The sequence below is a fragment of the Carcharodon carcharias genome, chromosome 4, assembly GCF_017639515.1.
Source record: "Carcharodon carcharias isolate sCarCar2 chromosome 4, sCarCar2.pri, whole genome shotgun sequence".
Taxonomy (NCBI): Eukaryota; Metazoa; Chordata; class Chondrichthyes; order Lamniformes; family Lamnidae; genus Carcharodon; species Carcharodon carcharias.
In genome coordinates, this window is record NC_054470.1 from 96904769 (window position 1) to 97193126 (window position 288358).

General features: G+C 42.6%; 1 protein-coding gene across 3 annotated transcripts; it reads right to left on the minus strand.

The window, feature by feature from the left end:
* Nucleotides 1-455: 455 nt before the first annotated feature.
* On the minus strand, nt 456-158649 carry LOC121277035 (E3 ubiquitin-protein ligase UHRF1-like). Of its 3 annotated transcripts, none has more exons than XM_041185948.1 (16): nt 158286-158646; nt 134756-135010; nt 89995-90281; nt 72364-72582; nt 36774-36883; nt 36471-36657; nt 33873-33996; nt 33649-33756; nt 20586-20690; nt 18771-18877; nt 9785-9947; nt 3556-3693; nt 3342-3459; nt 2590-2762; nt 2401-2499; nt 456-649 (listed from the first exon to the last, which is right to left on the minus strand). In XM_041185948.1, exons 1-16 carry the CDS (start codon nt 158436-158438, stop codon nt 503-505), a joined length of 2493 nt encoding a protein of 830 aa, XP_041041882.1. In that variant the 5' UTR covers nt 158439-158646; the 3' UTR covers nt 456-502. The 3 variants fall into 3 exon arrangements, with proteins under 3 accessions (XP_041041882.1, XP_041041883.1, XP_041041881.1); XM_041185947.1 differs by lacking the exon at nt 456-649 and adding an exon at nt 699-2263 and having other exon boundaries at nt 158286-158648; XM_041185949.1 differs by lacking the exons at nt 456-649; nt 134756-135010 and adding an exon at nt 695-2263 and having other exon boundaries at nt 158286-158649.
* Nucleotides 158650-288358: the final 129709 nt, after the last annotated feature.

A 288358-nucleotide genomic window follows, 5' to 3' on the forward strand; every position in this document is an offset into this window, starting at 1 on the left:
TTACATTTCAAACCCAAGCATTATGGACCAGGCACAGACAATATTGATTTGAAGAGGCAGTGTGTAGCTGGACTTCTTTTAGACTCAAAACTCCCCATGAATTCCTTTCTACTGTCTTGAGGTAGTTTAAAAAAAATTAAGTCTAGCATCAGACCATTTACATTTTGAGGCTGAGCTCCTTTTACTCTACGCGTTGGCAAAAAAAAACTACCTTAGATGTTACCAGACAGTCAATGGGAAAGAACAGTATACTGCATTATGCACTGTGTAATGAAGTGTTAAAGATGGTCCAGTGGGGAGAAACATTAGCTATTCCAGAATGATGATCTCAAGTTGTTTACCTTCAGGCCTATTGGTCCATTATTGACATTTTTTTTTAAAACATCCCCCCTCACCCCCCTCCCTCCCTCCCCCCCCCCCCCCCCCCCCCCCCGCCCCCCCCACCCCCCCAACCCCCCCCTAAAAATGTGTGCAGATGGGAGACAGATTACACAATCAAGTGTCATCGTCCTTTGCTATATCCTGGAAAGAACTGGTCCAGAATAGACTGAAGAATCTTGTTGGGAACCATGTTGTAATCCTTTCCAAGTTCATGGCGGCACGCAGGACAAGTGTATACTTGGGCCCGGAATGATCGCTGCAGGCAGCTCTGATAGAGAAAGAAGAAATCTATAAATACACCATGCAAAACTTCAATTTGTCCGGAACAGAATAATTACTTCAGATCAGCAGTTCTCATCCTGTCCAGGTCCCCAAAAAGTCCTCATAGTCTCTAGTCCCCATCTATTTAAGGATACTGGCATTGGTAAGCATTGGAAAAGCTGGGGGGGTTGTGGGGTGGGGAAAGAGAGGCAGATTTGGTTGACATGTTCCTCCTTTCCCTGTTAATTCCTCCCCACTGGCTTTCCTGCCCCTCAATATTTAAGTCTGTTCCTATTACCTTTCTCCTTGCCTGCAGCAACTTCTCCCACATCGTCCAAGTGTCTACTAGGTTAGCCTGTGCGCCTGGGTATGGAGCAGATCTAGGCCACTGTGTAAGTGGAGCACAATGAGTAATAAATGGTTGAGGGGGTGCATAATGGGAATTTCAGAAGGGGAGAAATTGGAGGTGAAGCTGACAGAAGGAACTTGGTGTGACTCAACTGGTTTACAACCAATTGGCAGGAACCATTGCAATACTACAGTATGAGCCTCACTCAAGTTAACCTTATTTTTAAGGACATTAGTTTGGTTGCCCCCCGCCGCCCCAGCCGGATGTGGTGTCAGTTGAGAACCACTGATTTGTATTGTTGCTTGCGGCATACATCTACATGAACTCACTGCAGCCTAAGGAGGAACCTGAGGAATAACACTGGCCTACAAGATGACAGTATAAAATGCTCAGGCGCTGATGAAAAAAATAAATATGCACTTTATACTGTATTGTACTGTTCGAGTATCTTGTTGCTCCCACAAGAATGACATTATGTAAGAATGTCCTCTCTTGTTGAGAATATGTACCATAGCAACCCAAAAAATAATTAAATTTCCACAGGACTGATTTTTTTTTAAAAGATAGCAGTTCCTTAAGTTGGTGACATTTTAAAATGCAGCTCTGCTTAACCGTGTACATTCTTATAATCACACAAAATAGACTTGAGGCAGTACATTTTTATTAAAATAGGACCTCCCTTTGTTTCCTGAAACTCCAATTTATCAAACCAGGACTCATCCAAGTAGCCATTAACAATATGTGAGCCCTTACAGTGAATATTAGCAAACTAATCGATGACAATGGGTATCATCGCTGAGGCCTATCTTAACTACATGAGAAATTTACTTTTGATAGGGGATCAGGATCAGGAATCTGACCTAATTCTACCACCATTCCTCAAGGGGTTCTGAATTGTAGTATCTTGCTGCAGCCTGGCTGAGGTCACCTAACTCTACATAGTTCATCAACTGAACTTGGGGCATTCTTGCTATTGCTCAGCTATTCACTGAATAAACACACCGAGGCATCAGGTGTTTTAAGAATCTGACAAGGCAATAAAACACTCAGTCACAAAATCAGAATGTATTTGTGATGTAATTCCTCTCGAATATTCTCAAAGATTGCTGGCTTTCTCCTCTTCAATCCATGCTTGCTTCCTCTCAGCCCACTGACACCATACACACTCCTAGTTGAAGATGACATGGTCTGGATACACTTTTTCATTTTTAACAGAAGAAATCGATTACTTCGGAGCAGTTTTGGGGAAACACGTCTTAAATTCCCTTCAAGCTAAAGACAATAGAAAAGATGGCAAATCTTCCATTTAAAAATAATCTTTTTTGCACATTGAAGGTTACAGCTCTTCAATAATCTATACAGCAAACAATGACAAAGTGAAGCATTGTGACGGTTAATTAAATACTCACCTTGCAGACATTGTGCTGGCATTCTGTTGTGATTGGCTGGAAAACCAACTCCTGGCAGCAAATGCACATAAAGATCTGCTCTGTTTTCCTTAAGAATTTCTGCGCATACAAAAAACAGAAATTGTGGGTTGACAGCAAAATATTCAGGACAGACATGATAATTTGGGCAAAACCTGTCTGGAAACATACCGGGCCTTCCATAAGAGAGGCAAGTGCCTCATCCCAGAGTTTCTTATTTAAGCAGTCCTCTCTGATCAACCACTGCTGCTGTGGTGTAAGTTGGTACGTTTCCCCCTCAGCATCATCCTGAGCAAGCTTCACAGTCTTCGGTGCTGGTGGTGCAGTCACAGTGGCAGTGCTAGCTGTACCAGAGAAGGAAAAGTAACAATCAGCAAAACCTTCTCAAAAAACAATGGGCTAAGTCAGCACCAAACGGTCTTCCTCCTTCCCCCCCCAGCTATACAGTTGAACAGGTGACCCCCAGGTTCATCATTGCATTTCATAACTTGCCAGTAACAATATATTCAGAAACTGTCCTTTAAATTTAAAAGGGGGGGAAAAATTCATTCTCATAAAGGGGCACTAGGCAAAGTTACATCAATTCCCTAAGGCAGACAATGTGGCGGGTCGCTACCTGCATTCTTCAATGCTATCAATGAAGAGGCCCGCAAGGACCACACAGGTAGTGATTCCAGCACTGTTTATGCTCGGGGGAATCAACGGACTGTATGTAATGCCATGAGTGAACTTTCCCCTTGGCATCTCTGCTGAGTGATGGACTAATTTCAAAAGAGGGACACAATGCCCTGGTTACTGTTTCATTGCACAAATTTTAACAAATAAAACCCATTTCATATGAGCATCATAGTCAATCCCACAGGATACACATGGAATTCATGGCTTGCTCAATGATCATTAACCTCAATTATTGCAGAACGTACCATTTTCCTGCCGCCTCTTTTGAGCTGCTCTGCCACAATTGTTCACGACTGAGTTTGGTTCCTGTTTCTTGCCCTTTTTCTCCTTATTTGCCATGGCTTCCAGGTATCCTTCAGGATACTGTCATGGAACATTACACAGAATTAAAATAGTGCTTGTATCTTTTTATTAGTTGTGGATTACTGCAATTAAAACAAAACAACATGAAGTTCTGACCTGCATTTTCAGCCCCAGTTTCTTTGTCCTATCCTTCCCTTCTGGGGTCCAAGGAGCGGGTTCTACGTCATCACGTCGCAACAGATAGCGCCACACCAGGAAACCCGATTTCCCAATTTCAGGCCAGTATTTTACCACCTAGGTTAGTACAACAGTTCAGATTAATATACTGCATTTTGAAATGTAATTCCTGTATTTCCTTGTGTCAAACTTTTCAACAAGGCGCAAAAATGTGTCCAGTTCTGGCTGGGCCATGTATAGACTGTCCGTGGACATGATAAGAAGAAGCAATTCCCCACCATACTCTTTGGCCAAAGCATTAAAAGAAAAATAGTGCTGAGTAACCCAAATACCTGCCTCCAAAGCTACCAGTCTTCCAACCTGATAGGCTACAATCTGGCTAGTTAATACAATTACACATTTTTAGAAAGGTACCAGTGAAACTTGGAACCTAGGTCTTAGAGCTGTCTATGATTACTTCAAAGGCATGTTGAATATTTAAATGATATATGCTGAACACAAACATTGTTGTTTAGGATAGGGTAGTGCTGCATCAGTATGCTACTCCACAGAGTGGTAGGGCTTGTGTGTCCATAATTGTATAAATTAAGAAAAATTTACAACACAGAAGGCCATTCGGCCCAGTGTATCCATGCTGGTTTATGAACAGCCACCCAGCCTAATCCCATGTTTCCGCACTATGTCCATAGCCCTGCAGGTCACAGGTCTTCAAGCATCATCCAAGTATTGTTTAAATGTGGTGAGAATTTCTGCTCTACCACCCTGTCAGGCAGTGAGTTCCAGGTCTCTACCAACCTCTGGGTGAAAAAATGTTTCTTCATCTCCTCTCTAATCTTCTACCAATTCCTTTAAAACTATGCCACTTGGTTTTTGACTCCTCTATTAAGGTAAATAGTTCATCTCTATTTAATCTGTCTAGGCTCTTAACAATTTTATACACCTTAATTAAGTCACTCCTGGGCCTCCTCTGTTCCAAGTTAAACAACCCCAGCCTCTCCAACCTTTCCTTTTAGCTCAAATTTTCTAATCCATGCAACATCATTGTAAATCTCCTCTGCACTCTCTCCAGCGTGATCACATCTTTCCTGTGATGTAATGACCAGAGCTGCACGCAGTACTCAAGCTGTGGTCTAACTGGTGTTGTATACAGTTTTAACATAACCTTCCTGCCATATTCTCTGTCTCAGCTAATAAGGGGAAATATGCCATATGCCTTTTTAATCACCTTACCGACCTATCCTGCTACCTTTAAAGATCTGTGGGCATACACCCAAGTTCCCTCTGTTCCTCCACATACTCATTATCCTCCCATTTATTGTGTATTCCCTTGTCTTGTTGAACCTCCCAAAATACTTACCTCATTTTTCTGGACTGAATTCCATTTCCCACTTTACTGCCAAATTGACCAGGTCACCTATATCTTCCTGCAGTCCAAAGCTTTCCTCCTCACCGTCAACCACACGGCCAATTTTTATTTCATCTGCAAACTTCTTTTTCCTATAATTGAGTCTCAATGTTCAATATATTTAAACTACAAAAAGCAAGGGATCGAGTATTGAGTGCCACAGAACTCCACTGGTAACAGCCTTCCAGTCACAAAAACACCTGTCTACCATTACCCTTTTTTCCAGACAATGAGCCAATTTTGGATCCAATTTGTCACTCTCCCCTGGATCCCATAGGATTTTACTTTTTTGATCAGCCTACCATGTGGGACCCCATCAAAAGCCTTGCTAAAATCCATGTAGACCATTTCCACTGCTCTGCCCTCATCATCTCTACTGTCACCTCCTCAAAAAATTCAATTCAATCAAGTTAATCAGACATGACCTTCCCTTGGCAAATCCATGTTGACTTTCCTTGATTAATCTATGTATTCCTATATGAATGTTTATACTGTCCCTCCGAATTGATTCCAGTGATTTGCCCACATCCTAATTTAAGATAACTGATCTTTTATTTAGATTATCCCTCCCCCACCTTTTAAATCAATGGTACAAGATTGGCAGTCCTCCAATCCTCTGGCATCACTCCTGGAATATCGAAATATGATAGTCAGAGCTTTCATAATTTCCTCCCAATAGTTGGAATGAGTGAATTCCCTATTCTAATACGTAACTGGTAGAGATGACAAGTAGGGGCCAGATAAAGAAGACAAAGTCAGGGAGTGAGCCACACCCATCCAGTTTCACATTGGCAGCTTTCTGCAGGCAGGTCAAATACTTGCTCTTACAGCAGGAGAGGTTTATATGTCTTGGAGAGAGTGAAAGAGAACAGAAAGAGAAGAAGGAAAAGGGGAGAAGGGAGGAGAGAAATAGCTAACTGCACTGGGTCCAGCACACACTTAAACAAATTAATTACTTTTGTTGGTGAATATCAGCATTGAGATTTCGCTTAACATTCAATAAAAGTATTGTTTTTTTTTAACATCTCTGTACCATAATTAAAGGGATAAAATTTCATTCAAACAAGCGAGAGAAGAAATTTCCAAAGCAAAGTACAAGCTCTATACTGTTGTATACAGCTGGGTTAATTCTAACTATTTAATATGCTAATCAAATACTGTTTACATCATCACAGGAAATTATGCAACATCATGAGTTGCTCTCTCTTGTGCAGCCTCATGGAAGATGTTTTACATACCTCTGCAGACCCATTATATATTCTGTATTAGTCGAATGTTAAAGGCCCTGCATAGCATCAAGAATTTACATTTCTTTAATGTCGTAAAATGTCCCAAGGCACTTCACAGGAACATTACCAGACAAAGCTCATCACCCAGCCACATAAGGAGATGTTGGGGTAGACGACCAAAAGCTCAGCAAAAGGAATAGGTTTTAAGGCGCATCCGAAAGGAGGAAAGTGAGGAAATGAGGTGCAAAGGCTTAGGGAGGGAATTTCACAGCATGGCAGTCGAAGGCACGGCAGCCAATGCAGAGTGATTAAAATCAGGTATGGTGTAGTCTATAGACCGCCCAACTGGTGAGAAGGACGTAGAAGAACAAATCTGCAGGATAAGTAGAGAAAGATACAAGCATTATAGAGTAATTATAATGGGTGACTTCAGTTACCCGAATGTAGACTGGGACAATGGTAGTGTAAAGGGCAAACAAATCCAGAGCTCCCTGGATGAAAAATGAGATAGAAATTAAGATAAAAAAGAAAAAGTGTGCTTATGACAGGTGTCAGGTAGAAAATACAATTGAGAACCAAGAGGGATTATGAGAAAAGACTGGTAGCCAACACAAAGGGGAATCCCAAAGTCCTCTATAGACATATAAATAGTAAAAGGGTGGTAAGAGGAGGAGTAGGGCCGATTGGGGATTTAAAAGGGAATTTACACATGGACTAAGAGGCCATAGCCGAGGCATTAAATGAATATTTTGCATCCAACTTTAGCAAGGAGGCAGATGCTACCCAGAAAATGGTGAGTCAGCAGAAGGCTTCAAAATTGATAAGGAGGAAGTGTTGAATAGCCTGTTGGTACTTAAAGGTGACAAGGCACCAGGACCACATGAGATGCATCCAAGGATACTGAAGGAAGTGAGAGTAGAAATTGCAGGGGCACTAACCATCGTTTTTCAGTCTTCCCTAGACTCAGGGGAGGTGCCAGAGGACTGGAGAATTGCAAACATTACACCCTTGTTCAAAAAAGGTTGTAAGGATAAGCCCAGCAATTACAGACCAGCCAGTTTAACTTCAGTGGTGGGCAGGATTCTAGAAACAATTATTCGGGATAGAATTAGTAGTCACATGGAAAAGTATGGGTTGATAAGGAAGAACCAGCATGGGTTTCTAAAAGGGAAATCATGTTTAACTAACTTTATGGAGCTTTTTTTGAAGAGGTAATAGAAAAGGTCGATGAGGGTAACGTTGTTGATGTGGTGTGCATGGGCTTTCAAAAGGCATTTGATACAGTGCCATACAACAGGCCTGTGAGAGAAGTTATTGCTCATGGAATAAAAGGGACAGTAGCAACATGGATACAAAATTGGCTGAAAAATAGCAAGCAGAGATTAATGAGCAATGGATATTTTTCAGGCTGGAGGAAGGTTTTTAGTGGAGTTTCCCAGGGATTGGTATTTGGACCCTTGCTTTTTGTGATGTATACTAATGATCTAGATCTTGGTGTGCAGAGGACAATTTCAAAGTTTGTGAATGATACGACGCTTGGGAGTGTTGTAAACTGTGAGGAGGACAGTGTAGAACTTCAAAAAGACATAGACATGTTGGTGGAGTGTGCAGATAGGAGGAAGGTGAAGTTCAATGTGGAGAAGTGTGAGGTGATGCATTTTGGTAGGAAGAACATGGACAGACAATATAAAACAAGGGATGAAATTTTGAAGGGGGTGCAGGAGTAGAAAGACCTGGGTGCATATGTGCACAGATCATTAAGGTTGGACAGAACAGGTGGAGAGAGCAATTAATGAAGCATATAGTATCCTGGGCTTTATTAATAGGGGCACAGGGTACAAGAGCAGGGAGGTTATGCTGAATTTATATAATATGCTCGTTATACCTCAGCTGGAGTATTATGTAAAGTTCTGAGAGCTACATTATAGGAAGGATGTGAACACATTGGAGCGATTGCAGAAGAGGTTTACAAGAATGGTTCCAGGGATGAGAAACTTCAGTTACGAAGATAGATTGGAGAGGTTGAGGCTGTTCTCCTTGGAGAGGAGAAGACTGAGAAGAGGTTTGATAGAGATGTTCAAAATCATGAGGAGGCTGGATGGTGTAGATAGGGAGAAGCTATTCCCACTCATAAAAGGGTCAAGAATGAGAGGGCACAGGTTTAAAGTGATTTGCAAAAGAAGCAAATGTGACGTGAGAAAAAACTTTTTCACACAATGAGTGGTTCGGGTTTGGAATGCACTGCCTGGAAGTGTGGTGGAGGCAAGTTCAACTGAGGCATTCAAGAGGGCACTAGATGATTATTTGAATAGAAACAATGTGTAGGGGTATGGGGAAAAGGCAGGGCAATGGCACTAGGTCATAATACTCATTTGGAGAACCGGTGCAGACACGATGGACCGAATGGCCTCCTTCAGTGCTGCTAAAATTCCGTGATTCTGTAAGAGGCCTGAATTGGAGGAGTGCAGAGATCTGAGAACTATAGAGTGGGAGGAGATTACAGAGATAGGGAAGGGCAAGGCCCCTCATGGAATAATTTAAAAATAAGGTTGAGAATTTTAAAATTGAGGCATTGCTTAGCAGGGAGCCAATGTAGGCTAGCGAGCACGGGGGTTACGGGCGAATGGGACTTTGTGCAAGTAAGGACATGGGCAGCAGAGTCTTGGATGCGTCTATGATGGTAGAATGCGGGAGGACAACCAGGAATACAGTGGAATAGTCAAGTCTAGATATAATAAGGACATGGATGAGCTGAGGCAGTGGTGGTGTCCGGCAATGTTATGTAGGTGGAAATAGGCAGTCTTAATAATGTTGCGCATGTGTGGTCGGAAGCTTATCTCAGGGCCAAATATATGACACCAAGTTTGGAAATAGTCTGGCTGTCAGGGACAGGAATGGAGTTAGTGGTTAGAGAATGGAGTTTGTGGCAGGGACTTAATCCAATAACTTTGGTCATCCAATAATTTATTTGGGGGAAAACTTGTGCTGGGAGTCTGACAAGACATAACGGAAGAATCAAGAGAGGCAGTGATGAGGTACAGCCGGATTTAACCAGTGTAAACATGGAAACTGATGCTATTTTTAACATGTTGCCAATGGGCAGCATGCAGATGAGAAATGGGAGTGGGCCCAAGGATAGATGCTTGGGCAACATCACAGGCAATGGTATAAGAGCAGGAAGAGAAGTCATTGTAGATAATTCGCTGGCTAGGGTTAAGAATGGAACCAACTGGATGACAACGGAGAAGTGTTGGAGAATGATGTGGTTAACTGTGTCAAAGGTGCAGACACAAGTTGAGGAGAGATAGTTTATCATCATCACTGGCACGTAGGGTGTAATTTGTGATTTTAATAAGAACTATTTTGGGGCTGTGGCAGGGGCAGGGGCAGAAACCTAATTGAAGGGATTTAAACATGGAGAGGAAAGGGATTGGAGATGGAGCAGTAGTTTGCAAGGGCAGGGGCTCAAACGGTTGCTGCTTTAACTGATCATCTAGCAATAAAATGCAATCACAGCAATGTCTGACATGGATCCTGGGTTACTGGGAAGGTTTGACCTCCAATGAACGAGAACCTTGTAAATTCCATCGTATCTGTTGCCTTCCTCAGGTGCATATTTGCTGACTTTCCGTCCTTTTGAACTTCTGACAACCCGGACTGATTTCCCAGCCTTCCAATCTTTGGCTTCCGCTCCAACCTCATCATTCAGCACGGCGTCACAATTAAGAGCCAATGCCCTGAAATGAAGCACAGAAAACTGCTGCTTGAAACAAAAAAAAACTACTCAGCAGTCAAGCTGGGGATATAATAACAGAAATAAAATTTCACTATGGCCATCTGCAAGCTATAATTAAGATCCCAAAAAGTTACAGTCTTATCACTATGCTGTTGGGCCTGCTGAGTTTTTTCAGCATTTCCTGTTTTTGTTTCAGATTTCCAGCATCTGCAGTATTTTGCTTTTAGTCTTATCACTACGCTTGAAGTCAGCTGTACCAGTATGAGATTTTATTTACAACCCTTCAACGAATTTTGATGATATATAACAGATGGCATTAATCAGTAGTTCTTGATCTGTCGCCACACCTAACAGTTCATTTTTCAGTGCACTGAAGTCTAATTTTCACAGCACCAGCAATTATGTGATTGAGAAACACTCAAAAAGAAATTGCAGGTTTTAAAAAAAAGTTTATATGCACTACCCCTGAGGGTTGTAAACATTCCAGAAGAGCTTGCCACTGAAAGAGGCAGTAATCCATATGTTCCAACTTGCAAAATGACCTGTAAGAGGCAAACAAATCTATGAATGCATGAAGCGGTAGCAGTCTTACAACAGACTGAAGAATACTGGTTCATTTTAACAGCACTGCAGCAGCTGTTACGTCTTTTAGAAGAAAATCATCACCACTCACATTTAGTATTCTCTCACCCAATCCCATACAGACTGTCCACAATCTCAACATAAAAGCTATAAGGGTACAATAGCCTATGATTATGCTACTGGGCTATCAGTCCAGAGGTAGAGTTCAAATCTAAGAGTGGCAAGTTGTGAAAATGAATTCAATAAACCTCGTATGCCCCAGGAAAATTACTATGGAACCTCTGAATTTTTGCAAAAACCCAAATATCCTAGAGGGAAGGAAATGCGTCACTATTGTAGGAGTTTAGTTTACATGTGATGCCAGGTTCTCAGTAACCACTGAAGCCAATCAATTGTAGAAAAGTGCTACTGACAACTAGATTGATTTTTGGGGTGCAGGGGTTGTCTTATGAGGAGAGTTTAAGTAGAATGGGCCAATGTTCTCTGCATTCTATAAATTCTTAAGAGGCCTTGACTGGCTGGATTTTGAGAGGTTGTTTCCCCTGGCTGGAGGGCCTAGGATGAAGGATCACAGCCAGGGGATAAGGGGTCAGCTATTTTGAATGGAGATGAACAGAAATTTCCTTATGAAGAGGCGTTGTGAATTTTTGGAGTCGTCTTCCTCAGAGGGATGTGGACACTCAGTCATTGAGTATATTTAAGAATGAGGTCTTTGGATACTAAGGACATCAAGGAATGTATGGGGATAGAGCGAAAAAGTGAAATCAAGAGAGATACCAAAATGTTATTGCACAACGGAGCAGACTTGAGGGGCCAAATTCCTCCTATTTTTTTTCATAATGTTCCTAATTAGGGATTAACAACAAATACGGCCCTGCTAGGCTCACCCACACCCTAAGAACAAATTGAAAACCAAACAAACTTCAATTCAAAAGCTTTATTTTGATGTCTCACTTATTAAACAGAAAGGTGTATAAAAATAAGGGACAACAACAACCTAAAGGAATTCCAATTCAATTCCACCTGCTCGGTTTCTTCGGGCAGAATTTTCCGTTCTGGAGACTAAGTGCGTTGGAGGGTGGGTTTTGTAGCGCCTTCCCGCTGGGCGGCGGGTGGAAGATCATGCTCAAATGCATATTAATTATACATCAGCGAGTAGCTCTCCGAATCATGTGGTGGGGCGGGCACTGATTCATCCGCTCTACCATAACCTAATGGGGGTGAAGGCCCGAGCACTATTTTAAATGCCACCCAAACACACACATTACGCTCAGCAGGTCAGCTGTGCGCAGGAAACTTCTTGATATGACTCCATGGAAGAAAAAAGCTGCTCCCAGATTCAGCAATGGCTCCCTTCAGGCTCTCATCCATGGAGCCCACCAGCCCTGGGATGTCCTCTACCCGAAGGATGGCTTGAGGAGGCCCACCAGCCTGGGAGGCGGCTGTAAAGGAGGTCACCCATCCAGTGCAGGAAGAGGATGAATGATCTCATCTGCTCCGCCAGGGGAAGTCAACCTTCAGCTCACTCTAAACTCTCTCATAATGGCATCATGCAATCAAAGGGTTACATTGCTCAGGGATCTCACTTGGTATTAGTGGGGGAGACATCAGCCCTGATTGTCTCATGGGCACTTTAACATCACCAGCATCTCATCCATCAAACCCCATCCTCAGCCCTTACTGGGGAGAGCTCAGCACACACAGCAGGCATGCATGCTTCCCAACCTCTCCTCACCACATTCAAATCCATTTATCTTCATGCAGGCCAAGCTCACACACAACCAGAGGGTGATATCCCAGGCTGGAGGAGGGATGGTAGACATCCAGTAGCTGCCCCAAATTAAGGAGGATGCCACCGAGCTGGCAGGTGAAGACGAAGATCTCTCCTGTGGAGAAGACGATATCGGTCTTGCCCAGCAAGCCAATATGGCTGAACCCTCCTTGAGTTGATCACATCCTGATTATCACAGTGAGCAACATGCAATGTTGTATTCTACCAGCTTATGAACTAAATCAATCTTCTCTCTTTTACATGCATCAGTAGGCCCTGACAGAGCTCCAGTCCAACCACAAGCTCCAGGCCACCTCAGAGGAGAATGCAGAGGATGCATCAGATGAAGAGCTGTCACTGCATTCACCTACACTCTCAGTTGTGCAGACACACACACCCTGGTGGGTCATAGATCTAGATTAGACTCTGGGTCAATTCGGGGGAACACCTCACTGACATCTCCGCAGCAGTCGGAGGCCATGACAGCCCAGGTCTCTGGCACTTGGAGTACTGCTGGAAAACAGGCAGCCACTGAGTCAGAGTCATGTGAAGAGCCTCTGCAACGTCTCCAACATGCTGAAGATGCAATGACAGGTGGTGGAAAATCAGGTAGAGGTGCAAGAGGCAGTCAACAGGCTAGAGCAAAGGATGGAAGAGTCCACCTGCATTCTGTCTGATATTGTGGCTCTGACATGTAAGCGTCTCAAGGTCTCCATGGGAAGGTTGGCATCCACCTTGGGAGACCTTAGTCCAGCAGATCCTGCCAGATTTGCGCTTGGATCTGCACTCCGTTTCTCTGGGTATTGGTGTGATCCATCCGTGGCAAAGGGTGGGGTGGGTGGATGGGTGGAAGAGGCAGGGCACCTTGACCTCCTCCAGTGGCTCCTTCTCCACAAGGAATCAGGCAGGGGACTTGGGCGGAGGGTCAACAGCTGGAGACCCTGGGGTCATCCACCAAGGTGACTCAGTGTCCAGCCAATCCCAATCCTCTCTGCCTGTGACCCCATCACCTCCAGCTGTACCAGCCAAGGGGGGTGCACCTGTCGCACAACAGGAGACCCAAAGCAGGTCGGGGCCCTCTAGGTCTTGGCCTTCTAGAGGACACCCGTCAAAGTCATCACAGACATCAGGGTGTAACAGTCAGCAGGCTGCTTCCACCTCTGCTGCAGATGTCAGTATGCACCTAGACGTAGCGGTAGAGTTAGAAAAATTAAGAAGCTTTGACATCACTTCTGGGTCATGGCTGTTCAATCACTATATATCTATCATGCACCTTTGTAAACACATTTGCGGTTCACGAGAGTGGTCTCGTCATTTGAAAGCGTCGTGCATATGCATTTATGTGCCCTCTTATTGTGAGAGTAAACCGTGCTCCCACTCAGTGATCATCTCCCTTTGTGAGCCTCAAATTCATGCAATGCATAGCTGAGTCATGGTAGTTACTCGACCCTCGAGTTACGTCAGGGAGATGTGTCAAACTCTTTACTGGAAGTGTTTACAAAATGTGTTAGTAACCTCTACTCTTTACAAGACCAGATGGAGTTAGGCGTGCTCAACAGCCTTGGAAGATTAGCTATAATTGTTTCTCAAAATGAGATGGCTGTCTTCATTGGTAGCGCCAAAGCACAAGACCTGCAGGCATGATGGTGACGACTGCATCAAGTCCTCTGATGCAGCGTTTGTGCTGTTGTGCTGACTTTCGCTTCCCAGAACGCACAGATACAAGGTTCACCACTGACCTTTCCAAAGATTACAGCCTGGTGAATCATGAGGGTTGAAGGTGCACGTCCAAACGCTGAACTTGCTCTTGCTGCTACTGGTTGTAAAGGCCTTTCAGTGCATTGGCATGGCAGTAAGGGACAGAAGGAATGTGGCCAAGTCTTGCTGCCTGCACATTACTCCTCCTGGAATCATGTGGCTATCGGTGTGGCACAGGCACCTCTTCCACGTCGTGCATCTTCACATGGGAGCGGACCCTCATCTCCTTCTTCAGGTTCCTGCTCTTCCGAGGAGCTCTCAGCCTCCTCCATGTCTCCCTCTGGCAAGGAATCTCCCCCTTTGAAGCACCAGGTTGTGAAGGGCACATCAGACCACACTTACGTGGGATACCCTCTGTGGAGTGTACTCCACCTGAGCGCTCCAAACATCAGAAACACATCTTCAGGATGCCAATGGTCTGCAGGATGATGGATTGTGTTGACCTACGAGCCACATTGTTTCTCTCCTCCGAGGCACTCGGATGATGACGCACTGGTGTCATAAGCCACCGTTTAAGTGGGCACCCCTTATCCCCAAGCAGCTATCCCTGTATTCGCTGAGGCCCTTCGAATGTGTGAGGCATCTGGGAGTGACTCGGTGTATGCATCATGGGAACTCCCAGGGTGCCTAATACAAATGTGCATGATGTGCTTCTGATGATCGCACACCAGTTGAACGTTCAGGGAGCGGAACCCTTTCCTGTTGATGAACATCAGGGGCTGATGCCATGGAGCTCCCAAAGCCATATTGTGCAATCGATTGCAGCCTGTACACTAGGGAAATCTGAGATAATTGCAAACCTCAGAAATCTAGCAGCTTAGCTAGCTTCATCGAGCGTGAACTTCACATAATGAGGAGCCGTACTGTAGAGGGCATCTGTCACCTCCTTGATACATTTGTGTGTTGAGGACTGAAAGCTGGATAGGTCCCCTGTAGATCTCTGGAACGATCTGCAGGCAAAAAAATTGAGGGTGGCAGTGACCTTCAGGGGCACCGGCAGGGGATGCCCCCAACCACCCCTGGTCCAAGGGGCATTAGATCCTCCCGCAAAATGTGGCAGATATGATCCACCACATTTCTTGACAAGCGCAGACATGTGCGGCACTGTCTTTCGCTCATCTCCAGGTAAAGTCTTCTTCGTTATAATCTTGGTCGTGCGAGTCGCCTCTGTGGGATAGGTCTAACCTCCTCATCCTCTGGGCCTTGCTGGGGCTCCCATAGACCGTGGACCTCAGGCCAGGCCTCCTCTCGAAGCTGGGCTAGGCAGCACACAGGCACCTCTTCTCCCCCCCAATCTGATCACTGCCAACAAGGCGGCAGCATTGAGCACAGGCTCCCTTATTCAATCCTCCACCCTGTGAACTGATAGATGCAACAGATTAATAAATACTGGGCGAGTATGGTAGATCTCCCACTCACAAACAGAAAGCCACTGTCATTCCCAACAACTGTGTTTGCACTACTAGCTTTTCGCTGATACAGCCTTATAGCTGAGGTGCAAACTCACAGGTCTAGGTGACCATGATAGCAACCCTGATACTTGACATCTCAATCCCATAGAGATTGGAAGATGTTTGGACCTAGGTTCATAATATATGCTGCCTTATCAAAGGCACTCCTGCAATCTCGCATACTGATTAAGCTCAACTTGCACTTCAGCAATGACTGGATGCCCTTTGGCCCGTGATCCATGCCAACTGGAAAAAGCACATTACAGGCTTTCATTGATGACCTGGCATATATGCAGCAGTTGTGCTTCCTTCATGGTTGCCTTCAATTTCCATTCTCATATACCTCTCTGTTAAAGCTCAAATGGAGAGGCTGTATTGTGAAACCAATGGCTCCTGCAGTCTCTCCTTGAAGTGCAACAAAAGGCAATGGCTCCAGTTGCTCCTGGGTCAAGGAAGTCTTCCTCTTTTCTCTGGCTTTTATTTCAATGTTTTGACTCCACGCAGTTTGATGCTGCCCCTGAATGGGCCCCCGAGTTCAGCCCTGGGCTCCTCCCACACTGACTCAGACCCCTCCCCATGCAGATTTGTTTCCAAACTGCACGATAATTTTGGGCTTTCAAGATGGTGGTGCTGCATTTCTACTTCGAGTCCAGCTTTGACCCTTCCCCTGTCAGTACTCAGGTCCCTCCAATATTCCTGGAAACTCATGGAGGTAGACCTCCCTCTGGTTATTCTCCAGCCTCCCAAATAACCCTGGATCCCATTGTCATTGTGATGGACATTCCAGCCCTCCCCCCTGAACCCATCACTGTTGATGCATCCATACCCCATGTGGACCTCAACCGTCCCCACCTCGAGGCTGTGTGCACGATGACATACAGAGAAGAACCCACCCACCCTTCCAAGGAGGGCTTCGAGTAACCCCCTATTTTATTACATTTTCCCCATTTGCAGGCTGCAGTTGCCCCCCCCCAACCATGACCATCCCATCTGCAGCCCAGTAGTGAGCCAGATAAGCCCATCGCCACCGACTGTAGGACAATGAACACACTCTGCACACCCAGCTGTGCCTTATCCTAATTGAGCACACAGGACTTGGACCTCCATGGAACTGGACTACAACATGCGAGCCATACATAGCTCTCTGTGGCATGGCCCCCAAAACCCCAGGACTGCATTTTAATCTCTCACTCCAAGCTCTTGGCCCCAGACTGGGGACTATCACTGTCTTTCAATGATCTTTCCTGTTCCCTCATAACTGATCACAACACAGTATCCCTTTCCCCTGCTACCCCATGAGTCTCTGTGCAACCCATCCCTCTTGTACCACACTAACACAAGCCCCCCTCCTAGTGCGGAGCCTGCGTGCGTCCCCTCCCATTCATACAATTTGATTCCCATCCACCTCCTTGCGTCTCTGCATTCTAGCCTTCCAAGTCAAGCTCCAGCTTCCCCACATTCGGTCGCCCCTCTGCCTGCCATCACTCCCCACACTTCGACCCCACAATTCATTGTCTCTCATGTCTTTATCATACTTCCTCACCCCACTCTTTAACCCCTCCACACCCCATTGACTCCACATGCTTCTGAACCTTCCCTACCACCCCACAAACCTCAGTCACAATGTTGGTCTCTGTTTCAGAGTTCAGCCAAGCCCGAGACCTGCAGCACACAGAATGCTGTCCTGCTGGGGTAAGGATGCACTCATCATGAGCAGACCAACCCTATACCCCATCAGTGTGGTGTAACACTGGCATCACTGAGAAACCATAGCTGCGCTGTTGCAGGTAGGCTTTGAATGTTGCACTCCCCTCAAATTCCTGAGCGTAGGGCACACCACTTATATCCGATCGTAATTTACACTGGTCTAACTTCTCACTGACATAGCATGTTAATTGGGAAAAGGAAGGTGATTCAGGCAAGAGCGTTTTTAATAAGTATACATGACATGGTAATGCATGAAAATGGCATTCGAGGTATGGATCAGCAAGAAATCCAAGCTGCCATCAGCCCACCATGAAAGTGGTGAGGGGATAATTCCAAATAGATTTCCTGCTAGTGGGATTCCAACTTTTGACCTCTCTCTGAATTTGCTGCTCCCAGCTGCTATGACACGCCGCTGGCAGGACCAGAAAATTTCACCCGTTTCTGTACCTCTCTTTGCATATTATCCTTTTCTTCATAACAGCCTTTTTCCTCCATACAATTTCTTATCCGCAAACATATACTTTTTATAACAACTCCTTCTCCTCCAGCCTACAAGCCTTTGTGATTTCTTTGCTCCTCCAATTCTAAACATTCCTGATTTTAATCACTTTACCACAGGCGGCCTTGCTGTCAATTGCCTAGGCCTTAATTCCCTCTCCTGCCCTCTGCCTGTCACGCTTCTGTTAAGATGCTACCCAAAATCCATCTCTTTAACCAAGCTTTTGGTCACCTCCCTACGTGGCTTGGTGTCAAATTTTGTTTGATGACATTTGCGAAGCGCCATTTTGCTACATTAAAGGTCCTGTTATAAATGCAAGCTATCACTGCATACTCCTTTATAATACAGAATATTACCACGAGAGGAACAGAGAGCCAGGCATGAGGTGATGCTTGGCTGAAACACGAAAGGGGAAGAGTGCCAGTATTATTATATGTGTAAATATCTGCAGATACTGCCACGTTTTTAACTGGCATGAAGTGACATGGAATTCTGACAAACGTTTTGCACAAACCTTACCAACCAGCAGGGAACATCCAGTAGCCAGAATTGAAAAGCACAATATCAACTCTAAAGTAACTTAAATGCTCAGTTTTATTTATTTGCCCGTGAATGTGAATTACGTTGACTCAACAGAAACAGTTGCTCCAGCAGATAAAAGATCCCATGGCATACTGGAAGAAAAGCACAGGGGAGTTCTCCCAGCATCCTGGACAACATTTATCCCTCAATTGACTACAGTAACAGATTAATTGGATATATAGCTGTCTGTGAAACATTGCTAACTACATATTGAAGCTGTGGTCATCTATATAACAACAGTGACGAAACTTCAAAAGTCATTAGTTGGTTGTAAAACTATTTGGGATATGATAAGTTTGTTAGTTCTTTGAAATTCCTCTCCTCAGAAATGTAAGCATTGGCTACTTTGCAGTCTTCTGGCAGGACGCCTGTTAATTATATGCACGGTAATATATTCTATAGTAGCTCTGAAACACAAATCCTTAAATGGGAGAGATAAATGCCAGAAATCTCTAAAGCATACACCAGGCTTACCTATTCATGTTGGTGAGAGTTTGATCGTATGACTGCTCTCCAATTCGCTTGTTTCCAGAAAGATCTCTACCACCACTTCCAGTGTACGTGAATTCATTACCTCTGTCCTAATAGTGAGAGAGAGGGAGAAAACTCTTACTCACCTGCTCAGATAATGCTGTGCATCAGAGTCTCCTGGATTCTTTTTAACAAAAGCTAAATGGTTTATTAAAGTATAAAGTAAACCCGCTAGCTACAAGAGCTTTACTCAGCATTATTTTAGGTCAACATGATTATGGAATTGCTGCTTATCTAGCAATTATTGTATCGCATTGCAGATAGGATGGGGCTGTGGTTGATGACGGTATGAGCTGATATTAATTCATTTCAACAACACTGTCAGGATCTGAGACCTTTCCAAGCTTGTACCCGACTCTCAAATGATATCAGAAGTATTCAACAATAAATATTTGGGTTTGGCTTGTGGGGGGGTGGGGGGAGATGGGGACAGAACAAAAAGAATCTCAGGAATAGTGCTTTGATGGCTTTTTTTTTAAAAAAAGGGCCCTAATATGCCAAGCCATTCCAAACTGAAATGTACATACTGTAGTCGTAACTCTTTTCTTGACCATCATTCTTGTGGTATAGAAGCATCAATTGCATAAGAGTCATTTTTTATCACAAACTGTTATGCAATACCTTTTTAAGAAATGATGCATGTTATGTTTTTAGTGAAAACACAATGGAATTGTTACAATGACTAATTATGACTTTGAGCGCTAGAATTTCCAAACAATTTTCTTATTAGTGCAGTCATGGATGATGCATAATTAATGTCCCTGTTGTATAATGTAAAAATGCAACAATTTCCCATTTTTGCCAAAACCTTACCATAAAGTAATAATGCACTGGCTCAAAGAGTGTGCAGTGTAGGTTCAGAAAGGTAGTACATCAGTACTCCAATAAAGTACATTTTTTATTTTTGTTGTTTGGAAAAGCAGAGTCTTGCATTAGTGTACTAACAAGCTGCATTACAAAATAATGGCAGGAAATAATTTTCCCTTTAAGGATTATTCCAATTGAATAATTATTTTGGTATAATAGCTTCACGCAGCTCCTCCAATGATTCAGTTTGCAAAACCATGACATTGTGGATAAGCCACAATGGCCAGGAATGTTCTAGGTTCAACCTTCAGCCTATGTGATCTTAGCCAAAAGAAGGAGCATGATCATTTTCTCAGCATTCCTAGGCTAAGGAGGGGAGGAGAATAAAGTCTTTGCTGAAAAAAGGAGTTTTGGTCAAGGTATTGCCCTGAGGAATGACCCAGCAAATGGCTGTCACTTATTTTGTTTAGTTGAAACAGGCAAAAGAATAAAGTCAGCTAGGGGTCACTGGTGTTCACTATCCAACAACTTGTACTAGAAAGTGAGTGTATTAGTCAGAAAAGATGGAATCGTGCTCACGTGTGAATGACCTCTTAGTTGAATAGGTCTTCAAATTAAGCATGGCTACTGGGCAAGATACTGGAGGATGGCTGGTGCATTTTCAGAATTGCAAGTGGGGGAAAGATAAGATGATAAGGGAAAAAGCGTAATCTGGGCCAGGGGATGAAAGAACATTTGTGTATCTGGGTATTACTGTGCAATGCGATCATATTGAGATGAAGCTTGTGGGATGCGTGTGAGCGCGTGTGTGAGAGGGGGCGGGCGTGAAAGCAAGAGAGGTCTCTCGTATTTGTCTGCTCAGTTAATGCTGTGCATCAGTGTCCCTTGGATTCTTTTTAACAAAAGCTAAGTGGTTAATTTTGTCTCGAGTTTGTTGTTTTTGCTACTTACCACTTCATCTTCAAAGCCGCCAGCTAGTACCAGGGAGTAGGCTCCATCATTACTTCGTCCATGAATCCCTCCAACATGTGGCCTGTGAACACCTGCTTCACTCACCTTGCAGCAATAAAGCATTCAGATTTAAAACAGTTAAGAAAGGTGATAATCGAGTTATCCATAGATAGATGATCAGTAATTATCTTGAATTAGCCGTTTCTCATTAACAGAACTAAAAACAGAAACAAAGTCAGTGATATAATCTTAAAAACAGGTCTCAGTTTGAGTGACTTACAACCCAAAAACAGATCAGTACATAAGTTAGCTCCGTGTTCTGAAAATTCTTGAATCATACAAAATTATACTCACATATACACAAATCCTGAACAGATTATAGGGAAAATTAAGTTTTGTTGTTGGTTAGGTAACGTACAACACAAAAATAGGAATAAACATTTGTGTCCAGAAACAGCTGTGGAATACCCAGGATGATCCACAACCTCCCATGTAACACCCACAATCTCCCATTTAACAAAATGCCAGAAGTGGCAGGTGCAAATATCTCTTGGTCAAATGAATACATTTGAAATACAATTTCCGCATAATTTAAGGTAATTCAGAAGAAAAAGTACGCAATTGAGTTCCCTTCTCTCTAAAACAATCCAGGAGTGTAGATTTGCTTGCCAAGATTTTGGGGGGGGCAAACCAAATTATCAGCACACGTGAAAGACTCGATGCTGCAGATAAGTGGTGACAATCTGATTTCTTACGTAATGCTGTTCTGCCACAAAGGCCCGGAACATGTGGCATTGGATTCTTTGAAAAGTCAGAGAGAGAGAGTAGACAGGGGCAATGCAGTAATTATAATTGATCCAGATTCCCAAAAGGACCTTCGATAAGGTACCATGTAATAGTCAAATGAATAAGGTTAGAGAATGCAGAGTCAGGGAACATGCAGTAGAATGGATAGCCAGCTGGGAAACAGAAGACAGAAAGCAGGCATAAAGTGCAGCTATTAATAGTGGCAAAAGGTGAAAAGTGGGGTCCCACAGGATCTGTGCTGGGACCACTGTAATTCACAATTTATATTAACAATTTAGACTTTTGAATCCAAAACATAATTTCTCAGTGCAGCAAGGGGGTGGGGAGTTTGGGGGTGGATAATCAATACTAAGGAGGACTGTAACAAATTACAAAAAGATATTAATAAACTTATAGAATGGGTATATAATTGGTAAATTAACATGGGGTAATACATTTTGATAAGAAAAATAAGGACACATATTTACTTGTAAAATAAGAATCTAAATGGGACAGAGGAACAAAAGGAACCTCAGGGTACAAATACAGAAACCATTGAAAAGTAGTGATGCAGGCCTGTAAGGCCATAATAAAAAGGCAAACCAAGCACCAGAGTTTATTTCTAGAGGGATGGTTAGTAGAGAGGTTATGCTAAACTTGTACCGAGCCTCAGTAGACCAAATCTGGGAATACTGTGTGTAGGTAACATGTGCAATTCCAGTTGCCATATTATTATTTGACATGAGTCTGTACCACCTTTACAAAAAAAAAAGTTATTAGTCCCACTCCTCCACCCTTTCCCCACAATCCTACATTTTCTACTTCAAATATTTATCCAATTCCCTTTCGTAGATCATACTTTAATCTGTATCCACATTATATCAGGCAGTGCATTGCAAATCCTAACCACTCATGATGTAAAATTGGTTTCTCTCATGTTGTCTCTGGTTCTTTGTCAATCACCTCAAATCTGTGCCATCTGGTTATTGACACTTCAATCACTAAAAACTATTTCTCTTTATTTCTTTTATTTAAAACCTTAATGATTTTAAGCACCGCTATCAAATCGCCTCTCAGCCCTTTCCACTCTAAGGGGAACAATCCCAGTTCTCCAGTCAGTCCATGTAATTGTACTCTCTGATCCCTGGAACCATTTTAGTAAATTTCCTCTGTACCCTCTCAAAAGCCTTCAAGTCCTTTTTAAAAAGTGGCCCCCAAAAAATCAGCAATGCCATAGCTGGGGCTGGACTAGTGTTTTATGTAGGTTTGGTATAATTTCCTGTCTTCTGTATTCTATGCTTCTATTTATAAAGACCAGGATCCTATATTCATTAACTCCTCTGTTAACCTGTTCTGCCATCTCCTCTCTTCTTGCAACTCCTTTAACATTGTGTCATTCAGCACATTTTATCGCTCCTTATTCTTCCTATCACAGCAAGAGGGTAAAAAAAATTACAAGAATTATATAAAGAGAATGAGACTATTCCTATCAGGAAAGGATGAACAGGCTGGGTCTCTTTTCTCTTGAAAAAGAAAAGGTTGAGGAGTGACCTAATAAAGGTCTTGAAAATTATGAAAAGTTTTGACAAAGTACATACAGAGAGAATGTTTCCATTTGTGGGGGAAGAGCAAAGCTGGGGGCCAAAGCAAGATAGTCAGAGAAAAATCAAATGGGGAATTCAGAAATAATTTCTTTACCCACAGACTAGTGAGAATGTGGAACTCACTACCACATTTGTGGCTAATAGTGTCGATAATACTATTACAAGGTAAGATGAGGGAGAAGGGAATACAAGGTTATATTGCCAGTTAGATGCGGGTAGATAGGAGATGGCTTGAGTGGAGCATTGATAGCAGAGTGGGCTGCATTTGTGCTGCATATTCTATATAATTCTGCCTGTTTATTACGATTAAAAGCTAAACTGAAACTATCTTAAACTAACCACTTCTGAACTATGAACCTGGAAGGATCTAATTTAAGAATGAGTATCCTACCAGGCAAGTAATCAAACTCTCTGCTTCATTCCACATCTTCCACACACTACAGAAGCTATTAAAGCAAGGCAGGTGGAGATAGGGAAAGGAGGAGTGAATGACTCAGAGTAAAGAGTTATTTTATCAGCTGTCAAGAGTTGAGCTGCAAATAATAGTGCTCTTGTGTTGCAGGTATATCTAAACAGGAATAATGTAGTAACTATGTGCCAAATGTGGCACTCTTACATTATGTTACCACTGGAACCTGATTAAGCATTGGGTAGAACAAGCCTTAACTTGTTCCCTATATTTCTTCCAAGACTTTAGCAATACAGAATACACTTAATCAGTCATTGGCTATCTGCCAATTAGTTACCAGTTTGCCTCAGGTCTTCACACATAAAAAAAAATGTAACAATTGAAAATGCCTAAATTGGTCTGGGAGAAAGATGTAATGACTTGAGGTAATGCTAACATCTATAGAGTGGAAATGACATTCCAGTTCTAATTTTGTGGCAATGGAGAAAACAATCAGACAATGTTCTGACCCAACTGAAACTGAGAAGTGATCCTAGTTCACAGAATCATTATGGTGCAGGAGGAGGCCATTCGGCCTATCATGTCTGCACCAGCTCTCTGAGCATTTTAATTTAGTACCAATCTCCTGCCTTTTCCCCGTAACCCTGCACATTGTTTCTATTTAAATAATCATTCAATACCCTCTTGAATGCCTCCACCACACTTCCAGGCAGTGCATTCCAAACCCTAACCACTCGTTGTGTGAACAAGTTTCTTCTCACCTCACATTTGCTTCTTTTGCAAAACACTTTAAAACTTTGCAATCCGTTTGAGCAGGAACGGTTTCTTCCTATCTACTCTGTCCAGCCCCTCATTATTTTGAAAAACTCCTATCAAGTCTCCTCTTAGCCTTCTCCTCTAAGGAAAACAGTCCCAACTTCTCCAATCTTTCCTCATAACTGAAGTGTCTCATCCCTGGAACCATTTTCATAAACCTCTTTTGCATTCTCTCCAATGTGTTCACATTCTTCCTATTGTGTGACGCACAGGAACTGTACACAATACTCCATTGAACTTCATCTGCCACCTATCTGCCCACTCCACCAATGTGTCAATGTCCTTCTGAAGTTCTACACTGTCCTCCTCACATTTTACAGTTCTCCCAAGTTTGTGTCCTCCACAAACTTTGAAATTTCCCCCTGCACATGAAGATTTAGATCATTTATATGTATCAGGAAAAGCAAGGGTGCCAATACTGACCCTGGGGAACACCACTACGAACCTTCTTCCAGCCTGAAACATACACATTAACCATTACCCTGCTTCCTATCCCTCAGCCAATTTTGCATCCACACTGCTACTGCCCCTTTTATTCCATAACCTATAACTTTCCTCACAAGCCTTTTGTGTAGTATTCGAATGCCTTTTGGAAGTCCATATACACATCAACTGCCTTACCCTCATCAACCACCTCTGTTACTTCTTCAATAAACTCCAGCAAGTTAGTTTCCTTTAAAAAATCCATGCTGACTCTTCCGAATCAATTCAAATTTTTCCATGTGACTATTAATTCTATCCCAAATAATTGTTTTTAGAAGTTTTCCCACCACCGAAGTTAAACTGAATGGTGGCAATTTGCAGGGCAGATCTTTACAACCTCTTTTGAACAAGGTTGTAATGTTTGGAATTTTCCAGTACTCCAGCACCTCCCCCGAATCCAGGGAACATTGAAAGATTGCTGCCAATGGCTCTGCAATTTCCACTCTCACTTCATTCAATATTCCGGTGCCTTATCAACTTTAAATACTGACAGCTTATCCAATACCTCCTCCTTATCAATTTTAAACCCTTCTAGTGACTGAGTTTCCTCCTCTGTCACCATGTCCTCGTAGGTAAAGACAGATGTAAAATGTTCATTTAACACCTCGGTCATGCCTCTTGTCTCTCTGTGTAAATCCCCTTTTTGGTACTAATCAACCCTAATCCTCCTTTTACAACCCTTTTACTATTGATGTGCTTATAGAATACTTTAGGATTTCCTTTTATGTTAACTGCCAGTCTTTTTTCCAATCCCTCTTTGCTTCCCATATTTGCTTTTTCACATCCTTTCTGAACCTTCTGTATTCAGCTTGGGTCTTAATTGTATTTGCTACAATTCTCATACAATTAAAATTCTAGGTGTGCCCGAAGAAACCTTTTGCCAGAATACCAATTTAAATACAGCAGATCTACAACAAGAACTTGCAGCTTTCCATAAACAAATACTAACACTTACATTAGTGCAGTACATGAGAAAAAAACACATTTGAAGAGATTTGAATGACACTTAGTAAGGGTCAAAAATAAAGCTGTCAACTGGAAATCCTGTGGGCTTAGTTGGGCACAATTTCCAAACATCTTGCTTTAAACTGGACATCAACGGGCAGTCCCTAAATCCAAATGCAAAAGGCTGAATAAAGATTGTAAACGCTGCAACATGCACTGGATAGAACTATATTTTAAACTAAGGTGAAGCATACATTAGGGGTACCCCAGTACAAGTAGAATGTGTGTGACTGGTCTAACTAACTTGCAATTAAACAAATGTTTTTAATTCAATCTTATAAACTTCTATTAATGGATTTCTTGTAAGGAAATCAAGAAGGTATCAATTATTGGGAAAAGCTGATCTAATAGCCACTCTATCAACAACTGACCCATCAATCAAAATGTCCTCCATTTTTAGATGCAATATTTGGCCTTCCCAATACAGACAGGGAGTCATCTTGTATCACAGTGGTATTCTCACGTCTGCCTAATTCCTGCGAGCCATGTTCTGCAGACCCAATAAAGGTGTACCAGCATAATTTTTGTCTTCTCTGCTTGTATCTTTGTAACTGGGGTTAAAGAGAATGGGGCTGGGGTGGAGAGATGCTTGATATTATCGTGGCCCAGGAAAAAGACTGCCTGTGCCTCAGCTTGACAGTCTCTGACCTTGAGCAGAAACCTCGGAGCTGATGGTTTGCCAAGGAGCCAAACACGCCCAATTCCTCAACACATTTTGCAGTTCAAGTATAGGGTATCCTAGACTTGCTTAATAAAGGCATAGAGTACATGAGCAAGGAGGTAATGTTGAACTTGTAAAGGACACTAGATTACCTTCAGCTGGAGTACTGTGTACAGTTCTGGGCGCCACACTTTAGGAAGGATGTGAACACATTGGAAAGATTGCAGAAGAGGTTTACAAAAATAGTTCCAGGGATGAAAAACTTCAGTTATGAAGATAGATTGGAGAAGTTGGGACTGTTCAACCTTGGAGAGGAGAAGGCTCAGAGGAGATTTGATAGAGCTGTTCAAAATCATGAAGCTGCTGGATAGAGTAGATAACAGAGAAACTGTTCCCACTCATAAAAAGATTGAGAACAATAGGGCACAGATTTAAAGTGATTTGTGAAAGAAGCAAATGTGATGGGAAAAAAAACTTTTTCACACAGTGAGTGATTCAGGTCTAGAATGCACTGCCTGAAAGTGTGGTGGAGGCAGGTTCAATCGAGGCATTCAAGAGAGTATTAGATGATTATTTAAATAGCAACAATGTGCAAGGTTACGGGGAAAAGGCAGGAGAATGGCATAATGCTCAGAGGGCCAGTGCAGACACAATGGGCTGAATGGCCTCCTGCACTGTAACAATTCTGTGATCCAATATATCCTGCTAAATGCTGAGTCAAGAGAGCAATTTCATAACCCAGATTCTAGCATACTAACAGGTAATGAGGAAGAGTTTCAATTGAGCATCTTGCGTGGATAACTTTGCCCCTTGAAATTAAGCCCAAGATTCAGGATGCATTCCTATATGGGAATATGAATGTATAGAACCCTTTTATGGCTCTGTGGAACTGCAGCCATCTTGAGAAGTCAGCCAACAACAGCAACAACTTATACTTATATAGTGCCTTTAACGTAATAAAATGTCCCAAGATACTTCACGGGCATTATAAAACAAAGCACGACACCAAGCCACATAAGGAGATATTAGGCGAAATGACAAAAACTTGGTCAAAGAGTTAGGTTTTAAGACGTTTATTAAAGGATGAAAGTGAGATAGAGAAGTGTAGAGGCATGGGGAGGGAATTTCAGAGCTTGGGGCCAATGCAACTGACAGCGCAGCAACCAATGGTGCTGCAATTATGATTGGGAATGAATAAGAGGCCAGAAATAGAGGAGCACAGATGTCTCAGAGGGGTGGAGGAGATTACAGAGATAGGGAGAGGTGAGGCCACAGGGGCAGTTGAAGGATGAGAATTTTAAAATCAAGATGCTTAAGGATCAAAATCAACTCCAATTGGGAAATGTATAGAACATACTTTCAAACTCATGGACATGTTTTGGCCTCATGATTGGAACTGTAAATTTCAAAAAGATAAGCTGTAGTCAGCAGTGCAAGGCTGGGCAGCAAGGGGTTAATTCGGACATTTAGTGAAAACACGGTGACTCATCGAAAGGGGTTGGACATTGACTAACGCGATCAAGAAGTCTGATTACCCAATACAATGGCACAAAGGACATATCATCAATACATTACACTCAAGGAATTATTCAACTACCACAGACAATAGTAATGGAAGAATAGGGTCATTCAAACCATCATTAACTTTGGAGCCACGTGCTGTTACTGTGCCACCTCAAACAGCAAGAGAGAATTACTCACGCAATCAGAACTGATAATATTCATCTGGATACATCTTCCATGGAAAACCCTGTATTGTTTCAACCAGCAGGAGCTGATGACATTTGTCTGGACTTTGCGTGGAATCAACTAAATGGACATTGGAACAACAGGAAATATACTTTGACATGTTTGAGTTAAATTATTATAAGAGCAGAGCAGATCTGTGCATCTGGGCTGCAGTTGGAAGAAGGGTCAAGTTTGGTCACCTTGACTCAGGTCTACAGAGAACACTGGACAGATCAGCCATATTGGGGATTGTAAGTTTCAGCCAAATCATAGTGATACTGGTCTAAGGGTTTTGTGGCGGTGTGGGGTGAAAAGTCTAGTGTTTTTTTTGCCAGTGCCTTGTAACTTGTTTCAGCCATATCTTGATGATATTGGTCTGGGGTTGTGTGTTAATTAAGATTTCAAGACAGGATGTGGTGTATTGCCTGTGTTTTTGTAAGTTTTATCCGAGTCGTGGTGACTTTGTGCCAGATACTGGGAATAGGTTGTTTTAAATTTTGGATTTTGTCACTGTGGGGTTGTGGGTGATTCAATAAAGCAATTGTGAATTATCAGAAGAAACTTGTTTCGCTGGTCATTCTGTTCAAGTCTTACACTTGTAAATCATGTCACGAACATGAGTGTGGGGAGGGTCCCTGAGAGAAAAGGGGAACCCCTACAATGATGCTCGAATGGGAGCCAATGTAGGTCAGCGAGCACAGGGGTGATAAGGGAACGGGACTTGTTGCCATTTAAGACATGGGTAACAGTGTTTTGAATGACCTCAAGTTTACAGAAGGTAGAACATGGGAGATCAGCCAATAGTGTTGGGAATAGTCGAGTCGAGAAATAAGAAGGGCATAGATGAGGGTTTCAGCAGCAGATGAGCTGGGGCAGGAGTGAAGTCAAGGGATGTTACAGGCATGGAAATAAGAGGTTAAGATGCTACGGTTTAAAACAACTTTCTATGGTGTTAAATACATTTAAGAGTACTTTAGAAGGTGGTGCATGGACACTGAGCAGGGTGGCATGAGGAAAGAGGGTGAAGGAGGAAATAAAGCGCTGCTGAAAAGGAAGGTCCTAACAAGATTTTTGATACCAGAGCGGCAAGTGGAGTTGCTGAGAAAAGGAAGTTGAAAGGACAAGACAGGATGGTTCAAAAAGGTAATGGTGAAGCAGGGAACAAGCAGCAAGCCAGTGTTGGAGGGTCAGAGAATGTGTGAAAGGGGCATAAGCCAGAACACATGACAGAACGATGATGAGATGAGGCTTTTCAGGAATTTGTAAGCAAGGATAGAAACCTTCAAGTCAATTTTTTGGGATGTGAAAGCATGGGGGAGGACACAAGCCACGGTATACTGAGTTGACTTCTAGTTTCTGCATGGCATTTGGGAAGTTCAACCACCTGATGATTACAAATGTAGCACAAAAGCAAAATACTGCAGAGCTGGAAATCTGAAATAAAAACAAAAATGCTGGACAAACTCAGCATGTCAGGGAGCAACTGTGGAGAGAAAAAAAAACGTGGCTTCCGATTTCAGGGCCGGAACGTTGTGGGTGTAGGTAAGGGATGCTGTAATGTGTAAGAAAACAATCTTGGTGACAGATTCAACATGAGGGAGAATGTTGAGCTCAGAATCAGCTATCATGCATCCCTGTCTAAGCCCGAGATTGCAGCTAGCAAAGGGGAAATAAGGGCAGAGGCTTGCAGGCGTTTGTGTGAACCAAAGATTTGAAATTGTCCATATTAATGTGGAGATAGCTCTGATTTATGAATCTTAATATCAAGTAGGCAGTTATAGGTGATAGCAAAATGCATTCCCCATGTCTCTAATCTCCTGCAGCCCGACAACCCTCCCAAATATCTACACGCCTCAAATTCTGGCCTTGTGGACATCCATGATTTTCAACTGCTCCATTATTGGTGGTTGCCAAGGTCCTAAATTCTGGAATTCACTCTAAAAACCTTATCACCTCTCCATGTCTCTTTCTTCCTTTAAGCTGTTAAAGCAAGGTTCACTGCCCTAATATCTCCTCACATGGCTCAGTGTCAAGTTTTGTTTGATAATCCTCCTGTGAAAAGACTGATTACGTTTCACTTAAATAAAAGTTGTTGCGTAGGTGGAAGAGGTGACGAGTTAGAATTTGATATATTCAGTATTTAAAAGCTGCCATATAATATCGGCAAGGTGTAGCATGGAATGACAAAGAGGAAGGGCCTGATGGGCACCAAAGGCAAATGTGTAACATGGGAGAAGAAATCATTCGAGGCAAAGTGTGTCTATCCTGAAATAGACAAAGAAGGAACCAAGAGAGAAGAACTGCCCTGGAGGTGGAATACTGTGGATAAGCATTTGGGGTACAATCATGAATCACTGTTGATGCCACATCTGATGGCATTGCTGACTTTGATTAGTATAATTGCAGGTTGCGACAGGACAGGAAGAGTGCTTTTAGCATTTCAGGATTTCAGCCTACTGCAGTACAGCATACCAGTGTCTCCTGGAGAATCAAAATACCAGGAGAGGTAAAAAAAAGTGTTCATTCCAAATGATAGTGAACTCTTCTGGCACTCTTGATGTTTGCAGGCTGCCTAAATCATTCAGCAACACTTCTGTAATAACAGGATGCTGCAGCTGGTTCAATCTGATTCCCTTCTGCTTCGCTTGTGCCAGAATCACAGACTAATATCCATATTCTGCCCCCATTTATACAGGTAGTGCTAGCTAAACCAGGCTTGACTTGCAGAGATGGTAGGCCTGATAATGAAAATTTTTAAATCAAAATAATCTTGAAGATTTCCAGTGATGGGGCTGTGACCATCTCCTTTGGCAGCTTGTTCCACTGTGGGATTGTCCATACACTACCAGGATGTGACACTAGTGTATTTCCCATACTGATTTGTGCAGAATTGTCTTTGGATCGCTTCAATCTTACTTATATCTTTCGCGTTATAAGGATCCCAACATAACCTGCAAACTCCAGGGCTGGGTGAACACATGTTTGGTAGCTATAACTCTGATATTTTTGGTGCAATATCGAAGATTCCACCTCAGAAATCTAAGAACCCTGTTTGCCTTAGATTTCTGACTGTGGAATCCCTATTGTACATTGTTTTTAAGATGATCCCCCCGGTATGATTGTGTAGATGAACCCCCAGGTATGGTTGCATATCTACCTGTTGGAGAATTTGATTACAGAGCTTAAAACTTGATTACAGAGCTTAAAACTGTCTGTCGGTGGGTCCTTTCTGTTGATAATGCACATGACATTGCATTCCCTGTGGAATTCTTAAGTGTTTTGTGTGAAGTAATGAGTAACCTCATTTCAAGTTCTGTCGAAGGGTCATGAGGACTCGAAACGTCAACTCTTTTCTTCTCCGCCGATGCTGCCAGACCTGCTGAGTTTTTCCAGGTAATTCTGTTTTTGTTTTGGATTTCCAGCATCCGCAGTTTTTTTGTTTTTATATAATGAGTAACCTTCTCTGATAACACCTAGGACATGCATCCATTGTGAAATCTTTCCTCACACCCACAGCACCATACCAGCTAACGAGGGGAATTATTTAAAAATTCATCAATGGTGTGAAAGGAGATCAGTCGTTGATTAAACTTCCTGCCCAATTTTCTTTTCCATTGAGCTACTCTACAGTAAACTAGATTCAACAGCTATTTCCAGACTGCTGGATGGTGAAAATTTTCCTGGTTTCAGTGGTCTAAATGTTGGATTAAATAATGCACTGGCTTCTTTTGGCTGTTCAGCATAATTCAGACTAAACTAGCTTAGCTTGCAATCTACCATTTGCAGAAGAACTACCTCTTCCAGCAGAGTGGCTTCACCAGAAATCAGGCCTTATTCAATTCCACATGACCAGTGTAAGAAAAGTTTCCAGAAATAGGACAAGAGGATGCGGGCAACTTTGTTGGGATCAGTCATCAAATCTGATCTGCAGAGGAGGTTTTCAGGTCAGGTTTTTGTGAAGAATTTTGATTGGCTAGACCTGATGTAAGGCAGCTGGAAGGTTTGCAGTCCACATTAGATTTAAATACTCCAAATCACCTGATAACACGACCTACATTTAACCCATTTGTTATGAACAGGTATCACAAGTGAAGAACATCCAAATCAAAATGTTTTCAACTTTTCCTCACAGGTAGAATCCAGCCATATCATACTTTGGATTCCTTGAATTACATAATATAGCATATCCAGAATGAAGGGCAGAGCTGGCTATAATATTTTACCCTGGATAATGGAAAACTATCCATTCCAAGTAAACATTGTGACAAGTGCTTTACCAAACATTACACATGTAATGTTTCAGTGCTGAGATATTGCTCAGATCCCACCCAACAATCCTAGTCGCAGCACAAGATCTCAGATTTCTGTTACTGCCTCAAAATGACCTCAAAGCTGGAAAGCAATGCCTCCAGATATTTGGTTATCAGAAGAACACTACTGCAAATTGAAGTAGAAAACAGACATTTAACTCACGTGGAGCGCTCCATGTATTTTAATTATGGCAAATTCACACACAGCAGCACAAGACAGAATGAATATCTCATGAACGCAGATGGTGAAGAACCTCAGTTATGATTGTGTTCCCCACAACCCATTTGAGCACGGACCCTTCCTTTAGGATCTTGAGTATAATTTTGCCCTTCCGGTTATTAGGAAATCACCATCTTTCTGGTTTAACATAAGATTTTCTAATAGGATCTGGAAATTTTGCATTTTAACAATCACTGATAAGGAAATGTTGCTTTAAAATTCTCCAGAAACAGAACGTATTGGCATATCTGACGAGAGAACCTCTATTAAAACCAGCTTTTGGGAAAGGAAATGAGAGCATGACTTCCTGGAAACTACAATTTCCAGGGTATCACTGTTGGATAAATGTTCCATTATAATGTTACCTAGCAAGAACAATGCATCACAGCATTTGTGTCAAAGATCACCCTCAGTTGCTGCCTGTTTGATGATCCACACAGTTAACACCAAATGCACAGAAACAAGCAGCTGTGATTATTGGGGTGAGAGGGTGAAGAGGAGGAAAAACAGTGCAGGAAATTTTCCTAAATATCTAAATGAAATGTAATTGTGGAAAAATCATTTTGACAAGTGTCTGGGGTTAGCTCTATCAAATTGTAGTCTCCAAGAAGTCATGCTCTTATTTTCTTCTCCAAAAGTCGATCTTTATGGAGACTCTCTTTCTCAGATGTGCCAATACGTTTTGTTTCTAGCAGCGAGAAGAGAATTTTAAAGCAACATTTCCTTATTTGTGATTGTTAAAATGAGGAAGTTCCAGATCATGTCAGACAATCCTACATTAAAGCAGAAAGATGGTGATTTCCTAATAACCATAGGGGCAGAGTTATACTGAAGGTCCTAAACTCATACATATTGCAACTTAATATATTCACCACCTAATATAACTCAAAGCCAATCCCTGTGTATTACTGTCTCCTAAAATACTCAAGTTATGTTTTCCTATGTACGTCTTTACTGATTCATGAATCTCATGGCTAAATTAAAATCACAAACACATCTTATGCTGAGAACTGAAGCAAATAAAAGAATGCTACTACATACCTGAACTCTGAACTTCCACATTGTGCCAACGGGAGTGCCAGGTATGGGACCATAATGGTTAGAAGGAACTATTGTGCATTCCTTTGTGCGACCAACACAGGCCATACCCTGTGTACACAAGGTAGATATATGAAAGGTACATCAATAATCCAATTGATATTTTCAAACAGCGCTCTAATGAATGTACATGCACACAATTGAAACAGACAAAAGGCAGCACTCACCTTGCCCCAGTCTCTCTGACTTGCAGTGCTGGCAGATGGCATCTTGGCCTTCTTCTTACTTTCTTTCAGCTTTTCCCCTGCTCGCACAACTTCACTTGTATCATTTTTACAGGAGGGGCAATACCTGCAAATATGCAATTTTTAAATACAGAATTATGACCTACACAGGATTTATTGAAATGACCCAAGTTCACAAATCCAAATTTCAACATCGTGTGTTAATCGTTTCTCAATATGTATATATGCAGCATCTGGCAGTAAAGCATTTCAAAAAAAGGAAAGGGGGGTGGGGTGTAAGAATTCACTGTTTCTTTTTTTAACCTGGGCTCTTCTTGTGAAATTGCAAGCGGCTGCAATTACTCTCAGAAGCTGTGCCTATTTAGATCACATTCCCACATGGCCTTAGCACGATAGACCCAGCATAAACACTGCTCCATCCCAACTCCAGGCTAATATCCCAAATCACTTGCTGCTTCCTAATAGGCTTGTTAGGTGGTAGGTTCTTAGGTCTGTTTCCAAAAGTTAATCATGAACCTATGATTGAAAATCAACTATGAAATATGACACAAAATAGCAACAGTGCAACTAAATAAATAGAAAGACAGCACTAATTGCCATGAATAACTCAACAGTGCACAATGCATGACCAGCATCTAAAGTCAGACACAATGGCGTTATATATGCACAAAATATCTCCACAAATAATTCACAGGGCATAGTGCTTTTAAGTTCAATCATAGATTTCAATCATTTTAAACTTACTTCTCTCAACTGCTTTAGTTTTCTTAAGGCCACATATAGCTCAATAACCAAGGGGACACACTTGTGGGTGAGCCATTCTTGGAACTGGCTGCTAGTTGATACGTTAAGGGTGGGGGAGATTGACTTTTCCTAAGAATTTTCTTAACCAGCTAGCTTGGAGGGGCTAGCTCAGATTGGGACTTCAACACAAGTAACAAGCACATGTGGTTAGCTTTCCATAGTGCAACAGATGACTGCCCTGGATCACAGGGTTTCCATTACAATAAACTCTGCTGTACTCTGGATAAGCTCAGACTCGAGCAATTTCATGATTAACTTTTGGAAGCAGACCCAAGAATCCACTAGCAACCCTATTAAGGAGCAACTGAAGGCTGCCCATCATCTTTCCTTTAAGAGGTTAGATAAAACAGGCATTTCTCTTTGTACATACAGCCTAAGGATTACCGTTCAAAACTAACTGTTTTCTCATGTCAATGCTCACAAGTGATTTGGGATATTTGTCTGGAGTTGGGATGGAGAAGTGTTTATGCTGGGTCTGTCCTGCTAAGGCCATTTGGGGACGGGGCCTAAATAGGAACAGCTTCTGAGAGTAAGTGCAGCCACTTGCAATTACACAAGAACAGTCCAGGTTAGAAAAAGCAACAGTGAATTCATTTTATTTCCCCCTTTCCTTTCTTTTGAAGTGCTTTACTACCAAATGCTGCAGATATACATATCGAAAAACAATTAACAGAAGACGCTGGAAATACACAACAAGATAGTCAGTGTCAGAGCAACGACAGGTTAATGTTACAGGCATAATGTTTTGTCAGACTGAAAACAAAGATAAACAAACATTTTAGAAGAGTCAGGACGGAGAACAACAGATTCATAGAGGAATGCTAGCTGAGGCAAAGGAAAAGCCTCAACAGAACTAAAGAATTCATAAATAGCTCTGGGTAATAAAAAAAATATTCAAGGGTGGGGGGGGGGGTGGGTCACACACAAGGACAAGGGCAAGAAAATGGAGATTAGAAAAATTAAAAAATCCTGCAATTACAGGAGGTTGGAAATGAAAAAACAGGAAAGCCTGTAAAAACAAGGGCAAGAATAAGTTCAGCCAGGAGGAGCTGGTTGGTGGAAGTTGGGGAGTAGCTGAGTGCCAGAAATCACCTTGGCAAGAGGAGCTGTACATTCATGGTTAACAGAAGAGGATTGGGGGCTCAGAAATTTGTAATTGTTCAATTGGCAGGTGGCATCACAAGAATCACAGATGTAGATAAAGAAGCAGGAGGTGAGGTAAATAATATACAAGTTCACTGGCTCTCCATCCTCCTCCAATGCAATAATTTTAAAATCCTTGTTCATTAATTTATGCATAGCCCTACCTTTGTGAAGTCCTCTGGTTCCACATGGAAGTTCCTGCACTATCCTCTTCCAACATTAATTTAGTGTACCTCCCTCTTTCGACTCCATCAGTGGTTCAGCTTTCAGTCTTTATCTCCCTGCATTCTAGAACTCTTTTTAAAAAACTCTATCTCTACATTCCTGTATCTCACTCCACCTTGTAAGTCACTTTAAAATCTCTCGAGGCATATCCAATTAGAGTTCACAGGCATTAAAGTTATAGTTGTAACAATAATTCACTTGCAGTTCTTTCATTAAAAAAAAAGCCGGAAAGCTGTTCTTGTTGAGACCCCTATATCTTATGAGTGGCTGAAACAACTTTTACAAATCAGTATATAGTGGTTTCAGTTAAATCCAGAGTAAGGCTGAATTGTTACCACTGATAATAAGTCATTAAGATTCTCCTGTTCCACCCCCTTATCACTCCCAAATATATCAAAATAAATTTACCAGTCCTCATCATCTGGTATCTTGCTGAGGGGTGGGTTCAAGCAGTATATGTGATATGCCATATTACACTCATCACACAACAGCTGCATATCTGGATCCTGCTTCCCACCACATAATCGACAGGCGCAAAATCTGCATTCTTTCTCGGGATCTGCCTTGCAGTATTTACATTCAGGGCCACTCTTCCCTGGAGAGGGGGAGGGGAAGAGAGGAAATGGGAACAAAGCAATTTCTTGTATCAAGCACAGTCCACAGGGTAACTGAACAGTTTGTATAATTCCCTGCATATGAATAGCCTCATACTTTTAAACTGTCCATCAGCTAGTGTTATTGGATCAGCTCCAGGTCCTTCAATCTTGTAGATTTCATCCAAAAATGGCACCTTGCAGTCACCTATCATATCTAGTGGGCCACTGTAAAAGAAAAAAAGCCATAAGTTTACTTATGCAGTACTGTGCCATTAGACAGACATTCAAAATTCACACAGGGCTTCTAAAGAAACCCTTTGACATCACCTAAAATGGAACATATTTCAAACACACACACAATGAATCTCTTTTGCAATTTTCTCTGTTGCAACCATTCCGTCACAGTCTGATGATAAAGCTAAAGATGGAAGTTAAAAAATGTTAATTTGCAAAACTATTTGTAAATAAAATTCACCACGCACACACACACTGTTTGCATATAAACATTTGAATGTGAAATTCAGCGATTTTAGAATGGCTGCCTCCCTGACACTGCAATTAATGACATTGCACCAATGCAAACAGCGTTCAAGCAGAAAGAATAAACTCATACTGCCAAGGAAAGGTGGCCCTTAATGAAAGTTGCTCTTTATAGATGTACACAATGTAACCCAGAGGCCAGAGAAATTCTGAATTTACCAGAGTGCAATCCTACAGGATATATTGCAAGTATACAGCTGTATAAATTCTGTAAATCCCTCAAACCAGATTCTGGTTAAATCTTGGATTTAAAAAAAATAGTTGAATTAGGGTTTATCCAGCTGACTAGATTCAAAATGCTGTCCAATGAGTAATAATTAACAATACAAATTTTCATTGCAGATTAAATGTAGTGTTTCTGTGCAGCTCCACTGTTGATAACCGTTTAAGATCACAATGAAAGCGCATCTTTCAAAACTCATTACTGCCTCTACTTGACAGTGTGCGCCTTTCCCCTTCTTGCTTCGTTGCAGCTCCCTTTCTTCCTGCTCTCAGAGGTGCTCCCCTCTCAGCTCCTGTACTGTCAAAGGCCTCAAAGCCAATCAAATACACAAATCCCTCCTAATTATAATCCTTAAGGTTCACCATTAATTACAATACAAATAAAATATTTCACAGTTTAAATTTTTATATCATTTATTTGCATTAAAATTCACAATTGGATTTTTAATCCTGATCAATATCTTTAAAATGACAATTCTAGCGCAATTTCAATGATCTTTTTACAAGTTGGGATCATGCTGATGTTAAGTTTCCACATACTCGCGGTAAATATACTAGTGACTGGCAATTGGTGCAGCTTTCACAAAGTTGGAGATCAACCATCAGTGGATAGTATTTACTATAATGGAACAGTGAAAACACTCACTCTATATGCTTGGATGCATCAATACATTATATGGCAATGACAAATAGCTATCATTATATGGAGTTCAGGCCTACATTGACAACGGAAACATCTGGAAGCTAATTCCAAGCAAGTTATACTGTTATAAACATCAAGTAACCCAGGATCATTGGCTTCTCCACTCTGTCAATAGTTCAGCTCTTGATACAACCCTGCTCACTAAAAAATCTCCTGATACTTGATCAGATGTTTTGATTAATCTTACATTAAAATTATATTTGTGGAAAGGTTTCAGAATGAGTCTCTGAAGGATAGCACTATTCTCCAGAGCAATCACTATAACATTATGTTAATCTTTTCTGCTAGGTTACAAAACATTCTGAGGTGGATGTAGTCCATGCAACAGGATCACAAATATTAATAATGGTGACTGATACAGATCAGACAGTGAGTGGCCATTAACTGAAAAGTACAAAAACAAAACATTTACCTTTATCAACATAGTACTCTTATTTTTCTGGGAAAATATGGGAAATGGTAGTGTGCTCTTAATTGAAAATCACAGTCATGCAGCACTGCTCCAAATGTAATAATATGCAGATTAGTATGCTTTCCCAGTAACTGGTTGCAGGTTAACATGCCAGTAATTTTATGATTAAATTAAAGATATTACTTATCAACTGAATGCAACTTGCTGACTGACAGCTGCCACTTTATGAGCTCTAAAACCTCACCAAACTATTTCTTGGCGTTATGCATCCATACCCAAAGCCATTTTTGTGTCCTCTCTCTCTCCAGCTCTCACCATCAAAAATGATTTAAAAATATATATATTTTATGGGATGCACATGTCACTGACAAGGCCAGCATGTGTTGCCCATCCCTAATTGTCTGTGAGAAGGGCATGATTCAAACTTATGAACAGGGAAAAATTGTGGACTGTGTTACTTAGCAAGTGTTTTAAATGCAAGCTTAGTCTTGGTGATAAACAGGCTCCACCCCCAACCACCCACTCTCATTTAAACCAAGGCATCATTTAACAAGAATGCATAGGTCACAAAGAAAACAGCACAGGCTTTTACTACAATGTCTGAAACAACCTTGGATATGAAAGGCTGGAGCGTTGCCAATGTAACCCCCTCTTTCTAAAAGGAGAATAAAGGATAATCCAAGGAACTGCAGACCAGTCAACTTAATATTAGTGATGGACAAGCTCCTACAGGGCATAAGCAGGATGAAATTATTGGCCAGATAAAAAGGCATGGTTTTGGTAGAGTTTTTTTTCATTCAATCACGGGATGTGGGCTTCGCTGGCTGGGCCAGCATTTATTGCCTATCCTGAGTTGACCTTGGGAAGGTGGTGAGCTGCCTTCTTGAACTGCTGCAGTCCATGTGGTATAGGTACACCCACAGTACTGTTAGGAAAGGAGATCCAGGATTTTGACCCAGCGACAGTGAAGGAACAGTGATCAATTTCCAAGTCAGGATGGTGAGTGACTTGGAGCGGAACTTCCAGGTGGTGAAGTTCCCATCTATCTGCTGCCCTTGTCCTTCTAGATGATAGTGGTCATGGGTTTGGAAGGTGCTGTCGAAGGAGCCTTGGTGAATTCCTGCAGTGCATCTTGTAGATGGTACACACTGCTGCTACTGTGCGTCGGTGGTGAAGGGAATGATTGTTTGTGGTGCCAATCAAGTGGTCTGCTTTGTCCTGGACGGTGTCAAATTTCGAGTGTTGTGGGAGCTGCACTCATCCAGTCACACTCCTGACTTGTGCCTTGTAGATGGTGGACAGGTTTTGGGGAGTTAGGAGGTGAGTTACTCGTCGCACGATTCCTAGCCTCTGGCCTGCTCTTGTAGCCACAGTACTTATATGGCTAGTCCAGTTCAGTTTCTGGTCAATGGTAAACCCCAGGATGGTTGATAGTGGGGGATTCAGTGATGGTGATGGCATTGAACATCAAGGGGCGATGATTGAATTCTCTCTTGTTGGAGATGGTCATTGCCTGACACTTGTTACTTGCCACTTGTCAGCCCAAGCCTGGATATTGTCCAGGTCTTGCTGCATTTGGACACAGATTGTTTCAGTATCTGAGGAGTCGCAAATGGTGCTGAACATTGTGCAATCATCAGCGAACATCCCCATTTCTGATCTTATGATGGAAGTTAGATTATTGATGAAGCAGCTGAAGACACTACCCTGAGGAACTCCTGCAGTGATGTCCTGCAGCTGAGATGACTGACCTCCAACAACCACAACCATCTTCCTTTGTGCTAGGTACGACTCCAACCAGCAGAGAGTTTTCCCCCTGATTCCCACTGACTCCAGTTTTGCTAGGGCTCCTTAATGCCATACTCGGTCAAATGCAGCCTTGATGTTAAGGGCAGTCACTCTCACCTCACCTCGGGAGTTCAGCTCTTTTATCCATGTTTGAACTAAGGCTGTAATGAGGTCAGGAGTTGACTGGCCCTGGCAGAACCCAAACTGGGCATCAGTGAGCAGGTTATTGCTAAGCAAGTGCCACTTTAATGATGATCGAGAGTAGACTGATGCGGCGGTAATTGGCTGGGTTGAATTTGTCCTGCTTTGTGTGTTCGGGACATACCTGGGCAATTTTCCACGTGGCTGGGTAGATGTCTGCGTTCTAGCTGTACTGGAACAGCTTGGCTAGGGGTGAGTTCTGGTGCACAAGTACTATTGCCAGAATATTGTCAGGGCCCATAGCATTTGTTTGCGACATAGGAGGCTTATTGATAGACTCATGGCAAATGGTACAGGAGGAGCTCGGTTGCCTGTAATTTCCTACCAAAAAATAGTGTTGGGAACAGAATCTATAATGATTAGTTTTAAAAGGTTAAATATTTGAAAAGAAAAATTAAAACAGTATGGGAAATGAGACTGTTCTTTAAGCTTGTCAGCACGGGCACAATGGGTTAAATGGCAATCTTCTGTGTTGCAAATTGTATGAAATTTGTAAGAAATCCTAATTATAGGCTTTATTTCTCACAATATCTATTGCAACTTTCAATATTTAATTTACTGTGGATTATTCTTTATGTAGTCCCGATTGATTTCAGTCCTGCAATACTTGGTGTCTGGGTTATGACATACTGTAGATCAAGCTTGAAGAACTGTAACAAATATCCTGTGGCTTGCTTGTCACCAACACAAGTTATTCGTAATGTACTTCATGTTTTCTCTTTTTTCTGCAACTTCCTTCTCCCCAACTTTCACACCCTTTCCCTCTCCTCAGCTAAAGACGCATATTTGTATTTTGTTAACACTTGCATGGATGCTCAAAGTTCTTCAAAACTTCATCTAAACCAACAAATCACTCTTCGCACCGATACCTGGGCAGCTGCTATTTGGCAGATACCACTACTAAATCAAGTTTTGCCCAGACATATGCCAAGTCACTGGATGGTATTCAGCTGATCACCTTGCTGATTTTTTTCTCTCTATAGTCCAAGTCATGGCTAAAACTCAGCTAACGTATTCAGGGCCATGGATGTAGATTGGAAGCCTTACAAATCAGGGTGTGCACTAAAGCCATATAGAAAGCTCCACTGCTTTTCATTTGATAATTCCATTCAAACAGACAGGGTACAATCATTAATAAAAACAGAAAATGCTGGAACAATTCAGCAGATCTGGCAGCATACGTGGAGAGAGAAACACAGTTGATGTTTCAACTCTGCACGACTCTTCAGAGCTAAAGTGAAGTAGAAATGTGATGGATGCAATAATTACTTGGAAGCAAGCTGGTCTATGGCACCACAATCTTTGATGGATTGTTCTCAACAAAAAGTACTAGGAGAGTGCCAGCACCCAACATAGAACCATGGAAAAGTTACAGTGCAGAAAGAGGCCAGTCAGCCCATCGTGTCTGCACCAGCCAAAAAGAGAAAAAAGAAACTCACCACTCATTTTAATCCCACTTTCCAGCTCCTGGTCCATAGCCTTGCAGGTTACAGCACTGCAGATGCAGATCCAGGCACCTTTTAAATGAGTTGAGCATTTCAGCCTCAGCCACCAACTTAAGGAGTGAATTCCAGATGCCCACCACCCTCTGGGTGAAAACACTTCTCATGTCCCCTCTAATCCTTTTACCAATCACTTTAAATCTATGCCCCCTGATAACTGACCCCTCAGCTAAGGGAAACAAGTCGTTCCTGTCTATCCCATCTACACTCCTGATAATTTTGTACACCTCAATCAGGTCACCCCTTAGCCTTCTCTGTTCTAAGGAAAACAACCCAATCTCTCCTCATAGCTGCAATGTTCAAGCCCTGCCAACATTCTTGTAAATCTCCTCTGCACTCTCTCCAGAGCAATTAAGTCCTTCCTGTAATGTGGTGACCAAAGCTGTACACAAAATTCTAGCTGTGGCCTAACCAGTGTTTTATACACTTCCATCATTACATCCCTGCCTTCGTATTCAATACCTCACCCAATAAAAGGAGAGCATTCCATATGCTCTCTTTACCACCTTATTCACCTGTCCTCCCACTTTCAAGGACCTGTGGACATGTACTCCAAGGTCTCTCAGTTCCTCAACCCCTCTCAATTACTTCTTGCTTATTGAGTATTCCCTTGCTTTGTTTGTCCTCCCGAAATGCATTACCTCACACTTTTCCAGACTGAATTCTATTTGTCATTTCTCTACCCACTCAACCAGACCATTGAAATCATTCTGGAGTTGACAGCTATCCTTTTCATTATCAACTACACAGCTAATTTTTGTGATATCTGCAAATTTCCCAATCATACCTCCCACATTTAAGTCCAAATCATCAAGACGTACAACAACAGCAAGGGCCCTAACACTGCACCCTGTGGAACACCACTGGAAACCATCTTCCATTCACTAAAACATCCATCGACCATTACCCTTTGTTTCCTGTCACTGAGCCAATTTTGGATCTAACCCGCCATCTTCCCTGTATCTCACTTTCTTGGTCAGTCTGCCATGTAGGACCTTGTCAAATGCCTTACTGAAATCCATGTAGACAACGTCCACTGCACTATCCTCATCAACCCTCCTTGATACCTCCTCATAAAATTCTATTGTTAGTAAGACTGATTTTCCCCTAACAAAGCCATGTTGACCATCCCTGATCAATCCTTGCCTAAGTGACAGTTTATCCTGTCTCAGAATTGTTTCCAAAAATTTGCCTGGCATCAAAGTCAGACTGACCAGCCTATAATTATTTGGCCTATCCCTCGCACCCTTTTTAAATAATGGTACAACGTTCGCAGACCTCCAATCCTCCAGTACCTTGCCTGTATCTAGTGAGGATTGGAAAATGATCCTCAGAGAATCTGCTATTTCCTCCCTGGCTTCCTTCAACAGCCTGGGATGCAATCCTTCTGGCCCTGGTGATTTATCCACCTTCAAGGATGCCAGTTTCTCCAGTACTTCCTCTCTCACAATGCTTATGTATCTAATATTTCATGCTCCTCCTCTTTGACTATAATGTCTGCATCATCCCTCTCCTGAGTGAAGACAGAGACAAAATACTCATTGAGAATCCTGCCCACATCTTCCGCATCAACCCACATGTTACCATGTACATCTCTGACCTACCTTTTCCTTAGTTATTCTCTTGCTCTTAATGTACTGGGAAAACATCTTAGGATTTTCTTTGCTTTTACTTGCCAATATTTTTTCGTATCCTCTCTTTGCTTTCCTGATTTTCTATTTTTACTTCACCCTTGTACTTTGTATACTTCTCTTAGGCTTTCTACAGTATTGAGTCTTTTGTGACTGTCACGAGCTTTCTTTTTCTGCTTTACCTTGGCCTGTATGCTTCTGGGTAACCAGGGGCCCCTGTATTTGGCAGTACCACACTTTTTCTTTGCGGGGACATGCCAACACTGTGCCCGTAGAATCTCACCTTTGAATGCCGCCCACTGATTTGACACAGCTTTTCCTTCTAATAGCTGTATCCAGCACACTCTCGCCAGCTCACCTCTCAGCTTCGTAAAATTTGTCTTCCCCCTATTTAGAACTTGTACTCCTGTTCTATCTTTGTCTTTTTCCATAATGATGCTAAATCTAACTATATTATGGTCACTATCTCCAAAGTGGTCCCCGACTGCTACTTCATCCACTTGCCCAGCTTCATTTCCTATGACCTAATCTAGAATTGCACATCACTTGTTGGGTTTGTTACATGCTGGCTAAAAAAGTTCTCTTGAACGCAGTTCAAGAATTTTGCATTCTCTGCACCCTTCACACTGTTCATATCCCAATTGATATTAGCGTAGTTGAAGTCCCCAACAATTACTGCCCTATTGTTTTTTGCATTCTGAAATCTGTCTACATATTTGCTCTTCTAACTCCCTTCCATTATTTGAAGGTCTTCAAAACCCAGAGTTAAAGCTTCTGCAGATGGAGGCACTTCCTGCACATATGGTTGTCTAGGAGACTGGTAGTAGCCACAACTTCCCACATATTACAAGACACGCATTCCACATGACCGAGCTGTCCTGCCATGGCTTCAATTTACTTCCCTTGCATTAACTTTATTTTAATTTGGTTCCCTTATGCAACTTTATTTTACCTGGCTTTGACTTAACATTATTTCCCTATTGCTTGTGTTTCTTACTTAAATGTAAGTAGTCCCCTTCTTTTAAACAGAAGGCGTTTTTTGAATTCTCAGCTACTTGACGATACTCCCTAACAGCAGTTTCTCACCAACCAATAAGCTTATGTTTCTCCTGTGATGTTAGGTGCCAGGTGCTGTTGACTGCCTGTTCCAGGGTCCTCCTCTCGCTCTCTCCTTTTTGAGCTGACTGCCTGTCCCAGGATTCTCCTTTCACACTCTCCTCTAGCTCCAACACACTTAACTACATGGATTTCCCACTTGTAACCCCATAAATAATACGAACAAGGAGGAATAGGCCACTTGGCCCTTCAAGTCTGCTCTGACATTCAACAAGATCATGGCTGATCTGACTGCACCCTCAACTCCATATTCTTATCTATCCCTTTTAACCTTTCACCCCTTTGATTATCAAGGATCCTACCTTTGCCTTAAAAATATTCAAAGATTCTGCCTCCATTGCCTTTTGAGGAAGAGTTCTAAAGACACTCAACCCTCAGAGAAAGAATTTCTTCCCATCTGTCTTAAATGGGTGACACCTTATTTTTAAAACAGTGACCCCTAGTTCTAAATTTTCCCACAAGAGATAACAAACCCTCCACATCCGTCATGCCAAGACCCCTCAGGATCTTGTATGTTACAGTCAAATCACCTCTTACTCTTCTAACCCCAACAGATGCAAGCCTAGCCTGTCCAACCTTCCCTCATACAACCCTCCCATTCCAAGTATTAATCTAGTAAACCTCTGAACATCCAACACACTTGCATCCTTTCTTAAAAAAAGGAGGCCAATACTGCACATGGTACTCCAGATGTGGTCTCACCAATACCTGTATAACTGAAGCACAACATCCCTACTTTCGTATTCAATTCCCCTCCCAATCAATGATTGTATTCTATTAGCTTTCAGAAGTACTTGCTGTACCTGCAAGATAGTCTTTTGTGATTCATGCACTAGAACACTTAGATCCCCTTGCATCTCAGAGCTCTGCGATCTCTCACCATTTACATAATATGCTTCTTTTTTATTCTTCCTGCCAAAATAGACAAGTTCACATTTTCCTACATTATACTCCATTTGCCAGATCTTTGTCCACTCACTTAACCTATGTCGCTTTATAGCCTCCTTACGTCCTCTTCACAACTTATTTTCCTAGCTATCTTTGTGTCATCAGCAAATTTCGTAACCATTCCTTTGGTCTCTTCATCAAAGTCATTTATATAAATTGTAAAAAGTTGAGGCCCCAGCACTGATCCCTGTGGCACACCACCCTTTACATCCTGCCAACCAGAAAAAGACCCATTTATGCCTAACCTCTGTTTCCTGTTAGCCAGCCAATTTTCTATCCATGCCAAAATGCTACCACCGCACCATAAACTTTTATTTTTCGCAATAACCTTTGATGTGGCACCTTATCAAATGCCTTCTGGAAGTCTAAGTAAAGTACTTTCACCGGTTCCCCTTTATCCACAGCTACTCCTTCAAAGAACTCCAATAAATTGGTTAACCATGATTTCCCTTTCACAAAATCATTTCGACTCTGCCTGATTACCATGAACTTTTCCAAGTGCCCTACTATAATGTCTTTAATAATGGCTTCTAATATTTTTCGCTATGACAGATGTTAAGCTATCTGGCCTAAAGCTTCCTGCTTACTGTCTCCCTTTGTGAATAAATGAGTTATTTTCTAACTATTTCCCAATCTAATGGAATCTTCCCCGAATCTAGCGAATTCTGGAAAATTAAAATCAATGTGTCAACTATCTCACTAGGCACTTCTTTTAAAATCCTAAAATGAAATCCATCTTGGGGACTGAGCAAATTGTTGGAACTGCGGGTTAACAAGTACCACTTCCCTGGTGATTGTCATTTTCTTGAGTTCCTCCCTCCCTTCCAATTCCTGACTTAGTCATTTCTGGGATGTTACTTGTATCCTCTATAGTGAAGGCTGATACAAAATGCCTATTCAATTCATCTGCCATCTCATTAGTTTCCATTATTAACTCCCCAGACTCACTTCCAATAGGACCAAAGCTCACCTCGTTAACTTTTTTCTTTTTAAAATACCTATACAAACTCCTATCTTTCTTTATATTTCTAGCTAGCTTTCTCTCATACTCTAATTTTTCTCTCTATTAATCATTTAGTCGTTCTTTGCTATTTTTTATATTCTGCCCAATCTTCTGGCCTGCCACCTAGAATCAATGCTAAGCACGCACCAAACTTGACACAAATTGGTCATCTCGGTGAAACAGCCAATGAAGATAGTTGATAAGAGAAACGGAAGACTTTACACCAGTGCCATGGAACTCATTAAAGGTTACAGTCGGTCTGTTTAAATAGCAGTGCTAAAGCAGAAGTATCATCGTGCACACAATCATGATATTGATGTCTTGGAGTATTTGTTGCCAACTTTTTTTTGTGTCTAAATTTTTTTTAAATGTTGCACATCCCAGGACTGGAATCCTTTATGGTAAAGCACAGAAACAAATTAAAAACAAAAAAGGCAACAGAGTGTTTCCTAACTATCAACCCTTTAACAGGTTCTTGGATTGCACTTCAGATAATACTCTATAATTTAGACCCTAGAAAAGATCAAGCATTTGAAAGTTGAAGGACATGTTGAAGGTACGGTGGGCTCAAGTGAACTCAAATCAGATCCAGATACAACTGTGATGTGGGTATAGAAGGTCAGTGCGCTCCATTATTTACCACTGTGTAGAACTTCTCCTGTATGCATGGCACTGGAATACCAAATGTTGATTCAAAGCATAGAAGGGACCCTAATTTTAAATGCTCATAGTTAGATTTAGCAATTAGCAGACTTCAATGTTTCAACTAAAAACATCAGTACACATCCAAAGAATACGCACTTATGTATAAAAAAAACTTAAAAAATTGAAATACAGGCTAAATAATTCTGAAGATGCTAGTTATTAAACATGAATGTCTGAACACATTGAGTATTAGAATGGAACATGGGGCAATGATTTATAAATTGAATAGTAAGGAAGTAATTGAACCATCAGAAGCAGCAACAGTAAAGAAATTGTACTCTAAGGCTTTGAGGAAATGAAGTAAATGCTTAATTTTTCATTATTTCAATCCAAAGATTTTCCGTAAAGACACCTGTGTGGCCCAAGTTTCAAAACTCTTGATACTTCATATCATTTTAAAAACTGATGATTTGAACTAACTTCTGGTACACTTTATGCTTCATAGTAATGCTCTCAATTGCTGACTGCAATCTAAAAGCTGGTTCCATCAGTGTTCACATGAACTGGGTTTCCAAAGATCATCCAGAACAAAAATACTTTCATTGATTTTACTTGTTCTCCACAATTGAGCTTTCAGTCTTCAGAAGTATGCTCTTCTCTAATTAATTTTCCTTTCCAAATAGAATACAAATCAGGTTCCAATAATTGAAAAAGAAAGGAAAGAAGGAGGAAATGAACAAAGGGATAAGCAGAGGCAGTGGCGACATGACAATGTAATCCAGAAGCCTAGGCTAATACCATGGGGACATAAGTTCAAATCCCACCATGGAATTTAAATTTAATTCATTTAATTAATTAAAATTTAGAAAGCTAGTCTTAGTAAGGGTACCATGAAATTCAGTCCCAGGGCATGGCTACAATAGTTTTTCAAAGTAGTGTCCTAGGCCCAACCATCTTCAGCTGCTCCATTAATGGCCTTCCCTCCATCATAATGTCAGAAGCGGGGATGTATGCTGCTAATTGCACAATGTTTAGCAGCTCGGATACTGAAGCAGTCCATGGTTATATATACCAAGACCTGAACAACATTCAGGTTTGGGCTGATGTGTGGCATGAATGTTACTTGCCAGTTAAGTGTCAGGCAATGACCACCTCCAACAAGAAAGAATCTAAACAGTCCCCTTTGACATTCAATGACATTTCATCACTGAATCTCCCACTATCAACACCCTGGGGGTTATAAGTGACCAGAAACTGAACTTGGCTAGCCCTATAAATACTCTAACTACAAGAGCTAGTCTGGGGCTGGGAATTTTGAGTCGAGTAACTCACTTCCCAACTCCCCAAAGCCTCTCCGCCATCTGCAAGGCACAAGTCTGGAGTGTGATGGAATAGTCTCCACTTGCTGGATGAACTCTTGATCTTGGGGTTACAAACCCAGTACCATAACCACTTGGCTATTTAGGCCAAGCGTCAAACACGTTTCCATCTGTTCCTATTCAGATGAAATTACATTGTTTCATAGTTTGCCATTGTGAGATTTGAACTCTTGATCTTGGGGTTACAAACCCAGTAACTCTTTCGAGTACAAACCCGTTCCCATCTGTTTCAGATGAAGTTACATTGTTTCATAGTTTGCCATTGTGAGATTTGAACTCTTGATACTCTTTTGAGTAAACCTGTTTCCATCTGTTTCAGATGAAGTTACATTGTTTCATAGTTTGCCATTGTGAGATTTGAACTCTTGATACTCTTTTTTTGAGTAAACCTGTTTCCATCTGTTTCAGATGAAGTTACATTGTTTCATAGTTTGCCATTGTGAGATTTGAACTCTTGATCTTGGGGTTACAAACCCAGTGCCATAACCACTTGGCTATTTAAGCCAAGCAAAAATCCACTTCCATCTGTTTCAGATGAAGTTACATTGTTTCATAGTTTTGCCATTGTGAGATTTGAACTCTTGATCTTAAGGTTACAAACCCAGTACCATAACCACTTGGCTATTTAGGCCTAAGAGTACATTGTTTCATAATTTGCCATGGTGAGATTTGAACTTTTGATCTTGGGGTTACAAACCCAGTACCATAACCACTTGGCTATTTAGGCCAAGTGTCACTTGCTGGATGAATGCAGCTCCAACAACACTCAATCTTGATTAGATCCAGGACAAAGCAATCATCTGATTGGCACCCCATGCACCAACATAATCATTTATTCTGCCAACACTGACACACAGTGGCAGCAGTGTATACTAAATAGGAGATGCACTGCAGCAATTCACCAATAATCCTTCAATAGCACTTTCCACAGTAACCTCTATCACTCAGAAGGACAAGGGCAGCAGTTGCATGGGAACACTACCACTTGCAAGTTCCCCTCCAAGTGACACATCATCCTGGCTTGGAAGTATATCGCTTGTCCCTTCACTGTTGCTGGATAAATTCCTGGAACTCCCTTCCTAACAGCTCTGTGGAAATGAATCGACAATATGCACAGTTACTCTCTGGGAGCTAGGAGATCATTTTGCTGGCACTTATCTAGGACATCATAATTCCACAGCCAAGCTGAATCTGCCAGCTGAACTCCAAGTCAAATATTAAGCCCTTGCACACTAATGTTTAAAACAGCACAGTTGTACCTGTGTCAATGCTACCCAAACTTGGGGCACACATCTATTTCTTCAAAGAATAGGAGTTGCTATTTAGAAGCATTTAACTAAGGTGCATACCTCAGTTTACTTTTCCAGCAAAACCACATTTTTAAAAAATCTCAGAATCTAACAGCTAAGAGCTTAACTCCCTGTTTGATAAATTACAATCTAATAAAATTAAGAATTTAAATGTTCCATTGTCTGATTGATAACAATGACTGTGCCTATTTGTAATGTTAGCCAGTTTTGTGATGATTGCAGACTAAAAACCCCAAAGTGAGTTCATTTCAAGTATATCAGGTCCAATATGCTATAGATGTCCGACCACAGATATAACTAAATGAGATCTCATGCTGTACACTAATTCTTACTGTATGTACAGTTAACTTCTACATACATGTAGCCCAACATGATGTGTCCTAGGATAAGGTGGCAAGATCCAAACTGCTCTGAATATACACATTAAGCTGACCAGTTGGATTGAGGTGGTCAAGTTTTCTGTGCAACTATATCCTAGATCTGTACTTCTGGATAAATAAGATAGTTTTAGGGTGGAATTTAGGGCTGAATTAATGATGCAGGAGTCTATGATATTCTACAAGATCTGATTCAGAGACTTCAAATCCCATGTCCATGAAGTTGCAGCAGTATTTTAACCCTGGAGAAAAGTTAGAGCTTTTGCAGCTCCGTTATGTTAACGCTGAAAAGCTGGACAACTCAGATAAACATTATTTTCATAACCACTGTTCGTACAACTGATGCCAGCGCTGATGGATATCCTGTTAGAACATTTGACATCTTGACCTGGAAGCGTGCGAACATGTGAAATAGGAGAAGTAGGCCTTTCGGCCCCTCAAGCCTGCTCTGCCATTCAATAAGATCATGGCTGATCTGCTTGTGTTTTGAATTCCATATTCTCATCAATGCAGTTGAATCTCGGCACAGAATCCTTCTACTGACAAAAGCATTCCCACTTATAAAACACGTGACATCCAAAGTTCAGGCATCAGCACAGACCAATGCCTGTGTGTCATGATCGACCATCAAATTAGCAACTCCTGTTCTATCCTGCAAAACATGCAGTATTGGATCCATGCCTCTGCAGTCTTGCATCACAAGTAAAATAGTATCAAGCCCCATATCCTGTGATCTCAATCTTCTGATTATTTCTAAATCATTTAAAATGCAACTTCAGAGACGCTGTGATCCCATGTGCTACCGGGAGGGCTTTTGTATTTTCAAGTAATTGATAAAGTGAAAGCCAATCCAAGTGTGTGCTTGCACAAAAGAATGGAACATCATCTGATGAGTGTATGGTTGAATAACATAGACCAAGCAAGTTTGCAAGTAGCCAGCAGGCTCAGTCCTCCACATCCTGAGCTTTCAAATTCAACAAGAAAAAGTGCAGACATGCAATTGTAATAGTATCTTTCAGGACCTCAAGATGTTTCAAAGCATTTTGCAGCCACTTTGCAGGGAAACACAGCTACCAATGTGCAAAACCAACAGCAATGAAATAAATTAGCAGATATTCTGTTGGGGGTTGTTGCATGAGGAATAAAAGTTTTCTAGGACACCAAAAAAAAGTTAGTGCCATCAAACTTTTATGTTCATCGTTTGGGGGGGGGGGGGGGGGGGGGGGGGGGGGGGTGTGTGTGTGTGTGTGTGTGTGTGTGTGTGGTGTGCATGCGTGTGCACACAGACATGGTTTAAACTTGTTCTAACATCTCATCAAAAAGTGAAAATACTCAAATATCAGAAGACCAAAATGCTGCAGATGCCGGAAATCTGAAATAAAAAAAGCCAAGTGCAGGAAATGCTCAGCATGTCTGGCAGCATCAATGGAAGAGAGTAATTGAGTTAATGTTAAGAGTCCAGTATGACTTCTTCAGAACTGAAATATCAGCCTAAATTATGTGCTCGAGTGTTCGGAGAAGGATTCGAACCCATAACCTTCTTAATCTGATGCAAGAGTGCTATCTCTGAGCCAAGGCTGACAAGTTATTGGATATTCAGATGCTCTGATGAAACATGTAGCTTAATGTAGGATGGAATGAGTACTTTAGCATGCAGCAGGAATCAACTGGTCTGGCGATGTGAGTTTCTTGTGAATGACAAAATAATCCATTTTACACCCATTGTTACTTCAAAAGTAATTTATCTGATGCACTGACCTGTGCTTAACGTTTCAAACCTGGCTACTGGCATCCTGTGCAGGTAGTGCTGGCTAGTAAATTACATTGGAGTCTTGGTTCCAAGTTGATGAGTTTTAGAATTCATGTAATGATGGAGTATAAAACAGAAACTAACTAACAAACAATCTAGGGCCTTTAATTCCGATTTCTAAAATCCCAAATTGTCTGATGACCAAGGCAATTTTGACCAGAAATTAGACTGAAACCTAAAATTCTACTGATAAAATTGCATAATAAAATTTATTGTACAAAGCATTACAAGTATTTTACAACACAGAAACAGGCCATTCAGCCCAACAGGTCTATATGGGTGTTTATGTTCCATCTGAGCCTCCTTCCACCCACGCCTTCATCAATCTCTGTCATGTATTTATCCACCTTCTCCTGAATGCCTCCAAGCCATTTGCCTCTACCAATCGTTGTGGTAGCAAGTTCCACATTTTAACCACTCTCAGGGTAAAGAGGTTTCTTCTGAATTCCCTATTATAGCCTCTAGTTTTGGTTTCACCCACAAACGGAAACATCTCTACATCTACCCTATGAAACCTTTCCATAACCTTAAAGACCTCTAACAGGTCACCCCACAGTCTTTGCTTTTCCAGTGAAAAGAACTGCAGGTTGATCTTGTATAAGAGGATGATCGCTCAGTTCAGGCATCAGTCGAGTTAATCTATTTTTCACCTTTTGTGGTGCTTCTATATCTTTTTATAGAATCCAGATCTGTTCACAGGACTAAGTTTAGGTCTAAGTAAGGTTCTATAAAAGTTTTACGTAATCTCTGCTTTTCAATGCTATCCCTCTAGAGGTGAACCTCAGTGTTTTGTTTAGTTTTTTATGGTTTTATTAACAGGCATCACTACTTTTAGTAATGAATCTGTACCTCTAGATCTTTATCTTCCTCTTTACCACTTAAAGACACTTATTTTCCAAGGAGTATGTAGCCTCCTTATTCTTCTACCAAAATGTTTGCCTCACACTTAGGTCCATTCTGCAAGTTAGAACCATAGAAAAATTATGGCACAGAAAGAGGCCATTCATGTCTGTGCCTTCCAAAAAAGAAAAAAAAAAATCAAATAACTAGCCACCCATTCTTAAGTTCATTAATACCTTCCTGTATTTTCTCACAGTCCTCCTCTGTGTTAACTACACTCTCCAATTTGATGTTATTTGCAAATACTTAAATTGTATTTCCAATTCCAGAGCTCAAATCGCCTATGTAAATATGAACAACAGCACCAAACTTCTAGGTCACTGCTTCCTTCCATTTGTGAATTTGAGTAACTACCATTAACCCATGCTTTGAGTTTTGGTTTGTAGCTATCTTGATATCTATTCTGTTACTTTGTCCTCTGACTCCACATATTCTGACTTCAGTCATGAGGCTATTATGCAGGACCTTATCAAAGGCTTTTTGTTAAATCCAAATATATTACATCCACTGCATTACCCTTATTTACCTTTTGTATTAGTTCTTTGAAAGATTCAATAGGATGGACAAACATGACCTCTTTTGGAATCTGTGGAGACTACTTTTTTTTTTATATTTCCAGTTTCTAGATGGTTTTCCAACATGCCTTCGGGTAAGGATTCCATTCTCTTTCCTAATACCAACATCAAGCTAACTGATCTACAGTTCTCAGGACTTGTTTCACCTCATCTCCCCTTTTAAAATGTAGGAATCAAATTAGCTGTCCGCCAGTTTTCTGACACTATGCCCTTTTTTAATGATATGAATATATATTATGTATATATATTGTACAGGGATGCAATCTATCCGGACCAGAGGGTTATAACTCCAAGATTGATTAGTTTATCAATGATCTTACCCACCCTACCCACAACTTCTATCTTAAATAGCTTTATAATCTCTGTGATCCTTTTATCGCCGTCATGATAAAGGCAGCTCCAAAAGAACTCCTCTCTTGAGGGCCTGGATTGTGGGAAGTAGTTCTGAACTGTAATTATTTGTTTAAAAAAAAGAGATTACACACCTTGTGAGGTAGACCACAAGAGAGATTTAATAAAAGAGTAAAACAACAACTGGTGGGATCCAGAAGATTACTTTATATACAGCAAGATTGGGGTGGGGTGGGAGTGAGGGGAGGAGTTCTTCATATATCAGACTAAAATTTCTTAAATGGACAGTGTCCTTGAGTACTTTCCTCTCTCACAGTCTTGTATGTGGAGGTTGCAATTAAGGTTTTTTTTAAACAGTCTGCTGTAATAATTGTTGCTCGTAGTAACTCTTTGGAGTACAAACACGTTTCCATCTGTTCCTATTCAGATGAAGTTACATTGTTTCATAGTTTTGCCATTGTGAGATTTGAACTCTTGATCTTGGGGTTACAAACCCAGTACCATAACCACTTGGCTATTTAGGCCAAGCTTTTGTTGCTCGTAGTACTGGAACATGGAAGCTCATGCAGATAATAGGGCACTTTAACACATTGATTACAGCTATGCTCCTTGCTATAATTAGCATCCTGACACCTATTTCAACACAAAACACACAAATATTAATTTTAACCACATGTTGAGCTGCTACAAAGTGGAATGGCAAATCCAAGATTATCTTGTCACTCGTACTTTTAATTGATCTCTTCACTTTTACAAGCATTAAAACATGACAGAACTGTTGAATTGTATAATTAATTTTAATGGTGAGACATGTGTTCATACTGGTGCAGCCCTGCATTCAGCAGAATTGTTAAACAGAAGCAAAATACTTACTTAGGAGGTACAAATTTGTTTACTTGCAGTATTATTTTTGTCATATATTTGGTCACTTTTGAATATTTATGTTCATGGGATGAAGGGTATCAGAATTAGGGAGGGGTAGCTCAGCAAATATAGAATACACCACCGCCCCAGCCCCCCTCTTTCCTAATAATGGGAAAAGATTGATCCTGTATACAATTTTTAACAAAATCAATGTGCCCTTCATATAGTGTTAATAATTTAATTGCATATAGTGAACAGTGAATGTTTTTCCCAACGCGTCTCAACTACAACCTCAGAAGAGCACGTCTATCCAACCAAGGTAAATAGTTTCTACTTCCCACTAGTCATATTTACAGTTAAGTACCAGATGTGCGTGGATTTGTGCATACCTTTGTGCTCCTTACACCTTCTCTATTTCATGTTAAGTCCCTTACTAGCTTTCACTCCATCAGTCAAACCCAAGACTCAGACACAAAAGAACAATGTGCCAACAAACTGTACTACTCTGTTCACTTGCCATCTGTTTATAACCTATTCAACTAGCTCAGAAGTATCAAAATTCACTGGTCAGGCCTGATTAGTCCCTGAACTGCACTTGCCAAAGGCTGGAGGAGGAGCAAGAAAAGACATGCACAAATTTTTACATAGACAATAATCCAGTGTTTAGAGAAACCTATGTGGAACGAATAACTTTGATAAGCAGAATGGTCAGCCTCTGACAATTTCTCTTTCATTAGAACTGCCAACTGATTTTTCAGTCATGATCTAATAGAATGATGGAACTAGCTCAAGGGGCTGAAAGGCCTACTCCTGTTCTTAATTTAGCTTTATGCATCGTGAAGAATGTATTTAACATTTATTTGAAGTATTATACATGTTTCAAAAGTTATTTTGCAGGATTTAATCAATTTTTTTCAGATTACACGCATCTTTTTTCAACTTGAAAAGACTCATTTATTGCTCATATCTTATTTCATTCAGTAACTTGAACCAGAATTATTTAAATAAAACCAAGGAGGTCAGAAGCCTTTGTTTACACATTTGTATGCCATATTTAGAATCTATACTATTATTAGAATGGAAATAGACTTGCAGATGCATATAAAGATATAACAAAAAAAAACCCAATGTAAAATCAGTTATTCAAAAAAAAGGTTAACTGAACTATTGCTTTTGAGATCAACAGCAGAAAATCAGGAGATAATTAAGCCATGGTTGGCAAGTCTGCAATTTAAATACATTTTGGCTATGTCAAAGCAAATCGAAGGGCAACGGATAGTAACATGGTCAAGTAGAAATATCAGGAGAAATGTTCCGGACAAGGAGAACGTTTTCATAAGAATCTGGTAATTATGCCAGTTCTCTTATCCTCAAGGCAAATGAGCAGTTGTAAAACTTAAGAAATCAAGGGAAACACTGCCAAAATATTTTAAGTAACAAATGGAGCTTCTGAAATCAAGGTATGTTCAGCAAATGAAAGGGCAATAGAAAATAGCGACCATTCATGAAATTGTCTCAGAAGAACTGACAAGGGCCAGGATTTTCCGGTCCCACCAGCAACGGCCATCTTACAAATTTTCCCACCCTGCTCGCACCCAAAGTGAATTAATAGCTATTTTACTGAGGAAAAGAAACAACATTTTCCAAATCAGATATCAAAATTGCAGGAGTGGCAGGAGATAAACTTGACAACATGTAAATGATAGCCTATATTTTGTTGTTTAAAATTGTATCCTACTTTCTTTTTAAGTTCAACGTTTGAACAACCTTTGTGCTAGCAGCTTGAAAGGCAGAACTTACTGGAAAGCTGGCAAAGGCTCAGGAGAAAGAAGGTGCATTAAATTAAGCCATTCATGTTTAAGATACATTACCAATAAGATGGACAAGTCAGTAGTTAAGTAATGTATGGCTCAGGGAAGGATTTGAAAACTTGAAAAGCACCTATCCTAATTGTGGATTCATGCAGGTATCTGGGTTCCGGTGGATGGCGGAGTTTACGCTGTCTTCTAGGACTATACCAAGAAAGGAAACATTAATCTTTCTTTAAATGCAAAGTCCCAATGTAAGTTAAGCTTGCGATTTACAAGACATGCATCCAAACAGTTTTTACTCATGGTTCGAAACTCCTTGGCGTACAACAGGAGGATTTTCTCCAGCCCATGCGCTGAATTCAAGACCAAATTATGAGGCGGTTTTGTGGCAACAAAAACTGGGGAACCATCTCTTTGCCAGAGTCCCTCATTAACTCAGCTTAAGCAGATGGTATACCTGGGTACGTGGCACCGGATGATTAGATCCAGGTGGCTGCCATAGCACAATCACATCATTATATGCGAGATGAGAAAACAGTGGCTTAATTTTTACTTAGAGGGTGGACAACCTAACAGTTGCTTATTATCCATCATGACTGGATCGCAAAGAAATAAACAACGGTTGAAGCTCTGCACCTCAAATGGTGGAATCACCATTTTAATGGGTTGCGATACACGTCCGTGCAGCGGCCAGGATGATAGCACGATCTATATAAACCTACCATCAGCTGTGCTGTTCACAACTCTACTCATTAGGAGCTCCTAGTACCTACCATTATCCAGCAAGGGCTTGAACTTCAAACCCACTGTTGACAGCTGTCAAGCTAGTTACTATCCTCTTGGGGGCATGGGGAGAGTGCACAGAGAGTAGGTAGGAACAGGCTGCTTGGATTTGACACAAATCCAAGATAACTCAATTACCTACTGAAGTTCAGAGCCAAGTCAGCAGTCTGTGACGGATATGCCAATCTAATATCTAAGCTGGGCAGATCCTCAGTGCGCCAAAGCACTGTTGTTGATTGATGAGCTGATGTGACTCACTAATGCAATCTAGAAGGGTAGACGTTTCACTTGATGAGCATTACAGTCAAGCTCAACCTCATCCTCACCCAACACCCTACACATGCACGCTTCCAGTGGAAGTCATGGGTAGCAACAAAGAGCAGGAATCCTAGCCCAGAGAAACTGAGACCAATTGTGGCACACTCCAGCTGAGATTGTTAGTACTTTACGGACCAGGAATCAAAAAGAATGCATCCCCATCTCATCACAACCGCTGTGCGCTGTCAGTGGCAAATATAAGTCATAGCCATTGGTAGTAAAGAAGTGTGTTCCACCAATTAGGCCTGGCTGAAGGGAAGTTCAGACCAACAGTTCATTCTCAAACTATTTCCATCCATGACACCAGGAAAACCACGAACCAGATAAGTCATCAATCCAACTGCGCATTAACTGAACATGCAAGATTGATTGACATGTAGCTCTGTTTAAAAATCACATCAGTGGCTTCAGAGTAACTGCACCTGCATGACTCTTGTTTATGTGCTTGTCGTGTTGTTGATAAACCTGCTCCAGACTCAGAAAAGGGCAGCCTTTTCTGCAAAACGCGCAAGTATATATTCCGAACAGTAACAGCCTTTTGTCTGACTGAACTGAATACATAAATAATACATAAAATGACCATTTCCTATTCAAAGCAAGAAACTGCTTCTGAGGTGGAAAACTTTCTCTTAGGGAAATTGTATGATGAAAGTTCTTCCAATTGGGATACCCATGGATTACAGAAAAACTTGAATTATTTTCTTGGGAGTTTTCCTCAAATAAATCATATTCATCTTAATGATAGAGTCGTGGTGTGATTAATACTTTATGTTAGTGCATTGAAGACTTAGGAGGTTTTAGCATAAATAACTAGACAAACATGTAGTTCATTAAAGCTGATTGGCAGCATATATGCTTCACTTAACAAAAGCCTGTCAGTATAACATGTGTTCCAGGCCGGCACTTACCTTATTCTTAAGATGTCAAGGTGATAGTCTTGAGGAAGATCAACATTGTACTCAACGTGCAACACCAAAAACTGCATTGCAGGTCATCATTCAGCACTACAAGTTTGTCACAGGCACATTAAACCAGCAGCATTTCAGAGCCCATAACTCTGATAAGTTGGCCACTTCGGCACCTGTGGACAAAACATTGCAACTGCCGCCAAGATGCATCAGCAGTTCAAAATCCTCTTTCTGAAACACCAGGCGCGTTTGGTAATCATGGTAACCACCTTACATACTTTCAAACTAAAAAGAAAATCTGGATAACTGGTCAACAATGGTGCAATGTCAGAGAGCTAAACACACGTTCCAGCAGAACTGTTCTCTTTTGTTGTAAAGAACACTGCACAGGATAAGTGTCCCACTCAATTACTATGGAAGTCACTTTTTTTTTGTTTACAGCATTCAGATGCAAGGGTCTTGTTTGAAGAGATACTTCCTGCCTGCTTGCTGTGTGCAGAAACAAATGTAATTCTTTGCCATATTCATTTTTTGTGAATCCAAGTAGTGGTGAGTCTATTAGGTGAAGCACCTTCAGGCACAACAGCATGGAGCAATTATCAACACAACAGTGCTAAAAGAGGGCTTGACACTAGCATTTATATGATCTTATCAAAACTATCTGGGACAGCTCAACAACATTCAGTTACTTTATTCTCAAGTGCAAGAATTTGATCAATTGTGAACTTGGATCATGCTTACCACATCATGCAATGAATATTAAGACAGATAATATAGTGACAACACCTGCAGATGGATCGTGGATCACTATCTACAGCAATATGAGTGGCATCAGACTATAGGTGGTATTAATGGAAGTGACAGGAGTCTTGCCCGTTGGTTGGAGAACCAGCGAGAGCGTCACCTACTTTCGGGAAGGCCCCCCAAGGATGAAAATCCCACCAAGAGCTGCCAGCTGAGGCTAGCAGCACTGCATTGCTTGGCAGTGCCATTGAGGGGGGGGAGGGGTAGCTGCTTCTGGTAATGTACCTACCTGAGACCGCGGCCACAGGTGAGTGATGGTGGGAGCGGGGTGATGGGGGAAGGGGGTTGGCAGCAAGAGCATGGGCTTTCAGCACAACCCCCCAAGCTTCTTGGTGCCGGGCCCCTTGATCAAGCACCGAGTGCCTTTAAATAAGGGACCCCACCCAGAAGTCCGCAAGCAAGCCCGACAGAGTTTGCTTTTCTGGGTTCCTGCATGGCGAGTCCCCTGCCTGCTGCTGGTTGAATACCAGCAACAGCAGGATAAAGCCCTAAAGTGGGCAAAAAATCCCCACTTAAAAAGCATTAAAGGCTGACAGGGTGGGAAAGCTGTCTATGAGCCTTCATGCCCCAGGCTTAATTAGGGTAGAGGTAGGAAGGTAGCAGGGTACTGCCCAATTAAATGCCCCACCGCCACCACCAAACACGCCTCAGGTGGGCTAAAATTTCACCCTATATCCCTTTGATCACTGAAAAGAAGGTCGCATAGCTTACTCAAAACTAACATCTAGCAACATACTGATCAAGTTTTCCCTCATACTCAGTTATGTTCATCCACAGGCAAGTGAATCATTCACAACATGTCATGTAGCCATGTGTAAATATGATATTTTTGAAAGGTTGCTGGCACCAATCCAAATCAGAAAATCACAGCAAATCAATATTTTACAATTTCCTTTTAGCATTGTGAACACAATTAGCTAGTGTCCTCATGAAGTTGAACTTGGTGGCAAGTACCTTTGAGATCCTTTGCTGATTACGTTATAGAAACTCTTAATTTTGAAAAGGATACTTTTAAACAGGCAGGGGGTGACTCCGTACACTGATTACGTCCACAAATGTAGACACAAATAATGGCATCATCGCTGTAAGGAAGCTGCAATAGCTCTCAATGATGTTACTTGGTTTCCAGGATCTTCAGTTCCTTCAGAACTGTATCAATTGACTGACCAGAGCCAAGTATCTGACCTCCTGTTGCATTTGCTTTTATCTCCACATGCAAGTTAACTTTGTATGGAACTTATCAGCACAACAAAAACAAGTGTTGCTGGCAATTTGAAACTAATTCTAACTGAATGCACGTCAACAGACCAAATTACCTTGTATAAATTCTAGCCAACTTGGTATATAGTTCATCAATGTTTATCAAAAAGCAGAATACTACAGATGCAGGAAATCTGAAATAAAAACGGAAAGTGCTGGGGAGAAAAAAACAGCATCTTAGGCAACATCTGTGTAGAGAGAGAGAGAGAGAGAGAGAGAGAGAGCAAAATCGTCCCAGATTTGTACTAAATGCAGTAGCGGGTGTGAAAAGAATAGTTTTACTTGCCAGCTGTTATGGCGGGTTGTCGCACCGCATTGTTCACTTCCTGCCTCATTAATTATGCAGCCACAGGAAACACGCCATCTTGCCAGCAGGTGGCCTCTGAATCGCCCGCCATGCCTCATTCCGGGTGCCATATCTAAACAGGAGCTGCGCGCACAGTTCTCAACGCTTGCAGCCCAGGGCTGCTCCAGTGAAGACATGGCCCTGAAAACCAAGAAGAGTTCAGTGACCCGTTGCTGGAATGCCTTTTGGAGGGCCGCCGTGATGTCCTCCAACCCTGCTCTGGCCACTGGAGGTCCAGCAATCTCACCAGTCCGGCTTGGGTGGTGGTGGCAGTGGTGGTCAGTGTCAACTCTGCACAGAAGATGTTGGCCACCTAGAGCAGAAGGAGGATGAATGATTTCATCCGCCAGGGGAAGGCAACCATCTCATCACTCTAAACTCATACAGTCATCGCACATTCACTGGCATCTCACTCACTGCCAGCTCAAGGGTCATCACCACTCACTCTCACCCTCACATCTCCCTCTGGCCTCATCTCCCATGGAAACTGCCTCCTCTCGAGGGAGGAGGGCACCATCTCGAGGGCACTTGCACGGATCAACCTTTGCCCCCACAAACACCCAACTTCCCCAACACAGTCCTCATCCTGCAGCCTCTTCCCTTGCCCAAGGCCAATTTTCCCCTTTCCTCAAGCAAGCCATAGCCCTGAAGCTGTTGAAAAGCCATCCCTGCCTTACGGCTGGTCTGGTATGTACAGACCTGCCTGTGAGCCCCTCTAAAAGTAATACGGTGCTGCTGGTGAACCCTGGCCCTGAAGACTACGAGTGCTGCCCGAAGTAGGCAAACAAACTTCAAAGTCTCAAAGTGAAGTGCAGGTCACCAGGTGCACGTCACATACATAGAGTTCCAGTGGCCGGGGTGGGGGGGGGGGGGGGTGATTCCAGCGAGTAGGTCTTATAATAAAATGCTACGGTATTGAAATTAGGTTCCTGACTTGCAGTAGGGGGAAATGTGGCCCACCACTGGAAGGTGGAGCAGACAGTCAAAATATGGTTTCATAATGGCGTAAAACCAATTTTTGGCCTTTGGCTCACACCCAACATGACTTCCGTCAACAGGACTGGACGATTCCGCCCATAGTTAATGTTTCAGCAAGGTCACAGGCCCGAAACGTTAACTCTTTCTCCCTCTACACAGATGCTGCCTAACCTGCTGAGCTCTTTCCAGCATTTTCAGTGTTTCATAATTAATGTTTATGTTTTCCATTTTCTCTTAATATCAACTCTCGCTATATTCAACCTTTCAATTTAAGAAAAACATTTTATGTTTCACATCTTTAAAATCAAACGAAGCAAGAATTGAGTGCGAATGCTTGATGTAACAAAAATGGCCTCCCAGTTAATTTAAGCAAGTGGTGATAGACTAAATGGACACAGTTTGCCCAGACGAAAGTACTTGCCTGTACTAAGCCATAGCCAAGTTATGACTTTGGTACTGCCTCAGTAGAATGAGGTTTTAAGGCCTATTAAGGAACAGTTAACCACACTTCATTAAAATAAGTTGCAAATTATGTTAGGATGAGAAAGCACTTGCTCTGCCACTCCATGCTGAGGCATGAAGTATGGAACTGCAACAAAAAAAACAATCACAGCTTATCCAACTTCTGATGTAGAAACTTCTCCAGAGAGCAGGCATTTTAGTTACAAAGGTGGTTGGGAACGGAGCAAGTTCACCTGCAATGGCAAATACTACCTTCTTATCCAAAGGGAGAGGCACTTAAAACATTGCAAAAATGTACATCTCAAAACATAAGCAAAATGCCGTGTGTCACCAAAGGTGTTGAGTCATCAAGGTGAAACACTAAAAATAAGTCATAAGTCATCACATTTGGATATACTAGGTGTACTAAGGGGGCAGTTTCAAAAATGAAGCACTTTCTTGGCATGGAAAATAAATCTGTTTTTGTTGTTTTATACCATTAGAAGGACCTTACCTTAGGTTTTAAAGAGATAAAAGGAAATGGTGCTTAAATTCTTAATGTTTATATGTCTAGAACTGTTAAGCAGCAACATTCTTGAACAAAAGCCTGTGCCTGCAAGCGAGGAAGGCAGCTTTGAAGAGTGGCTCACACAATTTAAGGTTGATTTGTCAATTAAATGATCTCAGTGTATATCTTCTTTCTCCCCACACATCCTTAATTCCAGGAGATGGGTGAGAGCAAGAGAGAGAACACACACAAGCTAGAATATGCAATCTAAAATATATATATTAGGTTTGGATGGATTTAACATAGGTAAAATTAAAACCAATTTACATTCATGAATTCAACCACACCGACATGTTCGAGCTTCAAGGCATCCGCTCTCTTCCTCCCATACCCCATTTCAAGTTTCCATTCAGCTTGGCAAAACACTATGGTCTTTCCAATTCAGTAGGCTAATCAAATTGGCAGTTGCTACGGTGACAAAAGAAAAAACACCAAACAGATTTGAGGTAAACAAAAAGAAATATGCAAGCTTATGTCCATGGGCTTTCCATTTCAGCCAACTGTTGCTGATTTAAAGGGCAACTTGATACAAATATGTGGCGAACGAAAACTGCAACTCACGTAGAATCCAAGTCACCCAATAATTTTTGGCACTGCTCAAAGTGATCCATTTAATTTGTCTATTTTCCCTAAACAGACAGCCACGATTGAATGCAACTGAATTCTGCCATTTCCTCCAGATGAATATTCGCTAATATGGAACATTAGAACAGAATGGAAACTATTCACAAAGGCGTATACAGAATGTTTTCTTAATACCATTGTGGGATAAGATAAAGTTGGCATTCAAAAAGCTTTAAAACATGGATCAAGATTATGCTCAGTTTTTCTCTTAAATACGTTACTTCATTTTTCTCAAATAGCATAATTTGATGGATTTTAAACTAAAACAAACGCAGCAGAGTTTTACAACTGTAGAATCAACTCAAGTTAGTGACCACCGTTGGGAAAAAAATAGCTGCTTGGTTATGAAACAGAAAATAAACTAAGGCCCATTTCTGCTGAAGGCTGAAAATGCAAGATTTTGATGCAGAATCATCATCAAACTTCTACACTGTAAATAGGGCACGTCGATCAGTATTAAAGTTTCTATTCTTGGCTTTGACAACCAGCTGCAAAATAACGTAATTCAAAGCAGTCTAGCATAAAAAGTTTCTATTTGCATCATGCCGCAAATAAAAGAAAGTTAAAATTGCATTGCATGCACTGTTCAGATCTGACACTAGACAGAAGCAAAAATAAATTGACAGAGCTTACTTATAATCGGATTATCTCTACCCTAATTTAAAGTGATGCCCTTGTATAAAAGTGGAACAGTGCACAGCAAACCATTAGCAAGTGCTGCTACTCATTCACAGATCATTTCCACACTATCCATTTAATTGGTTTCCAGCATTTTAAAATGTATATATCCTTCAACCTGTTTATGATTTATATGATCTAAGTAAAGGAGTAGGTGCATAGGCAAGTTTTAAATTCATTCTTGGGGCATGAACCTCACTGACAAGGCCAGAATTTATTGCCCATCCCGAACTGCCCTTGAGAAGGTGGTGATGAGCCACCTATAGCTGAGTCGCTTGCTGGGCTATTTCAGAGGGCAGTTAAGAGTCAATCACATTGCTGTGGGTCTCGAGTCACATGGAGGTCTTACCAGGCAGATTTTCTGAAGGACATTAGAGAACCTGATGGGTTTTCATGACAGTTTCAACCATTACTAACTTTTTATTTCAGATCTATTATTTTATTAAATTTAAGTTCCTCCAGCTGCCACAGTGGGATTTGCACTCATGTCTCCAGGGTATTGGGCTGGGCCTCTGGGTTACTCTTCCACTAACATACTCACCATGTTACCGTTCCCCTATTGTTTAATGATCCTGCAGTCTGCTGACAATGTCATATAATTTCACCAGGCAATGAGGCGCACTGTAACTTGATGAACTGTTCACTATTTATAAAAATTATCCGGACTCTGGAATCGGAAGCACAATATCAAAACTTCCAGACCTAAACATCCTGAAGAAAGTGCAAAACGCAAGACATTATTATATATGCAGACTAGGTGTGTAAATGGTAAATAAATTTTAAATGTGAGGTGATGCATTTTGGTAGGGGCAATAAGGAGGCCATTTGCTCCCTGGGAATTAAAGAGCCTGAATGGGGTAAAAGAGCAAAAAGGATTCAGGGATATATGTTTCCAAATCACCAAAGTAGCAATGCTGGTTAAAGACATAAAAATGCAAACAAAACACAGGTTCATTTCTAGATGAATAAAACTCAAAAAGAGGGAAGTTATGTTAAACTTATATAGAACCTTGATTAGACTGAAAAGATTAGCTGAAACCCTCAATTCATTTAAACGGTACCTGGATCTGCATCTGAAGCACTGTAACCTGCAAGGCTACGGACCAGGTGCTGGAAAGTGGGATTAAAATGAGCGGCTAGTTTCTTTCTTCCTCTTTTTGTCCGGCACAGACATGATGGGTTGATTGGAAAAGTTAGAGTACAGAAAGAGGCCAATGTTCTACCACACTGGTCTCCATATTTTGAAAAGGTTTTTGAACACTGGAGAAATGGCAAAGAAGTTTTACACGGATGATACCAGAACTGAGAGGTTATAACTATCAGAAAGACCAAACAAGCTGTGGCTAGCCAAATGCATGCCCACTTTTATTTTAAAAGTTGTTATTTGCTGTTTGTAAAATCGAACGGTCATCATCAACAAGTATTGACATAGCAGCTTTAATGTGGAAAAATGGACCAAGTCAGGAAAACCGAGGCTGAACAAAGGAGGAGGGATTAGAATTGGTAATTGGCCAAGTGATAGCATTGGGAGAAAATGAGCCTGGATGTGACAAAAGTATGAAGAGTTTCAGCAGCAGATGGGCTGAGGCAGCCATGTAATTGGAGGTAGAAGTAGGTAGCCTTTCTGAAAACATGGTTGCAAACTCAGCTTAGCGTCAAACAAGATGCTGAGGTTTTGAAATGTTTTTAACAATTCTCAACCACCGAACCCATAGAGAGTTCGGCCTCAGCGTTTCAGGGCATAGACCACATCCACGGCGGTAACAGTCTTGCGTTTAGCGTGTTCCGTGTAGGTGACCGAGTCTTGGATTATATTTTCCAAGAAAACTTTGAGAACCCCGCGAGTTTCCTCGTAAATGAGGCCTGAGATGCGCTTAACGCCCCCGCGACGAGCGAGGCGGTGAATAGCAGGTTTAGTGATTCCCTGGATATTACCTCAGGACTTTCTGGTGCCGTTTTGCACCCCCTTTACCGAGACCTTTCCCGCCTTTGCCTCTACCGGACATCACACCGGAGATAAAGCTTTGCCATGCTGAGGTTTTGAACTCTTGATCTTGGGGTTACAAGCCCAGTACCATAACCACTTGGCTATTTAGGCCAAGCCCCTTAAGAAGATATAACTCTTTCGAGTACAAACCTGTTTCCATCTGTTCCTTCTCAGATGAAGTTACATTGTTTCATAGTTTGCCATTGTGAGATTTGAACTCTTGATCTTGGGGTTACAAACCCAGTACTATAACCACTTGGCTATTTAGGCCAAGCCTATGCTGAAGTTTTGAACTCTTGATAACTCTTTCGAGTACAAACCCGTTTCCATCTGTTTCAGATGAAGTTACATTGTTTCATAGTTTGCCATTGTGAGATTTGAACTCTTGATAATCTTTTAAATACCTGTTTCCATCTGTGTCAGATGACATTACATTGTTTCATAGTTTGCCATTGTGAGATTTGAACTCTTGATACTCTTTTGAGTAAACCTGTTTCCATCTGTTTCAGATGAAGTTACATTGTTTCATAGTTTGCCATTGTGAGATTTGAACTCTTGATTTTGGGGTTACAAGCCCAGTACCATAACCACTTGGCCATTTAGGCCAAGCTAGTAGCTGTAACTCTTTCGAGTACAAACCCGTTTCCATCTGTTTCAGATGAAGTTACATTGTTTCATAGTTTGCCATTGTGAGATTTGAACTCTTGATTTTGGGGTTACAAACCCAGTACCATAACCACTTGGCCATTTAGGCCAAGCCTATGCTGAGGTTTTGAGCCAGGCGAGCCAATGATTGGTGTTAATTATATCAATTGAGGTTAAGTATGTACAGGTGGACAGCATTGATTATATACTTATTTGAGCATATAAAAGAGACACTTACTGGCACAGGAATAAAGTGAAGTCAGGAGATATATACCTGTAATGTTTCACTCTGTGATTAAATCTATTCCAAGTAAGGACAGGCTCTGGTTTCTTCATCAACTAGCTATCAGGAGTACATCTGTTGGGAGAGGCTAGTTTGTGCCAGAGTTTTAAGGCAACGGCTTCAATCATCCTAAATATTAGCTGGAGAAAATTAAACATCTTCAGATGCTACAGATTCTGGTTGGAGCCAATTTGTTCCTGACTACAGGAGAGATAAGTGTAATGTGGGAAGGAACAACATGTTCAAAAGCTTGGGAGATGAGGCATAGTTTGTGAGGAAAGACAATGATGGTGTTTTGAAAGAGCTATATCACCTTTATCACTTACCCAAATTTCTGAGGCTAATCTTATTTTCCCATACTTCTCTCTGTCGAGCTAGGGAAGGGTCGCTGACTTTGTATTATATCTACTGCTGTTGATCATTTTATCAGGATGGTGGATCTAGTTGTAGAAAGTTCAAGCAAGCTCAAAAGGAAACACTGCAAACAGGAATGTCAGAGATGGAAAGCAGAACATCTTCAGCCCAAGCCAAATGAGAGTAGAAACTTCCCCACATCCACCAGCCAAGCATGATTTCATTCTGAAACATGCATTGCAAGCCGTGGCTGGCGCACAAAAAGAAAAATGACCTTTGAGAAACAGTGGTTTTACTTCGACAATGTGATTGGACAGCAGTATGGTGCCACTTCTGAGGTTTCCAGTTGAGGTTTCCAGTTGAGGAATATTTACTTCAAGTGACATACTTAAAGCAAAAACTGCATAAGATAAACATTAGCATTTCTAAACCCGATTCACTTTTTATCTGAATTTTAGATCTAATTAACAATCAGAATTATATAACCTCAAACTTCCAATTATTTTCAATCTCTATTGTATTTGCTGAACTCAGGACAGTCTGAAGGCCCTTAAAATGTGTGCAGGAATTGCGATATCTTTATATCTTCCCCTCCACTTTCAGCTTTTCAAAGAGATCGTTCTTTCCGTGATACCCTGGTTTCACTCCTCAATCACCCCATCCCCTTCCCACAGCACCTTTCCATGTAAACACAGGAGATGTAGTGCCTGCCCTTTTACCTCCTCCTGCCTCACCATCTAAGGCCCCAAACATTCATTCCAGGTGAAGCCACGATTTACACGTAATTCTTTCAATCCAGTCCACTATATTCATTGCTCACAACGTGGTCTCTTCTACATCGGGCGACCAAACAGATTGTCTGACCATTTTGTGGAACACCTCAGTTTTGACCCAGAGCTTCCAGTGTACTGTCATTTTAATTCCCCACCTTGCTCTCATGCTGACATCTCTGTCCTTGGCCTGCTGTACCATTTCATTCAAGCTCATTATAAGATTAAGGAACAGCACCTCATCTTTTGATTAGGCACTTCACAGCCTCAGGCCTCAACATTCAATTCAACAATTTCAGACCGAAAACTCTGTCCACCCATTTTGTTTCTTTTTCTGTTTGTTTCATTTTTTTTCCTTTTAGTCAGCAGCACACCTGCTCTAGGCACATCTTTTGTTTCTTTTCTTACCCCATCACCAATCTCTTTGGGCCTGGAAGACTAGCTCTTTCAATCATTCAATCTCTGCTGCCTTTCATCCCATTGCAGATCTTCCTTTTGACCTTGTCCCAGCCACTCCTTGTTCAAACCCTATTACATTTCTAACTTTTCCCAGTTCTGATGAAAGGTCTCAACCTGAAATGTTAACTCTATATTTCTCACCCCACAGATGCTACCTGCTGAGTATTTCCAGTATTAGCAGAATTCTGTTTTTTCTATGAGATATGGATGGAAGTGAGTAAGGAAATGAACAGGGAGAGTGTGGCCCTTCAAACCTGCATCTAGGGTCCCAAGAGCTTTAATTATCTCAGGAAGGCAGGAAAGATGAGTGGTGTTTTCCCATTTTCAGGCGCCAACCCCCACGCGCTGACATCTCAACATTATTCTGTACAACACTCCTCAGACCAATAGTTCAACTCATTCCTTTTTCACGGCAGCTCCTCACATCTTACCTAAACAACCAACACTGACACTCACCCTCAACTTTGTGCCATCTCACACTCATGCCTCTCAGTCACCCTCCAAAAAGTCCTTTCCTCCTCTCCACAGAATCCATTTTTCACAATCATAACAATGGTTTTGTCTTGCAGAAGAGACCACACAAGACAGAGAATCAGGAATGACCGTGGAGTGGTAAGCCACACCTTGACTACCACTGACAATGCACACACAACTGATCCAATGAGAAAAAGCTTTGTTCCAGGAGGTTACAGATGTTAACAATGACCTGCTGTGAAAGCCTGAGCCTCACAAGGCACTGGTGCTGAGCCATTTCCAGAAAGCTGATCCTTGGCTGGAGATTCTGTTTTTGGCACGGGGTGTGGGGTGGGCTGTGGATATCAGCTCCTTAGAGCTGAATCTTTATGTCCACCCCCTCTGCCCTGTGTACCAGCATGTGGCTGAGCGGAAAGCAGCTGCTACTGGTGCTGCTCTTCCTCAGAGGTCCAAAGTAGAACTGAATAAGCTGCTCCCTTTCTGGTGAAGGCTGACAACAGGGAATTAAAATCAAGGGAAGCAAGTCCAAGATAGGTGAAGAGACTTCCAAAATATTGGAAATCACCTCTGATGCAGTGGGAACACAAGTCTTTCCCCTAGACAGGCTGCAGCTATGCAATTCCACTATTAAAGACTTTTTAGCCCATCAATTTCATTAAACAATGACTCCCCACTCTGGCCTCATCTAGTTGATGCTGGCGAATTCCACACAACTCGAGAAACTGGTTCACTAGCTGGTAAAGCCAGTTTCAGGTTTAAAGACTCAATTAACTGATTATTTAAATAAGTCACCTGACAGCTCCACAAGGGTTTTCCTCTTGTTTTGAAACCCCATGTGGTCGAGATCCTTTTGGGATTCCAACCTGTCAGCATTTTTCAGTGGTTTAACCAAACACCCATGCCCAAAACCAACACCCCCCCATACCCCCAAGTTAAAATTTTCCCATGGTGCTCGGTGCACTTTGCCACAACAGTCCCAGCCTCTGACATACTCTTGTAACCATGGTTCATTTTTATTCATTCATGGGATGTGGGTGTCAATGACTAGGTCAGCATTTATTACCTGTCCCTAAATTCCCTCGAGAAGATGGTGGTGAGCTGCCTTCTTCAACCATTGCAGTCCATGTGGTGTAGGTACACCACGGTGCTGTTAGGTAGGGAGTTCCAGGATTTTGACTCGGTGACAATGAAGGAATGGCGGTATATTTCCAAGTCAGGATGGTGAGTATCTTGGAGGGGAACTTCCAGGTGGTGGTGTTTCCATCTATCTGCTGCCCTTGTCCTTTTAGATGGTAGTGGTCGTGGGTTTGGAAGGTGATGTCTAAGGAGCCTTGGTGAGTTTCTGCAGTGCTTCTTGTAAATGGTACACACTGCAGCTACTGTCCGTCAGTGGTGAGGGGAGTGACTGTTTGCAGATGGGGTGCCAATCAAGTGGGCTGCTTTGTCCTGGATAATGTCAAGCTTCTTGAGTGTTGTGGGAGCTGCACTCATCCAGGTAAGTGGGGAGTAATCCATCACACTCCTGACTTGTGCCTTGTAGGTGGTGGACAGGCTCTGGGGAGTCAGGAAGTGAGTTACTCACTGCAGGATTCCTAGCCTCTGACTTTTTCATGTAGCCACAGTATTTACATGGCTAGTCCCGTTCAGTTTTTGGTCAATGGTAAGTCCCAGGCTGTTGATAATTGGGGGACTCAGCAATGATGATGCCACTGAACGTCAAGAGGTGATAGTTAAGATTCTCTCATGTTGGAGATGGTCATTGCCTGACACTTGTGTGGAGCGAATGTTACTTGTATTTATACAATATCTATATGGCTGGTCTAGTTCAGTTCCTGGTCAATGATAGCCCCCAGGATGTTGGCAGTGGGCAATTCAGTGACGGTAATGCCATTAAATGGTCATCAGCCTGAAGCGTTAACTTTATTTCTCTCTCCATAGGTGGTGCCCGACTTGCTGTGTACAACCAGCATTTTCTGTTTTTATTTCAGATTCCCAGCAGCTGCAGTACTGTGCTTTTATGTTGTTGTAGTCATTAGGCATGCACTGATCTCTCCAACTGATTAAATCCTTGAGAGAAATGAATAGTATCAGCCACAAAGCATTCTGGATTTTTTTTTAGGTGCCTTCTCACAAATGTCACAAAATACTTCTCAAAATTAAAAAAAAAAGACACTGAGCCTGTGGACAAAATTACAGCACTTATTTCAGCATACGGCTCTGGCTGTAAATGTTATAGAATGAGCAAAGACAGTACAGGTTATTGTCCTGTCCAGACATTTAGATTATAGGACATTTCTCCATTCCAATCAAATGACTGGGGGTTATTTCATAAAGTCTAACTTTGCCTATGCATTCAGTGCCATAATTGAATATTATAAGACAGCAGACACATATTGCCCACATTTCAACTCAGATGAAATTACAGTTGATACTTATCTGACATTAGGATCTGCAAGCAGACAGGTAATCAGTTGATCATGCAATAAATTGAGTTAGCTGCTTGCAGTAAATAGATACAGTAGATGCCTGTACATCCTTAAGTCAGACGTACCAAATCTTACACTATTCTATCTGCATGCTGGGTTGATAACCTTTCCATCAGATGGTTGATCTTTTAATCTTCCCAGCATTTGGGCTTGCCCTTAACTGTTACTGTTGGTGCAGAAACAATCTCGCTGGGCTAGGGTGAAACATTTTGTTTATTCCTTAAAACGTGCAGTTTTCCTTTTTTTAAAGAAGTGAGATACAAGCTAACAATAGTGCATCACAGAATTACAACAGTGCTGTCTTATTCTTATTGATATAAAAGTTTTATCATACTCACAGACACGATATCCTCCGTTATAATGCAGCAGATAGTATGAAAGCACCACTGTTTTATAATCCATATTCACAGCAAACGTAAACATTCTGCACTGCATGCCAACGAATGCTTACCCCAAAAGAATTTTAACAAAGATTTCTTTATTTGTCCTTGATGTCTCCTTCAGAGCGGTAACTTCTGCATCAAACCAGAAACCACGTTCCTCTGGTATCTCCAAATTGTAATTTACCATCACAGCTTGTCCTATTTGAAGCTGATCCCACTTCAAAACTGTCCTAGCTCGTGGCCGAACATTTTCTGCACACATTCCCACTATACCGTTCTCTGGATAACTGGAGACAGGGAGAAAAAAAACTAAATGTTAAACACAAAATTCAAATTTTCAGACCAAGAGTGAACAATAAAAAAACACTTTCTTCCTTAAACCATGAATGTCTCAACTCATCAAGCCAAATATATAGTTGATTTGAAAATTTCTCTTGGTTTATTAAAACAGCAATGTTACAAGATAATATAGCTTATCTGATCATTCCTATAAATTGGAAATGTAATGTTGTTGCAAGTCAACCCAGAAGTTAGAATATCCCATAGTGAATTAGCCACATGACAATGGATAAATGTTAACCAGTGTGTCTGTATGCAGTCATTCTAACCTGCAAAGCACCCCAAAGGTACATATACCAGCTGAAAGTTGAAAAATTCCATAGTGATACAAAACTCAAAATCACCCTTAACATCCTACAACAGTGCATCAGTCCCAACCCAGTTGGAACAAAGATGCTGACCAACTTAAGAAAATCTCTGAAACTGTAAATAATGGTCACAGCTATCGAAGTCCCAAGTTAAGATCGTCGAGTTAACAGATCATGTCCCAATCAATCTACCTTACAGAATTTTGAAATTTTGGTGAGACCACACTCGTCCAAGAGAATTTTCAAAGGAAATGCTGTGGTTCCACATCTTGATACCAATGTTTTCGGGCAAAGCTTTTCTTGCATCACATAACCCACTATAACCATTTTCTTTAAACAAATTATCCCCAAGATTAAATAAAGCGTCCTCTTCTGCAAACCCCTAAGGACCAAGAGGTTAGAATACTATGCTAATCAGCAACTAATCCAACTTCAGTTCACTTAATTTGATGAAAGGTCACTGATGTGAAATGTTAACACTGTTTCTCCCCACAGATGCTGCCTGACCTGCCGACTATTTCCAGGATTTTCTGTATTATTATAGTTCACTTTGTTTGTCCCATTCTATTCATTTAAAAACACTGTTGGGCAAAACCATCTTTCCCTCAAACTGCCACATTTTACAACGTGTAAATATTGATGCCCAGTGGAAACAAGCTCCATGGTAATTTTAGTGCAAACTTTGCAGATTTGGTACTTTTTTTTAAAATGGCAATACAGAAAATAATGGGACTTTATTTTAAAATAGACAAATCTCCAAGACGTGATGGTTTCATCCCAGGGGTGTTAAAGGAAATAGGGTCAGTAAATTGCAGTTGTGTTCGTCATAGTTTTCGAAAGCTCTCTAGATTCAGAGATTGTGCATTTGGATTGGACAACTACAGGTTTTTCAATTTAACATCAATTGTGGGAAAGTAGCTGGATCCTATTGTCAGAGACTGAGTGACTGACTGGAGACATGGCAAGCATTCATGATTTGCTTGGGGAGGGGCAAGGTTGTCAAGTCTGAATAATTTAGTTGATTGTTTTATTTTAGGTTGTTAACATGGTGGATACTGATGTTACGACTATTGATTTCCAGAGCATATTCGGTAACATTCTTTACAATAGATTTTTAGCAAAAATGAGCACACTTGGAATTGGAAGTATTCTGTTGATGTGGGTTGGTACTTGGTTGAAAGGTGAAAGGCAGGTTAAGGATAAGGGTTTCACCTCGTTTCTATTTTTCCTTAGTTCTGTTGAAGAGTCATTTGGACTCGAAACGTTAACTGTGTTCCTGCTGAGTTTTTCCAGGTATTTTTGTTTTTGTTAAGGAAAAGGGACTAGTCTCTCTGATTAGTGGGATGTGACAAACTGTGTTCCCCAGGCATGTCTAAAGCTTTTTAAACTAACTTGGCGAAGGAATAGAGTTGTATCTTCCAAGTTTGCAGATGGCACTAATTCAGGAGACACAGTAAGTTGTGAAGATGGGAGTGGGAATTTATAAAGGGGTGCAGAGAGACTAAGTGAGCGGGCGAAACAGCGACACCTGGATTTCAATTTCGATAAAAATTCTAACTACTGTGTAGCCAAGAAAGATAAATCACACTATTTTCTGAATGAGAAAATAGGAGCTGTGTGGAGAGCAAAGGGATTGAGGTGTCTGTGTACATCGATCACTAAGAGCTTGTGTACAAAAGGCCAAGGGAATTCTGACCTTTATCTCAAGAGGCTTGGAATACAAAAATGAAGAAGTGATGCTTTAATCGTTTCGATCCTGGATCAGACTCCATCTGGAACATTGTGATTAGTTTTGGGATCTGAACCTCGGGAAAGTCTACAATGGTCTTGATAGGGTACAGTGTTAGATTCACCAGAATGATACCAAGCGTTCAGTTCTGAGGAACAGCTGCAAAAATGTGACTTTATTCCCTCGAGTTTGGGAGGTGAGCTAATCGAGGTATTGAAGAGATTAAGGGGTTTGTTAAGGCTGATATGGAGAAGCCACTTACTCACGTGGGGGAATCCAACACAAGGGAGTACAAATTTAAAAATTAGAGCTTTGCCATTTAGCTGTTAAACCAAGAACCAAAATTTCCCACAGAAAGCATCTTGGAAAACTGTAACTCTCCTCTATTTGAAATTTTAAAGACTGAAGTTGTTGAGATTTTTGTTAGTAAGATTATCAAGGGAGATGGAATAAAAGTGCGTAAATGGAGTTAAGGTACACATCAGCCATGATCAAAATGAATGGCAGAACAGACTTGAGGGAATGAACGGCCTACTCCTGGTCTAATGTTTTAAGTCCAGTTACATAAAGCCACAGTTGCTTGCATCCAAGTGGAATCTACAAACTAAAAGATCAGAAAAAACAGAATTATATATGAACAGGAGATGATACTCCACTCCACAACATGCACTCTATGGTGCTTCCACTCTGCTCTCCTTACGTGCTAAAGGCTGCTGATGTCAGCTTAAACCATTCTCCCTGACCACTGAAGAAGCACAAGAACAGATTTCACCTGTGGCATTTGACAGCCCTCTGCTCCATATATCTCTGGCCAACATTCTCTTCACTTTCCCCCCTCTTGTGCTGGTCAGTCAGGGAAAGTAACAGAATGTGATAGGAAACAGGGCTATCCTAGCTTCCACAGAACAATTCAAAAGGGCTAAGTTGAAATATAGGGCCTATAGTTTTAAGTAATGGTTGACAAGCATGTAGAGTAGGGGTTTTGGTTCTGGACGAGTAATCCAAAGAACAAGTTCAAATCCAATCATGGTTTGACCATTTCAGTGGAGTTCATTTAAAGAAAAATGGAAATAAAAAGCTGGTAAGTGACCATGATTGTCAGAAAAATCTTGTTCACCAGTATCCTTGAGAAAAGGAAATCTTACCCAGTCAGGCCCATGTATGAATCTAATCCCGTACTCCGATTTGATTCTTCACTGTCTTCCAAAGTGGAAGCCATTTGGGTACGCCAATTCAGGATAGCTAGGGATATTCAAAACCCCGTTCTCTCCTCCACGAAGACAACAGACAGGGTTGTGGGCCTAAACAATGCTAAAGAAAGACACTTACATAAGCCATACCACAAGTCAAGTGTCTAAAATCCTGAGAGCTTTCTCTCACTACAGGACATAGACAACATTGCTGTTGTGCCTCTATTTATAGAGTACGGCTAACTGGCAGCACTGACCCCTGTTTGTTGTTACATTACTGGTCAGGCAGCCCAAGGAGTGGAGTGGGGGCAGAGGGCAGGATTTTTAATAAGGTAAAGAAATAAAGCTTTCATTTGCCTGGAGAAGAATTCCCTCTTCTTCTCCTGCTAGGCAACACCCTTACCCTCAAAGTATTCCAAAAAGTGAAGAATATTTCTAAATTAATGATAAAAAGGGAAAAATAAACAAGTCATTCAGGTCTTGTTTCCACGAATACATGAAAGAGGGATGTTTTAATCTCAAATGCTTCTCCAAGAAAAGTAATTTAAAGCTGAAAAAGAATTGCACAAGTAATCAATTATTGTCTTAATTGGGAGCAACAATTGAATACTATCTCCTCAATTCAAGGTTTGATATACACCAGCGTAACAGCACCAGGTTAATTAGCAATGCAGGCAAGGTAGAAATTTGCTGCAAATGGTCTCACTTCTCTGAGCAGATAAAGTCGGCAGCACTGAAAGACTGGATTCAATACCAAATTGATTTTCTTTTATAACAGAAAGAATGAAGGTGGAATACAAATTAAAAAATTTTAACTGGCTCCAGAAATTCTTTAGCATCTGAAGTCCAATTTCTTTTCTGAATTTTGTTAATTCTGGCAACCCAATTGAGCAAAATGCTGCGCATGTTGCAAAGCTAAAACAGAAGGTCTGGAAAAATACTCAGCAGATCAGGCAACATCCGTGGGGAAAGAAACAGTCAATGTTTCTGGTCGATGACCGTTTATCAAGAACTGGTCACTGACCTGGAATGTTAACTCTGTTTTTCTCTCTCCCTAGGTGCTGCCAAAGCTGCTGAGCATTTCCAATTTGCAATGCACTTGCTAAGGACAAATCCCCAACTATAGCATTCATATTTGGGTCCCAAATCAAGTACAATGCAATTCTGTACACACCACACGAACACCAAATTCCCCATTTACAACAATCAGATCAGTCCCATCAGGTGGCTGCAATTTCCCCAGATGAGTAGCAAGGAGAATATTCTGCTGCAAAGCAGTTGGAGCAGCATTAGTTCCACTATTGACATTGAATGGACCAGTAGCAGCAGACTTGGTATCTTAGGTCCCATCTTATCCATTTGTAGAGTTTGTAACATTTGGGCTTAGATAGAGGAATCAAGGAAATCGTACACAGTCAACCCCAAACTAGAACAAATGTCTGACGATAATGGATGTTGTGTGGCAGTTTGATGATTCTATAGTGATTTACTGTTATACCAAGATAGAGTCCATAGATATTAAACAAATGCAATGAATTTTTCATTTTTTACATTAATATCTGCTCTGCACTGAAGGAACTAAAAAATCAAATCTATTGTGGCCTTGGTGCACTTCACAAAATGCCAAACTCATCAAAAATTTCCAGAAAAATCTGAACAAAGATTCTGAGTACAATAGGCTGGATTCTCAATTAATTCTGCTAACTTTATAGCTTAATATTAAACAGACTTTTAATTGTTTTTCAATCTCTTGTGCACCGTGACCAGGACACTGCTGTCAAGTTTAGTTCTCAACAGTGGAGGCAGTTGGATTTCAGATCACTCACTCCCATAATACAATGCTCTCTAATGAGGACATGGGCTGATGAAAAACAGACATACAATCCAGAGTCAGCGGGCAAGTAGCAGAATGGATATCTTGCTGGCTACAAGATAGAAAACTAGTTAAGGGTAAAAGGTAGCTGTTCAGGATGGCAAAAATGGCATCCCAGAAGCCAAGTCCACTCTTGTTCACAATTTATATTGACGATATAGGCTTTCGAAACAAAAACACATTTTCTAAATTTTTTGGATTGCAGGAATAGTCAATACTGAGGATGATGCAACGAAAGGCATTAATGAACTTGCAGAAGAGTCATATATTTGGCAAATTAAGTTCATCATGTGCGAGATATTACATTTTGATAGGTAAGGAGGGAAAATATTACTTGGAAGATAAGCATCCAAATGGGGTAGAGGAACAAAAGGAGTCTGGGAATACAAATACAATAATCACTAAAAGTAGAACTGCAGGTTAATAATGCTTTAAAGAAAACGAAGGAGAAAAACTAAGGAGAAGTTTGGCATGATGGATTGGGAAAATGAGGGAAGTTAGAGGCAGCTGATCAGATGGTTTCAATTTAAGTGGCAAAGTCCATGAGCTCTCTGCACTTGTTGTTGGAGGTGAGGATTAAGGAGGCAGGGTAGAGGGGTTTAAGACGAAGGAGTGGAGAAGTCAGGGGCTATCCTTGCGTTCCAACAAATAGATTCACATCCTCTAAAAAGTACCTGGATGAGCACTTGGCACGTCATAACATTCAAGGCTATGGGCCAAGTGCTGGTAAATGGGATTAGGTAGGTAGGTCAGGTGTTTCACATGTGTCGGTGCAGACTCGATGGGCCGATGGGCCTCTTCTGCACTGTGTGATTCTGTGATTCTATTATGATTCACAAACCTGCAAGAATCATTTGAGTTCACAATGGAGTTAAATGCGTACATGAATTAAACACAGTATGAAAATATATTTGCATTAATGGTAGCTGTAACTGAAATACTTCAATGATCTGCTTATTTTCAAGCCAGTTGCATAAATTTTAGTGGACAAACGGCTCAGCCCATCTCACCTATCCAGCTGAAGGCAGATGACTGACAGAACTTTCATAGCTTGATGGCAATTAATTGTACTCCTACCAAATTCTTAACTGTCAGTCCATTTGAGGGGTGGGGAACGGCAATGGTCTTGAAGAACAACTCACTTGGGAGCCAACATTTTGAGGCCAATTAATAGGATTCTATTTGAGGCACACTCCTTAATAATTTAAGAGTTTGGTTATGATTTTGATTAAGATAGTGGTTTCCAGTTGAGCATGAAAATTACTGCAGTTTCTCGCTAATATCAGAGTCTCTTAAGATGATGTTTAAGTTGTTTTGGCAGTGATGCCGAATCCTCTGGAGCGATCAGGAAAACCCAATCGGTTTCTCCACTATAAAAATGTGCAAAATAAGTGGTAATTTTAGACAAGATTTTGGAACTCTGCATCTTTCAGAGCAAATCCAATTATATTATTTCACTGATTTTTTTTGTAGATCGTTGTGCAGCCTTCATGAATGAAGAAGCTGGAAGCTTGGGCGGTGTACGATCAGATTTCAGATTTTATCAGGGAGAAACAGCCCTGTTCCAAAGTCTGTGACTGGGCACATTAAAGTCATCGACCCGCTCTCTCACTCCGAAAAGCAGTGAATTGCAAGGTCACCCACCCTATTCAATATCATTATCAATGTTGTGTTGGATGGCATTGTAGTGAATGGAGCTGGAACCTGTCCCAGGTGTTTCAGGAAGCACTGTGGGCACTACAGGTATTGCATTGTTGGTGGACTCACCTAGCGATTGAGTGAACTCTACCCACCAATGTTCCCACTAAGCTGAGCAGCCACACAGCAGCCCTCAAGTCCCCAGGCAGGCTGAACACAAGTCAGCTCCTTCAAATTACCATGTGCGCACAGCCATGCAAAAACACTTACAGTGGCCTTGCACTTGAATAAATTGCCCAGTTGCTCCAAAAAAAAAAAGCGGCAACGCTGCTACCCACCATTTTCCTCGTCAGGCTAATCAGAGGAATACAGTGCTGGGTGGCCTCAAGTTTGACAGCACGGCTTTCATGACTCAAGAGAAGTTCGCAAAAGGTAAGATCGGGCAAATAAATGGGTCGTCCACCTCAATTACTAATTTATATTGCAATCTGGAGAATGTGATGGGTGCCAACTTCAGCCTAGGGAAAATTCTTCAGGATAGTGTTGAGAAAGGGGAAGAACATTCTCTAGTCTTTCTTCAATGACAGTGAAGTTTCAAGGTAGCTTTGAGCTTTCAGCGTATAAGACATGTCTGGGAAAAAAAAGTCTCTTTATTTTGTTCCAGAAGCACTAAGCGTGCTTAATTTGGCTCACGTGCGTGATCCAGGAACAAGATCAATAACGGCCGAAAACAAAAGTAATTGCAGGGAGGCAGGACATCAGCCCTGTTGTATCCTTTCGCAATGAAGGGGGGAAAATCAACCTCGCGGTGATACAAAAGCAAAATACTGCAAGACGCTGGAAATCTGAAACAAAAGCAGAAAATACTAGAAACACTCAGCTGCTCAGGCAGCATCTGTGGACAAAAAGAGGGCTGGATTTTAGGCCCCCTCTCCCACCATCTGGCAAGGCTGTGTTTTTGGTGGGGTTGGGGGGGGCATGTAAAATATGAGAGGGCAGCAAGCCTACCATATTCTCACCAGCCCTGAACTGTCCTCCATAATATGGGGGGGCAGGGGGCAGACAGGCACCATAACCGGAAGCCCGCCCACCTTATGTAAACAAATAATTAACGGTCAATAGGCTTTGGCTCCAATATTTCGCAGCCCACGCTATAATATGGTTGATGTGGGCAGGCAGGCGGGAGTGGGTGGCCCATTCTTTCAAAAAGGTTTTAAAAAGAGCAGGAATGGGGGGCGGGGAAGAGTACTATTATCATGGGGGTGCCCTTTGCGTATCGAAGGCACCCCACCCTGAAGATAGTAGCCCCCGGCTTCTTTCCTCCATGCCTGCACTGCAAAACCTACCCCCCTACCCCTGCAGCTGCCAATTGCACTGCAAAACCCATATCCCCACCCCCCCCCCTTCCCTAAGTTGCCCGATTCCTCCCCGCCCAATACTCCTGACCTACCCAAGTCTGGGATCCATTGGGGCCTTCATCCTGGGCCTGCTTGCAGCCGTGGCAGCGCCCACTGAGCTCTGGCACTGCCAAGACTGCAAGAGCTGTTGGCTAATTAGATTGGCCCAGCAGCTCCAGGGGCAGAAGTCCCACACTTTCCTTGTTGTTGTCGCCTACAGTGCATTATTGCTGCAGTGCAGACATTTTTTTTCGCCGGTTGGTTTCCGACTGTTTTAGTCGGGGGTGGGACCCTTCTGCCTCCCCGGTAAAACCCAGCCCAGCGCTAATGTTTCAGGATTCTAACGTTTCATTAGAACTGTTCTGATGAAAGTTCACAGGTGTGAAATGTTAACTTCATACCTCTCTCTGCCTGACCTAGTAAATGTTTCCAGCTTTTTCTGATTTTATAACGCTATGGTAAGACTCTGTTGTTGGAATTGGACCCGAGGGAGCTGCAGTATTCCATGGTGTTCTTAACCAAGCAGTCTTTAACTCAGTCATGGAACATGAGAGTGACAAACTTGTCACTAGGGACTGGGACTCTTCCCATTAGACTCCAGATAATCCAAACATGTAATGGTCAAAGCCAAGCAAGCAATATGAAGCTTGCCAGGAATTGTTTAGTGGTACGCTACATGGTTTAAGCTTATTGTATTCCAGCAGCACCCCTGTACACATCTGGAGTTCACCAAAGTTCTGGTGACTTGTGCCTAAGTCTCTCCAGACTCAGGTAAGCAGGTGCACAATGCATGCACTCCTGAGAATTAAAAGAGAACTTTCCCATGTGTAGGTTTCTTGATAGCTTGGTTTGAAGGGTCAAGCAAAGCGATGGACTTGTACACGTCAGACATCCAGCGCACCAGGATTTATTTTTTAATTAATAGGTCACAAGCGCATGGCACAATACTTGCTATGTACCAGAGTTCACATAAATTTGTGCATTCATATACACACATACGGTGGTTAACAGACCAGTTCATGACTGCTTTTCCACAGAAGTAATTGATACATATAGCTGGAACACAGTTTCTCAAAAAAAAAATACAATGAGTTCCTTCAATGTGGTTCAGGAAGGTTACTTGACACTTCCAAATATGAATCAGAAGCAGACAGATTTTGTCCAAACACATACCGTAAGGTTGATACTGATGTATTCAAGATGGATTGAACATAATCTTCGGGGACCATGACTAATCAGGGTAAGCATTATTAAACAACAAATATAAGAACAATAGGATAAGATTTGTTGGGATAGATTCTGACCCCTGTGTCTGTCCAAGTGGAGTTTGCATGTTCTCCCTGTGTCTGTGTGGGTTTCTGCCGAGTACTCTGGTTTCCTCCCAACATCCAAAGATGTGCTGGTTAAGTGGATTGGCTACGGTAAATTGTCCACCCATGTGTATGTCTGTATGTGTGCGTCCCATCCTGGTGCCTAGCACCCACTGCCTGTTGGGATAGGCTCCGATGCCCTGCGACCCTGAATTGGATAAAGCCGTTCTGGAAAAGGTGAATGAGTGAGCGAGAATAAGAATCTTGCATAAGAAAGGAAAACATGACTCATGAATAAATCGTGAAAGTCTTCCTCCTGAGTGGATCAAACATGTTGTCTATTTCTCTGCACTGACTAAAATAAAATATTGAAAGCCAGAGCAGTTTAGTCGAGGGTTCAATCTGCAGTGTTCCCAGAGATTGACAATCTCAACCAGAGCAACGGTAGAGGCGGTCACAAGGACCTGTGGTGGGCTGTAGAGTAAGAGAAACGTGAGCCAATATTTCCATTCCCAATAGAAAGTGCATGCACATGTGTAGTAATCTGATATGTAATACACCTTCAAAGACAAGCATTGTCATGTAAGGTCACATGATCTTAATACACAATAGCAGAGCAGCATGGGCTATCTCTATGTGCAAAGTCTTGAGTTAGTCACTGATGAGTGAAGATAGAGTTTTATGTTGTGAGCACACAAGCATAGCTGTGGAATTTAGTTTGTAAGTAAACAGCATGTGTTCATTCCAACAACGATCTCCGGATGTTTTCTATCTCTATACCAAATCCGTCACCCTGAAACAAGCGTGCAGCCCGGATCCTTTAGCCCCAACAAAGCAAGGACACTGGATCCAACAAGCTGGCGATGAGTAAGTGATTGAAAAGACACAGTAAAAATACAGGGTAAAAAAAACAAGAAAAAAAAAGGAAATCAGAAGAACCGAAATCCGTACCTCGCATGGTCGTTGTAGGTAAAAGAAAATTTCCTTCTGAGTGTTGTAGTAACCCCCTCAGAGTATGCTGCAATTTGGACGAGTGGAGCCTTTCAATCCAACCTCCGAAGACCAGTCTCACTATGTTGAATACCTCACGTTCTTCCTCCAGGCAAACGACATTGCGGGGGAGAAGAGACGTGTGATCCTTCTGTCCACATGTGGGAGTAAGACATACGGACTAATTCAGAATCTGTTGGTGCCCAGTGCCCCAAAGCTGAAAAGTTTTGATGATTTTGTGAACCTTGTAAAGAATCATTATCAGCCCAAGCTGTTGGTGACAATGCAATGGTTTGAATTTAACTCAAGAAATAGAGCTGTAGCGGGGAGGAGGGGGTTGCTTGTTATGCTGCAAGTCTGAAGCAATTAGCTGAATATTGCGCGTTTGGTGCATCTATCTATGATATGTTTAGAGATCGTTTGGTGTCCGCAATAAATGAAAATGGGATTCCTGGCTGAATCAAATCTAGATTTTCAGAAGGCATTGGAAATTGCTCTGGCAATGTAAGGTGCAGTGCGAGACTTGGAAGCCATTTGAGCAGCGCAAAATGGCACCGTCCTCCATGTTGGGTATGGAGCCTCAACCAAAAAGAGCGCGAAAGTGCAGGGCTTTGTTTTAAAGTGGAAGCAGCCGCCGCTAGCAAACAAATTACAAAGGAAAAGTTTGCATCAAAAACATGACATAATAGCGACAGAGGTGGAAGCAGACAGCCCTGTAATGAAAAACGGTTTAAAAAGATTGAATGTTTCTTCTGCTATCGTAATGGACACCCAATGAAACACTAACGGCAGAATCAGGCAGACTTGCAGATAAAATCAAAAACCCATAGAGATAAACAGCGTTGAAAAGCCTGAAGTAATAGATGCTGACATCCTTTCATGGCATAATTTAAAAGGTAGGAAGAACAGGGCCTATGTAACCATGAGACTGAATGAGAAGTTTCTCAGAATGGAAGGGAATACTGGTGGAGCCACTACAGTGAGTGAGTGGTGAGCAACGTTCAAATACCCTGAATCATGGAGAATGTAAGTTGAACTTAGAAGGAACTGATGAAAGATTAAGAACTTACACAAGAGACGACATACAAGCCAAGGGCATATGTAAAACACAGTAAACTATGAAGGTCAAACAATGAGATTACCCTCGATGGTAGTAGCAGGCGAGGGACCTAGTCTCCTCGGTCAAAACTGGCTGAAAGAAATTAAATTGGAATGGACTGAAATCTGTCAACTAAGAACCAATAGGTTATCACAGCTATTACAAAAATATGCCTCAGTTTTCAAGGAAGAACTTGGAAAAACTGAGGGGTTACAAACAAAAAATCCATGTAGATCCAGAGGCAACACCAAGATTCATGAAGGCAAGACCTGTACTCTATGAAATGCGGGATAAGGTCGATGCCAAACTGGACAGATTAGAAAAACTAGGAGTCATACAACCAGTAAAATTTTCAGAGTGGGCAGCTCCAATTGTACCTATTCTCAAACCTGACCGAAGCATTAGAATATGTGGGGGCTATATACTAACAGTAGTAAAGTGGCAAAATTGGATAGACAACCACACCTAAAATAGAAGATTTATATGCAAAGCTGGCAGGTGGAACAGTTTACACAAAGTTAGATTTGAGTCATGCCTACCAACAATTGGAATTACAGCAGGCATCCCGGAAGTTGTCACCATAAATACACAAAAAGGATTGTATCAATACACCTGTTTACCATTTGGCGTATCTTCTGCTTGCGCCATTTTCCAAAGAACCATGGAAAGTTTACAATAGGGATTGTCTCATGTTGTAGTTTATTTAGATGACGTTCTTGCAACTGGACTCACTGAAAGGGAACATTTGAAGGTCGTGGAAGAAGTTCTGAAACATTTTTCGCAGGTTGGAGTGAGATTGAAAAAGGAAAAGTGCACATTCCAAGCGAAAGAGGTAACTTACTTAGGTCACAAGGTAGATTCACAAGGCCTACATCCAACTGAAGAAAAAATGAAAGCAATTAAAGAAGCCCCAGCGCCAAGGAATACATCCGAATTGAAATCATTTTTGGGAATGATGAATTACTATGCACATTTCTCACCTAATTTGTCGACAAAACTGACTGTATTACTCGCTCAAGAAAAACCAGAGACAGTCATGGAAAACACCACAAGAAGGAGCTTTCACAAAAGTGCGAGAACATTTTGATCCAAAGACAGTTCACATTAATGCGCGATGCATCACCTTATGGAGTGGGAGCAGTGCTTTTCGAATGGATGATGGGTCAGTATGATCTATAGGATATGTGTCAAGAACACTTAGTACTGCAGAGAAAAAGTACTCACAAATTGAAAAAGAAGCCCTGGGAACAATGTTTCTCCTTATCATTGAGTCTCATTCAAAATGGACCGATGTATATGAAGTGAGGTCACCCGCATCTTCAGCAACAATAGACAAGCTACGACAAAGCTTCACTATAAATGGATTACCTGAAATGCTAGTATCAGATAATGGAACAGTGTTCACAAGTGCTGAATTTGACCAATTTACAAGCCTCAATGGTATTGTTCATGTGAAAACATCTCCTTTCCACCCTTCTTCAAATAGACTCGCCGAGAGAGCAGTTTAGACGTTCAAATATGGTATGAAGAAATTATCTGGAGATTCGGTTGTGACTAAATTAGCACGATTTATTTTCCATTATAGAACCCCCCTCATTCAACAAGTGTTGCACCTGTGGAATTGTTGATGAAGCGTGGTCTCCGGTCAAGACTGACCCTAATTATGCCAAACTTTGGGGGGGTGGGGTAAAGTAGAGAGAAAGCAGGAGAGTCAGAAAATGGGACATGATTGTCACAGTAAGGGCAGAAAATTTAATGTAGGAGAGAAGGTATTTGTAAAAAATTTTAGAGAAGGACCAGCATGGTTGTTCAGTGAAATAAGTGCCGTGAAAGTCAGGGATCAAATAATGAGACGATATGGATCACATAAGAAGTGGAGAAACCAAAATTCCAGAGACTGAATCAACATTTCCTGTTGAGAGAACTCAACCAAGTACAAATGTATTTGAAGAGAGTCGAAGAAAAAAATTTACAGGTACCTGCTGTAGAACCTGCAAGCGGAGACGTTCTACATGCATAAGGAAACCCCCAGACTGACTTTTTAAATAAATGATCTGTGTAAATAACTTGATATATTGAAAAATTGTAAAATGTATTTTTTAGAAAAGGGGGAGGGAGGTAGTAATCTGATATGTAATATACCTTAAAGACAAACATTGTAATAAGGTTACATGACCTTAATACACAACAGCAGAATAGCATGGGCTCTCTCTATATGCGGAGTTTTGAGTTAGTCACTAATGAGTGAAGATAGAGTATTATGTAGTGAGTACACAAGTATAGTTGTAGAGTTTAGTTTGCAAATAAACAGCATATGTTTATTTTAACAATGATCTCTGGATGTTCTCTGTCTCTGTACCAACTCGGTCACCCTGAAACAAGCGTGCAGCTCAGATCCTTTAGCCCCAACAAACTAAGGCACTGGATCCTACGCATCATTGCCAGTTGAGCACAGAACCAGCCTAAGCTAGGACGCTGTTGAATAAGGTGGCCCTTGTAATTGTCAGGAATTTACTCAGGGGTTCTCTCGATTAGTCACTTTAACTTTGGAGGAAACTCCCAATTACACTTGTAAACTGGTTTCCTGTTATCTTCCAGCAGGTGAACCCCTAATGACTGGGAACTTAATGAATGATCAAGCACAGGTCCATCAACACCCACAAGTTCAGAAACCTGAGTAAGCTACTTGTGGCAAGGAGCAAGGAGAGACCTTTTTTTAGGATTATATTTACTTTCAAAATGGAAATCAATACAAGTGCAAAGGACACTAATTGTTCCAGTCAACTGCCCATTTTGTCTTCAGGCATGACTGGACACCAAGAGGTGATTCAATATTAAATTCACAGTCATCTCTCTACCAAATACTCAAACTTCCACAAGTGAGTTTTGTTGCGAATGAGACAACTCCTTACAATTAATTAAAAGACAGTGGCTGCTTCAGTTCCAGAAAGTAGGGCACAAGTATAGCGTGGCCCTATAAAATGCCACCATAACATTTGGAAACACTATTTAATAGAACTGTGTTCCATGTTTTTGCGGTTTCCAGCTGCGGAGCCACTTCATGCTGACAGCTGTAGGGCTAAAAATCCGAGAATCAATTTCACAATGCTGCATCACTTGATCCTTGGGGTTCTTGCGAATAGTACCAAGTCTGGAACAGGCTTTGGCACAGTGGTATGAAATTACAATAGATTAAAAAGGCAACATCTCTTTTGCTAATCACTTCCCAATCAACTTCAGTTAATAATTCAAAAGTAGCTGGGTGCTAATTTCCATACGCTCACTCTAACTTGAAAAGATACAGTCCCGTCACGCTGATCATTCCATCATCATTAAAAGTTTTTTAAGCATACCTCCTGCAGTCAGCCCCGCCCGGTCCCATCAAGATAAAATAAAACATTAAAGCCTGGAAATGTATAGATCAGACAACATCAAATCAGGTGGGAGCCTTCTTTTCTCTAAGTTTTTCGTTTTGCTTCACAAGCGCAAGATGCTGATTCAAAACGCTGACAGAAGGGCAGGGGTAGAAATAAATATATGAATCAATGGAACAAAGTACTCCAAAGGCAAATGGCTAGAAATTCACCTTGGGCAACAACACAAAATGGGCTGCATTAGATTGGCTGCTCTGCTCTATGTGGTACCACATATTTAACTTGATTGATTGCAATGGGACTGCCCCATCAGGCACTACATATAATGGGCAGCCTATCCGATACTGCCTGTTTTACTCCACTGCCCAAGATGAACTTCACACCAAAATTTTTGCTGCTTCAAGAAATGTCATGTTCCAATTCCTCCTCCTTGCCCCTTCTCCATTTTGTACCACAATTATAATTTCCATCTGATTGAAAGCTATTTTCTCCAGGTGGACTTTCCCCTCATCTCACCAACTAGAATCGTAGAATAAATCACAGGATGGTTACAAGACAGGAAAAGTTAATCTGCCCCATCATGTTCGTGCTGTCTACAATGGTAACCATGTTACTCCCACTTGCCTGTTCTTCCCCCATAGCCCTGCAAGTTTTCTCTCTTCAATGACTTATCCAGTTCCCTCTTGAAAGTCTCGATTGAATCTATCTCCAACACACTCAAGCTGTGCATTTCTGCTTACTGTCTAAAAAAGCTCTTCTTCATGGCTCCATTGGTTCTTCTGCCAATTACCTTAACATTTTCTAGCTCTCGAATCTTCCACCAATGGAAACAGTTTCTCTCTATCTACTCAGTCTAGATCCCCCCACAATTCTGAACAACCTACCAAACTTCCTCTCAACCTTTTCTTCTCTGCTGAAAGTAACTCCAGCTTCTCAATCTATTCATGTCACTGAAGTCCCTCTCATCCCTGGAACAATTCTGTTATCTTTTCTACAACGTTTCTAAAGCTGTCACATCTGTCCTAAAGTGTGGTGCCCAGACAAAGCAGCCCACTTGATTGGTACCACATCCACAAACCTCCACCACCGATGCACAGTAGTAGCTGTGTGTACCATCTACAAGATGCACTTCAGGCATTCACTAAGGCTCCTTCAACAGCATCTTCCAAACCCACGACCGCTATTATTTAGAGGGACAAGAGCAGCAGATAGATGGGAACACCACCACCTAAAAGTTCCCCTCCAAGTCACTCACCATCCTGACTTGGAAATATATTGCCGTTCCTTCACTGTCGCTGGGTCAAAATCCTGGCACTCTCTTCCTAACAGCACTGTAGGTATACCCACGCCACATAAGAACTAGGAGCAGGAGAAGGCAATTCAGCCCCTCGAGCCTGCCCTGCCATTCATTACGATCATGGCTGATCTCATTTCATCCTCAACTCCAATTTCCTGCCCTCTCCCCATAACCTTTTAACCCATTACTGATTAAAAATCTGTCTATCTTCTTCTTAAATTTATTCAGCATCCCAGCATCCACTGCACTCTGAGGTAGTGAATTCCACAGATTCATGATCCTTTGAGAAAAGTAATTCCTCCTCATCTCTGATTTAAATCTACCACCCCTTGGCCTAAAACTATGGCCTCTCTTTCTAGAATGCCCCACAAGGGGAAACATCCGCTCCACGTCTACTTTGTCTATCCCCTTCAGCATCTTATATACCTCAGTTAGATCTCCTCTCATCCTTCTAAACTCTAGTGAACATAGGCCTAAACTGCTTAATCTCTCCTCATAAGGCAAGCCCTGCATCTCTGGAATCAATCTAGTGAACCTCCTTTGAACCACCTCCAATGCAACTACATCCTTCCTCAAGTAAGGACTTACTTCCACATGGACTGCAGTGGTTCAAGGTAGCAGCTCGCCACCACCTTCTCAAGGGCAACTCGGGTTGGGCAATAAATGCTGGCTCAGCCAGCAAAGTCCACAACCCGTGAATGAATAAAAAAAAAAAAAGAATTGGACACAATACTCTAGTTCAATCCAAACCAGAGTTTCATAAAGGTTCATCATATCAGAGTTTACAATCAAAAGATTTAGTTACAAACATGTCACCTTTGTTTGATAACTTGCCCTGCACCTTCCTCTGTGTTTCAGTTCACAATCTCTAGCACCTCTTTCAATGCAAAACAGAAATGGGCACAAGGACGCAAGGGGTTTGGTAGAGCAGCCCCTAAAAAAGCTTAAAAGGAAATGACAGTACAGAGACCATATTTACTCCTAAAGCATTGTATCTTGTAGAAAGCTAAAGTTGATTACTTCAGTGCAATTCTAACGCACGATACCTTTTAAGCTTTTGTACAGACATATTGATGCAAGTAGCTGAACACCGTATCCAGTTGGTTTTACTAAAAAAAACCTGTGGTGTCATGGAGTAACGGGAACTGGACTTACTCATCATACTTGATATGATACACAATGTCATCGTCTGTAGAATCCACAGTGGATGTAGATGGTGTACAGTCCAAATTATTTGATGCTACCCCACTACAGTGCTGCGACTGATCTTGGTCCGAGGGATCTTTAACATATTGAGCATGTGCCCTTGTCCTCTCATTTCCATTGGCATCATTTTTCGATGCACCACTTTTCTGTCCCTTTGCACTCCGTGTAATATTTACAATGTGAGCTTCAAACCAGGCTCCAATTACCAAATCACGGGCATCCACCAATTCGTTTATCTGTAACATAATATTAAAAAAAAAAGAAAAAATCAGTCATTTTTGAGATGCAATTACATTCTCCCCACGTGTAACTACTCAATCATAGCTCTTTTTCTACACATTAGTAATAAAACTTCAATCTTCTCACATCCCTAAATATAAACAAGATGTCTAGCTATGTGAGGCATTTCAAAGGTGACTAGATGAATATCCACATTATTCATAATGATGTTGAAATAACAAAATTTAAAAAAAAATCAGGTCCCAAATCATTTCAATTTTAGATTCTATTTACATTCATATTTTTATACCTTGATGTCAATCTACTTTTTACTGATGCAAAAGCAAAATACTGTGAATGCTGGAAATTTGAAATAAAAACAAAATGCTGGAAATGGTCAAGAAGTCAGGCAGCGTCTGAGGAGAGAGAAACTGAACTCATGTTTCAGGTTATTCATTGACCTGAAAGGTTGGCACAGATTTTTGCCCCCCAGGGTCAGTAGCTCAAGTCCAGCGATTTCCCAACTTGGCAGGCCAGCCTAGGTAGAAAGCACTCCGTCAGACCCATTTTTCAAGGAGCTGCAGGATAGAGTCAGGCCCACCGCACCCACAGGGGCAGCCGAGTGCTGAGGCAGGCTAGGTAAAATGCAGTTTTCTTACATTTAGGCCCACCAGTCCTCGTAATCCATCACCTCCCCAACCCACTTCCAAGCCCCTTGTATCCTCCATGCCAACTCATGCATCCCCACAACAACGCATCCACCAACAACCCCCCCCGCCTCACTCAGTATCCATCATGGGCAGACCTCCGGAACCATGTTGAGAGGAAATAAAATAAAGGTCTAAAATTTACTTATTAAAAATATCCCATTCAAAGTTAATTTCAAGTGGTTAATCTCTTAGAAAGTCAAACTCCTATTCATTACCCCACATCAAAGACAGCTAATCCTTTAATAACCTCTGAGCTGTCAATCAAACTGTGAACTTACAACCCCTGCTGAGATAATTATAGTTTGCAGAAATCAGCCAAGCATTCATAAATAGTCCTTAGAGAAATGTCAACAAACATATATTCTAACTGCTGAAACAGAGTTTTTTAAAACTCTCATTGACACCAACCACCACCCACCCACCAAACATTTTTCAAGGGTTGGGCATTTAAATAACTTTACATCATGACAGTTACAGATGTTATCTACCCTTCAAGAGCCTTTATGCTCACTTCATAAATTTGTGATTCCCACAATTGCTACAGCCAAATTAGGGTCTGTTTGACTCACCAGAGTTCAAATAGCCCCACTGAATACAGATTTCCCTAATGTGTGAATCACGCCTAGCCCCCTTTGCCCTGTTGGCAAAAATGTGATCTGTTGAAAATGGGGGCAGTACTTCCACATCTGGGTCTTGCTCGCCATTTAGGAAGCTTCACAGTGTCTCCACAATTCTGAAAATCTGGGCCATTAACTCTATTTCTCTCTCCACAGATGCTGCCAGACCCACTGACTATTTCCAGCATTTTCTGATTTTACTTTCTCTGACACTTGAGCACTTCTTCAAACAGTTTACTCGAGATGTTCTCTTAAACCCACTACTGTCCATCTTTTTAGCTGTCAGCACAAGTTGCTAGCACATGCATCTCTGAATCAGTAAGTTGTAGGTTCAAGGTCCACTCCAGAGACTTGATATCAAAATCCAGATAACACTCTAATGCATGACTGAGAGAGCACTATCCTGCCCTGTCAGAGGTGTCATCTTGCAGATGAGGTGTTAAATGGAGGCTCCACCTGCCTGTTCAGGTGGATGTAAAAGATTTCACGGCACTATTTTAAAGAGCAGAGAAGTTCTCCTTGATAGCCTGGCCAACACTGATCCCTCAACCAGCACCTAAAACTGATTATCTGGTCGTTTATCGCACTGCTTTTTGAGTGAAAATTGGCTGCTGCATTTCCTACATTATTTACACTGATTACGCTTCAAAAGTAGTTCATTGGCTGGAAAACACTTAGGGATGCCCTGAAGTTGTGAAAGGCACAATATAAACGCAAGTTTTTACAGTGATACAACACAAAAGAGGAGCCTTCGGACAATGGGGCACGTGTTGGCTATTTGAAATAGCTAGTCCTTTCTTCCCCTTTAGGGTGTATAGTTTAGGAAGAAGTCACACTATTGGTGCTGCCTTTGGCAGCTAATTACAGAATGAAAATATAGTCAATGACATGATACCAGTTAGCTTTGCAGATGTTTGATCACCATGCTTCGGTCTGTAGGTTCAGTTGAATCTTTGCACCATAACCTGATTGTTACACACGCACATATCTGCACAAAACCCACACAGTTTACCAAGCAAAATACACAGGCAATGTGGGCTGAAACCGGTCCCATCTCCCAAAACAAATTCCATGCTCAACTCAAGTCTAAAAAGCACCAAAACTGAATGAACACAAAAGTGCGACAAAGCTTGTTCAAGGAAATTCTTTTAAACCATGTTTGCGCAAAGGTTAGACCCCCAGCATGATGACCTGAAAGTGCATTGCTGGAAAGGGAACCAAGACAGGCATGGTAAAACAGGGATAAAAATTTCAGTTTGAAACTTTTAAAAACATTTTTAACCTACAGATTTAACTATATACAATGAAGGTAAGAAGCTAGACTCTTAGATCTTCATTGTTGCTGTGAATTATTTAAGGCTTTAAGTATTTAATAAGACAGTAACTTTGTGGCAGTGGTATGACTGAACAAATAATTATTTTTGAGAATCTGGGGAATTTTGCAATCATATGGAAATACCAAGGTCTCAAACTCTACCTCCAACTAAAATCAGGAATTGTCCATTTTTGAAGCTCTTGAAAAGTTGAATATTTACTTTAGTAATTTTACAAGGCTGCACATAATTAGTACAGCTGCACTGTAGAATTGTTCTTGTAGGGTGCATGGGGAGTAGAGAGAGAGAGAGAGAAAGGGGGGGAGAGAGAGAGTCAAGAGAAAGGAAAAGGAAATATAGCGATCTCTGGAGGCTGATTTAGACTCCCCTTTGCTGCTTGGTAACAGGACAAACATTCCAAGCAGGTAGGTGGGAAAACTGGAAATTCACATTTTCCTCCATTATTTCAGGACCAAGGGGTTCTTGTGTTCATTCTATCATGCCGGTGACATAATTGTATTCTCACTGGGCCAGTATTTCAAAGACCCAGGGTAATGCTCTGGGGATCCAGGTTCAAATCCCACCATGGCAGATGGCGAAATTTGAATTCAGTAAAAATCTGGAATTAAAAGTATGATGACCACAAAACCATTGCCGATTGCTATAAAAGCCCATCTAGTTCACTGATGTCCTTTAGGGAAGGAAATCTGCCATCCTTACCCTGTCTTAACCTACATGTGATGCCAGACCCACAGCATTGTGGTTGTCTCTTAAGTGCCCTCTGAACAAGGGCAATTAGTGATGGGCAATAAATGCTGGCCTAGCCAGTAATGCCCACGTCCTGTGAGCGAATAAAAAAAAAGCCCACTTCTTCCCTCTAAAAAAGCTTCAAAAATGGACAATTCCTGATTTTAGTTGGAGGTAGAGTTTGAGGCTTTGGTATTTCCATATAATTGCAAAATTACCAGGTCCTCATAAATAATTATTGTCCAGTCATACCACTGCCACAAAGCTACTGTCTTATTAAATACTTAAGGCCTTAAACAATTCATAGCAACAATGAAGATCTAAGAACCTAGCGACTTACCTTCATTGTACATAGTTAAATCAGTAGGTTAAAATATTTTTAAGAAGTTTTTGTTTTCCCCACTGCCACTGTGGGCACACAGTATCTGCACCAATCAAGGAGAGGTGTAGAATAAAACTTTCTCTGATCTGCTCCAATGATGTGCCTCATCTCAAGCTTGAGAGCAGCAGTCAGTAACAGTGCATTGTCTTTCATTTCTAACACTAGCCATAGATGGTCATTTAAGTAAGGTCAGCAACTTGCAAGTGATATAATAGTAAAGACAACTTGCATTTCACATTATAACCAATTCATCATATTTTTTTCAAGTGTAGCCACTGTTGCTATTTCGACAAATATAATAGCCAATTATGCATGCAACACAATCTGAAAAAGCAATGGGATGAATGGGCAGTTAACAGCCCAGAACTTCTGGCTGCCAATGCGTTGGAGACCGGACATACGGGCAAAGGTGCTGGTTGGGGCCCAATGGAAGTCTTGAAGCACTGACCTCCGTGGGAATTGCCCGGGATGTTTGAACTTCTGAAGGGAAATTCTCCTGCTCCCCGGGACCCACAGAGAGTGTCTCTGACTCAGAGTTAAAGTCAGAGATTTTGGATAATTCTGCAGTACTTACTTGGATAGATATCCAGGAAATATTGGAAGAGATCAGAACCTAGCCTAACTTCTGAGTAACTACAGAACTGACCCTCTTCAAGTCACACACACCGACTCCCCCACACTCTGACTACACCTTTGACCAACTATTCCACTACCTGAACAAAAACAGAATTACCTGGAAAAACTCAGCAGGTCTGACAGCATCGGCGGAGAAGAAAAGAATTGACGTTTCGAGTCCTCATCACCCTTCAACAGAACTGAGTGAATATTAGGAGAGGGGTGCAATATAAGCTGGTTTAAGGGGGGGGGGTGTTTTTATTCCACTACCTGACCTAATGAGCCCCCTGACCGCACTACCCCCAACCCCCTGACTACCCACCCACCTCAAACGTGGTCACCTCCACCTTCAGGCACAAGAGCATACAAATTGCTAACAATTTAAATACTCAAAAAGCAGATGACCAACCAGAAAAGAGCATTAGGAGGATAGTTTGACCAAAGGAATGCAATTCCAAGAGTTTTATTGGAATGTTTTTAAAAGAGGAAGAGAAGTGGAAATGCTTAGGGAGAGTTCAAGCATCAAGCTGAGGGTAGAAAAGACGCAGCCACCAATGGCCAGGCGAAGGGAGGAGGGATATACATACAAGAGCAGATCAGAAGAACACAATGTCTAAAAGGGCATGTAGATCTGGAGGACAATCTGGAGATAGGAAAGTTGAAGCTATGGAAAGATTTAAAACATGAGAAAAATTTAACACTGGGGAGAACAAAGGAGAAAATATAGGTCATTGAGGACCTGGGTGACGGGTGAACAGGATTTAGTGCAAGACACAGGGATAGCAGAGTTTTGGAGGAGTTGATGTGTGTGGGAAGAGTGGAGGTTGGGTCACCACAAGGGTGTGTTAGGGGTCTTTGAGTGACTGAGCCAGACGTGAAAGTTGCAAAGATAGCTTATTTCAACCTGAGATTAATCAGGGAGAGAGGGATGTAGTCAGTGGTAGGGAACCAAAAAGGTCAAAGATGAAGCCCTCCGGTCTTCTGAAGATGTTATCAAGGAGAATCAAAGGCTCAATGTCTGACAGCATAGAGGCACTCAAGGGGACAAAAGAGATAATGGGGTGATAGAGCTTGGAATCAGTGTAGATATGAAAGCTGACCACAGGCCTCAAGTCAACTCACTCATTACGATGATACTATATTGTATAAGTGTAAGGTATCTCAGCTGAACTGCATTTCAGCCAGAATCCAGTACACAGATCAAAAGTATTTCCCTTATGGTTCAAAAACATCCCAACATGAAAGAAGCAAGTGTCCAAAACCTTTATAAATTTACTTTGGATCAAAACATTTTTGGATTGCTTAATTTGTCATTTGAACTAAAATACAAATTTGCAATTCAACTTTTGCTGTGTACAGCTTTTTGAAGGTTTTTGCTTCCTCATTTTACTGAATCACTGGACAGATTTCTCAAGGCTTCACAGGTTTCTGTGCCGTACCCTCCACCCCAGGTTGCTTCTGGTCCACACATTACACATATGTAGGGTAGACATATGTACAGACAAACCACACAACTTCCACTGGTAGGTAATATTCTCTGTATACATACAAAAGGATCAACAGAAATGGCCTGGCCCTGATTTTTAAGCTTGTTACTTTAAATTAGTTTACAACTAGAGCATTTGGTTTTTAAAAGAAAAATGAACTGTGGCTGATTCTGATTGATAGAAAAGCAAAGATAAAATGTGTGCACAAGATTGCAACATTATGGTCTTCTACACGTGTGGTCAAGTTGCAACTTTCACTTCATTAAACTTTCCAATCAGGTGCTTTTTTTAAGCCATCGATTATCAAAAGACCAACATTGCAGCTACAAAATTCTTGATATGCAAGGTTCCTAACAGTGGAATATTGGAAAAAGTTTTACCATTTCAGCCAAGTATTTATGACTTGTTATTCTTCTGTGATGCCATCTTGTCATGGTTCTATTCCTGCCTGTCCTAATGTAGCCAACACATTTCCTCCTGCACCTTGATGATCATTTTTATGTACTCAAACCATTCTATTTTCAATGCCTCCTAATCCTCTACTAAGCTACTGATAGGTGGTATCTGTAAAAGCATGCGAGTTTCCATGTATACCAATGATAACTAGCTTTACGACTCATGCCTCTGCCTGAAAGTTAAAATTGTTGCACACACTCTAAAATCCCTTCATGACCTTGCCTCACTCTACCTCTATAGGCTCCTCTGGTCCAAGAACTCCTGCCTCACAACCCTTCACTCCCCTGACTGCAGCCTCTTGTAGATCCTACCCTCCCTTCACACTGCCATCAGAAGCCAAGGTCCCAAGCTCTCCCTAAAACCCACGCCATATTCATTTATTCTTTAAAACATTCCTTAAAAAGCACACCTCTGAGCAAGTTTTTAATCACTCCTTTGAACTCCTGCTTCGGCTTGTCATCAGTTCTCACCCCACCTCTGATGTAACTTGAAGCTTTCTATGTTAAAGGTACTACATGCAATAAGAATTTACATTTATATAGGACCTTTAATGTAGTGGAAGGTTAGTAAAAAATATAAAGCCAAATTGTGTTGCTCTGCTGACATCAAACATTAGTCAAGCTAGACATTTCCTAACACTGGCAAGAAAGATTAAAACAGTGCTCTACGCTCCTGCCATAGACTTTGCACCTTAGCCCCACCCAATTTTCTTGCTCAGACTGTATCCAATGAGGCAGAACCTCCACATCCTGTTCAACTCTGACTGAATATGAAGATAGAAGCAATCACTCTACTTCTCCTGTCAATATATCATGCATCGCTGCCCCCTCACTCCAACTTCATTCATGCCTTTGTCACAACAATACTCTTGATCAACAGTCGCTCAAGGTTCATCCTAATCCAACTCCTAACTCAAGCCGAACTCCAACACCCCATATCATATCCTGTATGAGTCTATTCAGCTATCACCCTGACTGTGAAGTTTCCACTGGTTTGCCAAGTCTTTCTGGACTTATTTCAAAATAATCATTTAACCAGCCTACTTCTATAACCTTCTCTACCTCCATGACCCACTCACACGCATTCATAATGGCTTCTTGCACTCTGATGTCCTTGAAAGTAATTTCATTAAATGGAGAAAATACTGATGAAAATAAACAGTTTCTTCAATGCTCAATATTGCTGAATAGCAAGTGCTGCAAACAAAAAGCAAAACCAAAAATACTGACGAGGACATAGTTAAGAGGATGCTCAAAACATAGAAAGGCACAAGCATAAATAGCATATTGTGCCTTCGCTGAATAATCAAGGCAGGAAAGTGCCTGGATTTTTTCCCAGTTCTGCAAGTTAACTTCAAGGCACGTGCAGTAAAAGTAAATGAGAATAGCCTGACAAAGTAATTGGGCGCTATCATGGGTTTCCATAGTGACAAGAAAAAAATTGTTAATGAATGTAGTTCTCCCTCCGAGAAGGTAGATAATCTCCTCTAAAACACAGACTGTCAGTTAGTTAGAAACAAACTACAGATGAAAGTGTGCAAGAACTATAAAATGACTGATATGCTCTAATTCAACAAAACAAATGCTGTACCTCTCCACCCAGTTTTCTCTTCCCAACTTCTAAATGTAACTAAAAAAAAATTATTTGACTGTACCATGCAATGAATACACTCCATGTAACTGACAGCAAAGAAGAATTGCATTTTCAAAAGTCAAATACAATTTTCTCTTGCTACTATTTTTGCTCATGCCCAGGGCAGGAAGGAACAAGGAAAATACTGTTAAACTCACCCAGAATATTTGGTATTATGGTGCCTTCTTACCAGCAAAACAAAAGTTCTGGTCTTATCCATCACTGAAGCTTAGTTCTGAGAAAATAAACAGATTGAACAGACTCTATTCACTTCCATCTACATCACTGCAGATGTAACATTCTTAAGCCCCTGAACAATAGTTTGTTCTTATTCATAGCCACGTGTCCAGCATCAACTGCAATGGCTGAAGGACTTACTTTGCAATCACCCAGAATAAAGCCAGTTGGAGTACTTGTTTCGCACATCATTGTTTATTTACAACCACATCTGTGATTTCCAATTAAGTCGTCACTGCTCCTGATATTACATCCAAGTCATTGCTGCGCTGATAAATGAGCTGTCGAAAGCAAACCTCAAAGACCACAAAGTCAATCAGCATAACGCATCTATGCAACAAGACACATGTCCTTTAATTCTTCATCATTCTGAGGCAGCCCACGCATTCATTCATGCCATCTAGTCTTTTTCCAGAGTCAGTGCGTGTCTGCTGGTGGGACTTTACCTTTAAGTTATGTCTTCCGTTTCAGCATCACAAATGGTATCTGCCAGTGCCACTGTAAAACATTGTTTTGTACAATCCACTGTTAAAATGGAATAGTTGACTCCCTAATCATTCACCGCTACATTGCTATGTGCATCATACCGCAGAGTTTCATTTGCATTGTGCATCTGGCCCTAGGCATAACCATAATGTTTACAATCTCAGCAACCAGCTTCTGATATTTATGCCACTTGTTTGCTGCCTTGCTCTTTTGCCACTAGGACCTTCAATCACATTTATCAAGCAACAGCATCGACACAGAGATTTCCCCATATACTAAGTCATAGAGGCCAGGGCCATCAAAAAGTAAAGATCTCATTTACAGATCACACACAAATTTTTCTCCCTATTCATAAAAGGCCAGTAATTTCATCAAGATCTCAATGATGCTTCCTTAAGGAGTTCTTTGAAAATTCCAGTTTAATGAAACAACCTTTTCCTTGCAATGCAAAGGTGAATGGTGAATAATACAGCATTCCACCATCCAAAATAACCCAGTGTCTGTCAAGGTCTCATGCGACAACTCTTAATTCCTAAAATCGAGATAACTAGTTGCAGTCAAGCTTGAACTCCTCAATATAAAAACAAACCCCAAAATCCTGGCAAAAGAATCAGTCAGCAGTTCAATATAAGGAGTCACTCTCAAATAGACTGGAACACCAATCACATCAACTACTGGCTCAAGTGAACTGTCATGAGCAACCTTTGGCACAATCTACCTTTATGCTTACGGTCACACATCTTTTACATTTTAATTAGTTGCTTAATTGTTTGGTTTACTTTGCTCCATCCTGAAACAAGCCAATCTATTTTTCCTTGGGTTCTTGAAAACAAGTGTAGTATTCTGAGGTTGCACTTTAAAACCTCATTTTAACATTGCAACAAGTTGCCTACTTCAAAAGGTAAACACGTTTAAATTATTTAAGTACAGCCTTCTGTTATGGAAAGGTAAGGGTAAGATCATGCGTAAAAATATCTAACGGGGAGGAGGTGGTAGCAAAGATCCAGTGGGTTGAAAATCCAGTCCATCTGGGCTGCATTCAAATAATAACTGAATACTGCGCAGCATCAAAGAAGAGATGGTTCAGGTAAAGAGAAGCATTTGCGTGCAGGGAACAGGAAGGACACCAAAGCTAGAGCTCTCCAGAGGACTAAAGAGGTAGAGGTTAACATGAGACAGACTTCTGGAGTTTCAAAGTACAGTACAGAACCTAAATATGGACAATAGAGGGGAGATCCAAAAAAGGGTTTAAATGGGGAAGAAAAATTATGAGGATAGATTGGCAGCTAACATAAAAGAGAGCTGAAAAGTCTTTTATAAACACAATTAGTAGAAGTGGTAGACAAAGGAAGGGTGGACCATTTAGGGACCAAAAAGATGATCTTGTCAAAGCAGAGGTCACAGTTAAGGTACTAAATGAGTACTTTGCATCTGTCTTCATGAGAGAAAAGGATGCTGTCAATGCAGCATTATAAAGGAGAAGGCAATAGAAATGTTGGCTGGTATAAAAATCCATGAGGAGGAGATACTTAAAAACCACCCAGACCAGATGCAATACATCCTAGGTTACTGAATGAAAACTGCAGAAAATGTGGCCACGATCCTCCTTCGAGAAAGGGATAGTGCCAAAGAATGGGAGGGTTGAAAATATTACACCCCTACTTAAAAGAGGGAAAAGAGATAAACCAAGCAGCTACAGCCAGTCAAAGAACAGGGGTGGGGAAAGATTGAGACACAGGCATGAATTTTCACCGAATTAGGTTGACTCAGGGGCCCTTTAAAAATGGTGGGAGGATCCCAATTCCGGGATTTCCGACCCCATTCCTATGCTGAGAGATTTGCAGGAGTACCTTTAAATGGTGCGGGCTGCTTCCTGTCAGAAGCCTGCATCTGGCACTCCCAACCTGGCTGACTCCATTGCTTACCTCCTACTACTCTGCAATTTTCATGGAGTTGGGCCAGGATTTTAAAGGGTGTGTTCATTTCACTGGAACAATGCAGCAAGCCAAGGACAGACATGTGGGCAAGAGAGCAGGGTGGAGTGTTAAAATGGCAAGCGACAGGGAGGTTTGGGTCATTCTTGCGGACAGACCGCAGGTGTTCTGCAAAGCGGTCGCCCAGTTCTGTCGAAGGGTCATGAGGACTCGAAACGTCAACTCTTTTCTTCTCCGCCGATGCTGCCAGACCTGCTGAGTTTTTCCAGGTAATTCTGTTTTTGTTCAGGATTTTAAAGAGTCATTGTTCACGGTCCTTTAGAGGAATTATGAACCCTAGTCTGCATGAGGGGACCTTTTAAAAGACAAGTTCAAAAGGTGCCCCCTCATGCCAGGTTACACTTTCCCACCCATCCTATATCTCCTTGTGCCCCCATGCCAAATTACTTCCAACCCACCCCTTCAGGTCCCTCATGACCCCTATGCCAGGCTCTGCACTTCCACACGTCTCCTATGTCCCCTATGCCCAGCTCTGGTACTTCCATGCCCATTAACCCACTGTCTAGGACTTTCTAGGATCAATAAACACTACAGTGTAAAGTGGTATGTGTAAAAAAAAGGCTGAAAAAATGTAAATTGATAAATTTCCCCTATGCTTGAAAACAAAAACAGGTGTTCTGTTATTCTAATAGCTCTCAGCCAAGCATACAGAGTGAGATTTGGCCAACAGCCCAAGCATCTATTAGAATAACAGAACACTTCCTGTCCTGAGGAAACATTGTTTGACTACTCAGGCTCTCTGATCGCCACAGTAAATTTCACAATGCTTTTTGACATAAAATCAAGTGATTTCAAATGTTTGTGGGTTTTGAAAGAAAAGACATGTATGATTGACACTTTTAGTAGCTTCATCCCCCCAATCATAGGGGAAATTTATCAATGGATTACATTGTTTCAAAATTGTTTTTTTTTTACACGTCACTTTACACTGTAATGTTCATTAGTTCTAGAAAGTATACAGTGGGTCAATGGGCATGGAAGTGCCAGAGCTTGGCATGGGGGTATGAGGGGCCTGAAGGGGTGAGTGGAAGGGCAGCACCTGGCATATGGAGCATGAGGTAGCATGGATGGGGCATGGGCAGTGTTTGGAGGGTGAAAGGGGTGTGAGGTGTGAGGGCGATCGAGCCTGTGTGTTTTATTCCTCCCACAGCACCGAGGCACATCTATTAAATAGCCCAACTCAGTACCTCTTTCCAGGTCAGCTGACCCTACTCCAGCTCGCACCCAGCCCTCAGCAATGAAGATCCTGCCTTGGCGTGCACTTTCTCCCAAGGCAGGAATTTTCCCAGCTCCCACTACCCGCCTCGAGGATGAAGATCCAGGCCACAAAATAATAATAATGGGCACAGATTTATTCAAAGGCAGATAATGTTTAACCAACTATTTGGTGAAATAATGGAGAAGATACATGAGAGCAATCTGGTTGATTTTGTGTATGTGAACTTTCAAAAGTCAGGTGTCCAAGGATCAGATAAAATGTTTTCATCAGCAAAATTATAGTCCAGGAGATTACAGGGATAGTGGCAGCATGGATACAAAACTGGCTAAGCGAGAGAAAGCAAAGGCCATCACAGGGAGGTTATCACAGATTAAAAACAGAAGAAAACAAGAGGAGCTTTGCGAAATTTGAAGAATGAAGAACACCTTAGTAGGTAACCTATCATTTGGTTCAAATGTTTCAATCCTTTCCTTCAACTAGTAACACTTCAGTGCCTATATTGGAAGGGCCTGGATATACAAACCATATAAATTTCAAGAATCCAGCTACACTTCACCAATCAAGTCCAGAAGGCAACGTTGAGGAAAGGTACAGAAGTTAATCCATGTAATTAGCTTGTAAATAATGTCAAAAAAAAGTTAGTCATAATATATCCAACCAACAAACAGGTAAAACAAATGTCCTGCAACTCAATTTATTTGCTACAAGTGATGTCAATGCCTAAAGTTCATTTCCTAACCAAGTGTCTGGATTGATACATATTTTATTATTTCTTTCAAATTAAGAAATCAAGGTGAAGATCCAAGGTTCATAGTGTTGAGTACCACCAAGGCTGAATTCATCAAAAAACTGACCAGAAGATGAGGCAAAGCTCGAGTTTTAAAAGCCTGAAAATTTTGGGTAGTGTGATAGAGTGAGGGCAGTAGGCAGTACTCTGCATCATTCAGACCCTAGGAAAGAATGAGGTAATGGCCAGAGAATGCACAGCGAGTCTCAATATCAACAGTATAAATTACAGGGCGGAAGAGTATGATCAGCATTTAAAAGAACTGAGCTGCATTCAAAGTAGCAATGGTCAAAGTAGCATTGATGAAAGAGAAGCAGCCACTCCCATAAACAGTCAAACACAGCCTGGAAACTAGATGAGAGAAGGGTTGCCTGTTCAACAAATGTCATCTTGTATCCCAGCTAGAGATGTTAAATCAGTGTAAAAAGTGGCTCCCAAAAATGGGAGCAACATTCAAGTCTTGGCTGAGTTCAGGCTTTGTAGTTAAGAGATCTCAAAGGGAAGTGACAGCATTTGGCAGCGAAAAGGAAACCAAGGCTTCTGAAGAGGAATGTTCTATTTCAGGATTAAGGAGATGGCAAAGCTGAACATGTCAACAGATAAAAACCATTCGTCCCCCAAAAAGGCGGTAGTTTTTTTTAAGAGTCGTGAAATATATAAAGATTTTGGGCTTTGGAAAGAATTCAACAGGAACAAAATTTCCACAGGTCCATTAAAAGATATAGGCAAGGTCAAGACCTAATGAACAGCCAATGAGCAGACACTGCATTACAACAGGGATGCAAACTCCAATCACTGACAGCAACTGGTTTGAAGAAAATTGATGAAATTAGAGTGGAATATTCACCAAGTGTGGGTTGTGTAGGACAATGAATAGATGAAGAAGAAAAATAGAGGACAGTGTCATGATTAAACACAAAGGAAAATAATAGGCATGATCAGCCATCAATTACAGATAGCATAAGATGAAAATAAACTAGACAATAAACATAGCTTTGCTGGAAGATAGTACGATGACAACTTGGCAACAGACAGAAGTGCTTGGTTATCAAACAAGTCAAAGACATTTTCTTTTTTATTTATTCACAGGATGTGGGTGTCACTGGCGAGGCCAGCGTTTATTGCCCAACCCTAGTTGCCCTTGAGAAGGTGGTGACGAGCTGCCTTCTTGAGCTTCCGCTGCAGTCCATGTGGTGTAGGTATATCCACAGTGCTGTTAGGAAGAGAGTTTCAGGATTCTGACCCAGTGACAGCAAAGGAATGGCGGTATATTTCCAAGTCAGGACAGTGGGTACCTTGGAGGGGAACTTCTAGGTGCTGGTGTTCCCATCTATCCACTACCCTTGTCCTTCTAGATGGTAGTAGTCATGGGTTTGGAAGGTGCTATTGAAGGAGCCTTGGTGAATTCCTGCAATGCATCTTGTAGATGGTACACACTGCTGCTACTGTGCTTTGGTGGTGGAGGGAGTGAATGTTTGTGGAGGTGGTGCCAATCAAGCAGACTGCTTTGTCATGGATGCCATCAAGTTTCTTGAGTGTTGTGGGAGCTGCACTCATCCAGGTAAGTGGGGAGTATTCCATCACACTCCTGACTTGTGCCTTGCAGATGATGGACAGGCTTTGGGGAGTCAGGAGGGGAGTTACTTGTCGCAAAAGCAGCTTCCATAACTTCAGAAAGTAGAGAAACGAGGGCCAGAGGTGAAACAGGACACTTTTTTTTAAAAAAAAAGAGAAATTACAAATTTTTAGGAAAGATAGAGTATATACGGAAAAAAAGAGATGGAACAGAACAGGATTTGAGGGGGTGGGGAGAAAGGGGGGGTGGGATTTGTAGGCACAAATGTTTACAGATGAATGTCACAGGGACCAGAGATCTTATTATAATTCAGTGGGCAAAGCACCTGAAAGTACCAGGTGTTAATGCTAGAACATAGTGCAGCAATGGGGCTAGTCTTACTCTAAGACCGTTGAGACTAAAAGTCACGGAGAAAAGCAAGTCAAAAAAGCTCTTTTGAGGGATACCAAATATACCAGCAAGATGGAAGAGGGTTTGAGCAGAAAATTTACAAAAGTTGTCACACACAACTTTGGCAAGCCACAAAGTGGCTGTAAAAAAATTGCAGACAATGTCATCTGGGTGTTTTAATAAAGATAAATTTAGTTAGTGGATTTACAGAAGCTACAAATGGAAATACAGATGGTCTGAGATTGCTCAAACTGATCAAGGTATCAGGTGCAAGAGACAGAGAATTGTTATAACACGCAGAACATCAGAAATGTATTTGAAAACTAAACACTGATTATTATTGTGTAGTGCCTTTCACTAGAAGCATGCAGTGACAGATACATTTTTAGCACACTGATTTCTCCAAGATAAAATGACTTTGAACACATTTTTAAACAAAACTACATACATGGCATTTTGCCTGAAGGCTGATCAAATAATCCTGTAAAGTGCAATGCTGGGCACATGAAATTTTCACGTAGCTAACCTGCAGGAGTTTTTTTCTCTCAAATAAGGTCTCAGTAAAGCCTATTAGTGGGAAAATTAAATCTGTGTGCCTTGGGCACTCAAACTTTGAAAATGCCGAGCAGTATAAGAGGATTATAAATTTTGTCAAAGAGAGAAAAATTATAGCTTATAAATTAAGAGCTTCACGAGGGATGTATATTGACATTAATATCAAAGTATATTGGCTTAAGTGCCAAATAAGCCTAATGACAACACTGCATAATGAAGCAGTAATAAGATACAAGTCCCAATGCTGGATATTTATCACATAACCTCAAAGGCTGAGATTGAGAACATCCCAATGAGACATTGAGTAAACAACCATAATGTTGCAGTCTTGAACTTCACATCAGCAAGGTGCAGGTTTGATTACCTAATTCGGCATAGATCAGACAACTATAGCAACACTGACATCATGAAATCAGAGAAGTATCAACCTCTCTGGATTGGGAAGGTTGAAGAGTGGAGTGAGAGGAATTATATTCAATGGCTTTTGCTGAGAAGCAGATGCAATGATTGGGGAAGGATAGGCACCAAATGCAATAGTTTCCTGCTGACACTCACCATTTGGATCACAGAAGAAGAATTATCATTCAGAAGTTACATCAAGACTGTAACGCTTTGCAGGATAAGACCCCAACAAGAGATACTGCCTTCCAGGAAAGATCGGTGTAAGGAAAAGAGATGGCAGGCTGAGAATGATTCAAAATGGCTCAGAACCAAAAATAACACAAGATCAACATGATAGGAAGGCGCTAACTGAAAGACAGATTGCTTGACTCTTCATTTATCCTCAATGAATCTGTTTGTAAACTGAATTTACAACAAAGCAACCAAGACATCAGATTAAAGAACATCTGCAAATCAAATCAGGATAACAGAAGTACTATGCACAATAGGCTGCAATTATATTAACTGGCACCAATTAACATTTGCTTTGAAAGCTTTTAACGCAGATCCTGTCCGAGAATTCGTAAGGGTGAATGTCACTGAAAGAACCTTCTCAGGTTATGCAGGCAACTAAGAACTAGGCTGTCAAATAAAAGTCAAACAAAAGGGAGCTTTTGTGGCATCTACACATCTATACCATTAACAATAAAGATCTATAAACACACCTTTCTCTGGTCAGTACAAGTTCAGCAATACAACTGCTTCCCTCAATTGCTTTCAAAAATTTGGAACAATTCATTAACTATCATTTGTGATTTCCAAAAATAACTTATTGAAAGCTCACCATATGGCAAAACCATGGGTGTATTTGCACCCAATTTAATACTGGGATGTCCTGCTGACTATGAAATGCATCAATGAAGCTAAATGCGCTATGCCACTAAGAACATAATTTAAAACTCACTGTACTTAAAGCACAAGCTGCACAATTTCATTCTTGTTCAAACATTTGAATAACCTACTTTGTCACAAATTATAATATCCTGCAAGTCTTAGGTAATAATTTCTATTCATCATGGCTGCTTCAGCAGATAGTCTTTTTCTACCCAGGAACTTTTAAAGTGGCCACTGAAATGTTTAGTAACTCAAGTAGCCTTCGACTAAGGCTTAGAAGTGGCACTGTTTGGAAGATCAGCAAAGTTTCAAGTTTGCTGAACCAGAAATTTCAGGATGCTTAGGACAGTTATTCATAACGATTAACACAAATCTACTTAATGCTCAAAATTCTCTATCCAGAGTTGAAATGTACTCCCTTAAAAATCATAGGTGTCATCCAAGGTCACAGATTAAAACGGCGAATGATGCCACCAGCCAAATGTACAGCATTTTTGAAACACATTGGTCATTCAATTTAACCAATGAACAGAAGAGAAACGATTTTCACATATGTCCACACTGGTGCTAAAAACACTACATGCTCCTGTCTCCAAAACCACAAATGTATTTGTTGTCATTAAAAGTGCCAGAGTCCTAGGCCAAAGCTTTCAGGAAAAAAACAAATCGAGGTTGAACACATCACAAAGCCTGGCACTTTTGAAGCAATGCAGGCAAAGTTGATAAATGTTATTCATTTATTTCAGGAGTTACTTAATCGACTTCCATGATCATGTACAACTTATAGTATAGCATGTTTTCCATCTCTGGATTCATCCCCAGCTGGTGTTAATGAGAGATCCTTAAACCAGATTACTTCTGCTGCCTTGCGTCAGTCAACATCATTAAGTTCAGAAGTGTGCAAAAGTTCCAGATCACTTCTGTGCCCAGGACAGCATTGCACCGTCCTGTGTGCATCTTGCAAATATTTGCCGCCGTGACACTAAATTCTTTTGTTAATTCAGTTTCCGACTCTCTTTCCAGAGCAGTGATAATTTTATACCTGTTCAAATTCAGATTAGTGTACTTTCTTTTTTTATTTGATTACATTTTCCTCAAATATAACAGTAACCACCAACGCTAAAGTATTGCACGGTAACAACCTTACTGAATAACGGCCAAGCATATGATGTCCCACCTTTGCAGGCAGATGGAACAGTCAAGATCAGTTTAGAACTGATACACTTCTTCATACCATCAATAATCAGACTTTGTGCATGGGCAACTATAATAGAAGAGTATTTCCCCTGTCATAGCTGTCACATTTCAGTAGATTTTTGATGCCTGAAGATGGTGCATCGAGTCCCAATTTGTCCATTGCTCCTCATCGGGCAATATCACCTTACTCAGTACTGTAATATCCACAATATTGTGGACCACCATCCTTCTCTCACAGCAAGTCATCTTGATGATCCTAAAACATCGTCACAACAGACAAATGTTTCCCCTTATTGCTGGCAACCATAATTTTGAATTAGTTTACCTGCAGTGGTATGCTGGCCCACCTATTGGAAACAGGCCCTTATTGAGTTCCCATTCTGGAGAGAGTTAAGTAGTGCAATCCTGATGAGACTGTTCAGTTCTCCCCTGTGTGGTTATATGACATTACTGTTTCCAAGTTCAATATGAACATGTGGACGTGCATGAGAACGAGAGAGTGACGAGCAAAAAAGGGGCAGAAGGCAGCTAAGTAGCATTAGTGGAATTACAACATTATACAACTAAAACAACACACAAACTCAAATGGGTATAAAAGATAGGAAGCATTGCCAGGGCCGACCATTAATAGCACATTATAAAAAAAAATAGACCACTCTGCCTTATACAAACTCAACTGTGTCAGGTTTACTGATGAATTGTTAACTGAGGTCAGTCTAAGAGGAACATTCTTGGACAGGCTAGGAACAGAGGAAAGAGAGCACAGTCACCCAACCAACCAGACTGGGAAGCACACTGGTTGGAGCTCTGGAGTTGGGAAGAGACATAAAACTCAGGAGAATTTTAAGCAATCCCACTAATGGGGATAGTGTTCTTTGTTTTCATGATTTTTCTTGTTCTCTAGGGAAGTTCTTTAGTTAGTTAAGAAGGGATTTGATTACATCAGCTTCTCCATGTATTCCATTGTTGCCTAGAATATAAACAGTTTAACAATTCATATCTGGCTATGTCTCACTAAGTGCTTCAGTCTGCCCTTGGAAAAAACGAATAAGCACATTTGAGTGCATGTGCGAAACATCTCAGTTGGCTCGATTGTAATGCAGAATGACGCCAATGGTGTGCGTTCAATTCTCATACATGTTGTGGAAGTTCATGAAGGCCTGCCTCCTCACCTTGGCCCATGCTTGCTGAGTGCTGCCCCTCAAGCTATGTATGACTAATTGTCTCTCTCTAATAGAGAGAAATGTCTATGGTCCTTGGGGGACTATGGCTATAATATCCAGTTCAGGTCACAAAAGGGATTCTACTTGTGCACTCGAAGGCTGTGCTATCACATATTTATGTATTGTATAATACGTGTACATTACTGGGCGTGAAATGGTCAGACCATTTACTGGAACGACCAGCGCTGTTGTGCCCAAAGAATAGACAGGGGAGAGCTGACTGAAACTCTGAACATAAAGGTGTTTTACATTACTGTTACATGAAATGCTAAGGGAAAAGACTGAAAGCAGAGGGAGCAGGGTGGGGAAAATGGGGCAAGAGAGAACTGGAAAGGAATGAGATGGGGAGGAGGAATAGAAAGAGCAAGCAAGCAAAAGCAAGAGAGAGAAAGAAAGGAAGGAGGAAATAATGATGATTGCCCTGGACAGATGGAAAAGTTAACATTTTCCCCCTTTTCTGAGGGCACTGGTTGCCTCTAGTAGCTTCCACATGTTGCTGTCCTCCACTATGAGCCTGGAAAGGGTGTACGGATAAGATCAAAGCAAAATACGGCAGATGCTGGAAATCTGAAATAAAAACAGAAAATGCTGGGAAAACTCATCAGATTTGACAGCATCTGTGGAGAGAGAGAAACAGAGTTAACATTTCGAGTCCATATGGCTCTTCCTCCGAGCTTTGCAAATTGGCAGCTAATATGTCTTCAATAATGACCACATTTCAAAAGCACTTCTTTGGTGATAAAGCACTTTATCCTGAAGTCATGAATAAACATATGCATCTTCCTTTTTCCTTTGAAGGCAACTTGGAATGAAAGCTGGTATTTTCTGGTCTTTGTGGACAAATGGAGGATAATATCCTACAACTCTCTTGCAAGAATTAAATATGTAACCCCTGTCTCAAAATTTTATTAAATGTATGAGGGTTTATCTTATACTTCTGTACCACAGGATCATATACAAATATGTACTCCAACTTGGGCCTGATTTGTCACACCTGGGGCAGGTGGTGTGGAGCAGGTCTGGTGCCCACCACCCGAGAACAGTTCGGAGGTAGCCACAGGAACTGCCAGGTGCAGAGTGCGGGCTGAGAAAAAGGGCTGTCTCGGTGCTTCAGCACTTTGTCCAAGTTGCAAAAACAACAATAAAACCAAAGGACAGACCTCCTGTCCCAACCCTTCACACTCCCTATGCTCTACCCATGTCATCTCCCACCCCCAGCCAACCCCATGGCTCTTCATACCTTCCATGTCAACCTATGCCCCTCTAACCACCCTCCATGGCCATTTATAGACCCTAAGCCAACTTAGTGCTAACTCATGCCCTCTGCTCACCATCCTTAGCCCTTACACCCTCCATGCCAAGTCACCCAGTATTCACCATAGGCACACCTCAGGACCCATGCTGAGATGAAATAAGATAAAGTTCTAGGTGTCTATTGATGAATTGACTATGTTAAAAACACTCTCATTGATTAAGAACCCATTCACTACATTTAACTTCCTTCAACTACCTAATCCCTTATAGAATCAAGCATTTTCATTCATGGCCCCACTTCAAAGGCTTTATAACTGCTCGGAGCTGTTAAACTGTGAACTAACAGGCACCCCATTGTGATAATGATAGGTTGTGAAATCAGTCATGCAGCACTATTCCTTTAATTATAGCCCTCAGGCTTATGTCAACAGAGAGTGAAATAGCAAGCACTGAATTAAAAACATTGCAGGCAGTTTTTAAAAAAACTAAAGGCTATGACATTTAAATGCCTTGACAGCTTCCTTGCCATTTTCTTTGACAGATCCAATGAGTTGATCCATTTTTTTCTGCATATTATGTCTATTTTTAACAATCCCAAACAGTACCTTACCTCTCCCAAAGGGCACCTTACCTCTCCCAAAGGTGCCCCTGGACCAATTCAAAAGAGCACCCTACCTCATAATAAAAGTGCACAGGTCATATCTTAGCCAATATGGTAGGCTTTGCTTTGTCATGAATTGCAGACATCACTTTAGCGAAAATTGGATCTGTGAAGGCAGCTGCACTTTAAGATATACAGTCGCCTCCATGAACCACATGTGTGAAATACAACCCACCCCCATGCTCCCGCCCCTGGCAAAAATGGCAAAATGCTGAGTTTTCAGGCTTGGTTTCTGGATCCAGGCCTCCAGTGTCATTTTGGCTAAGCCGGGGACCCTCTCCAGCATTGCCTTGGTAACTGATTCAGTTGGTATCCGTTAGTGAACACGGTTAGTTATAAGTCACAGCTCCTCTGATTCGGCCCAGTGATAACCACAGTATTTAGGTTTAAGCAGATTTATTTGTTATTTCACACTGCCAGAATTAAATTAGATATGGGTGCAATCACATTCTTATGCACACTACTGCTTGCACTGGGGGGGCTCATTACTTAACTTGCCTCAGCAAAATTTGGTTCGAGTCCACTGACAAGATTGTAGAAAATCATGCAGTTGAGACTTTGCATTCATCTTGAAAAATAAATGGAATAACGTGTGCTGTAGACGATCAAGGGAAGTGGCAAAGAGGTTTAAATATTCAGTGTTGCCTTCAGTAAAGACAGCCCTCTGCACTTATCATTACACTGATATACTTCCATTTCAGGTACTGATCTCTTTCAAAGATTTGGAAACACACAATATACAATTACGTGTTTTACTGAAAAAAGGGTGCTGCACAAAGCCAGATCTCCTCCTCAAGTACACTAGACCCACCACGACAATGCAGCAAATATCACTGCCAAACCCATGAAGCCAAATTCCATATGGAGTTGAAATTTGGAAAGCACTTCGAGAACAGTTACTGGCATGAGTGATCTTCGAGGATATCTCTGCCAAATCTCGCAGGCAGTCTTTCCACTTGGTTGGCGACCTTCCTCTCAATCTAGAGGTGCAATATCACAGGGCAATATTTCAAACTCAGTACGCTTTTTGGAGAGAGTTAACAATGCACAGTACTAACAAACACGCCCTCCGATTTTGGCAGGCTTTGTACTCCTGATACCATTGCTGACAAAGACAAAAAAACGATTACTGAATATGTTAATTGGTTCTGCCAAATAAACTTCCTAAGGAGACATGAGCAAAAGTAAAAACTATCTTTGTTTTGTTAAAATTAGGAAATCTGTTCCATTGATGAGAAATCTCACTGCTTCAGGTAGTTTGCAAATGTTCCCCTTTCCCCAGCTATTAGAGTGATGTAATTATGGGAGACCACATCAAATGCAATCAACACCTTCAGGGGAGAAAGAGGTTCTAAAATGCAAAATGTGGTGCATTTGTTGGGAAATGACTGTCAGCTTAACAGGGTATGAAGGGATATGGGAGCAGGAAGGGCAAAATATAATTTGAACTATTTACTAGTGTGCTTGGTAAACACTAGAACAAACTGGTTGAGCCAAGTGGTCTATTTTCATGTTGTAATTTCTAAGCATTATTCGAATTTATCTAATGGTGCTATATAATGTACCGCATGCTCAGCTGGCTGATTCAGATTAGAGATGCTGAGGCTCACAGACTTTGTGTCATGCCTACATCTTGCACAATATGAAATGGGTTACTCTTGACTTTCAGCTGGAAGGCAGATGCTTGGGAGTAATCTACACAACTCGTGGAGAGTACTACACTATTGTCTTGAGCACAAGTGCTTTGGTACTGCATTGTTGAAAGCTTGTATCTGAATTTAAGTCATTGTGCTTCCCATGTTGAGTATTAGTTTGGCACAAGTTTAACATGAAGGCAGAATGAGTGATGAATTTTGGATCATCCACCATAAGTACAGTCTCTCATTCTCAGAATGCAGTGCTATATGAAAAGCTCCATGCCTGCATGTCTCATGTTCACCTAATGCACATGGAAGTTCACATTTGTATGTGTGTAATTCCTTTCTCATAGCTTCCATCTCTGCTTTAAAAAAATGTAGACTTGCATAATCAGAACTTGTACACAATGTTTTGGGGTAGGTCTGAGTGATCAATATTCATAATGTATAACACTAAACTCCTGAACAGGCAGCCTCGTTGCATCTTCATCTTTTTGAATGTTTCTTCCTCTTTTATCTGTGGATGTTGAGCTAATTTGTAAGATAAGCAAGATCGTACTTCCAATATATATTTTACCCTGAAAAATCTGAAATTCCATAAAAAGGTTAAGATCTATTTTAAAGTTGGATTATTTACTAAGTTTATAAACAAGGTACAAAACCCCCAATTCTCCTTGCTAGAATTCTGTTCTGCATGAAAACCAAAACCTATTCAGGTTCCTTCAAGAATGATCATTTTCCACTGAAGATAATAAAGTCTTTATATAGTCTTTACATATGATGGAAATTAAAATTGGATTGGTTGGAGATCCAATAATCTCTGTGGGAATACTAATTGAAGCCATCCAACTCTAACGGCGCTTTGTAGTACGCTAAATGTTCACACGTCATTAGTTTCAAACTGGCTGCACACCTTTAGAAGTCATGGGAAATGGGACAATAACAACTGTGTGGCTGCCAATCATTGGAGTTAGGCATTGGAAACAGAGATTTCAAATCCAGGCACATATCAATCAAGAACAGGTCCTGGTTGATACAGCAACATTAAGAGTTAAGTAACAAACTTTATATTACACTCCCCACCACTGACATTTCTTCCCTCCATTCTTGAAAGGACTGACTCAGCTGAGTGTGGATGCACAGCTAAGCCCACCGATGCCTCAAATAGTTGTTTTTCACATGAACCAAGACAGCGAACGTTGAGGGGTTACTTAACTGCGAAGTAAATCATGGGTGACTTTAATTCCATCTTCAACCACCAACTCGCGACCACTTCCCAGCAGGGGTCACTGGATGACAATAAGGATAACAAACCTAGGCTGAATTTCACCCCACCCCCTCCTTTTGGGATGAGGAAATATTCTAACACCCAAACTGCTGTTCTAACTGAGATCACCAAATATCAGGAATTAAAACTAGAACCTTCTAGTCTGCAAGGTTTAGTGTTACATGGGCAGCATCTTTAGCAACAGTGTCACTGAAGCAGCCCTTAAATTCTTTCAACAAACTATTTTGTATGTTTGTACATTTGTTATTCTTCTACTTTTTAAATCAAAAGGTGGATGATGAAGCTTTTCCTGCTATGCTGAGAGTAAGCATGGAAACAAACCATGGAAAAAAAATTAAATTGTGAGGAAGGACCAGAGAATCAAACTGGATCAAGAGTGTAGTGTATCAGTAGTCAATGTTAACAATGATCTTATGGAACATTTCAAATCCACTGGAGTTTAGCATTCAGTGAACCACAGGGGAGGTAAAAATAAAATTTTGTGCTAAAGTTTGCTGGCAAGAACTGCACGGGGGAGCTGAACTTAACCGAAGTTCAGCTTGAAGCTCTGATTCATCCATGACTTGATGTTGAGCAAGCAGTCGGACAGTACAGCAACAGTTATGGAATGAAGAGTGGAAAAGCTGGATGTCTCAAGCCACATGGATGTTAAGCACCACGCTTAAAAGATAAATGTCACCAAGAGGCACAATACAATTGAGCAATGTGTAGCTGTTGCTGATGAACCTTGTGGACTTATGAGAAGAAGCCATTACAGGAGATATGTCTGTTATATTTGAGTAAGTAGAAATGGATAGAGAGATAAATTCTTTAAATTGAATCTACAGTCTTCACTTAACTTACAGTTGCTTAATTTGAAGTTCTAATTCAACTTAAGATAATACAAAATTAATCACCTATATATTTTATGAAAATTGCTTATCTTGTTTATTGTTTAAAAAGCAAAAATACCTGAATTTACAATATACTGTACTTGTAAGAATTTCCATAAATTACATGTAATTTGACAACACCTTGAATTAATTTGTTTTGAAATAGTGGTGGCTAGTGCCCTTTTGGACAGATGAGGCACACACTATACATGCCTAAACAAGCCAACTTGTTACTATGGCAACATGCTCTTTGCACATTTTGTTTTCTCATCGATAGCAATCTTTCATTACGAGAAGAATGCAAGGTCAAAGAAAGGAGCAAGAGGAGAGCCCATTAACAGAAAGGAAGACAGGAAACAAATAATCACTTTGGCAAAGCCAACTCCTTTTCTTGATCTCATTCTTCCTGATATTGCCCTATAAAGAAAAGGACCAGGCCAAAACAAATACACTCAAAAAAGAGGGGTGAGGCAGCTAGCTAATAATATAAATATTGCAACAGATTTTCTGATACAAACACTTACTGGAATTCACCAGGTGAACGGAAGCTAACCATTCCAATAAACATACCTTGGTCAAATTAATAGGAAGCTCACACATAACCCCTGCACATATCTGTAACAATTTCCAGTGCCTCACCTGAAGAACCACCTCTGCTAGGAAGTGATAAACATTACATGTTCTGGAGTTTTAAAGACTGCAATGTGACCCCACGGCCAGCAATCAGCCAATCCAGCTTTCAGGAAAGACCAAATGCAAGCAAGACGATGAAATTGCTGACTTGGTGTTGTAGTCTTGCATGAAATAGCATTGGTTTGAAGGATCGTAAGCACACATGCTAGAACAGGCATTGTACAAACTACATAAGAGAAGTCAACATAAGCAAGTCTCTTTGATATTTCCACAGATTGTGAGTTGGATTTGTTATTTCTTCAAATCTCATCCAGCCAAGAGGGAATTCTAGATGAATGAAGGCCCATCCTGGTAAATTCAAATGCAATAAACTACTAAGCAATAGGAAATACAGGTTTGAGTCACGTTTGATTCACTTCCTAATGTGTGCCTCCTTGAATTAGAATTGGAAATGCATAAATAAATACACCTACCAAAAAAAGAGGCCTGGAAATTTTGCTCAATTACACTGTTTTTGTTCAGCTCAATGATCAGCGTAACTGACTCAAGAGATTGAAGAATTAATTTTAAGCGCAATTGGAATTTCTAATAGTTTTTAAAAAATAGCTCTAGAAGTAGAACAGTCCACAAAAGTGGCTATACCCCCAAAGGTGAATGAACAATCATTGGGAGTCTCCATTAACTATGCTCGTTTGCAGGTCTTCAAGGAGGCTCCAAAAATTAAACTGGATCTTTTTGATGCAAGGACACGAATCAATACATTTTGAAAGGCTTTGAATATACTTCTAATTTTCTCTATCACTGAAGAACACAGACTACTATCAATGACTACTTCAATGCCGCTTCATGCTCTCGTCTGGATCTGGAAAAATTTATTAATTTTGCTTCCAATTTCCACCCCTCCATCGTTTTCACGTGGTCTGTCACTGACACTTCCCTTCCTTGACCTCTCAGTCTCAATTTCTGGTGATAGACCTGTCTACCAATATTCATTACAAGCCTACCAATTCCCACAGCTACCTCGACTACAGCTCCTCACATCCTGCTTCCTGTAAGGACTCCATCCCATTCTCTCAGTTCCTTCACCTCCGTCGCATCTGTTCTGATGATGCCACCTTCCAATAGTTCCTCTGACATGTCTTCCCTCTTCCTTAACCAAAGTTTTCCATGGTGGTTGACAGGGCCCTCAACATCTCCCATGCATCTGCCCTCACACCTTCTTCTCCCTCCCAGAACCATGATAGGGTCCCCCTTGTCCTCACTTACCACCCCACCAGCCTCCGTGTTCAAAGGGTCATCCTCCGCCATTTCCGCCAACTCCAAACATTTTCACCTCACCCCCTCTGACGGCTTTCTGCAGGGATCGTTCCCTCCGGGACACCCTGGTCCACTCCTCCATCACCCCCTACACCTCAACCCCCTCCCACGGCACCTTCCCATGCAACAGCAGAAGGTGCAACACCTGTTCCTTTACTTCCCCTTCCTCACTGTCCAAGGGCCCAAACACTCACTTCCCTCAATTTAGTCTACTGCATTTGCTGCTCCCAACGCGGTTTCCTCTACATTGGAGAGACCAAACGCAGGACGGGTGACTGCTTTGCGGAACACCTTCGGTCTGTCTGCAAGCATGACCCAGACCTCCCTGTCGCTTGCCGTTTCAACACACCATCCTACTCTCATGCCCACATGTCCATCCTTGGCCTGCTGCAATGTTCCAGTGAAGCTCATTGCAAACTGAAGGAACAGCACCTCATCTTCTGACTAGGCACTTCCAGAATTAATACAGAGTTCAACAATTTCAGATCATGAACACTCTCCTCCATCCCCCACCCCCTTTCTGATCCCCCTTTTTCCAATAATTTATAATTTTTTAACAAATATATTTTTTCTTTTCCCACCTATTGTTAAATTTATTTCAATCTATTGTCTCATCTCCACCTTTTAGCCCATTTTGATCCCTTCCCCCCCACCCCACCCTGATTAGGGCCATCTGCCACTAGCTTGTCCTGCTTGCAACCCTTAATGTCCCCATTAGCACATCCTTTAGGTAATAACACCTCTGTCAACACCCCTTTGTCTATGACATCTTTGGCAGTCTCTTCTTGGCCTCCACCTATCACTGGCCCCCTATCGAGCTCTACCTGTCCCACCCCCCTCTACCACCTTATATTTCATCTCATTTCTATATTTTTTAGTTCTGATGAAGGGTCATATGGACTTGAAATTCAACTACATCCTTCTCCACAGATGCTGTCAGACCTGCTGAGTTTTTCCAGGTATTTTTGTTTTTGTTCTAGATTTCCAGCATCCGCAGTATTTTGCTTTTACCATAACCCAACCTGACTAGATATAGTTTTCCACTTAATTTTTAAAAGTTATTTTTCAGTAATTTTAAAATTGTGTTACTCACAGGTGGTGGACTGACTGTGATTTAATGCTTATTTTGCGAGACAACCTTACTGTCTTCTGTATTATATCAAACTTTACCAAGTTACCATTGTTAAATATATGCAGTACTTTTTAAAGGAAATTGCTATTGTTTTTAAAATTGTGTTTTTATTAGACTGCCCAATTGCACTGCTTCATGGCAGATTTTATATTCAATGATTTGCAAATGAGTTCAAGTAGAAACCCAATGGCAAGTGAGAGGGTGGAACACTTCAAAATGAGCACAGTGTTGGGCCAGAATTACAAGTTGTGGCTTAAATGGAAACTCTACCCATGTTTTTTTTTAAGCAGAAGAGGTCACGGGCATATCAAGATGACAATATGTTACTGTTCCCTGTGCCCAGAAATAGGCTACAGGCTTATCCCTCATTCATTATGCCCAGCTTGTGTTTTTCTTAAAAATATTGAAGAGTTTGAATTTGAGATTAATACAAGGGATTACAATACTGAGGGAAGTAATTTCTTTCAGTATTGGCACCCAGACTTTGAGCATTCCAATATCAGTCACAGCACAACCAACTGCAGAGCAAAGCTGCTTTTACTCTTCAGCATCAATATAGAGTCAATATGTGTAAAATTACAGTTTTAGATTGTGGCTTTGCATTTAGGTGAATATTGGTTAAAACTACCCAACCTCAACTCTCACTGCCATCATACAGAGGGCAGGGGACACAACCCATCAACCTGGACTAACTTATATCACAAAGGAAAAGGAAAATATTGTAATCCAACCCTAGATGTTAAAAAAAAATCAACTTAGGCTATCAGTGCAAATGCCAATTACAAGCATGCTTCAGCTCACTAATGTACACATCACTGCAATGATGATACCACAATCAAAATCAATCATGGAATTCTTGCAGATTTGTGTACTGACCATAACTACCTCAAAAGGAACTAATAAAGGAACTCAGGCAATGAACTAGAGAAAATCTAAGGAGTCAAAAATTATATCTCAGATATCTGGCATAGGGATTTTCTAATTTAAGACAGTTTCTATAGAGGTAGAATGGCTGAGAATTTAGATATGTTTATTAGTAACATTGCATATCCTTCTTAATGAATGGCATTCACACAAGAGAATTAACAAAAGTGATGTTATTAATACTGGAGGAAAAAGAGAAATAACCTGAAATTACTAATGAATTCAATATATAAAATGTTAGGTTGTTACTACATCATCTCTCAAAACACTAAGGATCAACCAAGTTACATATGCTCAGTACCAACATTTGATCTAGCCCACCTACCTTCAATATCAATAACCAATAAATTGCACTTGGTTATTAATTCAAATATTGGTGAAATTATAACACATTTTAAATGTTTTATTAAAACTTTAAATTGAAACTTAAATAATGCTTAAACCTAGAATGTTTATAGTTCTTGTGCATAACTTTAATTTGTGGGATATTCCAACACTATAAACAAAAGCAAAATACTACAGATGCTAGAAATCTGAAATAAAAACACAAAAATGCTGGAAAAAAATCAGCAGGTCTGGCAGCATCTGTAGAGAGAGAAACAGAGTCAATGTTTCATGTTCATCTGACTCTTCTTCAGAGCTATAAGGAATGCCCACTAGGTTTGAATATAGCACCACATACTTAAAAAAAAATCAAATATTTCCAATGTCACTAACCCAATTTGGTATCAATGTTACTAAACAACATTATAAAAACTTTAGATTATCTCATGGTAAACAACAAAATGAGACAACAATGCAACATGCTGAACTACACAGCAGTCAACAAGTGAAATATTGGGTTTCAAACTTAAACAGATAACAGAGACTACACTATGAAAACTGATGCAATCAAAATAGCAGGCCATTCGTCCTTCTAAGAGGAAACAACACGGGAAGAAAAATCAATTTGTTCCAGTTAAGTTTTGGAGGAAAGGAATTGCCTTTGAAAAATGGTTGGCTTTCCAAGCTGATGCTCTGCAGTTTCGCAGAGCAGCCTGAAAGACATCTGCAGACTTTTCAGATACTTTAATCAAGATCCATCAACTGATCAATTCTTTATTGTGTAATGATACTATCTAGTTATTTTTAAATTTAAATCATTGTGAATCTTGTTAAATCACCCTGCACTTAAATAAACCCTCTAATTGAATGTACAATAGGGGGGGTGGGACAAATGTGTCAAGTTCAAATAAAATACATCAAGAACTAAGTCAGTTGAAAAACAAAATACCTCCAATATTCAATCTCCAAGCGCCAGATCTGAGCTGTGCTGATTTAGCTATTTCAAAGGGGAAAAAAGGGACTTGGCACATAAACTTGCAACATTGACCGCGTGCTTGCTGTGGATATCAAGTGCCATAAATGGAAAGCAATACTCATCTTTCACTTGGAGATGCCATCTTAATGCAAAAAAAAGCATAATGATGTTTACAACTATAACCAAAGTGACATTATTTCAGCATTATTTTTAGTAACTGAATGTAATTAGGTCATTTTTACATACATACAAACATATGAATTAGGAGCAGAGGTAGGCCATTCGGCCCCTCAAGCGTGCTCTGCCATTCAACAAGATGATGGATGATCTGACTGTGGCCTCAACTCCACTTTCCTTCCTACCCCCTACCCCCCCTTGACTCCATTGTCAATCAGAATCCATCTGACTCAGCCTTGAAAATATTCAATGATCCTGCCTCCACTGCTCTCTGGGAACAGAGTTCCACAAACTTATGATCCTCAGAGAAAATGTTTCTCTTCATCTCTTAAATGGGAGCTCCCTTATTTTTAAACTGTGTCACCTAGTTCTAGTCTCTCCCACAGTCTCCTTTCAGTATCCACCCTATCAAGACCTTCAGGATCTTACATGTTTCAATCAAGTCACCTCTCATTCTCCTAAACTTCAATGGATGCAGGCCCAACCTTTCCTCAAAATATAACCCCCTCATCCCAAGACACAGTCTTTGAACTGATTCCAATGAAGTTATGCCCTTCCTTAAATAAGGAGATCAAAACTGTACATAGTACTCTAGATGTGGCTACACCAATACCCTACAGAATTGTAGCAAAACATAGCTACTTTTATATTCCATTCTCCTTGCAATAAATGATAACATTTCATTTGCCTTCCTAATCACTTGCTGTACTTGCATACTACTTCTTGTGATGCATGTATCAGGTCACCCAGATCCATCTGTACCTCAGAGCTCTGCAAACTCTCCCCATTTAAATAATATGTTGCTTTTTTATTCTTCCTGCCAAAGTGGACAAGTTCAAATTTTCCCACATTGTACTCCACCTGCCAAGTTTTTGCCCGCTCGCTTAACTTATCTATATCCTTTTGCAAACCCCTTATGTCCTCTTCACAACTTAACTTTCCTACCTGTCTTTGTGTCATTGGCTAATTTAGTGACCATACATTTAGTCCTATAATCCAAGTCATTAATACCTGGTGTACTTCTACCAATCAATTTGGCTCTTCAATAACAATTCCCCCTCCAATATAGTTTTTTAAATTAAGATTGAAACTGATGCATTCATGATGGGCAACTCCTGAAAAGGATTCAAACACAACTATGGGCAAATTATTCATGAAACGTAAAAACTGTGAAGCAGGTTTCAAATATGTGGACCAGAACAGAGGCGCCAGCTGGCGATTTTTGGTAGTTAATAATCAGATAGGAACCTGAAATCACAATAAAAACAAAAATTAGATACGACTCAGTTTTTGTAGATTAATCTCAATGATTCCAATACTCTCCTGACCAGCCTCCCATTCTACATAAACTTGAAGCTCATCAAAACGAGGAACATTAGAAACAAGTGTTGGCAGTTTAGCCCCTTGATCGTGTTCCAACATTCAAAGAGATCGTGGTCGATCTGCACCCCAACTCCATATACATGCCCCTAGCTCAGATCTCTGAATACCTTTGGCTAAGAAAGATTTCAGATGTAAAATTAACAATTGATCGAGCATCAATCATGCTTTGCAAAAGTTCTTGGTGACCATGTGACATCCTCACTGAACCTGACAGAATGAATTAATGAGGACCAAGCAGGGAAATAGTGCAATGATGTAAATAAAGGACCAAACAACAAGAGTTGGTTCTGGACCTCATTGAACCAAAGACACAAACAAGTCAAAGCATTACACAGGTGCTATAAATCTGGTAAATACTGGTTGACTTCGGTGAGCAGCATCCAGAAAAGAAAAACAGTATGTTGCTCATCACTATCAGGGCAAATGACAGGTTGAGGAGAGAAATCAAGAGTGGTGTCATGGCTTTGTGAACAGCACAAATGCCTCTTCTCCAGAAACTGGGTGAACTATCATCTTGAGATGCCAATGTCAATATTATATATGAGGTTACTGTACAATATTTACCTGGCTTAGCGACACCAGCTGCAATAACTCTGGCAGGATCGGGCACGATCTATATATATAAAAAATAGTGGAGGTTCAAGTTTTACATGTTGCCTTCATGCTGGACCTACACCAGATGATGAGCAACTTCATGATAGAACACCCACATAGTTCATGCTATGAGGCCTCTGTCCAAAATTACATGTCAGTTACTAGAAATGAGCCACGGGATGTACATCATTACTAGAACTGGGACACCTGGGGAGAAATTTGAAGAGACTTCAAAAGACTCGAAATATTCAGCTCAGCCCCTCGGACCAAATAGGAAACTAAGGAGCTGGGTAATAACAGCAAAGTCTCACACAAAATATAATGGTATCTGTCTTCCTCAAACATTATCTAAATGAAGGTCTGGTAGACTTTGATGTATTGGACCCAAACAAACAGCATTCTGTCCTGTCCATCAGACATGATGAGAAGGAAGTGACTTAAATAATCAATACTTCTAGTTAGATGTGAAGTTAGCAGGCAATCTATAACATGCGGAACATTGGGTCAGTTGAGTATTCCACAATAATTTAAAACTTTTCCTGACCCATCAACCCCTTTTGTGTAGTACAAGTAAATGTGAAAGAACTCAGGTCAACACTGTACAAGATTTTAACAGACTTAAGGTCAGCACTGTTGATCTCAAGAATCACAACTCTTATGTTAGCAAACTCGAATGAAGCACCTCTTTCTTTGTTAAGTCCACAGAATTGTTAAAGCACAGAAGTAATTTTGGTCAGGGGCCTCATAGCATGAAGTATGAAGGCGTTCGATCATGAAGTTGCTCATAATCCAGAATAGGTCCAGATGAAGGCAACATGTAAAATTTTAATCTCCATCTTCATAAATGTTTTGTTTAGCTCATGCCTGATCCTTTGGTGATATTACAATTTGCATCACTAAAAGCCAAGTGAATGTTGTACTGGCCCAGCATGTCTGCACCGGCTCTCTGAATGAGGAATTCACTTAGTGCCATTCTCCTGCCTTCTCCCTGTAGCTCTGCATATTCTTCCTTTTCAGATAATAGTCTAATTCCCTTTTGAATGCTTCAATTGAACCTGTCTCCACCCCACTCTCATGCAGCGCATTCCGGACCTTAACTAAGTATTTCCTCATGTCATTTTTGCTTCTTTTACCAATTACGTTAAATTTGTGTCCTCTCGTTCTTGATCCTTCCACAAGTGGGAATAATGTCTCCTTATCTACTCTGTCCAGGCCCCTCATGATTTTGAATGCCTCTATCAAATCTCTTCTCAGCCTTTTTTCCCTTCAAGAAAAACAGTCCTAACTTCTCCAATCTATCTTCATAACTTAACTTCCTCATCCCTGGAACCATTCTTGTGAATGTTTTCTGCACTCTGTCCACTGACTTCACATCGTTCCTAAAGTGTGGTGCCCAGAAATGGATGCAGTGCTCCAGATGAGGTTGAACTAGTGTCTTTATACAAGTTCAACATAACCACCATGCTCTTGTACTCTATGCCCCTATTAATAAAGATCAGGATACTGTCACCCGTAACTTCCACGCTCCCCAGCGTCGGATTTGAGGGGTACCCAAAGATGCGCCGGGAATCCTTCTGGCAAGTTCCCAGGCAAGGGTTTGCACAGCAATTGCCCAGAAGCGCTAACGTCCTCTGAACAATTGCGCTGCGCTGGGAACCATCCAAAAATACGATTTAAATTGCAAATTTCGGATGGTTCAGCCAGGATTATACTAATAGTTATCCAGAAAAATTTAGGAGCAAAACCTCTTCACACCCCATCCTGCCCATCCACCCAACCCCCGAGAACCCCATCTCACCCCCAGACCAACCTCACCCCCTACCCCGACATTGGACCACCCTCCCCCCACCCCCCCAACCCACCCTGATCCTCACCCTCGTCCCCCACAATCTCCGGACCCCCTGAACTCCGGGAGCCCCCCCACCCCTCTGACCTCTGGGTCCCCCAAACTTCCACCCCCCACCCCCCCAGAAGCCATCCTGAGCCCTTGATCTCACCCCGCCCTCCAGAGCCCCTTTGTTGGGGCCTGTGAGGATTCTTTTGATACAGACCCCAAGAAGCTCCGGTGAACGGAAGCGGCATCACAATTTCAAGACCAGGTAACCATGCATTTATTTCTAATTTCTGTGGGCCAGCACTTTCTGACGCTAGTTGGAAGCTACGGCCCTGTATGTTTTATTAACCACTGTCTCAAGCTGTACTGCCAGCTTCAGTAACTTATGTGCACATACACCCAGGTCCCTCTATCCTGCAACCCCTTTAGAATTGTGCGATTTATTTTATATTGTTGCTCCATGTTCTTTCTATCAAAATGAATCACTTCACATTTCTCTCCATTGAACTTCATCTGACAGCTGTCTGCGCATTCCACCAACTTGTCTATGTCCTTTTGAAGTTCTGCACGACCCTCCTCACAGGTCACAATGCTTCCAAGGTTTTGTATCATCCGCAAACTTTGAAATTGTGCCCTGCACACCAACGTCTAGGTCATGAAAAAGCAACGGTCCCAACCCAAAAACCATCCATTAACCACTACTCTCTGCTTTCTGTCACTCAGCCAATTTCCTCTGCATGTTGCTACTGCCCCTTTTATTCAATGGGGAATAACTGTGCTCACAAGCTTCTCGTGTGGCACTGTATCAAATGCCGTTTGGAAGACCATGTAAACCACTTCAACCGCACTGCCCTCATCAGCCCTCGCTGTTACCTCTTCAACAATCTCCAGCAAGTTAAATACAATTTTCCCCTAAGAAATTCATGCTGGCTTTTAATTAACCTGGATTTATCCAGGTGACTATTAATTTCATCCTAAATTATCGCATCTAGAAGTTCCCTCACCACCTAAGTTAAATTGACTGGACTGTAGCTGCTGGGCTTATCTTTACACCTTTTTAGAAGCCAACAGATAGTGTGTAATGTTTGCAATTCTCCAGTCCTCTGGCACCATCCCTGAGTCTAAAGGAAGAATGAAAAATTATGGTGAGTGCCTCCACAACTTTCACTCTCATTTCCCTCAACATCCTTGCATACATCTCATTCAGTCCTGGCGCTTTATCCATTTTAAGTACAGACAGCATATCCAATAACTCCTCGTCAATTTTTAAATCCTTCTAGTGTGTGAATTCCCAGTTTCAACATGAACTGGGTAGCATCTTTTCCTTGGTAAAGGGAGATGCAAAATATTCATTTAATATCTCAGACATGCCTCCCCGTCTTCATGCGTAAAACGCCTTTTTGGTCCCTAATTGGCCCTGCTCTTTCTTTTACCACCTTTCACTCTTTACATGCCTAAGGAAGACTTTGGGTTTCCCTTTTACGTTGGCTGCCAGTCTCTTTTCGTACTTCCTCTTTGCTTCTCTCATTTGCTTTTTCACCGCCCCTCTGAACATTCTATATTCAGCTTGGTTTTCAATTGTATTTTCATATAAAGGAAATATAATCTGTCATAAAGGAAATATAATCTGGCACCTGATCTTATTTGTCATCCCGTGGTTTTGGGCACAAAATGGATGAGCAGTAAGTTTTTAACACTGCTCATGACGTTCAAGGTCTCCTGTTGTATGAAGATATATTTGAAACAAGTTTGAGAAACAAATATAAAAACAGAATTACTGGAAAAACTCAGCAGGTCTGGCAGCATCGGCGGAGCAGAAAAGAGTTGACGTTTCGAGTCCTCATGACCCTTCAACAGAACTGTTGAACTGTTGAAGTTCTGTTGAAGGGTCATGAGGACTCGAAACGTCAACTCCGTTCTTCTCCGCCGATGCTGCCAGACCTGCTGAGTTTTTCCAGGTAATTCTGTTTTTGTTTTGGATTTCCAGCATCCGCTGTTTTTTGTTTTTATATTTGAGAAACAAATATGTTTTGGTAATTATCACAATGCGCAAATGTCATTGCTAATTTTCTCAGTGTATTAGATTATCTTCAAAACAAAAAGAAAATAAAAACTTGCATTTATAAAGAGCTTTTCATGACCACTGGACATCTCAAAGCATTTTACAGCCAATGCAGTACTTTTTGAAGTATGTTCACTGTTGTAATGTAGGAAAATTTATTATATTCTTCCTGAAAAATATAAATTTTATTTATATCTGCAGTAAAATGTAGTGAGATCACACCTCCAAATTCTCTGGATGTTTGGTAGCCTGGGGATGCCTCCGAGCATGTTCCCTGGAAATTTGTCATGTTTGATACTGTATTTTACAAGATTTTGCAATATACCCACTTTTAAAACTGCCAAACATATGATGTCTTGCTTCAAAACGGACAAGATGATGCATTTATAATCAAAACATTATAGAGCAGAATGTCTCAGCAACACCCTCCCCCACCCCCAACGCCATACATATTATCCACTTCTGAAGTAACAGCAACACTGGAAACCAATCCAGCCACGAGACAGGTGGTGCCAGGCTTTCTGCCCAGAAAGTGGTAACAGCCTTGAATACAATCATCCACCCACTTTACTTGCTGCTGCTTCTTGTCACTGGCATTCCTTGGGGATTTATCCATCATTTATACATCATACAAACAGTTATCAAAACATTCAAATTTTGTGCTAATAGCTACCCTAACAACTAATTTAAGATAATCAGTCAAGCTCATAACATGGCTCAATTACACTTGCTCGAAGTGACATATATTCATATGCAGAGGCCATTCTCTATAAACAAAAGGAATATGTTCAAGCCTTGCACCTTCTTCAAATTACCTGGGAGCTTGACGAGCCAATAGTTTCCCGTTCCTTTCTCCATGGCAACATCACAGCCAATAAGAGTCAAGTTTCCAACCTTTTCTCCTGAGATCATTTGAAATTTGGCATTCTTGCCTTTGTCCTGATGAATGCAAGGCAAAAAGGTTTCACCAACATCTCTCTTTTTTCAGCAAAATGCAAACCTGCTTCACCCAAGTGGGAAACATGAGGCTCTGCCACCATTTACAAAGTCAAAATGATGCTTCATTTGTAAATGTTTTTGGTGAGAGATAAAATAGGGGAAAAACACTATTGTGTCTGATTTAAATGGGGAAGATGCTTCTGGTAAGAATTTCTAATTGCGCCAAAAGGAGTGCATTATCTGAATATGAGGTTAAATATGACCTTTTTTTTATTCGTTCATGGGATGTGAGCATCGCCGGCTAAGCGAGCATTTATTGTCCATCCCTAATTGCCCTTGTTCACAGGGCATTTTAAGAGTCAACCACATTGCTGTGGGTCTGAAGTCACATGGATGGCAGACTTCCTTCCATTACTAAACCAGATAGTATTTTTACGACAATAGTTTCATGGTCATTATCAGGCTTTTAATTCCAGGTTTTTTAATGAATTCGAATTTCACCATCTGCCGTGGTGCAATTCGAACCCGGGTCCCCAGAGCATTATCCTGGATCTCTGGAATTGTCCAGTGACAATACCACTATGCCACCACCTCTCCTGTTTACAATAACAGTTTTAACTCAGTCCTTCTGTCAGCTGAAATTTAAATCAAGTAGAGTTTCCCAAGTCAAAAATTTGAGTTCAAGTAATCCCAGCGATTCGAACGATAACTATCTTTATTTTTGAACCATTAAATTCATGTCTCATTGGAATAAAGTGATAGCCTATCTGATCCATGTTTTATACCAATTATTTGGAAACTGAGATACCAAGAACTTTCCCCTGATGAACCAAACGGTTTAAATAGCTGCCATATTAAATCGAGGGGAACGTGGCTACAAAACGCCTGTGCAGTCATTCCAGTTTTGCTGGTCTCAATCCACTATAATGATATAAACTGGTGCACTGGGAATTGGACTAATATTACAGAAGCTTTTCCACTGGAAAATAAATGCTTAATGTGGGAGCTTTGTGTCATGAGCCAGTGACCACAATGAACAGGATAGACATTACCAAATTTACAAAGTCCTTTATAGAGTGTAAAGCCTTATCACATCTGTCTCAGGTGAATTCAAGCCTGGTTACAGAGGAGGGGGAAATATATAAAATTTATGTAGGATCAGGGAGCTCAGAGAGAGAGAGAGAGAGAGAGAGGGAGGAAATGGGAACATTTAAAGAAAGCAAAATACTGTGATGTTGGAAATCTGAAACAAAAAAAAAAGTAGCTGGAAAAACTCAGCAGTCCTGACAGCATCTGCAGAGAGGAATACAGTTAACGTTTCGAGTCCGTTTAACTCTTCATCAGAACGAAGGAAATATGGAAATGAGGTGAAATATAAGCTATTTGAGGGGGTGAGACAGGTAGAGCTGGGTAGAGGGCCAGTGATAGGTAGAGGCAAAGAAGAGATTGCCAAAGATGTCATAGACAAAAGGACAAAGGGGTGATGACGGTGGTGATATTAGCTAAGGAATGTGCTAATGGTGACATTAAGGGTAGAAAGCAGCACGAGCGAATGACAGATAGCTCTAGTGGGGGTGGGGTGGGGGGGAAGGGATCGAAATGAGGTAAAAGGTGGAGATAAAACAATGGATGGAAATAAATTTTAAAATAATAGAAATAGTTGGGGAAATATATATATAATATAAAATATAAATTATTAGAAAAAAGGGGGATCGGAAAAGGGGGTGGGATGGAGGAGAGAGTTCATGATCTGGAACATGATCTGAGTTCAGATCGTGAACTCTCTTCCTCCATCCCCACCCCCTTTCCGATCCCCCTTTTTTCTAATAACTTATAATTTTTAAAAATATATATATTTTTTATTTCCCACCTATTTCCATTTTAAAATTTATTTCCATCCATTGTTTTATCTTCATCTTTTACCTCATTTCAATGCCTTCCCCCTACTCCACCCCCACTAGGGCTGTCACTCGGACTCAAAACATTGACTCTGTTTCTCTCTCCACAGATGCTGCCAGATTTGCTGAGTTTTCCCAGCATTCAGATTTCCAGCATCAGCAATATTTTGCTTTTACCTCCTGAATTCTCTATTGGATTCTGCAGTTTGCCAGGCCCTGATGCCCTATGTCTATCTACATGCTGTATGTGGGGAGAAGGGGTACACAGTGGCTCATTCCAGTGAAGACAGGGTACAGAAATACTTCTTGAAGTGGCAAATGGCCTCATTATCTATTTCCTGAGGTTCCCCTCTGCTATCCCATCCAAAATCAGGAGGAATTAGTGGAAGAAAGTCCAACCCAAGTGAATTACCAATGAATGTAACAATGCAGCTTTATTTTGCACCTTTCACTATCCAAACATAATGAACAGTTCTATAGTACTTGGCAACAACTGTCAAAAAAACATTGCAGGAACTCCAAAGTAAATGGAGGCAGGCAACCACCGAGTCATCTCAGCTCAGTCAGATACTACAGTCCCCTTGCTGTAGTCTCCAACCGTTTAAATAATTCAAGAAGTTTACCCTCCACTCCTCTTCTCAGAAGCCCATTCCATGTGTTAGTCACTCAATGCAGAAAGAAAAACATCCTGGCGTCCAGCCGATGTCAACTTTTACCGGTTTGCACCTACGCCCTCTTGTCCCAGAGCGAGCGCTTGAGATTGAACAGTGCCAGTGGCCCACAGTTAAAAGCAGCGGCGAGGGGTCAGGAGTCCAAGTGAATACATTTTAAAATAAGAGTTAAAAAAAATCTAAGTACGAGATCACAGGATACATTGATCACTATTAGCAACACAGGTTAATAAAGTCATAATTTTAAAAAGCAAACAAAGCACTGAGGGTCATTTCTAGAGGGAGAGAATTGAAAAGCAGAGAGTCATGCAGCGGTTCAAGAAGGCAGCTCACCACCTCCTTCTCAAGTGCAATTAGGGATGGACAATAAATGCCAGCCTAGCCAGCTACACTCATCGCGTGACTGAATAGAAAAAATGTTAAACCTGTACAGAATATTGATTAGACCACAGGGAGCACTGTGAACAGTTCTTGTCTCCCACCATATATTGCCAAAGGTGCAGAAAAATATCCAAACTGAGACATTTTACCTATCAGGAAAAGCTTTACAGGCTGGGGCTTTTCTCACTGGAAAATAGAAGACTGGGATGTGACCTGATAGGACTTGCAGTTTATGAAAGGGTTTGATAGGATGGACATAAAGATGATGTTTTAATTTGGGGATGGGGGGAGACCAGGAGAAGGGAATATAAATATAAAAAATAGTCACTAATAAATCCAATAGTCAATTCAGGAGATGTCTTTATCCAAAGAGCAGTTAAAATGCATTTCTCACTCCCACGGGGAGTAGTTGAAGTAAATAGCATAAATGTATTCAAGGGGAAGCATGTTTCCACGAAAGATATAGAAAGATATGTTCATGTAGTTAGATGAAGAGGGATGGGAGAAGTATAAACACTAGAATGGCCCGTTGGTCCAAAATTCCTGTTTCTGTGCTGTGAATAATTTGACAGGCCAGGTTAGAAGCTAAACATCACATCGGGACTCAAACCTCATTATTCACACATTTCACCACAGAAGATCACACACATATACTCTCTTAGAAATGCCTCATTATGCACTCTTAGTTAAGAGCCCAGACATCCATTAGTGTTGAAACAGCTGCGCCCGAGAAAATATTGCTCGATTGACAGCGTTGACTCTCTGATCTATTCTGTCAAGTGCACAAGATTTATTTGCATAAGATAAAGAGGTTACAAGTGGTCTTTCTTGTACCTCTGTCTCAGGTATACAAACAGTATACTATTTAGTTTGGTAGTACAGAACTTGAGTATTGCTGAAATTTAAATCAGGCAGCTCGATTATAATTGGTGAAGACCTGGGGAATGAACCAGAAAATGGCTGTCACTTATTTTGTTTAGCTAAAACATGTTCTGTCTGCAAAGAACAGGGCCCTGTGTATTAATATATGTAGCTTTCAGAACACGCAAATGCACCACATTGCAAGCTCAACTGGCAATCTTAAATTGGTTGTCAGTTTAATTCAGGATTATTTAGCAAGTGTTGTCTAATTGCAGAATCACATCTAATGTTGGACACTGCATTTTGAGTTTTGCAAGCAAGGGCTGGTTGGGCACGGTCTGTACCTTACCCGTTGCAAACAGTGGAAGGGACATACTGTTTGATCCTGGATTAAATTTCAAACAATGCTGGACAAGTAACTGTCAGTCACAATCAATTGATGCGTTCTTCATGAGACCACCTCAAGCAATCAGCATTCTTTTCTCATTCGGTATAAATATGCTGTTTCCCCCGACATTGGTATTTTCTTGCAAATTGTGATGAGTGCAAGGCAAAAAGCTTTGACAAAAAAGCCTCTTTTTTCAGTATACTATTTGTATACCTGAGGTTTCAAGTGCTTGCAGTTTCTGCTTTTGATACTTGAAAGGTTTTGGATGATTGACACTTATATTGGCCTGTAATGAAAGGAGTTTTTTCTGAGAAAGTGAAAAGTTATGAATCAATCATTTTTTAAAAAGCTTTTTTAACTCAGCTTATTGTCACTATAGGGTTCATTGGTTCTGTACAGAGTGTATAGTCGGTGAATGGGTATGGAAGTGCCTTGGCTTGGCATGGAGGATATGAGGGGCCATGGGGAGTGGGTGGAGGGGCATAGCTAGGCATAGAGGGTATAAGGGGTCATGGGAGTTGTTAAGGAGGCATGAGGTGGCATGGATGAGGCATGGGGAGTGTGTGCAGGTGACCGGGCGCAAAGGGCAGGGGCTAGAGGGCCTTACTGTTTTTATTATAACCAGGATGAAGTCCCAGAGCACTGATGCAAGCCTTTGAAACAGTCCGCCTTGGCACCTGGCCGCCCCTGTGGCTGCCTCCGATTTCTTTCCAGGGGTGGTGGACCCAACTCCTGTTAGCACCCATCCCATCTGGAACAGAAGTCTTATATTTACATCCAGTCTAATAAGCATGGGTCATGGTGTGACAGACTCTCTCACCCTCTCGGGCAGGCAAAGGTGTGAGCACCTGACTAAGCCAAACCAAGTGGAGTGCGAGAAGCAAATTTCTAATAGACCTACTTCTCTTGACTGCTTTTACAGTTGACCTGCTCCGCGGTATCTTACCAAAGTTACATCAGCAGTCCATCCGAAACCTCTGCCTGTGTGAGGAGTCCCCTTACAGAAGCGGCATTCTGCGGATCTCCCCTGCAAATAGAAGCAGAGCTCCATGGAGACTGTGCCTTGGCCCATCAACCAACTCTCCCCAAACTCTGCTCGCAGCCTTTATACCAAGAACAGTCCCTACACTGAGGGACCACCTCTTAGAAAAGGACAATGCTATGAAATAGTGCAAGTACAAAGCTAATCAGGTAAATAGGTAAGTTGTCAAAAACTGTTTTCTACTGGAATTATTAGCATGATTTTTTTTTCTGTCTGAAGGTTGAGAGAGACTGTACATGGAAGGAAATTAAGTTCAGGGGCTCCACCACACCATCAGCTGTAACAATGTCTCAGTTCAAGTGCTCTATATTTATACTGAACATGTAAACTTATGGGATCATCTGTAGGATGCACACAAACTAATACTGCTGCTCTTCATATTACTGACCCATGCCGCGTGTATATCAGGCAATATTCATAACCAGACGCCAACAATGGGCAACATCATTTTGCTACGACCTGTGACTGTTAGATGAATCTTGAAAGGGGAGAAAAATAACATGCATGATTGAAGGGGAAGGGGGATGGGGGGGCTGCTAGAGAAGGGACCTGGAAACAGGAAAAGCATCAGGGACCATGATTTCTCTCTCTGGCTCTGCTTATGTTTGATCCCATGCCTCAGTCTCAATCTAAAGTGGCAATGTGGCAGCCAACTACAGCCCAATGTTGATTACATATGGGGGGGAGGGAAATTGCCATTTCTAAATGGACTGTAGACACCACTGGGGTCCCTGTTACAGCCTCACACCACAATATGCCACTCCCAGCCTCAACTGCAGACACCTCTAAACCAGGAAACTATCTTACAATCCTGGGATACGAGGGGAGGTGGGAAGGGAGGGGTAGTGGTGGAGGGTGGTTGGGTGTGTGCGGGGGGAGGAGATCACAATTCTTGCTCCTGATGGAAAGTGAATGTGGGCTCCAGGAACAGGCTCAGCTGTGATTCCTCTATTGTACAATAGCCTGCCAACTCATTAGTTCAAAGTGACAGTGGAGAACTGCCATTTGGGGGAGACAGTGTGGCCATCTGGCCCAAATGAAGTACAGCCAAACACAAGCTTGAGCTTCAGGGAGAGGAGAGGGGAGAAAATAACCATTAATAAATCTCCGGCAAGTTAATATTTTACATTCAAGGGTTTAGATAGAGGGCTGTTATATTGCCTTTTTGGCAGCATATCTGGAATTGTAGTAGCCAAAATAAACAAAAAACACACCACCAACTTCATGTCTTCTCCCTAGATAGATAGCTCAGACATTATAAAAATCTATGGTGTGCTAATTCTTGAAAAAGTGCTTTGAACTATTCGTATATTTTCCTCTATTATAGAGGGATCTTTGCATGGAATACCTCCTCCTCTTTCCACCCGAGATCCATAACCATTAGAGCAACCACCTTAAATTCCAAGCTAAATTAAGGTTTGCAACTTAATTTTGCTTTTAATTCTTTTGCTGCAGCTTTATTTTCCTGCTATATTTCCAGCCGGGAAAGATCCAGGTCAGGATATGAGTAACACATTGCTGAATGTCAGCCCACGTTTTACTTAAAGTTAACTACCAATATACAATTCAGAAACGATGGCATTTATCAGTGGTACATGCACCAGTGAACCCATTTCCAATGTGTAAATGCTATGCTCAAGAGAAAAGATTTCGGTGCTGGGAATTGGAACGTTTCTTCTTTTGACCATCCAGGGTGAGTATTAAATGCTCCTATGCTCCTATGTCAAATTTTCCTTTTAAACTCTTCCTCAACATGCCAAACCCTCACTCAAAAGGAGACTCTTTTACTGCAAAGCTCTCCGACAAACTGTGACCCCTGAACATTGTGAACTGGCCCTGAAAATCTCCGGTAATCAAGTTCTGCTTGCACTTATATTTCTAATCTGCTTACTTGTGTCATTTTAATTCTGTAGGCCTGGAAATAGGGCTGCCCCTATTTCCTCACTGCTGGTAAATCCTAAATTAAAACACCCAGATCTGTTAACCCAATAACAAGATACATCAAAATAATGGGAACAAGAATTATACTTCATACACAGTCTCTCAAGGCTCCATGGTATACACAAATGTGCGATCTAAAACATTAAAGAGCTTGCCCCACTCTCAACACCATTTCCATTTCCTACACCAGTCATCGAATGACCGGACTGTAATGTCCAATTTGCCAGGAAGAGTCGGTCATGGCCCATGCTATGACAAACTGGACTGGCTGCCAAAATCCCTTGTCCTCAACAAGTATTAATTAGCTTACCATCTTCTAATTCCGCAATGCACTCAGTCCCTTGATCATACTCCGGCTTTTAAATTGGAGGTTAAATTATTTGCATATTAAAATAGTAACTTGCCTTGTACAACCCAAAGCCTGGATCTATGAGAAACGATCGCGTCGATGTTCCTGGACGATTTTTCTTGTTGCTTTCTGCACTGGAAGAGGTTTTGTCACACTCGCTCTGTGATGAGCTGCATCCTGAGTCACTGTCTGAAAGCTCAACCTCATTCTCCTTTTTCTTCACTGTGGAGGAAGCAGGCTGACGAATCAAAAGCTGAATGATATCATTCAGTCCCACGTTGTAATCAAACAGACTATGGCCATCTTCCAACTGAAAAATGAAAGAAAACGTTCTGAAGTCATTAGATCGTTCAAATTGCATCAGAATTCTACAAAATCTGAGTGTCAATTTTGACTGCACAAGGGAATTCAGCTTCCCAGTTGAGGACTAAACTTCAAATAGACAAGTGTCTTATATTGCAACGCAACAAATGCAAGAGGAAATATTCTGCAATTTTCTTTTTAAAAAAAGGATTACCATGAAAAAAATGTTCATAATCATATTCCTGTGTCTCAGGTAGCACTTACACTTGAATCAAAACAGAAAATGCTGGATATATTTAGCAGGTCTCACAACCATCTGTGGAATAAGAAACAAGAGTTAAGGTTTCAGGTTGGTGACCTTTCATCAGGACACTCTGATAAAAGGTCATCGACCTGAAACGTCAACTCTGTTTCTCTCTCCACAGATGTTGCCTGACCAGCTGAGTATTTTCAGCATTTTTTGTTTTTATTTGAGATTTCCAGCATCTGTGGTGGTTTGCTTTTGTCTCAGCCTACTTTAACGCTTGTGCCACCAACTAATCCCCCAAAATTTGCACCAAGAACAGCCAGGTTTTTCCGTGAGCTACAAGGCTGTAATTAATCACCACATATACACAAGAAACTGACAGAAATAGCACAGAAAGTAAAGTTCAATAACTGAAAAAAAACACCCTTAACTTGGCCTGAAAGACTGCCAGATTATGGTCTTTTCAATTTACCCATGGTCAGCTGGACTGCCCTGCCTTGGTTCATTTAGCTTCAGACGGCCAACAAAACAAAAAACTTAGATGCTGCAAGATGCAGCTATACAGACTGACAAAGAGCTACAGTTTTCAAATATAGTAAATTAGCCTGGGCTGTTACCACTGTAACCACCTACCAGTACAAGCAAGTCATGCACAAGCTCACAAAATCCAACCAAGTAAAGCCTAATGTGCTTTGTTGCCAACCACTTCCCTGAAGCTTGGATTGCACACACCCATGGGCAGAATTTAAGCTAGCTCATGGGAGCAAGCTGGGAGATAGAGGAGGGGGGATGTAAAATCGGAGTGGAAGGCAGGGATGGAGTTGCCAGTTGCCTTTCCGATTCCCTTTGATACACTCAAGGGCAGGGAAGGTCGAGGACGGCCTTCCCACCAAGAGGCCAATTCCACAGCCACCATTCTACCAGTGCCGGGGTGAGCAGGGAGCCTCTAGCAAGAGGAGAGGCCACCCAGTAAAAGCTGGTGGCCTCCTTGCAAACTTGGGCAGGTGGTGAAATGGCCCCTCAAGAGCCCATGGAGGGCTCCCTTGCTGGAACAACCCCCTCACCCCTTACTTGGTTAAGGCCTGCCTGACTGAAACTGGTGAGCTCAGCCTACTTACCTGTACCCCAGGGCCTCCTCCATTGTTGCTGGTCAAGAGGCTGCTGCAGTACTAGCAGTGGCCACCACTCCAAATGGGACTGCTGAGACTGAAGGGCTGCTGGCCCTCTGAATATTGGCTAGCAGCTCTTGGAGTGGGATCTCTGTGCTTAAAGTAAGGGAAGCCTCAACACCAAACAGTTCATTGCCTGATGGGTATAGTATCACATTGGGGCTCCAAGAAATGGCCACAGCAGGGTTACCCTCAGCTTTCCAACCCACCATAAGGGCCACCACCACCACTATCAGCCCAACCTTCCGGTATATTTGATTCCTTCCTCCCCCACCTTAAATCACTGGAACCCGGAGGGAATCGCCACCCCAGGCTATAACATCTAGCCTCTTCTTTGCCGCACAGATCCACAACACAAAAAGCACACATCCATGGCATCACCACATGCCTCTCCATTTGTTTTGCTGCTAACTCCAGAGCACTTTACTAACAAAGAGACAGCAGGGCAGAGCAAACTTTGCCACTGAACAGAGTATGCATCAGGGCCAGAAAGAACCAGATTAAACAATCACGATGATAAAAAATATTGATCTGTTGAGCTAGAACGGAAAGAGCACTGCCTGCCTCATATTTACGGAAGATCATGGCATACAAGACAACCCCATTTTATAGTCGCCAATATCACCCTTTTGTATATATTTGACACATAAAGGTGACCCCTCTTTCCAGCTACAAAATGCTACACACGCATTAATAGTCAGCCTCAATTTTTCATCCCAGAAATGCATGTTTTACTTATCTCTGTAAGTTAGTGTATGGAATTAAGCAGGCAATCGGGTTGTGTTGCGATGATGATGGGTGGGAGTTTAAGACACGCCCACGGAGTACACTGCTCACAGCGAGTGATGAAGAGAAATGGGTCCTCCAGGAAAACGAATGAAGTATGAAGCTGCTTTCAAGCTATTTGCTAACTCATCAAATAACTATGCTGCACTGTGTGAATTTGGTTTTAGTGAAAAAACTAACGTGAGAAAGGAAGGAGGAGGAATCTGCCCTGAAGAAGGTGCCCAAGACCAAATGCGCCATCAGAACAGGGACCAGCCACCAGCCTGATCAGATGGGTCTTTGAAAATTGTCGGAATGATTACATCATGGCCAGAACTGCAAAGCGTATATATGAACTTAAGTGGGCCAAATCAAACACAGTCCAGCAAAGATTGCAAACAATACCTAGTTGGTATAGCCGCTTTATGAAACTAAATAGTCTAGTGCTGCAACAAGACAGGAGACTACCAAGAGACCTCAACGCCAAAATTACCAGTTTCCAGCAGTTCTTTATAAGACCATGGCAAAATCCATGGGTATCAAAAACATGGATGATGCACCCATGAGTTTCGATATGAATTGTGCAGTGGAAAGGTTTGAAAATAGTGAAAATGAAAAGAATGAGAAGACAAGATTCACAGTAGTAGTTGCCTGCATGGCAGACAGAATGAAATTAAAGCCTATGGTTATTTTCTAATGTAAAACAGGCCGAACGTCAAGATCCCTGCAGTCTTTGCACATGTCCACGACAACAGTTAGATGGAGTGATGCCATGGGTCGACAATGTGTGCAATAGGAGCCCTGGCGGCCAACGTAAAGAATGCAGCTTATTAGTGTGGAACTTTTTCAGATCCCATATAATCGATGAGATTAAGAGAGGCCTGTGAAGAAATAACACCCGCACTGCAGTTATACCATGGGGTCTAATGTTCATTGTTCATCTTTTTGATGTGTCCCTCAACAAGCCATTGAAGAATCATGTCCGCACCAAATGAAACAGCTGGATGGTTGATGGAGAAAAACACCTTCACAAAAAGTGTGATGCCCCACTTCATGTTTTGTGTGGTTTCATTATCAAATTGTAGGATGTTATTAGTCCACAAAGTGCTATTGGGTGGGGGATGGGGGGCTGGAGTGAGTTGGAAAGATGATGAGCACCATTTTTCCAAACTGATCTTGACCACAGTTAGTCAGTGAGATCCCTCGAGGTGGGAAGCGGCTCTTTTCAGCTGGGTGGAGTTCAAGGTCAGCATAAGTAGCTGACTAAAGAGATCCCCTAATGATTATGAGGCTAGCAGGTGTCAAAGATGCTCACTTTTGTGCTCCTCTCTATGGTGAAGCCTGCGTTGCAGCAAATTTTTTCCCAACTCATGGGTCTCATGATATCAAGACCCTAGCAAGGTACAGAACTGCTGTTCATTCTGTGCCATTTGCCATCGGCTTCAGTCAGAGGCAGGGATTAATGGAGGGAGGGAGGGAGGTGGATGCCTCCAACAGACACGGCTGGTGGAGGGCAGCCAACTTGGAACTCCAAACCTCCATCCTCCAGGTGAATTATCATGGCTGCCAAAGGATCATGCGCTTGGTTTTTCTATGCTGCCAAGGCAAACATCTCTACAGATTCTCAAGGGTAGTGGAGAAATGCGGAAGACGTCTGCTTGAGGCTTCTTGCACATGGCTGTCATTACGCTGCAAAAACAGCAATGTCTCCATTGCATTCATGTATGAATGGGAGGAACACCCATCTCTAGTCCTCCGGGATGTGCTTACCTGGAAGGGGTGGAGTGGAGATGCCATGTCTCAAGGGAGGCCAAATGAAGTGCTTAGCACTTGCACGCAGGACATGCTCACTTAATGTATCACTTCAATTTGTTCACTGAGGCATCGTTGATGCAGGCTGCAGACAACCCTGCCTTGGTAATGGCTCTCATTCAGATGAGGAAGGGGGCCTATCGGAAGTTGGCATGGGGGCTAAGAGGAGCAAGGGCCTGAGCAGCAAGAGGCAGCGGGGCCTCTAGAAGGTCAAGAGCCTGGTGAACATGGAACACTGCAACGGTGAGCACTGGCATGACCATGTGTGTATCGCTGGCAGTGCTCTTATCTAGAGATGAGTGAAAGACAATGCCAGAGGCATCCTCATTTGTCCTGGGATGTGGTTGCTCACATCTGCCAGCTTCTCCAGTATGCACTGCAGCCACAAGGACTCTGTCAGAGTGGCGCGGAGCTCCTGGCCTGCAGTGAATGAATGTCTGCCAGGGTACCCTTTAAATATGGCATGAGGACCTTTGACCCCATAAGGTAAAAATGGGACGGGCGACTTCCAGCCCACCCATGCCACAAGACGTGCCAAGCGGATGCATAATTAATCAACTGAAATACAGAAGATTGCGCATATTCACCTGCCCTGCCGACCAACTGCAATCACACCAACTTTTGCGGCCGTCACTGGACTTAGTCTCCAGAATGGAAAATTCTGCCCATTGTGTTGGATGCCAATGATAATGAATTTGATGGTTTCAAAAAGCTTTGATTGTGGTTAAGGGTATATTTGTACAATAAATTCTTTCAATAAAACATGCCACGTTATAAAACATGCCACGTTAACTTAATATGAATTACAAGTGGTGTGTTTTATTTTCACATTTCAAAATGGTGACCACTCACACTGACTGTTCATATTTTATACTCAGCAGATGAGTTGACCCCCATTTTTGGAGGCTTCAATGGTCAACTTATATGTTGTGATCCACAGTATTCTGCATTGCTTGGGTAGTGATTAAATCAAATGTAAAGAGACATACCGCAGCTCACAGGATACTGGTTATTCACACCCAACTAAGACTTTTACTGCTAATATCCCATCAAATGGAGCTTGTTTTGATCTTCATCACAAAAGTAGAAAGCATAATAACATCTGTTTTCCCCTTATCCTACTTTCCCATCAACGTTCATAACAAATACCATTTGTCATCAGCTACAAATATTTTTAGCACATTACATGTGCTGCAGTTCGGCTTATTTGACTTCACTTTCATCTCAGTCAGATGACTGATGTTTCCTTCCAGGAACTAGAGCTCACCATATAGCAGACAAACTAGTGCAGCGCTGAGGGAGTGCTGCTCAGTCAGGTAATTAAATTGAATTTGCCCATTTTGGGCATGAAAGACCCACTGTTCAAAGAACGGCAGTAAGTGCCCTGGTCAACATTCCTTCCCAGATCAAAACCTCCAAAAACACAGACCGAGTGGTCATTCACCTCACTGGTATGAGATCTCCTGGCACACACAAAATGGCTGACACATTGCATGTTTGTGTTCTGCAGGCAACTGATTTATTGTATGCAAAGCACTTTGAAATGTTTGATTATACATGGTGCAGTACAAATCCAAGACTTTTCTTTCTGTTTGGAGGCATTAGAATACTGCCTTTAAGAATTAAATGACATTTGCATGCTCAACAAATGCCATCATAAAATATATTTTATGACCCAGAACATAAGAGGAGGTACTATGGAAACAAATGTTCTCTGCCTGAGTGTATGCTTCAGACATCATTGCTCATTGAGTACATCAGCTGAGGAAAGGCAGTTGCACTCCAGATTCAGGATTTATAGTTTCACAATCAGGGATTTTCTGTTACAGTTTGCAGCGTAGCTACAGCTAGTGCTGCTTATTATTTTGCTATACTTTGAACCGCAGCAAAAGATCAGACAGCATCAGCACCAATATATTTTTAAAAAGTGAGCTTTACAGAATATGCTGTGCAGTCTATGTTTTATTTAACTTATAATTTGTGTCCCAAAATCAAATCTGAAAACCTCTGTTGCCATCAGCCTAGGACACCATATATATTCTTATCCTAGACAATCCATCCATGCTAAACGAAGATAGACTGGGCCAAAAAATCGTTCTAAACAAGGGAATCTGTGCCATGGGTTGTGCATATCACTGTCTGGCAGCATGCTTAAAGAATAAATAAAATAATCCCATCTTAACGCAATAGTGACAGACATGGACATCCAGTACAGGCTGTTTGACAGCAATCATAGGCAGGAAATCCAGGCCAGCTTGCCTTTTCCTCACCCTAACTGTGATGCTGATTGGAAAACCCTTCCCTAGTGCCAGCACTAACATTAGCTAATTCTGCACAAATCAGAAATTAAACTTGGGATCTTTTTGCTCTGCTTTGATTCAACCATGCAACAGATAAACTGATTCAGTTATCAAGGGAACCTTCAGGACAGCTTCTACATCAGGGGTTCCAAAACTGTGGTATGCTTACCCCTTGGGGCTACATGAGACACCTTTTGGGGGGGGGGGGGGGGTAGTGTATGTGGGACAGATGTGCCTAATGGTAAATTTAAAGACTGGTGCAAACATTTAAACGTTTTCCTTCTTTTCAAAATTCATTTACTTTTCATTGCACGATGTTTATTTGCTTTGCTCGCTTATTTTTCTCAAATGCCAAAGCTTTGCAGTGTCGCTCAGATCTGTCTGAGGGAGGACAGGTCCGTATGCCATTTGGTTGTCTTCTGCCCCTTCGCATCCTAGTGCGGGTCAGAGATCTCCACAGAGGACGCACCCTCTTCCAAACTACTTAAAGCTGACTGGGTCACCTGGAGCCATGCACCGTCTAGTGGGGAGGAGACCACCATCACCTACACTTTCCTGTTTTTTTTGCCTGGAGATGTGCAGCAACCAGCTGGAGATGGACTTGCAGGGTCTGGAGGGACTGACGGTCAACTGCTCCAGGCTGGGAGCTGCAGGAGATGCCCTGTTTCTCCAAAGCTGACATCTCCAGGCTAGGAGGAACATGCAATGCGCCCCTGTGGAAAGTCCTTGCACCCCGGAGAGAAGTCTAGTTCCTCTTAGATCCCAAGCTGCTAATTGATGCCATGGATCTAGACAGGGCTGACAAGGCTGGAACATTCGCAATCCCATATGATGCAGGAGCAGGAGGGAGACACTCTGCTGATCGCAGCATTGATGTAGGCAAAAAATTCAGAGATTTCTATTCTTTTAAAAATAAATACAAATTGTAACTCAATATCACAGAATCAAAGGATTATCATTTAACACTACTAACAACATCTATTATTTACACTGCATAAAAACGTGTGCACGATTTAAAGGGGCATCGTCTTGGTAAGAATAGTTCAGTTGATTTATTTGCAGATATAATACAATAATCCGAATAGCAAACACAAACAAATGCTTGCGTTCATATAGCCCCTTTACGATAAAGAAAAACCACCTATGGGACTTCAAGAATTGAAGTAGGAAGGTATTAGAATGAGAGCCAGAGGGACAGATTAACAGGAGATGACCAAAACCTGCCCAACCAAGGTTTTGAGAAGATTTCTGAAGGTACAGAGAAATGGGTGTACAGGGGTGGTTAGGGGGAAGAGTGGAGGTAGTGCCAAAGGATACACCACGGCGAGGTAAAGGGAGAGAGTTACATAATTAAAAATCGATTCAGAGGACAGCAAGGTGTCGTGGAAGGTAATATAAGGCGATAGGCATTGTAGATATCAGGTTCAGCAAAGCCATGAAGGAATTTGATGAGAATGAGTAGTTAAAATTTAATCTGTCATGGGACAGGGGCCAGTGCAGGTCAACAACCAGTGAATGGGACCCAGTGCAGAACAAGATGCAGGTTGTGGTGTTTCGGACCAGTGGGAGATTTTGGAGGGCATTAGAATAATCAAGTCTAGGGGTGATAAAGAATCAATAAAGTTTTCCGTGGCAGAGGGGCAGCAAAGCTGAATAGATAGAAATAGGTAGTGTTGGTGATAGCTGTTTCAAACCCCATACGCTAAGTATCAAATGGAATACCAAGGATTCAGCAGTTTGTTTCAATCTGGGAAGGGGACTGAAATCAGTGGCTGGAGAAGGGACAGCTAGCGTGGATTTATTAAAGGCAAAATTGTGTCTGACTAACCTGATAAAGTTCTTTAATGAGTAGCAGAAAGGGTTAATGAAGGTTATGAAACAGAAGTTATAGATGTAGACTTCTAAAATGCATCCCACATAACAGACTAATGGGAAAATTGAGATTAAAGGAATGGTGATAACTTGGGCATGAAATTAGCTCAGGAATAGGAGCCAGAGTATTGGTGAATAAACGTTCTTCTGACTGGAGGGAAGAATGCTGTGGTGTCTCTTAGGGCCCAGTGCCCCGGGAATATTGTTTTTCTTGTTTTATGTATAAAAATGACCTTGGACTTGGCGATGGCCTATGCTTAAGATTCTTTGACTTTAAGAGTTTACGGCTGCCATTTTTATTTTCACCTACCACACAGCATGACATACAGAGATAGCGGACAGTGAGAGAGTATTCCCATTCTCAGAGTGTTGGGAACAGTATGAGAAGATGTGATTGGAAGTACTTAAAGATAGAAAGTCTGGGCTTTGGAAGTGGGGGAGGGAACGCAGGTAAAACAGGTGCAAAGTTAACAAAAGATTTGTTCACCCAACTGTGGGATGCACAAACATTTGGAGTTATGCTTCAGTTTGCAATTTACCGAGCAACTTGAGACTCAAACTATCACCAATCAATCCAAGCATTGTGGGCCTCAGCTTGAACAAACAAACCTCAGCCATTGCATTAATGTCAAGTAGAACAATTAAGGCATTGTTTAAGTTGGTTGTATGTATTATAATTTCTACAAATCTTGGACATAAAAAGGGTTAAAGCATAAGCCTGAATGCTGGTAGGGCGTTTGCTGCCAGTTGGCCGACTTGAAAGAGGGTACACGATGTCAAGTTTGGGAGCCTCTGCTCTACACAATAGGGAAGGTAGAGCCATTTGCTTTCTTCTGATTACTTTTGTCAAGCATCCCACTGTGTAACTGATTCCACAGTATCACACTATAATGCTACCACAGGCAAATTCAGAATTGGAAACTTTATCAGAAAATAATTGCACTGACGAAAGGAAGAATAGAATGAATGAAGGACGTCCCAAAATCTTTACAGCCAATTAAATACTTTTGAAATGTAGTCACTGTTTTAATGTAAGAAATACAGCAGGTTTACACAGAGCAATCACAAAAAAATGTTGATGATGAGTGATGTTGGTTGAGGGGTAAATATTGGCCAGGGCATTGGGGTTAACTCCCCTGCTCATCTTTGAATAGTGTCAGGAGAAGTTTTATGTCCATGTGAGGGAGCAAAAGGAACCTCCGTTTGAAGTCTCATCCAAAAGATAACATGCCCGACAGTGCAGTCTCAGTACTACACTAGCAGCATCAGTCCAGAATGTGAGATGTGACCCCAAAGCCTTCTGACTCAGAGGCAAGGCTGACAAATAAGTCATGCTTACGCAAAGCCTATTCTGAATGCAAATAGGTCAATACCCACCACCAACATTCTGGTTAGATTTGAAGGAGGAGGAAGAAAAATATCATCCCCAATGAATGCACACAAACCAGCTTTTAATGCACATCAGTGACAGGAGGACAAGAAGCAGCTGAAAGCTTGTAAACTGTGCAACAAATTGAGCAATTGCAGCCCATGTACATTTATAGCATTGGAAGCTGTTACGTATTAAGATTGGAAGAAACTAAACGTGCCAAGCTGACCTTTGCTCATTCTAATATATCTGGAACGGAACCAACCATGTGCAGCTGTAAACAAAGGTATTAGTTAGCACAGTGCCCCATCACTCAGTAAAAGAAAATTTCCGTCATTTCTCCAGTGAATAGCAAAAGCCTGCAAAGAGGCCTCACGACCTAAAATGAGCACAAACAGTACTGTAGATGTTTCATACCAAATCTGCAGACATGGAATTCATAGACTCTCCAGCAGATAGATTTAAAACTGACCTACTGATTCTTCTAATCTTTATATCCAGGCCATTTTAGAACTTAGCTACAAGGGAGCTTAAAAATCTACTCTACATCATTTAATTAATATGTTTGAGATACTCTCCACCAAGGCACTGTTTAAAAATATAAATACAACCTTGTCCTATAATCAGAATTATTCAGTATCTATTAGCAATGAAATATTTTTTGAAAGCTTACATTTCACATTTCCATAGTTTCTCTTCCACCCCAAAAGACAAATTTAGACATTGGCAATACAATCCTAGTCTAGCTGGAATTTAGTTGCCAATTTTGTCCCCTCTCCGCAAGATGTTGACTTTGCCAAGATCCACTTTCACAATTCAGCAGTTCCTTCTTTCAATTGTTTCAGCATAATTCCCTCACACCTCACCAGCCCAGTATCTTGCCCAAGTTAATTAAATTAATGAATAAGCAAATGTCAGCAGGACAGTCAACTCTGCACAACATCAAAATGGAGTCAAATCATATTCTTACCCAATATGGACATACAAGAATCTCCAGGCACCATCCATCCTCAGCTGATGTTCCCCTTCCTAACCCAGAACATAACTGCAATGCCATCTAATCAACAGACATGGGAGCTCCCTGGTCAGTGTGGCTTTGCTACTAAATTTGTTGAGTCAATAGCTCCCCATTAGCTCAAGAGGTACATGTAGCTGAGCGACAGAGATTAGCATTTTGCAAGCTTCCTGGTACGAGTGCAAATTTTGCAGTCAAGTAACCTGCGTAAATTCATTAGTGTATCCTCAATACTGCACAATAAGCACATCCTTACCCAAAATGTTAATATTTTGTTACACCAAGTATACTTTACGAAATGTTCAACTGGACCAGCTGCTAAAATGTTTGCAGTAACCAAAAATGTTGATATGGTAATTAATTCATAGGTGCCCCCAAACCGATGGTGGGGGGGAGGGGCACAAAGAAGATGCCCCAAATATGCTCTTTACCATGTGCACAAAAGTTACTGTAAAACAGGTCTATAAATCACAGTTACATACAAGTTGCTTGTGTGTACTATAGTTGCTTATTTGGTTAAAATATTGTTGCAATGTACAAGATACTAGTTTTAGACTCTAAAACAACATGCACGAAGGTGCAACATATAGAAAGTTTTACAATAAGTACAAGCAGGTGTCTGAAGATTAAGAGAATTTTCACTCTTGACATTGTCATAACATGTTGTGACAATCTTCTGAGCATGCCACAAAGTTACGGTATAAGTATTGTGAGCACACAAACTGCTGAGGTCTGCAACAAAAGATTCTGCGTGCACACACTGTGGGCTTGCCTCCTGCTGCAGTGAAAATGCATTCTAAATATTCCACAAGCAGCAACTGTCAACAGATTTCAGGAATAATGATTACTTTGGCTCTCCACGGCTCATCACCTCCCTTCCACACCCACCCCACAAATTTCAGGTAGCCGTGGATTTGCTAATATTTTCTGTTGATAGTTTCAGTTATTAGTTTTCACATTCAGAATCCACTAGGTTTTATTACATGATGCCCTACAATTCCCAGCAAAAATTTCTGACTCCAGCAAACCTCTGATATAATTAAAATAATGGCACGCCAGTAGCTCAGCTTTTGAACGCTCCAGCAATAACATCCCTGCCAGCAGCTCCCCAGCACTGCTCAACTCCAGGGTAAGGTTGTGACAATTTTGGGTCCAGATTACCCATCATTTGATCGGATTTACCTCAACACTGAATCCGATTGGGGATAAGGGGGCCACACGAAAATCACCAGTTTTCAACCACTAGAGGGAGTTTACTCCGCCAGCAAGGCTTTCTTCCTGTTTCTTACAGCATGTCCAGTTACACGGGCAGACACACAAAGCACTTCCTGTTTGCAAGTCTATTATTATTTTTGACAACGATGTTCTGGCAGAATTGCCCGAAGCAGGAGTGCAGGATTTCACAGCTGAGACAGATACTGGCTCACCTGACACAGCCACTTGATAGCAAACCAGATGGCACCCTGGCCGATTTAACCCCCCCCAAGCCAGGACACGAAGGCTAATTGTTATATCCCTGCCAGACCCGAAATGAGCTAACTCAGCCCACAATAACTTGACGAGTTTAAAAAGTAGGCCTCAGCTTCCACCATTATAGAAACTGTATCTTTTAATTTGTCAAAGCTCTTTTTAAAAATGAACTATTGCTCCCATTCCTCATCTGGAGAGAAACAACAGAAATTGAAAATATGAACTAAACAATAAACAATAAACGTGACATTTTACAGACATTCACTTAAAAAAAAGTGCAGTCTTGTTGTGCAGCCCTATGTGACAGTAAACAACATAAACAGCAAACAACTAAATACTTGTTTTTCTACAGTCAGTTGAATGCCCGAAATGCCAGAAGAGCTCCCCGTCCTTCTTCCAATGGTGCCTTGGGCTGTTTACATCCATCCTGAATACGAAGATGGATCCTTGGCTTAACATCTCATCTGAAGGATGGCACTTCTGCACTACACTTATGTCAGCCTAAATTATATGGTGAAGACCCGACTCAGGCAGCTAGCATTTGTGTGTGTGGGAAATCTAAGCAAGCTATCAGAGATCCAATCTCATTTTCTGAGACAGCTCACAGTAAAGTGAAGTGTAAAAATAAAATGTGAATACTATGTTAATCTTGCTGCCTGAGCTGGGGGTTGACTGGGGTGGTGGGGGCTGCATGATCAGTGAAGCAACTATAAAAGAGAGGAACTGGAGCATTTTATTTCCTCTAACATAAAGGATATAATAACTAAGGATATGCCGCTCTCCCATCCGGCTCTGCAGTCCTATTTATTAGAAGCGAAAGATAATAAAAGTTTGGTTATTCTCATCAGAGGGAGGTTATTTTTGGAAGTATTAGTTTTTAAGACAAGAGTCAAGTTTGTGAATATGCCGACATTAATTCTTTTATATACAACCATTATAAAGTCTCATTGTATAACATTTCTTTTAACATCCCCAGAGCACACAAAATATTTCCTCTTCCCCTCCAAAAAATGCAGGGTAAAATAACTAAGGCATTCTGCTCTCCAAACCCCTAGTACAGTGTTACTTGGCCTGATTGAATGAAACAAAAAAAGGGGGAATTTTAACATCCACCCCTCTGCTCAAAGTGGAAACAGCGGGGAGGGTTAGGGGTTGAAGACACAAGAATTAAAATGATGTGGGTCAAGTTCATTTTGGGCAGCAAAGGTAGCTGCCTGAATTAGGCAACAGTCTTATTGGGGCTCCCAATGGCATTTTAACCACCGACTGAAAGAGGAGACCCTGTAAGCCAAGTTTTAAACTTGCCTTCAGGGGCCAGAAAGAGCAGCTACAAATAAAACAATTTTTCCAATTAAAAATGGAAAATATGTTGCGTCTGATTTGGGGGCATTTTTAACATCCAAATACAACAACTCACATTCCCTTCCTGTTCCCTTTGCCTCAAACCGCCTCCAACTTTGCTGAGGGCAATCAACATTCCAAAAGTGCTCACACATAACACTGTGATCCTATTACAATAAACGAAAATCTCAAAACCACGTTGTCTATACCAGCACAACTGAAGACCAGTGAGCCCAATAGAGTGTTGGGGAAACGTTGAAACACGATAATGCGGGACACAACTATGTGGCATTTGGAAAAGTATGGACTAACCAAGGAGGTCAGAATGGATTTGTTCAAGGCAAAACATGTTTGACTGACCTGACTGCATTCTATGATTAAGTAACAGGGTTGATGTGGGCAGTGTGGCTGTAGCTATGTATGTGGACTTTCAAAAGGCCTTTGACAAAGTACCACAAGGTATACTTGTTTGCAAAATTAAAGCATAGGGGATTAAAGGGACAGTGGCAGCATGGACACAAAACTGGCCAAAGAACAGAAAACAGAGTAGTGATGAGCAATTGTTCATTAGACTGAAGGGAGCTATACACTGGTGTTCCCCAGGGAGTCAGCCCATTTTGATAATACATTAATGATCTGCAATCAGAGGTACAGGGCATAACTTCAACGTTTGCAGATAACACAAAACTTGGAAATGTGGAATATTATAGGAAGTAAATTGAGAAGGATAAAATTCAGGAGAATGTAGACAGACAGGTGAAATGGGCAGACAGATGACAGATGGCAAATGAAAGCGCGAAGTGATACATTTTGGTAAGAAGAATGAAGAGAGGCACTGAACTAAATGATACAATTTTGAAGGGGGTGCAAGAACAGAGACGCCCAGGGGCGCACAAGTCTTTGAAGGCGGCAGGACAGGTTGTGAAGGTGGTTATAAAAGCATATGGGGTCCTTGGCTTTATTAATAGAGGTACAGAGCACAAAAGCAAGAACTTTCTGTAAACCTTTATACGACACTGGTTAGGTCTCAGCCGGAGTGGCATTCAATTCTGACCACCACACTTCAGGGAGGATGCCAACACCTGGGAGAGATTTACTAGGATTGTACCAGGGATGAAAGGCTTAAATTACGAGGAGAAACTGGAGATCTGGGGTTGTTCTCTTTAGAGCCGAGAAGATTAGAGGAAATTTGATAGAAGCGTTCAAAATCGTGAAGGTTTCTGATAGAATAAATAAGGAGAAATTGGTTCCAGTGGTGAAAGGACACCGATTTAAAACAGAAGAACCAGAGGCAAGATGAGGAAACTTTTTTGCACAGCGAGTTGTTCCAATTTGGCACTCACTGCCCAAAAGGATGGTGGAAGCAGATTCAATAGTAAATTTCAAAACAGAATCTGATCAAGACTAAGAAAATTCCAGAACGATAGGGAAAAAGCAAGGGAGTGGTACTAATTGAATAACACTACCATCATATCATTGTATGTGTCTAACTTTCACCAGTAATACTGCATATTAATGGAAACTCTTATCAAAACGTGCAGTTGTTTATGTGCTGCACTCATTTCCACAAGAAGCCATTTAAAATGGATCTGCAGACTGTATCTTCAAAACAAATTATTATCCGCCGTTGGCATGACACATTCATTCTTCCAAATTCCCCCCCCCTCCCCCGATTTGTCTGGAATTGATTCAAAGTTCTGTCCCGGATGCAACAGGGCAGTACCTGGCTGTAATGGTTGCACCCAGTCCTTTGCCAAATACTACATTATCATGAAAAACTTACATATATTTAAAGTGTGTCATGAACCAAATTATATCCCATGACGTCTGCATTACTGTTGGCAGCTTGCAGCAGAAGTATAAAAGCACCTTTTTTATTCTGAGAACACACTGAATCACAAAATGTTCTAAAGGTTCACATATGTTTGTTATTTGCACTTCTGTACCATTATCTTCAGAAGCCTAGAAGCAAAACTAAAGACTATCGTAATGCAAAAAGAAAGCAAATAGCCAAAGATTCAATGGGTAATACAGTCCTGTGACTGCCATTTAAGAGAGTCCAGGGAATAGTTAACGCTATTCCTTTCATTAACAATGGCTGACAGCTTCTTATTTTTTCCTCATCTATTTTTGTATGAATTTTTTTTTCAAACTGTCACCATCAGGGCAAATGTTCTTCGAAACATTATGGCAGCTAACAGCATAGGACAACTAAATTAACATGGACACGACTAAAATGATACCCATCCTTGAACCGTCAACTACTTTGGGTCAACAGTATTTGCGGATGTTAAACAAGTAGTCCAGAATGAAGCTCTATAACCCACTACGTAAAACATGAGTTACCATGGTAACATTTGGCATTCCACGCTTGTTTGTTCCGTCAGTTATATCCCTCTTCCCAAAGTTATCGAATTCCCTCATTAGAAGCCTCTTGTTGCAGAAAACAAGAAAGATTGACTATTCATCAGTGTGTTAGTTCTCATGTTTTGCCATTCTGACCTTTTAGCCAATCTTTTCTTTTACATTGTTTCCCACTTCAAAATGGACAGCAAGGACAGGAAGGAGGGAAGGGGAAGAAAGGATAAGCTCAGCAAAAATATAAACTTCCAAAAATAAGTAAAAAGACCCAAGTTGAAGATAAAACAACAATGTGGTTCAGAAGAGAGGAAGGGATAAAGATGGCAATCAGGTCAATAAAATAAAGTGTGCGTGGTTCATTATTCTGATCATTCTGGGACAAGAAAACAAGGACAGGCACTTGACTGGGTTTACCTCTTTATATCATTAAAATTTTTGTTTCTTTAAAACTGTAGAAGCGTTATTACAGTATTTCTCCAACCAATCATATACCAGCACTATAGCAATAGGGTTACTTTAGGAAAGTCTGTGGCCAACAAATACCATGGGTCTTCCAATTTTCTCCTTATAAACCTCATCAGGCTGATTTGACAGCTGGTGGCCCCAAACTTCACAGTCTATGCAGAACCATACTACAAGGTTAGGGCCTGCAGCAATATTCCCTCGAAGGTGCATGGCTACATAGCCTCACAACAATCGGGAATGTACCGCATGTAAGTGACTGCTCATAACTTTGTGGAAGTTCAGTGACTTTTAAAATATAAGCTGCCCATGACAAAAAGTGGTCCTCAGAGGAGTTTGTACCCACCCCCCTCCAAGTACAAAACTTTAAAGGGAACATTGACTAGGAGGCAGCAAGCTTCCTCATCTGATGATTACAGGCCCTGCACCAACATGAAAGCAATTACAACACTAATACCTTTTCTTAATAAAATGTATTTTTAAGGGCATACTGAAGTCTGGAGTAAGTATCAATATTAAAATATAATAATGGATGTAACTATCCAATTATGACAGTGTTGGCATCATGTGGCTGGGAATCAGAGGTGTTATGTTGGGCCAGGCAGTGAAGGATGGATCTTTACACATAAACATTTATTTGGATACAAATTAGAAATATGCATATCCTCAGCCAACAACGACTGTTTTAGCCTGTTCCTTTTTATAGTATCCCAGTTAATGTCCATCACCCACATCGACAAGTTGGAGGTGGGTTTAACCAAATTTTACCAATGTTACAAAGCCCCTCCCAGTGCACCACCGCCCCCCCCCCCCCCACCCCCGCCCCATCACAACAGAGAAAATGTGTAAGGCACAAGAGGATGGGGGCAACAAAAAAATTCAAGATAAGCATAAAGGTAGCCACAGGACACAATTTGTTTTGTTCGGTGTAAAGCCAAAGGAGAACAATCACTTGTATATGTTTCAGTGTCATAGTGCAGGAAGCTAAAAGGTTGAAAAGCCAGTTGGCTATAGGAGAAAGTGTTTCCCTAAAATTGCACTCCAAGGGTTAATATAAAGAATGAACAAATTTGCACTAATACAGTTGTTCACATTCTCAGGACATCCCAAAGCACTTTGCAATGAATGATTTAGTTTTGAAGCATAAACACCATTATGAAGGTAAGTGTAGCAGCCAATTTATACATAGCAAGATCCCACAATGAGTTAAATGGCCAATTAATCTATTTTGATACTAGAGACTGAGGGTAAATGTTGTCCTAGTCAGTAAAAAATTCCCTACTCTTCTTCAAATGGTGCCATGAAATCTCTAACATCCACCTTAAGAGACAAGCAAGGCCTTAATTTAATATCTCACCCAAAGATGTGTAACATTCCCTCACTACTGCGCTGAAGTGCCAGTTTAAATTATGTACTCAAGCCCTGTATTTGGGTTTGAAACCCAGACCTGACTCACATGCAAGTGTTGGTGCCTCAAATTATTATTTGAAAATATTTCATTCGAAACACTCATCCTAAAGTTGACCTGCACTCTTGCTGGTCTCCTCGTTAGAGCTGGTATGTTAAAAGATTCCTTGAGGTTTTCAACAAAGCATCACTGGATTGTCAGTTGCTGAGAGTTAGTATATCCTTAAAAGATTACGTTACAACCAAAGAACAGAAGCAACATTCTGCAAGAGAAAGAAAAGCACTTGCATTTATGAAGTATCTTTCAGATATCCTAATGTGATTCACAATCAATGAAATATTTCTGAAGTGCAGTTGCTGCTGTAATATAGTGAAACACAGCAATCAGTTAGTGCACAGCATGATCCCATTAACAGCAATAATTGGCCTAATAATTGGTTTCTTTGTGCTGTTGGTTGAGTGATACAAATTAAACATGACACCAGAAGAAATCCCCTGCCCTTTGTCCTTTAATGCATATAATGAAGCACTCTCTTAAGTACTGCACTGAAGTGTCATCCCAGATTGAGAGTTTACTGAGTGGGGCTTGAGCTCATAACTTTCTGACTCAAAGTATGAGTGTTATCACTTTGGAAATCAGTGCAAAAAGGTGGCAACAGCAATAACGATCCAGAATTTCCTGAAAATTTTCAGTCATTATCACACTGCTGATTGTTAGAGTTAGCTTTCTGTGCACATTGATTGCCACATTTCCTACATTGCAACAGCGACTGCACTTTAAAAAAAATGTAGTTCATTAGCTGCAAAGCACTTTGTGACATCCTGTGGGCCATGAAAAGCACTTTTTAAAAAGACTTCATTTTTTTTCTTTTATATTTGTTTTATGCCAACATATTGGCAAACATGTATTTCATCAATTGTATCCCAAAGTGGGATAAACATTCACCACAACACTCCATTGCGCATTTACCTCCATGCAAAAGACCATAGCGCGAGACTCCTACATTTATTTCATTAATGCACTGGCGTAGATATACTCCCAAAATTCCAGGCACAGCACTGTCCAGTCACTTGATATTAATAAAAATGAGATCTGCGGTATTTGAACTGTATTATACTAAACCACAGGGCTGGCAGTCCCAGTGCACCAGATTTTTCATACTGTGTCCGCATTGTCCCATCCCATGAACGTTCAGTTGGATTCAGCAACTGGAAAGAACTTCCAATGGGTATACCTCTGTTAGGCATAATAATAGGAAAGAAAGGAGCAGAAACAAGAGGCTGAGAGTGAGCCATGATGGCAAATGTTAGCAGTCCACTCACTATTGCTTGTGTTGCATTTTAGTTCGATTTGATCTGGGTTTTTATGATCCTGTGCAGGCAAATAGGGTCTGCAAGAAATTTCACAGAAGCCCAGTAACAAAAATGGCGTAGAAACCAAAAAAAATTTCAAAACAATTTCTGCATTAAGAGCAATTCAGGAAATTTCAGGCCAATTATCCAAGTACTCAAGGTTGGGAGAACAAAAGGTACCTTTAAGGCATTGAAAAATTAAGGACTATTGTAAGAAAGAAGCATTGTGATAGAGCTTTCAGCTCACTATAGTTTTTTGAGCTGTACTGAAAGCCCACCGTTTTGTGATCTAATCTGTTGAAACAATAAAAAAGTGCATGATCACTTGTGCTAAGTAATTTATGCTTATAAATACCTAAAAATCTTCTTATTTCATAAATCAAAGTGGCCCCTGTAACCAAGGAGAATTATGACTTCAATTGTCAGGGGCGGGGTGGGGGGTGGGGGGGGGGGGGCGGTGCAGGAGAATAAGTAACTTGTAAAATGTAACTAATTAAAGATAGCATTTAAATGCTGCCTTATCACATCTCACAGCATTTCACACACAGTAAATTTCTTTCTTACAATAGTCTTTAATTTTTCAATGCCCTAAAGGTACCTTTTGTTCTCCCAACCTTGAGTACTTGGATAATTGGCCTGAAATTTCCTGAATTGCTCTTAACGCAGAAATTGTTTTGAAATTTTTATGCAACGATCTCATGTAAACAACCATGTCAAGATATTTGTCACAGAAGTTTCCATCAATGGTGACAAGATAAATTATCAATGAATTTATTTTTGAGGATAGAATTTTGGCTAAGAATCACTGCTGCTGAATCTACAGCATCTTACAGCCAGTGTCATATGTCTTGACACCACTTTTGCCCATCGTCAAAGCTATCCAGCATTGAAGTCACCATCGGTCCTGACTCCACCACGTGCATTAAAGATGATCAGGCATGAGGAGCAATCCTGTCCAATCTTGCTCCAGATGGGATGGAGTTCCCCACTGTCTTGTGGTCCCAAAACCTCCCGTAGGAACCTCCCATCTCACAACTTGACTGGTCTCTCTGAAATTCTCTCTTGGCTGTTGTACTTCGCATGGTTGAATCTCCTGTACGAGTTACTTCTGCATACTCTCCGCTTCCTCACGATTGCCTTCCATTCTGACACATCCTGATGTTCCATCTTGCTGTCCGGCTGAGGCAGGGACCCCAGTGGAAGGCTGACTATGCAGGAATCCTTTCCACACTATTGGAGACCTGGGAAGAGTACCGGCATAGAGAAGGCATGCAACAAATCTTTTAAAAGTACTTTTATGGATTCCCAGGATACTTGCCTTTTTTAATGGTCCAGAAGTATAATGTTTCACAAGAATGCTGAGAGCAAGACATTACAGTCCCTATTTAGCTATGCAGAGGGGCTGCTCTGGCTACACTTCATTCGTATGCACCACATCTTTGGCCACCCAATGCAGAGGGGGTGGGTAATTAAGAGGGCTTCTCCTCCTATCTCTTTGGACTCTGTACAGTCCAGGATGGACGGGCCATTTGTGAAGGAGGCGTTAATGGAAAGTGTTGCTCTGCCTGGCTGGCTCTATACCGTGATATTACCCTTGCCCAGGTGGCCTTAAACAGAGTTCATGTTGCATGAGATTTGAAACCTTCCTCAGCCCATTGGTCACTGCAGACTATAGAATATGGCGTCTTATAGACACTAATAATAACATGCCGATATAGTTGGAACATTTCCTTTTGGTTTATTTTAGACATCTTTAACTTAATTGTTTATTTTATTAGCAATCAGGCGACACTGGGGCAACTCATTGTCAGTCCATTGGTGCATTAAATAGGCCTAAGGAAAATGATACTCAACAATATTTAATACTTGAAATACATATTGCAGAACATTTGGTTGAATTCATTCCTCTAGTAACCTCTAAAAATAGAAGGTTGAAGTGTGACCTAATGGGGGTCTTTAAAATTATGAAGAGATTTGATAAGGTAGATGGAAAGAGGAAAATGGAAAAGAAAGGCATGTTGGAAGTGTCACATGAAGTGGAAGGAGGCTTGTTTGGGCCATAAACACTAGAATAAGCTAGTTAGGCCAAATGGCCTGTTTCTGCACTGTAACTTCTATTTAATACACCACTTCCTTCTAGTACACCCTAATCACTTCCTGTTTATAGTAAAAATAGGGTGTCAAAGTGAATTACAGTCAAGACTTCCACAAACACATTTTAAAATTTCTCACACAAAGCTTGTGACTTGAAACCACAACTAGACACATCAATTATGCTCCCATTTTCCAAAACGGCATACTTATTATGTAACCCCTGTTTAAAAACAGGCACAGACTCTCAACTGGTACAGGCATAGTCTATCACCTCCAAGAGTGCATGTCAACAAAACTCAAACTGCATTTTGTCACAAGTTCGCTCAGATATGATCTACAGCTACTTGGACGGGGCAGAGCACTGCTGTGAAACAGAAGGGCCTCCTCATCCTTAACCAAGCAATAATGAAAATTTAGCTTCCTTCGCCCACATGGCCACTGAAAGCAACTTTTAGGGACCTTTGGAACCTGTGACATCATAAAGCCCAAAGTTTATTTTTTTAAAAATCTAGTTGCACCAATTGGATGTTACAATCCAGTTCTATGCTTCTGCATTCAACATTTACATTTGTCAAGCCCAGGAAACCCTTCTCTAACAGCACAAACAGAAAGCTAGGCGAAACATGGTGGTTTGGCAAACAATTCCAATCATGGACCATCCCTTCCCCCGCCTGACTCGCAGTTAAACTGCAAAATCCCACCATTTACTAACACAATACAACTCCAATAAAAAGTGAAAACAGTGCACATTTTAAAAGTAGCTGGCTTCACTCAACATAACTTTTTTTTGATACGCTTCTCAAAATCGTTTGCACAATTGAATGCGGAATCGAGGGAAATCTATATAGGTTATGCTGTTTATGAATGAACACAAGTCTGACACACACACATATAGATTTCTGACGCGATTTTTGCCACAAGTGCTGAAGATAGGAAAGGCATCTTTTTGTTTTAGTAAAACACACGTGCTGCCTTAAGCCACAGAACGTTTCTGTGAATCTCTCGTTACTGATATTTTAAAAAAAATTAACCACTCCACACAAAAAAGGAGAAAATGATATTGGGGTGAAACCAAAACGAGGAGGTTCAAGCTCTTACCCATTTTGAAAGAGGGATGGGTGGTGTATTAAATAAAATCTGGTGATTTCTTGGCCAGACTAACCTCCCACCCTCCTTGCCCAGAGAAGGAAGGAAGGAGTGAGCGGCGGTGTAGCACGGACGGGGGACACAAAGCCTTCACTGCAGAGCTGCTAGAGGGCGATGTATGCAACCCAGCTTCCCCCAGGGTTGGGAGAAGAGGGGGTCACAGATTCTGTGCAACAACCCGTGTGCTGCACATTTACAGGCCCTTCATCAATTTAACTCCTCGCCACACCGGACATGGAAGCGATTGTATTGTGCGTGTGTTGTAGCAGCATCCATAAAGTCGTCACTAAATCAGCAATGAAATTTGGGCACCTCAGTCCGCAATAAAATTACAACAACAAACAAAAACTACAGTCATCTGTTTCTGGAAGAACATTTTTTTAAAAATGAGGCCGACAACACCCACTTTCCTGACTCCTCTCCCCCCCGCTCCCTTTCCCGCTTATCCCCAGGGCCCGAGGCTGAAACATGTTGAGCCATTGGCTCGGGCTGGGCTATATGAAAGAGCCAAAGGCTTCGATGCCTGTAGAGACAACAGTGGATTCAACAAGAGGGGGCTCCGGCCTCTCTCAACATCCACTAACTCCAACCCAACCAACATCCCCCACCCCCACCCCCCAAAAAAAAGAAAATACAACACCCAGCCTGGCAGTGCGGACAGGTGAGCATAACCGCAAAAAAAACTGAAAAGGAGGGCTCTCTAAACCGAAGAAAATCCTCTCTCCTCCCCCCACCCCCCAAGAAATCGGTCGGAGCTGAACATAAATACATTTTTTTAAAACAGCTTCGGCGCGGGGGGGTGGGGGTAAATGTTGAAGCAGCAGCCGCGACGAAACCATTAATTTGCATTTTGTATTCAGCTGGCTTTCCCTCCCCTCCCCCTCCCCTCTTTCCCACATTGTGAAATGAGAAAATAAATATACTGCAAGATTCAACCGTGTGTCCACTTCTGGCTACAATCTTTCCTCGAAGGGGTTGAATGGAGGGCTGAACATCCTTGTTATGAGGGTTACTTTGTAACAGGAAACAGCAGAAGCTACAGTGAAGCTTATGGGTTTCCATTCTTGCATTTCTATATATATATATATATTTGATTTACCTGTTTGCCTCTGTAGAACAAGCGTTGGCATTCCGGGTCCACATTGAAGCTCTCTTGGATTTTTAATCGCAAACATTCAATTTTGGTCAGTCTGGATAAATCGTCTATGCAGCGCGTTTGCTTGCCGTCGATAGTCCGCACTTGAATCCACATTTTTCCTCTCTCTCTCCCTCTTAACCAAAAGCAAAACAATAAAATGAAATTAATACCATCAGTGCGGGTAACCGGTTGCAGGCGAGAAAGGAGGAATAAAAAAAAAGTAAAACGCCAAGAGGGATTTTTTTCGGGGGGGAAATAAAATGATTTCCCCCCCGCCCCCCTCTACTAAGTGTAGCAGCTTCTAACCAGTGTGTTGTTTACTGAACTACAGGAGCAGGCACAGACACACATGGGGTCACGGCGCTAAGCAAATCTCGCGAACATATGATAATTAATTCTAGGAGGATATTAAAAAAAATTTTAAATTCAGAATCAGTCAATTCACCTTTGAAACGTCCTTCTTTTAAAACATGTCAGAATAATGATTATTTATTTTCACCACAAGCCTCAGGCATTGATGCCCCGCACTCCTCCAAAAGATAGATTTGGTGGTTCTTGTTGTTTTCTGTCTTCTCGTTTCGGGTTACCGGTCTTTTTTCCTTTTGGCGGGCTGCGGAAAAACTCAAAACTCCGCCTTATTTCCAGTCATTTTTTTTAAAAGTTGGTTTTGTGTGTGTGTGTGTGTGTGTTTGAGTTAAATAGAAATCTCTCAAAAGCCAGCCTTAGTTGAGCATTTTCCGCTGTCTCTCCCCCCCCCCCCCCCCGCAAGGTGGTCCATTATTCGTAGTGAAGTAATAATTGAGACATATTTTTGCATAGGGTATGTTATTATTTGTATAACATTTATATATAACAAATGTCAAGGAATTGATCCAGATGAATCCATTCAGATCTATCGGCCAAAAGTAATCTATAGATGACTGAACTGCAGCGTTCCGAAGAAGTCATGTTCGACTCTCACCAAATTCTCTTCCTACTCGAGATGTATGTTTGAACTGCTTGGAAAGTACATCTTGAAATTTTCTATATACTACAACTTATGATACCTTATACATAACCCCAAAGTGCCTTACCGGGAAATGCTCAAAGTGAAGCAGGAATTCAGAGGGCTGAGCACTGTAAAAGTTGAGTAGATGCAAAGAGGTTTAGGAAGAGAATTCTACAGTTGAGGGTATGTCCTGGTCAAAGCAATTCCTTGCCCCCACCTCACCTCACTAACTGCAATGATTCAGCTCTCTGAAGGCTTGGTTCTAATTGTACCTTACCTTCTCAGCATTCATTGTTCCCTTGCTTGGGCCTTTGCTGCAGATTTAATTTGCATATTTACTTTTGCTCATGCATCTTTTCCCCCATCCTGAACTTCTCAGATCTTCATTTGACCTTGGCCCATTTCCCAGACCTCCTCAGTACCTACAAGCACAACGTCACTTAGGAATTGCCTTTCAGATTTCCTCCCCACCCCAGAATTTATGATCCTTAAAGACATCCCAGAGGCAAGGCTGCTCCTAAAGGCTTCTTCCTTGATTGGCTCTGAAGACAGTTATAGTGGACACGAAACTTTAACACTGTTTCAGCCTCCACAGATGCTGCCTGACCTGCTGAGTTTTTCCAGCATTATGTTTTTATTTCAGATTTCCAGCATCCGCGATAGTTTGCTTTTATTCTTCCTTGACTGCTGCGTATTGATGCTGTATCATCAGTTGTATTGATGCTGTATCATCAGTTTGCATTGCTGTGGTCACACTGTCGATGATTTTAGTTTCTCTCACACCTGGATTCAACATGATTTCTTCTAGACATTATTCATGTCCTCAGGCAGTGAGATTGAAAACAAAGGGCCTTAACAAGTGGTATAGCATCATTTTTCAAAGGTATGGTCTTCATAGAGTATATGTATTTTTTTAAACTGCAGCAGTCAGATTTCTACTACTGTATTCTAAATTGAGCTCAGTTTGCATGCAGTAATGTTGAAAGACAATACAGTTATGTTTAGAATTGTAGAAGTGTAGTCTTTCCTATAAGGTATTGTGGCACAATGGTAGTGTCCCTATGTTATGGCACAGCACATGGTAAATGCTGAGTTGTTCAAATCTCAAAGAAACATGATACCCTGACAATCCAATTCCAAGTGAGTTTCCTTAACTTCAGTTTGTTGTAGACAGCAGCTTGAGGCATAGATGCTGAAGGCTTTTCACATTTCTTGGATCCTAAAATGCCTACGCTTACACACAGCTTTCGCTCCTTTATACATACTTTTCCATTTGAATTTAAATTCCCATTGTTTCACTATGTCTTTGGACTTTACTTTTCTGATAATAAAAATCTCTCATAGTACTAAGTTTTGCCAGTAATCTTTGGGAAAAATAAACATACAGGGGAGAATTTTCTCCCCATTGGGGGGATTGGGTGGAAGCTGGCATGCATGCAGCTGATCGCCACCCGCAATCAGCTGAGCGCCGCCGTTTTACATGGGTAGGCCAATTAAGACCCGCCCAGTGTAACATGTGCCCAGAAATTCTGAGAGCTACCTGTGCGGGTGGGGTGGGGGGTGTTGCTAGAGTCGGGGAAGTGTGCTCTTTTGTGCAGAAATCTCCCTGAGGCACAAAGCTGCCTAAGGAGATTAGTTTAAGCACTGAAATTTTTAATAAACAAAAAAAATTTTAAGGCATGTCCCCTGATGTGAAAGTGTCACATGAGCTTGGACATGTCGATGAAAGTTATTAAAAAAATTTATAAAACTTTAAATACCTTCATGAAACCTCATCCTGACTGTGGATGAGGTTCCATGATAAATGCAAAGGCTGGCTGGGCTCTTCGCCTGCCCGCCAACCTTAAGGTTGGATGGGCAACTCAGTTTATTGTTTTAAATGATATTTAAATGGACTTAATAGGCCTTTGACAGTTCAGCGGGCGGGCAGCTGACTCAGGTGCATGTCTGCCGAACTGAAAATCTGAATGACGCGCGGTGACGTTGTTATGTACACCCAAGGTCACTGCATGGGCCCCACCCCGCTCACCGACCCGAAAATTCTGGCCACCGTTTCTGAACTTCACCTGACCAGGTGACACAGTTAACTCCCTCTTCAAAAAAAAATCTAGTCTGCTTTATTTCAAAATGCAAATGTTCCCTTGACCCCTATGTTTACCTACTTAACATTTCAAACCTAGCCCATCTTCTTTCACATCAAAGGTTTCAGACCTGCTGCCTTTAATCCAATTAAGTCTCACACACACATACACACACACACACATATAGACACATATGCCACTATTTTACAATAAATTCCAATAACATTGAGAATTATTATATTTTCCTGACATACCCCTCCTTATTGAAAAATGAACCATCATAATTTTAAAAAGCGACTTCATTTTTATTAACCCATCTTATACTTTCTCCTATATTTATCTATATACTTACACTATTTCATTACCAAATACATGCAGTAACAGAACAATATATTTACAAATCCTTTGTATCAACAGAAATCAGTTCAGCTCAGTGTCCGTGTTTTAAATGTCCAATTTTCTCTTTAAGCTTCAACTCTTGATAATGCATCTGCAATCAGATTTTTTTGACCAGCTACATGTATAATCTGTAGATTAAATGGTTGCAGCAATAAACTCCATCTGAATAGCCTTGCACTTCTGTCTTGAAATTTGTCCAGAAACTTTAAAGAATTATGTTCCGTGTAAACAATTATTTATGACAACTTGTTTACAACATAAATCTCAAAACGTTGCAGTGGTAACACCAGACCATTTTCGATCATTGAATATATTCTCTGGTGTACATTCAACTTCTGTGAAAATACCCTCTCGGTTTTTCAATTCCAGTGTTGTCTTCTTGTAACAGTACGGCCCTAATGCCTATATCACTGGTGTCAATGGCTAACTAAATTTCCTTGGCGTAATTGGGTACTGACAAAACTGGTATCATAGTTTTCAACCTACCAAATGCCTTTTAACACTCGTGTGTCCATTGAAACTTCTTGTTCTCTTTTTAACAGTTCAGTCATTGGAGCAACCACACTGCTAAAATTTGGTACAAAATTCCGATAAAACCCACTCATGCCCAGAAATCTCAAAACTTCTCGTTTTATTGTAGGCGTGGGGAAATCCACGATAGTCTTGACTTTCACATCTCTTGGAGCCATCTTACCTTGTCCAATGATATGGCCTAGATATGTAACTTGCTCTTTTGCAAATTCACCTTTAGCCAAGTTCACCACCAAATGAGCTTATTGTAATTGATAAATAATTCTTCCAGAAGTTGTAAATAATCCTCCCACGTCTGATTGAAAACTATCAAGTGGTCAATATAAACAGCAAAATTGCTCAGACCTGCAATTATTTGTCAGCATTTGAAATGTTGCGAGTGTATTTTTCATGCCAAGCAGCATGAATTTAAACTGGTAAAGTCCATCTGGTGTCACAAAAGCTGATATCTCCTTTGCTCTCTCTGATAACGGTACTTGCCAATATCCTTTAACAAGTCAATCTTTGTGATAAATATTGATTGTACCACTTTCTCAATACAATATTTCAATCATGTTAAAGGATAGGAATCCACTTGTGTCACCGCATTCAGCTTTCGATAGTCCACACACAGTCTGTGTTCCATCCAGTTTAAGTATCAGCACACTAGGCAAACCCCAGTTACTGCAACGAGACTCAATGATACAATTTTGAAGCATGAATTCGATTTCTTTCTGTACTTGTGATAACTTTGCCGGATTTAATCTATAAGGATGTTGCCTTTGTGAAGATGAAACTTCTATGGACACATAATGTATAGCTAAATTTGTCCTTCCCAGCGTATTTCCACAAATATCTTTGTGTGACGACAATATATTTTCCAAATCACTTTGACACTTGTCTGGAAGGTAACTCACTATTACATTTAAATTTTCAAGTACCCCCTCATTATCCAATTTAATTAGAGGAAAATCCATTCAGAATCCTGCATTTCTACTTCTTTCTCATTATCTACCATCACTAACACCTCCTTTTGGTCCTCTTCCCTTTCAAAGTACTTTTTAAGCATATTTATATGACGCACCCTCTGCTTCTTTCTTCTACCTGGAGTATTTATTAAAGAATTCACTTCACTCAATTTCTTTTCAATCCTGTAAGGCCCACTAAACCTTGCCTTTAATCCATCACCCAGTACTGGTAACAGAACTAATACTTTCTCCCCCGCGACAAAACTACGAGCTATAGCTTTCCTGTCTGCTTTCACTTTTATCACTTGCCGTGATACCTTTAAGTGTTCCCTAGCTAACTCACATGCTCTGTCCAATCTCTCTCTGAAATTTGATACATAATCCAGGAGAGCAGTTTCTGAATTTTGACCCACCAATTTCTCATGAGTCAATTCGTGTGGTCCTCTCACCTCATGACCATAAACTAGTTCAAAAAGACTGAAAGTCAATACCTTAGGAGCATCCCTAATAGCAAATAACAAGAATATAATTCCCCTATCCCAATCCTGTGGATAATTCTGACTACACACTCTCATCATAGTTTTTAAAGAGTTTGATGCCATCTTTCTAAAGCCCCTTGTGGCTCAGGATGATAAGCTATTGACTTAAATTGTTTTATCCCCAAACTGTGACATGAAATTTGAACCCTGATCTGATTGTATTTCTTTAGGCATAAGACCATAAGACATAGGAGCAGAAATTAGGCCATTTGGCCCATCGATTCTGCTCCGCCATTCAATCATGGCTGATAAGTTTCTCAACCCCATTCTCCCACCATTCCCCATAACCTTTGATCCCCTTACCAATCAAGAACCTATCTATCTCGCTCTTAAATACACTCAATGACCTGGCCTCCACAGCCTTCTGTGGCAATGAATTCCATAGATTCACCACTCTGTGGCTAAAGAAATTTCTCCTCATCTCTGTTTTAAAAGAGATTTCAGAATACTCTGAGGCTGTGCCCTCGGGTCCTAGTCTCTCCTACTATTGGAAATATCTTCCCCACGTCCACTCTATCCAGGCCTTTCAGTATTCTGTAAGTTTCAATCAGATTCCCCCCCTCATCCTTCTAAACTCCATCAAGACCCAGAGTCCTCAAACGTTCCTCATATGTTAAGTCTTTCATTCCTGGGATCGTTCTCGTGAACCTCCTCTGGACCCTCTCCAGGACCAGCACTTCCGTCCTGAGATACGGGGCCCAAAAGTGCTCACAATATTCTAAATTTGGTCTGACCAGAGTCTTATAGAGCCTCAGCAGCACATCCCTGCTTTTATGTTCTAGTCCCCTCGAAATAAATTCCAACATTGAATTTGCCTTCCTAACTACCGACTCAATCTGCAAGTTAACCTCGAGAGAATCCTGGACTAGGACTCCCAAGTCCCTTTGCACTCCAGATTTTTGAATTCTCTCCCCATTTAGAAATAGTCTATGCCTCTATTCTTCCTACCAAAGTGCATATCCTCACACTTCCCCACGTTGTATTCCATCTGCCACTTCTTTGCCCATTCTGCTAACCTGTCTAAATCCTTCTGCAGCCTCCCCGCCTCCTCAATACTACCTGTCCCTCCAACTATCTTTGTATCATCTGCAAACTTAGCCAGAATGCCGTCAGTTCCTTCATCTAGATCATTAATGTATAAAGTGAAAAGTTGTGGTCTCAACACTGACACCTGCGGAACTCCACTAATCACCAGCCATCATCCTGAGAAGGACCCCCTTATCCCCATTCTCTGTCACCTGCCAGACAGCCAATCTTCTATCCATGCTATTACCTTGCCTCTAACACCATGGGCTCTTGTCTTACTGAGCAGCCTCCTGTGCGGCACCTTGTCAAAGGCCTTCTGGAAGTGCAAGTAGATAACATCCATTGGCTCTCCTTTGTCTAACCTACTCGTTACCTCCTCAAAGAATTCTAACAAATTTGTCAGGCATGACCTCCCCTTGATGAAACCATGCTGACTTTGCCCTATTTTACTATGCACTTCCAAGTATTCTGAAATCTCATCCTTAATAATGGACTCTAAAATCTTACCAACGACCAGGATCAGGCTCATTGGCCTGTAATTTCCCGTCTTTTCCCTCACTCCCTTCTTAAACAGGGCGGTTACATTAGTGATTTTCCAATCCTCTCGTGTCTTCCACTGTGAAGACTGACGCAAAGTACCTATTCAGTTCTTCCGCCATTTCTTTGTTGGCCACTACTACTTCTCCAGTGTCATTTTCCAGCGGCCCAATGTCCACTTTTGCCTCTCTCTTCCCTTTATATATCCATAAAAACTCTTGCAATCTTCTTTTATATCACTGGCTAGTTTACCCTCATATTTAATCTTCCCCCTCCTTATTTCTTTTTTAGTTGTCCTCTGTTGGTCTTTGTAGGCTTCCCAATCCCCTGGTTTCTCACTGCTCTTTGCCGCATTGTATGCTTTCTCTTTAACATTTATGCTGTCCCTGACTTCCCTTGTCAGCCATGGTTGCCTCGTCCTCCCTTTAGTATGCTTCTTCTTCCTAGGGATGAATTTTTGGTGTGTCTCCCAAATTACTCCCAGAAACTGCCATTGCTGTTCCACTGTCTTTCCTGCTAGGCTCATCTCCCAGTCAATTCTGGCCAGCTCCTCCCTCATGCCTCTGTAGTTGCCTTTATTTAACTGTAATACTGTTACATCTGATTCCATCTTTGTCCTCTCAAACTGCAGGGTAAATTCTATCATATTATGGTCACTTCCTCCTAAGGGTTCCTTCACCTTAAGCTCCTTTATCAAATCTGCCTCATTACACATCACTAAATCTAGAATTGCCTGTTCCCTAGTGGGCTCCACCACAAGCTGCTCCAAAAAGCCTTCTCATAGGCATTCCACAAATTCCTTTTCTTGGGATCCACTACCAACCTGATTTTCCCAGTCTACCTGCATATTGAAATCCCCCATGATCACTGTAACCTTGCCTTTCTTACACACCTTTTCTATCTCCTGGTGTATCTTGTGCCCCACATCCTGACTACTGTTTGGAGGCTTGTACGTAACTCCCATTATGGTTTTTTTACCTTTGCGGTTCCTCAACTCTACCCACACAGACTCTACATCATCTGACCCTACGTCATTTCTTGCTAGCGATTTAATTTCATTTCTTACTAACAAAGCAACCCCACCCCCTCTGTCAACCTGCTTATCTTTTCGATAGGATGTACACCCTTGGATATTTAGCTCCCAGTCCTGATCCCCTTGCAGCCATGTCTCCGTGATGCCCACCACATCATACCTGCCAATTTCATTCTGCGCCACAATCTCATTTACCTTATTTCGTATACTGTGTGCATTCAGACACAACACCTTCAGTCCTGTATTTCCTGTCCCCTTTCTCATTGTCGTCCCTTTATCTGATGTGCTTGGAGTTAGATTCCTAGCCCTTTCCCAACACTCTTTCCTATTTTGTGTTCTGGAGACTTAATTAGCCTCTCCTGGGCTCTCCTTTCTTTTCAGTTTTTTCATAATTTTCCATGAAGTTGAATCCACCCCCCAACATGCTAACCTGCTGCTTTGTTTCCCATTAGTCATACTTCTTGGAGTTTTACCCTTCCCTTCCCCCCCCACTTTCTAGTTTAAAGTCCTGTTGACCACCCTATTTACCCCTTTCGCTAGAACATTGGTCCCAGATCGGTTCAGGTGGAGACCGTCCCAACGGTACAGATCCCTCCTGTTCCAATACTGATGCCAGTGCCCCACGAAATGGAACCCCTCTTTCCCGCACCACCCCTTTAGCCACGTATTTACTTCCCTTATTCTCACGTTCCTATGCCAATTTGCATGTGGCTCGGATAGTAATCCGGAGGTTATAACCCTTGAGGACCTGTTCTTTAATTTAGTTCCTAGTTCCTGATAATCCCCAAACAGACCCTCTTTCCTAGTCTTACCTATGTTATTTGTCCCAACGTGGACCACAACAACTGGATCCTCCCCCTCCCTCTCCAATATCCTTTCAAGCTGGTCAGAGATGTCCCTCACCCTAGCACCGGGCAGGCAACATACCATGCGGGACTCTCGATCCTGCCTACAAAGGATGCTATCAATTCCCCTAATTATAGAATCCGCTACAACTACCACTTGTCTTTTTGCTCCCCCCTCTTGAATGGCCTCCTGTGCCACGGTGCCATGGTCAGCTGGCTCATCCTCCCTACAGCCCTCTTCCTCATCCACACAGGGAGCAAGTACCTCATAGCTGTTGGACAAGGTCAAGAGTTGAGGCTCCTCTGTTCCTGAACACAAGATCACTCTACTTGCCTCACTTGCAGTCACACCCTGCTGATCCTGACCACAGACAAAATTTGAGGTACTTAATCTACCGGGTGTGACCGCCTCCTGAAACAAAGCGTCCAGGTAACTCTTCCCCTCCTGGATGTGCCGCAGCATCCGGAGCTCGAACTCCAGCTCATAAATTCTGAACCAGAGTGCCTCAGCAACACTTGCTACAGATGTTGTCACTGCAGCTTGCAATGGGATCTGCCAGTTCCCACATCATACAGCTACAGCACATCACCTGCCCAGCCATCTCTACTTAGTTAATTAATTTATTAATTAGGTTTGCAGTGTTTTTTTTTACAAATTTGGTGCAGATTTCCTACCAACCAATCAGGTCACAGCTTTCCTGTGATGTCCCTTTTTCAGTTTTGGCTTCAGTTACTCTGTGCCTCAAGGTCACCGCTCTGGTGCTCCTCCCTCTGAGTCTGCTCCCTGGAGACAAGGCCACGAATCCCCGAGACAAGCTAGATTTATACTCACCACTCCGGTGCTCCTCCCTCTGAGTCTGCTCCCAGGATTTACTCAACAATCAGCTGCTTTTTCTTTAAAATCCACCTTCAGAAGAGTGTCCCTCGCAGCTCTGGTGCACTCCTGAAGGCACTGCCTCTTCCTCTCTCTCTTTTTTTTAGGTTTGAGGAGGAGGGAATGGAAACACTACAGCAATGTAATGTTTGGGGCTATTCCATTCTTTGACAGTGGGTCCTCCTCAATTCCCTCCTGAGTCGCCATACCTTGTAAAAAAAATGTAGTTAACTCTTCCACAATTTTCTTTGTTGTAATATTTCTTAAAGGTATTGCTTCAGGAAACCTAGTAGGCACATCCATTATTGTCAGTAAGTACTGATTTCCACTTTTAGTCTTAGACAGGGTCCTACACAATCAATCATGACTCTAGTAAAAGGTTCTTCAAATGTTGAAATTGGAATTAAAGGTCACAGTTTAATCACTGTTTGTGATTTCCTATCACCTGACATGTGTGACATGTTGTCCAGAATTTGATTACATCCCTAAGCAATCCAGGCCAATAAAAATGTTTTTGTATCTTTCCCTGTGTCTTTCTAATTCTTAAATGTCCCCCCATTGGAATTTCATGAGCTATCCTTCAGAATCTAATTTCTATATCCAAATGGTAGCACAATCTGATGTACCTCCCTCTAGCTTTCATTTGCTGAAGTATAATAAGGGCTCCATTTTCTCATTAAAATGTTACCCTTAAGGTAATAACATTCTGGAATACATTTTGCCTCTGTTTCGGAGTAAGGTATCTGATATAAATGTTTTATTTGCAAATAATTTTTCTGTAATTCCACTAACTGCTTTGAGTTAAACACTCCAGCTGAATTGTCTTCCAGTCTTTCTTCCTGAACAACCTTATCAAACACAATGTCAGCTAATTGAATTTTCACACCTTCTCCCTGCCTTTGAACTTCCTGTTCTTTTTGTTTCAACCTATGAGCCTGCGATCTTGTTATCACGCAACCTGGAAACACTCCAGGATTCTCTCCTTGCAACACTTATGTTGAAAACACTTCTACAAGCTGCTCAACTACCATAGGCATCACCCTCATTTGTGATCCAGCTATGTCATTACCCAGGAAAACTTGAACACCTGCAATGGGCAATTTTTCCAGCACTCCAACAATCACTTTACCTGTTTTCCTCTTACTCTTTCAATTTATCTTCCACAATAGAATAGGTTTAGCATTGCAATGAACCCCACTTATTATCACCTGTTCCTGCAATAGTCCCTCTGAACAACAAATGTCACTATCCCACAACATTAAAGATTGACTAGCCCCTGTGTCTCTAAAAATTTTAACATCTTTACCTACTCCACCCCGAACACATGGAAATACTTTGCCTTCACACACAAAATCTTTAAACATTCCTACAACCTGCTCCTCCAAATTTTCTTGGGTAAATTGTGAACATATTCCTACTGCTTTACCTCTCACTGATTCTTCCTGTTTTACCTGTACACAAAACATTGGTTTCTCCTGTGCCTGAACTTCTGAACCCACAGTACTTTTCTTTCCAGAACTTTTCTGAACCCCTATAATTCCAACAGGTTTTTCCTGCAATTTCCAGCACACAGATTTCATATGTCCAACTTCATTACAATGGAAACACCTAAATTTTTAAATGTCACTCCTACCCTCAGCACCTTCCTTTTTATTCTGCGAAAAAAATTCCTGCAAATTTCCACCTTCTCCTTCTCTTCCCTGACAACCCACCTTCCTTTCACCTTCACAATTTCTATCCTTTTCTGATTTAATAGGGTGACAAAAAGAAGATCTGGCTCTATGAACTAACTTATAATCACCAGCTATCTCTGCTGCTTTGAACTCTCTGTTTCTCCACATGAATTCTCACTACCAAGAGGATTGAATCTTTAAATTCTTACAAAAGAATTACATCTCTAAGAGCTGTATATGATGTCTCTATCTTTGATGCCCGTATCCATCAGTCAAAATTACTTTATTTTACTTTTTCAAATATAAACTTGCCCAGGCTGTTTTCTCATATTCCTAAATTTCTACCTGTATGCCTCAGGAACCAACTCATATGCACTCAAAATAGCCTTTTTTTTAAACCACATCATAGTTCACCAACATTTCTTCTGACAGTGAAGCATGAACCTCAAGTACTTTACCCACCAACCTGGATAGTAACAACAATGTCCAATTTTCCAGTGGCCATTTCATTTGTTTAGCTATCTTCTCAAATGAAATAAGGAATGTTTCTACATCTCTTTCCTCAAACTTTGGAAGAGCTTGTACAAATTTAAACATCTCCCCACTGGGCTTTACGTTAAAGGATTTTTTCCTCAGAACTTTCCTCAGAATCTGAGATCTCTTTTTTAACTTCCAGCCTTTTAAGCTGATATGCCCTTTCTCTTTCCTTCTCTCTTTCCCTTGCCTCTCTTTCTTTATCTTTCTCTCTTGTCTGCAATTTCAGATCCAGCTTCCTTTTTACTCCTGCCTTTCCGCTTGCTCTCTTTGAAATGCTCTGTCTTTTTTTGCTGCTTCTAGCTCCAGTTTATTCATTTCCAATTCTTTTTCCTTTTTATTTGCCTCCAATTCAAGTTTTCTCAGTTCCCTTTTGCTTGTTCAAAATCAAGCCTCTTCATTTCTAACTGAAGTCTCACTACCTCCAGCTGTTACTCACTAGTGTCAGGTATCACCTCCAACTTTAAGTGCTGTGCTATACATTCAATTATTCTTGCTTTCTTAGCCCTTGCAGGTAAACCCCCCCACCATTGTAATTTATCTGCCAATTCCATTGACTTTGGTTAACTTTTATAAACCAGCCAAAGGTATAACTTCAACTCCCAGATAAGTCTGAGCAACTGCCAAAGCCTTACTGCAGTCTCACCACTTCAAATAAACACCTCACACTAACTCCTGAATTCAAAGTGCTTCTTGTACTGGTAACCTTAAGGTTCACCAACTCCAACCGAATCAAGGAATTTCAAATATAACCCCAAAGAGCATCCAACTATGTTATGGCACAGCTGGTGGTAAATGCTGAGTTATTCAAATCCCAAAGGGAAACTTGAAACAACTACTACAAGTTGTTTTGCAATTTGTATAAATTTTGAGATACGTGCCTTGAATTCAGGCTTATAGCTTTTTACAAAACTAAATTAAACATTTATTAAGAGAAACGATTTTAAGCGCATACATATAATCAACAAATTACTACTATAATAACTTCTAAATCCCCTAATTAACCTGACACCCAGTTACACTTTTGTTCAAGCAACAGTAAGACACATAGATTTTAAAAGACCCAGGCAAAGAAACATGATATCCTGACAATCCAATTCAAAGTGAGTTTCCATAACTATAGTTTGTTGCAGACGGCAGCTTGGGGTATAGATACTGAAGGCTTTTCACACTTGTTGGTTCTAAAATGCCTACTCTTACACACAGCTTTTGCTCCTTTATACATATTTTCCCCTTTGAATGCAAATTCCCATTGTTTCACTATGCCTTTGGACTTTACCTTTCTGATAGTAAAAATCTCTCATGGTACTAGGATTTACCACTAATCTTTGGGAAAAATAAACACACTGTTTCTGAACTTCACCTTGCTAGGTGACACATTTATCTCCCCCTTCAAAAGACAATCCAGGCTGGTTTATTTAAAAATGCAAATGTTCCCTTGACACCAAGTTTACCAACTTAACTTAACTCATCTTGTACCACATTAAAACCTTCAGACCAGCTCCCTTTAATCCAATTAAGTCTCACACACATCACACACATACCACTTATTTTACAATAAATTCCAATAACATTATGAGAATTATTATATCTTCTTGACGTCCTACCTCTAGGCCAGGAGCTCAAGGTTCAAATCCCACTTTGGGATTTGATGGTTATGGAAAGTGTGTGCACAACATGACCAAATAGGCTAATTATTAGCCTATAAATTCTTCTAACACACCAATCAGCCATACTGCAGAAGGCATCAGTAAACCACTGCAGTACTTTGCCAAGCATAATCATGGACCAATCTAATGGAAATCCATGGTTGCCAACACTCTCTTAGGGCATGGTAACCGAAAGAGGAGGAGTCTTTCTTACATCTTGCAGTATTTGTTATGTGCCAGTGTGCCTCATGATGGTTATGGATCCAAGTACCACCAAAGTCATGACTGAAATCATGGTAAATAGTCCAGTACAATACTGAGGGAAAGTGCTATCTTTTGGGTGCGATATTAAACTAAGGGATCAAATGAATGTAAAACAATTCAAAGAACAGCAGACTCCTTTTGGGCTAAATTCAATAGTCCCCAAAAACAGGTGTGGGGATTGTGATGCACCTGTTGATTGCGATACAGGCAGCATGTTAACTTGGTACTGCTTGCTCATTTCAATGATTTTAGCATCCAACCACGCTAACTGTGTTGTTGATTGGTTGGACGTAAGCAGCAACAAGTAAATATTGTGAGCGGCCACCACCACTTAAAGCTGGTATGCTCTGCTTAAAGCTAGCTTACACCTATTAAAAGGTGCACCTTAGCTGGAGCAGTTGCTTGCAGTCGGGCAGGAAGTGAATTTAATGCGGGAAAGAATGGCACAATATGGAAGAGAGATGTTCCCAAAGGTTTTCAGAAGCTGCAATGGAGGCCTTGTTGGAGTAAGTGGAAAGGAGAGATGTCCTGTACAGAAGGCCTTCCATCCATCACAATCTGAAGGCAGTGGGAGCACATAGCCATAAGGTCAATGCCAGGGTCAAACCCTGAAGATCTTGATGTCGTGCCGCAAGAAGTTCAATGACCTTACACAAGTGGCCAAGGTCATTCAATGCACCTTCTGATACCATATCCTACAAGCAGCAACATTAGCCTTGGATACTGCTCAATTCACTACACCCCCATCACCATCTTTTAAGAATCTCTAGAAATCAGGACTCCTACTTGAACTTTCTGCCATTCTGCTCCTCATATCTATGCTGGTCAACAAAGAGCTACCCAGGCTAATCCCATGTTGGTCTGTGTCCCTGTAGATCACAGTACCTAAAGAACTCATCCAAATACTGCTTAAATGTGGTAAGAGTTTCTAATCTACCACCCTGTCAGGCAGGGAGTTCCAAGTTCCTACCAGCTTTTGGGTGAAAAATGCTTCCTCATCTACCCTCTAATCCTTTGACCAATTACTTTAAATCTATGCCCCTAGCTTTTGACCCCTCTGCTAAGGTAAAAAGGTTATCCCTAATTTATCTAGCTTCTTCATAATTTTGTATACCTCAATTAAGTAACCCCTCAACCTCCTCTGTTCCAATTAAACAACCCCAGCCTATCCAAACATTTCCTTACTTGTTCAGCACCATTCAAGACTCCTCAGATACTGAAGCAGTCTATGCCCAAATGCAGCAAGACCCAGAAAATATCCAGATTTGGGCTGACAACTGGCAAGTAACATTTGTGGCATACAAGTGCCAGGCAATGTCCATCTCCAACAAGAGGGAATCTAACCATCACCCTTTACATTCAATGGCTTTACCAAAGTGCAAAAAATAAAGCTGAAGTATTGGCTAAGATCTTCAGTTAGAAGTGCCAAGCGACACTCGCATCCCATGAGCGAATATTGAAAGAAGCTAAAATTTTCCAGTCTTGGCAACACCCTCGTAAATCTCCTTTGTAACCTCTTCAGTGTGATCACATCTTTCTTATAATGTAGTGGCCAGAGCTGTATGAACTGCTCAAGCTGTGGTCTAATTTAGTGTTGATACCAATACAATCCGCATAGAGACCGATAACTTAAATGGAGTGAATTTCCCAGTGACCAGTGGAAATTACCGAAGGACAAAATTTCACATTTTAAGACTTTTACCATAGCAAACAAACTTAAATCAACATAGATCAAACATTACTTAACAGGCAACAAATAGACTAAATTTAAAAAATGGTACTTAACTAATGCAATCACAATATGTCTTATAACTTTTTCATTTTGCACACTTCTGGCAGATGTGTAGCATTACAAGAACAAGTTGACAACTACTCCTGGCTCTCCAGTAGGCTCACTTCACCCCCACTATGCCAGGTCAAAACTTCCAGTGCTCTTCAAAAATTGCTCCACTCAGCCTGAGTCTTCCAGATCTGATTCTCACTAGTAAGGCCCACTTAGGTGACTTCTTATTCCTTCAGTCTCCAGGAGTCCTATCAATTCCATCCCCTTCCTTTCAAACATGACACAAATCCTCATAAACCTGGTTGCTAACACAAAACAGTCCTTTTCTGCTCTTCATAGCCGTAGCTGCTTTGTCTCTCTCCCCACAGCAGTATCTGCCTGGTCTATCTCTCTATATTTCAACAGCAGCTGTCCTTTTCTTGTGAGTTACTCAGTCAAGGTGTGAGAAATGTCACTTGATTTCAATAGGTTTCTGTTTGAGTTTCTTTCCCATAGCCACCAGATCACATAGGCATGTCCCCAAGTTAGGGTGCTTCTGGAATTCTAAATTCTATGTTAAGTTAAAGGGGGTATTTTGAAACATGACTGTCTTGTAAAGTCCAGGTTCATAACGATAGCGTTCTAGCATAACCTCCCTGCTCTTATATTCCATACCTCAAGTAATAAAATAAATCACACCAAATGCCTTCTTAACTACCTTAGTGACCTGTCCTATAACCTTTTAGGTCTGTGGGCATACAATTCAAGCTCCCTATCATCCTCTATATACTCAAGCATTCTCCCATTTATTCTGTATTCCCTTGACTTGTTAAACCTCCCAAATTGCTTTACCTCATGATTCCCTAGATTGAATTCCATTTTCCACTTTATTGCCAAATTGACCAGGCCATCTATATCATTCTGCAGTCTAAAGCTTTCTTTGTCACTGTGAACCACATGGCCAATTTTTGTATCATCTGCAAACTTCTGTATTATGGCCCCTACATTTAAGTCCAAGTCATTGTTATAAGTTACAGAATGCAAGGGTTCTGAGTACTGAGCCCTGCAGAACTTTACTGGTAACAGCCCTCCAGTTGCAAAAACAACCATCTACCATTTCCCTTTGCTTCCCAACACAGCCATTTTTAGATACACTTTGCCACTTTCCCTTCAATCCCAAGGGCTTTTCATTTGGCCTGTCTACTATGTGGGATGCTGTCGAAAGCCTTGCAAAAATCCATGTAGGCCATATCCACCGCACTGCCCCATCAACCCAATTGTCACTTGCTCAAAATTCAATCAAGTTAATCAGACATGACCTTCCCTTAACAAATCTATGCTAACTCACCTTGATTAATCTATGCCATTCTATGTGAAGGTTTACACTGTCCTTCAGAATTGACTCTATTGAATTGCCACAAAGGAATTGAAGTTAACAGGCCAATAATTATTTGGATTATCCCTTCCTTTCTGATTAAACATTGGTACAACGTTGACAGTCCTCCAATTCTCTAGCAAAGGAGTACTGAAATATGATAGTCAGAACCTCCACAATTTTCTCCTTTGCTTCTTTTAACAACCTCAGATAAATTTCATCCGGGCCTGGCAATTTATCTACTTTCAGAGACATCAAACCTTTAAATATTTCCACTCTTACAGTGTTTATGCCATCCAATATTTCATCCTCTTTCTCCTTAATTACAATGTCATTATCATCCCACACTTCTGTGAAGACATCTGTAAAGTTTTCATTAACAACCTTACCCAAATCCTTTCACCTCCACACATAGATTACCTTTTTGGTCCTTAACAGGCCCTGCTCTTTCCTTAGTTATCCTCTTGCTCTTTATGCACTTATACAGGGACTCGGGAATAGTCAGGGACAGTTATTGACTTTTGTATGCAATAGGAATGATTTAATTTATAAATCTGTTTGGTAATTCCTTCTGTGGTGGCTTTTATTTTTGCACCGTGGCCAAAGAATGTTGTAATGGTCAGTGACAGATAAGGTGTGATAAGGTGTGGGACTGTTAGTAAATGGGGAATTAGGGTTTTGGTTACTGGTATTGTACTAGGATGAGTTATTCATAGACCATATAACCAGTAAAGGCCTGTATACATTGCCCCCTTCCTTCTTCTTCCTCCTGCTCATGCTTCTGCACCTCAGCTGTTTGCTTAACAGCTGGTGGAAAGGGCTGTCCCTTCATGATGGTGAGTTTATTCAGCATGCAGCAGACCACCACAGATTTTGATACCCGCTCTCCCAAGTACTACAGAGTTTCTCTAGAGTAGTCCAGGGAGAAGAGGCATTGTTTCATCTTACCAGTGGAAAACAGTATGGCTTTCATTGCCTGTATGCTGTGCACATCTGCATAGGTTGCACATTGGAATCATCAGCCTTATATCACCCAGTAGCCATCCACTGGTGGTGATGATGGCTCAAATGCAATGGGCACAGTGTATTTCAGCAGAAAGAAGGATCATGATTAGTGCCAGGATCTCAAGTGTTAACCTGCAAGATTTGGTGCCTAGGGGGACACACTGGTTGGACATTGAAGTGGTGGAGTCCATTTTGGTTTCTGTGTAGAGCAGATTTGACATATGTTGATAGTAAAACTATGTGTTTTGCAACCTGTACCATGTAGAAGCCTGAAAATATTGTGAAGCCTGCTTCTCCCTGGCAAGAGAGAAGGAAATGTGGTTAGTTCTCAATGGATAGAGAGCGTCAGTGACTTCCCTTGCAGAACAGTGGATGGCAAACTGTGAGATGCCAAAAATATCTCCAGACACCTTATAACGTTCAGCACAATCTTCACAGCCACTAGCAATGTGGTCCTTGCCTGCTTTATTGCAGTTGGGGCTGCAGCAGGTGACAGATTTCAGTGAGGACATCCATCGGGCAGTGCAGACATCTCACACATTGCTCCCTGAAACCCTAGCCGGATATGGCCTCCTACTGAGAGCCCTTCTCCCCCTACTCCTCCTTCTTCTTCCAGCAATTTGTCCTGCTTTGTGTGACCTCTGTTTATTCTCCTAGTTAAGCCATTTCCAAGGGGAATGGCTACTCATCGCACCCATGTCTGGGAGCAACCAGTTTGTGCAGAAACCTTGAAATCAGGAAAAAAAAAACCTTTAACACTTGCCATACCACTCCCTGAGGACTTTTGCAGCAGAAAAGAACCAAATAAAGCACCAAGTACTTGTAGAGTTGATGCAACTGCCAAAGGAAATCTATCAGTAATTAACTCATAAGTAGTGGCTGATCCCATTAAACAGCATTGTGGGGTGTCCTTCCTGCTGCGGAATGCTTTTCAGCTGTGTCAGGTTAAGAAAGGGCATTAACTCCAAAATGGCATCACTCATCAAATCAGCATTGCACACTGATTGACATCATGATGTTCGTGCTCTTGATACTTCTACCTGCTGTTCAATATGCACGTGCTGATGACCTTACCAGTATCGTATCCAGCGCATCCGCCTTAAAAAGTGTGCACACTCGCCACTGAAACATTGTGGAGCCCTAAGAATGGACACAAACAATTTCAATTTCTCGCTTAATGTCTCGGCCAATATTCATTCCTCAATCACTGTCATCACAACAGACTTTTGGTCACTCATCTCATGGCCATTTGTGGGAGCTGGCTGTGAGGTATTTTAGCATGTCACAAGCACAAGAAGATCCTATAAATCTTCCTTGTGGCTTATGGAGCAAGGGGTGTTATGTGGAATTTCACAAAACAAGACCTTACAGCAAGAGGTTTCGGAGATGCAAGTCACCAATACAGCAAGTCACTGCTCTGCTAACATTATAGAAATAAAACATTAATCCAGTTTCAGACAAAAAGCATCAATAAAATCCTCCCTGCATATAACGCACCTATGTCTTAATGAATTTGCTATAAGTATTGTTGAACTTAGTCTGATATTTTTCAGTTCAAATCTGAATTGATTTAATTCAGATCCTTTTCTACCCTGTTATTTCCCAGCACCGTTCATGTTTTGCCAGGAGGACGAAACACTCTGTGCTGGAAGTCTCTGTACGGCCCCATCCTTGTCTCAACAGAGTCGACCGTTGCTTTTCCGCAAGTGCAACAGCTTTTGCTGCTTTCAACGTTCGGTGTTTCTTTTGATAACTTAGGGCAGGTTTTCCTAGTCCCACCACTGCAGCCAAAAGTCGGTTTCCCGCTGGTGTAAAGATAATTTGAAATTTTCCGATCCCGAACTCCATGGCAGGTCAGGTAGCCCCCCACCGCCCCCCTGTGTCATGTCGGGAATGTCATTTGCATATATTTGAAAATCATGAATACTCATTAGGAACCCAGCTCGCTAGAATCATGCCCCCACTCCAGATCAGATGGCCACACCGGCGGATAATTAGACTGGTGTGATTCATGGCTGCATGTAAGTGACGTGCATCTAGCGAACTGCACTTCACTCGGGTCCTTGAAGAGTGCACACATAGTGCTCACCTACCTTTCACTGCGCTGTGTACACAGCTACTCCAACTCCCATGCCAGGGTTGCTTAGGCAAGACCAGCAGGAATGCTTACCTGGCAGGGGAGAGACCTTGATCGGGTTTCTGCCAGGGAAAGGTCGTCAAGCAATGGCTATAACCAATCGAACCCCATACTATGGGATACCTAACACCATCCAAGTCATGGTGAAGGGCAGCGAAGAAGGAGTAGTTATGGATCGGGCCTTCTTCACCAAGAGGATCCTATTCAAGGTGTGTGGTTTTGAGGCTGGGGAGATCTACTGCCTATAGGACTTCCCCAGCGCTGGATTTTTTGATGTGACGTTCAAGCAAGTGGCAGCTTGCATCAAGCTCCTGAAGGTGTTTGAGGAGAAGAGAGACCTGCCAGAGATAAAGATCCTGACAGCGGAGCCACTCTTTGCTCTGCTGTTGCAACGGGACCGGGTAGTGATGGTGCATCTTTACAACCCCTTCGTCCCTGTCGCTGACGTGCTCACCTTCCTCACCAGGTACTTCGATAAGGTTGGGAGCTGCACTGCGGTTAGAGATGATTTGGGGATCTGGACATGCAAACGCCAGGTTAAGGTCACGCTCAAGACCGACGGTAAGGGAGCCGTCTTCCACCCTCCTTCCAGATTCGCTATCGGGGGAAGCCGTGGCTACCTTGTCTACGCTGGGCAACCCAAACTTTGTCGCTCATGTGGCAAGGCTGGTCATGTGGTGGCCAACTGCAGCGCCGTCCTCTGCAAGAACTGCAAACAGGAAGGGCACCAGACAAAAGACTGCAAACAGGCTAAGTGCTGCAACCTGTGTGGGGAGGCAAGTCACCTCTACAGGACCTGCCCCAAACGTTGCCGTACTTATACACAGGCAGCCAAAGCCAATGAGGGGGAAGCAGAAGAAATGCCTCATGTCACTCCAACCACCAAGGCCCCCAGGGAGAACAACGGGACAAAGGAGGACACAGAGAGAGATAAGGTGGAGGAAAAGATTGGGGCAACAGACAGCCAATCAACAACACTGCCCCCTGAACCTCCCACTCCTCAGGTGAGTGAATCAATGGAGGAGGAGGAGGCAGCAGTGGAAAAGCTGCAGGGGGAGTGAATAGAGCCAAAAGGAAGAAGGTGCTAAGAAGGAACCAAGCCATTTCCCAGACAAGAGGCAAGAGGCATGGATAACAAGGGCAGCATCTCTTTGGACGAAGAAGGGCCAGGGCGGCACCGACAGAAGAAGCGGCAAAACTAGGGAGTTGGAGGACGAGACACCCAAGCTCCAGAACATTGGAGACAATGAGGAGACCAGCGCAGCCCAACTTTGCCCACAACCCGAAGAGGCCAGTGCACCACAGCCCCAGGAATCTGGGAGCAGTGAGGCGCTCAGCGCATCCCAGCTCCGGGAAGCTGTGAGCAGCAACGCCCCAGAGGGGGAGAAGATTGAGGAAGCTTCTCCAACGAAGGTTATTTCAAACCCCGCTCTCTGCACAGACCCCTAGATGCCACCCGAGCAGAACATTGCCAATGGGGAGGGTCAGGACAGTTTCCTCAGCCCATCCAAAGTAAGGCAATTTGAGCACACTACAGGCATGAAGGAGCAGACTAAAGGTCTGGGACTCTCAGAGACAACAGGTTTGGTAAGAGAATAAATGCTTTAAAATGGGTTTAAAGATTATATCCATAAATGTGCATAGCATTAAATCTACTACGCGATGTGTTGCAACCTTAGACTACTTGCCAAGGTCAAAGCTGACCTGTTGTTTCTGCAGGAGTGTGCAATACTGCACCTCAGCTCCTACAGGCAATGGTCACAATGGTGGGCCCATGGGCCATCGATCTGGTCGGGAGGAAACGACTCTCGTTCCTCCGGCCTGGGGATTCTGCTGCGGGGAGGCAACTTCACCGTCTCCCAGGTTAAGGAGGTGGAGGGCGGGCACCTTCTCGTAGCAGACGTAATGTACAAGAATGCTCCACTCCGGTTAATTAACGTGTACGCCCCGTCACAAGGAGCTGAGTGGCTGGAGGTTTATCAGCAGCTCCCACTGCTGCTGGTGACCTCCAGGCCGGTCATTCTGGGCGGGGACTTCAACTGCATCATCGATGCAGCTGGATGATCCAGCAGGGCCGACAGCAGATTGGACGCTACATCCAGATCCCTGAGGGGAACAGTAAAGGATGCCAAGCTGCACGACATCTTCTGCAACCCTGCAGACGGAGCACAGCAAAGATACACCTGGTCGCGGTCTGCGGGTCCATCCATTCCAGGATAGACTTCCTGTTTGTGTCCCGTGCATTCGCAGTCAGATCCACCGACGTCAAGCCGGTGTTTTTCTCTGACCACTGCCTCCTACTGGCTGACTGCCACTTAGAGAAAGACCAGAGGGTGGGCAGGGAGGCATGGAAGCTAAATGTGCAACTGCTGACCCCAGAGAACATTGAGGAGCTCAAGAGGGATTACAAAGGTTGGAGAACCGTGAAACCCCTCTTTGAGTCACTGACACACTGGTGGGAATCGATCAAGGGAAACATCAAGAGGTTTTTCATCCTCAAAGGCACCCAGAAAGCTAGAAAGGAACAGAGGGAAATCTTCCGACTCCAGAAAAACATGCAGAATCTGCTCCAGCTGCAGTCGATGGGGGTCAATGTCAAGGAGGAACTCCAAGAGGTGAAGAGCCAGCAAGCCTCGCTCTTTACCTTGGAGGCCTCCAAGATCATCTTCCGTTCCAGAGTCCGCTCCGTGGAGCGGGATGAGACGTGCTCACGTTTCTTCTTCCAAAAGGTACACAGAGAGAGCTCTGTGATCAGCAGCCTGAAGGATGAAGATGGCTCAGTAAAGTCATCTCAATCCGACATTTTGAGGATCAGCAAATCCTTTTATGCCGGATTGTATGACGTGAAGCCCACAGACAGCACGGCCTCCCAGTCCTTCCTGTCCTCTATCACGGAGGTCTTAGACAACAGTACACGGGAGAGCCTGGACAAATCGCTAACTCCTGACGAACTGACCAAGGCCCTTGAGTCCTTCAAGAAGAGTAAAACTTCCAGAAGTAATGGCTTGCCGGTGGAGTTGTATTCGGCTCTGCGGGACTGGATCGGCCTGGACCTGCTAGAAGTACGAGAGTATGCTCCTGGCCGGCAGTATGTCAGAGTCCACGAGGAAAGGCATTATCACCCTCATCCAAAAGCACAAGGGGGAAAGGGAGGAAATTAGAAATTGGCGACCCATTTCACTGTTGAATGTGGACTATAAGATTCTGTCCAAGGTCATCGCCAATCGGGTCAAATCCACTCTGGAATTGGTGATCCACCCTGACCAGACCTGCACTGTGCCGGGCAGGATCTCTGACAGGCAATCGTATCCCTGAGCAGCATGAGGCTATGTACAGGACAGGGGTGTGGATACCTGCCTCATCAGCCTGGATCAGGAGAAGGCCTTTGACAGAATATCACACACCTACATGGTGGGTATGCTCTCCAAAATGGGGTTTGGGGAGGGAATTCGCAATTGGATCCAACTGCTCTACACTAGCATCAGTAGCGCAGTCTCAATCAATGGGTGGGAATCAGATAGCTTTCCGATTAAATCTGGAGTCAGGCAGTGCTGTCCTCTCTCGCCTGTTCTTTTCATGTGTTGCATAGAACCCTTTGCTGTGTCCATCAGGAAGGATCTGGGCATAAGAGGAGTGACGATCCCAGGTAGTGGAGGCACTCAAATCAAAGCCTCCCTGTACATGGACGATGTCGCCATCTTCTGCTCAGATCCGCTGTCAGTGCGCAGACTGATCCACATCTGCGACCAGTTCGAACTGGCCTCGGGAGCCAAGGTAAATCGTGGGAAGAGCGAGGCCATGTTCTTCGGTAACTGGGCTGACTAATCCTTTGTCCCCTTCACCGTCAGGGCTGATGGCCTGAAGGTGCTGGGGATATGGTTCGGAGGGACCAGGGCATGCTTTAGAAACTGGGAGGAGCGAGTGTCTATGGTGAAAAGGAAACTGGGCATGTGGGAGCAACGCTCCCTCTCCATTGTGTGTAAGAACCTGGTCATCAGGTGTAAGGCACTCTCGCTGTTGCTGTACGTGGCGCAGGTCTGGCCCATTCCACGCTCCTGCGTGGTAGCGATCACCCGAGCCATCTTCCGCTTTATCTGGAGATCGAAAATGGATCGTGTCCGCAGGGACACGATGTACAAGCCTCTAGATAAAGGGGGAAACAAACGTGCCCAACATCGCCCTCATACTGATGGCCACCTTTGTGTGTGGCTGCATCAAGCGGTGCGTAGACCCTCAGTATGCAAACACTAAGTGTCACTACGTGCTGAGGTTCTACCTGTCCCCAGTGTTGCGAAGGATGGGTCTGGTCACGCTGCCGCAGAACGCTCCAAGTAGTTGGAATGTGCCATACCACTTGTCCCTCGTGGAAAAATTTATGCAGAGAAACACCTTTGACCACAAGTCCATTAGGCAGTGGTCGGCACGTAACGTCTTAGAGGTTCTGAGGGAAAAGGAGAGGGTGGATCCGGTGGGATGGTTCCCCGAGCAGACTGTCAAAGTCATTTGGCAGAATGCCTCATCGCCAGAACTTTCCAACAAGCACCAAGACGTAGCTTGGCTAGTGGTGAGAAAAGCCCTCCCTGTCAGATCCTTCCTACACGCCAGGAGTCACACCCCCTCTGCACGTTGCCCTCGAGGTGGCTGTGGTGGGGAAGAGACCATTGTTCACCTTCTTGTAGATTGTACCTTTGCAGAGAAGGTCTGGAGAGGTATGCAGTGGTTTCTGTCGAGGTTCATCCCGAGCAGTTCTGTGACACAGGACTCTGTGCTCTATGGGCTGTTCCCAGGGACACACCGAGACAAACATCAACTGCAGCTGGAGGATCATCAACTCGGTGAAAGACGCTGTTTGGTCTGCCTGTAACTTATTGGTCTTCCAGTGCAAAGAGTTGTCCCTGACCGAGTGTTGCAGACTGGCACATTCCAAAGTCCAGGACTACGTGCTGAGGGATGCACTAAAGCTTGGGGAAGCTGCCGCAAAGGTGCAATGGGGAAGGGTTGCTGCCTAAGACCTTAATGCCACAGTGCACTGAGGGGCTGGGAACTGTAAAGAGCCCCTCGGGATGTACAGCTCAAAATGAATGTCTGCCAATGATTGTAATATTCATTGTTTGTACTGATACACGGTGTGATTCATGTTGTAAAAGTTGAACCTGATTGTATTTTTGTGATAGTGATTTTGAAATGGTTTGAAATGTTGTTGAAGATTTATGAATAAAGTATATTTTTGCAAAAAAAAGAGACCAGCAGGAATGCGGGGCAGGTGGAGGTCAGAGCCAAGGATTCTCAGGTGAGACCAGTGTGGAGGCCCAGAGGGGCAGGGTGAGGCTTGGATGGCAAAGGCTTCACTTTGGGAGGTGGAGTGAGACAAGACAGAGGCAAGGGAAGGCAAAGGCTTGACTGGGGTTGGGGAGGAAAGGAGCCTGGGCGAAAAGGGTGCATGGAGACACATGGCTGGAGATGGGTGATTGGGGAAGAGAGCACAGGGGTACATGACTTGGGGGGCACACAGGGTGGAGAAATTAGTCAGGGCCTGAAAGCATAGACAGTCTTGGGTAATAGCGCAAGAAGTAGTTGGGGCCAGAAAGCATAGCCAGTCCTTGACAATGGTGCCACACTTCAGAGAGCTGTGCTTGGGACGTTTGTCCTGGTTCCAGTCCAGGGAGGGGCCTGTCAGTCTGTGTCAGTTGGGTCTAGCATGGTGTGCGGGCATGGTCAATCCTTCACACATGTTGGGTCCTGGGGGTTAGTGGCTTGATACTGGGCTGCAGATGGCACAGTCACAGTCAGAGGAGGCATCGGCAGCCTGTATGTGGGAAACAGGTAATGTAAGGGGTGGGGGGGCGGGGAGGAGCACACGATGGTCTCGGTGGGGCAGGGGTGGTGGGGTCTTGGTAAGTCACAAAGCAAGGTGCCTCAAGGTGGGGAGGAGTGAGGTCTACATGGGGCACTGAGACACCAATATCAAACAGTTCAGGGGGAAGGACAGAGATATCAATGACAATCATGGTGGGGCCAAGGAGCAGAAAATCCTGCCCTTAGTGGGGAAATGCAACACCTGGTAGATCAGTAAAATTGTTGGTTTTGCCTGTGATTTGTGCTGTTAGGTAACTCAGCTGGGAGGCCTTTTACGATTGCCACAAATCACTTCAGTGCATCAAGGCGAGGCAAAGGCGGAAAATATCCCAAGTTTTGTGCACTCGTCAGTAAATCCACTTGGAAGGTGCATATGTGAGGAGCATGGAACGAGTTGTCTGGAAAATTGTGACAAATATTCCCTACAGTAGGACTCTTGTTTTCATATAACATTGAAGGAAGAGATCCTTTCTTATCACTTCCTTCTTCCTACTGGCTCTACAAGTTTTGTTTGGTTCATTTGCCTCAGCCAGTGAAGGTCTATTTGTCTGCAACTAATATATCTAGTAGATGGATTTCAACAAAATGTGATATGGTATGGCTCAAGGAAGAACTGATTAGTTTTTAAAAAAGATGCTGACCTGAATCCAGGTTCTGGAATTTTTCTAAAGGATTAGGATTAACATTGGGAGTTAGGGTGAATTTTCCTTTTCTTTTAGAACATTGTAGGTTGTTTTATTTAGAATATGGTTGATTGTTTTAGAATGTTATGGATCGTCTCAGCTGCTATGGTGAAATTTGTCACAGCTGTCAAAAAGTGAGCAGGATTTTCAGAGCAGATTGTTGGAACTTGATTGACCTGAAGCCTCCTCAGTGAGAAAGAAGCTCTTAATAAAAAATATTTCTTTTTTCATGTTTGTAGAGATAGAGCATCAGCCAGGCAGGAAAAAGCCACAGAAAGAGCTACATAATTGTAATAGCATTGAGTTACCACAGCATGGAGGAGGTATGCCCTCTACTCAGTGCCCTCTTGACTTGTTAAATTTATGTAATTGTGCGAATGTGCCAATTAGTGAGCCAACTTGACTTTGAAAGTTACTGTGGACTCATTTGAAGAAATTCTGTCAGTCTAATATCATTAACTGGACCATCAGTAGCAAACTCGAGAAGTATTAAAATAAGAATAATCTAATCGATACAAGACAGACATGGCTTTGTGGGGCTAGGGATTCTGTCCAATGAGCCTCTGTGACATTTTTTCAGGAAGGGACATCCATGATGAGAGTAAAAGAAAACTACATGAGGTCACAGATTTGGATTTATATGAAAAAATTCTTTGCGAGAGCTGCCCACTATTGCAGCTGAAAGTGAGAATTCCTAATAAAACATATATGTGGACAAGGAAGGAAAATGTTAAGCACTAGCTAGGGAAGTGATTCAGGATTGGGGCAAGTGCTGACTGGGATGTCACAGTGTTTTGTGTTCTCAACCCCTACTGTTTTAATCTGCATTGAAGTCTTAGTTGCACAACCCAATGCAAACTAGTCAATTTTGCAGCTGATGCTAAACTAAGAGGGACAATTGGGATGGATGGATCAGGCAGCTACAAAAGTAATCAAGTCATACCTGCATCTAGACAAATCAGTGGCAGATTAAATGTATTACATGTAGGAGAATGGGGCTAAACATTATCAGAGGATGTCCAAAAAATACTAGGGACAGTGTAGAAATAGCTAAAGTGAAGCAAAAAGTATTCTAGACATGATGGAAATAAATACAAAGACTTGTATGACACCTTTCACGACTTCAGGGCATTCCCAAAGTGCTTTACAGCCAATTAAGTACTTACTGAAGTGAAGTCCCTGTTGTAATAATAGATTAACTGTTGGATCTATCAGGATCACTGTGGGGCAACAAAAACAAATCAAATAGAATGCCTCATTGTACAATTACAGTATACAACAAAGGCATACCCAGCCCAGCTGACTTTGCAAAGTCCTCCTTTCTCAAATCGGGGGATGAAATTGAGAAAGTTGTCCCTCAGACTAGTCAAGGAACAGGCTGGTATCATCATATCACAGGATCATGCATATTACTCAATGTCTCAGGCTCATCCATCATCATTCCTGGATATGTATGCGACACTGGTAGGACAGACCCAGCAGAGGTGGGGTTCATAGTGATATAGTCAGGTGGGAATGGCCCTGGTAGTTCTCAATATTGATTGTGGATCCCATGAAGCCTCTTTTTCCCTATTCTTTCATGAGATGGGGGCTTTTCTGGCATGGCCAGCATTTGTTGGCCATCCCTTATTGCCCTCAAGCAGGTAGCAGTAAGCTGCCTTCTTGAACCGCTGCAGACTATGTGGTGTAGGTACGCCCACAGTGCTGTGAGGAAGGATATTCACCCAGAGACAGTGAAGGAATGGTAATATACTTCCAAGTTAGGATGGTGTGGCTTGGAGGGAAATTACAGGTGGTGGTGTTCCCAAGCATCGGCTACTTTTGTCCTTCTAGGTGGTAGAGATCACGGGTTTGGAAAGTGCGTCAAGGGAGCCTCGGAGAGTTGCTGCAGTGCATCCTGGTACACACTGCTGCCACTGTGCATCAGTGGTGGAGGGAGTGAATGTTTAAACATGGTGGATGGGGTGCCAATCAAGTGGGCTGCGGCTGGATAGTGTTGAGCTTTTTGAATGGTTGTTGGAGCTTCACTAATCCAGTCAAGTGGAGAATATCCCATTACATCCCTGACATGGGTAGATGGTTCGCAGAGTCAGGAGCTGAGTTACTCGCTTCAGATTTCCCAGCATCTGAACTGTTCTTCTAGCCATAGTGTTTATATGGCTGGTCTGGTTCTGTTTCTGGTCAATGGTAACCTCCCAGGATGTTGTTAGTGGGGGATTCAGAGATAGTAATGCCAATGAATATCAAAGGGAGATGGTTAGATTCTCTCTTGTTGGAGATGGCCATTGCCTGGCACTTGTGAGGCATAAATGTTTCTTGCCACTTATTAACACAAGCCTGAATGTTGTCCAGGTCTTGCTGCATACAGACATGGATTGCTTTAGGCCATGAGGAGTTGCGAATGGAACTGAATGCTGTACAATCCTTAGCAAACTTCTCACCTTATGATTAAAGGAAGGCCACTGATGAAGCATTGAAGATGGTTGGGCCTAGGACACTGCTCTGAGGAACTCCTGCTGCGATGTCCTGGGACTGAGATGTTTGACCTCTAATGACCACGACCATCTTCCTTTGTGCTACGTATGACTCCAACCAGTAGAGAATTTTCCCCCTGATTCCCATTGACTTCAATTTTGCTTAGACCCCTTGATTCTACACTTGGCCAAATGCTGCATTGATGTCAAGGGCAGTCACTCTCACCTCAACTCTTAAGTTCAGCTCTTTTGTCCATGTTTGGACCAAGGCTGTAATGACGTCAGGAGACATGTGGCCCTGGTGAAACCTAAACTGAGCATCAGTGAGCAGGTTATTGCTGTGTAAGTGCTGCTTGATAGCACTGTCAATGACTCTTTTCATCACTTTGCTGATGATCGAGAGTAGACTGATGGGGCAGAAATTGGCCATAATGGATTTATCTTACTTTTTGTGGATAGGACATACCTGGCCCATTTTTCACATTGTCAGGTTGTGGCTGCACTGGAATAGCTTGGCTAGGGGCGCAGCTAGCTCTGGAGCACAAGTCTTCAGTACTATTGCCGAAATATTGTCAGGGCCTTTGCAGTATCCAGTGCCTTCAGCTGTTTCTTGATATCATGTGCAGTGAACCAAATTGACTGTGGATTGAAATTCTTAATGCTGGGGACCTCATGAGAAGGCCGAGATGGATCATCCACTCAGTATTTATGGCTGAAGGTGCTTACAAATGCTTTAGCCTTGTCTTTTGCACTGATGTGCTGGGCTCCCCCATCATTGAGGATGGGGATATTTGTGGAGCATCCTTCTCTAATTTGTTGTTTAATTGTCCACCAACTAGATGTGGCAGGACTGCAGGGCTTAGATCTGAACCATTGGTTGTGGGATTACATAGCTCTATCTAGCACATGATATCTCTGCTGTTTGGCATGTGGTCCTGTGGTTATTACTTTACCAGGCTGACAGATATCTCAACTTTAGGTATAATGGGTGCTGCTCTTGGCATGCCCTCCTGAACTCTTCATTGAACCAGCGTTGATCCCTTGGCTTCAGGTCAAACACAGGAAAGGAAACCTACTGATTACCAACTGCTTTCCATCCTCAACCAATAATTCAATGCCCCTCCATGTTGAACATTAATCAAGGAAGCACTGAGGGTGGCAAGGTCACAAGGTGGGGGCCATCATTGTCCATCGCCAAGACTCACTTGGTAGTACCACCCATGGCCAGGTCCTGAAGGACATAGCTGCCAGATTGGGTTTGCGGTAGGTGGCAAGTGGACCCGCATGAAGGAATAACATATTTGACCTCATCGTCACCAATCTACCTGTCACAGAAAAATCTGTCCATAACAGCACTGGTGGTAGTGATCATAACACAATCTTTCTAGAGACAGACTCTCATCTTTACACTGAGATTATTACGCTGTGTGGCACTATCAGTGTGCTAAATGAGCTATGTTAGCACCAGATCTTACAGCTTAAAACTTAACATCCATGAGAAATTGTGGGCCACCTGAAACAGCAGAATTGTATTCCCTCATCATTCGTACTTCACAGCCTAGCATATACATCACTCCTCCATTACCCTGAAGCCAGACGACCTGCTTCTGATTCAGTAGGAGTGTAAGAGAGCATAACCTGAGGAACACCAGGCATGCATAAAAATGAGTTACCAACTTGGTTGTGCTGCAGGATTACATGCAATCTGAACAACGGACAAAGCATGCTACAGACAAATCTAAACAGCCTCATAACCAATTGACCAGGTCAAGCTCTGCAGTCCTACCATATCTAGAGGCAACTGATGGTGGACAATTAAATAAGAAAATGGAGGAGGAGGCTCCATAAACATTCTCATCCTCAGTGATGGCAGAATCCAACACAAGGGTGCAAAGACAAGGCTGAAACAATCACAGTCACCAATGGCCAGGAGTGCTGAGTGCATGATCCTCTTGCCCTTCTTCTGAAATCCCCACCATCACATATTCCAATCTTTAGCCAATTCAATTTACACCACATGTTATCAAGAAATGGCTGAGTGCATTGAACACAGCAACTGCTATGGATCCTGACAACATCATGGCTATAGTACCCCATAACTGGCCAAGCTGTTCCAGTACAGCTACAACACTGGTATCTACCCAACAATGTGGAAAATTGCTCAGGTATGTCTTGTTCACAAAAAGCAGGACAATCCAATCCAGGGATTATCAGTTCATCACACTATTCTCTCTCATTGGCAAATTGCTGGAAGATGTTGCTGACAGTGCAATCAAGCAGCACTTACTAACCAATAACCTGCTCACCAAAGTTCAGTTTGGGTTCTGCCAGGACCATTCCACTCCAGATCTTATTACAGCCTTCGATCCAAAAATTGACAGAAGAGCTGCATTCCAGAGGTGAGATGAGAATGATTATCCTTGACATCAAGGAAGCATTTGACTGAGTGTGGCACCAAGGAACTTCAGAAAAACTAAAGTCAATGGGGATCATGGGGGAAACTCTTTATTGGTTGGAGTCATACCTAGCACAGAGGAAGATGGTTGCAGTTGTTGGAAGTAAGTGTGTTTTACAGTGCTTTAAAATGTCTACTCTTTGCTCCAGCTCTGGCTTCTGGCTGTTTCTACACCTTATTACTTTACTATGAGTCCACACCCAGGCTTAACTAATTAAGCCCAATGAGCATAAATCAGTCAACAGACACACATAATCAAACACAGAACAATAAAACCATTGAACACTATATTCTCCATGTTCCTTGACATTGAACACAAGCTTCCTGACAGGCCTCTGAATGTACCAAGCATTTTGGTTTGCATACTTACCAGTCTTGTTCTGTAGCCTGGCTCATTAATACCCTCATCTGGATCCTCCACAGCAGAACTAGTGTGTAACTTCACCCTCTGGCAAGCTGACACCTGCTCTATCCTTGCCCCTTGCCCTGGTTGCAGTGCACTCGTACCTCATGTCTTACCAAGTGGAGATCCTAACTCTAAGCTTAAAATCCTCTTAAAATATGCACAATGTCTGTATCTAATCTGGTGGCTGCAAACGTGAAATCAAACAATTATGCATCTTCATCATCTTTACTCATTTTTTAATGTTCCTCCACTGCCTCACCAAGTTGCCATGTTAATTCCAATAATTGTATGTTGAGGAAGAATGAGTCTGAAATTAGCCTGTACCTTAAAACAGACTTATTTCCAAGATAGCAAAGCAAAGTCACAGACTCTCCCAGACACTCAGAATGAACTGATTTATATACTCTCACAATGATTCCCTAATCCTTCCCAATTGGGGACAGCTGTGCTTAATTGCCAGTTTAAAGCATGCATTTCATTGCAACACAAATTCAACATTAACACGCAGTTCTTGAATACAAACAGAAAATGCTGGAACTACTCAGCAGGCTATGGCAGCAACTGTGGAGAGAAACAGTTAACATTTCAGGTCTGTGAACTTACCTCAGAACAGGAAAAAGTTAGAGATGTAACAGATTTTGAGCAAGGGGTGGGTGGGACAAGGACAAAAGGAAGGTCTGTGATAGGGTGAAAGCTGGAGAGATTGAAAGGCAGAAGAGTTAATCCTCCTGGGAAAAAGAGGGTGGCGATGGGGCAAGAAAAGAAATAAAATGATATGCCTAGAGCCGGTGTGCTACTGACTGAACAAAAACGAAACAAGGAAGGAAAAGGAAACAAAACGGAGCACAGATTATGGTTGGAAATTATTGAACTCAAAGTTGAGTCCTGAAAGGTGTAAAGTGTCTACTTGAAAGATGAGGTGCTGTTCCTCAAATTTACATTGAGCTTCACTGGAACAGCACAGCAGGCCAAGGACGGAGATGTCAGCATGAGAGCAAGGTGGAGAATTAAAATGACAGTTCACCAGAAGCTCGGGGTCATGCTTGCAGACTGAACTGGGGTGTTCCACAAAGTGGTAACCCAATTCACATTTGGTCTCCCCAGTGTAGAGGAAAGCTAACTGTGAGCAGTGATTGCACTAGACTACTAAATTGAAAGAAGTTCTTGGATATTTGAAAGGATAAAGGCACAAGGGTAAGGTTGTGGTGAGAGGAGGGAAAGTGGTCAGGAGTGCATGCTTACGTCACCTGCATCGTGTAAATCAGAGAATGTGTGGGATAGGGGGGAAGTGGGATGTGGAAAGGATCATTAGGTATGAGGACACTGTAAACTTTGATAGCTGTAGCTCGACTGCCCACTGGCCATGGCCTCTGCACAGCCATTCCAACAACCAGCAGTAATGTCTTCTGCATGGGGCTTAGGATAGGGAGGTGTGCCTGTCTCTTTCCAGTTAGCTCTTGCTGCCTTCGTTTGTGTGCTACCTTGTCCTGCAAGAGAGAAGGAAGTGAATGTTGTGCAATATGTTTGATTAATGTGGCTGCCATGGTTAAATGTGTAAACTATGAGATTGGGGTGTTGCAGCAGTGTGTGAGAGTCAAGTGAAGCGTATGAATATTAGACATGAGTCCTGATTGGTAGAGATAGTAGGGGAGTGATGGGGTTGTGGTGAATAGTGCATGAGGTTAGTGTTGCAGTTGGTAGGATATGCCATTTGAAGATACAGGCACTGACCTTGAACACTTGTGTGAGGTCATTGAACTTCTTGCGACACAGCACCCAAGTTCTCGGGACTTGAGTCCTGACATCGATCTCCATGGCTATCTGTTCCTAATATCTTTTGAGCGTGTGTCTAGAGGGCCTTCTGTCCACTACAGAACAGGACATCTCGTCTTTTTTCCATCTCCTCCACCAAGACCTGCTGAGCATACAGCCAATGAGGAACAGCACAGTTAACACTGGCTGTAGGCAGAAATAATGATAATGAGCAGGCAGCACCAAGTTGGTGTACTGCCTGCATTTTGATCAACGACCCTAGATCAATCACACATTGAAATTTAATTGCACGTTAAGATCCCTCTCCCTCTTTCATGGGCTGTGCAATTTAGTTAACACCATGTCTAACCTGCTGTATGAACATACAAAGATACAAAATAGGGGCAGGAGTAGGCCATTTGGCTCCTCAGCCTCCTCTGCCATTCAATAAGATCATGGCTGATCTGTTTATGTTTCGAATTCCACATTCCTATCTATTTCCAATAATCTTTGATTCCCTCGCCCAACAAGGATCTATCTACCACTGCCTTAAAAACATTCAAATACCCCACCTCCATCACCTTCAGAGTCAGAGAGTTCCAAAGTTGCACAACCCTCCGAGAGAAAAAAATTCTCCTCATCTCTGTCCTAGAAGGGTAACCCATAATTTTAAAACAGTGGCCCCTAGTTCTGGACTCACCCATCAGTGGAAATATCCTTTCCACATCCGCCTTGTCAACACCGTTCAGGATCTTATGTACTTCAATCAAGTCACCCCTCACTCTTCTAAACTCCAGTGGAAATGAGCCCAGCCTGTCTAACCTTTCTTCGTATGGTCACTGCTCAAGTAGCCTGTCCAAGTAGACTAACTCATCTAATTGTAGCCGTTTGTAAATTTCTCATGTTTCTCATCCCCAGTGGGGGAGGGCATTAAAATGGGCGGGTGCAGAATTTTGCACTGCTGGCCACCCAGCTGATTGCCTGACTCCATCCAGCCCCCGGACCATTTACCCGGAGATGGAATGGGGGCACTAGCAGGGCTAGCCACCTGCAAGCAGCTGGTATCCATTTGAGGCACTATTAAGGCCTACTGTCAGAGGCTGATTGAGGTTTTCCAGTTGACCTCCAGATTCCCACAGGCAGCTGCCTGAGGCAGCCTCCCGGCTGCAGACCGAATACGTCAGCGCTCCAAACAAATTTTGATGCCCTCCGTTCCTGCCTGGGTTCAGCTGCAGGCTCAGGCCACCCTGTGGAGGGGTTGAGTGATGGACCAGCTGCAAAGGCCTCCTGTTGACCCCCTGCCCCCCAGCTTTGAGAGCCCGCCCGACATCCTTAATTGAATAGCCAGCCCACACTCTTGTCATTAATTGGCCAATTTGGGGAAAATCACAGGTGAGTCACCGTTCACTTCAGGCTTCTGGCCCCCCATCTGAGTTGACGGTGGGGTCCTGAAGCTCATTGGGAACGTCCAGCCCCTTATGTCAATTTGAGGGTAGTTTTGGAGAAATGTGGATTTCAGGTTCCAGGTCGAAAGTATCCAGCACTGAAATGAGTGGATTGATTTTAGTTTTTGGTTGGCTGACTGGTAGAGCGTGCGGGCAGCCTGCCCTTTCTGGGGTGGGCGGTTGGGACTGGTGAGGAGGCAGGAGCCATTCTGAGACTTAGGGCTCATTTAAATAGAACCAGTGGGCTGTATTTAGGAGAGGAGCAGTTTTGCAAACCTGAGCAGGCTCTATAGAGCCATAGAGTCATTTACAGCACAGAAGGAGGCTGTTCGACCTATCGAGTTCATGTCAGCTCCCCATGGAGCAATCAGGGGGCTCTATGCCTATCTTTTTTGTGTTGTTCCTCCACTTACCTCCTCATTGGCACTCATTTTGTCTCTCCATCTCTCTCAAGGGGATTCTCTGGTGGGCAGCTGAAGAAACTGGAAGTGGGGGAGAGCAGAGGGAAAACTGGGGTCGGAGGTGGTGGTTGGGTCTGGGTGATGAGTGAAGTTTAGAGCTTCCTGCAGCACGAATAGGATCACACCAGGGTAAACAGGAACAGAGCCGGATAGATGACACTGTAGAGACAAGAAAACCACATGACCAGAATATAGAAAACCTTGGACACAATGATAATGGTATACTTAGGTTGACATGGACAGGAGTTGCTGAGCTACTGGCAGATTGCTAAGTTAGATGCTGATGCAGAAAAATAGAAACTAGCAGAGGTAAAAATAATTTATTTAAACCAAATTAGATAGCAAAGCTCGCATGAAGTACTAATGTTGACCGATAAGCCAAAATATCAAAATTAAGCATTCAAGTAGAAAGCAATACAATTCTGAATAAACAGACATCACAGTCTCACTACTACAACAGAGAAAGGTAGTTGCTTGCATTAACTGCACCGACAGAAACTAAAAAGAAAATTCAACAGCGCACATCAAGATGTTTTTGCTTTCTTATCGACACCAAGCTAAAATTTTGGATGTGGTATTTTTTGACAAAACATTACTCAATAATCCAGAGAGTGTGAGAGCATGAGGAAACAGGTGGCTGTACAGGGGGCGAGTGGAGCACGGAAGAAAAAAGGAATGGGTGGTCTCCTTTTACCCAGTCTAAAAATGGACAGCAGCATGTTTGAACTGCTCACATTTGCAAAACTGCTCCACTCCTAAATCTGTAATTTGTCCCATTTCACAATGAATCATTGTAAGAAATGTAATTTTCCAACCTTGTTTTGGGCAACAGCATCAAAAATCTAATGAATGAGAGAAAAAAAAATGAAAGCCTGTGGAAGAATTGAGTTGAAAATTCAAAATGCATACTGAAAATACATCTTAAAATGAAATATCTGCATTATGAATAATACTTCAAAAACTCAATTATGAAGAGTAAATTAGACACAAAGTGGAAATAAATTTTTAGTGCTGTTTAAGGAGACTGACATCAGGGTAATGGCTGTCACCATTTTACCATTTTTGTCACTTAATGTTGTCATGTTGTGTGTCAGGTACACCACAATCAGTCAGAGCAAAGCTAACTCTGTTCTGCACAGAAGATATATCTTAAGCCTAGCCGCAGAAGAGCACTCTCTGCTGTACCAGAATGTATTTCTTCATTTCCCAAATCAGCTATCCCAAGAGTTCTGTGATTGAGGTTGTCCATTTGTGCAGTTTTAGTGCTGCGAGCTAATCTCCATGAGGAGCTAGATCAAAACTGGCCAAACTTATTTTGTGTGGGATTCTTATCACTGTCAGAAAGCAGAGACATTCATTGTGAAGTCTGGGCTGCATTTGAATATAAAGTGAGACTTTAAAAAGATCTCAGGATGCGGGCAATACTGCATTTATTGCCTTTCCCTAGTTGCCCAGTGAAGATGATAGATCTTGTTCTTGATCTCCTGCAGACCCCTGCTCCCCTGATGGGTAAGAAATTCCAAGACGCTGAGTGGCGATGAAGAAATAATGCTTTATATTTATCTCATAATGACATTTAACTTGAAGGAAGGGTCGGGGGTTATGGTGTTCCCGTGTTGAAGTAAGCTTGATGAATTGCTGCAGAGCATCCTGTAAACGGTGTACACTGCAGCCGTATTGAGTCCTGTGGATGGAGAACTGGTCTGGGAAAGTGCTTTGGATGCTTCTGAGCAGCTGCACCCTTGCAGGCGTGAAGTGAGTATTCCATCACACTCCTGACTTGACCCATTCCGGCATCGACTACCCAGCCTCTGCTCTCTTTGGGGTTGACATGGTTTCACTTTACTGTAAATACACTGTATACTGCTTATCTTTTGTTCACTACATTCACCAGCTGGCTTAAATCTAAAGCGCAGTCTGATGTGATATTCAACCAATTACCCAAGATGGGAGAAAAATCCTGTGGAGACGCAAGTTATTTCCAGTAGTTGAAATGGCTATTGGGAAATTGTTTATATTTGATACCCTGAAAGCTTATTATATTTGGTAGCCTGAAAGCTTACTTAAATACCAAGGCAAATGAAGATTACCTGGAAGTCAGGGGGAATAGGGGCTCACTCATGAGAATAATGTGAAATACAAAAAGCATACAATGTAGAGTAAAAAGGATTAAAATTGATGCAGAATATAGAATTAAAGAAAAAGGGAAAGAAAACTAATTATTTAATGATGGGGGAGGGGCTTCTAACCCAGAACAAAAAAAATGCAATCTCCACAACTTTCTCAGAAAATAATTGATTGAAGCTGTGAACTTGACAACTATTTGACTTTGTGACCATAAAAAGACACAGCTTCACATCTGCAGTAGAATATCATCAGATTATCTGTAAGCAATGCAATGGGAGACTAATGTATACAAAACCCATCTGAGGGACATTTTGTCTGTCCTTTGTATATGCAATATCCTTACAAGTCTATTTGGCTCAAGTTTCATACTTCAAAAACATCAGCAAATCAGAATTGAAGAGGTGAACAATGTGGGGATCAGAAATGAGGAAAATGGGCAGATGAGCTTTCATTAAGAGTCTACTAAAGCACATGAAAGCACCCACCAAAAATCAGCACTTGGTAAAACCCACCATTAGAAGAAAGAGAAAGCTGAACAAATAAAATGGAACACCCCTTTAGTCACCCTGTTGATTCCTGCACTATTTTTAAGCACATGCAACGGGACGTGCGATAAAAATATATAACATTGCAAAATTTGCAGGAATATGTTTAGTTCTTGAAATGTCTGTATCAATATTTTCTATTTTGAAGCCTCTTCCCATTTAAGAAGCCTGAGCATGTACGTTCCCGGACCAGACCCATCACTTTCAACTAAAGAAATAAAAAACAGCAGGCTTCAGGATTAGTGCCCATTACTTCTGGAAATTCTTGGGATTACCGACAGGACTGGCCATTGTGTTCCACTTTTGCTGAATCATTGGAAAATACCTAGGACTTAAAACCCCAGGATCGTTATTATTAGGACCGTCAAAGCAAGCAGATTTTTTTTTGTTTAAAACATCAAAATACAGCATAAGCTCTTAACTTTTTTCAGGTAATTGCCTTGCAAAGAAATTTAACTTACTGTGTTCAAGGTGTTATTCACAGAATTTGGTTAAAGGATGCTAGTGTGTGACAAATGGAGCTTTTAAAAAAAATGGCTATTTCCAAACTGGAATCATGTGTTTTGCATCTGCCATTTAGAGTTAAATCTTGGTGGGATCTGGGTGAAGAAGATCGAAAGCTAATGAGGAGCACGTGGGCCGTGGCTCCGACATTTTCTAATTTTCAGCCAATCGGGGCAGCGCTTCATCTCCTTGACTGTTTCCCAGCATTTGCACTGTTTGAGTTTGGGCACAAGCATCCTACAGTCAGTAGTCAGTGATCAGCCAACCAAGGCATCCATGGGCAGCACAGCTTGTGCAAATGCTCTGAGAATGTTTCCTAACAACAGGCCAAGGAGAAGGATAAAAACCTTTCATAGAAAACAAAAGGCTATTTTACTGTAGCAGCCCAAAACTGTGGCTAGAGCCCAAGGCTGCCTCAAGTCTCTGAACTCTTTCCAGTGGGGCTCCTTGATGGAGGCAAGGGAGTCTGCCTCCAATATAAGAAGAACCTTGAAACTGTGTATACAGTCAGAGTCAGGGAGGTATCTATGGTACAAGCAGAGATATGTCCCAATAAAGGGGGCCTGGAAAGACTAGCTAAGTTATTAAAAATGGTCATAGCAGTCATTTTACTTATGTTTATATCCAGTACTCAAAAACAGCAATTGTTCATATAAACATTTACAACTATCCCTTGTTTGGTGCACCTAATCTGTTCCTGAAAAATGGCATGCTAAATGAAAATGTGCTAAACAAAAATAATTTTCCCATAAGTGTGCATGCAATAAGTTAGATTGGTCCTGACCTGTAATTTTTAGATTAAAAACCTATTTTTATGTGTTAACTAAACACAGAAACGCAATAACATACAACAAAATGTTGTGAAAAATGTTTCCGCCACTTAACTATGTCATGAGAAGACTCTTGCTTAGTGAAACTGGAATTTATTAGTATGGTGGAGAGAGAATCTGTAGAAGACACATTGCTATCTGACTTGATGGTGGTAACTGGAAGAGCTGATGGAGGGAGGGCTGATGGAGGGAGGGCTGATGGAAGGAGAGCTGATGGTGGAGGAGTTGATGGAGGGAGAGCTGATAGTGAAGGAGTTGATGGAGGGAGAGCTGATAGTGGAGGAGCTGAGGGAGGGAGAGCTGATAGTGGAGGAGCTGATGAAGGGAGAGTTGATGGCAGAGGGAAAGCTGATGGAGGGAAAGCTGATGGAGGGAAAGCTGATGGAGGGAAAGCTGATGGAGGGAAAGCTGACGGAGGGAAAGCTGACGGAGGGAAAGCTGACGGAGGAAGAGCTGACGGAGGAAGAGCTGACGGAGGAAGAGCTGACGGAGGAAGAGCTGACAGAGGGAGAGCTGATGGTGGAGGAGCTGATGGAGGGAGAGCTGAGGGAGGGAGAGTTGATGTAGAGCCTAGTGCTTGAAGTTGATGGTTGACTTTCCATGAAAGGCTGGTCCTTTCCAGTTTGCTTAACAAGCTTCTGCCTTTCCCTATAGATTGCTCTGTAACATTCATTGGAGTTATCCAAGTCACAGCAAAGATTAAGGGCCATATCTTGAATGATAGACTGCATCCCATCAGCTAATTGAATAACTTACTTAATTTTTTCATTGTAATGTGATGAGTTACTGCATGTTTCTTCAATGTCTTTATCATCATCATGTGACTACGCAGGTGTTGTAACTTCCTGGCAGTTAAAGGAGTTACACTCTGACCGCTGATCTTTATTTTATCTCGAATTTTCCTACCAATACGCACAGTAGATTCAGTAAGCTCATGCAATTAGCAATATCAATCACATGATCACCTTGCCTAAGCACATTAAGCTTAACCCCTAAATTAAAGGCCTTCCTCTTAGCGACCAAAGGAGTTGAAGTAGACTGTTGCTTAGATGGTATTAGGGTTAAGTTTATACCCAGTAAAAACAACACAGCACAGATAGATGAGCAAAGTGAAATAAATGAAAACAATGTCATGTACAATGTTCAAGAAATGAAATTAATCCAACAAACGATACTGACAGTAGATAATTGAGAAGTAATCTGAATATTGGTGTACTTCTTAACACGTGCGGTTATATACAGTTCTATTTCACCTACTTTTGAAATATAGCTTGATATAAGATTTATATTTATAATATACTGTCATGGGAAACTACTTTAGAAATGTTTATTTTTTTTGTTGTAATGGCAAACCGTAATATATATAGTACAGTGCTGTATAGTGTATTGTACTGTGCTGTACAGCACTGTATAGTTCATTTCAATCACAAATACCTATATAGTGCAGTATGCACTTTGATAGAGAATTGATATGAAAAGTGCACATTATAGTGAGAAATAGGTTTATAAACATTGATTAGACATAACTTACCAATCGTGCTAAACCAAAAATTGAGGTTGTGGCTGGCAGCTATTCATTAAAGCTTCCTTGTATGAAAACACTCTAAAATGAAAACTGGTTTATAGTAACAGCTCTAAATGGGGGATACCTGTAGTGAGAATTATACCATAATTATTTAAAGGATGATGTTGAATAAAAGTCCTGAATTTTAAAATGTTTTAACTGTTTCTGCTTAATATACCTGATGTGAAATTGCAATCGTCAGTGCCCATTGTTTGGCTGCTACAGGTATCATTGGGGTTCAAAATGGTGTCTGCAGAAGGTGCACACGCTTTCAAGGTGAGTCGTGCTGGACGCCATATTGGTGAGATCATTGACATGTGTGCTATGATTGGCCATCAGAAATAAGCAGAGTGGGTAGATCATGAAATCAGTCAGTGGTGCAACATTGGTTTGATGCCAGCACTGTTCAATGTTCCACACTCCACTCTCTTGACCTCACACAGCTGAGCACACATTCAACAGTAAGAAGGTCCCTCCCATCCCCACTCCTCCAGCCCCCACTAGCACCATTTAAATGTCCAATACATATAGCTGGTTGATTTCTTTTAGCTGTTACTTTGAATCTACAAATGTTTGGTGCTTTGTATAGTTGTTGCAGATTGTCAAAGTCAACAGGGGGTGGTGTGACAGCTGCTGAAGGAGTTTTTACTGACTTCAAAGTTTCAGCGCAAGCCAGTTGCTTCCAGATATGGATACACTAGCAGGCATTTCCCTAGGAGTACAGCTTGGAGAATGAACTGAGGTCACTCAGAGCGGGACAAATTGCTGGAGGAGGGAGGAGGGGAGAAGGGCTCTCAACAGAAAGCCATACCAGCCCATGATGTTCAGGAAGCAATTCTTTGAACTGAACCTCAGCGAGGAACAAGGTGTGCAATGTCTGCACTTCAGAAAGGCCATCTTCACAGAAATCTGTCAGTGGTAACTGCAACTTTAGAGCAGGCCAAGCACTACATTTCCAGTGGCTGTGACAGTGTCAGTGGCAATGAACTTTTATGTGCCTTGCTCCTTCCAGGCTGGAGCTGGAGATATTGTCAAAATCCTGCAGTTTATCATCCATGGTTTTTAAAATATTTTTTCACGGGAGGAGGGTGTCTCTGGCTGGGCCAGTGTTTATTGCCCATCCCTAATTGCCCTTGAGAAGGTGGTGGTGAGCCACCTTTTTGAAATGCTGCAGTCCGTGTGCTGTTACTCACAGTGCTGTTAGGGAGGGAATTCCCAGATTTTGACCGAAAGACAGTGAAGGAATACTGATCTGTTTCCAAGTCAGGATGGTGAGTGGCTTGGAGGGGAACTTGCAGTTAGCGGTGCTCCCCATGAATCTGCTGTCCTTGTCCTAGGTCGTAGAGGTGGCGGGTTTGGAAGTTGTTGTCAAAGGAGCCTTGGTGAATTGCTGCAGTGCATCTTGTATTGCTGCAGTGCTGCCACGGTATATCAGTGGTGGAGGGAGTGAATGTTTAATGTGGTGGATGAGGTGCCAATCAAGTGGGCTGCTTTATTCAGGATGGTGCTGAGTTTCTTGAAATTTGTTGGAGTTGCATCCACTGACGCTCTGTATTCACAGAGTGAAATATGGGGCAGTGAACACATGGCTGCACAATAACTACAGGCATCTGCATGTGCAGGGTGCCATTAGCTGCACACATCACTTTGTAGGTGAAGCATGTCATTTGAGCAGAACGAAAGGAGATTCAACACCTTCAATGTCCAGATGGTATGTGACCATACACTGCATATCATGCAGGATAATGTCCTGTATAATAACAACACTCAAGATGCTTTCATTCTACTACAGCCTGCTCTACCATCTGCATTTGACACGCCACCATAAACCAAAGGGCAACTACTTGACTCATTCCTGGGATGAAGCGCATATCTTATGAAGAAACGTTGAACAGATTAGGCCTGTACCCATTGGAGTTTAGAAGAATGAGAGGTGACCTTATTGAAATATATACAACCCTGAGGGGACTTGATAGGCTGGAAACCAGGAGGATATTTCCTCTTGTGGGGAGACTAGGACTAGGGGACATAGTTTAAGAATAAGAGATTGACCATTTAAGACAGAGATGAGGAGAATTTTTTTCTCTCAAAGGGCCATTAGTCTGTGGAATTCTCTTTCCCAGAAAGCAGTGGAGGCTGGGTCATTGAATATATTCAAGGCTGAGTTAGATAGGTTTTTGATAGACAAGGGAGTCAAGGGTTATGGGGGGCAGGCAGGAAAGTGGAACTGAAACCACAACCAGATCAGCCATAATCTTACCGTTTGGCAGTCAATCAAGCTTGAAAGGCTAAATGGCCTACTCATGCTGATAAGTCCTATGTTCCTACTGGGTAACAAGAAGACTCCAGTGTGCAACCCACACAGAGATAAGAAGTATGCATGCAATGGAAGCCATATTGTTGCATGAAACATGATAGTGCAAACCATTGGGGCACTAAAACAATGCTTCCACTGCTTGCAGTACAGGGCAGCATGGGTGTCATGATTAATGGTACTCTGCTATATGTTGCACAACCTCACCATCATGAGAGGGCAGCCCTCAACACCAGCTATTGGGCAAGCCGCTCAGGAGTAAGAGCATATAAAGGAGGAAGAGGGGGAGGAAAAGCAGCAGGACCATGAGCAGGAGGAGGAAGAGGAACAGAAGAGACAACATCCCTTTCTGGCTGGGCTGTCCAAGGAGAACTCATCCGAGTATGATACCAACCACTGCAACTCCAATTCATTGCAGAACTTAACTTCTGGTGAAAGCTGTTTGTGATGCAATGGAAGCTGATACATCGGCCTTCAGAAGCTGCATTATGGCTGTGTCAACAAGCTGATGGAGTTGGCCATTATTTCCATGCTGGAAAGGGTGCACAGAAAACCCTGTGCCAAATTGCCCTCTGAAATGACCTAGCATAGCCACTCAGTTGTACTAAATTGCTACCAAGGTAAAAAGAGATGAAACCAGATGGATGACCCAGCAAGGACCTAGGCACCAGAAATGCCAACAGCACACCCAGCCCTGTTAACCCTGTAAAGTCCTCCTGACTAACACCTAGGGGCTTGAGCAAAAATTGGGAGAGCTGTCTCACAGACTAGTCAAGCAACAGCCTGGCATAGTCATACTTACTGAACATACCTTACAGATAATACCCCAAGCACCACTCTCACTATCCTTGGGTACTTCCTGAACTATTGGCAGGACAGACCCACCAGAGGTGGCGGCACATTGGTACACAGTCGGGAGGAGTGGCCCTGGGAATCTTCAGCATCGACTCTGGACCCTATGAACTGTCATAGCATCAGGACAAATATGGGCAACGAAACCTCCTGCTGATCCCCATGTACCGCGCCCCCCCCCCAACCCCCCCTTCTCAACCTTCAGCTGATGAATCAGTACTTCTTATGTAGAACACTAATTGGAAGAAGCACTGAGGGTGGCAAGACCACTGTCGGGGTCAAAATCCTGGAACTCCCTTCTGAACAGCACTGTGGGTGTACCTGCACCACATGGACTGCAGGGGTTCAAGAAGGTGGCTCACCACCACCTTTTCAAGGGCAATTAAGGATGGGAAAGAAAAGCTGGCCTAGCCAGCGACATCAAATCCTGTGAAAGAACAGAAAAATACCCATCAGCCTTCTTCTGTCATCAAAGTCATCATCTGAGTCCACTGCAGCAGGACTTGTGTGCGACCTCACCCTCTGGCAAGCTGACATCTTTCCCCATGCCCTTTCTGTAAGCCACTCGTGCCGCTGTCTCACCATGTTATAGTTATGAGTGTGATATCTAACAATGGTGCATCTTCATCTTCACTGTCTGTTTGCTGTTTCTTCACTGCCTGACCAAGTTGCAGTTCTTGGGTATGTGAAAGGAGAACAGCACAAGGGTAAGGTCATAGCTCAGGAATGGTGGAAACTTTGATGTGTATGCTTACACCATCTGCCCCTTGTAAATCAAAAGAGGTATTGTGTTAAGGGGGAGATGAGATGAGAGAGAGACAGAGAGAGAGGGGATTAAGCATGAGGATTCTGTCAGGGATTCTGTCATATTCAGCCTCTCCACTCTTTATAGCCTCAGTCAGGGCTATCCCAAAAATGGCAAGCACCATTCCATCCATGAAGGTCAGAATGTACTAGTGCACCTCTTCCCCTCCGTTCAGTTCTTGCTGCATCCAGTTGTGCACCATCTTATCTGGCAAGTGAGAAGAAAGTGCATCAGCGAATGATATGCAATCTGTTGGAATGAATTGTTTGCCATGGTTGCCCTTGAGAAGATGGTTGGTGAGTTGCCTTCTTGCAGTACAGCAGTCTATGTGGTGTAGATACACCCATGGCACAGTTAAGGAGAGGGCCCCTGCATTTTGACCCAGCGACAGTAAAGTACTGGCAATATAGTTCTAAGTCAGGGTGGTATGTAATTTGGAAGGGAACTTGTAGGTGGTGGTGTTCCCATGCATCTGTTGCCCCTGTCCTTCTAACTGGCAGAGGTTGCAGATTTAGAAGGTGTTGTTGAAGGACGCTTGGCAAGTTGCTGCAGTGCATCATGTAGATGGTACACACTGCTGTCACTGTTGGTGGCCTATAGGATGTCCCCAATAATGTAATTGTACCTCTATTGCTTCTTAACTCTAAACAAATAGATTTTGCCATTCACCCAGAACTGTTCACCTTAATTCATCTTAATCAATACTTCCCCTTTTTTTCCTTCCCTAACTTTCCTGAACACTTTGCATCCAGGAATATTTAGTTCCCAGTTCTGCCCTTCTTTGAGACATTCCTCCATTACCACCACATCATATGCTCATGTGGCTATTTGTGTCCACAGCTCAGCAACCATGCAGAGGTAGTGTTTGCTAGAATGTTTGGGAGAAATGAGAGGAGGCAAAAGAGAAGGTCCAGAAAAGATTGTTTGGGAGAGTCAGACCGATAAGAACTGCAAAAATGAACAAAGCAATTGAGAAATGGAAAGCATATCAAATAATGGTGGGCTTGATTTTCCCCTCTGGGGTGGGGGTGAGTGGGAAACAGAGTTCAGGGTAAATCCACCCCTGAGGGGAATCAATCAAATCTTGGAATTTTCATGGGGTCATCCCCTTAATTCACCTGGAGACAGGTTTGCCATCCAATTAAGGATGGCTCTCAAAGCTGGAGGGCCAATCAGAGGCCTTCCAATTTGAAAGGAGCAGCAGTCTACAATGGAAGGCAAGGAAAAGAGAGGGTTCTTCAAAATGGAGGTGTTCTTTCTCCAAATTTTTAAATCATTAATTAAGCAATGGCTTTTGTAGACATGTCACTGCTGTTGGGGCTTGGGGGAATGCTGATTTGGGGCAACCTAGGTCTGCTTCTACACCCCAGCAGGAGGCCTCTTCCAAGCATCTAAACAGGCCCTCACCTCCTATGAGAATCTGAAGAGCAGCTGGAAAATTCCTATCAGCCTCCATCAATTGGCTTCAATTGGGTTCTTATTGAGCCTAATCAGCTACCAGTCACATGTGGGCAGGGAGCCCCGATGGCCCACAATCCTGCTTCCGCATAAATGACCTGGAGATGGGAAGGAGCCGAGGAGTTGAGATGGAGCTGGAGAACCGGCACACCAAACAGCTAGGTTACTTATAGCTCCCATCCAGCTCAGATCTTGGCCCCAGCATGGGATGAAAACCCAGCCCGGTAAAACAAACTTAGAATTATGTTTCCAAAAGCTTATTCACCCATAAACTAGATATCACACCTGAACTAAATTCTAACCCAATATGCATCAAACGATTTGGCAACACCCACCAATGTTAAGTCATCTACCAGATTGTTTTCTTTCGCATCAATGTAAATGAGGTATTTTGGCATAGAATGCAATTTTATTTACAAAAAAAGTAGTTTTAAACTCTGCATGCCAATCTGTTCTGCTGTACAGCGGAGGGAATGATAACACATATGAAGGGTAATGACAATGAAATCTGACTTCCTTTCAATTTCATAATGGCTGCAAGTCAATGGAGTTAGAATTTGAATAATAGATGCATCTTCCTGGATTTTTGTACATTACATTTGTTTTAGTAACTGATGAGGCACCATTTATTTGTTCGCATTTAAGTTCAGTAAGAAATCAATGTATCTCAGAGGTTTGGAAGTGTCACAATCACAACAGTGCCAGGCATTGTGAGCAACTCTGAGCGTCACCTTAGTGGACCTTTTTTGCACCCCTGTTTCTGAACTCAGGAAGCTCCAGGCTTAGTGACGGGTGCCTGTGTCTCTAATTAAATGGACTAATTCCAGACATTGCTTCTCAGTTGTAAGGATGGTCATGTGCAACGTGTAACTTTTCTAAGCTGAAGTGCTGAATTAGCGCTGATTTCTGTGGTCCAACAGGTGCATGGTTTGCACATTTGTGACCGTTGTAAGTGAGACAGAGGTAAAGACAAAGGCTTCAATAGAGAATCATAATGGACAGATCCTGTTTGATCCATGCCACAATTACATAAATATCAACAACTCTTTAATCACTGGATATGGGCAAAAAGATTGAATAGTTGGATGATTTCAGAAAAAGTTCACCGCATGAACAGCAGCAACCAAAGCATTGCAGGTTTAATCTTATTCAGAATGTGTATTGTGTCCTGAATTTAACCTCTGCTGCAGATTGAGTATTGCACATTGTAATCTCCAAAGTAATTCCTTTCTTCATTGTCAAGAGGCCTCTGAATACCAACATGAGTTGGATTGTTAAATTCATTCCTGTGGTCACGTTAATGAAAGATTTAGAAATAAGTGTGACGAGTTTAATTTGAATTGGCTGATACTTTAGGAATTGTTCAATGAGGTAATGAGATTTCTTTGCACAACAGTGAACACATAGGTTTATCGTTTGGTAGTACAGAACTTGAATATTGCTGAAAAAAATGATAGGCTGTCAAAGCTTTTTATCATTAATTCATCAGGACAGATTTGCAAGAATACCAAATCTCAAAGGGAACAACAATTTAATTTGCATGAGAAGAGGGTGCTGGTTGCTTGACAAGTACTCTGATTGTTAGAGGTGTTGCCAGGAAAATGCACTGGGGAACAGTTAACTGTCAAACTTTTGTTTAAATTTAAACCAAGCAGGTCAACTCTGATTGGTCAAGGCATTGCCATGGGGAAGGAACCAGGGAATGGCTGTCCTCCAGGCTTTTGTTTAGCTGAAAAAGGTGCAATGTGTGAACATGAACTTTCTGTTTGCAAAGGACAGGGCTCTGTGTGTGAATATAAGCAGCTTCTAGCACGTGTATGTGAGCCACACTGAAAGGTCAGCTGATAATCTTAAATAGTTGTTAGTGTAATTCTTAGCACAATCAGGCTTGTTTAGCAAGTGCTGTCCAATCACAGAATCACATCTAATGTTGGACACTATGTTCTGAGTTTTGCAAACATGGGTTGGTTGAGCATGGTCAGTACTTTGTCTGTTGCGAATAGCCAAAGGTACATGCTGTTTGATATGATCCGCCATTTGTTGTGACATATGATCTACATACCTGGCATCACACCAGCACTAAAATCCATATACCACATTACTCATTTGTGTGGTAGGAAGAACATCTTTTTGGCTTGATGGCAGCATCCTGTTGTGGCGAATATCTCTCGTGTTGCTACTGCATAGTAGCAGCCTTCCAGGGTAATCTGAAGTAGATTGGGCACTTTTAGGTACTGAATGTGGCAGTTTTAGGCCAGTTCATGCGTTTGCATGATATACAGCGAGCAATGATCTAATCAGGGTAACATTATCCTGTAGGATAGCTTTGATGCACCCTATTTCAGCAACAAGCTTGCACAGTGAGCAAATGTCTTGGGCCCTATTTGCGAGGTTGCTGATAAAGCCAATCTTATAGCGTGTGGAACTGTAGGAATCCCAATGCATATATTGACTGGGGTAAGTGGGCTTGTGGTAGACAGTAATAGTGAATCCATTGGCAGATTTCTCAACTAGTACTTCAAGGAAAGGGAGCACATTTGACTGCTCCATTTCAAAGGTGGATTTGAGTGCAGGGTGGAGCCCATTACGGTGTGTAAGGAAATTCTTACATGCAGCTGCAGATTCAAATATAATAAAGGGTTCCTACCCCTTGCGTATTTCCAAAAAATCGATGATATATTTGGTATATGTTTGTCTCTCTTTTTTCAGCAACACGTGCAGGTTTATTGGCTGTGAACGTGTACAGCAATTTGAAAGTATACAAAGAAAGTCTTGTCTATTTAATTCAACTTATTAATGTTGAAAGTATTAAAAAATGAAAAATAATGGAGACCTTTTTCCCATTTACTCCTATATAACCTTTAGCACTTAGGTTCAAAACTGGCAAAGGTTCTCTGGAAATAATAAAACAATCAGTTGGCTCATTTCTGGGTCAGTGGCTCATTGAGCCATGGGACTGAATTTTTGGGCCCTGCCAACATTGGGAAAGGAGGTGGACAGGACCGGAAAGTTACGAGGCTGGCCAGAGTTCCAACTTCTTGAACCTGCTCCTGACATCAGCCATTTTGGCTGACATGGATTCGGGGCCCGGGGAAGCCACCCCCCCCCACTGTTATGTTTTCTACCTTACACAAACTCACCAACTACACAAAGAGGACTGTTAATTCAATTAGATGGGCTCTTTTGTTTGAAGAGATGAAACTGTGTACAACAGTATATGAGAGGCTAGTCCCGAGGACTGCACCTATCTTCTGCCTGATGTTTACATGAGTATATACATCACATTCTGTTTGATGACGCAGTCAATTTTATATACGCCTTTTTAGGTTATACCACAGCACCCATGAGGCAGGCAGGCAGTTAGGCTCATTAAGAGTCCTGTTCAGCAGAGACTGAGGCCAACTGCGATTTTTCAGTTGACCTTCAGTTTTCCAACATGGGGGACAGATTGGCTGCCCTGAGGTGGGCACTCAGTGGCAGGTCTGTAGGTTCTCCCTGCCTGCTGGGTGGGGGTACAGTCAAAGACCACCCTCTAGAGGGGGACCCCCACCACTCCCCACAGTGGTGGCCTAGCTACTTTACATATTTTTAAAATTGAAGTTTTTTAATAAGTGCCTGAAGTGCCATGTTGAAGCATTCTCCTGGGTACTCACCTTGTACTGCAGCTGGGTGCTTCTTGGAAACTTTGATTAGCCCTCCAGCTTCTGGAACTGCCTGCTAGCCTTAACTGGACAAGGTACCCATCTTCCACGTGAGAAAGCTGACTTAACCAGTTGCCCACTGGAGGCAGGTTCAGACCCTGAAAACAGTCCCGACTCTTGTTTCCCACTTCCATGCTGAAAATTCTACCTATTGAGTCATTACGACACAGAAGGCTCAACAAGTCCATGCTTGATCTCTCTAGAATCAGTCCCATTCACCCCCATTCCACCCGTATTATCCTGGTTGTCCTGAAAGTTTATTTCTCTTACATGTCTCTCCACTTTGCCTTTGAAATCATCTAAAACCCTCATAAGCAGCAGGTTCTGAGACATTACCACTTGCTGCGTAGTGAGCTTCCTCATACAATGTATTCCTTCAGTTCTGGAAAGAAGGTTATGTTATTTTTAAGACCACCTAATTCCACCTCCATCCTTTGTCCTTCCCTCCTCCATACTGCTGCTGAAATGTTGCTGCACACTTTGGTTACCCATCAGTTTGACTTTCTTTTAATGTTGTTCTTGGGATGCAGATGACATTGGCAAGGCCCATTTATTGAATGGCCCTGGTTGTCCCAAAATGTAGCTGTGGTCCTTCTCCTTGGCCTGTTGCAGTCCATGAGCTGAAGATGGTGTTAGAAAAGAAAGGAAGACTTAAAGAGCTTTGTGAAAGGCCCTACACAGCCAATGAACTGTTGTACTGTAGGAAACACAGCAGCCAGTTTGCGCACGGCAAGATCCCACTTAAAGCAATGTGATGATGACCAGTTAATCTTATTTTGTGATTTTGTTTGAGAGATAAATATTGGTTAGGAACCAAGGAGAACACCCCTGCTCTTCCTTGAAAGAATGCCTTGGGAATCTTGTATATCCATTTGAAAATGCAGACCAGTCTTTGATTTAACCTCTCATCCAACCTCTGACAAGACAGCACTTTCTTGGTATGGTACTGCAGTGTCAGCCTTGATTTTTACGCTCAAGCTGTGCTACTAGCTGTCCCACAACTGACACAGAAGACTAGTACCTCAGGTGTATACACACATGGAGTGGAATTTTACAGCCCATTCTGGTGGGGATGGGGCTGTAAAATGCAGCGAGCCATTCAAAAGTACATTGACGTTGGCCAGACCGGAAAAAACCGCCGGCGGGAGCAGCTATAAAATTCCCCCCATGGGGCAGAATTTTCCCCCTGTTGGGGGGAGGAGGGGAGGTTGAAGAGCGGGCGCGCGGAGACACGCCTACAATCGGCGCCCCTGATTGGGGGCTTACTGCCATTTTAAGTGGACGGGCCAATTAAGGCCTGCCCAGCGTGATGTCCACACGGAAGCGCCAGGCGCTCCCTGTGCAGGTGGGGGGGGGTGAATTCCCTGAGCCGAGAGTGTGCTGTTTCACGCATGCGCACAAAAGCGCACACTCATCTCCCTGAGGCTAAGTGCTGCCTCAGGGAAATCGGCTGTACATTAATAAATATTAAAAATACAAAAAAAAAAATTCCCTGTCATGTCCCCTCATTTGACACTGTCACATGAGTTGGGACATGTCTATCACTTTTAAAAACACTTCAGTTAAATTTTTAAAAACCTACATGAAACCTCAGCCCGCCCATGGATGAGGTTTCATTCTTTTTCTAATGCCTGCCAGGGCTCCCGGCCTGTCTGCCAACCTTAAGGATGGACGGGCAGATCTATTGATTGCTTCAATGACTCTGTCAATGGCCTCAAATGGCCATTGACAGGTCAGCGGGCGTACAGCTGATTTTGCTGAGTCCCCGCCTTCCTGAATGTTTAAATGGGGCGTGGTGATGTCGCGAATTACGCCCGATGTCACCATGCTTCATTTTACGCATCGGCGAGCGAGCTCCGCTTGCTGACAGGAAAATCCTGGCCATGATGTTCTTGTGCTGTGATTTGCCCCCCTGCACTTGGAACCCTTCCATGGAGAGGTGTGAGAGGGTCATTGGTAAACAGAGACACAATAATAACATTTTATTCATAGTAAGAACATTAGAACACAAGAAATAGGAGCAGGGGTAGACCACATGGCCCATGGAGTCTGCTCCGCCATTCAGTATGATCACGGCTGATCTTGGGCTTCAACTCCATTTTCCCACCCGCTCCCCATATCCCTTAATTCCCTGAGAGATCAAAAATCTGTCTATCCCAGCCTTAAATGTAATCAACGATGGCACCTGAAACTCTGAGATTTTTAAATAGTAATTTTGGGAATGCATCTTGTCAATTCTGTGCATTTAAGCTGTGAAAACCGCAAAGTGGTATTGGTATAGTTCGGAGCTCTAAAATAAAAAGTTTAGCTGCTGCATAGTAAAGTGTTAAAAAAAATTAACATAGCTTTTTTTTTATCATTGTGGACATATTTTTTGCATCAGTACAAGGGGATTGACAGCATGTAGGGCTGTACCCAGAAGAATTCTTTTCAACAATGTCAACTAACCAAAAAAAAACCTTCAGCTTTTAGCCTTCAGCAAAATCACAAAGGATTTGCATCAAGGTTTCCTTGGGGATAACACAACCGGCATTGGTAGGGGGTGGGGGAGGGGAAACAAACGTTTCCTGTTATATGAGAATGAGGATTACAGTGTCTCCAGTGTGAATATCTGAATACTCTAAAAGATGGGGTTTATCTGTTCCATCAAATTAAAATAAAATGAATCTGAGGTTCTCCTTTGCTGTTAAGGCACTGCTTTATTAGAGAAAAAAATGGAGAAAAAGCCAAATTAATTTTTCCCATGCATTTTTAAAGAAAGCAGGGTAAGACAACTCAGAAGAGAGGGTACTGAAAATTCAAAATCACTAGGCTTTGTAAGGGCGCACACTCCTTATTCCTAACCACTCAATAGTCAAATGAGTCAAGGCTAGTGGCATGAGAACAAAGTGTGTGATCCACTCCATTTGGGTCTTGCCGTAACTGTCATGGTACTGGTTTAAATTAATTTTGCTGGTTTGGATGTCTGCCACATTGTTGTAAGTTTTAATAATAATCTTCCTTGTAGTTTTGTGACAGTTATGAAATTAGAAGGGTATAAAGTTACCATAAATATTAATGCGAGGTGTGGTTTCTTCTGTGGTTGCCTTTTGTTAGGTGCAGCATTTATTTATCCTTTGACTAACTGTAGTGGTCACATACTGATTTCATTAGCCTAGTCAGCATTCCTTAACTAGTAAATAAATCTCATTTAAAATGTATGCAAGTTGCTTATGAACAGGGACTTTTTCATACACTTGGAAAGTGTAATGTAACAATTCATCTGTGCTCCTTTTGCCAGTGCAAGGATAATCTGCACTGAATAACTGACAATTAGAATGAAGAACAGCATGACTGCACCATTTACAGATGGTGCTTACTACAACTGAGCCTTTTGGAATCAAATAACAAACACTATAATTCTTAATTAAGCAGTTGTTCAATTTTATTTTCAGTGTTTGTCTTTGTCATTTTTTTCGTAATTTCTCAATCTAGCAAAGACTCCTTACACATGCACAAACAACAGTAAACCCTCAGAGGGTGTGGTATATCTTACTATCCACCATGTGTGTGGCTGAAACAATGGCGTTTAATTCAGCTTTTCGGATCATAATGAACATCATCTTGTTACTAGACAAAAATTTACACTGGTTCAATAGAGCAATTGATCATTCACATTAGATCTGACAAATTATCATTTCACAATCTTTTATTTTCTTACATTCTGCGATTCTGTTTGAATCTCATAAAGTTATTAAGTGTTAAAAATTGTTATGATTAGCCAATTGTACAGGTTCCCATCTCACGTTAAGTAGGTAGGAGCATTGGATTGTGAGAAACTGAACTAATCATGCCAGGACTCCAGCTAATTTGCCAACACAAAGAGTTGATTTTGTGAGGATCAATCAGAGATAGCAGCTGTTAGTGATTGAGGAACAGAAATCCATTTGGAGGAGGTACAAATATTTTTACATGCATTCAGTCAATAGCATTTTAGACTGAACAAGTCAAATTCTTCTTTTTTTCAATCACTTGGAGTTCTGGGATTTTTCAGTGTCTATAGCAATCTCATCCCATGATTATGTACATTTTACTGTGAAAACTGCAAATTAGTGGTCTTGGTAATCTGCCATCCTAGCCAGAGCTGCTAGATCATCTGGGTTGCACAATCACATGGAACACACTGTGTACTATCACTAATATAGTCCCAGGAGTTTGAAAGGTAGCACAAGATCAGCAGGAGAAAGCTACTACCGAGTACACTGCTACTAAGAAGGCTTATTATTTTCAATGTTAAGAACTATGTGGCAGTCCTTAGTCCATCTACTCAATCAAGCGTAATCTTGGCTCAGCTAGTAGCACTCCTGCCTCTAAGTCAGAATGGCACAAACTCCAGTGTCAAGTCAAGCACTACTCTAGGGTTTGAACATGTAATCCTGGCTGGCTTCGGAACGTGGGGGTCCTGAGGGATTGTTGCACTGTTGGTAGTTCCATCATTTATATGAAGAATTAGACTGAAGGCCCTGGCTGGTGGTGCACGTGAATGTCTAAGATCCCAAGGCATTATATGAAGAATTTCAGGGAATTCTGGCCAACATTCCTCCTCATGCAAGCACTGCCACCAGAAACAGCCTACTTGCTTATTTCCTACTAGTTATTTGTAGGACATTTCTGTGTGTCAAATGGCTACTGTGGCTACCCACATAGTATTAGTAACCATATAATTGCTTTGTGACATTTTTCGCAGATGTAGTAAGGTGATATATGAATGCAAACTCTTTAAGAAAAGCTTTTGAGCACTGTCCTGCACCAGGTCCACCCTTAGTCATACTATTATTCTATTAAGAAATGAGATTTCATGACTAGGGCGCTAGAATCCATTTAAATTCACCACCCTCAACTCAAGAGAGCTCTTGTCTGTAGAACTTGATCAAGCTTGTTTTGAAAATACGCATAAATGATATAAATTGGCAAGGCCTCGCCCTTTAAATTTGGCTGCTTCCTCAAAGAAGGTAATCATTCCTTCTCAATCTATGGCTGGGATTTTCTAGTCCCGCACACCACAGGACTGGAAATTCTCCCCTCCCCACCCCCAAAGCCAACAGATCTTTGGTTGGTCCGTCAGATTTACTGTGCTGCCGGCAACGATTCCTGCCACAGGAAGGACCGGAGATTCTCAGCCTCTTTCCTTACTCCTCTGCATTCCTTAACAATTGTTGACATTCCTAAGCAATTTTCCCATTATGGATCTTCAGCCAACTCAACCATGAGCCTCAGTTAATGTCTCATTACCTGTTTCAATATTGGGATACGCTTGATTGACTTCTAGTCCTTGGGCACAGTTCTCATATTAATGAAGCTCTTCAAATTATTGACCAGTTGCCTAGCTATAGTTTCACTTATTTCTTTTGGGACTCTCAGATGTATGCTTTCTGGTCCATGTTTAGATGTTTACTTCTAACATGTTTTACGGAACTTGATGTGATGATTTGTATATTTTTTTTTAACTAAACAGTTGTCAGCCATGACTCATTTGGTAGCACTCTAGTCTCTGAGTCAGAAAGTTGTAGGTTAAAGTCCCACTCCAGCATTGAGCATGAAGATCACAACATTCAGTACAGTATTGAGGGAGTGCTGCAATGTTGAAGGTGCTGTCTTTTGGATATGAGACAGATATGCCTGTCCTCTTTCTGTGGATGTAAAAGATCCTGTAATTTTGAAGAAGAGCAGGGGAGTTATCCCTCGTGTCCTGCCAATATTTATCCCTCAATCAACATCAGCAAAACAAATTGTCTGGTCATTATCACATTTGTTGTTTGGAGGAGCTCAATGTGTACAAATTTGCTGTCATGTTTCCTACATTACAACAGTGACTGTGCTTCATTGGCTCTAAAGCACTTTGAGGTGTCCTGTTTTTGTGAATGGTGCTATAAAAATGCAAGTCTTTCTTTCTTTTAGAAGTATTATAGCATTTAATGCACAATGTATCATTCTGCTGGTAAATTCTTATTTAGCGTAACTATGAAACCAGAAAGTATAATTTTTACAAGTAAACATAGTCTGAAATCTTTTAAAGTTTAATTGTTTTTGTTTGGTGACTTTATGAATAGGATTGGGCTTGTCAATTTTAAGTTGCAGATTGAAGCATTTAGCATTTGAAAATTGTTTTGATTCAGTAACAAAATGTGATGTCTGCATCGTTTTTGATATATTACCAGCAGACCTCCCTTGGTGTTGCTTGCAGCAAGTCAACTGCTTTATCAGAAAAAGTATATTATGTTACGTCATGTAATTCTGTTGGTAAGGTGGACCTGGGTCTTTTTATGGCCACAAAGTCCAATTGTTAAGTAAACTGAGTCTCAAACTGTTCACAGTTTAATTGTTATACGGTCAACAAACTCAGCATTATTAGATGGTAGAGGGTCAGGCCAGAAACTTTGAAAATGGTAAAGTGCTTGTCAGTTTCACCTCTAGTTCAGAGTCAAACGGCATGAAGCAAAAGGGTTTTTTCTTCTTTTCAAGATTATTTTGCAACTGTCACATCTACGGCGCGGTACCTGAATGAGCTGAGGTAGCAATTTGAATATATTACTTGTCAATTTCTATTGCTCACAGTAATGCACACAGTAACTCAGCGGACGTGTTGCTCAATAAAGGTAAGGGTCATCGGGCTACAAATTGGCCTGCACCCATTTTCGGGTGTGGAGTCGCAATTCTTGACCTGCCTGCTCCCTGTTCCTGTTGAGTTAGGTTTTATGTAAACGTCATGCTGCCTCCTCATTCACTTGATTATAGCGAGCAGCCCAATGTGACCCATGCTCCAGGCTGACTGCATTCTCGACAGAGGTCCGAACAGGGTGCAAGTTGTTTCATCTAGCCTCCACCTCTTAAAGGCAATCTGTCCCTTTTAAAGGAGAGCTGCACTGAAAGAAAGGAGGCTGCTGCTGACTGCTAGTACTACAATTGCCTGTAAGAAGAATCAAATCAAATGGAGAACCAGGGCACAGAGTATCCCGGGTCCACAGATTTATTGCTGGAAACCTTAGATATGGAGGTGGACAGGAGGAGAGAAGTCATGTTTTCAGGAGTCCAGGAGGAATGCCCTCCAAAGGAAAGAGGAGCAGGTGGCAAGGGAGGTCAATGCAAGGAAACTGGCCCTGAAGACCTTGCAACAATGTCAGAAAAAGTTCACTGACCTCACATGAGTGGTCAAGGTCAGTGAACACACTTTCACGTGACATCTCATTTCCACCACTCCACCAGATTCTCACTGCTCAATGCACCATCCCATCATGCACCCAACAACAGTCCCCAGTAGTTAGGACTCAGGCCTTACATTCAGAAACTCCACCTCATTCTTACACATCTGCTAATGATGTCTGCCTATCTCTCACAGTTTCCACATACCTCCAGCTATTCACCCATGCCAGCAACATCAAACAAACACAGAGCAACACAATTACTGACGTCCTGCCCTCTCCTTTTCAGGACAAGGTAGCATGAAATGAAAAGGAGCAGAACATAAATGGTTGGGAACAGTCAGGCCAGCATCAACTGAACACTACGGAGCGGATGGTTCTTCTGCATCATTGACCCAGCTGTGACAGGGCCTGTTGCATCCGGCACCACCAAGAACATGGAGGATCACGCTCTGTTCCTGCCTTGTGCCCCTTCTCAACTCCCTCCTCACCCTCATCCTGCTATCTGGCATGACTATGTCCCTCTTGCACCCCATCCCAAATCCTAACCCTCACCCCGTTCCTCCCCTTCTGATTTTCTGCTCCTAGGTAACCAAGAACCACCACCACCAGCCCTGTCAGAGTGCTGATGCACATGCCATGGCCGAGGCCAAATGAGAAAACAGGCCAGAACCCTCATTTCCCACCACCCTTATGATGTCACACAACCAGACTGGATCCCACATGTGCAACACGAGTCATCATAGATAGTAGCAACAATAATGCCATTTTATAAGCACAGTTTATGTAATTTCTACAACATACAACTGTATCAGATTTTAAACACTTGTGGAGCTGAAACCAAAGAAACAGAACTGGTTGAACGTGGAGCCTGCCATGAGACAGAAGGAGCCCAGCTTAGAACAACATATCATCTCACTGGTGTCTCATCAAAAACAATGCCATTCTTCCCGTTAATTCTGAGGAGTTTTTTTTGCAGTGGAAGCAGGTGGGGTAGGATCCATAGGTGGTCTGCAGGGTCTTTTGCCCCACTTCAGTGGTCCATGGACAGAAATGTTTGAGAGTCACTGTTCAAGAGGTCAGAGTTAGAGAAGAGCAAATACCTCAAAGAGTTGTGGGTTTGGAGGAGATTAGAGAGATAGTGGTGGGTGAGGCCATGGAGGGATATGAAAACATAGATGAGAATTTTAAAATGGAGGCTGCTCTGAGATTGGATCCTTTTGTATTGGACTCTAGGTTTGGGTCTTGGTTCTTAGACAGACTGTAGACATACTCTGGTATTTGCTTAACATTTGTTTATTAGTACTACTTCTAAACAGGTTACAAGGTAGGGCACATAGCTCTTAGGCATGATTCCAACCTCTTTCTTGAAAGTCTAACACGTGACTGACTAGTGTCAGTGGTACATCATCATCCACGTTATACATTAGCATATCCCATCTGTTAGGCCTTTATATTATACCTCCCCACAAGTATGCTATACTATTTTTTAACAACAGCATGAAATTATGTCTTTAACTATTTACATTAAATTTCTGTAACTCACTTTTTACAACTACTAATTCTACTCAACTCCAATTTCCACTCTTCCCCTCCCCAAGTCACAGTCCTGGGGGATTTTCAGCCCTTCGGAAGAAAGCTTAGAGACATGAAAGCTTTTGTCAGCATCTGTTAGGACATCATCATCTGCAGAATAGAACAACACTTTATCAGCATTGCTGGGAAGCTGAGTGTTGGTTTCATAATGACTGAACTGAAAGGCAATGAAGACTTTTCAATGAAAAACTAATTCAAAAGACTGAAGAGAATTGATCTTTGGACCCTCTAGAGCTAGAAAAGAAGAACTCAGGACACTCAGAGGAAATTGTTGCTCCTTTGAAGGACCCTGGGAACAAACTTTAGAAGAGGAATGATCTTCAATTATTGGGAAGACTATCAACTACTGTATGAAATACTGAAAAGGCTTTGAAGACCTGAGATTTCGATGAACTTAGATGATGAAGGAAAAAACAATCAACTTCCTCTAAGACTGTCAGCAAAAGAAGAAGAGATGGTTTCCCAATGATTTTTCAGGAGGACCCATCTACTTTCTATTTTGTTATGGGTTTGTTTGATGCTGAGCACCTTTACATTACAATAGCATGCAGGCACATGCGACATCCCTCTTTCTTCTCAAAAGGAAACTTTTCTCCCTTCCAACGGATTATAACTGTTTACAACACAATCTTCTTGAGGCTTGACAGTTCTTCCACATCTCAGTCTGTCATATTTGGAGGAATGGTAGCAGTGCTCTGTGTTTCTTGTACTTGGTTATCTCCATTTGATTTGCTTTTTTGCTCCTTTGAGTTGTGTTTCTCTTTATGAACTACCTGTCTGCTTTTTTTGGACATTGTGGGTTTGTTCTGTTCCTTCTGCAGGGACTGTGCACTCCATTCATTCTTAGCGTGGACTTGAATTTTCTTTTTCCGTGGTGTCCCCTATGTTCTTGCTGGACCTTGACGGTTTGCAAAAGGAATCTTCATTTCCACTTGTCTCACAATCTCTGCCAAACACTTGTTCGCTGTTTTATTTTCAAATCATTTTGCAAGCCTATGAACCCTTTCATTTAGCTCAATGGTTTTCAGTACATTTGAGACATCCAGTGCTCTTTCTTCTTCTAATTCCTTGCTCTTTAGTGTTGGATTTACATTTTCCAATCTGATTTCTGTCATTTCTTTCTCTGTCTGCAGTACAGCTTTGTCCTTATCCCTCATTCTTGTTTCACTGTTGGCCGGGCCTGCATCAGGCAAAGCCTTAACTTGTTTTATTTCTGTGATTGTGCTACTCATGGCTTCACTGTCCGCTCCCAGCTTGGAAAGTTTTAAGGATTTTCCTTTCAATGCCTCCTCATTATCATTCAACTGCTTGTTCAGCTCTTTAGGCTGCTACTTGTAGCTTTCAGCTTCCTCCTGGACTATAGAACATTGCTGAGCCTTCTCCACCAACTGGTTCTTCAGCATGTTCAGAGTGACATTAAATTCATTTTGTTTCTCTCCGTAATTTTCCAGATAAATAAATTTTGTCCTAAGGGATCATCGTAATGGGTAAAGATTCTTCAACAGGTTTTCCTTTTCTTTTCAAAGTTTGTTTGCTGCACCTTGAGCTTTCCTGTAATTCAGCAGAGTCTCATCAAGCTTCTTCTGCTGTTTGAGATAGTCTTCATTTCTTCATGTTGCTGAATGGTTACGCATTCCTTAGAGTTTGATCTTGAAGGACAATCAATTGTTCTTAGAACTGTTTATTTTCTTGCTGACCTATTGCCAACTCACTCTGGGCTTCAGTGCATCGTTTCATTGCTACTGGCATTTCCAGTGCAGCCTTTTCAGAAGCAATATTCAACGTCCTTTTTAGCTCCTCATGTTTTTCCATGGCTAAATATTGATTCTTCGAGGATTCTTTCAGGGTTGCAATTTCTTTGTACGCCTTTTCTGCCTGCTGTTAAGCCTGGCTGTATAAATGGTTCAGTTTGCCAACTCCTGCTTTGATTTGCCAATTTTAGAATTGATACCTCCTGATACCTTTGTGTTATCTCTGAAATGTGTTTGTTCAGATCTTGAACACTGTGGTTCATTGAAGACTTCAGTTTATCATACATTTTCAAAGGCATATACTCAGCTTGAATCTTATGCTTCAAATCTTCCAGTTCAGCTCTGATGCAAACAATATCCTGTAGAAGAGCTTCATTTACTTTTTGTATGTTTTGCTTCTTTTGAGTTATCTTGGATAGCTTTCCTTCATTCACAGCCATCTTTTGACTCTGCACCACTATTTACTGTTGCAGTTTGGGCACTGTGTCAGTGGTTTCAAAAAACCTTTTGGCTTCTTCTCAGCCATTCCTTTCTTCTGCAACAAACCCTTCAGCTCATGTGGTTCATTGCATTGACATGGTTGACAACCATTTTGTGATTTACTTGAATATTGTCTCCCTTGCTCTGGGGTCCACTATCTCCCTCTCACTGGGGTCTTTTGTTGCCCTCTCTCTCTGGTGTCTCTTGTTGCCCTCAGTGCTTTATTGGGAGCTGACCTCTCTCTAGGGTATCTTGTCATGCTAACTGCTTTATTGGGAATTGCCCTCTCTCTGGGGTCTCTTGTTGCCCTCAGTGCTTTATTTGGGGTGTACTAGGCTTTTTTCTAGTGTCTGCACTCTCTACAATTTAGAATGTAAAATAGCTATCAAAGCCTTTTAAAATCTCATGAAATGTTGCAGAGTATTGATCTATCAGAATCTTGCAATTTTTGTAGTTTTGTTCACCATCTTGTGAACTGACCAGTACTCTTCATACTCAACACACAGGATCTGCAATTTTCTGTATTTTTGCTAACCATTTTGTGAACTGACCAGTACTCTTAATACTGCATCACTCAGGATCTTGCAATCTTCCATCTTCCAAGTTGGTAGCAAAACTCCTTCAACTGTTTCTTCAATTTTCCTTCTTAAGCACACGTCTCCTTAGTGCAGCCTCAACTGCTTTTAATTTTTCATATCTTGGGATTCTGTTTTAGGTTCATTGTTTAAAATGCCACATTACATATTACCACTGGTCACCATGCTGTGTACCAACACAGATCACCATGCTGTGTTATGGGTTTATTAATGGTGAGATCTTGAGACTTGTATATTTAAACGTGAACCATTTATTGTTAATATTTAACTATGTACAGATCCTGTTAATTTCATGCATGATGCTGCTGCCATGCAGACCGGCTGCTTCTAGAGTGTTCTCTCAATCTGTTACCATGTTACTCTATACATCATACTGTGGGCAGTGCTATTCTCCAGTCACACGCTCTGCCGAGCACCTTTATATTACAATGGCATAGCAGGCACATACAATGTCATACAACATTTTGTGTTGGCAGTGGTTGAAGTTGCTCCACTGTGGGCAATAGGAAGAACTGCTGAGAGTATGGAGACAAGACAGCCTCATCTTCTGTAATGAGAGGAATTTCTTGTAGACAATCACTCTTGTCTGGGACAAGACTCAATATGTTGTAAAGGATTCTGTAGTTTCAGCAGTGCTAAAAATTCAGTTGCAACCTCTGTGCTGACCTCCAACCCTGAAGAGAAGAATACTTTTAGCTGGGGCTGAAGTACGGGTGCCAACTGACTTTCACCCTGGGAAGGTACCTGCTCTATAACAGTGTGATCCTCTATGGACTCTAACCTGAACTCAGGCAAAGCATTTTCTGTGGAAGACTCTTAATGAGCAACAGAAGACAAAGTAGGCAATACACCAGCAGATTCAGTGGAACTAAAATCTGAATGCTGTCCTGCTACTAAAAGCACAGCTGATTCTTCTGAAAAGACAACAGATACTTCATAAGATGCATCTAATAACTGGAAAGATAAATCATTGTCTAGGACCTCAACCTCCAAGAGATCACTCAGTGCTGTGAGGGATTCTTCCTCATCACTCTCTAGGAACAATTAATTCAGGTCCAGCATGTGTTCATTGGGATGGTCACCATCTGCTGCAGTGCCTTCTGTATCCTCCACCTCTGGCCTTACTTTGTGAAGAACTCAGATTGATAACATCCTTGTCTGCCTTGGGTCTAGTAGACGGTGTCTCTGTGAAAGAAGGAATTTACTGCTGAATGTATAAACTCCCTCAGCTTCTGAAAGCTGAATTTCCACTGCTTCTAAATAAAATGTTGAAAATCATTGTATCATGACAGTGAATCATTCAGATAAGCATCATCCGGTTTTTCTAGGATTCCTAGAAGTATGCCAACATCAACGCTCAATAAGGATATACATTGTAAGAACATTGAACAAGAAAAGGTTGTGAAGAACATGGAGGGAATCAATCATCTGCCACCTCTTGTAGCTAAGAGGAGCAATAAACCTCCCTTTAATTGGAAGGCTTCTGGACCTTGTAACTTGATGTCTGATGGATAAAGGGTCATCGACTAAAGCCACTCGAGGTCATCTGCTAATATGTTAACAGCTGTTCCAATGTCAATCTTAGAAGAAGACTTGAAGCCTTGAACTTAATTGTAACTGACCAGTAATCTGGATTAAGACTATCCACATCCCCTGGGAATTCTGTAGGTTGTTGTTTCCTGGACTTCCCATTTCTTGAAAGGAATGTGTTTCATAAATATTCGCTGGCCTGCAATTTCGATTAGGATTGCTGTATTTGCAGAAACACTTGAAATATCCAGTTTTGCCACACTGGAAGCATTCCACGACCCCTGTCTTGGACGTCTATGCTGGGTTTTCATGTTACAATGCAAGAATCTCAAAATGGCTGCCAGAGTGGAGTCTCCGCCCCTTCGGTTTGTTTGGCAGGCTTTCGTATGGCTGGAGCCGCTGCCCGTGGGCCTACCCAATCTACAGAGTCACCTCTGTGTTGCCACAGATTATAGCCCGGTTAAATGCTCTAAGCTCAGTCTCCCTCACACACTGGACCAGTTGATCCAAAGTAAAATCATCTTTGGTCTGCAGAAAGTTGGAAAGTTTCTCATCCCGAACACCCACAACTATGTGATCAAAGATTAACTCATCCTTCAGTGCCCCATACTGGCAAGAAACTAGCTAGGCTATATAGGTTGGTTAGGAATAATTCAGTTGATTCTCCTGGTCATTGCGAGCACTGGTTAAAACATACTTGCTCAATTACTAAATTTGGCTTCAGGCTAAAATAGGTGTCAAAAGCTTTGACAATGGAATCAAAATCTGTGGTAGACTCCTGCACACCCTGCCTTAGGAGAATGTTGCCTGCATAAAGAAAGGAACTAACTTGGAGTTTTGTCTCTTTTTCATGAAGGCCTGATGCTGCTCGGTACCGGAGAAAATGGCCTTTCCATAACTCCTACTGCTGGTTTCTCTACGGGCCCTCGAGACAGTCAAATGGGTGGGGTAAGGGCAGGGACTACTCACTAGGTACGGCCATTGTTACCTCTCTCCACTGTGCCTGCCTGAAACTTCTCGAACTGCTTTCAAAGGTTTCTTCACTCTGTGGTTCCTTCGATAGCATGAATGATTTTAACATCAATATCTTCATTGCTGCCACCATGTTCTGAGATTGGGTCCTTCTGTCTTGGACTCTAGATGTGGGACTTGGTTCTTAGACTGTAGACATACTCTGGGATTTGCTTATTAGTACCATTTCTAACCAGGTTACAGTGTAAGCACATAGCTCCTAGGCATGATTCCAACCTCTTTCTTGAGAATCTAACACATAACTGACTAGTATCAGTGGCACATCATCTTCCAAATTATACATTAGCATACCCCATCTGTTAATCCTTTATACTACAGAGGCATTGCTGAGCAGGGAACTAATGTAGGTCATTGAACAAAGGGATGATAGGTGAATGGGGCTTGGTGTGAGTAAGAACACAAGCAGCAAATTTTGGATGGCTTCAAGTTCACGCTTGACTGGCCTGGCAGGAAAGATACACCAGCTTCCATTCACAGTCCTCTATTTAAAATAGCAGTCAGGCCCCAGTGATGTTATTGGAGCTCAATCTGTATATTTAATGAGCCCTGTTGGTTTCTGCCAGGCCTCCCTCTTCAGAGGAACAGGTTAAAATTGGGACTTGTGACAAGAAAGCAGAACGACAGGTGGCTGTTTTTTGGCTGCCACTCACCCGGTTTCTGCCTGGCAGGTAGGTTTAAAATTGGTCCTTATTAAAACAAGTTACCAAAGACATTACTGAAAAGAACTGCATTTTCTTTTCATGTGTTTGATGCACATTGGGTAAGCTAAATTATCTTATTATGTCTTTCTACTTCATTATTTTATTCCAATTGCAAATAATTCCAACAGGTGTAAATAAATCTAACCATGATGTTGCCCACAGCAAAAAAATGTATTTTCCTTTTATTTCACTGGTTTTTGTGTTTTATCCATCTCTTTCTGATTGCCACCCACCTACTTCATTTTCTTTCAGTCTTGGATTATTTTGCTTACTCTTTGTATTTCTCTTTCATATTTACTTACCATTGTACCCTTTATCTGCCTCTGTATGCTCCTCAAGAGCAACATATAATTCACACCTTCATGATATTCCTATGTGTTCTGTGTATGAAGAAGTTAGATTAAAGGTAATTGTAAAAATCAGAAAGTAATTTATGCACCAGCAGCTTTTCATCAAGATTTTTTGATAATTTCCATGAAGAGCAGAAGAAAATCATGAACTTATGGTAATCATGGTAAGGACCATGCACTCATGATTGCCATTACCATAGTAAGAAATGTTATTAGGCTAGCTGATCTCCCAGTGCATTTCTTGTGGATAGTTGAGGGTCTTGAGCACAATTTTGATATGTAGCTGCTAAGGTGGTACTCTTCTGTCTCTTTGAGGTTTTTTCTCAACTATTCCATGCTCTAAATAAGCTGATCCCTAAGTCACTTAGAGATCAACTGCTGTTGCGGAAAATTTGTCTCTAGATTAGGAGCTACTAGGTTGTATAAGGTTATATTTCAACTCTTTCTTGGACTCGAACTCAAGTTCTGTCGAAGGGTCATGAGGACTCGAAACGTCAACTCTTTTCTTCTCCGCCGATGCTGCCAGACCTGCTGAGTTTTTCCAGGTAATTCTGTTTTCGATTATTATTATATATATGAAGGAATCTTCCCCCTCATTTGTACACAGTACTTTGAGAATGCTTCCATTCCCTTACTTTTTGATGTGTTTGTGTTTCGTTTTCTGCTTCTTTCTATCTTTCCACATTTGTGTTACTCCCTGTAACTCCTCAGTCTCAAACCTCACCAGCTCCCCTTTGTATTTTTCCTCTCTTTTTTCCAATTGAATGGCAGCTGGCAGATGATTGATAATTTGACAAGAAAAGGAGACACCAATGGTTACAGGCTGCATTTGTGAGGAACTGTGTGGGCCTCAGTAACTCCCTTCCCATCCCTTCCCTGACTACTCTTGTTTCCCTCACTATCCCAGTCCTGCCCTAACCCCTACACTTTCATTTTCCCATTCTTTTCCTTGCCTCCTTCACAATCCTATCAATACCTTTACTTTTTCCCTTTCAAAATACCCACCCAACCCATGTTTCAACCTCTTCATATTGCTTCTTTATTACTTAACTCATTCTTAATCTTCTGGTCACAGTCTCCATTCTCACTCTCATTTCCTCCAAAGTTGAGTGCTGAGAAACCAGAGGCCACTTCACCCTTAACCTGTTTCTTTCCTACCACCCTGCTACTATCCTTTTTTCTTACCTGATTCCCTCAAAGAGGCTTTGTTTGCTTTTAAAGTTCAATTTGCTTCTGGAAGAAAAGAATTCAAATCAGATCCCTACAAGTTTTCTCTCACGCTCTCTCTCTCTTTCTGACTCATATGTGTTAGAAGCTACAATCTCTGTCTGATAGGTTTATTTGTTTATTGTTGACCTTTTCTAAAAGGAGAAAAGGAAAGACTTGCATTTATATAATGTTTTTCACGGCCACTGGATATCTCAAAGCACTTTACGACCAATGAAGTACTCTGAAAGTGTAGCCACTGTTGTAATGTAGGAAACCTGACAGCCAATTTGCACACCCAGTAAATTCCCACAAACAGCAATGACCAGATAATGATTAATTTGAATTTGCGATGCTGATTGAGGGATAAGTTTTGGGACACCAGGTAGAACTCCCCTACCCTCCTTCAAAGTAACACCATGGGACCTTTCACATTCACCTGAGCAAAGAGATGGGGTCTTGGTGTAACGTCTCATCTAAAAGATGACATCTCTGCAGTGCAGCATTCCCTCAGCACTGCATTGAAGCGCCAGTCTTGATTTTTGTGCTCAAGCCCTGGGCCGGGTCACCGGTGGGAGGGAAAATCTGGCGAGGCAGTCAAATGTCCATTGACTTTTAATAGGAATTTCCAGTCTCACCAAGGGTGGGACCAGAAATTCCTGGTCTTGGAGAGGGACTTGAACCCAGAACCTTGTGGCTTAGAGGTAAAAGTGCTGCCGATTGAGCCACAACTGACAATAAAATACAGGTAGAGATAATGAAGTGACTTTAAAATTCAACTTTATAGTAAAAAGGAATAACATAAAATTAAGAACAATTGCCCCCCCCCCCCACCCTCAGTTTAATGCACTTTTTAACGTTTACAGAATGTAAAACAAAAATTAAAACAGATGAGTCACACTGTTACTTTCCCCACACATGCATGCACAACTTCTCTTAAAAATGCAAATTAGATTTGCCCCCTTGTTTTTCAAACTATGAAGGAAATCAACTGGGCAGAAATTGTGCAGAGGCATAGAGAGTTATCCCAGCAATATAGTTGACTGAATGGTGCAGATTCTCCTTGAAAAATTAGATGCACTGCACATGCTCAGATCACACAATCCAAGCTCTGTTTACAGTCACTGCTCTCAGCAAAAATATTAAAACCAAGCCTGAGCATTTGGAAATGGCTACTGTCGTCAGACACAAAATACAGTTCACAGGAGAAATTTTATCATATTATTGTATGACATGTATTTTTGGACATTAACATTTTCAATTAGTGACCAAAAAAAACCTAAAAAAAAACACAGAATAAATTTTAAGAGATTTCTGGGGACCCAGATTCTGCAATTTTAAAAAATTCATTCATGGAACGTGGGCATCGCTGGCTAGGCCGGCATTTATTGCCCATCCCTAATTGCCCTTTAGAAGGTTCTGAAACCTTCTTGAACCGCTGCAGCCCACGTGGTGTAGGTACACCCACAGTGCTGTTAGGGAGGGAGTTCTAGGATTTTGATCCAGCGACAGTGAAGGAACAGCCATATATTTTCCAGTCAGGATGTTGAGTGGCTTGGAGCACAACTTTCAGGTGGCGATGTTCCCATGTGTCTGCTGTCCTTGTCCTTCTAGATGGTGGCGGTCATGGGTTTAGAAGGTGTTGTCTAAGGAGCCTTGGTGAGTTCCTTGGTGAATTTTAGAGTAACATGCACTGATCATATAAATAAAAACAATTACGGTATCACAGAGAATGACATTTCTAACATTGACAAGCCCTACCATAACAACCACAAGGAACAAGTACTTTTCCTAAACTTTCAATAAAGCACAGACTGATACGAGGAATTTAATACATTGTAAATCTTAACTATTTGTAGATTTCTAAACCATTTCGGCTGCATCTGTTTTTATCTTCCTGATTTATTTGTGGGAAGGGATTCTGTTGAGCTTTTTTATTAGATTAGCATAGTTTGGGATCACATGCTTTCCTTCATCAATTGAAAAATATAATTGGTTTACACACAAAACCCCAACCCACATTTCTGGACTATGCACAGCTGTCTTTCAGAGAAATCTGCTTTTTAGCATTGCCGTCCCACCATAAGGCTGGCAACATGCTACCTTATTTCTGTTTACCTCCTGTCATCATGTGAACAGGTTTCCCAGATTGATAGAAGAATTGGTTCCAGGTGGGATATGTTATACCAAGCAGCAGATTCCGAACATATTCCACCAGGAAACATTTTTCGTGAAAAACAACACCATTCTCTGCATTCGTTTTCTTCCAGATTCCATAAATATTGACCAAAGCCAGCGAAGCCCACGGGGGAACTATTTTTGGGTGCCTGCCACTTTAAGAGCACATCATTTCACTGGAATGTAAAAGTCTGTTGGGTGAGTTAAGCTGGTGTTTATGTTTAAAGCTATTCCATTGTATTTATTTTGTGAATAATTGTGACTGTTGTTAATGCCAATTTTGTTTTAAGGAGTTTCATTTCTCATTTTCAGTCTTTCAAAAAGGAATGGATGATACATGCTATGGCATAATTTCCTCTATCAGAAATGAAAATGTCTCCATATCATCTGCCTCTCACTTTTAAAAAAACTGGCATTGCTTCCAGAAGTGCAAAAAATTCAACTGTCTATGCCACATTTGTTTCAACTTTTTACTATTTGCGAACCATTCCTGGAAACTGCCCGAAAAATAGATTCATGTCACTTGACTTACAAACTCAGGAAGATGTTTCCTTAAATTTAAGGAAGAGCTTTGCCCATGCAAACAGTATTTTAGCAGTGTGTGTACCGCAACTTTACTCTTTGTGAATTGGTTCCAGGGTGGTTGCAAAATGAAATGCTTCCAGTAATTGGAGGGACTGAAAAAGTGAAAGATGGACTGCACTAATATCATCTTCTTGGACAACACACAATGCGTCATCCTTCATCCTTCACTTATATTTACTTCCTGTTTGCAGGGGAAAGTAGCCAAAAAGCACTAGGAGTGTTTCCAGATCTCCTACAGTATTGCTCACTGCGAGTCAGCCTGTTGCAAGGAGCCAAGTGTGGTGGTTTGGTGGAAAAGTGCACTGAAAAGACTTGGAGCAAAGTTTGCAAAGACCGACATCAGGTCACTTCTTTAATGGGTTGTAGAAAATAAGTAGGAGCAGGATTTTTACCTCGTCGTTGGGCGCAGCGGGCAGGCTAGGAAGCGGCCGCGAAACTGACCTGGCTCCGACCGTGATTTCACACTGGCTAATTAATGGTGCTGGTAGGGTGGGGGGGCAGGAGGAGCGCGAGTGCTGAAGAGTGCGCATGCACGGGGGTGCAAGTGAAAGCTCCCTGGAGGCACAGAGCTGCCTCAGGGAGCTGAAAGTTTTTAACATTACAAAGAAAGAATTGAAAAATAAGGAAAACATGTCCCCTCATGTGATTCTGTCACATGAGTGGCGTCATGTTAAAAATTAGTTTTAAGAGTTTTTATTTATTTTTTAAATTGCTGGTCAAAACCTCATCCCGATGAGGTTTCACATAAAATGCAAAGGCCGCTTGGCCTATTTGCCCGCCTGTCAACCATAGGGTTGGAAGGACAGGGAAAAATTCAATTTAATGAATTCATTAATGGGATTAACAGCCCTCTTAGTTGTCGGTGGGTGCGCTGCTGACTCCCGTGCATGCCTGCTGACTGAAATATCACATGAGTGTGCAATGACGTTGGGACGCTCACCCGAATTCATCGCGCGCTATTTCATGCCGAGCTGAAAATCCTGGCCTAAGTGTTTTCTTCTCCTCCATCCTGCAATGACATAAATAAATGAGTCTCTACTTTTCTCAAAATGGAAAGTCATTGCTTACCTAGGATATCAGATGAATCAATATCCCATCCAACGTTCCCTTTAAAATTTGTCGTTGTGTGCGGCCAGTTTTTTCAATGCTTGATATTTAATTTGGAACAAGACCTCTGCGATACATAGCTGTTGTGCGACTTTCAATGTCTGTGTTTAGTGGAATCTTTGGTCACATCCGTTAACAGTGTGGGTTTTGTTAATTGTATATCAGTTATGTTTCATGATATGCAGGTGGAGGACATTAATTAGAATCTCACTTGACCACATATAAAGAGATCTGCAGCGGTTCAAGAAGGCAGCTCACCAACACCTTCTCAAAGGCAATTAGGGATGGGCAATAACTGCTGGCCTAGCCAACGACGCCCACACCCCATAAAGGAATTTTAAAAAACTTAATGAAACTGTGCTGGATTTGAATTAGGATGTATATGCTCGTAATGATTCACTCTGTAAATAAATGTAAGACTGAGTAAACATTGGCTCCAATACTATCCTTCATCACAAAACAAAAACAGAATTACCTGGAAAAACTCAGCAGGTCTGGCAGCATCAATGGAGAAGAAAAGAGTTGACGTTTCGAGTCTTCATGACCCTTCCACAGAACTGAGCGAACATAAGGAGAGGGGTGAAATATAAGCTGGTTTAAAGTGTGGTTGGGGGGGGGGGAGGTGGGGAAGAGAAATTGGGGGGGGGGGGGTAAAGAGAAGTTGGGCCGGACGTCGTGTGGTTGTAGGGACAAGCAAGCAGTGATAGGAGCAGATAATCAAAAGATGTCACAGACAAAAGAACAAAAGAACACAGAAATGGTGAAGGTAGTGATATTATCTAAACGAATGTGCTAATTAAGAATGGATGGTAGGGCACTCAAGGTACAGCTCTAGTGGGGGTGGGGTGGAAAGACTAGCAGGGCATAAAAGATTTAAAAATAATGGAAATAGATGGGAAAAGAGAAATCTATATAAATTATTGGAAAAAAACAAAAGGAAGGGGGAAGAAACAGAAAGGGGGTGGGGATGGAGGAGGGAGTTCAAGATCTAAAGTTGTTGAATTCAATATTCAGTCCAGAAGGCTGTAAAGTGCCTAGTCGGAAGATGAGGTGTTGTTCCTCCAGTTTGCGTTGGGCTTCACTGGAACAATGCAGCAAGCCAAGGACAGACATGTAGGCAAAAGAACAAGGTGCGGTGTTAAAATGGCAAGTGACAGGGAGGTTTGGGTCATTCTTGTGGACAGACCGCAGATGTTCTGCAAAGCGGTCGCCCAGTTTACGTTTGGTCTCTCCAATGTAGAGGAGACCGCATTGGGAGCAACGAATGCAGTAGACTAAGTTGGGGGAAATGCAAGTGAAATGCTGCTTCACTTGAAAGGAGTGTTTGGGTCCTTGGACGGTGAGGAGAGAGGAAGTGAAGGGGCAGGTGTTGCATCTTTTGCATGGGCATGGGGAGGTGCCATAGGTGGGGGTTGAGGAGTAGGGGGTGATGGAGGAGTGGACCAGGGTGTCCCGGAGGGAATGATCCCTACGGAATGCCACCGGGGGTTGAAGGGAAGATATGTTTGGTGGTGGCATCATGCTGGAGTTGGCGGAAATGGTGAAGGATGATCCTTTGAATGCAGAAGCTGGTGGGGTGATAAGTGAGGACAAGGGGGACCCTATCATGTTTCTGGGAGGGGGGAGAAGACGTGAGGGCGGATGCGCGGGAGATGGGCCGGACATGGTTGAGGGCCCTGTCAACGACCGTGGGTGGAAAACCTCGGTTAAGGAAGAAGGAGGACATGTCAGAGGAACTGTTTTTGAAGGTAGCATCATCAGAACAGATGTGACGGAGGTGAAGGAACTGAGAGAATGGGATGGAGTCCTTACAGGAAGTGGAGTGTGAGGAGCTGTAGTCGAGGTAGCTGTGGGAGTCGGTAGGCTTGTAATGGATATTGGTGGACAGTCTATCACCAGAGATTGAGACAGAGAGGTTAAGGAAGGGAAAGGAAGTGTCAGAGATGGACGATGTGAAAATGATGGAGGGGTGGAGTTTGGAAGCAAAATTAATACATTTTTCCAAGTCCCGACGAGAGCATGAAGCAGCACTGAAGTAATCATCGATGTACCAGAGAAAGAGTTGTGGAAGGGGGCCGGAGTAGGACTGGAACAAGGAATGTTCCACATACCCCATAAAGAGACAGGCATAGCTGGGGGCCATGCGGGTACCCATAGCCACACCTTTTATTTGGAGGAAGTGAGAGGAGTTAAGGGAGAAACTGTTCAGTGTGAGAACAAGTTCAGCCAGATGGAGGAGAGTAGTGGTGGCTGGGGATTGTTCGGGCCTCTGTTCAAGGAAGATGCTAAGGGCCCTCAGACCATCCTGGTGGGGGATGGAGGTGTAGAGGGATTGGACGTCCATGGTGAAGAGGAAGCGGTTGGGGCCAGAGAACTGGAAATTGTTGATGTGACGTAAGGTGTCAGAGGAATCACGGATGTAGGTGGGAAGGGACTGGACAAGGGGAGAGAGAAGGGAGTCAAGATAACGAGAAATGATTTCTGTGGGGCAGGAGCAGGCTGACACGATCGGTCTACCGGGACAGTTCTGTTTGTGGATTTTGGGTAGGAGGTAGAAGCGGGCCGTCCGAGGTTGTGCGACTATCAGGTTGGAAGCTGTGGGAGGAAGATCTCCAGAGGAGATGAGGTCAGTGACAGTCCTGCAAACAATGGCTTGATGTTCAGTGGTGGGGTCATGGTCCAGGGAGAGGTAAGAGGAAGTGTCTGCGAGTTGACGCTCAGCCTCTGCGAGGTAGATTTCAGTGCACCAGACAACAACAGCACCACCCTTGTCAGCGGGCTTGATGACAATGTTGGGGTTGGACCTGAGACAACGGAGTGCAGTAAATTCAGAGAGAGAGACAGATTAGAATGGGTGAGAGGAGCAGAGAAATTGAGACGACTAATGTCACGCTGACAGTTCTCAATGAAAAGATCAAGAGAAGGTAAGAATCCAGAGGGAGGGGCCCAGGTGGAGGGAGAATATTGGAGGTGGGTAAAAGGATCCATTGAACGGGGAAAGGACTCCTGCCCAAAGAAGTGAGCATGGAGATGAAGACGGCGGAAGAAGAGTTCAGCATCGTGCCGAGCCCGAAATTCATTGAGATGAGGGCGTAAGGGTATGAAACTAAATCCTTTGCTGAGCACTGAACGTTCAACGTCAGAGAGGGGAAGGTCAGGGGGTATAGTGAATACATGGCCGGGGCTGGGATTGGAAGATGGGGTGGGGATGGAGGGACAGGCTGGGGTGGAGGGTCCTAGATGGGTGTTGGTGTCGATGAGTTGTTGGAGTTTGCATTCCTTAGCACTTGAGAGAAAGAGAAAAAGGTTCTTGTTGAGGCATCGGATGAGACGAAGAATAAAGTGAAACTGGGGGGCATGCGCAGCTTTGAAAAAGGGTGCAGTGGTGCTGCTGGAGGGAGAGGTCGAGTGTGTTCATATGGCGGTGCATGGCACTGAGTGTGGATCTCAGAATGTGACGGGAACAGCAGTCCGAGAAACGTTTTATGTCCCGGAGATACCTGTAATCCTGGGTGGGTTCGAAACAAGAGGGATGGAATTTCAGTTGAAATCCACATGGGATAAGTCGGAGACAGAGACAGTCACTGAGAAAGGAGATATGGCTGTGAAAGTAGGTTTTAGTAAACACCTTATCAAACACCAGGAGAGAAATGGAAAGCAGTGAAGGCAAAAGAGAGATACGGAAATTTTGTCGCAGAGAGGAACAAAACTTCTTCAAGGTAGGCATTTCTTGAAGAGGAGTGGCAGTCAATTAAACACAGATAAAAACAAAAAACTGCGGCTGCTGGAAATCCAAAACAAAAACAGAATTACCTGGAAAAACTCAGCATGTCTGGCAGCATTGGCGGAGAAGAAAAGAGTTGACATTTCGAGTCTTCATGACCCTTCGACAGAACTGAGCGAATCCAAGAAAGGGGTGAAATATAAGCTGGTTTAAGGTATGTGTGGGGGGCGGGGTGTGTTTGGGTGGGGGGAGAGAAGTGGAGGGGGTTGGTGTGGTTGTAGGGACAAACAAGCAGTGATAGAAGCAGATCATCAAAAGATGTCACAGACAACAGAACAAAAGAACACATAGGTGTTAAAGTTGCTGATATTATCTAAATGAATGTGCTAATTAAGAATGGATGCTAGGGCACTCAAGGTACAGCTCTCGTGGGGGTGGGGTGGAAAGGCTAGCAGGGCATAAAAGATTTAAAAATAATGGAAATAGGTGGGAAAAGAGAAATCTATATAAATTATTGGAAAAAACAAAAGGAAGGGGGAAGAAACAGAAAGGGGGTGGGGATGGAGGAGGGAGTTCAAGATTCTTCACTATTCTTCGTCAACTGGCTTTCCAGAATAGAACAGGAATTAATGGTGAAGACTAAAAATCAAGACAAGAGTTAGTTAATTTAGAACATACCAGTTGCAACAATGCTCAGGGCGAAATCATCTGTGCCCACTGGCATCAGGCATGTTTGGTGGCGTAAGCAGACAATATGGCAAGAAGGCCAAAAATTGGTTTCACGATGTCGTGAAAGCAGTTTGTGATCATGCGCTCAGCCCCTCAATGGTGGGCTGCGTTCCCCGCCATCGGACATCCGCAACCTCATTGTAATACATCTGCATATCATTAAATGGCCAGTGCACCGGAATCATCCCCCCCGTCCCGCTGGATCATCCGCGAACGCTGTCAGGAAAACACACCGGTGCAGAACACGTTTTGACAAGTGTGCCATGCAGAAGTTGGAACTCACCGCCAGGTCCTTGTTCACATTCGAGGAGCAGAAGATGCTGGAGCCTGACACCAACCGCACACTGGACGAATGTCCATGGCATGCTGGGTGGATTCTCATGGACATGGCTCCGCTGTGAAGCAGCTCACGGAAGCTGGAAAGTCACCGTTGAGGGTCTGCTCATAATGGACGATGGTCAAGGGGTGGAGAGGTGTTTGAGAGAAGGAGATGTACTGAGGCGGTGGGAGAGGAATGTCGAGGATTGACTAGGAGAGGAAGAGGTGTTAGGATGGGGTGAGATTGGGAGTCGGAGGATGAAGATGTCAAAACAAAAACAGAATTACCTGGAAAAACTCAGCAGGTGTGGCAGCATCGGCGGAGAAGAAAAGAGTTGACGTTTCGAGTCCTCATGACCCTTCGACAGAACTTGAGTGAATCCAAGAAAGGGGTGAAATATAAGCTGGTTTAAGGTGTGGGAGGGTGGTTGGGTGGGGGGAGAGAAGTGGAGGGGGTTGGTGTGGTTGTAGGGACAAACAAGCAGTGATAGAAGCAGATCATCAAAAGATGTCACAGACAACAGAACAAAAGAACACATAGGTGTTAAAGTTGCTGATATTATCTAAACGAATGTGCTAATTAAGAATGGATGGTAGGGCACTCAAGGTATAGCTCTAGTGGGGGTGGGGGGAGCATAAAAGATTTAAAAATATTTAAAAATAATGGAAATAGGTGGGAAAAGAAAAATCTATATAATTTATTGGAAAAAAACAAAAGGAAGGGGGAAGAAACGGAACGGAGGTGGGGATGGAGGAGGGGGGTCAAGACCTAAAGTTGTTGAATTCAATATTCAGTCCGGAAGGCTGTAAAGTCCCTAGTCGGAAGATGAGGTGTTGTTCCTCCAGTTTGCGTTGGGCTTTACTGGAACAATGCAGCAAGCCAAGGACAGACATGTGGGCAAGAGAGCAGGGTGGAGTGTTAAAATGGCAAGTGACAGGGAGGTTTGGGTCATTCTTGCGGACAGACCGCAGGTGTTCTGCAAAGCGGTCGCCCAGTTTACGTTTGGTCTCTCCAATGAAGGTGTCAGGCTGGGGTGAGGTTAGGAAGGGGGTACTGAAAGTGTCGGGGGGAGGTTGTGGGGGAGGCAGTATGGAGGGGAGGAGGGGGTAACAGGGGAGAAGATGGCAATTGGGGAGGTAGGTTTAATTTGGGGGTCAGGTGTAAAGTAAGGAACTCGGGGGGAAAGGAGTGTAGAGAGGGGAGGGAGACTGTGGGGAGGAATTGTGTGGAGAGGGGAAGGAGTCAGGGGGTGGGGGGGAGGGGGGAAGCAATGTGTAGAGGGAGTAAGGCTGGAGGAAGAAGTAAGGCTGGAGGAAGAAGTAAGGGTGTCTGAAGGAGCCAGGAAGTGGGAAGGACTAAGCAGGGGTGGAGTCCGGGGGTGGCAGGGGAGGACGAAGTGGGGGGCAGTCTGGCAGGGGTGGGGGGAGGGTGCAAGGTGTCCAAGGGGGATGCGGGGGAAAGGGTTCCAAGGGGGGGACAGAGTCTGGTGGAGGGGGGGATGTCCAAGTCAACGTGCAAGGGAGGCCTCTGATGAGTTCATGTCTGCCTCCTGGGGAGTGAACTGAGGGTGGATGTGGAACACAGGAATGGCGGGAATGACCGAGGGCGGAATGATGTGGTAGGGCAGGAGGGTGAGGGTTCGACGGTAGCGGTAGAAGGGATGGCGAAGGTGGTTGGTGGAGACTAGGAGGCAGACATGGACCCTGGCGGTGGGAAGGAGGAGGTTGGAGAGGTGAATGTGGCTGGGGGTGGGATTTTTGGGAAGGAAGGGAACGTGTACATTCACCTGAACGTCCCTCAAAGCAGAAGGGTTGTGGCTGATAGGTCACGGAGGGAAGGCAGAAGGTGATGCCAGGGTTGTCAACAGTGATGGAGGAAAGGAAATTGGTCACCGGGGAAGGGGAAAAGATAGGGGAGCTTATGAAAAAGCGAATCAAGACTATATTGTCTAAATCAAAAGTGAAATGAGAGTCGTGGTGGGTGAGATCAGGTGCTGCATGGGAGTGTGATCATTGGGTGGGCAGAGATGCAGGTCAGCTCGGATGGACAACTGAAAGTGAACCCCAGCAGGCAGCATTGAAAATGCTCAGGACATTGAGGTGAGTTTGATACGTGAAGGACCTGCTTGGGAGAGTGCTTGCACAAGGCTCCAAAAGGCCCTACCACACATACACACACTTTCCGTCCAGAATCACTCGTTGGCCAGCTTCTCCCTCTGTAATGACAGAGGACAAGGTTGAGGGGCTCACAGGTAGAGGGGACTCAGAGAGAGAGGACAGCTTCTGAAATTCCTGAATCGGTGACCCAGGGGTGTTCAGGTGCCGCTCCTCCTCCCTCTGGGAGTATGGAGGCCCTGGCCTGACTCCTTGAGGAGATGCAGCACCTGGAGGGATGTCGAGGTGCCCCGTTTCCCTCTCGCGTTGCCACGGCAGGAACTCACCCCTGGCCCCTGCGATGGAGTGCAAGTCTGCACACATCTCCGCGTTCTGCTGGACCAGGGTCTCCATGCTGTCCGCCATCCTCCCCATGGAGACCTCCATACGCCATATGGCACCACTTCATCAAAGGGCAGGTGGATACACTTGTCCGACCTGTGTGCCAGTCTGTTGAGGGATTCCAACAGCTTGGCGCAATGTTCCCCCGTCTTCTGCTGACCCTCCAGGAGGAGCTGGAAGGCTGAATCCAGAGGCTCATCATCTGACTTGGACCTCACAAATGCCTGATTCCCAGCAGTCCTCCTCCTGCTGGGGAGCTCGGCTGAACCTGTCTCCTCCTGCTGCTGACATGTATCCATGCGATGACCACCAGATTGTGAACTCGAGACTGCTCCATATCTAGGTCCCACTGAGGTATGTCTCTGTGCTGGTGGAGGATGTGGGTAAGTGCTGTGATGGGTCTTCCAGGCTGCTTATTTCCAGCTCTTCAATGGAGAAGCTGTCCTCTTGGCTGGAGGTGAGGACCTGGTTGGAGCTGAGGAACTGGCTGGCTGAGGGTGTTTGTCACTTGGCAGAGCTCCCTGAACAAAAGTAGAGATAATTAGTGCATGGCAGCAGAGTCACAAGCAGGAGAGAGAGCACTCACATTTGCTTTGAGAGGAGGATGATGTGGTGCAGGATCCTCACAAGCATGTTCGCCACCAATCTCATCGTCGCTGCAAACACGGCCCATGTCCTCACCAGTCAGCCTGATGGCACACTCCTCAAAGTGAGTTAGGGGCCTAATGTGGGCTGCCCGACCACCCCCGGTCTGAGACCTCTTGCTGCTGATGTGAGCCAGCTTCTCCTGCATGGAAACTGATGGAGAGAGTGCAAGCAGGACACATGGCACTGCATGGAATGTTTGTGTGGTGAGTGGAGCCATGGACAGGATGAAGACGTGAGCTCAAGAGGATATGAGCCCGTTGGAGATGTGAGGGTGTGTGTGAGAGTTAATGGTGTTGTCCCTTGAGATGTGAGGTCCCTGTGGATGTGTGATAGGTTTGTGAGTGTGTGAGTTGAGAGTGATGAGAAGAGTGAGTTATCCTGGTGGAACGGATGAAACCATTCATCCTATTGTGGCACTAGGTGGCTGTCCACTTTTGCAGGACATTTGTGCAGTCCATTGCTGCCATCGCCTCCCATGCTGGATTGGTGATGCTGCTGCCCATCCTGTGCCAGAGCAGGGCTAGAGGACATCATGGTGGTCCTCCACGGTGTTAAAAAGGCATTTGAGGGACATGTCATTGAAGGGGGGTGCTGCAGTCTTTTTGCCTTTTGGGGCCATCCTGCCTTCTGTGCAGCAGATCTGGGCTGGAAGCGCTGAGAGGTGTGTGTGCGGCTGCACTTTAAATGTGGCACCTGGCATGATGAAGCGGTGAGGTGATGGTGTGGCAGGTGAATGAGAGCCCACCTGCCACGGAAACGGCGTGTTTCCTGCATAAGTAATGCAGCGGGTTTGGGATAATACGGCGTGAAAAGCCACCATTGCGGCCGGCGGGTAAAACATTTTACCCACCCGCTACTGCACTTAGTGCAAATATGGGACGATTTCGCTCTTAGTGTTACTAAACGTTAATGCTTCAATAAACAGGTTTTAAAAACATGGCTTTCAGTCAGAACTTTTCTCCAAACTTGAATAATTAAACAGTAAAAAATTCGGAATTTCTGCTGTTTACAATCATTTTTTGATTGGAAATTGTTTTCACTTCTCACTCAACCACACAATTGTTGCCGTGCAGCAGGAGAGAAATCAGTGTTCTGCGTGATTTAGAGACTGAGTTAGGGGCCCACACTTGGAGATTCATCAAGTACAATTGAGCCAGAGCTGCCTTTCAGGGGGCTTGCGAAACAGGTTCCACAATATGGCGGAATCCATGGGCTGCTGGATTGAGATTCCTGCACGTGGCATCAGCACTTCACAATCACTAAGCCACCTTGATGGTTTTGTGACTGATTCACTCACCTCAACCCACCTGTGGGCACCGGTAATGGCATCTCTCAGAGATGTTCATGTTGAAGCTGGGCAGGATCTCCTCCACCTTGGTCAGGCTGGGATAAGGATTTCATGTGAATCAGGAATCTCCCAGTGGGGGGAATTGTGACCAAAAGAAACAGGCAGGCTTGGGTCAAAACGCGATTAAAGTCTTAAAAAAGAGATTCATAATCCGCCATTAACCCACCAACTTCAGGCTTTAACTGAGGGGGGAAGGTGGGTGGCAGTCAACCCTCCTAGAGGCGGATTGGTACTTTAAATATGATAATGATAAAAACTTAACTGTTGTTGGCTGCATCTGCTGAACCTTGGGCAGCATGGCAACTTCACCCAGGCAAGGACTGAGAGGATGCAGGAGGTGAGTGCCTTTACACTTATTTCCTGGATTCAGCCTGCCTTAGGAAGCCTGGTGTTTGGGCATCCCACTCAGATACCCTTCCACCAAGACCTCCAATCTTCGTCCAGTCATCTGACTCCTCTTCACCAGGCCTCTGATGCTCCCTACCGAGGCCTTTGATTTCCAACCCTAAAACCCTCAATTCCCCCCCCACCCTCACCCCCGTACTGAGACCTCCGCTCTTCCCCTTAGGTCTCTAATCCTTCCCCAGGCTCCAAACTTCCCACATAGGCCAATCTCCTCAGATTCTCCGATTCCACCCCTCTCCCTACTCCAGGCTTCTAATCCACACCTGGGCCCCCAGCCGCACCTCTGATTTCCTGCCCCACCCAGGCCTGCCATTATTCCCCCCAATTACCTCCCCTGAAGCTCCTGCCCTCTTCCCCAGGCCTCCAAGTCAACCTCAGCCTCTCACCCACATCTGCCTTACTTCAATTTCCATACCCAGGACCCTGGGATCAGAAGCCCTGGGATTGGTAGCACCTTTCCCCTGCCAGAATCACCCCTACCCATTACCCCCTCCAAGATCAACACCCCTATTCCACCACTAACCCCAGCATGGACTTACCTATTCCTGTGGTCTTCAGTTACAAGTTCCTCATTCGACTGGAAGCCGGCTTATCAGTTAGGCTGCATGGAGTTAAAACTTCACAGTGTGGGAGGGAATCTCGACATCTGCATTCCCCCGACTTCCTGGCAGGTAAAAAAGATCCAGGTCCTAGGTTGTCTCAGATCAGTGGAAGAGCTGAGCTGCAGCCAAGTAGTGCTAGATAAGCAATAAATAGCGCTGCCATCTTTTATAATTACAATTCTGTACCCCTGCAACTTCTCAGTGCCAGCCCTGATCCCAAAAAGCGAGCTGTGCCAAACTGCCCCCACAGACAGTAAGTCACTGCATTCTGCAGCCAGCCCCACTGAGGCTTGAAATCCCAATTGCCAATTGTGAGCATATCATAATTCCTTGAATGAGCCACAGTCACCGAACTCTTCCAATATTGCAGCCACTGGTTGAAGTATTAGAGTTGGTAAAAGACCACTTCTGTCAGGCACCAAGAAAGAATAAAAAAAAAGACTAGCCTTTTATATAGCACCATTCATCATCTCAGGATCATAAGATCATGAGAAATAGGAACAGGAGTGTAGGCCATTCGGCCCCTCGAGCATGCTCCGCCATTCAATAAGATTATGGCTGACCTGATTGTGGCCTTAACTCCACTTTCCTGCCTGCCTCCATAACCCTTGACTCCCTTGTAGATCGAAAATCTGTTTAATTCAACCTTGACTATATTCAATGACATAGCCTCCACCGCTCCAAGTGGAAAATAATTCAAAAGACTAACGACTCTCTGAGAGAAAAAAACTCTCCTCATCTCAGTCTTAAATAGGAGACCCCTTATTATTAAACTGCGCCTCCTAGTTCTAGATCCTTCCACGAGGGGAAAGATTTGAGAAGATCTTCTCAGTAGTTACCCTGTCAATATGTCCCAAAGCACTTTACAGCCAAGAAGATACTTAAGTGTTGTCACTGTTGTAGTGTAGGAAACGTGACAACCAATTTACACAGAGCAAGCTCCCACAAACAGCCACCTGATAATGAATAGATAATCTTTTAGTAATGTTAATTAATGGTTATATATTGCAGAACACCTGTTCTTCAAACTAGAGAAAGGGTTAATGTTTGAAATCCATGTTGGATTTGATACATTAACTTTGTCCCTCTCTCCACAGGTGCTGCCAGACCTGCAGAGTTTTTCCAGCACTTTCTGTTTTTAATTACATGCAGAGAGATTGTGCATGAGCCTTTCAAAACTTGTATTCTGTATATAAACCCCTGAAAAAGGCTCCTGTGGCACGGCTGCAGAAAGAACACAGAAGATACGCGTCGAAGGCAAGAGTCCCAGTGAGCCATGCAGGAAGATCTTGGTCAAAACTCACTCCTAAGTGACCTACTGTTGTAGTGTTAAGGTCTGGCATATACAGGGTTAATGTGAGACTGAGTACAGTATCATCCACCTAGTGATGTAAGAAGGCACATGACTCGGACCCAGGATCAGTGTGGTGTTGAGCAGAGACGTGTATAAGCCTAAGCTTGGAGACAGCTCCTAGGTCACACACTATACTGTCCATGTGTAAATAGTTTTAGTAGTTAATAAAGACTTACAGTTAACTCACAGGCAGACTACAGACACTTCTTTAAGACATACTGATCTGTAACCAACCCCCTTACAACTATAGTTATGTCAGAGACCTCCTGAGGGGTACATGTATGATTTAATTGAAGCAGTTTTATTTAAAATTCTCAATAAAGGCATTAGATTTAGTGTGGGATTATGTCAATTGTAATTCTCAGTCTCCAAACTTAAGAGAGAGGTAAAATCAATTACACATCCTTCATAAAATGTGATGCCCAGACTGGATGCAATACTCCAGTTGAGGCCAGACCAGTGTTTATGCAAGTTTAGCATAACTTCCTTGCTTTTGTATGCCACTGTTAATAAAGTCTAGGATGCTGTATGCTTTATTAACTGTTCTCTCAACCTCTCCTGCACATATACACTCAGGTCCCTCTGCCTCTGCACCCCCTTTAGAATTGTATCCTTTATTTTATGTTGTCCCTGTGCATTCTCCCAACTGAAATGAATCACTTCATTCTTTCCTGCATTAAATTTAATCTCCCACTTGTCCGTACATTCCACCAACCTGTCAATGTCCTCTTGAGCAATCTACACCATCCTCCAGTAGGAGTAGTCCTGGATGGACTCAACACTGACTTCAGCCCCATGAAGATTTATGGTTGGTGTCAGGTGCGGCTCAGTTGGTAGCACTCCCAGCTGTGAATCTGAAGATTCTGGGTTCGAGACCCACTTCAGGAATTGAGCACAAAAATGAGTGTGAGTGGTAGGAGTCTGGAATGAAATGTCTGAGAATGTGGTTGGAGGCAGGTTCAATCAAGGCATTCAAAAGGGAATTAGAATGCTTTCTCCAAAGGAAGAATGTGAAGGGTTACGGAGAGAAGGTGCAGAATAGGCAGTAGGTGAATTGCTCATTTGGAGAGCTGGTGCAGACACAAGAGCCTGAATAGGCTCCTTCTGTGCTGCAGTGATTCTGTGATGAAAGTTGAAACTCCAGTGCATGTTGAGGGATGCATCTTTTGGACAAGATATTAAACTGAGGCCCCACCTGCCCTCAGGTAGATGTAAAAGATCCCATAGCACTATGTCAAAGAAGTGCAGGGGAGTTATCCCTGGGGGCCTGGCCAATCTTTATCCCTCAATCAACATCACAAAAACAGATTGCCTGGTCATTATCACATTGATGTTTACTGAGAGTTTGGGTGTGCAAAATGGATGCCGCGTTTCCTACAATAAAACAGTGACTTTACGCCAAAAGTACTTTATTGGCTGTAAAGTGCTTTGAGATGTCCAATGGTTATGAAAGGCACTATACAAATGAATATTTCTTTTCATGGCTTGAGATTAAAGCTAAGGAAACTCCCTGCTGTTGGAAAATAGCTACATTATCCCTCAACTAATGAATTAGTATTCCTCTATGTTGAACATCACTTGGAGGAAGCCTTGAGGGTAACAAAGGAACAGAATGGACTGAGTGAAGCATTTCAATGGATACCATCAAGAGAGGCTTTGTACAGATCGCACATTTTGTAGGGGACGTGCATGCAGGCAGGTTTTGCTCACTACAGTGTACACAATGGCCATTGCATGCAGTTGCTATAGCTGAAACAGCAGGGCTGTTGCAACTCCAAAGACAACTATTAACTGGACATTACTAACTTTACTGCACTGACTCAACAAGTAGACAAATTGGTTTCTTGTAAGTTCAGTAACTGATACAGAACTTGTCCACAAGTTGCATAATTTAGCATGTTTAGACACAGCATCCAGTGTTTCCCTGTGTCTAATGAATATGGCAAATTCAAAATCACACCGACACTATGAAACTGTTCTTATTCTAATTTTATTTGCAATTGCAAGGAACCCTAACTCCCATGCCACATAATGGTGTGACATTAAATTTAGACAAAAAAACACCATTCCTTGACAGACTGCTTCCTCGCACTATTTGAAGGATTGCTGTGCTGTCATGCAGTTGTAAACAAAATGTAACAAGGAGTAGCTCGTTGTTACCAGAGGTCTATAAAATCTGGGCTGTTCAGTGCAGCTGATGGACTGTATGCACAAGTTCACTGGCAAGAGCTTGCAGCTTGTAGTGGGGCCACGAAGGGGCCAATGCTCCAAGAATTCATTCCCACCACCCTACCCCAATGACTGTAACGGAGACACAGTGGAAGTTCATTTAAAAGGTGCACCACCTCAAACACTACGGAGCTGAGTAAAAGGGAAGCACCACAGTGACAGACTGTAGATGCACACAGTTATTTTTGTTTCACTAATGTACTGTTGATACTCTAGACTTGTGCTATCAGTATACTTAAAATGTAGATGGATAGGAAAATAGGGCTGAAAGAAAATAGATGGGGTAGGAGAAAGATGATGGATTGACTGTGTAACTTCTCTTATTACTGAAGGTGGGATAGTGTAATTGTTGGGCGAAGAGTCTTGGTCAGAATCCTACACCTGATTATATCTGGTGACCTTGCTGAAAATTTTGTGAGTGGATGTACAGTGAGTACTCAGTCTTGGCAATAACATCCTGCAGTCAAGCAGCCTGCTAACACACACTACCTGGGTCCATAGCTGAACAGCAGCTAAACTGGTACTTGAATTTGCTAATGTCAAAAGGAAAAAAAAAATACCACAGGAGAGGCAAAAGCAAAATACTGCAGATGCTGGAAACCTGAAATAAAAACAAAAAATGCAGAATAAAGTCAGCAGGTCTGGCAGCATACATGGCAATTAAGGGCCTCAGTCCGCCTCCACTGCCATAAAACACTGGACAGTAGCAGGCAGGCTAGAGCGTAAAGGCCATTTTTGAAACGGCTTCTTTGAAAAGGCAGGAAGGAGAGGGGGCTCATCAATCGGGGTGTTCCGTGTGCACATTGTCAGTGGAATTCTCAGGTCTGGCTGTGAAGAAGGCTCTGAAACTTGGAAGCTTTGGTGCAGGCTATTTATTGCAGGCTATTTATTGCAGGCTTATCCAACTTTTTTGTGTGGGGGGCCATGTTTCAATTTTTCTGACACTCAGATTGCTGATGGGCAAATTTCAGACAGACAAAGTTTGGCGCAACATTAAACATTAATTTCCAAAGAAAAGCTGCCATATGAAAAGAACCAACTAGCTGAGCAAAAAAAAAAGTCAAAAAGAATTTGATAATTTAAAAAAGTGAGTAATAAATAAAGGTGACCATTAGAGTGTTAGTGGGTGAGTGTGTGTGTCCAGCTCACTCCTAGTCTCACGGTGCTCACTCACACCCTCACCCAGTGTGACAGTGGGTGAGAGTGTGGGTTGGTATGTGGGGGTGAGGTTGAATGAGAACCCTGAGACTGAGAGTGAGCCAGACTCTCACTCTCCACTCCCTCTCACCCTCTCTCTCTTTCACACACACACAAACACATGCTCAATCCCTCTCTCACCCACACACACACACAAACAAACATGTACACGCACCCTCTCGCATGCACAGCAACACCATCATGCACACGCACGCACACACACACATCCTCGCACACACACACATCCTCACACACACACACATCCTCACGCACACACACTTGCCCCTCTCTCACACACTTGCCCCACACACACACTTGCCCCTCTCTCACACACTTGCCCCTCTCTCACACATATACTCACCCCTCTCTCTCACACACATACTCACCCCTCTCTCTCTGTCTCACATACACACACACATACTTTCCGTTCTCTCACACACTTGCCCCCCACACACACACACTTGCCCCATACACACACACACACTTGCCCCTTTCTCACACACATTGTCACCCCTCTCTCACACATACACTCACCCCTCTCTCTCACACACACGTGCACTCACCCCTCTCTCTCACACACACACATACACTCACCCCTCTCTCTCACACACACACATACACTCACCCCTCTCTCTCTCACACACACATACACTCACCCCTCTCTCTCTCTCACACACACATGCACTTGCCCCTCTCTCTCTCACACACACACACACACACACACACACACACACACACGCACAATTAACATTATAAGAATGGTCAGTCCTGTATTTGGATGGGTACTAACAGTGAACGTTAGGTCAGCCAAGTATCTGGATTGGATATTTACAGTAAAAGTGATGTCAGTAATCCATATGGATGGGTGTTCGACACTCCAGTTTTGCTAAGAAAAATTCGACCGTGTTGTAACAGACAATCTTAGTTAAAAATCCACCTACTGCATGGTTCAGGGACATTGTCTGTGTGTGAGTCACCGACTGTCCCTCATTGTCTCACTCACTCACCCACCCTCACTCTCACTCACCCATCCACCTTCACTCTCACCCACCCACCCTCACTCATTAAATTGGTGGTGGTGGAGTGGGTGCGGGGGTGGTAGGTGCAATGAGAGTGGAAGAGAAATCTGGAGAGAGGCCAGAGGCCCAGCGACACCTGAACACAGGTGCCTGCCGAGGGGAATGGCAGGAGCCCAGGGAAAGCACTGGGAGTGGGGGGGAAAGCACTGGGAGCTGGGGTGGGGGTGGTGGGGGGGCCAGGGTGAGGAGCGCAGATCGTGTAGGGAGAAACAGGGCATATTGGCAAGAGCAGGGGGAAAGTGTAGTGAGCAGAGGCCCCATGCACCCCAGACCTCTCTCTGTCTCCACAAATTCACAGTTGCTGGTGTTCGCTGCTCCTCCTATCACAACCTGGTTCTTTCCCATGTTTGCTGCTGGTAGGCTCACTAGAGAGCCTATCAGCAAATACAGGAATGGATCAACCTGTGATTGGAGGAGCAGCCCCCTGCAAAAATCTTCAACTTCACTGACTGTCTTGCCGGCATTTTGAACAACCGTTCCGGGGCTGCATGGAGGGGCTTCACGGGCGACGCTAAGCCATTATGAAATATTGATTAGGGCCTAGATGGTGTAATGTGGCCATTTCTGGCCACATTTAGGAAGGATGTCGGGGGGCTTATAGAGGGCACAGAGGAGATTTACTAGAACAAAAAACTCCAGTTATATGGAAACACTAGAGAAACTGGTGTTGTTCTGCTCAGAGCTGATAAGGTCAAGGGACGATTTGATAAAAATGTTCAAAGTCACAAAGGGCTTTGCTTGAGCAAATAATGAGAAACTGTTTCCAGTGGGAGAAAGCGCCACCTTTTCAAGGCGGTCAGGGAAGGGTGACAAATGCTGGCCTTTGTCAGTGATGCTCATACCATGAAAGAACTTAAGCAAAAACAGGGGACACCGATTTAAGGCAATTAGCAAAAGAACCAGAGTTGATATGAGGAAAGAATCTAACGCAGCGAGTTGTTCTGTTCTGGAATGCACTGCCTGAATGATTGATCGAAATGGATTCAATAATAACTTTCAAAAGGGAATTGGATAAACACTTGAAAGGGAAAACGACGCAGGACTATGGAAAATGGCGGGGAATGGGGCTAAGTAGATGGCTCCTTCAAAGAGTCACAGAGGCACGATGAGCTGAATGGCCACCTTCTATGTGTATCATAAATCTATGAAGTAAAGAGGATCAATGAGAAAAAAATTGAGTGGTTTGTAAGATGAAGAGCATAAATAGCAAGATGTGGAGCCGACAAATCCAAGTAGAAAACTCAAGCTTAATTGAAAGCAAGAGGTTTGATAGAATTGAGCCAAACTAAAACATTGCCATTTCAGGTTCTGTGACCTTGAATTTTGAAAACTTGATACAAGTTTTCATTTTTTTGTCATTGAGGTAAAAGAAACGATAATAACTTTACAGGAACTTTTTGGTTCAGTTGCAGTGAACGGATCTCTTTCACACAATCCTGTAAAACAGTCTGGAGTGAATTGGCAGCCTGTTTGGCATGCTGTCTGATTTTAAATCAAATTTTAAATTGGACGGAGTATAACATGTGCTGCTGATTCACGAGTGCCTATTCCCAAGGTGAATTTTTGACCCATCAGATTGTTCCTCATATGTAACATTGCTCATAATAGATTAAATACCTTAAAAGTAAATCTGTTCTTCCAAGTTAATAGATTTCTTTCTTGAAACAAGTTGTTTGATTAAAATAGTACCAAAACAGGCATAGCTGTGTACAGAAGGTTAAAGAGATCAGCAGCGATTATTGTTAGAAACATTAAATATATCATTAAAAGTGAAGTTTGGGAGGATGTATGCACAGCTGATTACAATTCTATTCTGATGGCGTTTTTTCAAACTATCTTTACCTTATAGTAACCATGGCAACACAAATATCCGAAAAAGAGAGTAAGTTTTCCTTTTAATTAAATGACTAAAGGGTTGAGTTTCCTGTGAGCCTATTTGAGTTAAACCTGAATGGGTTTACTTTGTTCTTTGTGTACTAGTTGTACATTACTTAAGTTAATTTTCCTTCCTTTTATTGCGCACTCACAATAATGCATGAGTTAACTCAACCCATTTACTTGGTGGCTGTTTGAGTCACAGTTAATGCACAACTGAGCAGCCAGTCAGAACAAAGCATCGATAATGCTGCTGAGTTACCTATCAATTGTCTTAATATTCATGTGAACTCTAAGTATTTCTCAGGATAATAGTGTGAAGTGCATATACTTGGGTGATCTTGGAGGGAACATGGGTGATCTTATAGGGAACATGGGGAGAACCTTCGCCTCACAGATTGTCGAGGACAATGTGAAGGAATGCTGAGATGCTCCCTACTGCCGGCAAGGAAAGCAGTACAAAACAGAGTATTCAGCATAATGCAAAGAACATGTGCTAAATATACAGCATAGAAACAGGTCCTTCAGCCCAACCAGTCCATACTGGTGTTTATGCTGCGCTCGAACCTCCTCGCATCCTTCCTCATTTAACTCTAGCATCATAACCCTCTATTCGTATCTCCTTCATGAAATCATAAAATCATAAAAGGGGTTGCAGTGCAGAAGGAGGCCATTTGACCCATTGTGTCCATGCTGGCTCTTCTCAAGAACAACTCACCTAACCTCACACTCCCGCTCTATCCCCATAGTCCTGCAAATTTTTCGCTTTAAATAATTATCTAATTCTCCTTTGAAGGCTTTGATTGAATCTGCCTCTGCCACACTTTCAGGCAGTACATTCCAGACCTTAGCCACCTGCTGGGTAAAGCGGTTTTCCCTCATGTCACCGTTGCTTTCTTTACCACTTTAAATTTAAGATGGGGTTGGGGTGGGGTGGGTGGGTGGTGGTGGTGGCGTTTGATTGGGTGGGAGAGTGCAAGGTGGGGATCTAGTCATTTGTCAATAATTGGCTATTTAAGGGCCTCAATTGGGGCTGGAGCAGGCTGGCCTCACCCGTTCAAGCGTAAAATTTCAGAGAGGTCGGAACGGGAATCTGGCAGGAAGGCCATCTGAGAAATTTTAAGCTCACTGCACCCCCCCACCCCCCCAAAACAAACCTGCCAGCAGGGGAACATAAAATTCTGCCCCATATCTTTTTAACATTTCAATTATATCCCTTTAGAAATACACCCTAGTGGTTGGTTTGAAATTTTATGGCCTCGTTAACATGCATTACTCTGTTTAGTGGTTTGTATATTTGTACCCAGCTCCCTTTGCTACTCTACCCCATTTAAATTCCTATTTTCTATCTAGTATGTGACATGACCTCCTTACTTTTCTTACCAAAATATAATACCCCACACTTACCTAAGTTGAAATTCATTTACCAATTATATACCCATTCTGAAAGTTTATTTATGTTTTCTTGGAATTTGTTGTATTCCAATTCTCAGTATTGACTATTCCCCCAATTTGGTGTCTGCACAAATTCAGAAGTTGTGTTTTTTACCTCCCCAAATCTAAATTATTAATATAAATTTTGAACATCAGTGGTCCCAGCACTGATTCTTGTGGGCCGACACTTCCCATCTTCTGCTGCCCTGAATGGTTACCCTTTATCCCTATGTGTGGGAGATAAATATAGTGACCTCAAAAGACATGCATATGGAGGTATCCATGTTGGAAACAATTCCAAAGTAACCAATGAGCATATGAGCATAACTGCCAATTAACCTGCACCATTATTAGATCGATTTCCTGGCTCAGTTCGTCTTTACCTGTCCAGCTTTGTCATAATTGGCTCTCAAAGGACCTTACAGTTGTGATATATGGTTATCTTGGATCAGTGGAAATAGTATCCAAGGAAATTGCAGGTGTCAGCCATGTCTTTCTGCAAAGTGTAACAGAAGAATATTGCTCACTCAGGAATATTCATTAAGATAAAGGCAAAATACTGCAGATGCTGGAAATCTGAAACAAAAACAGAAAATGCTGGAAAAATTCAGTAGGTCTGACAGCATCTGTGGAGAGAAAAACAAAAGTTAATGTTTCGAGTCCGTATGACCTTTTTTCAGAGCTGAAGAGAAGTGGAAATGTGATTAAATTTATGCTGTTTAAGTGGGGTGGAGCAGGTGAAACTGGATAGAAGGCCAGAGATAGGTGGGACAAAGGAGAGAAAGGTAGAAAGATAGATGTCCCCACCTACCACTGGCCTTCTATCCAGCGTCACCTGCTCCACCCCCATTAAACAGTTTAAGTTTCATCGCATTTCCACTCCTCTTCAACTCTGAAGAAGTCATAGGGACTCGAAATGTGAACTCTGTTTCTCTCTCCACAGACGCTGCCAGACCTGCTGAGTTTGTCCAGAATTTTCTGTTTTTGTGGCAGGGACATTCATTAACTTGTTGGAAGTGGAGCATAGAAGAGAAGCAATGAAGGTATTTCAAAAGTATCACAAAAGGGCAGAAAAGACAAACTAGCAACTCCTAAGGGCTGTTCACTAAGTATCTCTCAATGAAGATAGATATTGATTAGCAACCACATTCACTCTGCTTTTCCAACTTCAACCAACAAGGTATTGATCCTTTTAATCTATCGGGCTTAGCAATAGATTCAGGCAGCGGGATCTTCTGGTCCCACTCGCCAGCCAGATTTACCAATGCTGATGAAGTCAATGGGCTTTTGGCTGGCTCGGCGCATCTGCCACGGGAGAACCCTACATGGCAGGACCAGAAAATCCAGATCACAGTTTCGAAGAACAACAGCATCTTATTTGCGTCACATCTTTTTGCAATAAAATGCCCCCAAGGCGCTTCACAGGGGCATTATAAAACAAAATATGACACTGAGGTACATAAGTATGTATTGGGGCCAATGACTAATACACTGGTCAAAGAAGTGGGTTTTAAGAAGAGAGTGTATTCAAGGAGGAAAGTGAGCTAGAGAGGCTGAGAAACGTAAGGAGGCAATTCCGGAACTTCAGGCCTCGATGCAACTGGAGGCATTGTCACTAATGCTGGAGAGATTAAAAATGGGGGATGCCAGAATTGGAGGAGCGCAGATGTCACAGAGGGCTTTGGGGCTGGAGGAGATTACAGAGATAGGGAGGAGCCAAGCTGTGGGAGGATTTAAAAGCAAGGATGAAATTATTAAGATAAAAGCAAAATGCTGTGGATGCTGGAAACAAAAACAAAAACGGTTGGAAAAACTCAGCAGGTCTGACGGCATCAGCGGAGAGGAACACAGTTAACGTTTTGAGCCCATATGACTCTTCACTAGAACTCAAAATCAAAATTTTGAATCGAAAGGTTCTGATTAAATTATTAAAATTGACATGCTGCTTAACTAGAAACCAGTGTGGATCAGTGAGCACAAGGCGGTAGGGGAATGGGACTTGGTGCAAGTTAAGATATGGGCATCAGAGTTTTGGATGACTTCAGATTTGTGAAGGGTAAATTATGGGAGGCTAGCCGGGACCCAAGGCATGGATGAGGGTTTCAGCAGCAGAAGTGCTGAGGCACTGGCAGAGTCGGATGATGCCTCAGAGGTAGAAAAAGGCATCCTCAGTGAAGAGAAGGGACTTCCTGGCACATAGGCAGGATTATCTGGATTGGCAGCATAAACTGCAAGGGTGGAGAAATAATTTCCCATGAGCTGCATGCAGCTTTTCTGTGACTGGGATGCGGCACCTTGAACACTCTGGGTGGAATCACCCCAGATTTTCACTAACAGGGCATGGAAAATGACATTTTATCCGTTGGCCACAATGGCGGATTTCCGAGCCATATCATCTCCTTCATGTCACCATCCCCATGCCTCATTAATAATGCATTCATGGGAAACACACCAGATTTCTGGCGGGCGGGCTTGGATTTGCCCGTCATGCCATGACATCAGCATTTCCTTGCTCTGGACACCAGTTTTAAGGCACACCAGAGCGCAGCCTATTTCGTGTCCACAGACCAGGACTGCTCTAGGCCACAGATGGCCCCGAAAGCAAAGGCGACGGCAGCCCTCTCTCTGGAGTGCCTGCTGGATGCAGTGGGATCCACTCTACCCTCTCTCTGGCTGCAGGAGGTGCACCAGAGTCAGCAATCCATCCTGGGAGGTGGTGGCAGGGGCGGTCAGTGTCAATGGAGCACAGAGGAGGACAGCCATCCAGAGCAGGAAGAGGATGAATGCTCTCATCTGTTCGGCCAGATTAAGTCAACCACCTCATCACTCCCAACTCTCACACTCACAAACCCATCACACATCCGTAAGTGTCTCAAACCTCAAGGGACAACACCACTAACTCTCACACACACCCTCACATCTGCATCGGGCTCATATCCTCTGGAGCTCACATCCTCGTCCCATCCATGGCTCCACTCACTGCACAAACATTCCAGGCGTGTCACGTGTCCTGCTCACACTCTCTCCATCTGTTTCCATGCAGGAGAAACTGGCTCACATCAGTAGGGAGAGGGCCGAGACCAGAGGTGGAGTGGTTCACATTAAACCCTCACTCACTTTGAGGAGTGTGCCATCATGTTGACTGGTGAGGACGTGGGCCTTGCCTGCAGCAATGATGAGGTCGGCGGTGAACACCCATGTGAGGATCCTGCACTCGATCATCCCCCTCTCAACACAACTGTGAGTGCTCTCTCTCCTGCTTTTGAATTTGCTGCCATGCATCAATTAACTCTACTTTGGTTCACAGGAAGCTCTGCAAGCAACAACCACCCTCAGCCAGCCAGTCCCTCAGCTCCATCCACGCCCTCACCTCCAGCCAAGAGGACACCTCTTCCATTGAAGAGCTTGAAATAGGCAGCCTGGAAGACCCATCACAGCGCTTACCCACACCCTGCACCGGTGCAGAGACACACACCTCAGTGGTACCTAGACCTAGAGCAGGCTTAGGTTCACAATCTGGTGATCACCACACGGACACATGTCGGAAGCAGGAAGAGGCAGGTTCAGCCGAGCTCCCCGGCACTCGGAGGACTGCTGGGGAAGAGGCACCTGTGAGGTCCAAGTCAGATGTCGAGTCTTTGGATTTGGCCTTCCAACTCATCCTGGGGAGTCAGCAGAAGGCGGGGAAACATCACACAGAGATGTTGGAAACCCTCATCAGAGTGGCACGTGAGTCGGAGGAGACTGTCTGCCTGCTCTCTGATGAAGTGGTGCCCACATGTATGCATGTGGATGTCTCCATGGGCAGGATGGCGGATGCCATAGAGACCCTGGTCCAGCAGAATGCAAAGATGTGTGCAGACCTGCACTCCATCGTGGGTGCCATGGGTGAGCTCCTGCAGTGGCAACACAAGAGGGAAACGGGGCACCTTGATGTCCCTCCAGGTGCTCCTTTCTCACAGGGCGTCAGGCCGGGGCCCTCGGGCACTAAAAGGGAGGAGGAGCAGCAGCTGGACACACCTGGGTCATCCAGTCAGGGATCTCAGAGGCTGCCTGTTTCCTCTGAGTCCCCTTTGACTGTGACCCTCTCAATCTCATCCTCTGTCATTGCAGAGGGAGCAGCTGGCCCACAGGAGGACAGCCAAAGCATGCCAGGGCCCTTGAGGCCTCAGATCTCCAGAGGAAGCATGTCAAGGTAATCAGAGGCAACAGGGCCAACCGTTGCACAGGCTGTCTCCACCCCTGCTGCAGATGTCAGGGCAGCACCTAGAAGAAGTGGTAGGCCTAGAAAAATTAAGAATTTCTGATCACTAGTGGTTTGACGGGTGAACACATTTTGTCACTATATAATCTGAAAATATATTCACTTTCACTGAATAATGTTGTCTTTCGGCTTCATTGGCAGGCTTTGCATGTCCTCCCCCTGCATCCCCTCCTCCACCCCCCATCAGACCCCCACCACTAGAAGTTCAGCTGCATGCAGCTGGGCCATAAGTGATTCTGGAGGGAGAAGTGTGTGTGTGGCAGGGCCTCTTGGAGTCTTGTGCAAGCACTCTCCCATGCACGCGGAGCCTTAATCTATTCATTTCACTGTCCTGAGCATTTTCATTGGCGCCTGGTTGAGTTCTCTTTCAGTTGTCCATCTGAGCTGACCTGCATCTCCACCCATCCATTGATTGTACTCCCATGCAGCCCCTTTGCCCGTCCAACACTAGGCTCCGCTCATTTTCAATTTAAAAAACATGGTCATAGTCAAGTTTCTTTGTAATTTCCCCTGTCCTTTCCCCCATCACAGTCAATCACATCAACCAGCTCCCCCACCCTCGCCCCCCACCCCCTGCAGCCCGAATCCTTGTCATTCCAGAATGTCCAGGTGAACATGTACATTCCCTACCTTCCTGAAAATCCCACCCCCATCCACATTTACCTCTCCGACCTCCTCCTTCCCACCCCCAGGGTCCATGTTTGCCTTCGTGTCCCAACCAACCACCCTCACTGCCCCTTCTGCTGGTAGCAATGCAAACTGATCCTCCCATCCTACCAGTTCCCTCTGTCCACCCTCACACTCATCTTCCACCCTGCATGCCCACCGTCCATTGAAGAGCTTGAAATAGGCAGCCTGGAAGTCCCATCACAGTGCTTACCCACACCTGCAACTGCACAGAGACACACACCTCAGTGGGACCTAGATCTAGAGCAGGCTCGGGTTCACAATCTGGTGATCACCACACGGACACGTCGGAAGCAGGAAGAGGCAGGTTCAGCCGAACTCCCCGGCGCTCGGTGGACTACTGGGGAAGAGGCACCTATGAGGTCCAAGTCAGATGTTGAGTCTTTGGATTTGGCATTCCAACTCATCCTGGGGAGTCAGCAGAAGGCAGGAGATAGTCATTGACTCCATAGACCCCTCCCTTGCATGTTCACCTGGACATTCCAACCCCCTTACTCCTTCCTCCACCCTTACTCCTTCTTCCCCCATACTCCTTCCTCCCCCATACTACTTCCTCCCCCAAAACTCCTTCCTCCCCCAAAACTCCTTCCTCCCCCCTCCGAATTCCCTCCTCCTCTGGACAACTTCCACCCAACAAACTGGCTCCTCCCCCCAGAAACACTCCCTCTTCCCTATGGACACCTTTCCCCTCCGAATTCACTCCTTTACATATTCCTCCCCCCTTATACCTCCCTCCCCATTTGCAGTATTCTCTCCCGTTACTCCCTCTTCTCCCCTGGACAACCTCCTTCCCGCTCCCAACCCCAACCCCCCCAACACCTTTGCACCCCACCCCCCCAACCCCACCAATCTCACCCCCTGGCACACCTTCCTCTCCCATTCACATCTAGACCTTCCTCTCCACACCCCTACTTTGCCGATCAACCATACCAGGCCATGTTGAAGCATCAACGGAGACCATGGAAGATGGTGTGAGCACATGAAGGCCCGAAGCCTCAGCATAGTCGAAGCTGCTGCGTGGAGACCTCCCACATTCTGAGCACTGCTTTGCAGCAGAGCCAAATGCACAAGGATCTACCCAGCATGTGATGCACGTGTTCCTCCAGGGTCCGGTAGCTGTAGGGCTCCAGTACCTTCTTCTCCTCAGATGTCCATGATCTGAGCGAGGCCCTAAAGGTAAGTCCTGATTTCGGCACGTTACGCTTGTCCAGACGTGTTCCAGGCCAGCGTGTTTTCCCGCCGGCGTAATGGTAAATCTGGTGCGGGGGGGGACGATTCCGGCCGGGCCTTACTTTGCATCCCATTATTGGGATGCAAATCGGCTTCATGCTGGCCACCAGTGGGATTCGCAATCTGCCATGGCAGACATCCTCGGATGATCCCACTGTGATTTCACACCAGTGTGAAACGAATTTATGCCCCTCCCATTGAATTCTGTCCCCCCTCCCCACCCGCCATGATGCCTGCTGCCAACTGGAGCAGAAAATTCCAGCCTTTGAGCCAGGAGCTCCAAGTTCAAGTCCCTCTCCAGAACCTGTTGGCCATGGAAGGGACTTTCAAGATGTGGTTCAATCAGGTTAATAAACAGCCTGCTAATCTTTCCAGCATTTCCCCACTTTTCCCCAAAAAGGAGGGAGTGTGTGTGAAGATATGATACAAGCCAGCTTAAGTTCTCCAATCTGTTGCCATGGGTAATTTCAGTTGTATTTTTTCCTTGCTCCTAATTTATTTTCCCTTGTGTTTTGACTACTCTTTCACTCTCCCTCTTCTGCTTGACATGTAGCCAAATCAGTCGTGAGTGATGAAGAAGATTGGTTTCCTTAGCTGTCAATACTGAAGATTGTAGAATGTGCCATTCCTTGTGTTTCAGTGATAGGTGATGAATGAAGGGTATTTTTTTTTATATTGAGCATCATTCAGTATTGATGAAACTCTGAACATTCTGGACAGTTTAAACTATTGTTCACAATGAACAAATGCTCTGCAAATGATTGTGCACTGATTTTAGTTTTACACATTTACTAATGGTGAATCCGAAATGGACAAGCACAAGGCAAAGCCACTTATCTTTCCATATGTTTACAGAATCATTTTTTATTCATCAACGTTTAAATTGATTGTGCACCATACCTGGTGTCTACACACACTGAAAAGAGGAAAGTGGTAATAGCGCTACTGAAAAAGCCACTGGCATGAAGCTATAATGCGACAGGTCCTCTTAGCAGAAGAGAAACCAAATGGTGCTATCTGGAGAAGTAATGAATGGCAGGGGCTTGTGTGGGGTCAGGTAGGGGAAGAGAGGTGGAAAGGCCCTGATGGAAAGAATATCAGGGCAGAGGTGAATACGAGTGGGGTGAGAGAGACAGACGAGTGGGAATGAGCGGTAGTGAGTGAGGAAATGGCAGGTAGGAAGCTGGATTATGAAAACAAGAGAAAAACAAGGCAGGGAATTCAACATAGGAAAAAGCATTAAGAGCAAAATGAAATGATGAAAATAGGAAGCACGTAAGAATGAATGAATAAGAGCTTACAATCTAGCTTTCAACTAAATAGTTGAGAGAATATGAAAGAGCACAATAGTTTTCAATTAAATTGAGAGAATGAGTGAGAGCATGCAATCTAGGTACAAGGTTAGAAAAAGAATGAACAAGACAGCAGAATCCAGATTTCAATTAAATGGTTAGAAAGGCAGTCAATAACTTAAAAATCTACATTTCTAATAAAAGCTGGAGAGAGGAAATAAATGAATGATGGAATACTATCCAGATTACTGTTACAATTATGAGGTTTATAAAGTTGTTAAGTTTTGGGACTGCGTTTTTAATTTAGGGTAAAATGAAGGGGGTCATGTGACCTGTGCTGAAGTCTGCCTGACGTCGAGCCTGGACGCTTTGATTATTAGAGATTAAAGGAGCCCAGATTGATTTACTGGTAAGAATATGCAAAGTGTTTACGCTCGGATACACTGTCTGCTATCGGTGGATAGACTTTGAGTCTCCAAAGTCCCAGAAAAGCGAAGACAATGCTGGGTTGTTCTTTAAACTGTCCACTTAGTTCCAAGGTGAAAAGAGAACTGAGCTCTCAAGGATAGTTAATCAGTATTTCTATCTGAATACTGCCATGTGATTAATGCTGCCATGACAATTTACTTTGAGAGTGGAGGGGTTTCTAAGATATCACTGAAAACCCACGGACACAGTTAGTTTACCAGGGTTAAGGAGAGAGAGAGCAGCTAGAGGCCAAAAGTCTCTATAGTTCATCATGCAGAATGCAAGCGGGAGCTTGTGTTCAGGTTGGAAAGACCAAACTCATGTGGCATTAAAATGAGGCTGGAAGATTTGCCTAGCTTTAGCTAGGGGAGAAGTCTGCATGAAAACTCACACCATGAAAGACAATTCTGGAGATAAAAGTTTCCAGGCTTGGAAAGGAAAAGATCAGAAGTAAATCCTTGGGAACGAAGATCACTTTGGACTGAATTCGGGAGAATCAAATGTCTCCTTATAGAACAGTGCAATGTATACCTGTGAAGTGTGTTTTTTGGTTATATGAAAATAAAAACAGGATGGTATTCCATTTTGAGGCTTAATGTATAGGTAGCCTATAAAGATAGTGTTTAGTCAATAATGCTTTTAGTCTTTTGTTACAGTGAATATCTTAGAATGTGAAATCTTGAGTTCTCCTTTCAGATATTAACTGTAAGTTCCAATATCATCTTAAAAATTATCAGCTTCTATGGAGATTGGAACTTTTCAATTAATAGTTGTGAACAAAGCATATCAAAAAGGATATCAGTGGGTTAGATTTTAAATCTTCTTACTCATATACTTGTAGTTGCAATAAGAAACTCAGGGGCCAGAATTTTTTCATCAGTGAGTTGGGGGCAGGGCCGCTCGCCGACGCGAAAATGACGCGGGATGACGTCATCCTGCCCCATTTAAATTTTCAGGGATGAAGGCGATTTTCAGGGATTAACCCAATTAAAGGCTCTGCCCAACCTTAAGGCTGGCGGGCAGGCCAGGAGCCCCAGTGGGTTCCTGATAATGCATGAAACCTCATCCACTGGCTGTTTTTAGAGGTTTCATGTCTGTTTTTAGAAAGTTTAATTAAGTTTCTGCGCTTTTTATTAGCCTGTCCCATCTCATGTAACATTGTCCCATGAGGGGGACATGCTAATAATTTTTTTATTTTTCTATTTTTGATGTTTATAAAACTTTCACCGATCTCCCTGAGACTGCATTTAGTCTCAGGGAGATGTGCACTCTTTCGTGCACATGCGCGAAAGGGCGGACTTTGACAGCTGGGGAATCCCTCCCCCCTCGCACAGGGAGCACATAGCGCTTCCCATTGGGCAGCCCGCTGGATGGGCCTTAATTGGCCCGCTCACTCAAAATGGTAATGGGGCCCGCTTTGGTGGCAGCGATTGGCAGCCCGCCCACCACCGATCCGGTCGGGCCCACCTGCCCATCAAGGGCAAAATTCTGCCCATTAAGTTAAAGTGAGGGGACATCCAAGAGCCATTGCCTATGATCCCTGTGCCATACGGGAACTCCAAGGTGCTAAATGAGTCCAAGATGACTATGTACTCTTGATTGTTCGAAGCCGAGCTCAGGGTTTTTCAGATTGAAGAGTTGCTGAGATCACTGAAGGTCAAAGGAGAAGCTGAGAATTTCCTGGAGTGTACATTCCAGGAGGTATTCATCCTGCAACTACAGAGACTTCATAGAATCATAGAATGGTTACAGCACAGAAAGAGGCCATTTAGCCCATCAATTTCATGCTGGCTCTCAGCAAGAGCAGCTGAGTTGGCCCCAGTCCTCTGTCTTTTCCCCCTAGCCCTGCAAATTCTCCTTTACAGCTAAATTGGTGTCCTCTGGTTCGCAGCGTTTCCACCAACGGGATAGCTTCTCTCTATCTATTCTATCCAGACCCCTCACTCATGATTTTGAATACCTCTATCAAGTCTCCTCTCAACCCTCTCTTCTCCAAGAAGAACAGCCCCAGCTTCTCCAATCTATCCTTTTAACTGAAGCTCTTCATCCTTCCTAAAGGCAGTGCCCAGAATTTGACCCAATATTCCAGCTGAGGCCAAACCAGTGTTTTATAAAGATTCACCATAACTTCCCTGCTTTTGTACTCCACGCCTCTATTTCAGGAGAATTTTCAGTGGGTGTTCATCCAGCGGGGTAAGAAGAGATAGGCAGTGCAAAAATCCTCCTGGAGTGTGGCACTTTCAAACTGGCTTTCACTGTTGAAAATTGACAACATCTTGGGGGATTGCAGTCTGGGACATTGTGGACTAAATGACTACACAGGGGAGCACAGCAAAGTGTAGAAAGACAGTGGTCATCGGGGATTTGGTAGTCAGAGGGATGGACGGGTGTTTATACAACCATCAATGTGGATCTTGCATGGTGGATTGCTTCCCTGATGCAAAGGATATCACTGTGCAGGGCATTTTGAGTAGAGGTTGGCAAGGGGGGCAGGGGGGTGTTGGTGGTGGTGGGTGGGGCGGGGTGGAGGGGGAGATGTTGGGTAGGAGGGGAGAGGAACAGCCAGAACTCATGATCCATGCGGGAACCAAAGGCGTAGGAAGGGAAAGGTTTGAGGCCCTGCAGTCAGAGTTTTAGAAGCTTGGGAGAAATTTAAAGAACAGGACTTATAATACAGTAAACTGCGGCTTACTCTCACATGTTGGTGAGTATAGGAAAAGCAGGATAAGACAGGTTAGCACACAGCTGTTGCAGGAGGGAGGACTTCAGATTCCTGGGGCATTGGTACCAGTTGAGGGGATCGAAAGTGGATGAGTTGCACCTCAACAGAGACAGGACCAATGTCCTCTCATGTGCTGGTTAAACAATGCCGTTGATAAGGGTTTCAACTAATTTGGCTGGGGACAGCAAGGGTGGGAGGGGGTGGTGTGGTTTGAAGGGTGTGGAGTCAGTATGAAACATTGGAAAGGGGAAACAAGGTGCACAGAGGACTGGCAGAGACAAATAACACCAAAGGATAGGAAAGTTCAGATAGATAGTGGGCAAATGCAAGGCAATATAAAAAAGGCTTGGAGTACTTGTGCATAATTGCATGTAATGTGGTCAGTAAAGTTGGTGAACTATCAAGAAATGGTGCCATATGTGACTATGATATGGAAGCAGTAATAGAGACTTGCCTCAAAGAAAGAAAGAATCGGAAATGTAACATTCCTGACTACAATGTATTCAGGAAAGATAGGGAATGAAAAATTAGTCAGGATAACGGCAGCATTAATGAAATAAACTACCACTAGAGAAGGATGACGTAGTTGAGGGGGGTTAAAGACAGCATCTATTTTATTTGGTTAGAATTAAGAAAAATAGAGGAATTATTCTGCTCCTGAGTGTATAGTCTAGACCACTAAATAGTGGGAAAGAGATAGAGGAACACATTGCAGTCAAGTTCCAGAAAGTTGCAATATGTCATCATAATGGGGGACTTCAATTATCCTAACATAGATTGTGATAGGAACAGTGTAAAGGGCAAAAAGGGAAGGAATTCCTGAAAGGGTTAAAATAAAACTCTCTTGACCAGTGTGTTTCCCATCCAATGAGGAAGGAAGCAGTATTGTATCAATATCTTAGAAATGAAACAGGGTAAATTGAAGGTGTTTAATGTTTCAGTGGGAGAGCATTTGGGCAGCAGCAATCATAATATTGTCAAATTTAAATAATGAAGGTATAGAAAAGGGCAAGGAATGGTCAAGTGTATTTGAAATTTAAATTGAGGTGATTTTTAGGAGAGGTTCATTTTTGGCTTCTCCAAAAAATATAGAACCCTGATTAATCATTGGGTATTATGATAGTGATTTGATTTGAGATAATTTCAATGGCATTGGATAAAAAGATCCTGAAATGAGTTAAAAAATGACATAGGATTAAAATAATTAAGTGGCAACAGGAAAGTCACCATTTTCATAATACTGCGTCATGTCAAAAGGATTTTTTTTTACTCCTTTTAAAGGAGTATATTCAGTGTCGTGTAAAGACAGTTAATGATGCTGCTATTGAAAAAAATAGCATGGCTCTTAGCCACCACTTACAGAGCAGAATTAGCTGGTTACCTTGCCCACCAATAAATGTGAATAAGGCAAATAGTCCTGTCAAAAAATAAGTAAAAATGTGCAGGAAAAAACCCACATGAATGCAGTCTAATACAATCAAAGCTGTTAGTTGTTATAAATATTTCAGAGTGAAACCAGTGAGACAGTTTAGAATAAATGCATGATGCTGAAATCAGAAAAAATAAATCATAATAATAATTATTTTACAAGGTCATCATCAGTAGTATGGGAAGCTGATGGAGCAGTTGAGTGCTCAGTGGGAATCAGTGGCTTAAATAGATCACAGCGTGATTTCTGGTCTACTGGCCATTTAGTCTTTACAGAATATAATCGCCTTCAGTCAATCTTTCAACACTAAGTTACAGGATTTCTCCCTCCCTCCTGCATTGAAAAATAAATTCAGTCACTCTCAACTGTTCCCAACAAACTACAAAGGAACAATCTTTAACAATCTGCACATTGTCAGAATTTAACTGTATTCCAAGACACAGATTAATTTATTAAAACATACCAATCCAAACACGTGTGTTGCAGAACAATGGATTTCTGCAGCAGTAAAATAGGGAACATGTGTGGGAATCTGGTACGTCCAATTGTCAGACATTAATGAAAGCAAAACCCTTGAAGAAACGTGATGCCAAGGTCAAATAGAGCAATGTTTCTGCAGGCAAAATGCATGTCAGTGTTTCCAGCATTTTCAATAAAAGCTGCTAACGTGGAAAATAAGCTCTTCCTTTAATTAATTAAATCTCCACCTTTAGTCCAGTCGTATCAAATAGCGGGTGATCATTGAACAGTAATACTTTTTGGAAGCTGATCTAAAGTAGCATCTACACCTAAGATCTTATGATATCTTTACTTCTTTCAGATTCTGGTAGTCGTAGTTTCTGTAATTTTCTTTCCCAGGAGGAATTACTGTAGCCAGGTGATTGAGGAAAGGAGAGGTTGCCTGGTGAAAGAGAACATTCTTCCTACACTTTATATTCTTCTATTGACATGGAGGGACTTTCTAGTATCTGCACAGATGTGTGCACACTGAAATAAGGCTGGGGAATAGCTGGCATAGGGGGTAGTAACTTTATGGTCATGTCAGTCAGGATTATCTGCTTTGGTAAAGTCCCTCCACATCTTCAGCAGGGTGTGAGTTACATGGGGACTGGAGTAGGCCATTCAACCTCTCCAGATTGCTCTGCCATTCAATTAGATCATGGTTGATCTGCACCTCAAATTTATTTAACTGCCTTAGCTCCGTATCCCATCACAGACTTGCCTACAAGTCTGGCCACTCAGATCCTGACCAAATTTCTGAGGTCAGGGTACTTTAAATTTTGCCTGGGGGCTCCTGTCACGTTCTCCATGCAGGAAGCACAAACAGGGTTGCCATTTGGAATTTCAGAGAAATAACTGCTAGTAAAATAGGAGCAACTCTGAGTAATTTCCCAGCCCATGTTTGCTAAATAGGCTAAAACAGGCTGTTAAGTTTTAAGAGGCAACCCCCCTCACCCTCCAATTACTTGCAACCCTGGATCCTGGGAATGGACTGATATTCCTAGCGCTCAGTGTCACTGGGGCACAAGTAACAAGAAGTATGTTGGTTGCTATATTTCCCTCATTTACATGTCAAAACCCAGAAGTGGCCGGGTTGAACAAATAACCACCAGAGCCTTTCTTGTAAAGTTTTCTGCTGATGGGTCACAGGGCAGAACTTAATGCCTCCTGGCAGCAGGCTGGGAGCTGGGTCGGTGAGAGTCACTTAATTGGTGGGAAGGCACGGGGTGGAGAGCCAGTCACCTCCAGACTCCACCGTCCCCACCTCATTAAATCCAGAGTGGGAAGGGTAAGATGGCATGGAGGTGGCCTATGCCATGTGGACAGGCTGCCAGATATGCCTGTGGGTCTTGGGTGGGGGGTCCTCCTGTTCGGGCACCTTGTGCCCAATAGAGATCCCAGTTAGTGGCAACAACACACCCACAGGGGAAGACACTCCTGTCTTCCAAACTGACCCTCTTCCCCATCCTCACTGAGGCCTGCCTGACTGGCCCTGGGAAGGCAGCCCCACTTACCTGCACTCCAGGCTTCCATGGCTGCTCTTTTTCCCAGGCCCCTTGCAGTACCAACTGTGGCCACCACTTCAGATGGTGCTGCTGGGTCAGAAGAGCTGCAGGCCTCAGACTGACCAGCAGCTCTTGAAGGTGGGATCCTTGTCGTGAAGACCTGAGGACTGTGACAACAAGAAGGTCAGTGCCTGATTGGAATTTAATCCTATTGGGATGCCTGGGAATAAGTGCAGTGTGGTTGCCACCAGCTGCCCAGCCAATGGATGGGGCCACTGCCATAGCCATTAAATTCATCACTTAGTTTCTGCATTGCAAATCCTGCCCAATACAATCAGAAAATGAAATAAGTCAAGGCTTGAGGTTTTTGTAAGTTTGCTGTTTCAAGGCAAAGGAATGAATTCTTTATCAGGAATGAATAGCATTTGATCTAAACTTGATTGTTAAGATGGTGCGTTGCTGGACAATTCAGTGTCTCATCAGGAAGGTCCTCATGCAATAAGCCTTTAACCTCCTCATGTTAGATTCACATCATGCTGCAAATTAGTTTTGTAAATTTCCTTTGTCAAATCAACATCAAATTGAGTTAGATACCATTTTTGTAGTGCATGCTCCTTCAGTCAAACTCTTGGGTCCTCTATCCATATCTTAAAGAAAAGTCTAAATGAGATACCCAAACATTCTTCGGCCCATCTTGGCTTTTCCATTTTATATATTTGTGACTTACCCTTCATGCACAGCTTTGAGCCCCTCCTCCTTCAATGGGACAGTCAATTCTCCAATTAGCATCCCATTTGTTTTTATTCTACTCAACAAGGCATGGTCCTCACCTGAACCTCACCTAAATCATTCCGCTGCTGATAACTGATGGTCACTTGCGGCCATACACACCCCTCCCCAAAAGGCCTGCCTCCTGGTGCTTTCCTTTTTTCTCCTTCAAAGACATTTCTGTTTATAGAAACGCCTACACGCCCTGGCCTCTCAAGTGTAATGGCCTGGATTTTCGCTCCTGGATCGGGAACACAGAGTGAGGACATTTCCCAACTCCATAAACCCGACCCAGGGGAAAGCGGCCCAGAAGGTTGGATTTTCGTTCCAGGGAGTCGGACCGAGTGACCCCGGAACAAGTGCGGAGATTGCCTAGTGCAGAGGCAGGCTGGGCGGAAAGCCTGTCTCGGTGCACTAACACTGTATTGAAAAAAACCCCAGAAAGATATATAACAGCCCTCCAGCCATCACCTTTCACACCCCTTCACCCCACCCCAAACACTCCCCATGCCCATTCATGCCAACCTATGCCCCACCCATCCCCATGATCCCTCTTACCTTCCCAGCCAATCTATGCCCCTCTGCCCACCCTCATGCCCTTCATACTCTTCATGTCAACCTATGTCCCCCTGCCCAGCTGTGACCTTTTATAGCACTATGCCAACTTAGTGCCAGTTCATTGCCCCACCCACCACATTTGCCCTGACACCTACCATTCTGAATCATCCTGAGGCAGACCTCAAGACCCCTGCTGAGATTAAATAAAATAAAGTTCCAAGTGTGTTTTGCAGACATTTAAAAAAAACCCTCCCATCCAGAAAATCCCATTCACTACATTTGCATTCCTTCAACAACATTATCCATTATAACAGCAAACATTTCATTCAATTGAATGATCCCTTATAAAAACAAGCATTGAAATTCATAGTCACACGTCAAAGAGTCCATAACTACTTAGAGCTGTCAATCAAACTGTGAAATGGCAGGCACCTTTGTAAAATCAGTCATGCAGCACTAAACCAGTATTGGTATAGCTAAAGCTTATGTCAACAGACAGAGTGAAATAGCAAGCAATCATTCTGTTTTTAACACTTCAGGCAGTTTTTTTTAAACAGTTAAAGGGGAGGAATCTTAAATGCCTTGACAGCTTGATGGCTCCCTTTGACAGTTCATCTTGACACTTCTGACAGTTGCTTTTGAAAGTTTCAACAAGCTTCAGAGTTTCAGTGAATTTATGCACGTTTTACGTACATTCATTCCTAATTTTAGGAATCCCAAAGGGCACCTTTACTACTCCCAAAAGACACCTGGCCTCCCCCAAAGTTGTCCCTGGAATATATTCAAAGAGGTATCTTATCTCTCCAAAAGGGTATCTTGGCTATCTAAATCCACCAAGTTCAGACCTGTTCCTATCAGGTCTAATGTACACACATTGGGCTTCAGGAATCTCTCACACCTGAATCACACGTCAGCGGAGGCAGTAGCTGATTTCGATGGGTAGCTGCCTCCATGAAATGTGCATGCATGAATCCCGATCTGGGCCCATTCCTGCCTCCATGAAAATGGTGGTTGCCATGTTTGGTGGCAGGATTTCTTGATTTGAGCCTCTTCTGCCATTTTCTGAACAATGGAGCACCCTGTTGTTGTGAAAATCCAGGCTTGTGTTTCTCTGAGTGTTGACTGAATGAATGCTGAATGGAATGGAAGTTCAATTGCAGGGAACGAAGGAAGTGTTTTAGAGGTCTGTGGTGCATGCCACTTCCTGGAAGGAAAGCAGTATGCTCATGAGAGGCAGCACTGACTGAGAAACTTAAAGGGATATTTGCAAATTGAAACATATTAGGCAATAACAGAGCATAATTAAACAACAAAAGCATATGTACTCTTAGTGCTCAATGTTCAGGTCACAAGCTTCACTCAACTGATTGAAGCTAAGTTGTTTGGGCTGCTAATAAAATGGCATTTAGGAGAGCTGAGCCAATTCAGCATTAGCTTTGGAATCAGAGCACTTGACAACTTCAATGCCAGACTTTAAGTGGTAACCTTGAGCTGAAGATAAACTCCAAAAGTCTGCCATCACCAGTTACATGCTTTCTATTATTTATGATAGATACATATGGATATTTGTCTAGTTAAAACTTCTTTCAATAGATTTCAACATTTATTGTTGAAACACAGAAGGCAGGAAGAAGATTTGAGATTAAAACAAAAAAACTGTGGATGCTGGAAATCCAAAACAAAAACAGAATTACCTGGAAAAACTCAGCAGGTCTGGCAGCATCGGCGGAGAAGAAAAGAGATGACGTTTCGAGTCCTCATGACCCTTCGACAGAACTTGAGATTTGAGATAAAAACAGAGATAAAAACAAAAAAACTGCGGATGCTGGAAATCCAAAACAAAAACAGAATTACCTGGAAAAACTCAGCAGGTCTGGCAGCATCGTGGACTCGAACTCAAGTTCTGCGAAAGGGTCATGAGGACTCGAAACGTCAACTCTTTTCTTCTCCGCCGATGCTGCCAGACCTGCTGAGTTTTTCCAGGTAATTCTGTTTTTGTTTTGAGATTTGAGAGTTCGTCTAATTGTGGCACAAAATTAGGTAGGTGCTTGTGAAAGGCAAGTTCAGGCATTAAGGAAAATGACTGAAGGGGAACAACCATATAAGGTCATGTGGTAAAGGAAGCCAATGTGGGGGAGAACAAGGGAATTGCTGGCCGGTCTGGTCTTGCCCCAGCTGAAGCTCTTAAGTGGCCAATTAATGACAATTTAAGGGCGGTTTCCCACCCAGCCTCAATTTTCAGGTTGGTGGGAGGAGTTCAGGGGCAGGGAGAAGCCCAGAATGTGTCCCTGCTCAGGCCTCAAACAGAAAGGTGCCTGTCATACCCCTGGACTCGTGAGACTTGGACTCTGGGGACTCTTTGCAGTCCCAGTCCTGTTCACTGCAGCTTCCGGCGCTGCTGGGATTAGAGAGCTGCCGCCCTATCTGATTGGCTGGTAGCTCCCTGAGGCGGGGCTTCCTCCAAGTGGGGAGGGTGGAAGTACAATCTGCAGCCAATCAACACTCAGAGAGTTAAATGGCTGCGGGGCCAGTTTCAGTGGCAATCAGTTTGCCGGCGATTCTTTGCATAGCGAGATGGGAAACCCCAACATGGTAAAAATCCTGGCCTTTTTGTCATCTCGAGAGGAGGAGTTGTTTTAAGGGGTAAATCTGTAGCACTGGAGACTGATAAACTTCGTGTAGGAACTGGAACCAAAGGGAAAAGGCATTGAGAAAGTCTGTGGCCAGAATGTTCCGGCCACTTCCAGTCCCGATGAAGTGAATGGGTATTTGAATGGCTTGCTGCATTTTCTGGCCCCACCCCCACTGCGAAATGGCCAGAAAATTCCACCCTGGGAGCAGAATTTTCCAGCTGCTCCGCACTCCACTCCCGTGGCGGGTTCCCCCGCAGCGGGGCCGATGAACTATTGAAATCTCCATCACGTTGGCGGGACTGGAAGATCCCGCCAGCCTGAGGGACTGGAAAATTCCGGCCAGTGTAACCAACAAATGGGCCTATTTGACCAACTCAACTGGGGTTGAGAAAGCTTTGTTTAAGAAATTGGAAAAAAAAACTGACCAATCTGACCTCCATGCTTACCAGTGACAAGGGAAGTACTTTTTTTTTCATTCATTGATAAGGTGTGGGTGTCTCTGGCAAGGCCAATATCTATTGCTATCCCTTCTTATCCTTGAGAAGCTGATGGTGAGTCTCTTTCTTGAGTGGCTGTAATCCGTGTGGATTAGATTTTCATAGCAATTTTGATACAACTAAGTGGCTTGATGCACCATTTCAGAGGCAGTTAAGAGTCAACCCCACTGTTGTTGGTCTGGAGTTATGCAGCCCAGGTAAGAATGGCAGCTTCCCTTTCTGAAAAGGTATGAGTGAACCAGTTGGGTTTTCATGACAATCCAGTAGCTTCAAGGTTACTGTTAGTGGTAATAATCTTTCAAACTCCAGCTTTATTGAGTTAGCTGAATTAAATTCCCCAGCTACGTTGGTGGGCTTTGAACTCACGCCTCAGGATTATTACTCCATGTCTCTGGATTAATGTAACTACTATGCTACCATACTATGATAACAGAGAGGATAGAACAGATAGAGGATGAGAATGGGGAAAAAAATAACACCCCAGAGTGAAGTTTGAAACTGCTGTAGGAAAGAAATAGTGTTTTCACCATTTTCTGTTTTTATTTAAAAAGATCAAGGATCCAGGCTCTGAAGAAGAGTCATGCTGACTCCAAACGTTAACTCTGTTTCTCTCTCCACAGATGCTGTCAGACCTGCTGAGTTTTTCCAGCATTTTCTGTTTTTATTTCATATTACCAGCATCCGCAGTATTTTGCTCTTATCAAGGATTAAGTTTCAGCCTCTGAGTGTGTGTGTGAATGTGTCAAAATTTGTTGCTGGTTGCATGATCCCGAAAGTGAACGGCAATGTTATCAACGAGAAACTGCTGCTGTTCCCTGCTTTTGGGTTTACAGCTGATTTGGAGTAATTCACTGGAGTGTTTGATTAAATCGTGGAACTGATTTTCCGTGGATTTGCATTGCAGCAATTTAGTAATGCAAAATATGTAATGGTGGATCATCAGGAAAGATTTAGCATTTTCAGAGATCATAACCCCATTACAAGGATCAACATTTACAAGGTGCATGAAAGTGTGAGGAGTTGTTGAATATTCTTTTTAATTTAAGATTGTACACCCCAGCTATACGACTGTTAGGGAAAATTCGCTTCGAAAGCACTCATGGCGTGGATGCATTTTGACTGAAATACAAGTGTTGGATACACAAAAAGTTTTAAGAAGTGAAAAAGCAGCTTCTACAAACTGTTATTGTGAGATTTTCTCTACCCCAACTCACTATGGCTTCACAAGCAAGATGTAATTAACTTCTGATTGCCAAATTGCACTGCTGAATTTAAATATTTGCTTCACTGGACCTCCTGCAGTAATGTCTTGGGGCTAAGATGACTGACCTCCAACAACCACAACCATCTGCTTTTGTGTTAGGTATGACACCAACCAGCAGAGACTTTTCCCCCTGATTCCCATTGACTCCAGTTTTGCTTAGGCTCCATGATGCCACACTTGGTCAAATGCTGCATTGATATCAAGGGCAGCCATTCTCACCTCACCTCTTGAGTTTAGCTCTTTTGTCCATGTTTGGGCTAAGACTGTAATGGATTAAGGAGCTGAGTGGCCCTGGTGGAACCGAAACTGAGCATCAGTGAGTAGATTGTTGTTGAGTAAGTGCCGCTTGATAGCACTGTTGATAACCCCTGATGTAGGATCATCTAGCTCTATCACATATTGTTTTCGCTGTTTGGCATGCAAGTATTATATCTTCATCAGGTTGATACCTCATTTTTAGGTATGCCTGATGCTGCTCCTGGTATGCCCTCCTGCACTCTTTGGCTTGAGAGTAATGGTGGAGTGGGTGATATGCCGGGCCATGAGGATACAGATTGTGGTTGTGTATAATTCTGCTGCTGCTGATGGCCCACAGCGCCTCATGGATGCCCAGTTTTTGAGTCGCTAGATCTGTTTGAAATCTATCCCATTTAGCATTGTGTTAGTGCCATACAACACAATGGAGGATATCCAGAATGTGAAGATGGGTCTTTGTCTCCACAATGACTCCGCGGTAGTCACTCCTACCAATACTGTCGTGGACAGATGCAACTGCAACCGATAGATACTAAAACCTACTCAAGTAGGTTTTTCCCTCTTGTTGGTTCTCTTACCTGCTCGAGTTTCAGAGGGCATTTAAGAGTCAACCCCATTGCTGTGGTCTGGAATCACATGTAGGCCAGACCAGGTAAGTGTGGCAGAGTTCCTTCCCTAAAGGACATTAATGAACCAGATGAGTTTTTACAATAATCGACAATGGTCTTATGGTCGCAATTACTGAGACTAGCTTTTTAATTCCAGATTTATCCATTGAATTTAAATTCCACCAGCTTCCAAGGTGGGATTCAAACCTATGCATCCAGAGAGACTGGATTACTAGTCCAGTGACATTACCACTGCACCACTGCCTCCCCCATATAATAACCCCAGCATCAATAAACTGGAAGTAATAGATCAGAAATTGTATTATATAATGATGCATGCTTTGAGGTTGTATCGGTTGTGTTAGAAATGAGCTTGAATATGTCAACAGAATTATGTCAAGGTAGTTATTGCACAATTAATGGACAAAACGATTGGAGAATTTGTAGAAGATTTGCTACTGAGAAATCGGAAGTAGGAGCCGACAGCTAAGAAAGGTGAGTGAAGGACAAAAGATTCAACAGAATGATTAGGAAAAGGAGCCACAACAGGTTTGGCAGGAGTAAATAGGACAGATGTAGTGGGAGCATGATGAAGGAATGAATAGATATCTCAATGGATTTTTGGCAAAAATGAATGAGCAAGTGGATAACAACCTCAGGAAGCATTAGAGCACAATATTGTCCACTGGAAAGTTATTGAAGTATTTTTGAAGGATTCAAGATACAATAAATGAAACAATATGGGCAAACTGAGATCAACCAGGGCCAAAATCTTAATAGAGTCACAAAGACACCAATTACGCTACATTGTGCCAAATGGGGATGGCATGCTTGGACCAATGAGTTGAAGGAATGGGCAAGGACATACCACAGTGGTCCTGGCATTTTTGCTAACAAAGAATAGAAGCCAGCCTTGGAAAGTATACCAGCGGAGTCTATCGGAATGATTGAAGATTCAGAAATAAGCCCCGATACACAATGTGAATACTATCCATGCCATCTGATCATAAAAATCATAGAAATCATTGAAAATTTACAACACAGGAGAAGGCCATTCAGTCCATCGATCTGTGCTTGTCAATGAAGAGCCACTCAGCCTAACCCCACCTTCCTGCACTAGGTCCATAGCCCTGCAGGTCACAGCTTTTCAAGCAGACATCCAGTATTGTTTAAATGTGCTGAGAGTTTCTGCCTCAACTATCCTCTGGGTGAAAAAATGTTTCCTCATCTCCCCTGTAATCCATCCACCAATTTCTTTAAAACTATGCCCTTTGTTTTTGACCGCTATGCTAAGGTAAATAGGCTGTCCCTATTTACTCTATCTAGGCTTCTCATAATTTATGCAGCTCAATTAAGTCACCCCTCAGCCTCCTCTGTTCCAAAGAAAACGACCCCAGCGTGTCCAATCTTTCCTCTTAGCTAAATTTTTCCAGAGCTCATAAATCTCTGCATCTCTCCAATGCAATCACATTGTTCATGTGATGTGGTGACCAGAACTATATGCAGTAATGTGGTCTAAATGGTGTTGTATACAGTTCTCACATAACCTCCCTGCTCTTATATTCTATACCCTAGCCTCATCAAGGAAAGAATGCCATATGCCTTCTTAACCACCGTCCGGGCCTGTCCTACCTTTAAAGATCTGTCAGCATACAATCCAAGTTCCCTCTGTTCCTCCACATACTCAGTATCTTCCCATTTATTGTGTATTCCCTTGTCTTGTTGTACCTCCCAAACGCTTTGCTTGACATTTTTCTGGATTGAATTCCATTTTCCACTTTGTTGCCAAATTGACCAGACCATCTATACCAGGCTTGTCCAAGCTGCGGCTTGCAGGCAGCATCTGGCCCCTGAAGCCCCTTTGTGTGGCCCCACAAAACCCCAGTCAAACAGATCAGTTGAAGTGGAAGATTCTGCAAGGAGCTGCTGCTCTGCTGTGTTCGCTGCTGATAGGCTAAGCAGCAAACACAGGAGAGAAGCAGCCTGTGATTGGAGGAGCAGTGAACACTGGTGGCGGTGAGTTTGCTGGGGAGAATGAGGTTTTCTTTCAGGCGGGGTGGAGGGAGGGACGAGAGAGAGAGTGTGTGCCTGAGCTGAGGGTGAGGGGAGCGAGGCCACAAGAGTGCCCAGGGTGCCAGGAAAGAGAGGCTGACTGCGAGGCCCAGGCATGAGATGCTGCAGAACCTGGAGTTGAAGGAGGGAGTGTGGAGAAGAGCCTGGCTGGCATGTGTGTGAAAGAGATTGAGTTTGTGTGAGAGAGAGAGAGAGACAGATTGACATTGATTGTGTGAGAGAGAAAGGGTGATTGAGTGTGTGTGGGAGTGAGAGACTGAGTGTATGTCTGCCTTACTCCTAGTCTCAGGTTTCTCACTCACTCTCACCACCCACTCACACAGTCGGTAACGGTGAGTGAGTGAGCACCCTGAGACTGGGAGTGAGCCTGGCACACACACTCTCGCCCTCTCACACTTTGGATATTTTCATTAATTAATTTTTTTTTAAATGATTTATTGCTTTGACATTGCTTCATTTTTGCTCAGCAAGTTGTTTTTAATACAACTTTTTTTGAAATTCAGTTTATTATTGTGCCAGCCTTTTCTTTCTGAAATTTGCTCATTGCTGTCTTGAGTGAAAAAAATGGAGATGTGGCTCCCAAGCGGAAATGTTGGATGAGCTTGATCTATATCTTCCTGCAGCCCAAAGCTTTCTTCCTCACAGTCAACCACGTAGCCAATTTTTGTATCATCTGCAAACTTCTATATCATGTCCCCTACATTTGAGTCCAAATCATTGTTGTAAGCTCCAGAAAGCTAGCGATTGAGTGCTGAGCCCTGCAGAGCTCCACTAGTAACAGCCTTCCAGCTGCAAAAACACCCATCTACCATTACCCTTTTTTCCAGTCACTGAGCCAATTTTGGATCCAATTTGTCAGTCTCTCCTGGATCCCAAGGGACTTGACTTTTTTGACCAGCCTGCCATGTGGGACCCTGTCAAAAGCCTTGCTAAAATCCATGTAGAACACGTCCAATGCACTGCCATCATCAACGCTACTGTCATCTCCTCAAAAAATTCAATCAAGTTAATCAGACATGACCTTCCCTTAACAAATCCAAGCTGACTTTCCTTGATTAATCTATGTATTCCTAAATGAATGTTTATACTGTCTCTTCGAATTGATTCCAATGATTTGCCCACAACCTAATTTAAGATAACTGGTCTTTAATTATTCAGATTACCCCTCCCCACTTTTTAAACAACAGTACAACTTTGGCAGTCCTCCAATCCTCTGGTTAATCCTTCATTAATGAAGGGTTATTGTGTCTCTTATGTACATACAGTGAGAGGGATAACTTTTTCTCTTTCTTCTCAACTCTTAACTGACTGCAACAAGATATATTTTAGACAAAATGTTTTAAATCTTTTGAGTGTTGTGATTTTCAGTAAGTTTAAATCAAAAGGAAGGATAATGTATATTCTCACAACACCCCGAAATGTAAATGCAATGAAGCACGCTCGCTCCCTCATGCACACAGACATAAGGATGGACTCTGGAGACAAAGCATGCGTTTAAGTTATTGGCAAAAGAAAATACCAGGAGTCAATCATGTACCCAAATTTCTGTCCTTTAGAAATGCATGTGTAGCAGGCCTGGATGGGTTCACTGTTGTGGTTCTTTAGATGAATGGAAGGCCTTTGGGTCTCCAGACAAAATCATGGCCAGATTTTGTATAGGCAAAGCTTTGCAGGTGAAAATGAATTAGAACTTCTCCCTTACTTCCTGGTTTGATTGGTTGTTAGGCAGGGCCCTGTTCTTGTTGGAGGATGGTCCCTCTTGTCCTGTTGGTTTGCAGAATGAACTCTCCCACCCTGGGTCCTGGGAATAAAAGAATTTCCGATCTAAAGTTGGTTCTGCTCATGTGACCTCATGATCAATGCCTCCTTGCCCACATAACTGATTTGAAGTTAGAAGCCCCTCTGCTGCCCAGTGGTGTTTTAATGATGTCTGTTCACATCTGCTTGCAATGAAATGGTTTCTCTGCATCTCTCTTTGTTAAGGGTTGAGGTTGCAGACCTGGCACCCAAGAGGGCCATTGATTTATCCAGCCAATAGGAAGTGTGACTTCACAAGTGTTTTCACATTGTGAATGTCTATACAAGGGAGGGCATTCCACCCTTGGCCATTTACATTTTTTAAGAGCTTTCCAGATGCATATTCAGTCATGAGTTAATCCCTTGTGCAGAAATCAGAAGGTCACCTGACCCTTGGTAGCCATCTTTGGGGTAAAAGTAAATTGCCCATATACCATGTTGTTCTTTTATTTTTAGTGTAAGAAGTGTCCATCACCTTAATATGCTTGCGGGCATGTGATGCGAGCATTACACTTATAATTGATTCCAATGATGTGCCCATAAAAGTTAAGCCAACTGTGGTAAAGTGAGATACCCTCTCCCTTTAACAGAATGCAAGTGTACTGATCATGTGACAGCACTGATGACTCTACAGCGCAGGCAACTGGGAACTGTAAGTCTAGTTCTGGAGGGTTTTGAGTGAGCACTTATGATCTGGTTTTCTGCCATATGTTGTAAGAATAAACAGTGATGGTTTATTAAATCAGTCTCTCCTCGTTATTGATTGCAAGCAGCCATTGATGAGAACATAGGAAGGCATGCAGTTAGAGTTCGGTTGGCCAACGAACTCATTTCCCCAAGACATAAAAGTGGCGATGAGGTTAAAAAACCAAAAGAAAATAAATTTCAAGATGGATGAGCAAAGCATTGGAAAGAGCATCTGTACTTATGTTATAAAATAAGTGATAGCCGGCAATCGGAGCAGAAAGTAGTGCTTCAGTTTAAAATTTAGAAAAAACTCTGTAGAATCATGATTGCGGGGACCCCGCCAAAATTCAAAAAGAGCACGAAACCTAGCAGAGAAAAGCTGACAGCTGCAGAGACTGAATTTTTTTAAAAAGGTGACTGCTCTTAAAGTGGCAATACATTTAAGAAGGTAAATGCGTCAAAAATGCCGACGGACAGAAAATTATAAGGGACCCCAGAGAGAGGGTGTCTCCACGGTAAGCCAAGCACCTAAATTCATCATTACAGGGAAAGCCTAGCAGAAGTGCAGTCATTCATGATGCTGCAGTTTGGGCATGTCGATCCATTCGATCTCATTTCAGATGACTGGTCTCAGTATGTCGAATGCCTAGTGTTCTTTTTCACTGCTAATGACATTGCGGGGGAGGAGAAGAAGAGGGTGATTCTTTTGTCCTCATGGGAGCAAAACGTACAGGCTGATCCACAACTTTAAGTCACCTAGCGCCCCAGACTCAAAGGCTTTTGGCGAGTTAATAAAAATTATAGTCACAAGAGACCAGAGTCCTCAGTTACTATGCAGCACTTCAAGTTTAATTCAAGGATTAGGCTTCCAGAGGAGACAATAGCTGACTATGTGGCTGTTTTAAAGGCATTAACTGAGCATTGCGAATTCAGAATGTCCATTAGTGATATGTTGAGAGACTGGCTGATATGCAGGATTGGAGATGATATTATCCAAAGACGTTTGCTAGCCAAACCTAGTCTAGACTTCAATAAGGCATTAAAATTAGCTACCGCGATGGACAATGCTGTTAGAAATTCTGAAGTTATAAAAGATACATGAAATGGTGCCGTCCATCGGGTCAAGCAGGACAATCAAGCAATAAAAGGCACGAAAACTTCAGACTCCATGGAAAGATGGGAAATGCTCTCTAGCTCCAGACCATTGAAAAACAATAATACCACAGTGAAAACCCACAAAATGAATGAGAGAAATACATCCAGGCCTCCAGTGAGCAAGCGACAACTCAAACAAGTTGAGTGCTATTTCTGCCACCACTATATCCACATAAGGCAGCAGTGCAGAGAAAGGTTTAAAAAACACTATAAAGGCAAAGGAAAATTCGCAAAATATTCCTCATGGAAGAGCCAGAAGAAATAAAATCAGACATCCATTTGTTATAGAACCTCAAAGTGGGTAGGACTGAGCCATCCAAGTAGCCATTACAGTTAACGGACAATCCGTTAAGATGGAAGTTGAAAAAGGAGCATCGAGGCCTGTCATTGGAGAGCATACATTTAGATATCTGAGTGAAGGAACCCATCCTTTGAAGTTAGAAGTTTCAGACACAAAGCTGAGGACATGCATGAGTGAAGAAATAAGACTGAAAGGGTTATGTCTAGTCTCGGAGACATATGGAGATCAATCTGAAAGGTTGACCTTGTTAGTGGCAGTTGGAGAGGGCCCCAGCTTAATAGCTCACAACTGGCTCGGAAAGATTAAATTGAAATGGGCCAAAATTTTTCAAGTTACAACAAAAGGCTTACAGGAATTGTTGTAAAAGTATGCTTCCATTTTCAACAACGAGTTAAGAAGGATTCGAGGTCTACAGGCCAGGATCCATGTAGACCCAAACGGAACCCCCAGATTTACAAGAGTCAGCCCTGTCCCTTATGCTCTATAGGACAAAGTTGAAACTGAACTGGACAGACTGGAAAAATTGGGCATCCTACAGCCAGTGCAATTTTCTGAATAGGTGGCAGCCATCGTACCTGTACTGAAGCCGGACCAAAGCATATGTTTATGTGGTGATTATAAGCTAACTGTCAATAAGGTGGCCAACCTTGGTAGACACCCAATGTCCAACGTTGAGGAATTGTATTCGAAGTTGGCAGGGGGCACCAGGTATTCGAAATTAGACATGAACCATGCCTACCAGCGGGTAGAGTTGGAAAAGGACTCTAGGGAACTTGTCACCATTAATACACACTGAAGGTTGTATCAATACACATGTCTACCCTTTGGGGTCTCCTCGGTGTGTGCTATTTTCCAAAGAACGATGGAAAACTTGCTCCAAGGATTGCCCCATGTGACCGTTACTTGGATGACATAATGGTCATGGGATGACCGACGATGAACACTTAGCAAATCTAGAAGAGGTGCTCAAGCACTTCGCACAAGTGGGGATATGTTTAAAATGAGATAAGTGCCTGTTCCAAGCTAAGGAGGTACTTTGTTTGAGCAACAAGGTTGATCAGCAGGACCTACATCCTGTGGAAGAAAAAGTCCAAGCCATTCACGAGGCACCTGCCCCAAGAAATACCACAGAGCTTAAGGCCTTCTTAGGCATAGTAAGCTACCATGGCCAATTCCTCCCAAACCTCTCGACTGTGCTCTCCCATTGTATGCCCTGCTTAAGAAGAACCAGAAATGGAGTTGGCAAGCCTTGCACCAGGATGCCTTCCTGAGAGTGAAGGAATTAATTTTAACATGTGATGCATCCCCTTATGGAATAGGGGCTGTCCTTTCAAATCGAATGGCGGATGACTCCAAAAGACCCATTGGTTATACATCTTGCACACTTAGTGTCACAGAGCAACGATATTTCCAAATTGAAAAAGAAGGCTTATCTATCGTGTTTGGCGTCCATGAGTTTCATTAATATCCCCATGGCCGCCATTTCCATATTATAACCGACCACAAGCCCCTACTGGCATTATTTGGAGAAGATAAAGCCATACCACCTATTGCATCGGCTCACATCCAGAGATGGCACTAATATTAGCCGCCTACGAACTCACTTTTGTTCACTGTTCGGGAAATCAAATCACACATGCCAGTACTCTAAGCTGCCTTCCCCTGCCATCTAATAATGGGGAGGCTCCAATTCCCCAGGAACTGGTCTTAGTGCTAAATTTTCAGTATTCCTCCCCTGTTCAGACCAGACAAAGCTGTGAGTGGACAAGCCAGGTTCCACTATTGCCTAATGTCTGGGAGCAGATGTTGAATGGTCGATCAGGTGGATCTAAATCCGAGGAGATGAAGCCCTATTCTGATCGCAAATATGAACTGTCCTGTCAGGATGGCATATTACTCTGGGGAGCAAGGGTTATCGTGCCCCTGGGGGGTTGAAGGCCTTATTAGCCGAGTTACATAGCGCTCACCTGGGCATTGGCGAATGATGGTGCTCACACGCAGCTATTTGTGGTGGCCAGACATGGACTTGGATATAGAAACCGTGGTCAAAAGTTGCCCTCAATGCCAGCAGGTGCAAAAGCTCCCCTGCTTAGCTCTATTGCACCCATGGGAATGGCTGGGGCAGACATGGGTGCACCTCCACTTCAATTACGTGGGACCCTTCTTGGGCACAATGCTCCTTTTACTGATTGACTCCCACTCCAAATGGATGGACATTTATGAAGTCTGGTTGCCCATGTTAGCTGCCACAATTGGCCATTTGCAGCAGAGGTCCTCATGTCCGACAATGGAATTGCTTTTACCAGCGGGGAGTTCCACAGGCTCATGACCCTTAACAGCATTACCTGTATCAAAACCTCACCCTACCACCCAGCATCGAACAGCATTGCTGAGCGAGCAGTCCAAATGTTTAAATCCGGGATGAAAAAGATGGAAGGGGATTCCATCGGCACAAGATTGACCCGGTTCTTGTTTGCATACCGGACGACGTCACACACACCAACCAGCGTTGCCCCTGCAGAACTACTAATGAAGGTATGTCTCCGCACCCGCCTGACCCTTATCCGGCCAAATTTAGAGGGCAGGGTGGTGGGGTGGAGAAAAGCCAAGAGGCGCAGAAGGCCAGGCACGATGGTCATGGTCGCAAATGAACTTTCACAGTGGGAAATGCGGTCTTCCTGAAGAACTTTGGAAATGGGCCCAACTGGCTGTAAGGCGAGGTGAGTGCAGTAACTGGACCCTCTCCCATCATATATTGGTTAACGGCCAAATAATTAGACAACATGTGTATCATCTCTGCAAAAGAGCGCATCCCACGAGAAGAAATGCAGTCTTCATCTGCATTTGAGGTTGTGCCGCATGTAGAGGACAGGTCACACAATTTGTAAGTACCGGTGGGACCTGTGGGACCCGAGGGGGCCAAGGAGACAAACCTGCCAACTTCCACTGAGGAACCTAGTGGACAATTGTCTCCTGAAAAGGAGATCTTGGAAATACCAGCTGCAGTTGTTGAACTGAGACGCTCAACACACCCAAGAAAGCCTCCTGAGAGCCTTGACCTGTAAATAGTTAATGTGTTTCAAGCTTGTTAACTGTACTTTTAAGTAAAGGGGGAGAGATGTGGTGAAGTGAGTTACCCTGTCCCTTTAAGAGAATGCACGTGTGCTGATTATGTGACAGCACTGATGAATCACTGTACAGCGCAGGCAACTGGGAACTGCAAGTCTGGTTCTGGAGGTTTCTGAGTGAGCACGTATGATCAGGTGCTCTGCCTTATGTCTCGATAAACCATCACTGCTTATTCCTACATGAGTCTCTCCCCATTATTGATTGCAAGCAGCAATTGAGGAGAATGTAGGGAGGTGTGCAGTTAGTGTTCGGTTGGCCAATGAACTCATTTACCAAAGATATAAAACTAACCAGCCTATAATTTCAGGATTATCTCTTTCTCCCTTTTTAAACAATGGCACAATATTGAGAGCCCTCCAATCCTCTGACATCGCTCTTGTAGCCAGGGAGGATTAAAATATGATGGCAGAGGCTCCCCAATTTCCTTGCTTGCTTCTTTTACCAACCTGGGATATATTTTGTTAGTGTCTCATGATTTATCTACTCTCAAAGATGTCAAACCCTTTCATTCTTCCTCTCTTACAATGTTTATCCTATCCAATATTTCACACTCTTCCGCCTTAACTACACCATCATTATTGGCCCCGTCTTTTTGTGAAGATAGCTGCAAAGTATTCATTTAAGAACCCTAGTCACATCCTCCTCCTCCACTTATGGGTTACCTTTTTGGGCCCTAATGGGCCCTACTCTTTTTTTAGTTATCCTCTGGGCTTTGGTTTCTGTCAAACAAAAGTGATTTTAATATATTATCATTGACAATGTACAGACATTAACTGACCAGGAATTTCCCCTGAACTGCTCCCTCTCCACTGTGATAACTTCAACAGAAATGCACTGGAAAAGCTTGATGAAGCAATTGATCGTGGGGTTGAATTTTCGTTTTGGGGGTGGGAAACAGGAGCTGAGATTGTTTCCAGGTCCCAGGGGAGAGAGCATCCGCAGGGGACAGACCTTGTGTGGACGGAAGGGTGCCCAGATGTAGAAAGGAAGCCATTGAAGGAGGCATCCTCTCCCCAACCCCCGACCCCACCTCCCTGATCATGGTTTGAGCAGGGTGACTTTCTGGGCTTCCCTCCTCCTCCTGAACTTTCTTCACCTTGCCTCAAAATTGAGGCCAGTTGGGAAGCATCCCTTAATTGGTCATTCATTGCCCACTAAATGGAAAAAGGCAGGTTGACTGGCTGTGCCTGTCCCACTGTAAAATTGCTGACAGATTAGGAGCGGGTGGGAAGGCCATAAGACATAGGAGCAGAAATTAGGCCATTTGGCCCATCGAGTCTGCTCCGCCATTCAATCATGGCTGATAAGTTTCTCAACCCCATTCTCCCGCCTTCCCATAATCTTTGATCCCCTTACCGATCAAGAACCTATCTATCTCGGTCTTAAATACACTCAATGACCTGGCCTCCACAGCCTTCTGTGGCAATGAATTCCATAGATTCACACCGGCCATGTGGAGAATTTTACTGGCTCCCCCCTCCCGCCTGCAAACCCCCTGGCGAGGGAATGTAAAATTCTGCCCTATGTATGCAAATTGCCTGTCATACTTGTCTACTGGCGTTTCCCAAGGTTCTACCCTTGGCCTCCTCCTATTTCTCATCTACATACTGTCCCTCGGAGATATCATCCTAGAACATACTGTAAAACACAATGTTAACGGGTACACTAATGATACCCAGCTCTACCTCACCATCACCTCTCTTGACCCCTCCACCATTTCTAAATTTGGCAGACTGCTTATCCAACTTTCAGTACTAGATGAGCAGAAATTTCCACCAACTAAACATTTTCAAATCCCTCAATGGCCTTGCCCTTCCCTATCTTTGTAACATCATCAGGACCCACAACCCTTCTAAATATCTCTTTTCCTCCATTCTGGCCCCTTGCGCAGGTCCAATTTTAATCACCCCACCATTAAAGACCATGCCTTCAGCTGCTGTGGCCCTAAGCTCTGGAATTCCCTCCCTACACTTGACTTGGTGCTTTTCTTTTGCCTTGGATGCTCCTTAAAAACTACCACTTTGACCAAATGTTTCCTAATATTTCTTTATACATCTCAGTGTCAAATTTGGTTTGCAAACCCTCCAGTGATGTACCTTGGGACACTTGGCTACATTGAATGCTCGCTATAAATGCAAGTTGTTGTTGTTGTTCTACAAAATAGTATGTAGTATCATATCCATGCAATATTACTGTTGTATATAGTAAATATCGCTCATGGCTCAGTGGGCAGCATTTTCACATTTGCGTCGGAAGGTTGTTTGTTCAAGCTCCCCTCCAGGCGCTCGAGCAGTGGATCTAGACTGATGTGACAATGCAGTACCGAGGGAATGTGGCAATGTTGGGGGTGCAGTCTTTCAGCTAGGTTGTTAAAATGAGGTCCCATCTGTCTTCTCAAGTGAACGTAAAAGATCCCATGGTACTATTTCAAAGAAGAGCAGGGGCGTTCTCTCTAGGTCTTAACCAATTTTATCCCTGAACCAAAGTCACTGAAACAGATGATCTGGTGTTTGCCATTTGTGGGATCTTGCTGTGCACAAATTGGATGCCAAATTTGCTACTGTATAGTGACCAGAAAAGTTGATTATAAAACACTTTGGGGTGCTCCAGAGCTACATGAATGCACTTTATTCATTTGAAAAACTAAACAGATTGATAAAGTGCAAATCCGGGAGGCACCAAAAGATGTTTCACCTGCAACTGTCAGCTTTCTTATCTAGGATTTAAGACTCAACTATATTATTAACTGTCCCTCTAATTAAGTCCTGAAGCCACAGAATGCCTAGCTGTCTGTACAGCTGCGAGTTAAATCACCATGTGGAAGAAAAGCTACAAACCAAATAACCCTAAACGGTAACATTATTGGGCCTATGAAGGCTTTCGATCAAACTGAAGGAATGCTATCTCCTCACTACCTGGCATTCTTTTCACAGAAGTGGCCTTGTAGGATTCTTTTTGTAATTATACTGCTTGTATAATAAGGTTAGTTACAATCTAAGAGCGATGGTCTGCATTGTATTTTAATTCAGGATTTCATAGCCTCTATCTTAAACGTGTAGATACATAAAATGAAATAGATCTGGCTGATGATTAGATTTTCATTTTAAATCTAAGTTCCTAACACAGTGTAGTACTTGAACCATGACTGATTCGACTCAAAATTTTATGCAGATAGGTAATAGTCCTTCTTTCCTAAGTTAGTGCAGGAACGTGACAATACTGTAAATTTAAACGCCTCTGAGTTGTAGAACATGTTGTCACCCTAGTGATTTGATATTCCTTCTCCTCTTACTTCACTGAAATACAGAATAATATTAAGCTGAAATCCAGTGTGGTGCTCAAATCAAGAGGAAGTGCTGGCTCTGCCTGCATTCCCGCATGCCCACCAGCAGTTTCATGCATCTTACATTTGGTTTCTAAATAGAAAGGTAAGACTCAAACACATTTTCATGACAAAAGTACCCTTTACAGTTGAACTCCTCCCTCCGTGCTTACATTCCCTCGTGCTATTTTAATGTGAGACTTAAAGACGTTGGTGGCATAGAACATGAGTACAGGGGTCACCTTCACTGGCGTTGTGGGGAAATAGGCAGTGTGAACCTGACACTGCAAATCCTTCACAGAGGTCATGCAGCATTTGTGCTCATTAAATCGATGGCTCCAGAAACAATGGGTGCCTCACAGTCAATAATAAATCATATGCGATGCCTATAATTCCTAAGGCTTATTTCTAGCTTACTTGTAGCAAGTAATAGCTGTCATCCATTTTGAAGATGGTATCGAGAAACAAAACCACAGCCATCTTACACTGTGCCTTACAACTTCAGTGCAGATTGGAGGAATGCAACTGAAAGCCACGACTTTACAAGTTTATCTTTATGCAGGTAAAATATCCACTATCATGTATCAAAACATCTAATTTATATGTGGATGCAAAATGTGTTGAATAAGGAAAATATGGCACACATTACAAACAAACACTCAAAGGCCTTAGATTTCAACGCGCGATATAAAATGCTTTGACTGGCTGGCTTAGAATTTAAGCCCTGAAAGCATTTTTAAATATACAGAGCTAGCGAAGCAATTACTTTTCCCATATCTGGATGAGAAAATTTCAAAAGGTTTGTCGATTGAAACATGGCCTGGTATCAGAACTAAGTTTTTTGGTGATTTGTAATGCAGTGTAATAACTGCTTGTGAAATTTGAGAACCGAAATGCCCTGTTGTAAGGGAACCTAAAGAAGACAAAGCACGAAAACCATACAGGATGTGTGTACGTTCGCCTGTGCACTGGGGAGGTGGAAAGAGAATGGCATCATATTTCACACACATTGAATGGGATGGAGAGGAAGTGGTTATATCAGAGCAAGGACAAGTTATCAAGCAGCAAAGTTTCAAGGAATTCTGAATATGTTGTCTCAATTAAGCAGTGAGCTGCAAGGAAGCCAATCATCAATTTGCCTGTGAGGCTTCTTATGGCCACAGAATATAGAGCCTTTAGTGTTGCTGCTGAATGGTAAATGTATACTGAACAGGCTTTTGCTTACGTTGTTAACTCATGACAAGAACAGTTCCTTGATAATTTGCAGTAGCATGAATCTGTTTACTTTTGGACATCCTGGTTTATTGTGGACAGGAGTTTGGGTTTGCAATGTAAACCTTATGAATGGGAAGTGCCTCTAGCACCCCTTTTAGAGTAAAGAATAGCTTCTGAAGGCAAAAGAACCACCACCTTCTGGCAGAACAATCCTCCCAGGACAAGGGTTTCACTTCTGTTCCTTACAGAACAAAGAGTCATTACAGCACAGAAGGAGGCCATTTAACCCACCAGCACCTTGATGTCTCTCTGTGGAGCAATCCAAATGAACCATTGGAACATTTTTCTCCATCTTTAACCAAACACTGTCCTCAAATTCAACACCTTTTTTATATTCATTCTTGGGATGTGGGCATAGCTGCCAGTGCCAGCCTTTATTGTCCACCTCTAATTGCCCTTGAGAAAGTGGTGGTGAGTTGTCTTTTTGAGTTGTTGCAGTCCATCTGGTGTCAGTACACTTACAGTGCTTTTAAACAGTGAGTTCAGGATTTTGACCCAGCGACAACAAAGAAATGCTGATGTATTTCCAGTCAGGGCAGTGGGTGGCTTGGAATGGAATGGTGGTGCTCCCATGCCTCTGCTGCCCTACTCCTAGGTGATAGAGGTTGCAGGCTTGGAAGGTGCTGTGGAAAGAGCCTTGGCAAGATGATGCGTTGCATCTTGTAGATGGTATACACTTGTACCACCATGTGCTTGAGGTGGAAGCTGTGAATGTTTAGGTTGGTACATGTGATACTGATCAACGGGGCTGCTTGTTCTGGATGATGCTGGGCTTCTTGAGTGTTGTTGGAGCTGCGCTCATCCAGGCAAATGGGGAGTATTCCATCAAGCTCTTGACTTGTGCCTTGTGGAAAGGCTTTAGGGAGTCAGGAGGTGAATCACTTGCCATACAGGACTCATTCCCTGACCTGTTCTTGTAGCACAGTATTTATATGGCTTGAGCTTCCAGCCAGTGGTTACCCACACTGATGAGCTCACTTTAAGAGTACAGTCACTTTTTAACTATGGTTTTGATCCTGACACCTAACCTCGGGGCTTGTTTTAGTTTAGTTTCCTGACATAGGAATGAATGACACCAGCACCTGATATAATTATGTCTTGCTTGATGATAAAATTCCCCCCACGTATATAACGGAGCTTCTATTATCAGCAATAATAGAGGGGACTCCCTGAAGGGACAGTGGAAACTGAAAGATAATTGAGAATTGCTATGTTTTTTTCGTCTTACATATATAGGAAAGGCACAGAATTGAAGACAATAAAATAATAAAAAGAAATATTAAACCCTGAAATTTCTTTGGGAATTCTCCCACTCCAGTCCAGTAACTTCAGCAGAGATTTGGTATCAATTCTGTTTGCGCAACATATATAGGCTTTCAGAGGAAGTTATGGCAGGAAAGCAGTTGAAGCCCCGAGTAATGAAGTCTTGCTTCTATTGTATAGAGCCTTGGTTAGACCGCACCTGAAGTACTATGTGCAGTTTCGGCCCCCTTACCTTAGGAACGATATTATTGCCATAGTGGGAGTGCAACTAAGGTGCACCAGAATTGTTCCTGGGATAGCGGGAATGTCCTATGAAGAGAGATTGAGGAAACTGGGCCTTTATTCTCTAGAGTTTCAAAGAATGAGAAGTGATCTAATTGAAACCTACAAAATACTTAAAGGGATAGACAGGATAGATGCCGGTAAGAACCAGGGAACTCCATTTCAAAATAAGGGGCAAGCCACTGCATAATCCAGATAATCTTAGAAAATCAAGGTGATTGACAAATGCCAAGTTTGAGCCAGCCTAAGCAGTCAGTCATTCTCTACTTTCTCCATTCTAGGTGCCAGCAGACAGAGGGCGAGGCCAGCCCCAGCATCTAAAGTCAGCCCCAATCTGCCGGAAGTCTGAGGAAAGGATAAGGATGACTTCTCACCAGTACAGCCATTGCAGCATTCACCTGCACCCTCCACCAGCCCAGAGACACACACCTCTGTGGCTCATATGTCTAATTTAGGCTCAGGCTCAAACTCTGGTGGTCACTTCACAGACAAGTGTCCACAGCAGGAAGAGGCAGTGACAGCCAAGGTCTCTGGAACTCGGAGGGCTGCTGGAGAAGAGGCCTCTGCTAAGACTGAGCCAGTTGAGGAGCTTCTGAAAGTGGCCATGGAGGGGATTCTGGAGTATCAATAAGATGAGGGGACAATCAAGCAGAGGTGCCAGAGGCCCTCAACGGAGTGGCACATGAGGCGGAGGAGTCCGTCTGGGTGCTGTCTGATGTAGTGGCTCTGATGTGTGAGTGAATTGAAGTCTCCAGAGGGAGGATGGCAGGCGCCATGAAGAAACTGGTCCAGCAGAACACTAGTTTCTGTCAGAGATGTGTTCGTGCCTGCACCCCATCGCTGTAGCCATGGGTGGTCTTTCACAGTGGATACATGAGATGAGGACGGGACACCTCAACCATTGATTGTTGGCAGTTTGGGTGAGTAAGGGAGTGTTAATCTCTTTATAAAAATCTAATTTTTCTTGTATTTAGCAATAACTGAAATTTACTGTCTAAATTCTAAATTTCCCAGCCTTAAGCAGGATTTCAGGGCTCTATTGAAGAATAGCTGAAGTTAGCTAATAAAGGAAGCACCTTAAACCAGTTTTTCTGTAGCTGGAGTCCAATATCACCTTAGTTTTGGAAGGATAAATAAACAGGCATTTCAATGCAACTTTGAATAGAGTGCAACTTTGAACAAAGTGGTGGAGTTGGGTGAGAAGGGGAAGCGGGTACTCCTTTGCCTTTAGCTTTTCTAACTTTTTTACCCTATTGGAATTGCTCTATCACAGGGATGGAAACTAACCGTTTGGTGTGTACCTGGTAAATGGTCAAGGTGTATTCTATTCCTAAACTTTAAAAATAATACAAACTGGTGGTAAGGTTAATAAAATATATAAATAATTAATTGAATAAAATAATTTAAGTAGTTAATAAGACACACTAACGATGGCAAGACAGGGTGAAGTGTCACGGCTGCAGCATTTGAGGGCTGCTGGATGCCAGTGTGATCCAGGGCAAACACGTTTACAGTAAGTGTTTACGGCTCGAGGAGCTTCAGCTCAGAGTTATTGAGCTGGAGGCTCAGCTGCAGACACTGCCACACATCAGGGAGGGGGAAAGTTACCTGGATATTTTGTACGTGGAGGCAGTCATACCTCTTGGGACAGGGCCTTCTGATTTGGTCAGTAGTCAGGGGCACGGTAGTGTGACTGCGAGTGAGGCTCATAAGGGGACCCAGCGGGCAGGAGTGCAGGAGTCTTAGCCTTTGTCATTGACCAATAGGTTTGAGGTTCCTTCAGTTTGTTTGGGCGAAAGTGGGGGTTGCAGGATGTATGGGAAAACTGACAATGGCACTGTGGTACAGGAAGGGGAACAAAAAGGAATGTAGTGGTAGTAGGGGATAGTATAGTGAAGGGGATTGACACCGTTCTCTGAAGCAAAGAGCAAAAATTCAGAAGACTGTGTTGTCTGCCCTGTACCAGGGTTCGGGACATCTGCTCAGGGCTAGAGAGGAACTTGCAGTGGGAGGGGTAGGATCCAGTCATCATAATCCATGTAGGTACCAACGACATGGGCAAGATGAGGCAGGAGGTTCTGCATAGGCAGTATAAGGGGCTAGGCACCAAATTAAGAAGCAGAACCTCAAAGGTAATAATCTCTGGATTGTTATCTGAGCCATGTGCAAATTGGCATTGGGAAATAAGATTAGAGAAATGAAGGCATGGCTCAAAGATTGGTGTGGGAGAAGTGGGTTCCGGTTCGTGGGGCACTGGCATCAGTAGTGGGGAAAGTGGGATCTGTACCATTGGGATGGTCTACACCTGAACTGTGCTGGGACCAGTGCTCTAACAAGCCACATAACTAGAGAAATAGAGAGGGATTTAAACCAAACAATGGGAACAAGGGATCAAATTTTGGAAGATGTGGTAAATCAAAGAGTAGGGACAAGGCAAGAGAGAAAGGCACTACTGTGCAAAATGATAAACAGACTGTGAAAGGAAGGAATAGAGAGTACAAAGCTAAGAGTACGTCATCAGAAAGGCTAGAGGTTACAAAAACTAAAGGCTCTGTATCTGAATGTATGTAGCATTCATAACAAAACTGATGAACTGAGAGCACAAATAGAAATAAATAAGTATGATGAATAAGCCACTGTTTAAAAATAAGGAAACACCCATTTAAGATAAAGATGAGAAATTTTTCTTTCAGAGGGTGGTAGTCTTTGGAATTCTCTTCCTCAACAAGCAGTGAAAGCAGAGTCCTTGAATGTTTTCAAGGCAGAGGTAGATAGATTTTTGATAAACAAGGGGATGAAAGGTTACCGGGGTAGGCGGGAGGTTACAGTTAGGTCAACCATGATCTTATTGAATGGGGGAGCAGACTCGAAGGGCCAAGTGGCCTACTCCCATACCTAATTCTAATGTTCATACGCTTGTACAATCTGATAGTCATTACAGAGGCATGGCCGTAGGATGACACAGATTGGGACCTAAATATTGATTTAGGAAGGACAAGAAGCTAGGAAAAGCTAGGAGTGTGGCTTTGTTAATTAATGATGGTTTGAACACAACAGAGAGGGATGACCAAAGTTCAGGAAACCAGGGTATAGAGATGATTTGGGTAGAGACGAGAAATGATAAAGGCAAAAAGTGACTTGTGGGAGTGGTGTATAGGTCCCCTAAGTGTAACCATATGGTAGAGCAGAATACAAAGGAAGAAATAATGGGACCTTATCAGAAAGGTACAGCGATAATCATGGGGAATGGTAATCTATATATAGACTGGATAAATAAAATGGGAAAAAGTAGCCTAGATGAGGTGTTCATAGGGATAGTTCCTTAGAAGAGCCAACCAGAGAACAGGCTATACTAGACCTGACATTGTGCAGTGAGACAGGATTAATTAATGATCTCATAGTGAAGGCACCCTAGGTGGCAGTGATCATAATACGAGTGAATTTTACATTCAGTTTGAGGGAGAGAAGAGTAGGCCCAAGATTAGTATTTTAAACTTAAATAGGGGCAATTATGAGGGCATGAAAGCAAAAGTAGCTAAAGTGAACTGGCAAGTGAGGTTAAGGGACAGCCTAATAAAGATGAAGTGGCAGACATTTAAAGTGATATTTCAGAACACTCAGAATAGATACATTCCAACGAGAAAGAAAAATTCCAAGAGGCAGGTCCACCATCTGAGGTTATCTATAAAAGTTAAAATTTTTTTTTTATATTTGTTCATGGGACATGGGCGTTGCTGGCTGGCCAGCATTTATTGCCCATCCATAATTGCCTTGAGAAGGTGGTGGTGAGCTGCCTTCTTGAACTGCTGCAGTCCATGTGGTGTAGGTACACCCATAGTGCTATTAGGAAATGAGTTCCAGGATTTTGACCCAGTGACAGTGAAGGAACGGCGGTATATTTCCAAGTCAG

Coding starts and splice junctions, on each gene's coding strand:
- LOC121277035 (XM_041185947.1), bottom strand. CDS start 158,438: ATGTGGATTCAAGTGCGGACTATCGACGGCAAGCAAACGCGCTGCATA. Junction 33,997..36,470: donor ATACCAGATGATGAGGACTG/GTAAATTTATTT, acceptor GCATATTTGCAG/GTATTGCCCCTCCTGTAAAA. Junction 3,460..3,555: donor AACTGGGGCTGAAAATGCAG/GTCAGAACTTCA, acceptor GTTCCATGACAG/TATCCTGAAGGATACCTGGA.